We start from the raw sequence: 266,258 nt of genomic DNA, 5'->3' as shown, positions 1-266,258 counted from the left end.
ATTCTGGCATATCCATGTGTAAATGGGCATCCACATAACTCTCTGTAGAAAGAAGTATGTTGGAAGCATGGCATGGGCAGTGCTGCATTGTAGTGTAGGGGTAGCTACAGATGGGTGTGTAGATAATAAATCACATGTCTAGGGTTACAACAAAGATATAGCCCAAAGCTCAAAAACCTCCTTATCTGCTGACAACGAAATGACCATCAGAATTCCATAAAAGGAATTGTTTATTCAGCAGAGCAATGAAGACACATATCAAGCAGCAATGAAGATTTAGAAACAATTCCTAATACTAATGTCTAATATGGATAAGCACAGATAAGGCCAGAGTTACTTGGTACTGCACACATCTTGATAATGATAGCTACCTATACCTGGATGTAAATGTGATCACGGACCTTAACCAGATGACCTACAGGTGGCAGTGCAGTCTTCTTATCCTCTGATGATAGTGTTGCATGGAGGCCGATAGCTGATGAAAAGGAGAGATCTCTCATAGCAAGAGGTGGATCTGCATTCGGTAGCTCAGGCAGATGGAAAGAAGTTGAAGCTTGAGGGAGGAGAGATGGATCCTGATTTTCTCCCTTGCTGTTTCTCCACACTGCATGACATATATACTGTCTAATATCAGTCACAATCTTTAACTCATGATAGGTGACTGGCTGAGGGTTTTTGTTGATGATAATCAGACCAATCAAATGGGTGTTTTCCACATCAGCTTAAGATATCTCAAAATAGGGAGCAATGTCCATTTCCTAAAGGATTCCTTGAATCTTCCAAGCTGGATTTTAGCTGAGTCACTCTGTCCTTGTCTGATGCAATGCTATATAACAGTCTTTGACACAGAAAATCTATATAATAGTACAAGCCTTTGGTTCAGGCCTAGTCAGACTCTACCCCTTACAGTAGCACTGATTTCATAACACATGCATAAATACTGACTTTAAGTACATAAGCGATGCTCTACTGGGACAGACAAAAAGTTCTATGAATGCCAACTTAGGTGACAAGTACCTGGCAGGATCCCAAAAGACTAATTAGATGTAATGTTGCTTATCACAGGAATAAGCAATGGATTTTCCCAACACCACCTTATTTATTATTATTTTTATTTAGATTTTGCTCACACCTTTTTCAGTAGTAGCTCAAGGTGAGTTACATTCAGGTACAATGGATATTTCTCTGCCTTTAATAATGGTTTATGGATTCTTCTTCCAGGAATTTGTCCAAACCTTTTTTTAAACTTTGCTAAGCTAATCAGTTTTACTATATTTTCTGGAAATGGAATTCCAGACCTTACTGTAATTATACACTGATTTGTTCTAAATGTATAGTCTTAGTAACTTGTGTGCCCCTTAGACTTCATACTTTTGGAAAGAGTAAACAAGCAATTCATGTCTACCTGTTACATTCCACTCATTTTACACACCTCTATCATATTTCTCCTCAGCTGTCTCTTCTCCATGCTGAAAAGCCCTAATCTCTTTGGCCCATCCTCATAGGGCAGTTGTTCCATCTACTTTATCATTCTGGTCGCCTTCTCTGTACCTTTTCAAATTTAGTAATATCTTTTTTTGCAGCATGGTGACCAGAATTGCACACAATGGCCCAGATTATATATAAGGTACCTAAAAAATCTATGCGGTAGACATTTCCGGCTAAGTGTATTCTATAAGTGGCACCTAGTTTTAGATGCGGTATAGAGAATAATTTTAGTTGATATCCCAGCACCTAAAACTACATGCCTCGATTTACACCAACGAAAACGTGGCATAAATCCCAGCATGTAGATTTACACGGACTAGACTATATTCTGTAACTATATGAGTAAATTTAGGAACGCCTATGAAACACCCATTTCCACGCCCATGACCTTTTGAACTACATGAATTAGAATTTAGGCACAGTACATTACAGAATATGCTTAGCAAGTTGTGAGTGTAAATTCTAATTATTGCCAATTAGTGCTCATTATTGCTTGTTAGTTGCTGTTATTAATGTTTAACTTGTTAAGCCAATTAAGTTACACACATTGTTATAGAATATGCTTAGATTTCAGCATGGAACACTAGGCAGCTATATAGAATCCGGCGGAGTATTCTTTGGAGCGATAAAAAGATATAATATTCTCTTTATTATTCTATATGCTTTCTTGGCCACCACTGTAGACTAAGCAGCATATTTCAACATATCAACAACGACACCTAGATCTTTTTCCTTGGTGGTGACTCCTAATGTAGAACCCTGCATCATGTAGCTATAATCTGGGTTGTTCTTCCTTGAGGTCCTTATTCTATAAAGGTTATGCTCCTAATTTATGAGCATAATTTACGCTTCTAAATTACAAGCATAATCTATTTTGGAGCATGCTTGTAATTTAAAAGCATAAATTATGCTCATAAATTTAGGGACATAAATTTAGGAGCATAACCTTTGCAGAATAAGGCCCTAAGTGTATCACTTTGCACTTGTTCACACTAAATTTAATCTGTCAAACTGTATTCCCATCTCCCAGTATCTTAAGGTTCTCCTGCAATTTCTCACATTCTTCCTATGATTTAACATCTTTGAATAACTATTGTCACACTCACCCCAGAGCCACATCACAAGCAGGAAAAGGCTGTCGGAGGACAGAACACATTCTGCTGTCATGGAGGTGGGTACGGCATTTGAGGCTGGCATACAGGCTGGAAAAAAAAGTGTTTAAAGTGGGGGGTTTTTTGGTGGGAGGGGGTTAGTGACCACTGGGGGAGTACGGGGAGGTCATCTCCGCTTCCTTCCGGTGGTCATCTGGTGAGTTGGGGCACCTTTTGAGGCTTGGTCATGAAAATAAAAGGACCAAGTAAACCCGGCAAAATACTGCTTAATGCCATTTTTTTTCCATTATCGGCGAAAGCCGGCTATCTGGTAGCCACACCCATACCCACCCATGTCCCACCTTCGCTTCGCCGCCGACACACCCCTTTGAACTTTCGCCGGCGAGGCGACGGGAAAGCGGCGATGCTGTAAAAAAAAAGCAGCTTTCGATTATACCCATTTCGCCGCTTTTCCGAGATCGCCGGCCATCTCCCGATTTGTGTCGGGAAATGGCCGGCGATCACTTTCAATTATGAGCTGGAAGGTGTCCTTAAATAAAAATAAAAATTAGACAAAAGATTGCAAATTAATACTGTCAAGTACTAAGCATCATGTAAATAGGAACAACAAACATACTTTGAAATGTCTATATGCGAATGCCAGGAGCCTAAGAAATAAGATGGGAGAGTTAGGATATATTGCACTAAATGAAAAATTAGATATAATAGACATCTCTGAGACCTGGTGGAAGGAGGATAACCAGTGGGACACTGTCATACCGGCGTACAAATTATATCGTAGTGATAGGGTGGATCGAATTGGTGGAGGGGTAGCATTGTATATTAACGAGAGCCTTAAATCAAATAGATTGAAAATTCTGCAGGAAACAATCGCTATGGATTGAAATTCCATTTGTAAAGGGGAAAAGGATAGTGATAGGAGTGTACTACCAACCGCCTGGCCAGGATGAACAGATGGATGCAAAAATGTTAAAGGAAATTAGGGACACAAACAAACTGGGCAACGCGATAATAATGGGTGATTTCAATTACCCTGATATTGACTGGGTAAATGTAACATCGGGGCATGCTAGGGAGGTAAAATTCCTTGATGAAATCAAGGACAGCTTTATGGAGCAGCTGGTACAGGAGCCGACGAGAGAAGGAAAAATTCTAGACCTAGTCCTTAGTGGAGCACATGATCTGGTGCGGGAGGTAATGGTGCTGGGGCCACTTGATAACAGTGATCATAATATGATCGGATTTGATATTAGCTTTGAAGTAAGTATACATAGGAAATCAAATACATTAGCGTTTAACTTTAAAAAAGGAGACTATGATAAAATGAGAAGAACGGTGAAAAAAAAACTTAGAGGAGCAATTGCGAGGGTCAAATATTTACATCAGGTGTGGATGCTGTTCAAAAACACCATCCTGGAAGCCCAGGCCAAATATATTCCGTGTATTAAAAAAGGAGGACGGAAGACCAAATGACAGCCAACATGGTTAAAAAATGAGGTGAAGGAAACTATTAGAGCTAAAAGAAAATCCTTCAGAAAATGGAAGAAGGAACTGACTGAAAATAATAAGAAACGGTATAAGGAATGTCAAGTCAAATGCAAAGCGCTGATAAGGAAGACTAAAAGGGACTTCGAAAAAAAGATTGTGTTGGAGGCAAAAACATATAGTAAAAATTTTTTTTAGGTATGTTAAAAGCAGGAAGCCAGCAAAAGAATCAGTTGGACCGCTAGATGACCGAGGAGGAAGAGGGGCGATCAGGGAAGACAAAGCCATAGCGGAGAGATTACATTAATTCTTTGGTTCGGTCTTCACCGAGGAAGATTTGGGTGGGATACCAGTGCCGAAAATGGTATTCAAAGCTGACGAGGCGGAGAAACAATTAATTCTCTGTAAACCTGGAGGATGTAATGGGGCAGTTGTACAAACTGAAGAGTAGCAAATCTACTGGACCGGATAGTATTCATCCCAGACTACTGCTAGAACTGAAAAATGAAATTGCGGAGCTATTGTTAGTAATATGTAATTTATCCTTAAAATCGAGCTTGGTACCAGAAGATTGGAGGGTGGCCAATGTAACGCCGATTTTTTAAAAAGGTTCCAGAGGAGATCCGGTGAGTCTGACGTCAGTGCCGGGCAAAATGGTAGAGACTATTATTAAGAACAAAATTACTGAGCATATTCAAAAGCATGGATTAATGAGACATTGTCAGCATGGATTTAGTGAAGGGAAATCTTGTCTCACCAATCTACTACATTTCTTTGAAGGGGTGACAAACATGTGGATAAAGGTGAGCCAGTTGATATTGTGTATCTGGATTTTCAGAAGGCGTTTGACAAAGTACCGTATTTTTCGGACTATAAGACGCACTTTTTTCCCCCAAAATTTGGGAGGAAAATGGGGGGTGCGTCTTATAGTCCGAAGGTAGCGTTTTTGGATCGCCGTCCCGTACTTACGCGATGCCATGTTCCGTGGTGGTCTAGTGACGTCGGGGCAGGAAAGAGCCCCCTCTTTCCTGCCCATCGCGCTGCTCTCCGTGCTCCTCACTGCTTTCTGACGGTCTCGGCGAGATTCAAAATGGCCGCTGAGAATCTCGGCGGCCATTTTGAATCTCGCCGAGACCGTCAGAAAGCAGTGAGGAGCACAGAGAGCAGCGCGATGGGCAGGAAAGAGGGGGCTCTTTCCTGCCCCGACGTCACTAGACCACCACGGAACATGGCATCGTGTAAGTACAGGACGGCGGTCCAAAACTCGGACAAGACGCACCGGAGCACCTAGGTTTTAGAGGAGGGAAAAAGGAAAATTTTTTTTTTTCCTATTTCCCTCCTCTAAAACCTAGGTGCGTCTTATGGTCCGGTGCGTCTTATAGTCCGAAAAATACGGTACCTCATGAAAGACTCCAGAAGAAATTGGAGAGTCATGGGATAGGAGGTAGTGTTCTATTGTGGATTAAAAACTGGTTAAAAGATAGAAAACAGAGAGTAGGGTTAAATGGTCAGCATTCTCAATGGAGAAGGGTAGTTAGTGGGGTTCCCCAGGGGTCTGTGCTGGGACCACTGCTTTTTAACATATTTATAAATGACCTAGAGATGGGAGTAACTAGTGAGGTAATTAAATTTGCTGATGACACAAAGTTATTCAAAGTCGTTAAATCGCGGGAGGGTTGTGAAAAATTACAAGAGGACCTTACGAGACCGGGAGACTGGGCATCTAAATGGCAGATGACGTTTAATGTGAGCAAGTGCAAAGTGATGCATGTGGGAAAGAGGAACCCGAATTATAGCTACGTCATGCAAGGTTCCACGTTAGGAGTCACGGACCAAGAAAGGGATCTAGGTGTCGTCGTTGATGATACGTTGAAACCTTCTGCTCAGTGTGCTGCTGCGGCTAAGAAAGCAAATAAAATGTTAGGTATTATTAGGAAAGGAATGGAAAACAAAAATGAGAACATTATAATGCCTTTGTATCGCTCCATGGTGGGACTGCACCTCGAATATTGTGTTCAATTCTGTTCGCCGCATCTCAAAAAAGATAATAGTGGAATTAGAAAAGGTGCAGAGAAGAGCAACAAAAATGATAAAAGGGATGGGACAACTTCCCTATGAGGAAAGGCTAAAGCGGCTAGGTCTCTTCAGCTTGGAGAAAAGGCGGCTGAGGGGAGATATGATAGAGGTCTATAAAATAATGAGTGGAGTTGAACGGGTAGATGTGAAGCATCTGTTTACGCTTTCAAAAAATATTAGGACTAGGGGGCATGCGATGAAGCTACAATGTAGTAAATTTAAAATGAATCAGAGAAAAGTTTTCTTCACTCAACGTGTAATTAAACTCTGGAATTTGTTCCCAGAGAATGTGGTAAAGGCGGTTATCTTAGCGGGGTTTTAAAAAGGTTTGGACGGCTTCCTAAAGGAAAAGTCTACAGCCATTATTAAATGGGGAAAATCCACTATTTCTGGGATAAGCAGTATAAAATGGTTTGTACTTTTTTGGGATCTTGCCCAGTATTTGTGACCGGTATTTGCCACTGTTGGAAACAGGATGCTGGGCTTGATGGACCTTTGGTCTGTCCCAGTATGGCAATACTTATGTACTTATGTTTATTTGTGCCTTCAAAAAAATGTAGCAAATTGGTGAGGCAAGATTTCTCTTGTATAAATCCATGTTGGTTTTGTCACATTAATACATGCCTACGTATATGTTCAGTAATTTTGTTCTTTATAATAGTCACTATCATTTTGCCTGGCACTGACTTCTGATTTACCAGTCTATAATTTCTCAGGTTACCTTTGGAATTCATTTAAAAAATTGGTGTTATGGTGGGCACCCTCCAATCTTCAGTACTCTGGGGGTATATACCATCTGGTCCAGGCGATTTGCTACTCTTTAGTTTAAGAACATTTCGGGTTTGCCACTATTTAAGCTTCTGCTAGTTACTTGTGACCTGGCTTGGCCACTGTTGGAAACAGGATACTGGGCTAAATTGGCCATTGGTCTGACCCAGTATAGCTATTCTTATGTTCTTAGATGTAGAGCCCTTCAGCGCCACAGGTTGTGGAACTCATCTTGTTCCGAGAAAAAATGCGAGGTTGGTTTCAAGAGCTCAAATCAGACCTCACTTTGGTGTGGTCTGAAAAACAAAAGACTATGGAAGAGCTGAAAAAAAGATGTCAGGGACATCAGGTTCTGAGTTGAGGAAATGCAGGTAGAACTGAAGGCCTAGTGGGAGGACCTGCAGCACTTGTGGAAGTGTGTTACGCAGTTAGAGAAACAGCTGGAAGAAACTCTGGTCCTGGGGAACTGAGGAACTGAGTTCGATTCCCACTTCACGCACAGGCATCTCCTTGTGACTCTGGGCAAGTCACTTAACCCTCCATTGCCCCAGGTACAAATAAATACCTGTATATGTAAGTCAATTCAATTAATTATACAATATTTAACACCACACATCTTTATAGTGAGTGCTCTCAGAACAGCGTGATAGAAGAGCGTGGATATGTAGTGCTGACCTTTCTTTCAAATGTGAGACCGGTACTGAAGCAGCCGTGCGAAACGCTGGCCATCGTTGGCTTAACACATTGATTATAGAAAGAGGAAAACAGCACGTCACGCTGTTCTGAGAGCACTCACTATAAAGATAAGTGTGGTGTTAAATATTGTATAATTAATTGAATTGTCTATGAAGGTATAAGACACATATCTAATTGTGTCCATCAGTAATTAGATTAATTTAATAACGTAATAGCAGGTTTTTTTGGCCAAGGATGAAAGTAGGGTCTAGAGACCCGTTACAGCTTCGACAGATCAATTGAGGACCTGGAAGCTCTTTGAGGCCTTTTTTCTGCTAGCCTGAAGACAACCTCCGCTGGAGGAAGTTTTTGTCATTTACTAACAGCAGATCCTCTCTTTTGGCTTTGCATTTAAATGCACATTTGGTGGGCTCCAGTGTTATTGCCATCTTGTTCTTTCTCTATATCAGTGGCATAGCCAAGGGTGGGCCCAGGCCCATCCACTTTGGGTTCAGGCCCACCCAATAGCAGCACATCTCTAATGTGGCTGGCAGGGATTCCCAAGCCCCACCAGCCGAAAACTCCCAACTGTCCCTCCTGCATACCTTTTAAATAGCAGATCTCCGCCTGCCACAAGCAGTGACCGATACACACCACTCGCACCGGCCCCGCAGCCTTCCCTCTGATGCATTCCTGCTTATGCAGAAACAGGAAACTGCATCAGAGGGAAGGCTGCGGGGACAAAACGAGCACCGTGCATCAGTCGCTGCTCGTTGCCAGCGAAAATCTGCTATTTAAAAGGTATGCGGGGGAGGGGGATGTTTGAGAGACCATATGGCATGCAGGCAAGAGAGATAGAGACCAAATTACTTGTAGGACAAGGCGGAGTTCTTGTGCCCACCCATCTTGAGCCCAGGCCCACCCAAAATTGGAAGTCTGGCTACGCCCCTGCTCTATATAAGAGCCCATTGCTTTTACAACAGGCTCCCTTTGCATAGGGGGAAGAAGGGTGAGAGGAAGGGGGGAGGAGAAAAGAGATGGGGGGGGGACCAGAGAAGGAGGAGGAGATCAGGGGAATGATAGAGGAGTTTCATGGTACTCTCTTTAGGAGGGGAGGCACAAACATGAGGTACTTGGTATGTGATGGGTAGTATTCATTTCTCTATCTACTGCCTGTTAGCTTATAATTGTTATGCCTAGTTTGATGTTTATGTCTTATAACGTGAAAGGCCTGAATTCACACCAGAAGAATTGAAGATGCAGAAGCAGACACAGTGAGAGATGCATGACAACCTTCATTGAAAATGCGGGTAAAAGGGTGCCCGACATAGCTTGTTTCGCCCTGCCAGGCTGCTTTCAAGGGCAATACAAATACCTCATTCACAGCTGTAAATGAGCACAGATCCTCTCTGTATTGAGTGTTCTGCTTTCCTGTTCTACCCCAGATTTTCTACCTTGAGGAAAGTGACAGGATTACTCCTTGAGATATTGTATCCCCTCTGAAGCAGCCTAGCAGGGCAAAACACAGCCATGTTGGGCACCTTTTTACCTGGTGTTTCAATAAAGGTTGTCATTCATCTCTCACCGTGTCTGCTTCTGCATCTTTCCCACTTGTCTTCTAACTTCACTCCAGAAGAGGCAGCTTTATTCCAAAGAAGCGCAGTGCAATGGAATAACAGTGGGATTTACTCAGGAGACACATTTGCTCCCATATCATAAGACGTTGTTAGCTCATAAAAATTACCCGCAGTTCTCCAGGCTACTAATAAAAGGCATAGGAAAACTAATGGGGTGGGGATTCTCATCATAAAGAGATACGTTGTCTCGTGAAAACAACCCTTAAAGGTCCTGAAGGGCGGTATCTCTTTGTTAAGGCAGAATTGGAAGGTCAACTCAATACCCTGTTAAACGTTTATGCTCCAAACTGTGAGCAGGGAGATTTCTTCAAGTGTATAAGAGGAGAAATTATTGGAATTTAAGGAAGGGGTCTTGGTTATTGGGGGTAATTTTAACCTTACCTGCAACCCACAGTTGGACAACTCTAACTCGGTGATTCACTATGCTAGAAGAGACAAGCCCCGCTTATTGGGCTTTCTGAGATAGATGGGCCTGGAGGACTTCTGGAAGTTATATCATCTGGGAGAGCAAGATTACAGGACGGATATGTGGCTTGTGGAACTTCGGTGATCTACATTGGTTCAGGTGTTATAATTGAGCCTAGAATCTGGTCTAATCACAATCTGCTTACTCTCTGTCTGGCCTTGGCTAGCCATAGGAAGGGCAGGGGTTTTTAGAGGTTAAACGATCAGTTGCTTCTGGACCCACATGTCCTCTCCTTGTTGAAGGGAGATGCTTGTGAATATTTTACTCTGAGTGATATAGATGGTGTCAGTCCTGTGACACTTTGATATTTTGGATATTTTCATAGCTACATATGTAAAAAGAAATTGGTTGGTTTACCGTATTAAGAACTGATGAATGTAGTATTTCATGAGATACATTGAAATTTCACATTTGGTTACACATGCAAGAGCTCAATGATGGTGTATTTAGTGTGAATGGCAGCCTTTTTATAGGGCTCATATTCTGTTATGACTCAAAGTATGTGAAAGGTACATCCTCAACTGGAAATCACAGTGAGCACATTGAGGTCTCTCACTTATAACAAATTAATTAAATGGTTGATGTCTCATTAATAAATGCATAAATAAATATATATATGGAATACTGTTCATGTTTAGGTTTCTTCTCCCGATTATCAGGCTTTTAGATTTTTGAATTAACCAGAGAGAATAAAACTAGCACTTCTGTGTTTTTTGTAGCCTGCCCAGCAGTCTATAAGAGAAGAAACTTTCATTGGCAAAGATTTGTTTACATTTTATTTTAGACTTATAATTGTGACACATACATATGCAACTTGCCAGCCATTGCCTATTGACTTTACATGCAAGGGTGGTAGCTGTGCTGGGGATACACTTGAATCTCCATTTTGCCACAATGTGCAGCTCCCCCCCCCCATCATACACAGCTATGCATCTTCCTCAAAAGGTCTTTTTTTGTTTGTTTTTATTAAACCTCTTGGGGGTGAGGATGTGTCAGTTTTACACTGGACCAGCATGTATAGACTTGATCTTCTTATATAATGGCCCTGATCTACATGTTAGCAAAAACAAAATATCCTCTTTTCAACTATATAACTGCAATATCGCTTTTAGCTGCATAAACAGTACCAAACTCAATTATCAAAAAATGGAGGAATAAACCTTAACAGACTCCATTCTTATAGGCACTCTGCCTTTAATTTATCGGAACACTCGCTGTCATCATTGGCAAAAAACCTCCAAGTCATATCAAAACATCTGAACTGCAACATTGAAAACAAAAACTTACCTTATTAGAATGCTCAGCATCTTCCTACTGTCCGTGGCTGACTGGAAACATTTTGAAACTTTGGCCACAGTCGGCTGCTGGGGACACCTCTAAGGTACGCCAAGGAGGGACGGTGGGGAAAGGGGGATTTGCCAGTCTATGGGTGAAGGATTGGGGAGAAAGGGAAAGATGTTGGATGTTGGAGGGGGGGCTCTGAGGGAAGGTTTAAAAAACCCCTATATTTTATGTATCCAAGGGGGAGGGGGAGGGGAAAGGCTGAGGGCCCACCCAAAATACTAGGTCTGGCTACTCTACTGGGCGTTACGTTACGGTCACTCTTTCTAACTTAAAATTTATTACAAGGCCTTTTTACAGCTAGAAGCAGGATTGCCAGTAAACGCAATAAGACAAGGACCTACCTGCCACAATCTCACCAACAGTGGATATATGCTCCAGCAAGCTGTACTGGAGGTTACTTCAACAACTGACCAATTCTCTTCTATTGGTAATGCAGTTCCTGCATAGAGGACGAGCCAGTTGTGTCATCAGAGAGGAACCCCCCCCCCCCCCAACAAGTTGTCTGAAAGTAACTGCCCTGCAGCATTCCTGTCTATCAGACTAAGTTAAATTGAAGCAATTGGGTTGCAGCTCATCCTAAGGATGAAGAGCAGTATTCCGCTTTCTGATTCAAAAGGTCCACTCACTTTTTCAGGTCTCAAAAGGGGCAATTCTGTAACAGAGTGCCTAGTAGAAGCCAATTCTATAAAGGAATATAGGTATCTATATTCCTTTATAGATGTGGTTACGCTAGTATTCTATAGGCCCCTTAAAGTTAGGAATGAACATTATCATTATTATTATTACCACTAAAGTCTTATAACCCGCAAATTATCACAAAGTTCACTGCGGGTAACAACAGACATAAACTGAACAAACATCAGGAATTAAAATATTTAAACCAAATTATACAATAGAGGCTCATTTTCAAAGCACTTAGCCTCCCAAAGTTCCATAGAAACCTATGGAACTTAGCCTCCCAAAGTGCTTTGAAAATATGCCTCAATAATGTCCAAAAAAAATTCCCTTACCACAAATTAATGAAAGATTTCTTAAAAAGTCTTAAGGGCTTTCCTAAACTGAAGATAACCACAAATACTTAAAAGAAAAGAAGGGAGAGAACTCTAAAACTGCGGAGCCTGATCAGAAAAAGTAAATTGAAAAATCCTCTTTGCCTTTACGTGGTGAAATAAGGGAAACTTTATCAAAAATTGATTTCTACTAAATCTAGAAATAAAATGCTGCCAAGCTCACATCTAAATGTTGTTGATATGCACATAGCTTACAGTATTCTGTAAATTGTGTACATGTCTGAGCCATGCCATGCTTACCTAAACTCCGCACAAATGTACACCCTCTTGCAAATAAGTATTAACAGAATAACATTTAGGCGGACATTTGACATTTACACACACATACATATAAATGTCATTATTTAAGTCATACTTGTTAGCGTCTTTGTTATAGAATTGCCCCAAAAATATCTTCCTTGATCTAAGAGCAGACATTTAGGAAATTCTTTATAGAAAAAAAAAAAGACATTTTTCCACAGCATTTTCACAACTGTGCTAGCTTTCTCTTCCTTTGTGCATCTCTAGTAAAATGCTTTGTCTCTACTAGGATACTAAGACCCGGATGCACAAAGGCAGCTGTAAAATCACTAACAGCCAGCGATGCACAAAGGGGATCTCATGCAAATGAGCTGCACGGATCCCCCTTTGTTCATCCTCGCTGTTTGTGAATTCGAGTTGTCAAATGGATTTGACACTGCTGTCAAATCCATTTGACAGCTCTGATGCACTGGACCTCCCTGATCCCACACTTATTTAAAAAAATGTACCCTGGTGGTCCAGTGGACCCTGACCACCCCAATCCTTTTTTCCAGTGGATCACGACCTCCCCCCGCAACCCCTGTGACCCCACAACCCTTTTTTTCTTAAATGTCCATGGTTGTCCAGTGGACAGAACCCCTTCCCCTGCATGTGCACCCCCCCCCCCCCGTACCTTTACAACAAGGTGGAGGCAGGCAGGAGCAATGGCTTCTCCCTCCTGACTTGGGCCCGCCCAGAACAAAATGGCAGTGCCCAGGCCCTGCCCAGTGCATTTTGGGATACACTGGGCAGGGCTAAACAGCATAAAATGCACTAGGCAGGGCCTGGGCGCCACCATTTTGTTCCGGGAGGTGAGAGGGAGGAAGCACAAACAGGCAGCCTTGATAGCTTCCTGCTAGTGCTTCTCTCCTCTACGACAGCTCTAGAGCAGCCTTAAAATTTGCTTGCTAAATTAGCACTGCTCTGGAGCTGTGCATCCCCTGGAATACACATTAGACTACGAATGAGCTCATTAGAATACTAATGAGCTCATTGCTCATTAGAATACTAATGAGCTCATTGTAATAAATTTGCATGGGGTTCTTGGTGGCTGCTAATGGCACACATTAGAGCCACAGAAAACCCCTTTGTGCATTACTAGCTACATAACCGTTTGCTTTAGACTGGCTAGAACCAGTCTTAAGCAAATGTTAATTGCATGGTAAGCTTTGTGCATTTGGCCTTAAGGGGTTCTAAGCTGCAGTAAGTATTAATGCATGCTTACCGCAGTTTAAAATGGCATTCTGCAGGGCGTATCAAGGTGTCTCATTGTAATTTTTGATTGTACATGCACAAACCACACACTAAAATATCTTAAAATTATTTTTGTGGAGTGGGTGTGTCTGGGCTAATCAATTAGTACAGTTACATTGCCGTGTGCTAAGTAATTAGCCCATGAGCCCTCACTGATTACAAAATGGTGGCAGTAAGGGCCACTGTGCCCTCTAAGCTGAGCAGGAGTCCACCAGCTGTAGTCCTGCCAGTGTGTGTGTGGGGGGGGGGGGGGGTGCTGTTTCACTATCACAATTTCAATAGTGAAGGACAAGCAAACTCTGCAGGACTCCAGGGAACCTCCCTGTCCTTAGCAATTGAAAACACAATAGTCAAGCACCCCTCCCCCACTGGAGGCAATGCAGTTTGTTGGACTCCCACCCAGCTTAGAGAGAATAGTGGTAAGGGCTCATGTGCTAATATTTTTTAATGGCCACATACTAATGGGAAAATTTAGCATGTGGCCATTAATGTAAAAAATAGAAAATGCAGCCAATCTACTGCAGCAGTAGAAATGGCCTTAGCGCGTGAGAAAGACCCACTTAAGAGCACGCTAAGGACACCTTTTACTGTAGTGTGGTAAAAGGATCCCTAAAGGAGGTATTAGTGTGGCAATACCTTCCCCTCACACTGGAGTAGGATGGATAATACTTACTAAGCTCTGGTTCGCCGGATCTCAATAGTCATGGCAGCGCTCCCAGAAACTCAGTTTTCCGGTGTGGGGAAAGGGCGACATTAAACTAACCACGTCTCCGGCTCTCTAAGAGCCAGAGAGGAATGTAAAACTAAGTTCAGGATTTTTCCTTTCTTTGAGGACATAAAATGGAGTCACACAAAATTTTATTTCTAAACTATAAAACTTTTAATAGTGAAACTCTGACTTTGGTACCACAATAAATAATAAGAATAACACAGTGTTCTTTCTTTGTTAACTTTTCTTTGAATATACTAAATAAATACAGACCAGTGAAAATTGTAACAGTTCTCATTTAATCCTCCCTTTGTGTTTCAACAGATTACCCTACACATCTCATCCAATTCCCCTCCCTCAGATAAGTATTACTCCACTTTTATTTCTTTTAACCTCTCAACTCTATCCCCAGTACTGTACTGTTTACTATGCTTGAAGTTTTTAGTCGTTTCAGAAATGTAAAGGTTTGATTCTTTGTGTTATTTTTCTGTCTTTTGCAGATATCGTCCCATTTACCCACTTTCCAAGAGGTATCAGGTAAATATATTTTTCTCTTCCAGGTTTCTCTATTCAATTAAACTCCCACAAAGTCACTTAGCTGCTAGGAAACTCTTTTTCTCCGATGAGTCGGGTAGTCTTTCTTGCGTTGGGGCCCGTGCTGACTTCTGCAATCTGTACGCTCGCTCTGGCGCCTCGCTTCCTCCTACACCTTCCACTTAATAAAAGTAAATGGAGGGAAAACCCGGCCTCCCTATATTCGCTGTAGGGTTTATATGGGAAGTTTTAACCAAAAACTGTGGCCCAATAGCTTTAGTCAAATAAATTAAATCAAATTCTCCTATGCTTCCAGGCCTGCACTTGAATTAATTGTCCCTCAGCTATGAAGTGTGGCTGACACAATTTCATTTACAGCACATCTCCCCAACATTCCTTCAGCAGCACCAGTATTAACATTCTATCCCAGCACTAACCATGCACTCACCCTGCAGGTCAGGACTTTCTCTCTTCCTATTATTGGATTTCCTAAAATTCCCTCTCCAATACAACACAATACTCACCTTTGACTACCTTTCAAACACTCCTACCCACTTCCTCTACCATCTATCCACCCAATACCCCAAACTCTCCAGCTTTGATTAATTTAGGTAAAACCCTTCCCAATTATACCTTCTCACACCCACTTGCTTTAGTATACTGAGTAAACCAAAAATCCCGCTAGATTCCCCCTACACCACTACTCAATCACACCACTGTCTCTCTCTCACCGCACAGCACATCCACTCTCTCCAGAAGTCAGCCCCACTCTGCCAAATGCTGCTGACTCTGTTACCCAGGATACGGAACCTCCGGCTGAAGTTCCAGAGACCCTCCAGCCAATTAGATGTTTATTTCAGAATTCCAATCCCTCCTGCTGACCAACAGAGGGGGAGGGGGGCGGTCCACCCTGGGTGCACCGGCCCCGCTGGTTCCCTGCTCTCTCGTTCCGGGGCAGAGAGAGCAGGGAACCAGCGGGGCCGACGCAGCTCCAAGTGACGTGCTCTCGGGGCGGATCGGCCCTCCCGCAGGTAAGAATGCGGTCCGGGGGGTGCGCCGCAGAGGAGGGGGGGTCACGCCGTGCTGCACCCGGGGGGGGGGGCGCAGCGGCGACCCACCCCAGGTGCCATTAGCCCTCGCTACGGCACTGCAGCAGAACAGTGGAGCAGCCTAGGGGCCACTGCAGTGAACTTCATATAAAAGATCCCAGGGTCACATCACATTTTAACCCCTTTATATTGTATAGTGAGCCTTCCAGGAATAGCAAAAAATCTACTACACTCAACTGTACACCTCTACAAAAGCTCTTATGCCTGCAGGTGTCACCTATATGAGGATTCAGTAGGTATTTTGTATTTTTTGGGGACATCCACACGTTCCACCACAAGTGTATCAGTTAGAGTGGGATATGGGCCCAGGTTTCCTTCTCTACAGTGCACTGCAATGACCACTAGGCTACTCCAGAGACCTGCTTCCTGCTCTTAGAGGAATGGCCATTATATCTGTAGCTGTTATAGAGCTTGGTATGTACTGTCACTATCACTTCTTAGGGAGTGGGTGGGAGGGGGTCAGTGACAGCTGGGGTATTAAGGGGAAGGTCATGCCCTTATTCCACCTGTGGTCATCTGGTCAATTTGGGCACCTTTTTGGCACTTAATCACTACTGAAAACAGGTCTAGCTAAAAACATCCTAATTTTTGCGCTATACATTTTTACAATGTTCTATTATAACAGAAAAATGTCCATATCGTAAGCTCATCCTAGTCCCGCCCAAAACACACCTCCAACACACCCCCTTGAGATTTAGACGAACTGCATAGAAAAAGTCTTAACAATGAGTTTCTAAAATAGTAATTTGGATGTTTTTGTGAAAAAAAACCCATCCATCTGCCGCTTTGTGCCATTTTTTGGATGTTTTCTTGTTTCAAAAACAAGCCCCCAAAGCTCACAGAACAAAACCCCTCTCCCATCCCAAACATTTCAATGGAAAATTGCCTTTTGAATTTCAAATAGGATGGCCCCAGTTTAGCTTTGATTAGAAATATTATTCCAAAGGCCAGATATAGTAAAACAAACCTTTTTTCCCAGCTATCAAGCAACTTAGAAACATAGGAAAATGTAGGCAGATAAAGATCATATATGGTCTATCCTGTCTGCCCATCCGTGCCATCTACTCTCCCTTCCATTCCTTTGCTCAAATTCAGGTTAACCAACAATGATCTCAAGTTACACACAGGATATTACTGAATTAACAACAGAGAAAGATATTCAAGACCCAAATCATTTAAGGATATAAAGATAGTTGGCAAGGGATCATAAATTGTCTTCTAAACACACTGCAAGCCAGGGCAGCTCCTTCAAAGCCAGCCTAAGATTCTCTTACACCAGCAATCTTGCAGCTATATTCTGAAAGAGGTGTAGTGTGCCCAGTACTGTTAGGGAAAGAGACTAAGATGGAAGAAAAGGACAGTACCCAGTTATAGGTGCTCAGTGCAGAAGATCAGAACAGAAAACAAAGAAAGAACTGTGTTCTGAAGCAGAACCTGGGCAAACCTACTACTATTTAATATTTCTATAGCGCTACAAGGCATACGCAGCGCTGTACACCATACACAAAAAAGACAATCCCTGCTCAAAGAGCTCTGTTGAAGCAGATTACATCTCCTGCAAGTTGCAAGCAAACTACTGCTGCTGGTCTGTAGGGCTGCCGGGGGGGGGGGGGGGGGGGGGGGGCCCGGGTTCAGTGCCGGCAAACTTCTTCTTCTTCTTGCTGCCTGCTTATGGGTCTGTCCTCCCCTGCTCCTGCATGCCACCCAGGACCCAAATGATTGCATTAGCACGATATTGCGTTAATGCAATCATCCAGGTCTGGACAAGAGTAGGAGAGGACAAACTGTGGGAGCAGGCATGCAGGAAGCTACCTGCTGGCACCGAGCCTGGGCCTGGACCTCCCCTTGGAGGCAAAGACAGAAAGGTAAGGGGGCAGGCGGGAGTGGGGCTGTGCGAGTGGGGGGGGGGGGGGGGGCTTGCGGCGGTCTGGTTCTGCCCTGGGCCCGGCTTTGTCTCTCATAAGTACATAAGTGTTGCCATACTGGGACAGACCAAAGGTCCATCAAGCCCAGTATCCTGTTTCCAACAGTTGCCAATCCAGGTCACAAGTACCTGACAAGATCCCAAAACAGTACAATACATTTTATGCTGCTTATCCCAGAAATAAGCAGTGGATTTTCCCAGTCCACTTTAATAATGGCTTATGGACTTTTCTTTTAGGAAACCATCCAAATCTTTTTTAAACCCTGATAAACTAACTGCTTTTACCATATTCTCTGGCAACAAATTTCAGATTTTAATTACACGTTAAATGAGGAAATATATTCTCCGATTCATTTTAAATGTACTGTTTTCTATCTTCATTGCATGCCCCCTAGTCCTAGTATTTTTGGAAAAAGTAAACAAGCGATTCACGTCTACCCGTTCCACTCCACTCAGTATTTATATACCTCTATCATATCTCCCCTCAGCCGTCTTTTCTCCAAGCTGAAGAGCACTAGCCACTTTAGCCTTTCCTCATAGGGAAGTCGTCCCATTCCCTTTGTCATTTTCGTTGCCTTTTCCTCTATCTTTTCTAATTCCACTATATGTTTTTTGAGATGTGGTGACCAGAATTGCGCACAATATTTGAGGTGTGGTCACACCATAGAATGATACAAAGGTATTATAAATACTTTCCATTTTTATTTTTCATTCCTTTCCCAATAATTCCTAACATTCTATTTGCTTCCTTAGCTGATGCTGCACACTGAGCAGAGGGTTTCAAAGTATCAATGGTGACAATTAGATCCTTTTCCTGGGCAGTAATTCTGCTGGTAACACCAAGGAGAAGTCTTGGTCCTTGGATTTTGAAAAGGAAATTCTAGGAATTTTTGAGTGCTTTCAAGCCATGCTTTTAGACTTGAATACTAAGCTCTGCGATGTTTGATGTTGAGATGAATTGCTAAGGTGTGTACAGATGTGAAGGGAAAGGGGAAATGGGACTTGATATACCGCCTCTCTGTGGTATTTTGCAACTACATTCAAAGCGGTTTACATATATACAGGTACTTATTTTGTGAAGGGACTAAACTCTCTCAGTTGTTTGAGTGCTGCCTCCTTCTCCTCCTCGCTTTAACACTGCATATGTGGAAAGTCTTCCATTAACCCTCTCTGCTCCCAGGATGATGTGCAGGCTTCGGCTCGCCTGACCTACTGGCGTGTGCATGTGACAACCTCTCAGCACACAGTGCCAGCGAATGAGAGAAAAATCTTACATGTGTGCACCAGAGTGTTCCAACTTCCATGCCTTCCTTGCCTGCAATGCTGCAGCTCAAACCCAGAGAAAGACAGAGCAAACTGTTTTTGTTTGTTTGTCTGTTTTAGGTACCATTAAAATTTGCAGGGATGGGTAAAATTCCAGCTGGGATGGGTTAGATTTCTGTCCCCGTGCAACTCGATAATACAAACTTACTAAGCTGCAGTAGGAAGTGGCCTGTGGTAGTGTGGGTATCTGGAATTGCTGCGTGCCAAGGCCACTTACTACTGCGGCAGTAAAAACCCTATTTTTTTAATATTGCGGTCACAAATGGCTGTGTGCTAATAAAACATTTGGCAAGCAGCCGTTTACTGCCTGAGCTCTTACCGCCTCCTATTTAGTAGTTGATAAGGGTTCATGCTGTAACCCACCACTGCCCGATTACCGCTGAGCATGCCTACTCCCTGCCCTGAGCTGAAACAGCATGTGTCCAAAACAAAACTACCGCCGGGTGCCTGGGAGTACCTGGCAGTGATGCGGTAGCCCTACGCAGGCCCCTTAGATTATAAACATTCTAGGGACAGGGAAATACCTACCATACCCGAATGTAACTCACCTTGAACTACCATGACCTAAATACTAAAACACTTGAACGTTCTTATGCCTGGAAGCAAATTTTTTTCACTTGTTGTGAGTGCTTCACACTTGTGGAGAGACTGACAATATCCCTGACTCCATAGAACAAGGAAGCTTGTATTTAGGTTTTGGAAACTACCAGATTTGCCCAACAGGGTTAATCTAGCCCTAAATGTACCACATTGCAGGCAGTGACTCGTAGTCTTACTTTTCTTGGGGAATGCAATAGGGAAGTTTAAAACTACAAATCCCTGGCTGCAGTGGGGTAAACTCAGAACTAGAGCAACGCTGTCCCTGGGCCTCATTGTGCAGATGCTGTTTTTATAGATTTAGATAGAAAACTGAGTCATTGTTGCCTGTGACTATCTGCCCTCTATATTTCTTTCGAATATAAATCTGAATAATAAGGTATCCTGGCACCAGTGGTGTGCTGGAGCCGGCTCGCTCCGGCTCGCAAGATCCGGTTGTTAAATTTTGGCCGGACTTGCGAGCCGGTTGTTGGAAAGGGCGAGCCGGCTCTCCTTCCCTCCGCCCTCTGGATCCGGTCCCTCACAGATCCTACCTTGCCTATCGAATTCTTCGGGGCAGGCAGTGTTGCCTGCCCGCTGCTATCGCTGACTTTCCTCCGCCACCTGTTTGCGCTTTAAAAATGGCCACCGAGACTTCCAGAGGCAGCCTCGCGAGACTTCTGTAAGTCTCGGTGGCCATTTTGAAGCACGATCGGGCGGCGGAGGAAAGTCACCGATGGCAGCGGGCAGGTAACACTGCCTGCCCTGAATAATTTGATGGCCAAGGTAGGGTCAGTGAGGGATCGGGAGGGAGGAAGCAGGAGAATTTGTGAAACAAGTCGGGAGGGGGTGGCAGGGGAGAGAAGGGAGCTGCTGGGCATGGGTGGATGGAGGGCAGGGGAGAGGAGGGTCACTGCTGGGCATGGGTGGATGGAGGGCAGGGGAGAGGAGGGTCGCTGGCCATGGGTGGATGGAGGGCAGGGGGAGAGGAGGGGAGAGAGAATAAATGCTGGACATGGATGGAGGGGAGGGAAGAGTGAGGAAGGAGATAAGGGAAAAGGAAGAGAGGAGAAAAACTGCACATGGATGAAGAAAATAGGCAGAAGCTGAGGACCAGAAATGAAGAAGAAAGGAAAGAAATAAATGGAACGGAAGCCCTGGAAACGGAGTTAAGAGGACAGATAGCAGCAGAATCGGATACTGGGCCAGCATGATCAGAAAAACAGTCACCAGACAACAAAGGCAGAAAAAATCATTTTATTTTCATTATAGTGTTTGGAATATGTTCCCTTTGAGAATCAGGTGCTCAACATTAAAAGTTTATATTTATTTATTTATGGCATTTTATCCCACATTAAACATGAATTAGATTGGAACCTGGGATCATTTAATTTTTTTTTCCTGGAGAGGGTAATGCATTGCCCCCCCCCTCCCACTGGCTATAGCCAGCTCTGCAATTTTGGGGGGCGCAGAGGTGGACGGGGGGGGGGGGGGGGGGGGGCGCCGAGGTGGACCGGGGAGAGAGCCTGTTAAAAATTTACCAGCACACCACTGCCTGGCACCACCTATATTTGCTGAAATGATACAAGATTTCAGGAATATATGAGACATCTTAATTGTTACCCACAAGCCCTTCTGAACTGAAATAATGATGACAAAGATAATTATGGTAAAATATCGCTGCAGGTGCAAGAAAAGTCACTATTCCTGAAACTCGTTTTGGCTTGCTACAGAAAATACATGTTTTGACTGCATGCCTTATTGTCTATGGATAAGAACAGTATGCCACCCTCTTTTAACTTTTAAATAGTATAACTGAACAATAAGAAATCCTGTTACAAAGTATATGTTCTGTTTCAGTTTTCACACTTCTAGAGGCAAGGCAGACTTAACTATTTATATACTAGTAAAAAGGCCCGTTTCTGTATGAAATAAAACGGGCGCTAGCAAGGTTATCCCCCCCCCTCCTTCGCTGTCTTCCGCTGTCCCCTCCGAGTCCGACGCCACCCTCTCTCCCCTCCGAGTTCCACGCCCTCCTTTCCTGTCTTCCGATTCACAGTCCGTCCTCCCTCCCCTCTCCCACTCTCCTGCAACTCACCAGTTTGTGCATAAGTTTCCAGGTGTTCTCCAGGGCTGTCATCAGTTTTGTTGTTGTTGTTGTTTTTGTTTGTGCTAGAGAGTGTGTGTGTGTGTTAATGTCTGAGGGTGGGGCAGGGTGGATGGCGAACGGTGAGGGAGTGGCGGGGAGCTTGGAAGGGAGGGTCTGCATTCCATTGGGTGGATGTGGTGAAAGTCAGGGATCCTTCATGCCGTGTTTGTGCTAGAGAGAGAGAGAGAGAGAGAGAGAGAGTGTGTGTGTGTGTGTGAATGTTTGGGGGGGGGGGGGGGGGGGGGTCTGTGTTCCTGTGGTGATGGGTTGCAATTGAGGGTTCGTTCAGGTCGTGTTTGTGCTGGCTGTCAGTGTAGCTGTTTGGTTTGGTATAGATTGTATGTGTGTGTGTGTGAATGTTTGAGGGGGGCGGGGTGGTTGGATGGGGGTCTGAGTAGATGGGTGGATGTTGTGAAAGTGAGGTATCCTTCATGCCATGTTTGTACTGGCTGTAATTAGTTGTTTTTTGTTGTTGGTGGTGTGCTAGAGAGTGTGTGTGTGTGAATGTGTGTGTGTGGGGGGGGGGGGGGGCGGGGGGGATGGTGAACTGTGAGAGAGTGGAGGGGGGTTGGAAGGGGGGGGTCTGCATTCCTGTGGTGATGGGTTGAAAGTGAGGAATCCTTCAGGTCCTGGTTTTGGTGGCTGTCATTTGTTTTTTTTGTGTGTGCTAGAGAGAGAGTGTGTGTGTGAATGTTTGAGGGGGATGAACTGTGAGGGAGTGGCTGTGGGTTTGGAGGGGGGGGGGTCAGCGTTGCCTCGGGGTGGGGTGAGATGAGAGGGAGGGCGTTGGGGCGGCGAAGATGCTGGTAGTGTCCATCTGGGAGTTTTTTTGAGTGTGTCTATGGTCTGAGGACGGATGCAGCGACTTGGAAGGACGCGGAGGGGGCAGGGTGGGAGGTGTGTTGCAGTGGCGGTCAGGGGGCGGTGGTTTGGGGGTGGAGCTGTATGGCAGAAAGCATGGTGCCTTGCTTCGGGAGTTGAGGCTGGGACGCCCTTGCTTCGTTCAGCATACAGAGGCAGTGGCTGTGACTCCAAGGGGGGGTTGTGGTTTTGCGGGGGTGGAAGCAGAGTGTGGTGCCGCTGTTGGAGGGGTTTGGCGGGGGGGGGGGGGAGTGGCGGCGTGCGCAAAGTACTCCAGGAGGCGGCTGGGTGGTGTGTCGCAGCGGCGGCAGGTGCCTGAGCTGACCGTCATCAATTATGTTCGGTGATGTGAGAGATGTCCCTTGCTTCTCCGTATCTCGAGCTGGGTGATTGTGTAAAGCAGTTGTTTCGTCACTCGTGCTGGCGGTTCACTTCGCTATGCCATTCCTATGGCCTTGATGATTCGTCTTCTGAGGTTTGTTATTGTGACGTGGCGTAATACGTAGGAGTTCACGTTGACTCGCGCTGCTGTGCTGTGATTGGGCACAGTCGTTGATGACGCTTCAGGGAATAGGAGCACAAACGCTTCAATGTTTTTGTCCACGCTGCCAGCTTCAGAACGTTGGAGGTGCTTTTTATTATATAGGATTTGATATATATTTATATGCCTATTCATGTGTTAATATATTTTTTAAAATTATATTTTGTATTGCATGTTTTTCTATATATGCTTATCTTAATGTGTTTTTAAATATTCATATTAGTTTTGAATTTAAAAGAGACTCTCAATGTTTATAATTCATGTCTATGTTTTACATGTACACTACTATTCATATTGATGTTTTTATACATATTTTTATAGAGATACATATTGTTTATGATTCTCTATGTTTTATAATTTGATATGTTTGTTGTTTATTATAGCCCCTGACGCAGCCCTATTGTTGGGCGAAACACGGCCTATGTCGGGAATTTGTCTTACATACGGTATCTTCAATAAAGTGGTTTGGATATTATATTGATCTGCCAGTTTGTTTTCCAGACTTAACTATCAGGCAGGCTAGGCAGTTGTGTAGGGTGGTAGTAAACAGCAGCTAAAGTCAAACGATGTGACCTGAGACACATATGCAAAGGAATATCAGCACATTGAGGACACCAGACAAAGAACATGTACTTTATTGAAACAACTGGACAAGCAAAATTTCACAGTAAAATCAGTGCTTACCAATCTTTCTGTGGTAGTGGGCCTACGATCACAGTCAAATAAAATTGTGTGACACCCCTGGAGGTTCAGAATAATGATGTACCTATGGAGAACCCACCCAGTCGTGAGCCTAAATGTGGGCTTTGTGACCAGATTTGGGGTCCCAATCCACAGTTTGAGAAGCTTTACAGTAATATTCTAGGATTCACTCTTGCCTTACCGCCCTACCTTGGTGTCAGAAACTCACTGCAATGTTTGCTAAATTTTTCACTGAAAAAGTTGTACATATATGAAAGTGGGTCAACACTCCTGCATTGTTTTCCCAACAATCATCACCTCAGACTTTCCAACATTCAGCAGCAAACCATGCTGACGCATCCACACAGGGGCGGAATGACAGTGATTTTGGCCCCCTGGCAATGAGGGTGATCTGGGCCCCACCTGGCTGGTGCCCATTGAACCTCTCCCCCATCGCCATGCTGTCATCACCTACTGCCACAGCTGCCAACCTCTCCTATACACCAGAGTTCCCCGAGCCTCCCTTCCCGGTCCTACCTTGAAGGGTCCTGGTGGTCTAGTGGCTTCTTTGGGGGCAGGAAAGAACCCCACTCTTTCCTGCCCACTACCGCTATTCTGCCAGGCGCCACTATGTTTTCAAAATGGCGGCCAAGACTTCCCACGGTAGTCTCGCAGGTCTCGACAATCTCGCAAGACTGCCGCAGGGAGTCTTGGCAGCTATTTTAAACACAGTTGCACTGGGCAAGAAAGAGTAGTGTTCTTTCCTGACCCCCCTCCCCTCCCCACAAGAGGCCACTAGACCACCATGGCCCTTCAAGGTAGGATGGGGGGGGGTTGTATTGTGTGGAGGTGGCGGCAGGTAACCGACAGAGCCTCTGGGCCCTCAGGCACTGCCTGGTTGCCTGAATGGTCAGTCCATCCCTGCATCCACACATTAATCTCATCCTTGTACAACTGTCATTGGGCTTCAACAACACCCCAAGAGGAAATAGGGAAAAATAATTTGATGTCATCCATATATAGATGATAGCCAACACCCAATTCTCGAAAAACATCCCCTAAGGAGCTATGGTAAAGTAGATTATACAGGTATACGTTCTGAGTGACTTTGTATTACAGGTACAGTGGAGTCTCGATAATCTGATTATCTGGTTTATCCAATAAAACCCTGATGATGTCATTGTGGCTTTTTTTAATCCACTTTCCAGGTGTCTCTTTCACTGGAAGGACAGCACCTACTTCTGTTTGGCTTTGCTACTGAGACCCTGCTTTCACTGCAGCATTTTCAACGTATTCTATGTAATCCAACTTTTTACTTATCTGACAATGGGTCAGTCTGTTTACGTTAGATAATCGAGACTCTACTGTACTTCACAATATGCTTGGAACAACATACCTTGTTCTCTGTGCCATTTGTTCTGGCCTGGTGGACGGTAGTATAGCCCTACTGGTACACTCTTTCCCTTCACACACTGAACTTCGATCCATAAGGATTCCGTGTTGCTATCTGTTTCCTGCAGAATGTTTAATTTTGACTTGACTCCTTCCATAGGCGGTCGGTGGCCCAACTGTTTGGGGAGGCTAAAGGGGGTGGGGTTAGGGGTGGAGACAGGGGTGGAGCTTAAATCCATAATTGTCTGATAACACACAGAAAAAATAAATAAAAGTCACAATTAATACCTTTTATTAAATATAGATATTAGATGTGTATCATATGTCAAAGAATAAAGTGGTTGCTCAAAGCATATACTAAGCACAATCGTAACTACAAAACACTATGCACAACTTTGTGCAAAAACACACTCATAACCTTACTGTACCATAAATATTACACTGGGCAGAACCTAATACACCAATATACCACCCATACAGAAAATGCAGACCGTCAACAATATGAAACAAGGGATCATAATATCACAATTCTCATGTAGAGCCATAAAACATCCTAATTCATGTTTAATGTGGGATAAAATGCCATAAATAAGTAAATAAACATAAACTTTTAATGTTGAGCACCTGATTCTCAAAGTGGACATATTCCAAACACTATAATGAAAATAAAATGATTTTTTTTCTACCTTTGTTGTCTGGTGACTGTTTTTCTGATCATGCTGGCCCAGTATCCGATTCTGCTGCTATCTGTCCTCTTAACTCCGTTTCCAGGGCTTCCTTTCCATTTCTTTCTTTTCTTTCCTCCTTTCTTCTTCATTTCTGGTCCTCAGCTTCTGCCTATTTTCTTCATCCATGTGCAGTTTTTCTCCTCTCATCTCCTTCCTCACTCTTCCCTTCCCTCTATCCATGTCCAGCATTTCTTCTCTCTCCCCTCCTCTCCATCCACCCATGTCCAGTGACCCTTCTCTCCCCCTGCAAGCACCCATACACAGCAACCCTCCTCACCCCTGCCCTCCATCCACCCATTATACCCAGTGACCCTTCTCTCCCCTCCATTCACAAATGCCCTGCGACTCCCTTCTCTCCCCTCCCGAGTTCTACGGTGAATTCTCCCTCCCTCCGGATCTGGTCCCTCACACCGACCTGACTCTTTGAATTCTTCGGGGCAGGCAATCTTGCCTGCCCGCTGCCAGCGCTAACTCTCCCCCGCTGGCGCTGCCGGCGTTCGCGTTTCAAAATGGCCGCAGAGACTTACAGGGCGGCCTCCAAGACTTCAGCAGAAGTCTCGCGAGGCCGCCTCTGGAAGTCTCGGTGGCCATTTTTAAAGCGCGAATGCCGGCAGCACCAGCGGGGGAGAGTTAGCACTGACAGCTGAGGTCCGAAGAGTCAGATCGGTAACGTGAGGGACAGGACCGGATCCGGAGGGAGGAGCCGGCTCGCTGCGGCTGGGTAGGCTTAGCCTCCCCAACCCTTCGATACCGGGCGCCTATGACTCCTTCTTTAACATATAGTGCAACCCCCACTTCAATTTTATCCATCCTATCATTGCAATAGAAGTTGCACCCTGGAAACACAGTTTCCTATTGGCTGTCTTCTTTCCACCAGGTCTCTGAGATGCCTATTATAGCTATCTTTTCATTTAGTGCTATATATTCTAACTCTCTCATCTTATTTTTAGGCTCCTAGCATTTCTATACAGACACTTCAAATTGTGGTAGCTTTTGCTACTATAAGTGTTGCAGAATATGATGGTGAAAATGATTCTGGTTGGGAGAGGGCTACCCCATTTCTTATTTGCCTCCATTGGCTTTCTGTCTGGGCAAGGATACAATTTTTAAATGGTTAGCTATTGTTTATAAGGCCCTGTAAGATCCGACTCCATTATACTTGAGGGATCTGTCAGAGCTTTATATCCTCCCATGTGGCTTGTATTCTGTCAAGGAATTAAGACTTGCTTTACCTCTTTCCCAAACTTATCATTTGAAAGCTAATTTTTCTAAGACAATTTGGGGAGCAGCTCTTAAAGTGTGTAATGAGTTGCAAAAAGAATTGAGAGTTGCTCAATCATATGCATCATAAGTACATAAGTATTGCCATACTGGGAAAGACCAAAGGCCCATCAAGCCCAGCATCCTGTTTCCAACAGTGGCCAATCCAGACCACAAATACCTGGCAAGATCCCAAAAAAGTACAAAACATTTTATACTGCTTATCCCAGAAATAGTGGATTTTCCCCAAGTCCATTTAATAACGGTCTATGGACTTTTCCTTTAGGAAGCTGTCCAAACCTTTTTTAAACTCTGCTAAGCTAACCACCTTTACCACATTCTCTGGGAACAAATTCCAGAGTTTAATTACACGTTGAGTAATCTCCCCTCAGCCGCCTTTTCTCCAAGCTAAAAAGCCCTAGCCGCTTTAGCCTTTCCTCATAGGGATGTTGTCCCATCCCCTTTATCATTTTCGTCACCCTTCTCTGCACCTTGAGGGATGTTGCTGGCTGTTCCTTAAATTTGTATTGCAGTTAAATAATGTAATCTTATGTTTTGTATTTACATCTGTACATTTGCTGTGTATTTCATATGTTGTGATCCACCATGAACTCTCTGGGGTTTGGTGGAATACAAATGTGTTAAATTAAACAAAAATAACAAATAATGCACAAATACACTCATACAAATTTACACCTGCTACAAGGTGTGTAAATGCATATTTTACAAATTATATATGTACCTCCCCTGATAAATATCTGGAAAAATAAAATAAAAATAAATATTCCCAGAAACATGCAATGAAAATGTTCTGGCTGCCATCCCTACTCAGGAGCAGCTGTAGGCACTAGCAAAGCAAGTTTGTGTTTGCACATTTCCAGGAGTGGTGTTCTGGCCATCATTCTGACAAGTGGACAAGGAATAGGACTAAAACTAGGCTTTGGGCTGTGCACTTGTAAGATTTAACTAATCTTAATTGTCATGGTAAAGCACAGTATGCAAAACTGTTTAGCAATACAGTTGATTTGCATGTGCTAAAAAAAATGTGCAAAGTGCAGGCATGAATAAAAACCAACAGAATTCATAAACCAGCATGTACAAAAACTGTCCACCTGATATTCAGCCTACAGCTGTAAGCAGCATCAGAGCTGCTCACAGCCACAGGCTGAACTGACTCTGGATAATCAATGTTGGGGCATATACAGCTTCAAGCATTGCGGTCACCTAGAAGTTTGCTTCACTGCATAAAGTTAGGACAGCCTTTTTGCTGAAAATCACCACTAACTGGCTGCGTTTGCGAACCACCCATGCCCCACCCCTAACCTAGCTGGTTAGGAGATGGCTGGTTAGTGGGGATATTTGGCAGCACTAACCAGTTAAGTGCCATTGAATATCCTCAGATAGCACCAGCCAAGTCCTTTAAAGTTTAAATGGCTTTGAATGAAAAAAAAAAACTATATGTGGCTCTGATTCCACTCCACTGGACCAACATACAGTCTAATTCCACCTCTAGTATAGAAGATAAAGGTAACAGCTTGCAGTGTACACAGGACTTCAGAAGTAGTGTGAACTCTTGAACAAGCATATTGCTCTTGCCCACCTAGCTTTTCTTATAACAGCTGCCTAATTATGGACCAGATCCAATTTTTTTGGCAGCCTATCTAGTAAACCCAACAAGATATGTCTGAAGGCCAATAGCCCAGGTATCAATGATGAAACCATTGTCCTTTCAGCATTTTAATCCAGAAAACTAAGATCCTTTAGCGACCCCCAAGTGCACTGCTGCCAATTTACCCATTTCCAGAAGGGAAATTTTTTTGGCCAGTCCTGCTTTTGAATTTACAATCCAGTGCTGCTGTGTAGTATCTATAGTGTCTGATTCTGCTCATAAAGCTTCAAAATAGGGTTTTCATAAATCTAAGACCAGCTAAAATCTCCCTCATGGAGGTAGGTAAGCTCTGCAAGTGTCTGCCAAGCCTTACCAGAGTTTCCAACGTATCCATTTCTAGGAAAGAGATTTCAGAACAATCCTGAATCTCTGCTAATCTCATCCTGGTGCATTATAGGACCTACAGCTTTGATTTCAATGGGTAGAATGAGGCACTACAACAAGCACCATACTGCCTTGAGAGATAATTGTAAAACTCAAACTGGTCGGAAAGCCTCCCTCCTGGGTAACTCAGCAGCTCTGTACCACAGAGTTTTCCTACATGGCATTGAAACACTAAAACTCAGTCCCTCAAGTTAATCTCTAATAAGTCTACCAGCAAACCATGACGCGTTCGGGTTTGCTTTGCTGTACAGGAAAATGAAGGTGGAATCCGGTAAGGTCTGGGGATCCGTATTTTACCCAGACCCCCGAAACGCTTCTCTCTGCCTCTATTTGCCATTATTACACAGAACACAACGCCCCCCCCCCCCTTACACACCATAACGTACGTCACGCGCGCTCTCACTTCCTCACACCCCTATCCCTTAGGAAAGGGCGGTTCGGCTGGTGGCGACGGGCTTCGAGTGTGCACGCGCACGCATTGTCTTGCCTCAGCAGCACCTCCCCCACGTTGTTCACTTGACGCCGCCTATCTGTTCAGAAGAAGTAACGGGGGAGTTAGACGGCTTTTGAAGAACTGAGAAATTGGTTTAATCTGCTAAAAAAAAAAAAAAAAAACTCGCGTGGGTAGGGGGACGACGACGAGATCCCAAAGAAAGGGACGCTTAGACGTATTGCGCAGACTCCCTCTTGCCAGGGTCGCGAGTCAAAGTTCACCCATACCATACATATACTATTTTCCATAAGCTCTGCTGCCGACTGGCGCGAGGATACCCCCACTGTAGCCAACACAGCAGAGGAGGATCCCGCGCGCCACCACAGCAACGGTTTAGTGGCGCGCGGCGGCTGGTGCTTCGCTATGGCTTCGGGCTCTTGAGGCTCTTCATCCTCCGCTTGCCCGCCCGCCCGCCCGCCGTGTGCGCCTTGGGCTGGGCTCGCGCTCTCCTGCTGACGCGGCGGCTGATTCTCCAGGTAAGCGCGGCTCCGCTCTGCCTTCTCTGCTGGTAGCGCGAGTGAATTGGCTTCTGAAGCCTGGGTGTGCTGCGGTAGCTGAGGTCGTGTCATCTCGGCACCTCCTTTAGCAAAGGGGACGGTGTAAAAACCGCATACAGCGGGATCCTTTAGCAAAGTCTCTCAGTCGGGTTTGGACCGGAGGGAGGAGAAGCTAGTCGGGTGCTGCCCTGGGGAGTGCGAGCATCCTCTTGTGCAGTTGTCGTTGCTGTTGCGCTTTGGCTGTGTGTTTGCTACTACTTCCCCCGCCTTCCTTGTAGTGGATGTCTTTCCCTGTTCTTCTTAGTTGTTGGGCGAGCTCTTATAAGTGACTCGGGGGCCTGATTTATTAAAACTCCCCCCTGGGGGGGGGGGGGGGGGGCTCAATGAATCAATTTATGAAAGTCTACTTTCTATACTTACCTGACTCACACTTTTCCTCTTTCCTCTCCCTTATTTAATCTTTATACATCACTAATTGTACCTGATATCCTGGAATGACAATGCCATGACAGGACTCTGTAAGCCACATTGAGCCTGCAAATAGGTGGGAAAATGTGGGATGCAAATGCAATAAATAAATTATTTTGTCTCTTTCAATGGTAACATTTTTCTATTTTGTCCTGGTCCTCCCTTCTTGTTATTTCTCCACAGACCTTTTTGTTTAACGAGTTTTTATTTACATTTATTCCAATTTTATACGTGCATGACAAATATATTTCTAGAAATATTTCTGGTTTGTAGTGGTAGATGTTAGTCTTTAGAGTTTCATGTGCTTTGACATTTTAGTATGTTTGTTTAGCTCAAGTGTTTTTTTTTTACCTCATGTCTCTGAAAGGAGCCTTACATAAGAACAGCCATACAGGGTCAGAGCAATGGTCCATCTGGCCCAGGATCCTGCTTCCAACAGTGGCCAAGCCAGGTCACAAGTACCTGACAGAATCCCAAATAGTAGCAACATTCCATGCTACCAATCCCAGGGCAAGCAGTGGCTTCCCCCATGTCTATCTCGATAGCAGACTATGGTCTTTAGCTCCAGAAGCTTGTCCAAAACCTGTTTTTAAACCCAGATATACTAACTGCGGTTACCACATCCTCTAGCAACAAGTTCCAGAGCTTAACTGTTTACCGAGTGAAAAACTATTTCCTCCTATTCATTTTAAAAGTAGGTATAGTAGAAAGTACCATCATTTTGCTATAAAAATATCAAGAAATGTGCTTTTAACTAAGTTGGGCAGTCTAAACATGATCATGCTATATGAAGAACCCTCCTCATTATTAAAAAAAAGTTTTTTTTCAAAGTGTCACGTGCAGGCAAGTGTTAAAAGGGGATTGTATTTAGTTGTTGGACACTTTAAGTAGGAGTTTGCTGTAATTTGGTATATTTGTTCACATATAAAACATGTTTTTTTTCAAAACTTTAACGTTAATTTAGTAGTATTAGGATAAATATTGAAATAGTTTAAATCATATAAAACATGCTTCAGTGTAAATTTGTATCAATTACCTGCAGTAAAGATGTTGCACAACTGCTATCATAGATAAAGGTTGATAATTATAACTTGTTGAATAGGATCAGAATTCTACATATTGATAGTAAATGTAGCTGCTGCTACTTTGGATAAAGCAACTGTTGCATTCTTTGCTGTGCCTCTCTTCCCATCCCTTCCATCATTGTTTGTTTAAAGAGCTCAAGGCATGTTGAAATAAGTTAGAAAACTACACCAGCCTACATGATCCGCATCACCTTGTATATTATACAGTGCATCAAACCAGCATCTGAATAAGGCACAATAGATATTTATTGGGGTTTATTAACAGCCTTTATGAAGAGATTCACTCAAGGTGGTATACAGTAGGTACAGTTTAACATCAAACAATTCTGTTAACACTATAACAATAGAAAAATGTAGAAGTATAAACATAAATACAATGAAAGAGGAAACTTGAAAACAGCAAATCAAAATCTAATAATAGGACTACCATGAAACAGGATCAAAAATATACAAATTTAACAGCACTGAAATTCAAGTAACAGAGATATAATACGATGCAAGCATAATAGTGATGGAAAATCTAATAAGTACACAATTAGAAAATTCAAGTAACAGTGCTATAATACTAATGCTTTTCTACAATACAGCTTACTGTATAGCTGAGGGGCCAGATGGAGAGATGTAGATGGGGACAAGATGCATGGTACAGAGTTAGTTGGGATAAGTGGGTGGCCAAACTAAAGGCAAGTTCTTTGTACAGTTAATCAAGATATAAGCAACTTGTCTTCTAAGTTACAATGTGTGTAGCTAGCTAGTCTAGTTGCAGAATGGGTGTATAGTCAGTCACCCTAAGTATAAAAGGCTTGGGAGAAGAGCCAGGCTCTCTACCTGTTTCTTGAAGGTAGAGGTCGTCTCACGTTACATGTAAGCCCCACTGGGAATAAATTCCGGAGCGTGGGGGCTACTCCTGAGAAAGCTCATCATGCAATTTCTTTTGATGAGGAGGACAGATAGTGATGAACCTTGAGAGGATCTTAGAGGTCTTAAAGGTGTGTAAGAAGGCTAACTTATTCTTTAAGTACTTTATCAGCATAGAGTTTTAAATTTAGCCCTGTAGCCAGTGTAGCTTTTGCAGGAAGGGTGTGATATGATCACGCCGTTTGCAGCCTTCTTTCAGTCATGTTGCAGCATTCTGAATTAGTTAGAGCTGATACAAACTCTTTTTGTTTTAACCAGCGTACAGGGCATTATAATAGTCTAGTTGTAATGTTATTATGACATGGACCACCGTGGTCAGACTTGTTTTTCCAATGTATGGAGAGAGATTTTGTAGCTGCCATAGGTGATGGACAGTTTTTAAAGGTTATTTGAATTTGCATGATCAGAGTGAGTGATGAGCCTAGCGGTATCCCAAGATTCCTGACCTGTGACTTTAGGGGGAGTTCATATTTCCCAAAAGGTGTTTTGAATTCAGGTGTTTGTCCATTTGTGTTAGGTACCCAAAGAATCTCTATTTTGCTTGGGTTCAGGCAGAATTTATTTGCGTATTCCTGAGTTGTGATTAGGCAGGCAGACAGTTTGCTCAGAGCTGTGGGTAAATCTGTTTCATTGGACATGAGTAGTTGCACATCATCAGCATAGATGTAGAATTTTGTGTCCATCGACCGAAGCAGCTCAGCCAGAGGCTTGAGGTAGATATTACATAAAGTGTGAGGCGGTATGGATTCCTGTGGCACTCCACAGTTTAGTGCACAAGGTAATGATATTCTGTTGCTGAACAGAATTGATTGCTGTCTGTCTGACCCATAGGATTTGAACCATGTAAGTACTGTTCCACTGATGCCTGTTTCTGCCATTTTTGTAAGCATCTTTATAAAGAAGTTTGTGCAACTAAATTGGAATTAAGTAACCCGTGTATTTTTGTAAGCATGATATTATGATTTACAGTATCGAAGGCGGCTGAGAAATCTAGCAACAGTAGTTATCAAGGCAGATCCCCTGTCACGATTTCTGTGCAGATCATCAAGAAGGGACACAGGAACTGTCTCTGTTCCATACCCAGGTCTGAAGCCAGATTGACATGGGTCTAGCCAATTACTTTTCAATTAGCTAGTCGTTGAGTTGAATGCAGTCTGCCTTTTCTATAAGGTTTGCTAGGAAAGGGACGTTAGAGACTGGTAGTTTTCGAGCTTATCCTTGTCAAGTGAGCTCTCTTTTACTAGGGGGCACACCACAGCTCTTTTTAGTGTTGTTGGCAGCTGCCCTTCCGTAAGTGACGTGTTAATTTTTGTGGTCCCTTCAATGAGGTTTATGCTCGCTCGTTGTACTGTCTTTGCTGGGCAGGGATGAAGAGGGCAGGTTGTAGGTCCTAGGCCTTTTCAGGATTTTTTCAAGAACTTCTTCTGTGACCTGGTTGACTGAGTCCCAGATGGATGTGCATGGTGAGGAAGAGGGAGTGTTCTCTTCATTAGCTTGTGGGAGCTTTGATGCGACTATCTATACATCTTGATGGAGACCTTTAATTTTGTTGGCAAAGTATGTGGCAAAATCAGTGCTGGTTAGTTGTGACTGGCAAGGCTGGTTCTGTTTTGGGGTTTGCAGTAGACTGTTTCCTGTTTTAAGTAGTTGCTTGGTTGAATTTGCACTTGTTCTACATGTCGAGAGAAATACTGTTTCTTGGCGGCAGTTAAAGCCTGGCAGTACATTGCCATGTGTTTCTTACACATATAGACAAATGCATCAGGCTTAGCACTATATTCAGATGCTGGCCTGATGTGTTTTACAGATGCTACAACATAGGTTAAATTTTTTACTTTAGTATGCTTTTAAGAAAAACGGTGTAGCATGGAATAACTAACAGTATTCTTTACTACTTTTCAAGCTGGGAGGAGGCTGCTTTAGCATGAAAGACTTTTAGCATGAGAGGCAGGGCCTTGGGCAAGAAATTAGTCTTTCTCCATTGAAAAAAGATGGTCTGGAGCAAATCATATTTCTAGATAAATTTATTTATTTGTTTGCTTTTGTATCCCACATTTTCCCACCTATTTACAGGCTTAATGTGGCTTACATTGTTCCATCATGGCGATCGCCATTTCCGGAGTGAGAGATACAAGTGGTATTACATTAAAGATCATGATTGACATAGTAGATTAAGCAGTCAAGTATAAAGAATTCATATTCGGAATGAGAGATAAAGTGGTATTTCGTTAAAGTTCATTTGTGGTAGAGTAGACCTTGGTAGTCTCCTTCAGCTCTCTCTCATCAAATCTATCTTTTTCTTTTTTTTCTCCTTTACAGTCTTACCTCTAATACTCCCTAACACATCTTAAGTCTTTCTTCCCACATTCCTGTCCCTTATACTCTTTGCCCAGTACACAGGCTTCATAGCTTTGGCCCAGCCATAATCAGTACTGAGCCACTTCTCCCATCAGCCAACCTCCATCATTCTGGCTTTATTTTCATTTCATAGACCATTGTTAACTTGGACTTGGGGAAAATCCACTATTTCTGGGATAAGCAGAATATTTTTTGTACTTGTTTTTAGATCTTGCCAGGTATGTGTGACCTGGATTGGCCACTGTTGGAAACAGGATGCTGGGCTTGATGGACCTTTGGTCTGTCCCGGTATGGCAGTACTTATCCTAGAGGGCTCTCAGTTTTTTGCCACCATCTACTCCAAGCCAGTTCTTCTTCCAGTTTAATGCTCCTTCTCCTTAATCTTGTCTGGAGGCTTAGTATAGGTGCTGCTTGCAGAACAGTTGTTATACTTTTAACTAATGCCATGGGCTCGTAATAAGTTTGAGCCCACTGTGCCCAAACTCTTGCACTTTCCTCACAATCTCAAGGGAATAGCATAGGAGTTAAACACACATGGCTCAAACTCACTGACAACCAAGCTGTGCCAGAAGAAAACAGAAAGCTGTGTTGTAGGTAGCATTGTTTGAAAGCCTCCAGTGAAGGTGAAGGATATTGTACACTGAGGAAAGAGGTCAGGAAGCTATTTTTAGGGTCTCCTAGGACTGCTGCTGGCCCCTGGGCCTTACAGTGAAGAATACTTGGCTAAGCTTTCAAAATCTTCCCACACTGTTGTATAATTGCCTGGAAGTTGTCAGCAAGCACCTCTCCGTGCTGTCCACTCTCGACCTGCACCTCTCCGTGCTGTCTGTCTTCACCCACACAATTGGGGCTAATCCACCTCCTAAAAGGAACTGCTTCTGCTCACTTGCAAAAAAGTAATTATTCACAGTACCAAATTTATCCTGCAGAGTACTTTATTACACCACGGTACCAGTGGGAAAAACAGTATGTTCACTGTACCGCAGCTGCTGGTCTCCGTGCACTTTGCTGCACTTTTCAAACACACCAAACAAACAACAGTTCAGTCTTAGAATTAGCTAAAGACTTGGGAAAACCTGTGGTTCAGGCTATTCCTCCGCTCCTCTCTGCTACTGCCTAGGAGTTAGAGGCATTTTCACCACCCTCATTTGCCAGACACCAACACTCTGACAACCTCCCACAAATGTTCAGACTGACCTCCTTCAGGTAATTAATTCCCACAGTTCCATGAAGCCAGACCGCATCTAGGCATTGTCACTTAGCGGCCTCAAATCTCTGGCTTCTCTCTGCAGTCTCTTCCCTTTCCATCTCCCTTTGTCCTGAGCAAAAGAACTCCATTTGCTCCACCTCTGCCTCCTTCATGACATTTTCACTTTTCTCCCCTAGTTCAATCTCCTCCCACTCCATGGAGTCTTCCCCCACTCTCTCTCCCAGGTGCTGCTCCTCCACCTGATTATCCTCCATCTCCCAATCACCTCCTGACTTTACTACCTGCTGGGAGTTGTAGTGCTGTTTCTCTTGTTCCCTCCTCCCTTGCCAGTGCTGCTGGGTTCTGTAGTTCTCTTCCCTTCTTGCAAGTCTCCTACCCCCTTTTCCCGTCAGAAAGTGCTCTTCCTTTCTTGGCTTACTGCCCCTGTCAGCTCTTCTCTGCCTTCCTTCTACCTCCTCCTTACAAAGTGTACAGTGTGAATGTTGGATTAATAGAGTACATGATGTTTATGATGTAAATATGGCAGATTACACTCCTCTAAGTTACGAAGACAGATGATTTGCCATGTCTAACAAGATCTAACTGGCTGTTTGATTTGCAGCATAACTGTATGCAGTCCGTGTCCAATTCTGTGCACCTGAGCCTTTTTAAAAAAATTTCTTTTAAATTTTACCCTGCCTTATCCAGATGTTATCTGGAGGGTAGGGTAAATTCAGCCGCAAGCTACAAATTATACATGCTTTTTCTCAAAGCACAACACCATACGTTGATATTTCAGAAACCCTCATCATAGATCCCTTCAGGAGTCGTCAACCCCTTAATACAGGCTTTCAATTACTGTATTGACAGAGATCTGAAGAAAATCAAAAAGAATAAACAACCCCATTATCAGCACATTGTGGACAAGGGTAGTGGCAGTGTAGTTATGAACTGCACAGACTATGTAGAGGAAATTCAGAGACAACTTGACCACCGTAAATTCTATATTCCTTTAACCGGAGATCCCACCAAAGATTTACAAAGAGATATTGCAGAACTGATTTATATCTCTAGGATGGGATTTCTCACTAATAAAGAAAAAGAATTCCTTCAAGTTCAACATCCAGTTGTCCCGACACTGTATGTCTTACCCAAGATACACAGATCCCTCGAGAATCTACCTGGAAGACAAATAGTTTTGGGAAGTGGATTGGTTTTAGAACCACTGTCCATTTTTGTTGACTTCTTCTTAAGGCTACTTGTCCCACTCATCCCGTCATATGTCTGTGACGTCACACACATGATCAACATTCTGCAAGATTACGATGGTCCGCTTTCCAATGCTATCATGGCTACTTTAGACATTGAGTCTATTTATACTAATATTCCACAACTTGAAGCACTTACTATAATTGAACACACACTCCAATAAAAGAGACACACACAGACATATCCCCCAACCTTCTCATTCTAACTTGTGCAACCATTTCCCTGACTGAAAACTACTTCTGTTTTACATCTTTATCAACAAATCAAGGGCACCGCAATGGTGGCCTTAGTGGCCTCTGATTTGGCCAACCTCTATGTTGGAAATTTTGAACATATTCATCTTGAAAATGATCCTTTTTCCAGTCACATCAAAATCTATAAGAGATACATCGACAATATATTTATACTTTGGCAAGGAGATGCGGATATCCTTTTGTAATTTTTTCATTGGCTCAATATGCAGGATCCAAACTCAAATTTCAGATACAATACAGTAATGATCAAGTTAATCTTTTGGATTTAACCATCACCAAAAATGAATATTTTTTAAATACCACTATATACAGAAAACCAGATCAGAAATGCATTTTTGCACTTCACGAGTTATCACCCCAGTTTAAAGAAGAACTTACCCCTTGTCAGTTTCTCCGTTTACGCCAAATTTGTTCTGACTATGAAGATTTCAATAAGCAGGCAGAAACAATGTCTAACAGATTTCTCAACAGAGGATATCCAGTTGGACATGTTAAACAGGATATATGCAAGCTGTATCTGCTGATAGATATTGCTTCAGCAAGCCTCCAAAAGAACTGCACCTGAAATCATTTGTACTCTTCGATTTTCTTTTTTGGCCAAACAGATACAGCGGGCTATCTCGAAGGACTTGAATGTTTCAAAAACAAAAGATTAGTAGTAGCTTCAAGGGAAAAGAATCTGAAGGAATGTCTTGTACCTTCTGCTCTACCAGATTCTCATATAGAACCTTCAGGCCCTCACTTTGGACATCGCAGATGCAGGAAATGCAGCATATGCCGTCATAGTTGGGAAACTTCAATTTTCACTCATCCATCAACATGCAAGAGATATGAACTATGTCATGCTTCGGATTGTAACTCATGCGTAATTTACATCATACAATGTCCTATTTTTACTACTGTTTACTACTGTACATTGGCAAAACCAACAGCTATTAAAACACAAATCGTAGAACATCGAAGTTGTGTGAAAAGGAATACAGTGAATGCTCTGTGCATTCAGCACATCACACTATTGATGACTTGAAGTTTCTGGTCTTTAAACAGTATAAATCGAATTAGAGAAGGGGAAATTTAGATAATCTCCTACTTGAACAAAGATGTATTTTTGATTTTAATACATTAATCCTATGTGGCCTTAACAGTGAAATTGACTGCCATTCATTTTTATGATTGTCCTTAGGATTGTTCTTATGTTGTTTCCTCATCAGTCTGCAGTTCATTTGATATCATTTTAGCATGTTCCTTTTTTCCCATTATGCCAACTGATCATTTATGCATTTGGCAATACATACTACAATTATATATGTGTCACATCGCCATGCATACATTGTATCAATATGTACTCACAATTGGCTTCTTTAATTTTTTTTTTTTTTCACTTATAAGGACTTTTTATTAATATACTAGTAAAAAAGGCCCGTTTCTGCCTGAAATGAAACGGGCGCTAGCAAGGGTTCCCCCCTCCCTCCGTTGCTGTCTCCCTCTCTCTCCTCCGAGTCCCACGCCCTCCTTTCCTCCCCTCCGAGTTCCAGGCTGTCCTCCCTCCCCTCTCCCACTCCCCTGTAACTCACCACTTTGTCCATAAGTGTCCTGGTGTTCTGCAGGGCCCTGCGGTCATCCGCCGCCTACTTGTGGTGCTCCAGTGCCAAATGGCAGACGGAGATCCAGATTCACCATTGCAGAGTTTGTGTATGGTGTTGGGGGGGGGGGGGTGAGTGAGAGACAGAGAGACTTTGATTTTCCATGGTAAAGTTTGTGTATTAAGGGGGGGTGGGGGGAGTGTGTGGGTGTGAGTGAGAGAGATGCTGTTTCTCCATGGAAGAGTGTGTGTATGATGGGGGGGGGGGGAGTGTGTGGTTGTGAGTAAGAGATGCTGATTCTCCATAGTAGAGCTTGTGTATTTATTGGGAGGGGGAGGGGGGTTGTGATGTGTGAGGGAGTGGCGTGGTGCTTGGAGGGGGGTCTGCGTAGATGGGTTGCGGTTGTGAAAGTGAGGAATCGTTCATGTCATGTTTGTGTTTGTGTTTTTGTTGTGCTAGAGAGTGTGTGTGTGTGAATGTTTGTTGGGGGGGTGTAGATGGTGAAATGTGAGGGAGTGGCGAGGGGGTTTTGAAGGGGGGGGGGGTCTGCGTTCCTGTGGTGATGGGTTGAAAGTGAGGGATTCCTCAGGTCATGTTTTTGGTGTGTGTAATTTTGTTTGGGTTTTTTTTGAGCTACACAGTGTGTATGTGTGTGTGAATGTTTGGGGGGGGGGGTGGCGGATTGGGAACTGTGAGGGAGTGGCTGTGGGCTTGGAGGGGGGTCAGGGGCTTGGAGGGGTCCAAATGAAAGAGCTGTAGATGGCCGAAGAATAAAGGTTGCTTTATTTTGAGTGTGTAGAAATGACGGCTGGGCGGGAGAGTGGAAACAGAGATCAACCAAATTGGCTTCCTTGTTTACAGGGAGCTAAATAGGCTCACGGTGTGTTGCAGCGGCGGTGAGGGCTTGGAGGGGGTTCAGGGGTTTTAAGGGGGTCAGCGTTGGTTGGTGGGCGGGGGCGAGCCCTCACAGCGCCTTTCACATGCGTGTGAAGGCACTGCAGCAGAGGCAACAGCTGATCGTTTCTGTTCGGGCCTCCCTCCTTCCCTCCGTGTCCCACAGGGGAGGGAAGGAGGGAGGGCCGAAGGGAAACGATCAGCTGTTGCGTGCTGCAGGGCCTTGACACGGAGGTCAGTGGCGTTGTGAGGAGCCGGCCGGCGTTCCGTTGCAGACGGAGAGGGGTGAGTGGAGGGGGAGAGCGGCGTTGATGACGATGACGACCGCGATTGTGGTGGGGCCATTCATCGAGGGGTGGTTGGAGAGTAGCTGGGCTTTTGGAATCCTGGAACGTTGTTTTTCTGTGACGTCACTGTAGGGTTCGTAGGTTGAAGGCATCTCTCTCTGGCCATGTCTCCGCCCTTGATGTCATTACGTTTGACGCCAGGGCGGGCCAAGGAGACATGGGCAGAGAGAGATGGCTTCACCACCATGAACCCTTCAGGGAGTGACGTCAGATTTCTGCAGAACGTTGAGGGTGCGTTTTATTATAGTAGATATTTCAATATTTAAACCATTACTTTTTGTGACTTTTGTTACTTTGCATTCTATTTGCCTAATCAATTGGCATTTATTGTTGCAACAAACCTGAAATCACTGCTTTTTTTTTCATTACTGCTTATGCCTATGTTTGTTCTGTTCAAACTTTTATCCAGTATGTATATTGCACACGTTATTGCAGCTTCTTAATCTTTTTTTTTTTTTTTTTTCAAGTTTCACCACTTCATCGCATTAAAGTGACATTATAGTCCTGTTCACATATACTGTTGATTATTCTTTTATTTACTATTTATGACTGATAGAGCACATATCAGCACTGGTGTTTCTTCAACCTATGAACTCTTTCTTATTCCATGCTGCACATCTGTGCAATTTTGTTTTAAGATTGTTTAAGCAGCAAATACATAACTTCTTTTCCACCGGTACTGATGTCACTGAAATCTACCAGCACCTTTTTCTGAAGGTGAACATTTGTGTTCTCATTTTTTATATTTTTTATCTATTAATGTAGAAACTATTTAGCTAATTGTCCTCTTTATACAGCTCCCCGTTCCTACAGTAACATGTACAAATGACTAAATCGGATCCATAGAGATACACATTTATTCACTATTTCCTTGTCATCAGCAGCAGATGAATTCATTACGAATGGGTTGTGTCCACCTACCCAGCAGGGGAGATAGAGATCACTGAAAACCATAGTGCCTCTAGGACGGCTAGCTCCATCTGCCTCTCAGTATTTCTCTATTTCCCAGCAGTATTGGACGTAGCTTGTTCAGCTCCTTCAAGATTCTGCCTGGGGTGGCTCCTTTGCTTTTGCCAGTTGTAGCAGGGGTGTTGTGGCTAAGTGGAGCCCACTTTAAAGGCACATAGGTTCGCCCTTTCCCTGCCTTACCCTTCCCCCTGTGTGGATGCAGGCATATAGGTTTGCCCTTTCCCTGCCTTTTCCACCCTCTTCTGCCTCCGGAGTACCTCTGTAGCTGTTTGCCTCCAACTTTCCTCACAGTGTAAAAAAAAAAAACGCGCTTTTCAGCGCTGCTATTTCTGAGACTTTTCCTGACTGTGCAGCGTGACCGGAGCTCATGGACTCGGTCCTTTTAGGTAAGAGCGGTACTCAGCTCCTCCGGCGAGGGCCTGCGGAGGGCATTCCGATTGGGGTGATTTTGGTGCGAAGCCGCCATTTTGAATTTTATTCCGCCATTTTTCGGCGATGGCTGCTGAGGGAGTTAACCGCTGTTCCCGTTGTGGCAAGCACAGATCAGCAGCGGGGCTCTGTAAAACATGCTGTTTAGACGGTAGAGCCAGTACAAGCATGGCAAGCGATGATTCTTCCCGCTCGATGGAGCTGGCAGCGGGCGCCATCTTGGAAGCGCCGCATGGCTCGACCCCCGCGGTTGCGGAGGAGTCAGAGCAGAGGGGCGCCTCAGGCCGAGGCTACCAGAGGAGCTCCGTTCCCCGTGGCTCCTAATTCGGAGACGGGAGGTCAGGGTGAGTTTTTCTCCCCCGAGTTTGTGCTTATTTTACATAAAGCCTTCATGCTGAAAAGAGCTCTGCCACAGGTGTCTGACACTGCGTTGCTACCTGGTCCCCCTCCGACTGATGATGGCCCGGGGCTGATGTCAGACGTGGATGCCCCTGAGCGTTGAATGCACGCTAAGCATAGATGGGTAAATTCCCCGTCGGAGAGTGGTGCACCCCCCCCCCCCCCCCCCCCCCCCCCCCGTGGTTGGGCTGTGGGGACTCTGAGGGATCTGGCAGGCCTTCGTGATCTGAAGAGCCAGAGGAAGGTGCCGGTTTGCTACTGGATCTGTATGATCCCACTGCGGTTCGGATTTTCCACCACGATGAGCTGCCAGCACTTATCTCTGATGCCTTACAGGCCCTCTCTATTGATGACCCTGTTCAAGGCGAGACCTCCTCTGGTAATCAGAGGATGGTGAGTACTAAGAAGCCTGCTCGTGCCTTTCCTTTGCATGACTCCATCCAAGAGCTTATTTCTGCTCAATGGGCTGACCCCGAGGGACCCTTGAAAGTGGCCAGGGCGATGGGGCATCTTTACCCTCTGAGCGAGGAGCATTTGGCCCATTTTGGGATGCCTAAAGTGGATGCCTTAGTCATGGCGGTGACAAAAAAGATCACCCTCCCAGTAGAGGGAGGGGTCGCCCTGAAGGACATTCAGGACCGGCGGCTGGAATCAGCGCTAAAACGGTCTTTTGAGATTTCAGGCCTAGCCTTAAGGGCGTCTGTTTGCAGTTCTTATGCTGCTTGAACCTGCCTCTCTTGGTTACAACAGGCAGTGGAACTGCCTGTGGATGGTATGGAGTCCCTCGCTGAGGTTGCACCGCGAATGGAGTCGGCCTTGTCATTTTTAGCTGACGCCCTCTATGATCTGGTCAGAGCTTCGGCTAAACAGATGTCTGTGGTGGTGTCCGCCCGCCGCCTTCTATGGCTATGGCATTGGGCAGCTGACATGGCCTCTAAGCAAAGGCTGGTGAAGTTGCCCTTTCGGGGCCTTCTGTTATTTGGAGAGGAGTTGGAGGAGATTGTTAAAGACCTGGGGGATGCTAAACCCCAGCGGTTACCTGAGGATAGGCCGCGGCCTTCTTCCAAGGGTCAAGTGGTTCCCTCCTCCTCCAGACCTCGCTTCCATGAAGCTAGAAGGTATCGCCCGGGGCGCTCTGCTGGGTTTACTCAACGTGCCCGCGTTCAGCAGAGGAACTTCTTTCGCTCGGACAAACGCTCCGCAGCGGGAGGCTCAAGGCCAGGAGTTCAGGGCCGTCCTCCACAATGATGGGACGCGGGTCCACTCCTCATTTCCAGCTATAGGAGGATGCCTTTCCCTCTTTCTCGAGGAGTGGACCAAGATTACCTCAGATCAGTGGGTCCTGGACCTGATCAGAGAAGGTTACCGATTGGAATTCGGTGCCCCGGTGAGAGACGTGTTTGTGGAGTCCCAATGCGGCACTGCCGTCAAACGGGCGGCGGTAGAGGAGACCTTACAAGTCTTGTTGCACCTTGGAGCGGTGATCCCCGTGTCTCCCACCGAACACGGCTGCGGTCATTACTCCATTTATTTTGTGGTGCCACGAAAAGGCGGGTCTTTTTAGCCCATTCTCGACTTGAAGAAAGTCAACGAGTCACTAAGAGTGCGGCATTTTCACATGGAAACCCTGCGCTCCGTCATTGAGCCGGTACAGCCAGGAGAATTCCTCAAGTCTCTGGACCTAAAAGAAGCTTACTTGCACATTCCTATATGGCCCCCACACCACCGGTTCCTACGGTTTGCTGTGTTGGGAAAACATTTCCAGTTTTGGGCCCTCCCGGAACCTTTTCCAAGGTAATGGTGTTAGTAGCTGCGTTTCTCAGGCGAGAGGGTATCCGGGTTCACCCGTATCTTGACGGATGACTCATCAGAGCGGACTCTGCAGAAGAGAGTCATCGTGTAGCAGCCAGAGTGGTCTCAGTACTGCAATCTCTGGGCTGGGTCGTCAATATACCCAAAAGTCACCTGACCCCCCTCTCAATCTCTAGAATATTTGGGGGTCCGGTTTGACACGGCCTTGGGGTTTGTTTTTCTACCCGACCAAAGGCGGTGCAAGCTTCAGAATCAGGTCCGTCTGCTCCTGAGGATGCCTCGCCTGTGAGCTTGGGACTTTGTCCAGCTGTTGGGGTCGATGTCGGCCACCTTGGAAGTGGTGCCATGGGCGAGAGCCCACATGAGACCTCTGCAGATTGCCCTGCTTCAATGATGGTCTCCTATGTCCCAGGATTATCAATGCAGACTCACGTGGCTCCCTGCGGCCCGACTCAGTATGGAGTGGTGGCTCTCAGACAGCATGCTGCGGCGAGGAATGCCGCTAGCAATTCCTGATTGGTGCCTGGTGGTAACGGATGCCAGCCTGAAGGGCTGGGGAGCACATTGCCAGAGAAGCTATGCCTAGGGTCTGTGGACACCTGAGGAAACGGGGTGGTCCATCAATCGCTTGGAACTGAGAGCGATTATTTCAGGCTCTTCTGGCCTTTCACAAGACTCTGGAGGGGCTGGCTGTCAGAGTTCTGTCGGACAACACGACAGCAGTGGCCTACATAAATCGACAAGGCGGCACTCAGTGTCAAGCACTGGCTGCAGAGGCCGCTCAGATATGCCACTGGGCCGAGCTACATCTGCAGCTTCTGTCAGCAGCTCACATAGCAGGTCAGAGCAACGTGCAAGACGATTTTCTAAGCAGGTATCAAATCGACCCTGCGGAGTGGGAACTGGCAGATGAAGTGTTCCTTCAGATCTGTGCCAAATGGGGAACACCTGTAGCGGATCTTATGGCCTCAAGCACAAATGCCAAAGTCCCGTCCTTTTTCAGCAGACGGAGAGATCCTTGCTCGGTGGGGTTGGATGCCTTGGCTCAACCCTAGCCCCCGGGCCTCCTGTATGTGTTCCCTCCTTGGTCCTTGATAGGGCGACCTCCTGGGAATTCGGCTGCATCAAGGAGTGGTGATCCTCATTGCCCCGGATTGGCCCAGGCGGCTGTGGTATGTGGACCTCCGGCGGATGCTGGTGGAGGCTCCCCTTCCTTTGCCTCTGGTACCGAACCTGTTGACGCAGGGCCCGGTGACCATTGAGGATCCATGCCACTTTGGTCTTACGGCATGGCTATAGAGAGGGCGCAATTGAGAGAAGGGCTATTCTAACAAGGTCACCTCCACTCTTTTGCATGCCCGCAAGCGTTCCACTTCCGTTGCCTATGCTCGGAACTGGCGCCAGTTTGAGGCTTAGTGTGTTTCTAAAGCGATCACACCCATGCGGGCTTCTGTCTCGCTGATTCTTGACTTTTTGCAGGATGAAGGCTTGGCATATAATTCTCTCCGTGTTCAAGTGGCAGCCTTGGCATGTTTTCAGGGGAAGGTCGCTGGCCTCTCCCTTGCTGCGCACCCAGACATTGCACGGTTTCTTAGAGGGGTGCTTCGGCTCCGACCTCCCGTGCAGGCCCCTTGTCTGGCTTGGAACCTGGGGCTAGTATTAAAGGCTCTTCAGTGTTTGCCCTTCGAGCCGCTTAGGCGAGCTTCGGAGAAGGATGTGACTCTAAAGACGGTCTTTTTGGTGGTCATTACATCGACGAGACAAGTGTCTGAGCTCCAGGTGCTGTCCTGTCGAGACCCATTTCTGCAATTCTCAGAGTCCGGAGTAACGGTACGTACATTGTCTTCCTTCCTGCCTAAGGTGGTTTCAGCGTTTCACCTAAACCAGCCTATTTATTTGCCCTCCTTTACTAGGGAGGAGTTTCCGGAATCCTTTGGGCAGTTGCACCTTCTGGATGTGTGCAGGGCTCTGTTGCAGTATCTGTAGATGTCTAATGCTTTCAGGACCTCTGATCACCTTTTTGTATTGTTGTCAGGTCCTCGCAGAGGGTCTCCCGTGTCTAAAGCCACTATAGCCTGTTAGCTTAAGAAAGCAATTTTTTCTGCATATCTGCTATCTGGCCGGCCTCTGCCTGACGCCTTTAAGGCATATTCCACAAGAGCGATTTCTTCCTCTTGGACTGAGACGGGAGCACTCTCTCGTCAAGAAATATGTAGTGCAGCTACTTGGGCTTCTAAGCTCTATTTTGCCCGTCATTACAGGCTGGATGTGGCTGCCAGGAGGGACGCGCTTTTTGGAGCACCAGTGCTTGCGTGTGGTGTGGCTTGTTCCCGCCCTATCTAGGGATTGCTTCGATACATCCCATTCGTAATGGATTCATCTGCTGCTGATGACAAGGAAGGGAAAATTAGGTTCTTACCTTGGTAATTTTCTTTCCTTTAGTCACAGCAGATGAATCCATGATCCCTCCCTGATTGACTCTGTTTTGTTTTCAGTTTTTCCTGCAGACATGTTCCCTCATTGGGAGAAGCTGGAAAACAGTCTTCAGGAGTTCTGGTCTACTACAGGAGGTTGAATTCGTCCCTCCGTTGTGTTATTGCTCCTGTTCTGGGGCGTTCGTTTGCTGTGAGAAAAGTTCATGTTATGCTACTTTGCGGTTTAAAACTGCTTTGGAAGCTTCAAAATACTGAGAGGCAGATGGAGCTGGCCATCCTAGAGGCACTATGGTTTTCAGTGTTCTCTATCTCCCCCTGCTGGTAGGTGGACACAACCCATTCGTAATGGATTCATCTGCTGTGACTAAAGGAAAGAAAATTACCAAGGTAAGAACCTAATTTTCCCATATCAAATCTATGACTTTTATCCTTTCACAGTTAATATTCACCGGCACTGTTCAGTTAAGTGCCACTGAATATCAGAGGATAGCCCCACACAGGTGATTTAACCAGGCAGGAGCCTCTCTTGTCTAGTTAAATTGCTTTGAATATTGACGCCTAAAAGTTCAATAAAACTAGAGAATAAATTAATACTTATTGGCTTTACTTTCCAGCCTTTATTTTGCCATATTGCTTTAAGAGCCCAAACAGCACCACATAAGTTAGCTGGGGTTTACAGTTTAACTCAAGGAGGTTTGATAACAGGAGATGGCAGAAGCCTATCTGGTCTGTTGCGTGGTCTGAAGCCAGTGGGTGGAGCTTGCTGCCATATTGAGGGATGCAAAACATTGGCAGACACTGTTGAAAACAATAGCAAACTTGTGTGGTTTCTATTGTTTTTAATTCTTTCTGTTAGAAGGGGATGGGAGGTGGGTTTGGAGAGTTTTTTCAAGGGATCTGTGAATGGTGGGGAGGGTTATATTCAAAATGTCAGTGCAATGTTTTTTTTAGTTTGGCTATATGCCTTTATTTTTGCTTACAATGACAAAGATATTTCTATATTTGTATGTCAAAACAAACGCTTATGACTCTGTGTGTGTTTGTTTTATTTTTTATTTTTTGACATCTGTTTTATTTATTTGAAAGCTTCCTATATGTACATATTTTTATTCTGCTCTGATTGTTTCTCTGTGTATATTCGTATGCTGCACTGTTCATGCGCTGTCAGTAATATTCCCGCTGCATCTACCTCTCTACACCAGAAATCTCAGCAGGCATCCAGGCCAAAGTTTCAGCATGCCTGTCTGACATTGCTGCCTGGATGTTTCACTGCCATCTGAAGTTAAACATGACCATTTCAGCATGCCTGTCTGACATTGCTGCCTGGATGTTTCACTGCCATCTGAAGCTAAACATGACCAAGACTGAGCTTCTTATCTTTCCACATAAACCGACCTCTCCTCTCCCCCCTTCTCTATTTCTGTGGATAATACGCTCATCTTTCCCGTCTCATCAGCACGTAACCTTGGGGTCATCTTCGACTCCTCCCTCTCCTTCGCTTCACATATTCAACAGACTGCTAAAACCTGTCGTTTCTTCCTCTGTAACATCACCAAAATTCGCCCTTTCCTTTCTGAGTATGCAACCAGAACCCTTATCCAGTCTCTTATTACCTCCCGCTTAGACTACTGCAACTTGCCTCTCACAGGTCTCCCACTGAGCCATCTCTCTCCTCTTCAATCTGTTCAAAATTCTGCTGCACGACTAATATTCCACCAGTGTCGTTATGCTCATATTAGCCCTCTCCTCAAGTCACTTCATTGGCTCCCTATCCGTTTCTGCATTCAGTTCAAACTCCTCTTACTGACTTACAAATGCATTCACTCTGCAGCTCCTCAGTACCTCTCCACTCTCATCTCTCCCTACACTCCTCCCCGGGAACTCCGCTCACTGGGCAAATCTCTCTTATCTGCACCCTTCTTCTCCACCGCTAACTCCAGACTCCGTTCCTTCTATCTTGCTGCACCATATGCCTGGAATAAACTTCCTGAGCCAGTACACCAAGCCTCATCTCTGGCCATCTTCAAATCTAAGCTAAAAACCCACCTCTTCGAAGCTGCTTTTAACTCCTAAACCTTCAACTGTCCCCTATCCCTGATATGTCCAGTCTGTCCGAACCCTTATCCCTTACTTGTCCTGTCTACCTGTCATAATTAGATTGTAAGCTCTATCGAGCACGGACTGTCTCCATGTTCAAGTGTGAAGTGCTGCGTACGTCCGGTAGCGCTATAGAAATGATAAGTAGTAGTAGTAAACATGCCTCTCAGTCCTACTGCATGCATGTTAACCACTGTCAAATATTGTATTTTATCCTCTGCTTTTTTCATGATGCTTTGTTTCTTTAGATTGCTTTTAGTTTACCTGTTGTGCCCGGTATCATATCATGCACTCATTACTTAGAGCACCGACATGGCTTAGAATCGTTTCCTTCACTTACTGCGATCCCCTATCACTGCTTGCCTTTTGTGACATGCTCTGTTCTTCAGTTGCACTTATTTAGCTCCTGTAGCATATGCTCAATTACTTATGTTTGCTACTAATTGATATCTAATGTTAACTTTCCCCGCCACTTATTTGGTCTTCTTAGTAGCTACTGCAACCTCTTTGCTTCCCCACCCCCCATTTTTAATAAGGCAAAAATGCTGAGCCTCCAGTATTCCATGGTCATACTGCCCTGTGTGTTATGATTTTTGCTTCAGCCTTTTTATTGGCGCATGAGCCTCCTGCTATTACAACATTCTTTGGTTTTGAGATTAAATATAAATGCTATCAACAAGGATTCAGCAGCAGATCATTTGTTTTGCGTCCACCAATATGGCGGCTCCATGCGGGGAGGTCGGCTTTGACTTCTTGACGTCATGCTGTCTCCTGTTAAATCCTGATTGGCTAAATGTAAATAATGAGCTTTGTTTTCTCCGAGGACAAGCAGGCTGCTTGTTCTCACTGATGGGTGACGTCCACGGCAGCCCCTCCAATCGGAACACTTTCTAGCAAAGTCCTTTGCTAGTCCTCGTGCGCCGATGCGCACCGCGCATGCGCGGCCGTCTTCCCGCCCGAACCGGCTCGTGCCGGCCAGTCTTCTTTTGTCCGCGCTCGGTACGGTTGTGTTTTGCCGTTCGCGCCCCTAAGTTGACCTCGCGCGTCGTTTATCGACTGTGTCTTTCAAAAAAAAAAAAAAAAAAAGGTGTCGGAAGGAGACCTTTATGGTCGTCTCCCTTCCCATACTTCCAGTTTTTGCCCCGGTAAGTTTTCTTTCGTCGTCGGGGTAGGCCCTATTTAGGCCTCGGTCGAAGTTTTTCTTCCCCTAATTTTTGCGGTGCCTTTGTCGCCATTTCGAGTTTTGATCTCGCCGGCGCGATTTTTTCCGCCCATGACATCGAAGTCTTCCAGCGGCTTCAAGAAGTGCACCCAGTGCGCCGGGTAATCTCGCTCACTGACAGGCACGCGTCGTGTCTTCAGTGTCTGGGGGCTGGGCACCGCCCGCAGGCCTGTAGTCTGTGTTCCCTTTTACAAAAACGGACTCAGGTAGCGAGATTAGCCCAGTGGAACGTTTTGTTCTCGGGCTCTTCGTCGGCATCGGCACGGGGAGTATCGACTGCATCGACGTCGTCGGCGCCTGGACCTTCATCTTCGTCCCCGAGTGCATCGAGGCATCGGCCCTCTGCATCGGGGCGTCATCGGAAGGCGTCGTCGGTGGTATCGAGACCTCCTCGTCTGCTGATGTCGTCGGACGGTGGTGCTTCGTCTGGAGTGCAGGTGAGGGCTGTCCATTCCCCTGCTGGTGGCGGTGAGCCTTCGGGTGGGTCTCCCCCCACCCTGAGGGCTCCTGCGGTACAGCCCCCCCGAGACCGACCTCCTTCGGCCTCGGCCCCGAGGAAGAGACGGCTGGATTCTACGTCCTCTTCGTCGGTGCCGGGAAGCTCCGGTGACATGCTTCGTTCCAAGAAGTTGAAGACGCATCGTCACCGGTCTCCTTCCCGTGTCGGCACCGAGAGCTCTGGGTCGCCGAGGGAGTCGGCACCCAGTAGGCATCGGCACCGAGAGGACCGCTCGCCCTCTGTTCAAGAGGTATCGAAGCGCTCCCCTTTGGACAGCCCGGAACAGCCTCCAGGCCCGGAACAGACTCTGACATCGACGCCTGCATCGACTTCCATGCCTTTTTCTGCAGCCGCTCTGAACGAGAGCCTCCGGGCCGTTCTCCCAGAGATCCTGGGAGAGCTGTTGCGCCCTACCCCTCCGGTACCGGGGGTGCTTGCGCCACCGGTACTGTTGAGTGAGGCGCCGGCTGGCCCTTTGCCCGGGGTGAGGTCTCCGGCATCGGTACCGCGTGCGGTATCGACTGCGGTCGCCTCCCAGGAAGGCTCCCTGACTACGTCGGCGGAGGGAGCTTTGCCGGTGCGGGCGAGGGAGTCTACCTCTCGACGCTCCCACCGTGGCCGTGGTTCCACGGAGTCGAGCCGGGCACGGTTGCAGACACAGGTCCGTGAACTTGTGTCTGACACCGAGGGTGAGGCCTCGTGGGAAGAAGAGGAAGACATCAGATATTTCTCTGACGAGGAGTCTGAGGGTCTTCAGTCTGATCCCACCCCCTCTCCTGAAAGGCAGCTTTCTCCTCCCGAGAGTCTGTCTTTCGCTTCCTTTGTCCGGGAGATGTCTACGGCCATCCCCTTCCCGGTGGTTGTGGAGGACGAGCCCAGGGCTGAAATGTTTGAGCTCCTGGACTATCCTTCTCCACCTAAGGAAGCGTCCACAGTACCCATGCATCATGTCCTCAAAAAGACATTGCTGGCGAACTGGACCAAGCCATTAAGTAATCCCCACATTCCCAAGAAGATTGAGTCCCAGTACCGAATCCATGGGAACCCAGAGCTGATGCGCACTCAGTTGCCTCATGACTCTGGAGTTGTGGATTTGGCCCTAAAGAAGGCCAAGAGTTCTAGGGAGCATGCTTCGGTGCCCCCGGGTAAGGACTCTAGAACCTTGGACTCCTTTGGGAGGAAGGCCTACCATTCCTCTATGCTCGTGGCCAAAATTCAGTCGTACCAGCTCTACACGAGCATACACATGCGGAACAACGTGCGGCAGTTGGCGGGCTTGGTGGACAAGCTCCCCCCTGAGCAAGCCAAGCCATTTCAGGAGGTGGTCAGGCAGCTGAAGGCGTGCAGAAAATTCCTGGCCAGAGGGGTGTATGACACCTTTGATGTTGCGTCCAGGGCCGCTGCTCAAGGTGTGGTGATGCGCAGACTCTCATGGCTGCGTGCCCCGACCTGGAGAATAGAATCCAGCAGCGGATTGCGGACTCGCCTTGCCGTGCGGATAATATTTTTGGAGAAAAAGTCGAACAGGTGGTAGAGCAACTCCACCAGCGGGACACCGCATTCGACAAGTTCTCCCGCCGGCAGCCTTCAGCCTCTACCTCTACAGGTAGAAGATTTTTTGGGGGAAGGAAGACTGTTCCCTACTCTTCTGGTAAGCGTAGGTACAATCCTCCTTCTCGACAGCCTGCGGCCCAGGCTAAGCCCCAGCACGCTCGCTCTCGTCAGCAGCGTGCGCCTCAGCAAGGCCCCTCGGCTCCCCAGCAAAAGCAAGGGACGAGCTTTTGACTGGCTCCAGCAGAGCATAGCCGACATCCAAGTGTCAGTGCCGAGCGACCTGCCAGTCGGAGGGAGGTTGAAAGCTTTTCACCAAAGGTGGCCTCTCATAACCTCCGATCAGTGGGTTCTCCAAATAGTCCGGCAAGGATACACCCTCATTTTGGCCTCAAAACCTCCAAATTGTCCACCGGGAGCTCAATCTTACAGCTTCCAACACAAGCAGGTACTTGCAGAGGAACTCTCCGCCCTTCTCAGCGCCAATGCGGTCGAGCCCGTGCCATCCGGGCAAGAAGGGCTGGGATTCTATTCCAGGTACTTCCTTGTGGAAAAGAAAACAGGAGGGATGCGTCCCATCCTAGACCTAAGGGCCCTGAACAAATATCTGGTCAAAGAAAAGTTCAGGATGCTTTCCCTGGGCACCCTTCTCCCCATGATTCAGGAAAACGATTGGCTATGCTCTCTGGACTTGAAGGACGCCTACACGCACATCCCGATACTGCCAGCTCACAGACAGTATCTGCGATTTCAGCTGGGCACACGTCACTTCCAGTACTGTGTGCTACCCTTTGGGCTCGCGTCTGCGCCCAGAGTGTTCACGAAGTGCTTGGCTGTAGTAGCAGCGGCACTTCGCAGACTGGGGGTACACGTGTTCCCATATCTCGACGATTGGCTGGTGAAGAACACATCCGAGGCAGGAGCCCTGCAGTCCATGCAGATGACTATTCGCCTCCTGGAGATACTGGGGTTTGTGATAAATTATCCAAAGTCCCACCTTCTCCCAGTGCAGAAACTCGAATTCATAGGAGCTCTGCTGGATTCTCGGACGGCTCGTGCCTATCTCCCAGAGACGAGAGCCAACAACTTGTTGTCCCTCGTCTCGCGGGTGCGAGCGTCCCAGCAGATCACAGCTCGGCAGATGTTGAGATTGCTGGGCCACATGGCCTCCACAGTTCATGTGACTCCCATGGCCCGCCTTCACATGAGATCTGCTCAATGGACCCTAGCTTCCCAGTGGTTTTAGGCTGCTGGGGATCTAGAAGACGTGATCCACCTGTCCACGAGTTTTCTCAAATCCCTGTATTGGTGGACGATTTGGTCCAATTTGACTCTGGGACGTCCTTTCCAAATTCCTCAGCCACAAAAAGTGTTGACTACGGATGCGTCTCTCCTGGGGTAGGGAGCTCATGTCGATGGGCTTCACACTCAAGGAAGCTGGTCCCTCCAGGAACGTGATTTGCAGATCAATCTTCTGGAGTTACGAGCGATCTGGAACGCTCTGAAGGCTTTCAGAGATCGGCTGTCCCACCAAATTATCCAAATTCAGACAGACAACCAAGTTGCCATGTACTACGTCAACAAGCAGGGGGGCACCGGCTCTCGCCCCCTGTGTCAGGAAACCGTCAGCATGTGGCTCTGGGCTCGCCGTCACGGCATGGTGCTCCAAGCCACATATCTGGCAGGCGTAAACAACAGTCTGGCCGACAGGTTGAGCAGGATTATGCAACCTCACGAGTGGTCGCTCAATTTCCGTGTAGTGCGACAGATCTTCCAGGTGTGGGGCACCCCCTTGGTAGATCTCTTCGCATCTCGAGCCAACCACAAAGTCCCTCAGTTCTGTTCCAGGCTTCAGGCCCACGGCAGACTGGCATCGGATGCCTTCCTCCTGGACTAGGGGGAGGGTCTGCTGTATGCTTATCCTCCCATACCTCTGGTGGGGAAGACTTTGTTGAAACTCAAGCAAGACCGAGGCACCATGATTCTGATTGCTCCTTTTTGGCCGTGTCAGATCTGGTTCCCTCTTCTTCTGGCGTTGTGCTCCGAAGAACCGTGGAGATTGGAGTGTTTTCCGACCCTCATCACACAGGACGAAGGGGCGCTTCTGCATCCCAACCTCCGGTCCCTGGCTCTCACGGCCTGGATGTTGAGAGCGTAGACTTTGCCTCTTTGGGTCTGTCAGAGGGTGTCTCCCGCATCTTGCTTTCTTCCAGGAAAGATTCCACTAAGAGGAGTTACTTCTTTCTATGGAGGAGGTTCGCCGTCTGGTGTGACAGCAAGGCTCTAGATCCTCGCTCTTGTCCTACACAGACCCTGCTTGAATACCTTCTGCACTTGTCTGAGTCTGGTCTCAAGACCAACTCTGTAAGGGTTCACCTTAGCGCAATCAGTGCATACCATTACCGTGTGGAAGGTAAGCCAATCTCAGGACAGCCTTTAGTTGTTCGCTTCATGAGAGGTTTGCTTTTGTCAAAGCCCCCTGTCCAGCCTCCTACAGTGTCATGGGATCTCAATGTCGTTCTCACCCAGCTGATGAAACCTCCTTTTGAGCCACTGGATTCCTGCCATCTGAAGTACTTGACCTGGAAGGTCATTTTCTTGGTGGCAGTTACTTCAGCTCGTAGAGTCAGTGAGCTTCAGGCCCTGGTAGCCCAGGCCCCTTACACAAAATTTCATCATAACAGAGTAGTCCTCCGCACTCACCCTAAGTTCTTGCCAAAGGTTGTGTCGGAGTTCCATCTGAACCAGTCAATTGTCTTGCCAACATTCTTTCTATTTTCAGTATTCAGTGTGCTCAGTTCTATCCCTTCTTACCATGAGGGATAAGTGGTAGAATCTGTGGAACCATCATCGCACACTAGGCGTCCCTTATTTTTTTCACAAAGCATGTACATACTTCTCCAGTATACGCAATTTCTGTTGCGAGATCTCACTACACAAATGTTCACACACTTATCACATACCATTAATAATAATCATGCATAATATTGGGACGCCTATACAGTGTGTAAATAGATGCTTTTGTTCCCATATCCTAAATCAAGCAATTACCTTGTTCATTACATATGTAGGTTCACTAATTCTCACTTCCCTCATAGGATTCCCCCATAATACAGTGATTAAACAATAAAAAGTGATATCTATAACTATATACTTGAACCACTTCTCTGTATGTTAGTCGTTTTCACTCTTTTCATTCTCCCCTGGACTCTGGCCGAGTTTCACTGATGCTTTTTCAAAAGGGGAACTTGAATCTTCCTCTGGTTCAAACAGGAACCTCAATCTTTTCTCCAGAACATGTTTCCCCAAACGGGGAGCTTAGTTCTCTCCAACTTGCAGGAGAGACCTATGCAAAATCGTAACAAATATTAATTTTTAACCCCTGTATCTGTATATACAAAATTGCACGTTGAAATTGTACTCCTTGCATAGGGTGATTGCTTGATTTAGGATAAGGGAACAAGAGCATCTATTTACGCGCTGTTTAGGTGTCCCAATATTATGCATGATTATTATTAACGGTATGTGATAAGCGTGTGAACATTTGCACAGTGAGATCTCGTAATAGAAGTTTCATATGGTGTCAAGATGGCGCCGTGAGCAGGTGTGCTAGAAGCGAGCTCCTGCCTTTTGCTTGCGGAATTTAAAATTATATACCTGTTTTTTCCTGAAATGCCGCATACCAAGCGTAAAGGGACGACTCGGGGGATTCCCCTTCACCCCGCGACGTCCACACCGGCAAGCGGAGGTTTGGAACGCTTCTTCCCTGCATTGTCCCGAAGAAGCGGAGCGGAGTCCTTAGCGAGTGGGGCCAGTGAAGCGACCTCCCCGCAGGAAATAGAAGTTTCTCTCTCCCCGCCTTCTACGACGCCTCCTTGCCCTGCAACTGCCTTGAGCGAGTCGGGGTTTCTCTTGGAGCCCGGAAAGGGCTATCATGGGGAGCCCAGAGGGGAGCCTGGCTCTGTAATGACAACTGCAGCTGCAGAGGAGACGGAGGTGAGCCTGGGCAAGATCTGGCTGAAGTTATTGGAAATAGAAAAAACCTTGAGACAATCTTCGGATGAGGTAAAGACTTTGAATTTCAATGTACAGGAAGTGAAAGGCTCCCTAGATTTGGCAAAACAAGATTTTACTTTAAAGATTGAGGCCTTAGAGAGAGAGACAAAACAAACAGAAGATTTCAAAATGGCAGTGGTAAAAGACAATATGGAAATTAGAAGAAAACTGGAACAGGTAGAGAATTTCAATAGGAGATTAAATCTTCGAATGTTGAATTTTCCTAGAATACTGGGAGAATCTCCAAAAGACCTGTTCCAGAGATATCTAAAAGAAAATTTAAACTTTCCCCAAGAAGTATTTCCTCCTCTGGATAAAATATATTATATTCCAAGCACGATGAAAAAAGTCGGGACAGAAAATTCTATTGATCTACAAAATGTTACAGCCATTTTGGAGCAAACAATTGAGGAATCACCAGAAAGGGGTACATTGATAATTTCCTTTGTATTTCAACAGGATTTAAATGCAGTTATGCGTCTTTACTTTAAATCTACTAATCGAGAATTTGCAGGTCAAAAGATTTGGCTTTATCCGGATGTGACTAAACCCACACAAGAAAAACGTAAAAAGTTTCTATCTATGAGGTCTAAAGTATTGGAAATGGGAGGTTCTTTCCTCCTGGCTTACCCATGTAAATGTGTCATCAGGTTGAATCAAGCTAAATACATATATTATATGCCTGAACAGCTTCAGACTTTTCTAGACACTAAAGAACGATAGAATTAGAATTATAAATGGGACTGACGGTACCATAAAAGTTTCACTAATATGTTTTGATTTTGTATATCTTCACTATTTCCTGCCTCCCCACTATTGAGGTCTAAGGAAGCCAATATTTGTCTTTATTTAGATGATTTGTTGTATTTAATGGCTGTATTACACTTTTGCAGTATGATAATATCTGTAATAAGTATATAAAAATTAATAAAAATTATGAATCATAGAAGTTTCATATACTGGAGAGACGTATGTACATGCTTTGTGAAAAAATAAGGAACGTCTGTGTGATGATGGCTCCACAGATTCTACCACTTATCCCTCATGGGAGATCATGGTAAGAAGGGATAGAACTGAGCACACTGAATACTGAAAATTAAAAAAAATATATATATATATATATATTTGTAATGATTGCAAGCTAAGGTGGTATATACTGTACATAAGCAATTGACTTAGCAGTACCTACCTCCTCCATCTTTCTGATTCTGGCCTCAAAACTAACTCATATATTTGAGTGCCATTAGTGTGTTTCACTTCAGGGTTGATGATAAACCAGTTTCTGTTCATCCCTTGATAGTAAGATTCATGAAAGTTTTCTTTTATACCAAACCTCCTATCAAACCACCCCCGTGGTTTGGAACTCGTGTGTCGTCCGCAGCTCTCATGAAACCTCCTTTTGAACCACTTCATTCCTGTTCTCTAAAATTCCTCATATATAAGGTAGTGTTCTTAATAGCTCTTACTTCTGCCAGAAGAGTAAGCAAACTTCAAGCCCTTGTGGCAGACCCACCTTACACCAGGTTCTACCTTGACAGGGTTGTACTCTGAACCCACCCCAATTCCTCTCAAAAGTGGTATCTGAGTTCCACCTCAATCAATCTGTTGTACTTCCTGTCTTCCTTCCTAAGCCACTCATCCTAGTAAAGTAGCACTGCATACCTTCGACTGCAAGCATGCTCTAGCATACTATCTAGAGTATACAAAACCTCATAGAAAGTCCTCCCACCTTTTTGTGTTATTCGACCCTAACAGGTTAGGTATACCCATCACCAAACGTACTATTTCTACTTGGCTGGCTGACTGTACCTCCTGCACATATACTCAGGCTGGGCTGACCCTTCATGACCGAGTCACTTAACAATGTAAGAGCCATGGTGGCTTCGGTACCCATTTACGCTCTGCCTCCATTGAAGACACCTTCACTGCTCACTACTATCTAGAGCAATATTCTAGGTGAGAGAGCCAGTTTGGACAAGCAGTCTTACAGAATCTTTTTACTACTTAATTCAACTCTGCCCTCCTGCTCTCTTTTTCCACCTGGCTAACTAACTAAGTACTTACCTCAAAATTAATTTATATTGTGCGCCTGGATGCTAGTGAGTCCCACATGTGAGAATATTATGCCTGCTTGTCCTCGAAGAAAGCTAAGATACCTGTAGCAGATGATCTCTCAGGACAGCAGGCACATATTCTCACATCCCTCCTGCCTCTCCTTGGAATTGTCTTCTTAGATTTAGTACTATACTGCTGGTTCCATGCTCGAGTGTCGGGCAGGAAGGCACCCGCACGTGTGGTGGAGGCACTGCCTCAAAGATTTAATTATAGTGCACTTGGCAGTGTCCACACCGAGCTGCATGGATGATGTTGCCCACATGTGAGAACATATGCTTGCTGTCCTCAGAGAATACCTGCTACAGGTAAGTATCTTAACTTTATTTACACGGAATAAAGTAAGCGAATATAAACCAAGGGAGATAGTATGAGCGAGAAAAGTACAAGCTCTAAGTAACTTGGAGGAAAATAAAGATAAAGTTCTTTGTATGCAAGGCAGGAGAACTCTAAACATACATGAGCCCTATTGGTCTTGATGTAAGCCACTTAGATATTAATCCTCAGCAATAACAGAGCTTATATACAACCTGATTGGGGAAAAGTCTCTTCATGTGTAGGCAGGAGTTGCACGTGCCGGTCAGCAGATGAGCAGGTACTCAGGCTCTGATATCCAGGCAGGGCAGAAATGTTCAGCATAGACTACAGCTGGTAGACACCTGGCATGATGGCAATTCAGGTCTGATGGAAAAACCAGCAGCAGCCCATGGTTGGTCTTTGGAGAAATCTTTTATACAGTTCTGTACATTTTACGTCACTGAAGGTGCAGTTCTTGGAATCCAGGGAAGTCCCTGAACCCAGGCACCAGAATGTTTGGAACATTCTGAACCAGATGACTCTTTAATAAATACATGATGCTCCGATTGTTCCAGTCCATTGGGCACAAGCAGTACAGTGAAGTAATAGCTAGATGGTTGCTTCAAGTTTTCAACAAGCAATTTTGTGTTGCTGTGCCAAACCGGGTGGAAAGTCAAGCTATATTAAAGCTACGTCCAGAAGTATCAAATCCAGAAATATGCTATCAGGCTCTGCAAGGTCTAGAGCCTTATAGTGAGCTTAGTAATATGAATGAATTCTCTCACTGGGATGAGTTTTCTATTTTGTAGGAGGCAAATAATGTTTCATGTATATCTGATTCTTAGTAAGGTTGACAAAAGCAAACAACAAATCTGATGTGTTTAGAGTACTCAATTTTTTTTCTTTTATCCTTTAGGAAAGAAAGTTAATGTCTGCAGTAAATCTAGGAGATATTTTGGAAGGAGACAGGATGGTTACAGAAATAATTCGTATAATGGGTACTCCTATGCCTTTGAGCCCCAACTTCTCTCGTATACCTGATGGTCCCATGCTTCTGGAGCAGCCTATGTTTCTGATGACAACAACTGCACAGGCAATATCTGGCTTTTTTGTATGGACAGCTCTTCTAATTACTTGTCATCAGGTAATGATTTTGGTTTGATCTTATGAATTTCTGACCTTTAGTATGTATCTCAGTTTGTTCTACAATAATGTCTTCTTCCTTAGCTTATGCAGCAGATGAATCCAAGAACTGGTGGGTTGTGCCCATCTACCAGCAGGCGGAGATAGAGATTACAAAGCTGAAGGCAGTGATACCAGACGGCCAGCTCCTTCTTCACCTCAGTACATCTCTATCTCCGGCAGGTGGTGGATGGCGCTTCAGCAGCTCCTGGATTTGTCTGTTGGGGATACTCCTGGGTCCTGTGGGCCAGTTGAGTTTAGGGGTGTCTGCCTGGTGGTGCTGACTTTGGGGGCATACTCAGTCTTCTGGGTCCCTGCGTCACCCTTTCCCTCCTTGTCTCCCGGTCTTTAGAGCTCTAGCCTTCCTCACCAGTAAAAAAAAACAAACAAACAAACCAACCAACCCACCCAAGAGAGCTCCTTTGCCTTCATTCGGTGTTAAAACAAAACAGATTTCTGACAGGACCTGGCAGTACAGGGTTTCCCTGTCTTAGTGATGTGCTTTCAGTTTGTGTGCCGGTTAGGCTGCAGGCTGCTGCGTCTGTGGGACTCTGCTTCTCCTCCGGAGACACCTGCTGTTTGGTGAGTCCCTGCATTTCTCTTTCGGCGCGGGGGTACCGTGCTTTAATATGAGTGATGCTGGCATTTGAAAGCTGTTCCTCCTGCGGTAGCAGATGCTGCGCAGTGGGAATCTGTGTGGTGGCGTGTTTGAACACTGGAGAGGGAAGTGCTGAAGTTCCCCTTCCTCGAGCAGCCTTTTCCCACGCTAAAATGGCGGGAACACGCGCCTTTTTGCTGGCGTGGCCCTCTTTTTTTCTCATGATATCAGCTCTGATCCTTTCCTGCCCTGTGGCCTTGATGTGGGCAGGGGGGAGGGGAGGGGAGGCTTCTCCTAAAGGACCTTGTGTTCCATTAGAGACTGCTGGTCCAGGGGATTCCCCTTTATTTTCTCCAGTCTTTGGTTTCCTTTACCAAAATCACTGTTGAGTCAGAAACTGTTTGCATGTAGCTGGGACAGTGGCACAAATTCTTCTCAAACTGTCCCCACTATGCAAGGGGATCCAAGGAAAGAACAGAATTACTTTAAGCTGTTTCTATATCTTCTGAGCAGGATATCCTCTGCTGTGGGACCCTTAATTTGAACCTTTCTTCTTAAGAGAGCTTGGCCACAGTAGCCCTTTTCATGATTGGGGGAGTTTTTATGCCCATCTCGGGCAGATGGGTTCTAGAGGGCTGTTTTCCAGAAGGAATCTGATGGTCCTGCGATGTGCCTTGTTATTTTTCGGGATGCACATCAAGCACTGGGGGCTTCTTTGGGCAGGGGATTTATGCTGCTCTTGATGCCTATATGTTGCAGAAGTCTGGTAGGGGAGCTAACAGTTCCTTTTTTAATTCAGCCCTTGGAAACTGTGGCCCTCCAGCTACTTATGGGACATATTTTACTTCCCTCTCTCGTATTGCTTGCCTTGACAAGCAGTTCTTTCCATAGCTGGGACAGTTTACACTAGACTACAGTGTCAAAGGTTAGCAGTGGTGGTTTCCCACAGCAGCTCTGCTCTTCTAGTTCTGCTGTCTGATTCTGATCAAATTATTGCATTCCAACTTCCACTGTATCTGTGGCACTTCTAGTTAGCTGTTTGTTGCAGTGTCTTTAAGGCTTTTATTGCACTTTTTCTTTATATTGGACAGCTAGCTATATTCAGAGCTGCTTCAGTTCTTCCTTAGGAAGCATTCCTTTTCTTTCCTCTTTGGCCCCATCATCTGCGGTTTCTCTGTTTGGCCGTTCTGAGCCCTCATGTTCAGTTCTAGACTTTGCCTGTCGGCATGGCTATGGTTGCATTCACCTTTTCCTAGGTTTGGGAATTTTGCAGCATTCTCCGCGAGGACAGCATCAGAGTGCACCTTACTCTAGATGAGAGTTTATGTTCCCGGGTCTTCTTGGAATCCTTGAGCTGGGTGGTCACCCTTCAAATGAGCCACCTCGTCCCATTCCAGACAGCTCTGGTACGATTTTTGTTTCTTGACCGAGGATTGGAGGATCTAGGTTCAGACTTGGGTGCACAGACTGCTCAGGGTGCTGAGTCCTCGGGCCTGGCTATGCATTCATGTCTTGGGCTCTGTGGCGGACACTTTGGAGATAGTGCTGTGGGCGGTGCTCATAGACAACATCTACAGCTCTTGCTTCTCGACGGGTGGTCTCCTGTGTTTCAGGAGTGTCAGCAGTGTCTTCCATGGCTGTTCTTGGTATGCTGGCGCATGAACTGGTGGTTTCGCAATTCCTCCCTGTGGAAGGGATGCCTTGGCACCTCCACAGTGGATGGTGGTGGTCACGGATGCGAGTCTCTCGGACTGGAAAGCCCTTTGCCTCCTCCTTCCATCTCTGGGGTGGTAGATGGCAGAGGGGACGGTGTAGCCAATCTCCTGCCTGGATCTGCTTTTGACGCTGTTCGTCTTCTAGCCTTTCAGGACACAGTGCAGGCCAGGCAGTGCTTGTGCCTTCTTCCCCGCCTGGATCTGCTTTTGGCGCTGTTCGTCTTCTTGCCTTTCAGGACACATTGCAGGCCAGGCGGTGCTTGTGCTGTCTCCCCCGCCTGGACCTGCGTTTGGTGCTGTTCGTGTTCTAGCACTTCAGGACACGTTGCGGGCTAGGCGGTGCTTCTGCCGTCGGAGAAGATGAGGCGGTGGCTGCTTCTTCAACAGAGTGGGTCTCAGAGTCAGACTGTGGCCATCAGGGCGTGTCGCCCCCATGGAATTTGCAGAGGACCTTGTGTTCCGTTTCTACGTTGCCCACTTTGTGGACTTTTCCTACGGTGAGTTCTCTTTTCTGCCATCTTCTGGTCTCGGCAGAATGGTTATTCCACACCAGTGCTTCTCCAACATGGCCTCAGGTAGAGAGCTCCGTAGGTAGATCTGATGGCGTTCCAGCTGGACGCCCAGGTGCCTTCTTTCTTCTGTCATCGGAGAGAGGGTGATTTGGCAGGGCTGGTTGTTCTATTGCATCCTTGGCCGGAGGACGTTCTTCGATAGTGTTGCCTCTCTGTGGCCGAGGTCTTTTCAGATCGTTCTCCACCGGGGTCGGGTCATTCTGGTAGCTCCACATTAACCACAGAGCACTTGGTACGTGGATAGAGTGAGGCTCCTGGTGGTGCCTTCATTTTGGATCCGCTTGACTCCGGGCTCTTAGTTATGGGTCTGCTCCTGAGTGGATGATCCCTTTCGCTTTGGTCTTACGGCCTGGTGTTTTGAGAGGTTGACTCTGAGGAACAGAGTTCTTTGGATGCTGTGGTTACTGTTCTGTTGCAATCTTGTATGTGGTCCACGGTCCACTGCAACCTCGTATTCTCAGGTGTTGAGGATTTTTTGAGGCTGGTTGCGGGCCACGCTTGGTCTTCATTGTGGGCGTCTGTTCCACAGCGATTTGAGTTCTTTCTGCAGGATGGGTTGCAGAAGGGCATGACCTTCACTCGGAGGTGGTGCATTTCTTGCAGAGTTCTTTTCTCCTCTGCTGTTGCGACCTTCTCCCTGAAACCTCGTTCATATTCTCCGAGTCTAGCTTGGGGTTCCTTGTCTACTGAGCATTGCTTTGGACTCCTTTTGTTCCTTTGCAGAATGCTTTGCTTAGGAACTTAGAAGTGGTGTTTTGGGTCGCCAATTCTTCGGCACGCAGAGTGTCTGAAGTTTTAGTGCAGCCATTCCGAGCTGTGTTTTTCTGCAATTTGCTGAGTCTGGAGTGACCTTGCTTTCGGTTCCTTCTCTATTTTCCGGCTGTGGTTTGGCTTTTCTCTTTCAGCTTCTCTTTCTTCCCTTATTTCGGGAGGGGGATTTTCACACAGAGTACACGGCGCTTCGTCTTCTGGATGTTCAGAGGGCTCTCCGGTATTTGCAGATGTTGCATGTTTTTCAGCATTCAGATCTTCTCTTTGTATTTGTTGCTGGTTCTTGCTGTGGGACGGCAGCCTCTGGTCTGATCTGATATTTTTTTTCTCGTTGGATTGCAGATAATTTGTGGAGTTTTTGGAAAGGTTGCATCCCGCCGATGGCATTCCAGGCTCATTTCACAAGTTTGCTATCAACTTCTTGGGCGGAACGGGTGTGCTTTCGCTATTCAGATGCTGCCTTTGCAGCGGTGGTTCTGTCTCGGGGAGCGGCGACTTCCCACTTTACTTAGGGATTGTTTTGGTACATCCCACCAGTTCTTGGATTCATCTGCTGCATAGGCTAAAGAAGGTAAAATTATGCCTTACTTGCTGATAATTTTCTTTCCTTTAGTAGCAGCAGATCAATCCAGGATCCCGCCCTTTGTCAGCCGTTCTTGTTCTGGTCTTTAGTTTTCAAAAAAAAAAAAAGAAGAGGAAAGAGAACAGAGCCACTGAAGAGGACTCCATCGCAGTTGTGATTTCTCTTAAGTCAGACTGTCAAGTTTCTGTTTTTTATGTTTGGTAAGGAAGGCTTCCTGGTTTCTTGTCCGATTCTGTTTGGTGATGAGACATGTACTGAGGTGAAGGAGAAGCTGGCCGTCTGGTATCACTGCCTTCAGCTTTGTAATCTCTATCTCCACCTGCTGGTAGAAGGACACAACCCACCAGTTCTTGGATTCATCTGCTGCTACTAAAGGAAAGAAAATTATCAGCAGGTAAGGCATAATTTTACCATATTTTCGCATGGCAGTGTGAAGTTTGGTGGTTGTACCAGATGGTTCAAGTGGTGGAACTAGAATTCACACTTTTGTCATTGCTAGATTTATAGTCGTGCATTACCCCAAATAATTTCTCTTCTGTTATGTTCCCCAGCAGTGAGCGTAAGGGCTACTGCTTCTTCAAGTGTAAATAGGTGAACATATGTCACCAACTCTAGGAAAAGGTGACTAAAGTACCAGATCCAAAATGTTGAGAATGGCCAAATTTTTATTTTTTTTTTTTATTTTTTTCATGTCATGGATCTTTAAGCAGTCTGAAAAAGTTACATGTTTGGGGTTTGGAGTGTTGTAGTACAAATTGTTTGCTTTAACAAGTTCATTAAAACCTCATTTTTTGTTAGTGGTGACTTTAGTCACCTTTTCCCACATATAATACTTCCAAGTAGTCGGTCACTGGATTTCTGACTTTAAAATTTTTAACAGCACATCAAAAAGTAAGAAGTCATGAAACATACAAACTAGTATCAGTGCAAATTCATGAGCTCAATCTAAAACAAATGTCCATTTGTGTTTGTAACAAAAACAACTTTTATTTGTTTTGTTCCCAATTGAAATATGTAATGAGGTAGTACATATAGCTGAGACATTCCTCTGTTTTCTTTTTTTCAACTTCTCACCTGCCATCAATCCCAAACCCAGTAGTATCCAATGATCTAGAAAGAGGCTCCAGAAAGAAGGTGTAGGCCTGGATGCACTTGCATACCATGAAAGTTCAGTGGGTTGAGTTTCTTTTCTGCAAGTGGTCAGCTGTGGGCTGCCTTTTAAATATGTCAGTGTAATATAATTTGCAAAAGCAACAGCCAGCAGTGTTGCTTAGAGGAGAAGCTGGTACTCTGGTACCCTATTCTCTATTAAAATCAGCAGTAGGAAAGCTACAAGAAAAGTCAGTCTCCTAAGCTGATTCTTCCCCACCTCTAAACTAGTGATAAGCCATCATGGAGTTAAATGGGGTACATAAGTACATAAGTAATGCCATACTGGGGAAAGACCAAAGGCCCATCAAGCCCAGCATCCTGTCCCCGACAGCTGCCAATCCAGGTCAAGGGCACCTGGCAGCTTCCCAAAAGTACAAAACATTCTATATATGTTATTCCCGAAATTGTGGATATTTCCCAAGTCCATTTAGTAGCGGTCTATGGACTTGTCCTTTAGGAAACCGTCCAAACCCTTTTTAAACTCTGCCAAGCTAACCGCCTTCACCACGTTCTCCGGCAACGAATTCCAGAGTTTAATTACGCGTTGGGTGAAGAAAAATTTTCTCCTATTTGTTTTAAATGTACTGCATTGTAGTTTCATCGCATGCCCCCTAGTCCTACTATTTTTGGAAAGCGTGAACAGACGCTTCACATCCACCTGTTCTACTCCACTCATTATTTTTTATACCTCTATCATGTTTTCCCTCAGCCATCTCTTCTCCAAGCTGAAAAGCCCTAGCCTCCTTAGTCTTTCTTCATAGGGACGTCGTCCCATCCCCGCTATCATTTTCGTTGGCCTTCTCTGCACCTTTTCCAATTCCACTAGTATCTTTCTTGAGATGCGGTGATCAGAATTGGACACAATACTCAAGGTGCAGTCACACCATGGAACGATACAATGGCATTATAACATCCTCATGCCTGTTTTCTATACCTTTCCTAATAATACCCAACATTTTATTCGCTTTCCTAGCCGCAGCAGCACACTGAGCAGAAGGTTTCAACGTATCATCAACGACGACACCTAGATCCTAACGTGGAACCTTGCATGACGTAGCTATAATTCAGGTTCCTCTTTCCCACATGCATCACTTTGCACTTGCTCATTAAACGTCATCTTCCATTTAGACGCCCAGTCTCCCGGTCTCGTAAGGTCCTCTTGTAATTTTTCACAATCCTCCCGTGATTCAAAGACTTTGAATAACTTTGTGTCATCAGCAAATTTAGTTACCTCACTAGTTACTCCCATCTCTAGGTCATTTATAAATATGTTAAAAAGCAGCGGTCCAAGCACAGACCCCTGGGGAACCCCACTAACTACCCTTCTCCATTGAAAATACTGACCATTTAACCCTACTCTCTGCTTTCTATCTTTTAACCAGTTTTTAATCCACAGTAGAACACTACCTCCTATCCCATGACTCTCCAATTTCCTCTGTAGTTTTTCATGAGGTACTTTGTCAAACGCCTTCTGAAAACCGCTTTGAATGTAGTTGCAAAATACCACAGAAAGGCGGTATATCAAGTCCCATTTCCCTTTCCCTTACACAATACCTATATTGTTCCACTCAGAAGAAGGCAACAAAAATGGTATGAGGTTTGCACCCAAAATAATGTATAAAAAGAGACACGAAGGTCTGAATATGCATACCCTAGAACAGTGGTTCCCAAACTAGGTCCTGGATGCACCCCAACCAGTCAGGTTTTCAGGATATCCATAATGAATTGTCATGAAAGACATTTGCATGCAGTAGAGGCAGTGCACCCAAATGTCTCTAATGAATATTCATTGTGGATATCCTGAAAACCTGACTGGCTGGGGTGCCTCCAGGACCTGGTTTGGGAACCTGTGCCCTAAAAATAATAAGGGACAGTGTAGATATGATACAAATGTTTAAATACTTGCAAGGCATTAATATACAAACATCTTTTTCAGTGACAGGGAAGTGGTAGAACCAGAGGACATGAATTAAGGTTGTAGGGTGGTAGACTTAGGAGTAACGTCAGCAAATACTTATTCATGTAGAGGGTGGTGGATGTCTCGGATACACTCCCAGGAGAGATGGCGGAGACAAAACTTGATGAAATTCAAAAAGTTTTGGGATAAACACAGAGGGATCCCTATGTAGAAAGAGCAGGGCTTTTTTTGAGGGGTACTTGGGGGTGCTGAGTATCGGCACCTTTTCCATTGTGTGCTAAAATTGACCCATGGCCCCCATGTTTTAATGAAAGAGCTCAGGCTTTACACACCAATTCTGCCTTGTCATAGATTCTGTGACTGGTTGCAAGGAGCATGGCTATTGTGGGGTGGGTCCCTCAGTGATTACCCCACCCTTGAAGAGTGGCCTAGCATTTTAGTACCGGCACCTTTTTCGCTAGAAAAAAATGCACTGCCCAACGGTGAATCCTAAGGGTGGTTGAACAATTAGGTATAAACTGTGTTGTTTCTGACTTGCTTTGAAATTTTGACTGCTTTGGGTCCTGTGCTGATCTGTACATCTGCTGTCTTAAAGTATAGAAGAAAATGATTTATGTTACTTTTACTAGTATTTTTACTGCTTATAGAATCTGGCTTTTTTTTTGGGTGGGGGGGGGGGGGTATCAAGGTGACTGGTACGGCAAGGACTTGGCGGGCCGAGAGCTGGGATGGAGGAGATTATTTGCGGCAGGGACGGGTGAGATTCCAGCGGGGGAGGGGGGGGACAGGTTGAATTTCTGTCCCTGTGAAACTCTCTACTTGGAAGTAGTTCCATGGGCATGAGGATCCCTATATTAAACTCGATAGCCTCCAAGTGCAAAGCCAAGGTCCCTGCCTTCAGTTTTCACAGGGAGAATGGGCCAAGAGTTTTAGATGCTCTGGTTCTGTTACTCCAACTCCATCATTATAACATTGCTTTAGGCCAACAAGCATTCTCTGCATTTTATGCCAGACTTTGGGGAGATTTTGAAGCTTGGTGCTCAGAGAGCTATTTCTCCTTTCTCCTATTCTGTTTCTCACATACTATCCTTTCTCCAATTGGGACTTCAGAAGGGTCTGGCTCTTTGTTCTATTAAGGTACAAGTGGTGGCCTTTGCATGCTTTTGGGGTGGTTTGCAGAACTCTTCCCTGTGGCACATCCAGATGTGGTACACTTTTTTTTTTTTTGATAAGTGTCGGCCATCTATGCCCTCCTATGCACCCAGTTTGTATGGAATGAAATCTGAATTTGGTCCTTTAGGCTCTTCAAACAGTGCCCTTTGAACCGCTTCAGATCTCCACTGTCAAGGATCTTACCTTGAAGACAACCTTTCAGGTGGCCATTGCTTAGCTAGATGCGTTTCTGAGCTTCAGGCTGTCTTGTAGAGATCCCTTCCTCTATTTTACAGAGGCAGGCACAGTTTCCTCCTTTCTCCCGAAAGTGGTCTGCACTCTTCATGTTAATCAGTAGATCTACCTTCCTTCAGGAAGGTTGTGGGAGGAGTATGTTTCTTCATTTTCTGTGTCAGGAGAGCACTTTTTCCAGTACTTGGAGGTGAGAAAGAGTTCCGCAGATTGTATAGACTTTGTGCTTTTTGGCAAGCCTGGGAAGGGTTAGGTGATGTCAAAGCCAACTGTTGCACTCTGACTGAAGGAAGCTATGTCATAGACATATTTGTTTTCAGGTAGGAATCCTCCTGCGATGTTTAAGGCTCATTCCACGATATGCATGGCAGCTTCATGGACCGAATCCAATTTTGTTTCACTGGCAGACATTTGTAAAGCAGCTACTTGGTCGTCTGCATACCTTCACCAGGCATTACAAGGATGGTGTTCTCAATGGGATGCCTTTTTTGGGGCATCTGTTCTGTGAGGGGCAGGAATCACATCCCACCCATCATAGAGACTGTTTTGGGACATCCACTTGTTCTGAAATAATTGAAGGATGAAAAGGAATGAGAAATTAGATCTTATGTGATAATTTTCTTTCCTTTAGTCCATCCAACTATTCCAGAAGTTCACTCATGGGTTCCTTCTACAGTCCTTTGTCAATCAGACTTTTTCAGCTGTTGGCTTCATTTCCCTAATGGGGTACTGTTCAGAGGTTGCTGCCTTTCATTTTGTTCATTCAACTGTTGTTGAAGGATGACAGTTGTTACAAGTTCTTGGTTCTTTTCACTGCTTGAGTATCCAAATACTGAATTGAAGAGTCTTCACATCAGGCTTGTACAGCACACCTCATTCTGTATCCAGGTGCTGGTCGATGGTCACAACATCCCAATTGTTCTGGAATAGTTGGAAGGTCTAAAGGAAAGAAAATTATAGGGTAAGTCTAAGTTTGCCATAGCATCAGTGTACAGCAGAGCTGATAGTCACAGGAAACCCTAGTATAGAGTTTTAACATTGTTTTTGCAGCACAGCTTAGTTTCTATAGTATTAAACCCTTTCCCCTATACTTTTAAAACTTAAACTTACTGCCACAGCCTACAACATTAACACACAGCCCAGTTTGGTCTTCATTCCTATCCCCACCCCTAGCACAACTCTTCATTTATAGTCAGTTGTTCTAATTAGGATATACCATATAAGCTAAAGGCTTTTTAATATTAAACTAATATCCTTGTACCTTTAGCAAGTTTTAAATTATTGAAAAACTCTATAATACTAAGATGGAGATAGCAGTCCAGCAGTGAGGGGTTCTATCCAGTCTTTTCCATTGAGTGTCACATATATGATTATCTTCCATTTGATGAGTGGTTATATGTGTGTGCCCAATGAAAATGAGTCCGTTGTCTTGAGGATAGAGTAGCAGACTTGATGGAGCTGAGGAAGACAGAGAGGTACATAGAGGAGACCTACAGGGACATTGTACAGAAGTCCCACCTCCAGTCTGGCAGCCCCTGTTGCTGCCTTGGAGGAGAGAGGTCTAAAATCTATCTTGCCTCATCAGTTTGCTTCATTTCTTTGAAAGCATGAATAAACATGTGGCTAAAGTTGAGCCGGAGGAGTAGCCTAGTGGTTAGTGCAGCGGACTCTGATCCTGGGAAACTGGGTTCAATTCCCACTGCAGCTCCTTGTATCTCTGGGCAAGTCACTTAACCCTCCATTGCCCCAGGTACAAATAAGTACCTGTATATAATATGTAAACCGCTTTGAATGTAGTTGGAAAACCCACAGAAAGGCAGTATATAAGTGCCATTCCCTTTCCCTAATGTGTCTAGACTTTCAGAAAGCTTTTGACAAAGTTCCTGGGAGTGAGTTAGGAATTGGTTATTGGATGGAAAGAGAGGGTAGGGTTAAATGGTCATTTCTCTCAATGGAGGAGGGTGAATAGTGGAGTGCCATAGGGATCAGTACTGGGGCTGGTGCTATTTAACACTGATAAATGATCTGGAAATCAGAACGACAAGTGAGGTGATTCAGTTTTCAAAAAACAGAAAACTCTTCAAGGTTGTTAAAACACGTGCGGACTGTGAAATATTGCAGGAAGGCCTTAGGAAATTGGAAGAATGGGCATCCAAATGGCAAACAAATTTTAATGTGGACGAATGCAAAGTGATGCGCATTGAATAATCTGAATCATATTTACCTGATGCTAGGTCAGCACCCAAGAGAAGATCTAGGTGTCATTGTAGATAATATTCTGAAATCTTCTGCTGAGTGTGTGGTGGTGGTTGCCAAAAAAGCAAACAGGATGCTAGGAATTATTAGGAAAGGGATGGTAAATGAGACCAAAAATATTATAGTGCCTCTGTATTGCTCCATGTTGTAATCTCATTCAGTTCTGGTTTCCGTATCTCAAAAAGATAGATATAGCGGAATTAGAAAAGGTTCAAAGAAGAGCGACCAAAATTATAAAGGGTATGGACCTCCTCTCATATCAGGAAAGTTTAAAGAGGTTAGTGCTCTTCAGCTTGGAAAAGGGATGGATAAGGGGAGATATGATTGTGGTGTAGAACAAGTAAAAGTGAATTTTTTTATTATTTTTTATATACTACTTCCAAAAGTACAAAGACCAGGGAACACTCAAGGAAGTTCTATGGAAATACTTTGAAAACAAATAGGAGGAAATATTTTTTCACTCAACGAATAGCTAAGCTCTGGAACTCTTTGCCGGAGGATGTAATAGCAGTTAACATATCTGGATTTTAAAAAGATTTGGACAAGTTCCTGGAGGAAATGTTCATAATGTGCTATTGAGACAGACATGGGAAAACTACTGCATGCTCTGAGATTGGTTACATTTGTTGCCACTATTTAGGTTTCTTCCAGATACTTGTGACCTGGCTTGGCCACTGTTGGAAAAAGGATACTGGGCTAGATGGACCATTGGTCTCACCCAGTATGGCTATTGTTATGGTTTTAACACCAGCACCTTGAAGGGAATCGACCTTGATGCATACTGTAAAACTCTTTGTCGGGGGAGGAAGCTTCCCTGGAGTTAGAGACTAGGATCGTACTTCGTGCAAGGACAGGGGTGGGGGGGGGGGGGGGGGAGGCTGAATGTTTACCATCACAGGTGGCATCTTGTAACCTCTGGTGGTGTGTGCTTCAAATAATCTGTCTCAGTTACGCCCTCCATTGGCAGCAAAAACCATTAAATTGCCCACCAAGAGCATAGTTACTGAACTCTCAGCACAAGCAGGTACTCGTAGAGGAAATCTTCACTCTTCTCCAGGCTAATATGTTTAATTAAACCCATGCCACCAGGGGAAGAAGGAAAGGGATTCTATTCAGAGTACTTCCTTGTGCCCCCAAAAAGGGAGGCTTCCATTCCATCATAGACCCAAGGGCCCTGAAGAAATTTTGTCAAAGAAACGTTCAGGATTTCCCTGGGTAAACATTTTAATACTTCCCAGTCACAGGAAGTATCTCCTGTTTTGCATGGGAAAACACCACTACCAGTACTGCATGCTGCCATTTGGCCTTGTGTCAGCTCCCAGGGTGTTCACCAGATGTCTAGTGCTGGTAGCAGTATATCTATGATGGCTAGGATTGTATGTGTTTCCCTATCTGGATGATTGTGTAGTCAAAAGCACATTGCAGGAAGGGGCAACAGGCAGAGGTGTTTGGAGTTACATGGGTTTGAAATAAACTACCCAAAGTTCCACCTACTCCTGGTCCAGTGATTTAGAGTACATAAGAGCCCTATTAGATACATTGCAGGCTTGGGCCTTTCTTCTCTTAAATTAACGTATGTATTAAATTCTTAAGCTTGTTATTACTGATAAATGGGCAAATGGAATGAATACTGCAGCGGGCAAAAAAGAAGGAGCAGATCTGTGAATGGAGCATCAGTTGATTATCAGTAAGGACTCCTAAGACCTTTATAGTGTGTTTAAATGCAATAGAAACACTCTCAATACAAGGAGGATAGAACCATGAGAATGAGGCCTTTCTGAAAAAAATAGTAGCTTCTGGTTTGGAAAGGTAACGTTTCAGCTCAGGTTCATGCAGCCAGTTGGCCAGAGTGTCTAGGAAGTAGTTCAGTGGACCCAAAGAATAGACTGTTGCATTAGTCGTTAACTGGAGCGGGATGTCCTCAGCACACATGAATATGGCAATGCCCAGTGATTGAAATAATGTGTCCAGGAGTGTCGGAAACAAAATGAAGCATGTAGAGTGAGGGGAACAGCAACAGAAGTGTCATCTAACTTGGAGTATTGTTTTCTGAGAAATGCAGAGAGCCAATCTAAGCTAGTCTCCCTAAGGTTAATCTCGTGTAATTGGGAGGGGGCAACAAAGAGCTATGCTTATTTCAAAGGAAATGGATTAGGATAATGTTCTAACCCTCTTCCAAGTGTGTGCAGATATAGTTTCATACCCACAGTCACTGTTTCTGTATTTCTAAAGTCCGAAACCTGCCTGTCTAGGGTGCAAGGCATTAGTTTTACTTAGAAAATTCATAAGCTGATAATGCATAATCTTATCTGCAACTTTATTTTATTTATTTAAAATATTTATAAACCGGTCTATCCAGTCAGCGTACAACACAAGAATGTACGTAGTCATTAGCATTGTGACCAGTGGCGTACCCCCCAAAACACCTCATTGGCAGTACCTCATCCTCTCTCTTTCTCTTCTCCGCTGGCAGCAACGCATCTGCCCCTTCCCCCCACACACACTCAGCATCTACCTGTCTCTCGCTCTCTTTCTCTCCAGAGAACAACCCCTTCAACGGCCTACCTCCAAGCTGGGTGGGCCTGAGGCAAGAATGGGTGTGAGTAGAGGCAGGGGGATGGATGGGAAGAGGGAAGAGATGGGCTGCAGGGTCAGAGGGAAAGGTTAAAAAAATGTATATATGTATGAGGATGGGAAGGGCCCACCCAGTTTAACTCGGGGCCCAGCTGAAATGGCAGGTCTGGCTACGCTCCTGATTGTGACAGTGCATATTTAAAAACAAACGCAGCAACTAACATTGTACAGTGAGCAGCCTCCTACATCACGACTGAGTAAGAGTGATTTCAACTGCTTCCTGAATTACACAATGGATGACACCACTTGCATTTCCACTGGCAAGGTATTCCAAATCGAGATGCTAGCAATTTCCCAGTCTCACCTAAAAGAAGAGATATCTAAGCACTTACCAATATAACACAAATTTCAAGAGGGCTGATGATAAAAGCTAAAAAGAAAGCAATGAGGGAGGAGCATCAGCTTTCAAGGCTTTAAAAATTAGAGTCAGAACCTTGAAACTGATCTGCCAGTACACTGGAAGCCAGTGCAAATCCCTCAAAGCCAGTGTAATATGGCTAAGGTTTGACAAACCAGACGAGAGCCTGGTGGCAGAATTTTGCACAATCTGCAGGGAATGGCTCATAAACTTTGAGAGGCCAAGGTACAGAGTTACAGTAATCTAACACTGTCAGTACCAAAGTCTACAAAACAGTCTGAAAATTAACTTCAGAGAGCAGCTTCTTTAAGCATTGCAATAATCTGTCTATATTAAGCTGTCTGAATAACCCTCTTTATATGATACTTAAAAGACAACTTAGAATCCAAAATCACACCAAGGTACTTAAACTCGGTAGTAATAAGAATTTCGACACCTGCAAAATTCAGTGCACCAGGCTACGACCCAGGATCCAAATGATTTGACAGAAATGGAATCTGAGTTTTTCTTAGATTCAGTCGCAATCTGTTGGCAGAACACCAAGCTCCTAGCTTTTGAAAGCACATCGTAAGAAAAGACAAAGTATTGGGAACAGACTGCTGCATCAGAAAAAAAAAACTGAATGTCTTCAGCGTAAAGCCAATAATAGACTCCCAAGCATGAGAGCTCATGGCAGACTGACATCAAATAGCTTGTACCCATCCATAAAAACTCTATTTAAAAAAACAAGCAAAATCAAAAACGATCAGACAAAAAAAGAACAAAACCACTACAACACAGTACCCTGAATATCCAAGGAGTACAGCGTGTTAAGCAGTATGTCACGATGAATTGTCAAAGCCAGCAGAAACATTCAAGAATATCATGATATTCCTCACCTCGATCAAATCCAGCATGTATTGAATCAATTCATAATAATAATGTGTCAGTAGAATGCTTAGCTCTAAAGTCATACTGAAATACATCAATTAACTCATTCTGCTCCAGAAAATCCTGCAATTGATCCAGCACCAGCTTCTCCAAAATTTTTGCCACAAATTTCAAGGACGAATTAGGACGATAATTTACTATCTGAGTAGGATCCAGAGCACTACCCATCAACAAGGGACGAACAGAAGCCTTTGTAGAGCCACAGGAACAGCTTCTTCCTTCAATGACTTATTCATGATAGCAGTCAGAGGGTCTAAAAGGTCATTTTACAGAGCTTTAGTAAGCACCAGGGAACGATCATCCACATGGCCTCCACAGTTTATGTAACACCCATGACACGCCTTCACATGAGATCAACCCAATGGACCCTAGTCCCCCAGTGGTACCAGGGTGTTCACTCTCTGCTCTGATGGACTATTTGATCCAATTTGACCCTGGGACTTCCAATTTCCCCAGCCTCAAAAAGTGCTGATGACAGATGCATCGTTACTGGGTTGGAGAGCTTGTGTAGATGAACTGCACACTCTGGGAACATAGTCCCTCAGGAAACGGGTCTTCAGATCAATCTTCTGGAGCTCCGGGCGATCTGGAATTCTATAAAGGCTTTCAGAGATTGGCTAACTAAATTGTGCTCATTCTAACAGACAGGTTGCAATGTATTACACCAACAAGCAGGGGGGCACTGGATCATACCCTCTGTGTCAGGAGGCTGTCCAGATGTGGCACTGGGCTCATCAACATGGCACGTTCCTTTGGGCCACTTACCTTATGGGCAAAAATAACAGACTGACTGACAGACAGCAGGGTCATGCAACAGCACGAGTGGTGTTTCAATATGGGTGTTGCCCGCCAGCTCTTCCGAGCGTGCGGCACACTGTCGGTGGATGTCTTTGCCACTCAGGTGAATCACAAAGTTCCTCAGTTCTGCTCCAGGCTTCAGGCCCACGGCAGACTAGTGTTAGATGCCTTTCTCCTGCATTGGGGGACTTGTCTACTGTATGTGTATCCTCCCATTCCTCTTGTGGGGAAGACTGCTGATACTCGAGCAAGATCACGGGATTATGATCTTAATCGCACCTTTCTGGCCTCGGTAGCTCTGGTTGTCTCTTCTTCTGGAATTATCCTCCAAAGAACCATGGAGATTGGAGTGTTTTCCGACCCTCATCATGCAGAATGGGGGATCTCTTCTATGTCCCAATTTTCAGTCTCTGGCCCTCACAGCCTGGATGTTGAGAGCCTAGAATTTGCTTCTCTCTGTCAGAGGTCTTGCTGGCTTCCAAGAAAGATTCCACTAAGCGGTGTTATTCTTTCAAATGGAGGAAGTTTGCTGTCTGGTGTGAGGGCAAGGCCCTAGATCCTGTTTACTGTCCTACACAGTCCCTGCTTGAATACCTTCTGCACCTTTCCGAGTCTGGTCTTAAGACTAATTCTGTAAGGGGTTAACCTCAGTGCAGGTGGTGGTTATCAACGTGTAGAGGCTAAGCCCATCTCTGGACAGCCTTTAGTTGTTTGCTTCATGAGGGGTTTGCTTTTGTCAAAACCCCCTGTCAAACCTCTGCCTGTGTCATGGGACCTCACCCAGCTGATGAGAGCTCCTTTTCAGCCACTGAATTCCTACCATCTGAAGTGCTTGACCTGAAAGGTTATTTTCTTCGTGACTGTTACTTCAGCTCGTAGGGTCACTGAGCTCCAAGCTCTAGTCGTGGATGCACCTTATACACCTTATACTCCTTTGCACCAATTGTGCTGTCTGCTCTGTTGCTGACAAGGGAAGAGACCAACTGAATCAAAGGTAAAACGTGTTGTTGGGCAGGGCTGGGGGATTCAGAGAATACAATGCCCTGGCACCTGACCCACTGACTGCATGCCACTTTTAAATGTGCATGGTACAGAGATACCCCAGGCTAGTCCTGGATATTAAAAATAATAATAAATATATAATATGGGACAAGGATGAAGTTGTACATAGCTTCATTCATTTCACTGGACTATTATTAGTAGGGTGTTTCTGCACCTTAATCCCATCCCAAATTTTATCAATTTCTTCTTTTTCAAGCTTCAGTTGACATATGCTTTCCTGATTAGTTTGGCTTAGTCTGCCTCAATAGAGCTCACCTGAGCTGAAACGGGGGAATTATTGCAGAGGATTAATTTTGGTTAACTTAGAGTGCTCCCTTTTAGAGCAGGGGTGGGCACCGGAGCTCTGGCACATGCTGTGAAAAATCAAGGGTAGCCACTGTGATCATCGGAGGTCCATCCAGACTGTATTTGAAGGTGAGGAACACAAAACAAGCATATTAGGACTCAGAATACAAGAAGAACAGCTAAAGTTGGGCCTGAATAGAAAATCATAAAGCTGTGATTGTACTGAAGCTAGAGCAGCACTCAGTTCCATTCCCTTTACTTTTGGTGCATGTTGTGATCTTCACCCCACCTGATGCAGACGCTGAACTACCAGAACAGATATCACTATTGCAGAAAGTCCATCAAGGGAATCCAAATTAGAAGAAAGAACACCCCATCCATGGCCAAGATATAGTAGCTCTTTTTTTTTTTTTTTTTTCAAACACATAAAGCCGATATTCAGTAGGTCATATCCAGATGAGCTCAAGAAGGGCAGCAGAATTTCAAGAATGTTACAAATAAGTTTCTGTTAAGAGATGAAGTGAAGAGGCTCTGCCTCCTTACCCGTCCGCCCGCCGGTTCCTCAGATGGCAGCAGGAAAGGGAGCACTGTCCGGTGGAGCTGCCCCAGGAGCATGGGAGTTATGGAGGCGTGAGGACGCTCTCGGAGGGTACCGAGACCAGAGCGCAGCAGCAGCGACAAGAGGAGAAGGGGCAACGCGGCGGAGGCCCCGGAGACAGGCTCCGAGGGGCTCAGAGCAAAGCAGTAGCGGCAGCCTGAGGCTGCTGCCCCCCCCCCCCCCCCCCGTGTCTACCTCCAACATAGACACAACTCCCAGGGTTGTGGAGTCTCTGTGCCCTGGGCAACGTGTCCGATCACCAGACCGTGAGTGAAGTGCCTATTATATTTCAAGATATTGAGACTTTACAACTGACAAGGCTTGAAAGGCCTGACAGTAAAAACCAAAGTAAAAACTGAATAATTGCTAGTGAACTGAAGACACCTTCAGCAGGACGGGTGTGCCTGAGAAGGAACCTTTTGCACTGCATTTGATCAACCGGAGAAGGCAGGCTTGTGATGAGAACAGATTGGGGCAACACGGTCTTAATAGTAACCACAGGAAATATATACCATAATGAATACCCTCAAACTACTCCTAATAATCTACTCCTTAACACTGATCCACGTAACACTAACCACCCCACTTGCAGAAAACATCATACCCATACTACACAATCATCATAGATTGATCAAATACAACACACCTCACCAAACTGACAACATCCTAAACAGAGGAAGAACACTTACATGCGAACAACCACAACAGAAGGGAAAGAAGGGCCCAAACAAACTCACCTCAACAAAGAAACGACAACTAACAAAAGTCCACTTAACACCAAACACAGAAGACCCATTCCAAACAATCCAAGTGGGCTACGTCAACGCCAGATCCGCTGTAAATAAAACAGCAATACTAACAGACTGGATCATGTCAGAAAACCTTAACGTACTCTTCCTCACTTAAACTTGGATCCATGACCAAAAGGACCCTATAATCCTAGACCTGTGCCCTCCAGGATACAAAATCACACACTGGACCAGAAAAGAAAAGAGAGGCAGAGGCATAGCACTAATCTATTGGTCCGACTTTACCACCGAAACCACTGCCGTCCATAACACCTCAACTTGAAATTGCCTCAATCAGAATCCACAACAAAACCCTACGCGATCATTTGAATTGTGTCTTGTTTTACAGACCTCCAGGTAAATTGGAACAAAGGCCAGACCAACTTCATGGACTTCATTTCAAACACATGTGTAACCAACTCCAATACACTAGTACTAGGAGACATCAACCTTCACTTAGAAGACCCGAACTCTATCAACGCACGAGAATGTAAGGAATTTCTCCGTTTATGCGATCTCAAATGGCCACAAATGCAAGCAACCCATGTCAAAGGTTACACACTTGATCTCATCTCACACAAACTCTCAACAGACCAGAACCTAACAATATGAAATACGAAATGGACAGAGGCACCCTGGACCGACCACTACAAACTAAACTTATCCCTACATTGGCAGAAGAAGGGTATACAACGAATACTAGAACACGCATCCTACAGAACAAGAGGTCAAGTAGACACAAAAACATTCTGGCAACTAATATACAATAACGAATGGGCAACACAAACAGACTCCATTTACTACCTCATAGAATGGGACAAAAGATGCAAAAGCATACTAGATGAAACTGCGCCCTTATGAACAAGAACCCCACGCAAGCATAACTTGAAACGATGAACTGAATAAAGTTAAAAACACAAACCAGGAAACTCGAACGAGCGTGAAATAAAACAAAAGATAAACATACACTCAACACATGGAAACAAATAAAAAAAAAATACAAATACACAATAAGACAGGCCAAAAGATCATACTATAAAACCAAAATAGGGTCAGATTACAAAGACATGAAGAAATTATACCAACTCGTGAACAAACTCCTAGACACCAACTTGGTCACTACTACACATACAGACATCCCATCTGGCGATAAACTTGCGAAGTTCTTCAATGAAAAAATTGTAAACCTACGCAACAAGCTACCTCAGAACAACACCGACATTGAAAACTTCCTTAATGAATTGGACCCAACCATTGGAGAATACCCGGCAGATCGGACCTGGTTAAACTTCACCCTCCTTACTGTCAAAACAGTTACCCAGGCGATTAGTAGGTTTTCCAACACTCACTGTAAACTAGATACCTGTCCCAGCTACCTAATGAAATCCGCCCCTGACCGCTTCATAACAGACTTCACATCCCACGTAAATTACATGCTTCAGCAAGGCCTCTTCCCTAAGGAAAATGGCAATATCCTACTCACCCCAATACCAAAAGATACCAAGAAAAAAAACCAAACGAAATCACTAACTACTGTCCAGTAGCATCTATCCCATTGGTGGTCAAACTGATGGAAAGCATGGTAACCAAACAACTTACAGATTACATAAACAAATTCTCAATATTACACGAATCACAGTCAGGCTTTTGCCCCCTCCACAGCACGGAAACAGTATTACTCACTCTTCTAGCCAAATTCAAGGAGGAAATAGCAATAGGCAAAAACATCCTTCTCCTCCAATTCGACATGTCTGGTGCATTCGACAGGGTAAATCATAATATATTAATAAGATTACTAGATAAGTTCGGGATTGGTGGAAACATACTTAACTGGATCAAGAGCTTCCTAAGCACAAGAACATACCAAGTAAAATCAAATTCAAACATATCACCATGGAAAGCAGACTGTGTAGTACCGCAAGGATCACCGCTATCACCGATCCTATTCAACTTAATGATGACCCCACTTGCCAAGTCCTTATCCAACCATGGCCTTTAACCCTTTCATATATGTAGACGATGTCACAATATACATTCATTACAAAACCAAACTGACAGAAATCACCAACGAAATCAAGCTTGGCCTGAATATCATGGATTCATGGGCAAATGCATTTCAACTCAATAAAGAAAAAACTCATTGTCTCATCCTCTCATCCCAACACAGTGCGGACATCCCCACAAGTATCATCACCCCAACACACCCTTCCTATCTCAGACAGCTTGAAAATCCTTGGTGTTACAATGGACCATAACTTAACACTAGAGAGCCAAGTGGCATCCACAACAAAGAAAATGTTCTACTCAGTGTGGAAACTCAAACTCGTGAAGCAGTTCTTCCCGAGGGAAACATTTCGCAACCTGATACAATCAATGGTACTAAGCTACTTAGATTACGGCAATGGAATTTATGCGGGATGTAAAGAACAAACCTTAAAGAAACTTCAGACCGCTCAAAACACGGCAGCTAGGCTTATATTAGGTAAAACACGATTTGAAAGCGCAAAACCCCTCCGCAAAAAAACTACAATGGCTCCGAATCAAAGAACGCATTGCCTTCAAAATCTGCACCCTGATTCACAAAATCATCTACGGAGAAGCCCCGAGTTACATGACAGACTTGATTGACTTACCAATTAAAAATACATCTGAATCAACATGATCTTATCTAAATCTGCACTCAAGCTGCAAAGGACTTAAATACAAAACAACTTACGCATCTAGTTCTTCCTACATAAGCACATAACTGTGGAACGCATTACCAAAAGCCTTGAAAACGACGTACGACCACCTAAACTTCCGGAAATCACTAAAAACCAACCTGTTTAAAAAGGTATACCCTACCGATCCAACTTAAATGCCTAATCTTCAACACATCCAAACTAAAGCACGTAATGGACATAACACAACTCTTCCATTTTCCGATTCCCTAATGTAGCTGTGCCACATGAACTTGAACTTACCATAACATCACCCTGCATTTGTTCACACCGGAGCCTGCAAAGTCCTCTCCGGTACTATGTAAGCCACATTGAGCCTACAAATAGGTGGGAAAATGTGGGATACAAATGTAACAAATAACTAACAGAGTAGTCCTCTACACGCACCCTAAGTTTCCTACCAAAGGTTGTGTCGGAGTTCCATCTGAACTAGTCGATTGTCTTGCCAACACTTTCCCTAACCTCATGCCCATCCTGGCGAGAGCACCTTGCACACCTTGGACTGCAAGCGAGCATTAGCCTACTGCATGTAGCGGACAAGGCCCCACAGATAGTCTGCCCAACTTTTTGTTTCTTTTGATCCCAACAGGATTGGGGTCACCAGCGGGAAACACACAATCTCTAATTCGCTGACAGATTGCATTTTTTTTTCACTTATGCTCAGGCAAGGCTGACACTGGAGGGTCATGTCAAGGCTCAAATGTCAGAGCCATGACTGCGTCAGTAGCCCACTTGCGATCAGCTTCCAGTGAAGAAACTTGCAAGGCGCTGATGTGGTCTTCACACATTCACATTTCATTACTGCCTCAAGCAGGATATCCAATGCTATAGTCGGTTTGGGCAGACAGTGTTGCAGCATCTGTTTAGGGCCTAGAGTCCAACTCCACCCCCTAGGCTTGTCCTCAGGGAAAGTGAAGATACTTACCTTTAGCAGGTATTCTGAGGACAGCAGGCCTTATATTGTCACAAACCCTCCCTCCTCCCTTAGGAGTTGTCTCCTATTTTTATTTTTCTTGCTGTAGTATTTAAGTGTGGGAACCATACCCTTGCAGCGGGCAGGAAAGTACCCATGCATGCGCGGTGGAGCATTTCTCATGCTCCACAAAGCTTGTTATAAAGCCTGGACTGTGCAACACAGAGAATACCTGCTACAGCGCTGCGTACACTTTGTAGCGCTCTAGAAATGTTAAATAGTAGTAGTAGTAGTACAGGATAAGTATCTTCGCTTTACTGACTAGAATATCCTAGAAGGTTTGACACAGGTGCAGAGAGCACTGCGCGAAGCATCCCTCTGCAATGCACCTGTGGAGGGGCATCATCGAAAGGGGCACCCAAGTTTCCTGAGGATGTCCTCGCAGGATGTCCCAGCGAAGGAGCGGGGAAACCTGTAAACAAGGTGGGCGTCCATCTTTCATTTCAATAATATGGTCGGGGATGCCCAAATCTTGACATTTAGGTCTTCCCTAGAGATGGTCGTCCCTAGACTTGGTTGTTTCTGATTTTTGGCAATAATGGAAACTAAGGACGCCCATCTCAGGAACGACCAATGCAAGCCCTTTGATCGTGGGAAGAGCCAGCATTCGTAGTGCACTGGTCCCCCTGACATGCTAGGACACCAACCAGGCACCCTAGGGGGCACTGCAGTGGACTTCAGAAAAAGCTCCCAGGTACATAGCTCCCTTACCTTGTGTGCTGAGCCCCCCCAAACCCCCCCTCCCCGAAACCCACTCACCACAACTGTACACCACTACCATAGCCCTTATGGGTGAAGGAGGGCACCTAGATGTGGGTACAGTGGGTTTCTGGTGGGTTTTGAGGGCTCACATTTACCACCACAAGTGTAACAGGTGGGGGGGGGGGGATGGGCCTGGGTCGCCTGCCCGAAGTGCACTGCACCCACTAAAACTGCTCCAGGGACCTGTATACTGCTGCGATGTACCTGAGTATGACATTTGAGGCTGGCATAGAGGCTGGCACAAAATATTTTTAAAGTTCTTTTTTGAGGGTGGGAGGGGGTTAGTGACCACTGGGGGAGTAAGGGGAGATCACCTTTTTGTGCCTTGGTCGTAAGAAAAACTGGACCAGATAAAGTCGTCCAAATGCTCTTCAGGGACGCCCTTTTTTTCCATTATGGGTCAAGGATGCCCATGTGTTAGGTACGCCCAAGTCCTGCCTTCGCTACACCTCCGATTCGCCCCCAGGAACTGTGGTTGTCCCTGCAACGGAAAGCAATTGGGGATGCCCAAAATCGGCTTTCGATTATGCTGATTTGGGCGACCCTGTGAGAAGGACGCCCATCTTCTGATTTGTGTTGAAAGATGGGCACCCTTCTCTTTCGAAAATAAGCCTGTTAGTCTGTGATCAGATTGAAGAAAGGAAGGAGGGCTATTAATCCTGCTTTCCACAGAAAACACTAGTTAAGGTAAGCATATTTTACTTTTTACACAGACAAGTAGGATGAAGAGCCTTATACCTGGGGGACTTCCAAGCTAAGGGTTTTCCTGAAGTGCCCTTCCATCCCACTTTGCAAGGCAACACACTATTTGGGCAATTGTGGGATGAGTTTAATCACTTGAATTTCAGAAAACTGTCTGTTTTGAGATAATTTCATGATGGGCTCAGTCTCTGAGCAGCAGTGGGATGCAAACACATGCACTGAATTGTCCCCTTATAAATTTCTTGACGATAACTCCAATATAAGGCTGTGTAGGTCCACTTCTCAGATCTGATGAGTATGTATGTGATTCTGCAGTGAGAGGCTCTCATGTAGAGTGATATGCTTCAGAGATGCAAACATAAATTTGTTCACAGGACGACTTGGTCTTTTTGGGTTGTAAGAGAGCTGTGTAGCTCTTACAAAATCTAATGTGTGCTGTTTAGGAAAGAAGGTTGATAGGATAATTTCCTGATTTAAATGAAAATTTGAAGTATATCCATTGACAAAAAGTTTGTATGTGTACTCAAGAAGAAACTTGTGTCATGGATACTGGACTTGATGGACCTTTGTTCTGTCCCAGTATTGCAATGCTTATGTTAAAATATCACTGTGTATCTGTGGCCTTAAAGAGAGAACTTTTTGCAATTGAATGTTGCCACAAACTGGAGAACAAGGAATGGTTTGAAACTGGTCTCCCTGCCCCCTGGTCATAGCAGGGAATTGAAGATGAACTTGTACCTAATTTTTTAAGCCTGAATTAAATAAATGAATTAAGTAGTCAAGTAAACAGGGTACTGCCCAAGAGAAGAAAGTAATGCCTCTGTATGTCAAATTGTGACCCTCTTCCACCTTGGAGTAGGAATCAGTAGTGGATTGTTTTCTCACAGCTAGGAGTACTCTGGTTACCAGGTTTAGAGCTTTCATAATATACTTTCAATATTTAGATTGCTAACAGTACTTAAATGACTAGTGCTGGTGACAACTTGAGCTAAATGAGCTGAAGAAGTAACAGAAACCAGAGCAGCCTGGGCCATGCTGGGCTGTGAAGTCCGTAGCTCTGCAGTCTTTCCTAATCACAAAGATTTGTGCAGGGAGGGGGTGTTACCATCCTAAACCTAAGTGCCCTGAATAAATATCTAGATTGAGAAAAGTTCAGGACATTCTCCCTAGGCACCTGCATTCCCTGCCTCCAGAAAGGAAACTTATGTTCTTCTGTAGGCTTAAAGGATGGTTGCATCTACACCTAATACTGGGACGTGTAATAAGGAAACACCACTACCAGTACTGCATTCAGTCTTGTGGCCTAATGTCAGTTTACATGATATTCAGAGTACCTTGCCGTAGTAGCAGTGTAGCGATGCGGATTGGGAGTATGTGTTTCCCAGGGCTTTTTTTTGAAGGGGTACTGAGTACCGGCACCTTTTCCATTGTCTGCTAAAATTAACCTATAGACCCCAAGTTTTAATGAAAGAGCTCAGGCTCTAAACACCAATTCTGCCTTGTCATAAATTCTGTGACTGGTTGCAGGGGGCCTGGCCATTGTGGGTGGGTCTCTCAGTGATCACCCTACCCCTGAAGGGTGGCCTAGCATTTGAGTACCGGCACCTTTTTTGCTAGAAAAAACACACTGGTGTTTCCCTATCAGTCAAGAACGCAACTCAGGAAGAAGCTCAAGGATTAGTGCCTACCACTATCCAGATGCTGGAATTAACTAGGATTAATTGTAAGCTATCCCAAATCTCAATTAAGCTTATCATCTGTATTGGAATTTACAGTAGCTCTGCTGGACCCTGACTTATGGGAAACGCTTATCTCCCTCAGCAAAGAATCACCATTTTGGTATCTGTAGTAGAAAAAAAGTTGAGAGTCATGGGGCATGTTGTGGATGATAGGCCATACAGCTTCAATAGTACATGTAATTCCGTTACAGTGTTTCAAAAGGAAACAACCTCGGTTAACCTTTTGCAACAAATAATTAAATACAATGGACTTGGGCCACCCAGACGCTCAGCGGCACTGTCACCAGACCCTATAAGATTTTCTGACCTGGTGGACAATTCAATCCAATTTGATGAAAGGTATCGTCTTCCAAATTACAAGTACTATTCTTGACAGATGTGCCCAAACTAGGCTTGGGAGTGCATGTAGGTAGGCTGTATGCTCAAGGATTATGGCCTCCCCAAGAGAAACTTCCCTAGAATAGATTTTCTGTGATCAGGTGGCCAACAAGATAATTTTAGTATAATCAATTTGTCATGGGCATAGTTTGGGGGGGGGGTGAGGGGGGCAGTGCCCCCCCCCCCCCCAAATGGCTTGCCACAGCCTGCATTGCTGATTGCCGATTCCGTCTAACCCCTCTCTTCCTCCCTCTCTCCCGGCTCTGCAGTCTTCAATCTTTCTGTGCTCCCGGCAGCGTTAGCGATGTATACATGCTGCCTTCGCACTGCTCTACAAGCCTTTTCTCTGCAGTGTCCCTTGGTCCCACCTATGTGAGAACAGGAAGTTGAAGAGAAGGCTTCCAGGGCAGACCGAAGGCAGCGTGTATCCATCGCTAACGCTGCCAGGAGCACAGAAAGATTGAAGACTGCTGTGTCAGAGGATGGGGAGGGGATAACGATCCCAGTCCTTGAAGTGTGCTTGTGTATGCCGGGGGGGGGGGGGGGGGGGACATAGCCCGGACTGGGAGAGGTGGGGCACAGCAGAGGAAAGGAGCAAGAGATAGATAGGACTGGGAGGGGTGGTGTCTTGTTAGCAGAGGGAAGGAGCAGAAAATGGATGGGACTGGGAGGGGTGGTGAGCAGAGGGAAGGAGCAGAAGATGGTTGGACTGGGAGAGGTGGGGCACAACAGAGGGAAGGAGCAGAAGATGGATGGGACTCGCTGGGAAGAGTGGTCTTGGAGGCAAGGGAAAAAGGAGAGACATGGATGGAGCTGGGACTGATAGGGTGATGAGATGCAGTGTAGGGTAGATGAGGGCAAAGGGGTTGGGTACAGATTATGGGAATGGGGGACTAATGAAGTGGGCGAAAGATGGGGGAGGAATTTAGGAGACTGGGGAATGGGAGTGCTGGAGAGGGAATGAGAGGGAGATGGTCAAAGCCAGTAGGTACATAGGTACTAAGGACTAAAGAGTGAGAGAAAAGTGTGTGTGTGTGGTGGGGGGGACGTAAAATGAAAGATCAGTGCCAGACAGGTGCAGAGAAGGACAGGAAGAAGACTAGAGAAGAGTGAAAAAATGGAAAAGTTAACCTGGAAAAGAATTTAGGAGAAGACTGATACATGGAAAATGGAGAGACTGGGACCAGACCAACTAGAAAAATAGAATGCTCAGACAACAAAGGTAGAAAAGAAAACATTCTTTTTATTTAATGCTTTTTAAGGACTAAGATGTGCCTGCTTTGTGAAATGTACATTTTTTTTCTATAGTTGTATTTTGCAGAGTACAGGAGAAAATACATTTCTTTTTCTCTCTTACCAGTATTTGCACTGCTTACAGAGTCTGGCTTTCTTGAAGAGATCTATATTTCAGTTTTAGTGGGCATGTTTTTTGTGGTTCCCTATTTTGTATCACATGAGTCTGTCCATGTTCTGCATATGTGACTGACGTGATGGTTTCTGCTAGCATGTAGTGTTTCTGTAGGAGTGTGTAACAGTCCAGCTTGTTATAGTTTTCCAGTAGCAGGTATATTGATGCTCTAGGGTCCAGTGTAAAATTTATAGCACTGTCTTTTCATAGGTGGGTTAAGACTGTTGTGTGTGAAGTTTTCTGTAAAGGTTCTGAGTGTTTTTTTGTAGGGTTTTGTGTTGTTTCATTAAGTGTCTGGCCTTATTGTTTTTGATATGCTGGCTTCATAGTCAGCATTTTAGTCTGGTGCGTGTGTGTTTTTGTTGTGTTTATTAATTGCCATAATGAATGTATGAGATGTATATATGCAAATGGATATACAAATGTGCCAAGCCACACCCTTTGCCCCCCCCCCCCCCCCCAAAATGAAACAGTCAAACTACGTCCATGCAATTTGTGATGCATTATATCAATGAAGAGAGAGGAACTGGATCCTGTCTCCTGTGTTGGGTAAACTGTCAATGTGGAACTGGGCTTTCGCTTTCAGGATGAGCCATATAGCTGTCATGGTAGGACAATGCCCTGGCTGACAAATGACTCCATGTACTTCAACCATGCTCATGGTGTGGTGCTCCTGAAATTGGGAAGGGGTAAGGAGCAGATGGGGTTATATCACCCCATCTCTTTTTTTAACCAGGATGTTAAGATCTTTGCATCTATCCTGGCAACCAGATGATGCACAAGCACCGATCAGCTTTGTACAGGGGTGGTATGGCAACTAATATTCTTAGATCATTGCAGCACCTACAGGGATGATCAAAATAGATGCAGGATGTAATTATAGTTATCCTTGATGCTGAGAAGGCGTTCAATAAAATTTTATAGAATTAACTTTTTTGGGTGCTACCTCAATTTGGGATAACTAGTATCTTTTTAGAATGTTCAAGGTATTTTACATGGAACCCATAGCATAGCTTTTAATAAGAAAGTTGATGCAGTCAATTCACTTGGCTGGAGGAGCATGGCAGGGATGTCCCTTATTACCTCTCCTATTTCTTTTTTTTGTTTGTTTTTAATACATTTTTATTAAATGTTTTGAAATATAAATCATTAATGTCTCAACAAAATTTTTAAAAACCATAGGTCAGAACATTGAACAAAGAAACCAACCCCTGGCCCTTTATAACCAAGCTTAATCGCCTGTTGACTCTTCAGACCACCAGCTACCTCTAACGTATAAACTCTCTACCCCCCCCCCCCCCCCCCCAAGTCAGTAAACATACTTTCTATGCTTTGAATTCTGTAAAGTCAGTATCGTTTGAAGCAGACACCACTGTTCTCTATCATCAGCATATTGGTCAAGATCTCCATTGCTTCCAAAGCCCCCAGTTGAGTTCACCATGCTAGCAATCCCACATTTGGAATGTGCTGCAAAACTCCTTCACAGCACTCTTTTCTCATGCCTTTCCCTGTTACCCACAATCCATCTCAACAAACACCTTCAGGTGTTTTTCCACCCTTATCTGCCCCCCCCCCCAACGTTTTCAAGGTTCAGAAAATCTTAACTTTAGTCCTGCTACGTTTATTGGATTGCATGTTGATGCAGCAGCAATTCCAGAGTATATATGTAGACTCCTGATGCAGGCCCCACAGCCGAAATATGGCCATGTTGACTCACTTGAAGATTTGAAATAAAAACTTGTTTTTTCTGTCGCCTCTACTGTGGTATTTTCCTGCTGTGTGTTTGTGGAGTGTGGTTCTGTGGTTTTCTTGAATGGTTTAACAAAAACACATTGGGCCTTTGGCATTGTTTTGCTTCTCTGTTTCCATTCTTTTTTGTCTGAAGGCAGCCTGTAGCTAAGGATTCCCAAATGAAAGGGCTGCTATCCTGCTTGTTCTTGGGGGAAACAAAGTTGCTTACTTGTGACAGATGATCTCTGAAGACAACAGCATGAGTCCTCTCTAGTTTTATAGGTGTATACCAAAGCGAGAGGGATGTGGCACATCTGCACACGCTCAGGTCACTTAACCCTCCATTTCCTCAGGTAGAAAATAAGTATCTGTATATAATATGTAAACCGCTTTGACTGTAACCACAGAAAGGCGGTATATCAAGTCCCATTCCCTTTCCCTTTTCAGAGCATATTTAGAAAACTGGTAGCTTTTAAGTTAAATGCTTCCACCAAGCTCTGTCCAGTGATGCCACCTATATCAATAATCCTGCTGTCCTATTACAGATAAGCTACCTTTCTTTATTATAATGCATCCTGATGTGATTATCCTCCAAAGTAGATTAACTGAATACTGCATTCCTTCTTGAACCCAGTTCCTGTCTCTGGTAATAGGACAGCAAGGTACTGTGCATGGTTATGGGAAATACAGTGTCATTTTCATATGTAAACACTAGTAAAAAAAAAGGCCCGTTTCTGACAAATGAAACGGGCGCTAGCAAGGATTTCCTCGGAGTGTGTATGTTTGAGAGAGTGTATGTGAGAGTGACTGTGTGAGAGAGAGAGTGAGTCTGGGTGCGAGTGTGTGTGAAAATGAGTGTGTGCAAGTGCGTATGTGAGACACAGTGTGAGAGAGAGAGTGTGTTTCACACACAAAGAGAGTGTGTGTGAGAGACACAGACTGTGAGACTGAGTGTATGAGATCAAGAGAGTGTGTGACTGTGTGACACATAGAGAGTGAGAGAGAGAAAGACATTGTGAGAGAGAGTGTGTGTGTGTGACAGAGATACCTCGCCCCCCCCCCCCCCCCCCCCTCTCTCTGGTGTCTGAGCGTTACTGTGCAGGACGCTGAGCTCTGGCTGTGCTTCAAGGAACTGACCAATCTTATTTAATAGAATGCACCTCCAACATTCTGAAGCCGAGAAACCTCGTGTGGTTGGTCACTTCTGCTTGTGACGAACCCGGAAGTACGTGATGTCAATTCAGGAGATGGATACAGAGAGCAGGAATGCCTCAGCCATGCAGTCAGCTTCAGAATGTTGGAGGTGCGTTTTATTATATAGGATACAAATTAAAATGTCAGATGCATACCTGTATAAATCAGTAGTTCTCATAGGAGATGCTTACTCTGCTCCAGTTGCTCCCCAGTTTGGTCATTGGCTTTATTTGCATAACATTTTTATTGTAAACTGCTTTGTTGTAACTTGTGAAATTTGGAATAGAAAGTTTTTTTTTTCATAAGTACATAGATACACACAAACACATTACTCAAAATACTGTTAATTCTGTTTTCTTGCTCCTCCACTCTAGATCTACATGCACTTGCGCTATTACAGCTGTCCCAATGAACAGCGCTATATTGTCCGTATCTTGTTCATTGTGCCCATCTATGCCTTTGACTCATGGCTTAGTCTTCTCTTCTTCACCAATGATCAGTACTACGTTTATTTTGACACAGTACGGGACTGTTATGAGGGTAAGTGTACTACATTCTTGAGATTGATTACAAGCAATAGTGTGTTAATACTGAAGGTAAATATTTATTCTTGGAGGACAATTAGGGTATGACATTCTCACATATGGATGACGTTATCCAGTGTAGCCTGGTGTCGAGAAACTCCCCAGTATTGCCTACTGTAAAGACTTTGGCAGTGTCCACTGTGCATGTTGCCTTCCTTCCTGCCCATTGTTGCGCAGGACCAGATCAGTCTTACTTTTTCCTTGGAGTTCATGCCATTTTGAAAATTTCCTCCCTTGGGGCTGTTTTTCTCTTGCCTCTTGCATGGGACTAGGTATTCCTTCTCCTTAGTCTCATAGTGTTTTTTTGACATTTTCTTATTTTTCTTCTGCTTCTTCGGCCCCCTTAGGCCTTGAGCACTCTGGTCAGGAAGCACCAATTTTTCACCATAGCATCTTTTGATTTCACTGCAGCTATTTTTTCTCATGTCCCAGAAAACTCCCAGTGGCTTCAAAAATGTGTTTTCGGGTGCAGCAGGACTGTCATGTCTAGGACCCAACCATAATTCTTCTTGTCATCTGTGTTTGCAATTATCAACAAAGAGCTTTGAATCAAACAGCAGTGTACAAATACTTTTGGTGCACACAGGTCTGGTCCATCGAATCGGCATTGGAGGTATCAATCTCTATGGCTCATAGAGCTGCATCGGTATCGAAGAGGTTTCCCCTGCTTCGACATCAAGCATTGACACACCCAAAGGAGACATAAAGATTTACTACTATTACTACTTAGCATTTCTAGAGCGCTAAGAAGCATCAACATCAATCCCCTTTAAAGCACAGTGTTGGGAGCAACAGGACATCAGCACTGCTGGTACCTGAGATGTCCACGCGAAGGCTCTGGAGGGGTCGCACCAGTCTCCTTTAGGCTTGGGACCAGGCCACTGATTTGACCCCACTACCTGTGAAGGATGTCTCTGTATTGACTCAGGCCCAGCTTTCACCAATGGCTGACCTTGAGGAGTGGATCCAGCCATGCTGTAGCAGGAGATGGGGCACTTCTCGCCCGACATGATGTAGAAGTGTTAATACTGGGGCCTCAGAGCATCAGAATTGGTAGAGGTTGAGATAGTGTTGTCATCTAGTCCTTTATGGGGGAGGAAGCTTCCTTAGTAGCACTCTCATTCCTCGGTGCTCCCACCCAGAGCTTGACCAGCAGCCCAGTAGACAGAGGCAAACACAGACTTGGGTTTCTACAGGACAGAGATGTCTTTCAGTCTGATTTGGCTGCACCAGGGAGTCTGATCAGGATTCAGGGGTTCTCTCAGAAGAGGAGTTCCTTGATGTCCCTTCAGATCCCTCTCCTCCCAGTGAAAGGAGAGCCATCAAAGCAAGCAGGTTTCAACTTGGCAGATGTTAAGATTGTTAGGTCACGTGGCCTCCACTGTGCACGTCACATCCACTGCATGTCGTCATTTGAGGCCAACCCTGTAGGTTCTAGCTTCTCAGTGGTTCCAGGCCACAGGGAACCTAGTTTATTTATTTTAAAAATGTATAGACCACTCTATTTCACATCCAAAAAACATTCATCATAAAATAATGTTTAACCTAAAATTAACATATTAACCACAAATACAAAAAATAACACATACAAGCAGCAGCCAAACAAAGTTTTTCATCACAGCAGTTAACTTAAAAATAAGTTCTGTCACTCCTTCTCTCCAGGAATCTCTGTCATGGTGGGATAATCTGAAGCAATTTGAGCATGGGACTTCATTCCAAATTCCTCCACCCCCACCAAGACATAGATGCATTCAATATGGGCTAGAGAGCTCAGGATCAGTGGTTCTCTCAGGAGGCTCAACATCATATCAGTCTCCTGGAACTGGAATGCCGTAAATGCTTTCAGAGATCAGCTAATGTACCAAACTATCCTCATTTAAACAGGTTCTATTATATTTTGTAAACATGCAGGGAGGCATGGGGGTCATATCTCCTGTGTCAGGAAGCAGTCAGGATGTGATGTTGGGCATCCAGCCGTGGCAAGGTGCTCAGAGCCACTTACTGGTAGGGAAGAGTGATCGTCTGGCAGACAGACTAAGCCAGATAATTTTACCACACAAGTAGACTCTTAGCATGGGTGTAGAGATCTTTTGAGAGTTTATCACCCCTGAATAGATCTCTTCGCCACTCAACTGAACAACAAAGGCTCTCAGTACTGCTCCAGACTGGGATTACAAGATAGATTAGTCTCGGATACTGTCCTCCAATGGGAATAAGGATCCCTGTATACATCTCTTCCTATATTTCTCATAATGAAAATTCTGATGAAAATGAAGTAAGACTGGTGAGCCATGATCCTCAGTTTCCTTATAGCAAATGTTCTTTAAGGCCAGCAAGACACACATTCTCACATAACTGCCCACTTCCCCTCTAGGGAGTTGTATTGTATCAGCTATTATATTAGACTGCCTTGTTCTTGCATGGTGATAGCATGCGGGAAGGTGCACCCATGCACGGTTGATACTGCCAAAGGCTTTACAGTAGTGAACGCTGGGGAGCGTCTCCACACCAGGCTCACTCAGATGTCACCAATATATGAGACTTTGTTCTGCTGTCCTTGAACAGGTGGGTAATTTTGCTTTCCTGTTGCAAGCTGTAGATTAAAGGAGGGTACAGAATAAAGATATTTTTGTTATGGTGCTTATAGAACTGATGACTTCTTAACTTTTAAGCTTATTTCTACATGGTATGTGTTTGCATAAGACATAAGGTGGTTCTCAGTCCTGTTGTGGTATGTCCCGCACTGAGTTCACTTTATGGCACTATAATATCACATTCCCTCTCCCCTAGCAAACTGTGACATCACCATTTTCCTTCTTCATCATGATATCCTACTACTGGCTGATGTCAGTGAGCAGTGCTTAATTCATTGTTGCTGCTTCCAGTGCAGTGGGAACTGCATAGGGTTGGTGGCTTTTGCTATGTTTTGGAGCCCCACCCCTGCATTCTTCAATAGCAATAAAGCTATATCAATACAGGACAAAGGGTAAGAACACAGGATAGCTTAAAAAGGAAAGGACATCAAACTGTGTAAAACTTGCAACATGTCACAGGATCTCTTAAAACAGTTATTTCAAATCCCGACCTTAAGTGAAACTTTTATTTGTCCAACCTTGCTATTTCACAAAGGGGTTCATTCTATGTCAATTCAACCAATGGTCCCCAGCTCACCATTTCAGAAATTGATAATATTCTACCACAATGGAGAGCAATGTATAAGATGGAAAACTGCAAAATTTCAGATGTCTGTCTTGAATGGTTCTCAAGATATCGACTTTTAATGGCAGAGTTATTAAGACCTAAAAGGTGCCCCAGCTTTCAGTCGGCCACAAACCATGCCGACCCCCCCCCCCCCTTGTTGGATAAAGTGTCCTACAGCTGAGAAATTTGCACCACTTATTCAAAGTTTTGTGTAGATTCAGAAACTGAAAAAGGGGATTTTATTCTGTTGCAGTACATAAAATGCCATTTTCAGAAAAAAACTGAGCCAGAGATATTGAAGAAGCTTTCATATTTTATAGTAGCACTGGTTAAAATGAACAATTTGATTAATTTTGTGTAGCTGGAAGCTATAGTTTTCCAGAAATGCCTTACTGAAAATTGTTATATAATTTGTGAGTTCACTTCGGAGGCAATTTTTATCATGTGGGACAGGTAGTACAAAAACAAGCTTTACATCATTTCAATGTGCACGAAAAATCCTTTCATTTGATGTCAATTTCAGTTTGCTTTTCTCAGGCTTTATATGTTAATCTTGTGAGCCAAAAGTCATCTCTTAGAACTATGTTCATCATGAGTAACTGTAAAATTCTAGTATTGGTTGCTTAAATTAAGTAAATTTGTTTTTGTACAGTGTTTATGTGAAGGTTTCTTTATTCAGTTTTCAAAAGAACCAGCAATTATGGATCAAGAAGCAGAATGCAGTGGCACAACTCTGCTTGGGTGGATATACATTCTCAGAAGAAACTTGTAATGAAGTTCCTGTAATTATACACTCTCTGCCAAAAGGGGTGCAGATAAAGGCTAAGTAAAAAATTGATATCATAAAAACCAAAGTCTGTAATCCATCGTGCCTTCTCCCTATACAGGGAAGGCAGTGTGGGTTGAATCTGCAAGGCCTCATTTTGATGACCCACTAGGCCCTTTTCACTGCTAAAATGAGCCAAAAATCATCAAAATGCTGTAGGGTGTTTATGCACAAGAGAATGCATAATGATGTAATTGAAGATAATGATACCAGTCCTGCAGGTAAGCCTACTGCAACCCCCACAACAGAACCAGCCTGCATTCACAACTGAACTGCAATGATTCTGTTGCATACTTTGCCAACAAAATTAAAAGTCTCCACCAGGGTTTACAGTCAATCCCACCCAGTCTCCAATCAATTAACCAGGGATGCACAAGTCATCCCTTCCTGACAGAGACAGATGGGACACTTTTAACCCAATAACAGAGAAGAGCCTTGACACAATCCTAAGAGACCTTCAACCAACTACCAGCTCCCTCGACCCCTGCCTATCAAAGAGTGTAGCAGGCAAGTATGAGCCTCTTCCTTGTCATCTATACCAGACCAGACTAATGGGTTATGTCCATCTACCAGCAGAAGGAGACAGAGAAAATAGTTCCAAGTAAACCGCCCCTTAAGGGTATCATGCAGCCTGGAATGTTCAGTATTTTATCTGTCTCCTAGCAGATGGTGGACGGATCGTGCAGCTGCTCTGGATTGCTGGCTGGTAGCTCCTGTCCCAGATGCTTCTGGTGACGATGGAGCCAGGGGTGTGCTGGTAGCCGTGTTGGGGCTAGTTTTAGGTGATACTCAGTGGTCCTGAGTTCCTCATCTGCCAGCTAGGGTGATATCCAGTGACCTTGGTTCCCTCCCCTCCCCTACCTCCCCTGGCTGTCTTTCTAGTGGCATGGATTAACTTGTCTCCCCTGTGGGGTTCTTCTCTTCTGTGGTGGTAGGTATATCTGAATTTCTGCCTCTGAGGTAAGCCTTTATTTATTCCTGTCACTAGTGAAGAAGGTTGTTTAAAAAAAAAAAAGGGGGGAACTTTTTCCCCCTCCTTTTCTGCCTCTGATGTAAACCATTTTTAATTCCTGTCACTAGTGAGGAAGGTTGTTTAAAAAAAAAAAGAAGAAGAAGAAACTTTGTTTTTCCTTCTTTCTCTTGCCTGTTACCTGATTTATTTTCCCGCCTTTGGCAATGTATTCTAGGGGGCCGCTTGCAAAGTTTCTTTGAATTTCGCTGGCCGGCATCTGATTCTGATCTTGGACCCTTCTGAGCTTGTACCAGTTGCTTTGATTTTTTTTGTGGGACATGGCTCGTGTCTGGATCACGAAATTCAGTTGTTTTTTTCCTCTTCACGGTCCTAGGTGGTGGCTGGTTCAGAGGGCGGCCCCGTTGCTGGAACTTGTACCTTTGCGATTCGGAGGTCCTAGTCTGCCATTTCCAAAGTGGGGGAAGTCTCTTGCTGGCTACGTTTGGCTGCAGTCTAAGTCTTTTTAGTCCAGGGCTATTTTTTCATTCCTGCCAGCCTTATGTGGCTGTTGGTCAGTTCTTTTTCAGACCGTCTGGTCTCTGCTGCTTCTGGCATCTTGCTTGAGACGCCCCTGCTATTTGATTCTTGTTTTGTAAGCAGTTTTTCCTCCCTTCCATAGGGAGATTCTGGTTCTCTCGGCCCCGTGGATCCCTCCTGTCTGCTCTGGTTTGTCTGCAGGGTACGTTCCCTCTGGTAGGGGTCCAAGTTGCCCTTGGTGTGCAACTGCTAGCTCAAATCCCTCTTCTGAGTACCCTCGGGAGCGCCATTCTTGCCAGTCTTTTGCTTGGACTTAGTTCAGTGTCTCTTTACAGGAATGTGCCTTTTTAGGACTAGTTTGCCACAGCTCTTCCTTGCTTCCCTTGCTTTCAGGCGGGAGTTTTAGCCTGGCACAGGTGGATTTGGCCTTTTCTAGTTTCAGGCGCCTCTCTCCTGGCACATTTGGCTCGCCTTCCTTTTTCTGTAAGGGACGCGGTTCTTTCCTGCTTAGCAGATCTATTGCTGTGCATCTGGATTATCGCCTCTTAGCTGTGCGCTTTTCTCTACTTTTTTGCAGGGAAGTGGATTTGTTCTAGGTCTGGAGTTTGACTCTCCTTTAGCTGGTTTTTCCTTGGTTTGGTGTTAGTGGCCAGCTTCCTCTTTGTTCCTGGCCTGGCAAGAGTTGTTTCTTCCTCACTGCCTTATGGCTGCATTTTGCTCCCTATGGTCTGAGGATTCCAGCTCCATGATGCTTACCTCCCTCTTGGCGGGAGTTCTTTCTCTACGTTGACTGCTGCTCCATATCGGTTGCCTAGGAGGGCGGTCATTGTGGCTCAGAGACCACTTGAGGGCCGAGAGTGTCTCTTGGGGCATGGGGCTTTCTCTTCTTGTAGTTTTAGTCCCTCTGGGTCAGGGGAGTGCAGCGCCAAGTCTGCATTTCCACAAGTTGTGCTCCTTTCCTGTTGGTCACCTTCTTCTCTGGCTGTTCCCCGGGACCCCCATCTATGCATTTTGCTTCTATCATTGCATGTTGAGCGCGGCTTCATTAATCCATGTTGGGCACGGCTCCATCGCTGCATTCTGGGCACAGTTCCACAGTTCCAGGTTGGCTTTAGCTCCATCGCTGTATATTGAGGACAGCTCTATCATGGCATGTTGAGTGAAGTTCCTTCGCTGCTTATTCTGCAACCTTTCATCTCTGCATGTTGAACACAGCTCCATTCTCACATGTTGAGTGTAGTTCTTTCTCTGCAGGTCTCAGCGTGAGCCACAGCTCTGTGTCTGCCTGTGGAACGCAGCTCCTTGTCTGTGTGTGGCATGCAACTCTCTCTTTGCGTATGGAACGCAGCTCCCTGTCAGCGTGCAGAGCGCAGCTCCACCACCTGTTGAGTGTAGCTCCATCTCTGTATGTTTAGCACAACTCTTCTCTGCAAATTGGGTGAAGTGGAGCACTGCTCTGTGACTGCAGGTGCTACACAGCTTCATTTTTGCGTAGGAAGCATAGCTCCTTGTCGGCATGTGGAGCACTGCTCCTTGCTGGCGTCTGGAGCGCAGTTCCTTGCTGGTGTCAGGAGCGCAGCTTCTTGTTTGCTTGTGGAAAGCAGCTCCTTGTCTGCGTTTTATACACAGTTCCATCGCTACCGCAGCTTCTGTTCTGCAGGTACCTCTGACATCCAGCTCTTTCAGTGGGGCACTGCTCATCCTTTGTCTGTTACTCTGCTTGTTCAGTGCATTTCTATCTTTGCCAGAGGTGTGCAACTCTTTCTCTGCCTGTGGTGTGTGGCTCAGCTTGTGTGCTTTGAGTGCAAATCTGTCGAATCCTACTCTGCCTGATGAGCGCAGCTTCTTTTCTGTCCTTTGAGCACAGTTCAGTCTCAGACTGTGGAGCATATTTTCACCTTTGCCTGTTGGGCACTTTTTCACCTTGTCGGTCAACCCCAGCTTTTTTCTGCGGGTTGGATACAGTAACTTCTCAGCAGCTGTGGCATACAGCAGTTTAGACTGGTAGTCAAGATCTGAAGTTCTGATCAATCTGGATGAGGCATCTTGGAAGGCTCTGGGCTGTCCTGTGCATAGAGCTGATGGTTTTTTTTTACTTATTTGGGGATTCAGCTATGTGTGGATCCTCTTCAACTATCACTTTTTAGAAACCTACTTTAATATCCCAGTCATTATTTCTAACAGGTTTAAAGTTAAAGCAGGAAACTACAAAACGCAATATGACAAATTCAATTATTGTAATCAACTAAATCATACACACATCAATCAAAAAACACCTGACTCAAAGCCACCCTACTCAAAAACAAAACATAACCCTTTCTCCACAAGAAAACATCTCATAAATGTTAATGCAAAACTCATAATTCACTCTCATTTACACCAGTCCCAATTGGATATGTTAATGCCAGATCAACAACAACAAAAAAAAAAACACAAATCAGAGAATGGCTAGAAGAACAACAATTAGACCTCCTGTTGATTTACTGAAACCTGGTTACATGCGCAAGATGCTTCAATATTGAATGACCTATGTCCCCCAAATTACAAAATTCTTCACCAATCTAGAAAAGAGAAAAAAGGAGGAGGCCATTGCCATAATATCTAAATTCTTTTTCAAAGTAGCACTGATATCTCATATTAACTCCCCTACTCTTGAAACGATTGCTTGCAAAATCAACGATGACACTGTATCTGATCCTATCTGTATCATCTTTTTTTACCTCCCACTAGGGAAGTGGCAATCAACAGAAAATATCTTCACTGAATTTGTATCTAACATATGCACTAAATTTGATAATGTCCTAATAGGGGACATCAGTTTACACCTAGATAATCAGAATGACAGTAATACAAAAAATTTACCTGACTTTTTATACTACTGGCAACTCACACAACCATTCAGCCATACCTCTCACAATAAAGGTCACTTACTTGACCTATTAGCCTATAAATTTGTAGACAACAACATCTTTCATTTAAGTAACCATTCTTCAGATCAGAGTAAACTCAAGTTCTCCCTCTATTAGATGGAAAATACAAAATCAATGAAAAATAAAAGTACTATGACTCCTTACAAAACTAGAGGAAAAATAAATACCACAACCTTCTGGACTAACGTCGTGAACAATCCTGCTCTTCCTCCAGCAGACAATAACTTCATGATTAAATGTGATGACCTATTCGAAATGTTTTAAATAACACAGCTCCCCTCAAATCTACATCCAAACCAGCCAATCTATCCATCTTTTGAAAAGGAAATGTAGAAAACGGGAAAGAAAATGGGCTAAAGACAAATCAAATGAAAAATTAACTTGGAAAATTGCCATCAATACATATAAAAATGAGATCAAAATTGCAAAACTCAATACTATAACAAAATAGTCAGTGGTAATTTCCTTAATACCAGTAAACTTTTCAATCTGATAAAAATCCTATTATCCACAAAAGAAATAACCACAACCACTGAGTCCCCACCAACTGCAGAGCAACTGGCTACTTTTTTTCAAACAAAAAAATAGTTAAAATCAGAGGAGTACTCAAAAATCAACCATCAAGATATTTACAAAAAACAGTCAGACACAAATACAGGAATAGCCACCAACAGAATCTGGTCTTCCTTCAAAGTACCATCTCATGACACAGTAAAACATTACCTCCTAAAACACTTAACCTCACAATGCATACTAGACCCTTGTCCTAGTTACCTTATGAAAGAAGCTCCTAATATATTCATTAATCTGCTTCAGCAGCATATCTCCTTCCTACTATTCCATGGCTTTTTCCCTGATAATAAAGGCTCTATTATCCTAACACCAATACTAAAAAACAATTCATTCACCATAACTGATGTAACAAACTACAGACCAGTAGCCTCCATTTCTTTGATGATAAAGGAAATGGAAGGAATAGTAGCAGCACAAACTATGGACTACCTTTCACATTTCTCCCTACTACACAAATCGCAATCAGGTTTCAGACCATGCTGTAGCACCGAGACTCCTTACTACCCTAGTATCAAATCTCAGAAAAGAAATTAGCATAGGGTCTAAGATCTTAATAATGCAGTTTAATATGTCTAGTGCGTTCGATGTGGTAGATCATAATATCCCTCTAAATATACTAGACAACTTTGGCATATGTGGCAGCGTCCACAAATGGTTTCAAGGATTCCTGAAATCAAGATCTTACAAAGTGAAACTTAAAGGAACCTTATCCTCTCCTTGGTCCACCAGACATTGGCGTCCCTCAGGGCTCTCCACTATTGCCCATACTGTTTAATGTAATGATGTCACCACTAGGTAACAAACTAGAATCGGCAGGATTCAAAACATTCATATATGCTGCTGTTACCATATACATAACCTTCAAAAAGAACTTTCAAGGTATCTTACAAAAAGCAAAACTTGCCTTAAATTTGATGGAAACCTGGGCCTCAGAATCCAAACTAAAGCTAAATAAAGAAAAAAAAAACTAAATTCATGGTTACTGCCAACCTATTTGACCAAAACGACTACAACAGTTTCACAATTGACGCTTTATTCCCCCTTGACAATAATCTGAAAATTTTAGGTATAATTATAGACAAACATTTAACATTTGATACTCAAGTTTCCTCAGTAATCACAAACTTTCAGATCTCTTTGGATCAGACCCTTTTTCTCATCAGAAACATTCAGACTATTGGCACAATCATTAACATTATCCCAGTTTGATTATTGTAATGCCATGTATGCTCGCTGTAAGGAGTACCTGTTGAAAAAAGTCGAAACAGCTCAAAACACTGCAGCCAGGTTCATATACAAAATCGTTTTGAAAGTGCCTCCCTTTTATTAATAAAGTTACACTGGCTTCCCATCAAAGCGAGTATCACCTTCAAATTATGTACCTTTATCTTTCAAATCCTAAATGGCACAGATCCAGACTATATGGTACCATTAATAAACTTACCTCAAAGAAACGCTAAATATGAGGCATGAAACTGTCTCAGAATATATCTCCTAAATTGCAAAAAAGTGATCTACAAAACTGTGCACTCTGCAGACTTCACTTCCCTGGGAACCAAATGGTGGAACTCCTTACCACCCAAAATAAGAAATATACAGGAATCTACTAGATTCCGCAAAATCCTCAAATTGTACCTATTCAAACAAGCCCTAAGAACAACTATATCTCAAACAACTAATTATTACCCGAATTGGTTATTACTCTATTTACCATTAACCTTCTCATTGCTTCATGTACAATTTCTTATTCTTAATAGGTTTTCTAAATGTTAAACATCCATAGCTGTCCCAGTAGGATTATGATACTGTATTGTAAAATTGGATTCTTACAACAAATTATTTTCTTATACATTATTCTTTGTTATGTATCCTATACTGTTTATTGTAAACCACATTGAACTCAAACTTGTTTGGGATAATGTGGGATATAAATGTCACAAATAACTAAATTAAATAAATTTCTCAACATGGGCATAGGCTGCAAGATCTGAGTGTGGGGCACTCCCTTGGTACATCTCTTTGCCACTCATCTCAGCAAAGTTCCTCAGTTCCTCTCCAGACTCTGATAACATGGCAGGCTAGCGTCAGATACATTTCTCCTACACCGGGAACGTCTGTATGCGTCTCCTCCAATACCTCTTATAGAGAAGACTGTGCTGAAACTTAAGCAAGACCATGGAACTATGACTGAGTCAGATCTGGTTTCTTCTTCTAGAGTTGTCCTCTGAAGATGTGTGGAGATTCAAATATTTTCTAACCCTCGTCATGCAGAATGAGGGATCTCGTCTGCATCCCAGCTTCCAATCCCTGGTCCTCATGGCTTGGATGTTGAGAGCATAGAATTTGAATCCTTAGATTTGCCAGAAGGAGTCCACTAAGAGGTGTTGTTCATTTAAGTGGAGGTGGTTTGCTGCCTGATGTTGAAGACAGGGCCTTAGATCACCTGCCCTACATAAAAACTGCTTGAGTACCTCCTACACCTTTTTGAGTCTGGTTTGAAGACCAGTTCTTGAAAGGTTTATCTGAGTGTGATTAGTGCTTATCACCATGTAGGAGGTAAGCCCATCTCTGTACAGTCTATAATTGTTCACTTCATGAGAGGTTTGTTATTGACAAAGCCCCCTTTTCAGCCCTCCAGCTGTGTCATAGGATATCAGCGCTGTCCTAACCCAGCTGATGAAAGCTCCTTTTTGAGCCTCATGATTCCTGCCATCTGAAGTATTTGACCTGGAAAGTTGTGTTTTTGGTAGGTAGCTTACATAGTCTGAACTTCATGCTCCAGTAGCTGATCCACCTTACCCTAAGTTTCACAATAATAGAGTAGTTGGGGGTGATCACGTGACAAGATGGCAGCATGAATTTTTCGTGGCGTACAAGCTCTGGAAGTTTGTTTCCTAAAACTTCTTCTTCTTCTTATCGATAATGCCCCATACCAAGCGTAAAGGGTTGGTAAAAGGTGAAACCTCGACGCCTCGACCCCCTAGAGGACAACAAACAATAGAGAGATACGCCACGATAGTACCTACTCTAATATCCGGGGGAGTCCCGCTGCCACGTGGGAAGGAGCCCACGAAGGCTTGGGTCTTGATACCATCTTATCTCCCCCGGACCACCAACCGCCGTCTCAGCCCGAAGGGCGCTTTTTCCAACAGGGGCAGAGCGGACCGAACTTGGTTGCGCAGCAGCCTCTGGATCGAGGATTGGAGGTGGCGATGACCGACGGGGGGAAGAAACGAGAAGTTCTTCCTGAGCCTAGTGCTTTGAGTAAGCGAACTGGGACGGCGACGCTGGAGAATATTTTAGAAGCTCTCCAGCGCTTGGACGTATCGGTAGCCAATTCCACAAAAGAAATCTCATCCCTTGTAAGTAAAATGGATTTACTTTCTAAAACAATGGAAACACTAAATAAGAATTTAACATCCAGATGAATGATTTAAAACAAGAGGTGAAGACTATACAAGAATTTAATGTTACAACTGTAAAAGACAGACTTTTTCTCCACCGGAAAATAGAACAGCTTGAAAATTTTCACCGTAGATTGACACTACGCTTTTTGAATTTTCCTCGATCTATTGGAGTTAGCCCACTGGAAGCATTTAAAAAATATCTAATGGAGATATTACAATATACCCCAGAAATGTTTCCACCAATAAATAAGATATATTATATACAGCCAAAAAAATTACCTGACTTACATTCAACTCCAGAACTCACTCCACACAGAAAAGGGATGTATTGAATATAACAGAGAGTCTAGAAACTTCCATGACCGAAGAATCTGAAAGGTGGACTTTGATAGTCTCTTTGTTTTTGACCAGGATTTGGAACATGTTAAACGATTGTATTTTAGAAATGCAAAAACACTTTTCTTAGGTAAAAAGGTATGGATGTTCCCAGATGTAACAAGATCAACCCAGGAGAGAAGAAAAGGTTTTCTAGCCATGAGAGTGGAAACTATAGCTCTGGGAGCATCCTTTAACTTTAACTATCCATGTAAATGTGCAGTAAAGTTCTTAGGGATAAAATATGTGTTTTTCCAGCCTGAGCATTTGAAAGAATTTATTAAAGTGAAGAAATTGGCTGCTGGTTAGAACAAGTTAAGTGGTAATTCAGTAGAGTAGAAATCTGCTAAGCTATATTGCTTTAAATTTTGTTTGTACTTTTTTTATGTACTTTTTTTTTTTCCTCACGGGTCACCCAGGTTTAGTGGTCTAAAGAGGATTAATTAGTATGCTTCTATAAAGATGTGTTAATATTATTTTGTAATATAAGTCCGCATTGCCTGTTCAAGTTTGTGTATGACTTATAATATATATTGAAAATGCAAATAAAATAAATAAAAAAATAATAGAGTAGTTCTCCGCACACACCCCAAGTTCCTTCCAAAGGTAGTGTCTGAGTTCCATCTTAATCAGTCATTTGTCCTGCCTACATTTTCCCCCAGACCACATGCCCATCCTTCCAGCAGTGTACTGCATACTTTGGACTGCAAGTGAACCTTAGCCTTTTATCTGGAGCAGACTAAAGTCAATAGACAGTTCACCCAGCTTTTTGTTTCTTTTGACCCAAATAGGATGGGTGTTGCTGTCAACAAACACACATCGGTATCCCACTTAAGGCCAGCCTTTATAGAGGACATTTGTACATGCTAGCCGGTTTGGGCAGGCTGTCCTAAAGAATTTGTTCGGTGTCTACAGTCCAACTCCACCCCCCTCCCACCTAAGACCAGTTTTATTTAGTTCCAGGCTGCACCTTCACAGCCAGTATGTACGTATTTTCAGGTTAATTGATTTCCAGTCCTCAGCGTTTTGAGTCCCTCTTCTCCTAGCATTGTTGTCGGTGAGCCTAGTAGCTAGGGGTTCCCAACTGTGAGAATGCAAAGGCCTGTTTGTCCTTGGAGAAAGTAAGATTAATCACCAAATATTCTCATGTACCCTTTCACCTCCCCTTAAAGTTGCATTCTTTAGCTATTGCATATGACTGAGGATCTGTGCTCACGTGGTGGGTGGGAGGGCACTAGCACATTCACAGTTGGACACTACTAGAAAGTTCTTAGTCTCACTAGTCGGTGTCCACACTGGGCTTCATCGGATGATGTCACCCAGCTGTGAGAATACTTGGCCTGCTGCCCTCTGAGAACACCTGCTACAGGTGAGTAATTTTGCAGTATCGATTCATGATGAACCCAAAAGTGGATGTGGTATAAAATATGTATTCTTGATCCTGATCTTTCTTTCTCATTTTTGTGACAGACTGTAGAAGGTCCGCCCAGCATTGTCCTTTTGTCCCAATTACTGGAGTTGCTGTCAAGTCCATTCCAGCCTATCCTGATCCGTCTTGCCATATATGGGACACAGACTGCAGAAGTCTGCCCAGCACTGGACTTAGCTCCTCACAGAGTCACCATCTAAGCACCGCCTTACGCATCAACGTGCATGCAGTCATTTAAGTTTTTTGGTTTTATACCTTCCTCTTTCTAATTGGGGATCCTCTTTCCCATGCCTTTTTGAATTCCATCACTGTTTTTGTCTCCATCACCTCCCTCTGGAGGACATTCCTAGTATTGACCACTCTCTCCGTGTAAAAGTATTTCTTGACGTTACTCCTAAGTGTACCACACCAGAACCTCAATTCATGTTCTCTAGTTAGTATTACTCTTTCCCCATCTCTGGAGAAGACCTATTTGTATATTAATACCTTTCAACTATTTAAATGTCTGTGTCATATCTCCCCTATCCCTCCTTTCTTCTAGGGTATACATATTCATGTCTTCCATTCTGTTCTCTGATTTGAAATTTTCCACTGATTGTTCAGGCTGGTGATGGAAGGAGGGCATTTCACAGTGATGGACTGGTGTTGCAGAATATCTTAGTATGAACAGAGTCAAGACAAACATGCCATAGCAAGGGGATTATGAGACAGTTGTGAAAAATCAAGTATTTTTGGAGGAAGATAGGGTATAAGCAGATGGGAGAAGTATAGAAGGTGGTATGTTGTATAGAGTATCTTATAAGAGATCCTATGTGATGGAAGCCAGTGTTCCTCTCTAAAAATGGGATTACATGGGTACCAGTTTCACAGCTGGGTTCTGGACAATCTGAAGGCGGCGAATGTTCTGAGTTTTGGTTCCCTTCAAGAGAGCATTGCAATAATCCAAGGTAGAAATCACAAGAGAATTGGTAAGAATACAAAGAGCAGATTTAGAGGAGAGGTGATAAATAAAATATATCATTCTTAGTTTGTAAGACCATGTTGTTCAATATAACTGGACCACAAATGCAAAGCAGCAAGATATCCACACACAAATGTAGGTACATCATTCCCCATTTGCTATTTGTATATATCATGGGGGTCATTCCATGGCAAGTGGTCTAAACCTTCCCACCATCATGTCTCCAATTTTGTTCAAATTTTATCTGTTGCGCGAATCAGGTGTTAAATGAAGTTTCCCAAAATTTGAGGTCTCTTAACTGCAATAGTTGCAGATCTAGACCCCCTTTTCTGAAAGGTTGTCAGTCCATGAGCGCGCAACATTTACCAAAATGCCATTTTTGGGGTCTAATAAAATCCAAACACATTTATAAGAATGGCTAAAAAATTCAAATCCTGTACAGTTTTTGATGCTAATTCCGATGAAATACATTTTAACATTATGGATACAAAATCCAGTCAAACAAGTTGACTCAAAGTGTGCATCAAAATTGGTCGCGTCTCATCGGAACATATTTGGACCAATATTCAGACCACAACAACTTCCATGCAAACAAAGATACGGACTTGAAATTTTGAACAAGCATTATGCTTGTGCTGGACATAATACTGCCAGATTTGCAACTAACCAGCATCTATAACCGCCCTGAAGGATCTCTTCAAAGTTGGCACTGTCAGTGCAAATGGTAAAATGTACCAAAGTTCAAAACCAATTATTAAAAAAGAGTCTGCCTGAATCCGCTTGTGAACAGTATCATCTGAAAGAGAAAATTGTGCTCTACAACACTGATATGTTTTTGTTTTGCAATGCCACCATTAAATAGCCATTTACACAGTTGTAGCATGATCTGGTCTTTCATAATTGGACACATAATGGCATTGTTCTGGTCATTTTGCTTACATATACGTAGAACCTCCTGGTTTGATTGTATATGTAGCTCAGCACTACTTTGTTGGTATAGAATTTGACTGCCTGTGTCAATTTCTCTTAATAGTTCCATTATGTCTACTCCCAGTACTGCTTCACACAACTCCAGACATGGAATGCTGTGATTCTAACTTAGCTTTGCCAAAGGTACATCCCACATAAAGTGTGCCTTCTGCATCTGTTACTTTCATTTGTATCCCACATTTTCCCACCTATTTGTAGGCTCAATGTGGCTTACATAGTACCAGAGAGTTGTTTGCAGACTCCGGTGAGAACAAATACAAAGTGGTGTTGTGGTAAGATAAAGTTCATGTGGCAAGGCCACATTAGGGAGACGTGCATCGGAAGAGTTGAGTTTTGTCCATTACGTACTTTAGTTTTGTTGTGTTGTAGCATTTAAGTTGGATTGGTGGGGTAGGCCTTTTTGAACAGGTTAGTTTTTAGCGATTTCCAGAAGTTTAGGTGGTCGTACGTCATTTTCAAGGCTTTTGGTAGTGCGTTCCACAGTTGTATGCTTATGTAGGAAAGGCTGGATGCGTAAGTTGATTTGTATTTAAGTCCTTTGCAGCTTGGGTAGTTCAGATTTAGATATGATCTTGTTGATTCTGATGTGTTTCTAGTTGGTAGGTCGATCAAGTCTGTCATGTATCCTGGGGCTTCACTGTAGATAATTTTGTGGACTAGGGTGCAGATTTTGAAGGTGATGCGTTCTTTGATTGGGAGCCATTGTAGTTTTTCACGGAGGGGTTTTGCGCTTTCAAATCACGTTTTTCCAAATATAAGCCTAGCTGCCGTGTTTTGAGCAGTCTGAAGTTTCTTTAAGGTTTGTTCTTTGCATCCTGCATAAATTCCATTGCAGTAGTCTATGTGGCTTAGTACCATTGATTGTGTCAGGTTGCGGAATGTTTCCCTCGGGATGAATTGTTTAACGTGTTTAAGTTTCCACATTGAGTGGAACATTTTCTTTGTGGATGCCGCTTGGATCTCTAGTGTTGCGGTCTATTGTAATTCCGAGGATTTTCAGGCTGTCTGATATAGGGAGGGTGTGATCTGGGGTGTTGATGCTTGTGGGGTTGTCCGTGTTGTGTTGGGATGAGAGGATGAGACGGTGAGTTTTTTCCTTATTGAGTTTTAGTTGAAATGCATTTGCCCATGAATCCATGATGATCAAGCTGAAATTGATTTCGTTGGTGATTTCTGTCAGATTGGTGTTCGGAATGTGTATTAGGACATCATCTGCATATATGGAAGGGTTAAGGCCTTGGTTGGATAAGGGCTAGTGGGGTCATCATTAGGTTGAAGAATATCGGTGATAGCGGTGATCCTTGCGGTACTCCACAGTCTGCTTTCCACGGTGATGATATGCTTGAGTTTGATTTTACTTAGTATTTTATTGTGGTTAGGAATCCCTTGATCCTGCTAAGTATGTTTCCACCAATCCCGAATTTGTCTAGTAATCTTATGTCATGGTTTACCATGTCGAATGCACTGGACATATCAAATTGGAGGAGAAGGATGTTTTTGCCTATTGCTATTTCCTGTTTGAATTTGGCTAGGAGGGTGATTAGTACTGTCTCAGTACTGTGGAGGGGGCGAAACCCTGACTGTGATTTGTAAAGTATTGAGTATTTGTTAATGTAGTTTGTAAGTTGTTTGGTTACCATGCTTTCCATCAGTTTGACTGCCATCGGGATTGACGATGGATTGATGCTACTAGACGGTAGTTAGTGATTTCATTTGCTTTTTTCTTGGTATCTTTTGGTATCGGGGTGAGTAGAATATTGCCATTTTCCTTAGGGAAGAGTCCTTGCTGAGGCATGCAATTTAGGTGGGATGTGAGGTCTCCTATGAAACGGTTAGGGGCGGATTTCATTAGGTAGCTGGGACAGATGTCTAGTTTACAATGTGTGTTGGAGAACCTGCTGATCGCCAGGGTAACTGTTTCGACGGTAAGGGGAGGGTGAAATTTAACCAGGTCCGGTCAACCGGGTATTCTCCAGTGGTTGGGTCCAGCTCGTTAAGGAAGTTTTCGATATCAGTGGTGTTCTGAGGTAGTGTGTTGCGTAGGTGTACAATTTTTTTGTTCAAATACTTAGCAAGTTCGTCTACAGTTGGGGTGTCTGTATTCGTTGTAGTGACCATGTTGGTGTCTAGGAGTTTGTTCACCAGTTGGTTTAGTTTCTTTGTGTCTTTGCAATCTGTCCCTATTTTAGTTTTATAGAATGATCTTTTGGTCTGTCTTATTGTGTATTTGTATTTTCTTTGTATTTGTTCCATGTGTTAAGTGTATGTTCATCTTTTGTTTTTCTCCATGCTCGTTCGAGTTTCCTGGTGTGTGTTTTTAGCTTTTTCAATTCATCATTGAACCATGGTATCGATTTGTGCTTGCGTGAGGTTCTTGTTCGTAATGGTGCTATTTCGTCTAGTCTGCTTTTGCATCTTTTATCTCATTCTATGAGGTAGTAAATGGAGTCTGTTTGTGGTGACCATTCGTTGTTGTATATCATTTGCGAGAATGTTTCCGTGTCTAATTGACCTCTCGTGCTGTAGGATGTATGTTCTTGTGTTCGTTGTGAACCCTTCCTCCGCCACAGTAGGGACACGTTTAGTTTGTAATGGTCGGACTATGATCTTTCTGTCCATTTGATATCAGTTTTTGTTAAGTTTTGGTCTGTTGAAAGCTTGTGTGAGATGAGATCGAGTGTGTGCCCTTTTTCATGGGTTGCTTGCATTTGTGGCCATTTGAGATCCCATAAGCAGAGGAATTCCTTACATTCTCGTGCGTTGATTGAGTTTTGGTCTTCTAGGTGCAGGTTGATGTCTCCTATTACTAGTATTTATTTATTTATAATATTTGTATCCCACATTTTCCCACCTGTTTGCAGGCTCAATGTGGCTTACATAGTTCCATAAGTGGTGATTACCAGTTCCGGAGAGGAGAAATACATAGTTGAGGAAGAGGAGACAGAATGGATTAGGTTATAGGAAGGAAAAGTTCGTCTTGTGATAAGAACTGAAAGGTATTAGGTTAAGTTGTGACAGATTAACTTGATCAAATTAGGAATATTAAACTATAAATCTGGATAATTTAGCATAAACAATTTAGACAGAATACATTTTGTATAGGTTCGTTTTGGCATTTAGGATGAGTTGTTATTGTATGCTTTCTTAAATAGGTTTTCAATAGTTTACGGAAGTTCACTGTGTCGTGGGTTATTTTTATAGATTTTGGTAATTCATTCCAGATTTGTGTGCATATGTAGGAGAAGCTAGATGCATACGTTAATTTATATTTCAATCCCTTACAGTTTGGATAGTGGAGATTCAGGAATGTACGTGATGAGCTGGTAGAGTTCCTGGTAGGTAGGTCAATAAGGTCTGACATATACCCTGGAGCTTCACCGTGTATGATCTTATGAACTAGGGTGCAAACCTTGAAAGCAGTACGCTCTTTTAATGGAAGCCAGTGTAGCTTTTCTCGTAAGGGACTAGCGTTTTCATATTTCATTTTGTCAAATATGAGTCTGGCTGCCGTGCTTTGTGCAGTTTGAAGTTTTTTGATAGTTTGTTCTTTGTACCCAGAATAGATGGCATTGCAATAGTCTAGCTGGCATAGTACCAATGATTGCACCAGTCTGCAGAATGCTTCTCTTGGGAAGAAAGGTTTAATTCTTTTGAGTTTCCACATTGAATGAAACATTTTCTTTGTTGTGTTTTTCGCATAGTTTTCTAATGTGAGGTTTCGATCAATTGTAACTCCTAAAATTTTCAAAGTTTCTGATACGGGAAGGGTAAAGTTAGGGATATTTAAATTAGTGGGTTTGTACTTGTTGTGATGTGATGAGAGAATGAGACATTGTGTTTTCTCTGCATTGAGTTTCAATTGAAAAGCATCCGCCCATGAGTTCATAATATGGAAGCTGTCATTTATTGCTTTAGTGATTTCTGTTAAGTCATGTTTAAATGTGATATAGATTGTAACATCATCTGCATAAATGAAAGGATTAAGACCTTGGTTGGATAATGTTTTGGCTAATGGTGTCATCATTAAATTGAAAAGGGACGGTGAAAGTGGAGATCCTTGAGGGACTCCACATTCTGGTTTCCAAGGTGATGATAAAGTCGAATTTGATATCACTTGGTATGTTCTTGTTGTTAAGAAACCTTTGATCCAGTTAAGTACGTTTCCTGTTATTTCAAAGTATTCTAAGATATTTAGTAGTATTTCGTGGTTGACCAAATCATACGCACTGGACATGTCAAATTGCAGGAGAAGTATACTGTGTCCGGTTGCGATTGCTTGCTTAAATTTGGTTAGTAGAGTGATCAGCTGTCACGTTTTCAAGACAGAAACTAGGTTCGTGAGCCCGTGGGCCACTGCCGTGGAGCAGCAGTGGCAGGCAAAACCACCCCACACCAGAGACAAGGCAGAACTCTGACCGAAACAGCTAGACTTCACCTGCACTTGACCGCCGTTCCTCAGGAGTTGAGCCCCTGGGTGCAGGCGGCCGGCAGGACTTACCGGACAGGGCAGGAACTGGATACCCACTAGGCTGAACAGGGACTGTCAGAGGAAAGGAATAATAAACATGGGCAGGAAACTGGGCTAGGACTCACAGACAGAATACTACACAAGGCAGGAAATGGACAAGCTAGAGGATGGGAACTGAAAGCTGCCAAGCAGTCACTAAAACAGGGTACAAATACTGACAGACAAGAGAGAGGACTGAAAGCTGCAGAGCAGCCACTAAGCAAGAGAGACAGACAAACAGAAACTAGACCAGGAATACAAACCAGAAACAAGACTAAGAAATAACAATAAACCTAAGCTAAACTACACACAGACTAACTAGAACCAGACAAGGACCTCAAACAAGAAATCAGACTAGGCAGAAGTGCAACAAAGCACCAACAAACCAGGGACCTTAGATGATGCAAAGGCAAACACAGACGTTTCCAGGTGATTAATAAAGCCCCTCAGCTGCTGAAGTTTAGCTGCAGAAATCATAAGGCAGCTACGGGTGCTGTTCAGGCACAAACAAGAGAAGCAAGTCTGGCAGCCCGGAAGATCTGGACCGGACTGAGCTGAAGTCTGGAACGGGTGACAGTTCATAGCAGCCACCAGAGGGCGAGGTAAGCACAGACAAGGAAACGGCCACAAACATGACATCAGCACAGTTTCTGTACTGTGGTTAGATTGAAATCCTGATTGTGATTCATGTAAAATCAAAAACTTGTTTAAATAATCATTGAGCTGTTTGGTTACCATTGATTCCATTAGTTTGACTGCTAAAGGAATGGATGCAACTGGGCAGTAGTTGCTTATATCATTTGCTTTTTTCTTTTTCTTTTATTTTTTGTTACATTTGTACCCCGCGCTTTCCCACTCATGGCAGGCTCAATGCGGCGGGCAATGGAGGGTTAAGTGACTTGCCCAGAGTCACAAGGAGCTGCCTGTGCCGGGAATCAAACTCAGTTCCTCAGTTCCCCAGGACCAAAGTCCACCACCCTAACCACTAGGCCACTCCTCCTCTTTAGGTCCTTAGGTATTGGTGTGAGTAGTATATTTCCTTTATCACTGGGGAAGAGTCCATGTTGTAACATATAATTTAGATGTTTCGTGAGGTCTGTTATGAATCGTTGAGGTGCGAATCTTATTAGGTTATTGGGGCATGCATCAAGCTTGCAGTGGAATTTAGCAAATTTACTGATCGCTTGGGTGACTGATTCCTCAGTAAGGGTGATGAAGTTAGACCAAATTCTGTCAGCTGGATATTCCTCTGGAGTTGGATCTAAGCAGTCGAAGAATATTTCATGGTTAGTAGAAATAGATGATAATGCGAATCGGATCTTAGCAATTTTTTCATTAAAGTATTTAGCAAGACTGTCTGCTGATAGGGTATCTGTGGTAGTTGAAGTGACTGGGGTGGTATTTAGTAATTTGTTCATTAGTAGAAAAAGTTTGTGTGTCTTTGTAATCTGGTCCAATTTTAGTTTTGTAGTATGATCTTTTGGAGTGACGTATAGCATATTTGTATTTCCTTTGGATTTGTTTCCAAGAGTTTAATGTGTCTTCATTTTTCCTTTTCTTCCTTGCTCTTTCGTATCTCCTAACCTGGGTTTTTAACTTTTTCAATTCTTCATTAAACCAAGGTATCGAGTTGTTTCTTCGTGAGGATCTTGATCGTAGAGGTGCTATGATATCTAGTGTATTCTTGCATCTAATGTCCCAGTCTTGGAGATAATTATTCAAGTCTGTTTGTATTGTCCATTCATCATTGTAGAGCTGTTGCCAGAATGTCATGGGTGTAGTTTGTACGTTCTTGGTTATAGCGTGTGTTTTTTCTTCTCCATTGTAAGGATATGTTTAATTTATGGTGGTCTGACCAAGGTACTTCTTCCCATTTTGTATTTACTAGGGTTGGATTAAGATCTGATGCTAATTTGTAGGTAATGAGGTCAAGAGTGTGTCCTTTGGTGTGAGTTGCTTGTATGTTTGGCCAGATAAGGTCGCATAGTTGAAAGAACTCTTTACATTCACTTACATTGGTTGAGTTGAAATCGTCTAGGTGTAAGTTTATGTCCCCTATAATAAGAACATTAGAGTTAGCTACACATGTGTTTGATATGAATTCCGTAAGTAGTGGCTGGCACTCAAGCCAGTTCCCCGGAGGTCTATAAAACAGAACAACAGTCAGGTGGTCAACCAAGGATGTATGATAGATTCTTACTGAGGCTATTTCAAGATAAGGCGTTATAGACTCAGCTGTTGTTGTAATGATGAATTAGGATTTATGGATTAATGCTATACCACCTCCTCGTTTTCCTTTTCTTGTCCAATGAGTGATCTTATAACCTGGGGGGCATAGGTCTAAAATTGTAAGGTCATTTTGATCATGAAGCCAAGTCGCAGTGATGAGTAGGAGGTCGAGGTTTTCAGTCGTGATCCAGTCTGTTGTTATAGTTGTTTTATTAACAGCTGATCTAGCATTAATATAACCCAGTAGAATTGTTTGGTAAGGGCAGTCTGGTTTGAAGTTAAATTAATTTTTATTAATTGCTTATTATCTTGTAATTTAGGTTTGTTTGGTCCTTTCTTTCCTTTGTATTGATTTTGTCCCCGTGTAGCGGATCTTCCACTAAACGGGTTATAATTATTTTGGTAAGATATATATTGGTGGGTGAACTATAATGTGGGTATGCTCTTGATGACAGTAAAGGGGTGTGTGTGGTTAGTATATGATGTATCAAGGATAAGGAGTAGATTATTAGAAGCAGTTTAGTTGTTTCCATTTTGGTGTCAGACAGGATTAAAGTAAATTGGTGGGTGTGTTATGTTAGTAGGTGTCACGTCTGTGGCCGTGACCACCCTCATACTTACCCTGTTTCTGGGAGTCAGTGGCTGTGCTGGCTTCCTCTTGTCTCTGTGTCTGTCTCTGTCTTAGTTTCTCTCTGGCTCTGTGTGCTGATTGCCTTACTGGACCTCACCTGTGTGGGCTATGCCTCTTCCAAGATGGCTGCCGCCTCCTCTATGCCAGTATCCAAGATGGCTCCTGCTTGTCCTTCCTGTGGGCTCACTTCCTCTGTGTGTCAAGCCTCTGTTTGGAGGCAAGGAACTTCCTGCTTCTGTCCTGCTGGTGGTGACTCATCAGTGAGTTCCTTTATAAGGAAGGCCTGTGCTTGCAGTCAGGGCCTTCGCATGGTGTCATTGTCTGGTGTCATGCCCAGAGGCCAACAGGTTAGTTAGTGTGTTGCTGCGCTGCTTCTAAGCCTGTCTTCTGTGTGGGCTTCTTGCTCTTCTGTGTGGGCTTGCCCTTCTGTTTAGTACCTGTGGGCTGCTTGCCCTTCTGTGTGGGCTTGCCCTTCTGTTTAGTACCTGTGGGCTGCTTGCCCTTCTGTGTGGGCTGGTGCCCTTCGGTTCCCAGTACCTGTGGGCTGCTTGCCCTTCTGCGTGGGCTGCTAGCCTTCTGCCTTTGGTCTGTGTTTAGAGCCTGCTGTTCAGCCCTGGTTTCCCCGTCTGTGTTGGCAGCCTGACCTACTCCCTGCTTGTATATTCTGTGTGCACATCCTGAACCTTGTATATCCTGTGTGCACATCCTGGCTGCTAGCCTTCTGCCTTTAGTCTGTGTTTAGGGCCTGCTGTTCAGCCCTGGTTTCCCCGTCTGTGTTTGCAGCCTGCCCTACTCCCTGCTTGTATATTCTGTGTGCACATCCTGAACCTTGTATATTCTGTGTGCACATCCTGGCTGCTCGTCCTTCTGCCTTTGCTGTGGAGGTAGCCTCTGCAGCTCAGTCCGGGTTTCCCCATCTGTGTTTGCAGCCTGCCCTACTCCCTGCTTGTATATTCTGTGTGCACATCCTGAACCTTGTATATCCTGTGTGCACATCCTGGTCCCTGCTTGTTCGTCCTGAGTCCTGGATTTGGCTAGCTAGTGTTATCCGGTTTTCCGCTCTGCCTAGCTACCTTCTGTCCCATGTGTCTACCTTGTACCTTGCTTGTATATCCTGTGTGCCTATCCGGATACCTGTTTCCTTGTCATCAAGCAGATGAAGCCATTACTTATGGGTTATGTCCATCAACCAGCAGGGGAGATAGAGAGCACTCAAACTTTCACAGTGCCCTCTTGGCCAGCCAGCTCCACTGCCTCTTCAGTATTCTCTATCTCCCTTAGCAGGGTGGCTGCAGCTTGTTCGAGCTCCAGAAAAATCTGCCGGGAGGTGGTTCCTGGCTTGCCAGTTGTTAACCGGGGTGTTGGAGGCTATATCAGCTTCACTTTAAAGGCACATAGGTTAGCCCTTTCCCTGCCTTACCCATACCTCTGTGGATGTGGACATATTGCCTTGTTTTCCCTGTCCTTACCCACCAACAGTGGATGCAGGCATATAGGTTCGCCCTTTCCCTGCCTTTCCCACTCATCTGAGCCTCCGGAGTCTTCAATACCTCTGCTTTCCTCACAGCTTAAAAAAAAAAAAAAAAAAAAAAAGTTGCGTCGCGTTTTTAAACGCAGAGACGCTGGAACAGAGGTTTTTGACCTGATTTTCAGCAGGATTGTAGTTGTACACTAGATCCTTTGAGGTAAGAGTGTTTTCCAACTCCTCCGGGGTGGGCCCGCGATCGGGGCGATTTTGGCACGAAACCGCCATTTTGGATTTTACCGCCGTTTTTCGGCGATGGCTGCGGACAATGTAAAGCGCTGTTCCACTTGTGGCAAGCGCAAATCAGCAGCAGGGCTCTGTAAATCGTGCTGTATTGGCGTAGGAGCCGGCCCGAGCATGGCGAGCGATGTTTCTTCCCGCTTTGAGCTGGCAGTGGGCGCCATTTTGCTTACACCGCATGGCGTGGCCTCCGTGGACACGGAAAGACCTGAGCCGGGTGGGGCACCTCGAGATGAGGTTATTTCAGGAGTGGCTAGCACCGGACAGGATTTGGGTGCCCAGGGTGAGATTTTCTCCCTGGATTTTGTGCTTTTGCTGCATAAAGCATACATGATGAAAAGAGCCCTTCCTCAAGGGTCGCCTGAGGCTCCTCTAATTGCCCCCCCGATGGATTCTGGCCTGGGACTGCCCAGTGAGGCTTTTTTCCTGGATGCTTGGCCTAAAGATAAGCGCAGAAGGGTTAATTCCCCTTCAGATTGTGGTGCACCTCCCCCCCCCCCCCCCCCCCCCCCCCCCCCCCCCCCCCGTGGTCGGGGTGTGAGGATTCGGAGAACTCTGACAGACGTTCTTGGTCTGAGGAACCAGAGTCAGGTTCGGATTTACCACAGGATCTGGATGATCCCTCCGTGGTGAGGGTTTTCCACCGTGATAAGCTGCCAGCGCTTATTTCAGATACCCTGCAGGCCCTCTCAATTGAAGATCCTGACAGTGGCATGGCCTCCTCGGGTAATCCCAGGATGGCTAGTACCAAGAAAGCTGCTCGGGCCTTCCCTTTGCATGACTCCATCCTAGAGCTTGTTTCGGCTCAGTGGGCTGACCCCGAGGGACCTTTGAGAGTTTCCAGGGCTATGGGGCAGTTATGCCCTCTGCGTGAGGGACATATGGCTCGTTTTCAAATGCCTACAGTGGATGCCCTAGTCACTGCGGTGACAAAGAGAACTACCCTCCCTGTTGAAGGAGGTGTTGCCCTGAAGGATGTTCAAGACCGTAGGCTGGAAACAGCGTTGAAACGGTTTTTTGAAATTGCAGGTCTCACTGTTCGGGCGTCTGCATGCAGCTGTTATGTTGTGAGAGCCTGCCTAGCTTGGCTGCAACAGGCAGTGGCTCAGCCCGGAGATGGAGCGGAGCCCTTCTTGGATGTGGCTCCGCGGATGGAGGTGGCCTTGTCCTTTCTGGCTGATGCCCTTTATGACCTTGTCAGAGCTTCGGCTAAACAAATGGCAGTAGCAGTGGCGGCTTGCCGTCGTCTGTGGCTAGGACACTGGGCAGCGGACATGGCCTCTAAGCAAAGGTTGGTGAAGTTGCCTTTTCAAGGACTTCTCCTATTTGGTGAGGAGTTAGAGAAAATTGTGAAAGGCCTGGGTGATCCAAAACCCCAGCGCTTGCCCGAAGATAGGCAGAGGCCTTCCTCTAAGGGCCAGGTGGTCCACTCCTCGTACAGACCTCGCTTCCGTGAAGCTAGAAGGTACCACCCGGGGCGTTCTGCTGGGTTCACTTCTCGTGCCCGTGGTCAGCAGAGGAACTCCTTTCGCTCGGACAAGCGTTCCGCAGCCGGTGGCTCGACCAGGAGTTCAGGGGCGACCCTTTCAATGATGGTGCGCCGACCCTCTCCTCGATGCCTGTCATCGGAGGACGGCTTTCCCTCTTTGTCGAGGAGTGGGCCAAGATTTCCTCAGATCTGTGGGTTCTGGACCTTATCAGAGATGGATACAGAATAGAATTCAACGCCCCAGTAAGAGACGTGTTTGTGGAGTCCCGATGCGGTTCTGCCGTCAAACGGGCGGCGGTGGAGGAGACTTTACAAGGTCTGATTCAGTTAGGGGCAGTGACCCCGGTGCCTCCCGCCGAGCAAGGCTGCGGCCGATACTCCATCTACTTTGTGGTGCCGCGAAAAGGTGGGTCCTTTCGCCCTATTCTGGACTTAAAAGAAGTGAACAAGTCCTTGAGAGTGCGGCATTTCCACATGGAATCCCTGCGCTCCGTCATTGCGGCGGTTCAGCCAGGAGAGTTTCTCACGTTTCTAGACCTGAAAGAAGCTTACTTGCACATTCCGATTTGGCCCCCGCACCAGACGTTTCTGAGGTTTGCGGTGTTGGGAAAACATTTCCAGTTCAGGGCCTTGCCTTTTGGCCTCGCCACAGCTCCCCGAACCTTTTCGAAGGTAATGGTGGTAGTAGCTGCTTTTCTCAGGCGAGAAGGTATCAGGGTTCTCCCGTACCTAGATGACTGGCTCATCAGAGCAGACTCTGCAACAGAGAGCTTACAAGCTACAGCCAGAGTGGTCTCAGTACTGCAATCTCTAGGCTGGGTCGTCAATATGGCCAAAAGTCACCTGTCCCCTTCACAATCTCTAGAGTTTTTGGGGGCCAGGTTCGACACAGTCTCGGGCTATGTGTTCCTACCCGAGCTAAGGCGGTGCAAGTTTCAGAATCAGGTCCGTCTGCTCCTGAGGATGCCCCGCCCGCGAGCTTGGGACATTGTCCAGCTGCTGGGATCGATGACAGCCACGATGGAAGTGGTACCCTGGGCGAGAGCGCACCTGAGACCTCTACAGTATTCCCTACTCTGGAGATGGTCTCCTATTTCTCAGGATTACCAATGCAGACTTACTTGGCTCCCTGCGGCCCGTCTCAGCATGGAGTGGTGGCTCTCGGACAGCATGCTGCGGCGAGGAATGCCGCTGACGCTCCCCGTTTGGTGCCTAGTGGTAACAGATGCCAGCCTGAAGGGCTGGAGCGCACACTGCAAGGGGAAGCATGCCCAGGGTCTATGGACACCCAAGGAGTCGGAGTGGTCCATCAACCGCCTAGAGTTGAAAGCGGTGTTTCAGGCGCTTCTGGCCTTTCAAGTGACCCTGGAAGGATTGGCTGTCAGAGTGATGTTGGACAACACGACAACGGTGGCCTATATAAATCGACAAGGCGGAACAAGGTGCAGAGCACTAACTGCGCAGGCCGAACTGATTTGCCACTGGGCCGAGCTGCATCTTCAGTGTCTGTCGGCAGCTCATATTGCAGGTCAGAGCAATGTGCAGGCCGATTATCTGAGCAGGCATCAGATCGATCCAGCAGAATGGAATCTGGCAGACGAAGTCTTCCTGCAGATCTGTGCCAAATGGGGCAAGCCCGTGATGGATCTAATGGCGACAAGTGCCAATACCAAAGTCCCGTGCTTCTTCAGCAGACGGAGAGATCCTCGCTTGGCGGGGTTGGATGCCTTGGCTCAACCCTGGCCTCCGGGTCTACTTTATGTGTTTCCCCCATGGCCCTTGATAGGGTGCCTGCTCTTGCGGATTCGGCTGCACCCAGGAGAAGTGGTCCTCATCGCCCCGGATTGGCCAAGGAGACCTTGGTATGCAGACCTCCGACAGATGCTCCTGGAGGCTCCTCTGCCGTTACCTCTGGTACCAAACCTGTTGACTCAGGAACCGGTAGCCATGGAGGACGCCGGCCGCTTTGGTCTTACGGCATGGCTATTGAGAGGGCGCAATTGAGGGATAAAGGTTATTCCAATAAAGTTATTTCCACTCTCCTGCAAGCCCGCAAGCGGTCCACTTCCGTGGCTTATGCCAGGATTTGGTGCCTGTTTGAGTCTTGGTGTGCTTCCAGAGTAGAGAGTTGCACGGGGACAGAAATCTTACCCGTCCCCACCCATCCCCACTGGAATCTTACCCATCCCCACCCATCCCCGCAAAAATTTAAACCATCCCAACCTGTCCCCACCCATCCCCGTAAGAATTTAATAGTACATAAAAGAAAGTTCCAGTCAGCTCCCTCAGTCTCTCTCTGGATTTGAGCCACAGCACTGTAGGCAAGGAAGGAGTGGAAGTTGAAACTTGGAACACTCTGGTGTGCACATGTAAGATTTGTCTCTGATTTACTGGCAGTGTGTGCTGAGAGGCCGCCACATGCACGCGCCAGTAGGTTAGGTGACATCTGATTCTTGTGCCTGTGTCAGAGCTGAGGTCTGACACAAGTCTGGTAGCAAAGAGGATTAATAGTAACAAAGTAAGTGACAGCAAATAGACCTGAACGGTCCATCCACTCTGCCAATAGTCACACTCATGATCAAGTCATCATTAAATCAACGAGTGTGATATTATATACTTGATTATGGTCTTTCTTCCGTGTTTCTGGAACAAAGACCACAGAAGTCTATCTGGCCCTATCCTTATGTTCCAACTACTGGAGTTGCCGTTGAAGCTCACTCCAGTCTATTCGTCTTCTCATTTGTGGGACACAGACCGTAAAAGTCCAGCACTGTCCTCATGTTCCAGCCACTGAAGTTGCTGTCTAAGCCCTTTCCAGCCCATCCTAAACCAGATTGCCATGTATGAGACAGAGACCATACAAGTCTGCCAGGTATCAGCTCTAGTTCATCACAGCCAGAGTTGCCATCTAAGTGTCACTTGACACATCCACACACATGCAGCCATTTAAGGTTAGCTTTTTATATAACTTCCATTTTCTAATTAGAGATCCTCTGTGTTCATCCCACGCCTTTTTGAATTCCGTCATCATTTGTGACTCTACCACCTCCTTAATGGAAGACTTTCCACATTTATGCTGTTAAAGCAAGGAAGAAGAGGAGGAGGAGACAGCACTCAAATAAATTGGTATTCGGTAGATGAGAGGCTGGTGCAGGTGCAGCTTACACTTCTACGGGAACCCCACAGGAACTGCCTCCGTCCCCGCGGGAACCCCGCAGAACTGCTTCCATCCCTGCGGGAACCCCGCAAGAACTGCCTCCGTCCCCGCAGGAATCCCGCGGGTTCCGCGGGATTCCCGCGGGGACGGAAGCCATGCAGCTCTCTATTCCAGAGCCATTGTTCCAATGCGGGCTCCTGTGTCGCCGATTCTGGACTTTTTGCAGGAAGGTGTACAAAAAGGCTTGGCCTATAATTCCCTGCAGGTGCAGGTGGCAGCGTTGGCCTCCCTTCGTGGTAAGGTGGAAGGCGTGTCTTTGGCTGCTCACCCAGATGTGGCACGGTTTCTTAGAGGGGTGCTTCGGCTTCGACCTCCAGTGCAAGCACCCTGTCCAGCTTGGAACCTGGGGCTAGTTTTGAAAACCCTGCAAGCATCTCCTTTTGAGCCGCTTCGGCAAGCATCGGAGAAAGACTTGACACTGAAGGCCGTTTTTCTGATGGCCATTACCTCGGCGAGACGGGTGTCAGAGCTCCAGGCGCTGTCCTGTAGAGACCCATTTCTGCAATTTCAGAGTCCGGAGTCACGGTTCGGACCGTGCCTTCCTTTATGCCTAAGGTGGTTTCAGCCTTTCACTTAAACCAGCCTATTTTCTTGCCCTCTTTTTCAGAGGAAGAGTTTCCAGAATCTTTTGGGCAGCTGCACCTTTTGGATGTGCGCAGGACTCTGCTGCAGTATCTGCGAGTTACTAACTCTTTCAGGACTTCTGATCATCTGTTTGTTTTGCTATCCGGTTCTCGCAGAGGGTCTCCAGCGTCTAAAGCCACTATTGCCCGCTGGCTCAAAGAATCTATCTTTTCAGCTTATCTGCTGGCCGGCAGGGTTCCGCCTGTAGCCTTTAAGGCACATTCTACTAGAGCGATTTCTTCCTCTTGGGCTGAAACTGGAGCACTCTCTCTTCAAGAGATATGCAGTGCAGCAACATGGGCTTCTAAGCTCTCCTTTGCCCGACATTACAGGCTGGATGTGGCTGCCAGGAGGGATGCGCGTTTTGGTGCACAAGTGCTAGCACGTGGTGTGGCTTGTTCCCACCCTATCTAGGGATTGCTTTGTTGCATCCCATACGTAATGGCTTCATCTGCTTGATGACAAGGAAGGGAAAATTAGGTTCTTACCTTGGTAATTTTCTTTCCTTTAGTCATAGCAGATGAAGCCATGAGCCCTCCCTGTATGATTGTCTGTATGCTGTGAATCTGTTTTTCAGGTTCTGTTCTAATTTCCTGAAGTTCCTTCCTTGGGAGAAAGTTGGAAAACAATCTTCAGGATTCATGTTCAGTTTAAATTTAGGAGGATGTGTTCATTCCCTCCAGCATGTTTTTGTTTGGAGGATGTGTTGATTTTCTCCAGGAGGCGCGTGTGTTCCCCTCCAGTTCTATAAATAGGAGGATGAGTTCATTCCCTCCAGTGTGTTGGGAGGATGTGTGATTCCCTCCAGGAGGCGCGTGTGTTCCCCTCCACTTATACAATAAGGAGGATGAGTTTATTCCCTCCAGGAGGATGTGCATTCCCTCCTTTATGAGTTCATGCCCTTGTGATGGGCCATCGTTCGCTGTGAGGAAAGCTCTTGTGATTCCCATTGCGGTTTGCCATACTGCTTTGGAAGCTTCAAATACTGAAGAGGCAGTGGAGCTGGCTGGCCAAGAGGGCACTGTGAAAGTTTGAGTGCTCTCTATCTCCCCTGCTGGTTGATGGACATAACCCATACGTAATGGCTTCATCTGCTATGACTAAAGGAAAGAAAATTACCAAGGTAAGAACCTAATTTTCCCTTATGTATCCTGATTCCTGTATCTGTCTAGCTAGCGTGTATCTTCTGGGGGAGTTATCCTGTTACCTGCCTCGACCTAGCTAGTGGGTTTGCCCTGGGGGTATTCCCAGTCTCCCCTTCTTCGTTGCTTGCATGTCTGCCCTAGTCCCTGCTCCTGATAAGCTTCTGTCTGTCTAGTCTGTCTGGTGTGTCTGGCTTAGCGGCTGCGTGCAGCGCTTAGTGCAGTCTAGTATTGTTCCCTCGTGTTTCCTAGACCCAAGGTGGGTCCTCTGGATCTTCAGTTCCGGCCTTGCCCTACAAGTCCTGTCGGCCGCCTGCATGCTAGAGCTCAACTCTAGCGGAAAGGTGGCTAAGTACAGGTGAAGCGGTTCCTGTTCTGCCGGTTCAGTTGCCTACTTCCAGTCCAGAGTTCCGGTCCGGTCCCTCCGGACGTCCAGTTCCAAGTCGGTCTTGCCTGCCTCTGCCGCTCCGCAGAACCGATCAGATGGCATATATTGGAGTTAGTTACACATGTGCTTGAGATGAAGTCCATGAAGCTGGTCTGGCCTTCGTTCCAGTTGCCTGGAGGTCTGTAAAACAGGACACAGTTCATGTGATCGTGTAGGGTTTTGTTGTGGATTCTAATTGAGGCAATTTCTAGTTCAGGTGTGGATTCGGCAGTGGTTTCGGTGGTAAAATGGGATCGATAGATTAGTGCTATGCCTCAGCCTCTTTTTTTCTTTACTGGTTATATACACTGTGAAGAAAACACCTTGACAAATATATGGTTTCTCTTGAATTGAGACTTGGAAGGTGAACATAGTAACATAGTAGATGACGGCAGAAAAAGACCTTCACGGTCCATCCAGTCTGCCCAACAAGATAAACTCATATGTACTACTTTTTGTGTGTACCCTACCTTGATTTGTACCTGTCCTCTTCAGGGTACAGACCGTATAAGTCTGCCCAGCACTATCCCCGCCTCCCAACCACCAGCCCCGCCTCCCATCACCGGCTCTGGCACAGACCATATAAGTCTGCCCAGCATTATCCCCGTCTCCCAACCACCAGCCCCGGCACAGACCGTATAAGTCTGCCCAGCATTATCCCTGTCTCCCAACCACCAGCCCCGGCACAGACCGTATAAGTCTGCCCAGCACTATCCCCGTCTCCCAACCACCCAATTTCGGCTAAGCTCCTGAGGATCTATTCCTTCTGAACAGGATTAGTTTGAGCGATATTTAATATATTATAAACTATTCAGCAGATCAGGACTTCAGTTCTTTGTCTACATAAGTCTTTCTAGAGAACACCAGGCATTGGTGCCATACTCTTTAATGGTTAGATGGTTGGGATACAGTTCAGATAAGGATGTGCACCCATTTTCAAGGATTCGTGTTGCAGGTGGAGTGGAGGAGTGGCCTAGTGGTTAGAGCACCGGTCTTGCGGTTCAGATCCCACTGCTGCTCCTTGTGATCTTGGGCAAGTCACTTAACCCTCCATTGCCTCAGGTACAAACTTAGATTGTGAGCCCTCCTGGGACAAAGAGATATTTAGAGTACCTGAATGTAACTCACCTTGAGCTACTACTGAAAAGGTGTGAGCAAAATCTAAATAAATATGTGTTGCCTCTGTGTTCTATTCAGTCAAATGTTGCTTATTATCCACCATTAATGAGTCAGTGGGCATAGGGAGCACCATGTGAACTGGCATGTAATTCGTGGACCCTGAACAACTACAGTGCATCTCTGCCCAGTAGGAGTAAGATTTCCATGTCTGGGCCCAAAGGTTTGAGTTGGTAGACCATAGGCTTTAGGTAAGAATAGTCCTGAGGAACTTCTGGTGTGGGAATTTGATCCCTGTTATCTGGTTAGATTCAGTGAGACTAAGTAGATGTAATTTTCTGCTGCCAGCCATTGCTTCTTTTACATATTCACTTGTTCTTCTCCCTGTCACCCTTACACCCCCTGCACAGGTTTTAAGAGTGTAGGGAGAGTAGTCTGCATGAAAGTTGAACAAGTCATTGAACTCTCACCTTGTTAAAGGTTTGTTGCTTTGTTCATGCCCTTAAGGATACACTCTGGCTAAGCATGTCTTAGTGTAGGAGTTAAGCTGTGGCTTCCTCTACAAACCATTTTACATTTAGGAGTGACCACAAGTGTTGGTGCTTGCTCTTACCTGTTCTCCCTGCCATGACATGACCTAGGGGCTGAGGCGTCTGGCTGGTTAGATTTGTCGGGGTGTAAAGCATAAATATGTTGGCTGCTGTCACACTCTATACACAATGGTTACTTTATAGTCTTTAGCAGGGTGATTAGCTAAAGGTCAACATGTATAGCAGATTCTTTACTTTTTGAACAATTCATTGTTAAGGGTTTTCTGTCTAAACTCAACACTTTCTCAGAGGATGGAGGTTTGTGTATAGAACACTGATGGTTTGAATCTTCTGCTTTATCTGTAGTGGGAGGAAAATCAGAAGGTGTAGACACTGGGCAACACTTCTATTTTGTGCACGGATGTGGATTTCCTTTTGTGTTGCTGTATTTCTTGGCAGTCCTCTCACGTAGGAAATGACTAGTCTTGTTTGCTTCAGGAGCGCGGAATGAGAAGCCAGGATCATTCTTCATCTTGACAAGATTTCTGAACTTTGCCAGGACTGTAGAAGGAGATGTTCCCTTGATTAATAACATAAGAATAGTCATACTGGGTCAAACCAATGGTCCATCTATCCCAGTATCCTGCTTCCAACAGTGGCAAATCCAGGTCACAAATACCTGGCAGAAACCCAATTAGTAGGAACATTCAATGCTACCAATCCTGGGTCAAGCAGTGGCTTCCCCATGCCTATCTCAATAACAGACTATGGTCTTTTCCTCCAGAAACTTGTCCAAAACTTTTTAAAACCCAGATATACTAACTGCTGTTACCACACCCTCTGGCAGCGAATTCCAGAGCTTAACTATTCTTCGAGTGAAAAAAATATTTCCTCCTATTTGTTTTAATAGTATTTCCATTTAATGTAATTGAGTGTCCCCTGGTCTTTGTACTTCTTAAAAGAGTAAAAATCGATTCACTTCTACACCACTCAGGATTTTGTAGACCTCAATCATATCCCCCCTCAGCAATCTCTTTTCCAAGCTGAAGAGCCCTAACCTCTTTAGCCTTTCCTCATATTGGAGGAGTTCCATCCCTATCATTTTGGTCGCTCTTCTTTGAATCTTTTCTAATTCCACTGAATTTTTTTTTGAGATATGGCGACCACAATTGGACGCAGTCCTCGAGGTGAGGTTGCACCATGAAGGCATTATTATAATCTTATTTTGCATCCCTTTCCTAATAATCCCAAGCATCCTGTTTGCTTTTTTGGCCGTTGCATACTGGGCAGAAGATTTCAGAGTATTGTTTACAATGACACTTAGATCTTTTTCTTGAGTGCATCACTTTGCATTTGTCCACATTAAGTTTCATCTGCCATTTGGATGCCCAGTCTTTCAGTTTTCTTAGGTGTTCCTGCAATTTTTCACAATCTTCATATGTTTTGACAACTTTGAATAGTCTTGTCATTTGCAAATTTAGTCACCTCACTCGTTCTGTTTCAACTTAAGCTGGTCATCTGGTCAAAAGGCCCTTCCACATCAGTCATCTATCGTTGAGTGATATTTTATTCCCTTTGAGTGTTTGCCCACTTTCTCTACGGTCAGCTGGTTCTGATCCAGACAGTCAGCTGACAAGAGTTTTATGTTAAACAAGAAGATGCATGAGGTTCATTATAAATGTGTGACTTTGATTTCAGTTAGGGACAGCTTAACCTATGGACCAGGTGAGCACTGGCTCTGGGTGCCGAACACCCTTCCTGTGATGTCACTGATCCATCCTGGCTTACCTTAACATTCCAACCATTGATTTAGGAAAAAGCAGAGGCAGCCACATATCCCACTTCCCAGGCATAGAGCATGTTATTTCCCCCTTCTGCCCTGCACAGAACCACACATCACTTCCCCCCTCTACCATGGCATGAAGATGCACCTTTTGCTTCAGAGTCCTTCCCTTTCTTTATCAGCTCTGCCAGTCCCCTGCTGAATGCTGACAGTGATAGTAAACAAGCAAGCAGGCTGCAGCCACAAAGCGTGGGACCACTGCTCTCTACTGTGCTCTCCACTTCCCCTAGAGGAGGCTGAGCATGAAGAAACAAGAATCAGCAGAGTTTGTAGTACAGAGCTGCTGTCCTACTCATCTTGACTGCAGCCTTCACTATCACTATTGGCATTCAGGGGTCCTGCGAAGCTAAAGACGGGGAAGGACTCAGAAGCAAAAGGTACTTCTTTGTGCCGAGGAGAAGGAGTGTAGGGGAAAGAATAGAGTGAGGTGCAAATAGATGACAGGGAGCAGAGGAAAGACAGACAGCTACTGTGCAACAGAATGGGCATGGGGAGGAAGAGAAGCAGGGCAGTGGTGCATGGGAAGGGAAGAAAGAGATAGGGACAGGGGGCAATGTTATATGGGAGAGGGAGAAAAAGAGGGTGTGGGGAGGAAGAGAGACCAAGCAATGCTGTATTGGGGGGGGGGGGGGGGGGGGATAGAGAGACGGGCAATAATAGATGGAAGGGGAGGACAGAGAGTGTAAAAAGAATTAATTTATAACTTGGGGATATTGCTCTAGAGCACTAGCTAATATTTATAAGTTTTAAGATATATATATATATATATATATATATATATATAGAATAATTCTCCACCAGTTGCCCTTTAAGGCAACAAGATTCACAATTGCAATGAATTAAATATTATCTCTGTTGAAATGCAGTATCCTGTGCTGCAAGATGTAAAAGCATGTACCCAAGACACAAAAGACCATCTATTTTAGCTTCAGAAAAGGTTTATTTAATCATGTAACTAATATTGCAAGCGAGAGGTAGTTCCTTTCTTACAGAGAATCTGTGCTTAAAATAAGGTAAATATGAATTATTAACTTACAAGAGTCCTTTGTTTTAGAAGCTGAGTGATGAGCACATGAGAGATCCTCATAGCAGGGAGATGAGCTGCAGGTCCCCAGAGCAGCAGGATAGAAGAGATCTGTGTGTGTGGAACAGCTTCTGTCTTTTATACATTGCAAGTTGCAGGAGGATATGATCACATGAACCCCAGCACTTGCTTCCTGGTTTGCACTGGATAATTTGCAAGGCATTATGGTTAATGTAGTCTGTTCACATGATCATATTATAAGTCTTTCCTTTCTGCACATGTCCTGGCATCTTCTTGTCTGATAGCTGATGGGAGGGGGCAGATTTACATATCTGAGGTAACCAGCAAATGGTTTTAACAAGCAAATGCCTTGTTTATGGTTTTCCTCTGAGTCCTTTGTTTTCAGTAGCTGGATTTATACTTCTCCAGACTTTCTGTCTCCTGATATTTTTGATTTTCAGAGGTGTCTTGGTGATCCACCCAGTCAGCTTTTGTTACCAGTCCTTGTTAGGTCTTTTAGGCAGAGGAAGCTATGTCTCTGTGAAGCCAGTGTTTGTACCTTTTGTCTCTGTTAAGTGTTTGTAATATATTTGTATCTGATTCAGCCCAATCAACTGACGTACTGCTCAATAATTCTGACACCATGTTACAAGAGAGATGCACACAAGTAGCCCGGGGGTGGGAGGGGGAGAGAGAGAAAGAGATTGGAGCATTGCTGGATGGGGAAGAGGAGAGATGGGGCATTGCTGGATGGAGGGAGAGAGAAAGAGGTGGGACATTGCTGGATCATGTGGGGAGGAGAGGGAAGAGACATACAGGGACAATGTTGTATGTGAGAGGAAAACAAGTAGAAAAGAAAATATTCTAGGGATGGGGTTGATGGCGGGAGGAAAGCAAGGAGAAAATATTCTGCAGTGTAGCCTGAGTGAATGGAAAATATATTTGGGGGGGGGGGGGGTGCGAAAGCTGGCAGAACAAAGAATGTTGCAGCAGAGGAAGGGAGAAAAATTATTTTTACGGGAGAAAGGAGAGCAAGATGCTGCTTCATATGTGGGAAAGATTTTTATAGGGCAGGGGGATAGGTACTACTATGTGGGGAGGGGGAAGAGTAAGATGGATGGAAAGAGTTGGAGGAAAAAGGGAAGAGTAAGGGGTTGTTTTTTATATTTTGATTTTTGAGTTTGAAATTGGAAGCTGTTCTGTGCTATAGAAAGATGAATAATAAATGAAACTAAATTCTGCATTTGCTGTGCAGAATTCTGTTCAGACACTGGTGTTGGTGGCTTTCCTAATCACCCCCAGCCCACAAGAAATTGTGGCGGCAAGAAGAGTTGGGAGATGTCAGGCCTTATGATGGGGTATATGTAATTTATCTTTAAAATCAAGCATGGTACCGGAAGATTGGGGGGTGGCCAATGTAACGACGATTTTTTAAAAAGGTTCCAGAGGTGATAGGGAAATTATACACTGGTGAGCCTGACGTTAGTGCCGGGGGACATGGTAGAGACTAGGGCTGTTCATTTAATGCATTTTAATGCAATTAATCACGTTAAAAGTTTTGGCTTGTGTTAATAATTTTAACTTGATTAATTGCATCATGCTGCTCTCTCCTACTGTTCCCCCTTCCTTCCCTGGTGCTTCTGCAGCTTGTTCTCTCCTACCCGCCACCGTACACTGGCAGCCTTTTCTCTCCAGCAACCCCACTCTCTGGCATCTCATCCCTCCCGCCCACCACCCTCCGAACTTGCCTTGTACACACAGCAGCATTAAGCACATGTTGCTCCACTGAACTGGGCCCTTTTGTGCCTTCTAGAGACTATCTGTTAATGCTGTGGCAGAAACTTCAAGTTTTAAAACTATGGGGAAAAGGGTATGGAGACTAGCTAATCAAGTTTGCTTGTTCTTTTTATTTTAAAATTCTGTGTTTATCACTATCCTACAATTCCTCTTTTAAACCCTAATCTTTAAGTTACCAAGCTCAGAATAAAATAATGTCACTTACCCACAGAGATGTCCGTATGAGGAAAGGCTGAAACAGTTTGAAGAAAAGATGGCTGAGGGAAGATATGATAGAGGTCTGTAGAGTGGAATGGGTAAACGTGAATCACTTGTTTACTCTTTTCCAAAACTACTAGGACCAGGGGGCATGCAATGAAGCTACAAAGTAGTAAATTTAAAACTTGGGAAAATCCACTGCTTATTTTTAGGATAAGTAGCATAGAATGTACTGTACTTGTGACCTGGATTGGCCACTGTTGGAAACAGGTAAGGAGCTCAGGTAAGGAGCTCCTGAGGTCCAGAACGAAAAGACCTACCTGACCATCCAACGCCGTTCACGACGGTCCGGAATGGACCGGAACTGAAACGGAACTGATCAAAAGCCGACTGGGAAGCTGCAGGACCACGGGTTGAAAGCCAGCACGAGCGAATAACCCGAAACGACCTGCCTGCTGTTTGCCACGAGGTCGAAACGCATACCCGGCCGACAAGGACCACCAGAGCACATCTAAGCCTGCCTGGATCAATCTGATCAACCCCGGCTGCGCTGAATCTGGAGCTGAGACCGCAGCTGAAACCGACCGGTGGAACACCGGCGGTCCGATCGGTCTGAAATCCAGCCGGACCGAGGCCGACCGACGGCCTAGCGAGAGACCGCCACGAGGCTGACCACGAGGTTGCGCCCCCGCGATCCGAATCCGGAGCACCGAAGAGACCATCGAAACCAGTGTGGAGAGGGAGAGCCCAGAAGTGGAGAGCCCAGAGGTGAGCCGCGACTACATCTTACAACTCCGTGCGGCCACTCAGTGAGCTCGGGGAGCCGTGTTCGCGGCACCGGGGACGATCCAGCCGACCACGCGACTGGTGGAGAGTCGGCCAGAAAGTGATTCGTTGCCCGAAAGGCCGCGGAACGAGCGGAGCGCCGACCGGCCTGGTTGGCCTGAAGTCCGGAAAGCAGGAGCAGCCTATCCCATATGCGGCGCGCTCCTGAATCGTCCGACTGCTGCCCAGGAAGCCGCGAGCGGATTGAGGGAAGCGGGTGCACCCCGCACCCGACTGCTCCACGCTTCGGAACGCCGACAGACAGGAGTTGATCAGCTCGAGGAGCGGCAAAGCGACGACGACTCCTGAGCCACACGCAAATCATGTGGTGGCTGCGTTAGAGACACCGAGCACCAGACAACCGAGCCACTGGTCCTGTGGCCGCCGTTCGGGACATCAAGGCCGACTGCTGACAACCAAGATCGACTGAGAGGAACAGGAGCTGCCTGCCGAAGCTGAACAGAGTAATAAAATACCTGCTCATCTTATATGCATGCATTGCTTTAGCATGATTTAAAAATCCTCTCTCTACTCTGCTATGTCTTATGGCAATATAGCACCTTTAACTGTTGCCATGCTTTAACTTAAATTGCTGCTAAGACTAATGCAAATGTAAATATTACCTCATTGCATAACAGCGAACTGTTACCAAGCAAGCTTGCATGCACTGCCTTAGCTTTTACATAATTTGAAAAATCCTTGCTTTACCCTGCTTTGCTCTGCTTACTCTAAACTGAAAGCCACAGCGTCCTATGCCAAATTAGCACCTTTAGCTGTTGCCATGCTTCAATTAAAATTGCTGCTAAGACTAACGCGAATGCAAACACTACCTCATCTGCCTAATAGTGAACTGTTGGCAAGCATTCAGAGTAGGCTCGCCCAGCAATAAACTGTTGACAAGCTCTAAATTAAATCATTGCCATACTTAAATACAAAGTTAAGTAACACTGTTGCTGCCAGCTTTGAACTAAATTGTTGCTAGATTAACTGAAAATGTTAGCACTACTTCGCTTAAATTGTAACCAAGCTCAAATGCAATTGTAACGTAGTATTGCTCAAATACACACCAATTACTTATTTGCCACAACACCCAACACATAGAAATGAACACCAGCAATACACTCATAACCATCCAGTGTCTCATTATATTCTCATACGCAATCACAACACAAAACCTAGACAACAACTCCACTACTCACAATCCGCATGACACTCACACACACACCATGCACACCCAAAACAACAACCACAACAATCCACTTACATATCACCAATCCCATGCACAACCTTTAAACAACCTACCAAATCAAAGACACAACAACCAACCAACAGGAACAAACCCCGAATATTTACGAGAAAACAGGGAAAACAATGACAACAACAAATTCAACCATCGAAGACACAGACAGTTAATAAAAATAAACACATCTAACCCCGCCTTGGAACCACATCACCAAATCAAACTAGGATACGTCAATGCAAGATCAGCAGTAAGCAACTCGATAGACATACTAGATTGGATCACCACAGACAAACTAGACCTCTTATTTATCACAGAAACCTGGTTCCATAGTCCTACGGACCCCGCCATCCTACTAACGTGTCCACCAGAATACAAAATCACGCACTGGACAAGAAAAGGAGAAAAAAGAGGAGGCGGAATAGCTTTAATATACAAACCTGAATTCACCATCACAATCACAGGCGAATCTACCTCACCACAACTTGAAATTGCATCGACAAGAATCAACCATCCAAGTCTAATAGGACACCTTAACACAATCCTATTCTACAGGCCACCAGGAAAATGGCAAGACGCCCAAACACAACTCATGGATTTCATCTCGAATACCTGCGTATCAACCTCAAACATCCTCATACTAGGAGACATCAACTTACACCTAGAAGATGACACCCTACCAAGCACACGAGAATTCAAAGAATTCCTACAACTCTGGGATCTGCAAACACCCGACTTACAACCAACACACGAAAAAGGACACACACTAGATATCATAACAAATAGACTCGAACCGAACTCAGCTATCACACTCACCAACACAAGATGGACACCCACGCTATGGTCAGACCCCACCATAAAGCAAATGTCACACTTTACTGGCAAAAAACACAACCAAACACAATCAACAAACATGAGCGAACAACCTACACAACAAGGGGAAAAATAGACCCCACAACATTCTGGCAACAGATCTACCAGAGTGAATGGACTGCAAACGCTGGCACCATCCAATTCCTCCAAGAATGGGACGATATAAGCACAACAACATTAGACAAAATCGCCCCAGTCCAAACCAGAACATCACACAGGAAAAATGCAAATCCATGGTTCAACGAAGAGCTGAAAAAACTGAAAACACAAGTCAGGAGACTTGAACGAGCCTGGAATAAAAAGAGAGATGAACAAACACTAAACGACTGGAAACAACTTCGGAGAAAATACAAATACACCATCAAACAGACAAAAAGACTACACTATAAAACATTAATAGGACCAAACTACAAAGACACACATAAACTCTTCAACCTCGTGAACAAACTGTTAGACACCACACCTGTTACAACCAACGGCAAAGATACACCAAGTGTTGACAACCTTGCAAAATACTTCAAGGAGAAGATTGTACAACTACGACAAAAAATACCCGCCAGCACTACAGAATACACCACTCTCCTAGACTGCCTAGATCCAGAAGAAGGAACACACCCAGCAGACAGAACCTGGACCGAATTTGAACTATTACCAGAAGAACTCATCTCTAAAACTCTCAAAAGATATGCCAAATCCAACTGCAAACTAGACATATGTCCAAATAGCCTCATGCAAACTGCTCCTCAACAATTCATAACAAACCTAACAAATCACATAAACTACATGCTACAAAATGGACTCTTCCCAAAAGAAAAAGGAAAATCCTACTCACACCAATTCCCAAAGACACAAAGAAAAACACAAACGAAATAACCAACTACAGGCCAATTGCATCCATACCACTAATAACCAAGCTAACCGAAGGTATGGTAACCAAACAGCTCACAAACTATCTAGACAAACATTCAATACTGCATGATGCCCAATCAGGATTCCGTTCGAATCACAGCACAGAAACAGTATTAGTCACCCTAATGACCAGATTCAAACAAAGAATTGCAACCGGCAACAATATACTCCTCTTACAATTCGACATGTCCAGCGCCTTCGACATGGTTGATCATGAAATCCTAATACACATACTTGAATACTTTGGCATCGGAGGAAATGTCTTGAATTGGTTCAAGGGGTTCCTAACCCTGCGCTCGTATCAAGTCACATCAAATTCAACCACGTCCAAGGCATGGACACCTGAATGTGGAGTCCCACAGGGATCACCTCTCTCTTCAACTATATTCAACCTAATGATGATCCCTTTAGCAAAACTCCTATCAAACCATAACCTCAACCCGTACATATACGCCGATGATGTGACAATATACATCCCATTCAAACAAGACATCAAAGAAATCTCCAGCGAAATCAATAAAAGTCTACACATCATGAACACATGGGCAGATGCGTTCCGCCTGAAACTGAACGCAGAAAAAACTCAATGCCTGATACTCACCTCCCAATACAACACAACAGAATTCAACGTGATAAACACACCAAACCTAAAACTTCCAATCTCAGAAACACTAAAAATCCTTGGAGTGACCATCGACCGCCACCTAACACTCGAAACTCACGCAAACAACATAACCAAGAAGATGTTCTTCAGCATGTGGAAATTGAAAAGAATTAGACCATTCTTCCCAAGATTCGTCTTCCGCAGCCTAGTGCAATCCCTCGTCCTTAGCCACTTGGATTACTGCAACTCATTATACGCTGGCTGCAAAGAGCAAATGCTAAGGAAACTTCAAACAGCCCAGAACACAGCAGCCAGGCTCATCTTCGGAAAACCGAAATATGAAAGGGCAAAACCACTACGAGAGAAACTACATTGGCTTCCACTCGAGGACCGCGTTACTTTTAAAACTTGCACACTAGTCCATAAGATCATTTACGGTGAAGCCCCAGCGTACATGTCTGATTTAATAAACCTACCACCTAGAAACGCCAAAAGATCATCCCGAACTCACCTCAACCTTCATTACCCAACCTGCAGGGGCTTGAAGTACAGACGATACACGCGTCAACCTTTTCCTACAAGAGCACGAAATCTTGGAATACATTACCACGCAACCTAAGAATGATCAACGAACAAGCCTCCTTCCGTAAACTACTGAAGACACACCTGTTCGAACAAACTTATGGAAAGAGCCAAAACACATAGAGACCACTCATTGTCCACAATGCAATACACATCCGCATCTGTTCCATCATCCCTTTATCCAGTCATCCATACATTCGTCCACGGAACTATGTACACTATATGTCTAGGCGCCTAATAACGCCTAATAATGCCCTTTTTTCCCATTGTTTCCTTCTAATGTTTCTATGTTTTGTCCCATTGTTATACTACCAACGATATTCGAATGCCTCGCACAACTCTGTTCAATGTAATCCATAACTTATTTGTAACAAATGTATTTCTATTATTCAAGTCTTATTGTAAGCCACACTGAGCCCGCAAATAGGTGGGAAAATGTGGGATACAAATGCAACAAATAAATAAATAAATAAATAAACAAGATACCGGACTTGATGGACCTTCAGTCTGTCCCAGTATGGCAACACTTATGTACTTATCGTCTGCTGCTACAATCTTTCTATAATCTTAACACATGACTGGGAGGGAGCTCAGTAGGTTAGAGCTGTGTTGTGCAAACCGTTGGGCTAGTTTTATGGTCTCAAGCCTCTTGAACAGCCAGAAATTCCTGTTCCATGCAGCCCAGTTACTGAGAGCCAAAATGTGTGGTGTGGATTATAGGAACAGTAGGTGGTTTTTGCAGCAGTTGCACTGATACAAAACAAATCTTTGAAGTATAAATTGCAGGTGCTAGGGTGGAATTTCTAAATGCCATAGGAGCTCATTTTCGAAAGAGAAAAACATCTAAAAAGTGGCATAAAGCAGCATTTGGACATTTTCTCACAAAAACATCCAAAACAATATTTTCAAAACTAATTTTTAGACATTTTTCTTTGAAGTCTGTCAGAAGTGCATTCAAAACACAAGGGGGCGTGTTGGGGAGTGTCAAAGACGGGATTTGGGCATTCCTAAGACTTGGACGTTTTACAGCCATAATGGAACAAAACAAAACCGACGTTTTGAGCTAGACCTGTTTTTATAACGAATAAGGCACAAAAGGGTGCCCTAAATGACCAGATGACCACTGGAGGGAATGGGGGATGACCCCCCCCCTGAAAAAACCCCAGTGGTCACTGACTCCCTCCCAGTCCCACCCTCCAAAAATGAGAATAAAAATATGACTTCCCAGCCTCTGACAGCCTCAGATGTTAGAGCCAGGTCTATTTGAGCAGCATGCAGGTCCCTGGAATAGTGTAGTGGACAGTGCAGTGCACCATGGCTTGGGGGACTCAGGTCCCTATCTCCCTCTACCTGTCACATTTGTGTGGGGGAAATGTGAGCCCTCCAGAGTTCTGAGAGAAGAGGACATTTCTTTGGTAAGTGAACGCTACTTTGCTTTGTGCTTTGGGAACTTAAAGATTGGGGTTTAAAGGAGTAATTGTAGGTTAGTGTTAGGCAAAAATAAAAATATAAAAAGCAAATTTTAACAACTAATCTCCATAGTCTTTTCCACTTAGTTTTAAAAGCTTTTGTACCACAGCATTAACAGAATCTAACAGCCACTGCAGGATCTAATTTAGTATTCCCACCCACCCCTAGGACAACTCTTCATTTATAGTCAGTTATTGTAATTAGAGTAACAAGCAAGGAGTGCTCTTACAGAGTTTAAAATACATTTCATTACCATCTAAGAAGGAAACACTAAATCATAAAATGTACTATATAAACTAAAAGACACTTTTATATTAGGCTAATATCCTTAATACTGTAGCAAGTTTTAAATTATTGAAAAACTCAAACACTAAGATGGAGTCAGCAGTCCAGCAGCGAGAGGGGTGCTATCCAGTCTTTTGCATTGAGTGTCATATGTATGATTATCTCCCAGTTGGTGAGATGTCATATGTGTGTGCCCGATGCAAAGAGCAGACTTGGTGGAGCTGAGGGAGACAGAGAGGTACATAGAGGAGACCTACAGGGATGTTGTAGAGAAGTCCCACCTCCAGTCTGGTAGCCCTTGTGCTACCCTGGAGGAGGGAGGTCTCCTAGAAGGAGAGCATCACCCTGGTGAAGTAGGAAGTACTCCTGTAGCCAGGACCTGCCCACCAGGGGATGTACTATCCTCTCGCACCGAGGATATGTCTCCAGGTGCTGCCCAGGAGGGAAAGGTTAGGACAGCTGTTGTAGTTGGTGATTCGATCATTAGGCATATAGATAGCTGGGTGGCTGGTAAACGTGAGGTTCGCCTGGTGACTCGCCTGCCTGGTGCGAAGGTGACGGGCCTCACTCGTCACCTAGATAGGATTCTAGATAGTGCTGGGGAGGAGTCGGCTGTCTTGGTACATGTGGGTACCAGTGACATAGGAAAATGTGGGAGAGAGGTTCTGGAAGCCAAATTTAGGCTCTTAGGTAGAAAGCGCAAATCCAGATCCTCTAGGGTAGCATTTTCTGAAATGCTACCTGTTCCACGCGCAGGGCCCAAGAGACAGGCAGAGCTCCGGAGTCTCAATGCGTGGATGAGACGATGGTGCAGGGAGGAGGGTTTTAGATTTGTTAGGAACTAGGCAACATTCTGGGGAAGGGGGAGCCTATTCCGAAAGGATGGGCTCCACCTTAGCCAGGGAGGGACCAGGCTGCTGGCGTCGGCATTTAAAAAGGAGATAGAGCAGCTTTTAAACTAGAAATGGGGGGAAGGCCGACAGTCGCTCAAAAGCGCATGTCTTCATGTGTGTCCATACTGACTAAAGTATTCTACTAGCATGTATGTTAGATTATGGAGCTAATTGTTTTTCCAGTAGGAGGTGGTGCAGCGCTGCGTATGCCTTGTAGCGCTATAGAAATAAGTAGTAGTAGTATTATGTTTTAGGATCTTTAGTAATATTGACAATGTTGCCTTTGCTAGGAAGTAGTGCTTTGCTGTCTGTTGCAAGTCAATGCTGTTTAGGCAGGCAGGTTGCTCTGTAGGTTGTATTTATTTTTTAGGGCTTTCTGTAACATAGGAGCTTAATAACTGATGACAGATAAAGACCAGCGTGGTCCATCCAATGTGTCTGAAAAGGTGGCCAGGGTTACACCAGCTGCTACATTCAGGTTTTCCGCCTACCCCCTCCCCGCCCTCAATTGTTAAGGTTGTAATTTTTTGTTTTCATTTTTATCACAGTTTGATCAACCACAGTTCCAATGTTTGTAGCAATCAACAAAAAACACATACATATTAGAGTCAATCATGATATATAATTTATAAAATTGATTATATTTATTGGGTTTATATGCTACCTTTTTGAAGCAATTCACCCAAGGCAGTGCACGACAAGAACAACCTGGACATAGACAGCAGAAAATATATTCAAATAACAATACGCACATTATGGCATAGTATGTGTACTTAAAATGTCAACACACTACACAATATAACATCTTAATAAACAGTAAAAGGTGTAAATGGAGGTGGATCATATAGACAGTTGATAAATAATAGGGTTAGATGGAAAATAAGGAGACTAACTTAAGGAAAATTGCATGTGAAGTCAGGAAGGTACATGAATACAATCTTAGCTAGAGTAGGAGTGGAAAAGCAAGTCCTGATAACAGTGATGTGCAGCCACTGTTAAAACCTTTTGTGTGACTAGCTAGGTAGTTGCCTTTTCCATTAAAGGCTTGGGAGAATTGGCGTGGTGGGGTGTCTGCACTATTTCAATTCAACACTGCTATAGTGGCGCTAAGAATAAGAATTACGTTGACTAGCAGTGCTTGGGTTTAACTTGTCAGTGACTACAGCAGCTAAAACTTTGCCCTTATTTATGCAGATCATACCACCGTATTAGCTGCAGAGCAGATGGGGATGGGGCAAGTGGGAGGGGCAGGGGGCGCAAAAGCCAAAGTTGACTAAGAGAGCCACAATATCTTGTGCTGACCCTGTCTTCAATCACATAACCACCTACATCCCAGGAAACGAAAACCAGGTACCAGATGCTCAGAGTACTTAAGTCTCATTCATGAGTGGTACTGCATATTTTACCACTGGGGCATTCCTCAAACTTGTTTGCCGAGTGAAAAATAGAGCTACTTCTTTACTATTTTAAGATATCCGACTCTTCTAGAACAAGATGCTTTACCAATAAAATGTATTTGGTCCTACTATATACATATCCATACATCCCCATTTTAACCAAAATACTACACAAATTTGAAAGGTGGCCGAATGCGTCCTACTTATTTATTCAGTTTTCTAGCCCATCCTCTTGACAACACTCAGAACGGGTTACAGAGATTATTTTCATAATAAAACATAAAACAATACTTTAATAAAACAGTCAAACATTAATTTCAAATTGACAGAAAACAGTTCAATGGAGCAGTTCCTCAACATAAGTTCTAACAGTCTTCCAAAAATAAGTTTTTACAGCCTTCCGAAAACCCAGTAAATCATCAATAGATCTTATAGTAGAGGGCAACCTATTCCATAACCAAATCAAGAAATTATAGTAGACTTGTGCCTGAACACACACTAATAATAGAAAAAAAAAAGCTCTAGCAGAGAGCAAAACAAAACATCTCTTTCTGGTAGTGAAGCAATCACATAGGAACATAGCTTGGCAGCTACTGTCCTCCAGAGGACTGGTTTCCTCTTAAGTGGCTTAGTTCTCTCTCTATGCAGGCTCCAAATCTTTCCAGTCTTAATGCGTTGCTGGCATTCCAACTTCATCTCCTGCACTAACTGCATGGATATTAAGCATTGTTCAGTTGCCTCTTTTGGACTGCTGCCTCCAGTTTAAGGCATTTTAGTGGCAAGATCCCATGATTTCAAATTTAAAAAAAAAAAAACCCTCTTCTCATCTGAGTTTTATAAAAGACCAGGACTGCTTTTGCTCATGAAACCATCATATATGTGGATAGAATCTTCCATTGCTAAAAATTCTAACATGAAGCACTTTTCTAGTGCAGTCAATTCTTTTGCAGGAATTGGGTTCATAAGATTACATTTTGATACAAAGTTCTATCAAAGGTAGTCATGGCCTTTTCACATTAATGAAAAAATAGTATTGCCTATCTTCTATCATAAGCCTCATAAGCATCAGCACAAAAAAGATTCTCCATCCTCCTGCTTATTAGCTGAAAGGCCATCAAAGTCTGCATAGGATTTCATCTCTTGATTTTATTTTTCAAATTAGACGGTCCATGTTAAACAATATCAATAGTACTGTATAAAGATACATAAGATATATAAATCATCCATTAATATTGATTCAGAACCAGTACAAAAGGTTATCCCAGAGTTTCTTTTCCAGACAGCAAGGAAATAGCAATACCAGCACAACGTAATTTAAGGCACACACAGTAAAATATAGGTTTTATTTGACTCCAGTAGAGTTGGTATGCCAGTGACTAAGCATATTTTCAAAGTATTTAGACTTACAAAGTTCCATAGCAAACTATGGAACTTTGTAAGTCTATGTGCTTTGAAAATGAATCCCAGAGTATACACTAGCTAAATGATCAGCCTTGGCCTAGGGGAGTTCTTGAGTTGCCACAGGCTGTGGGTGCTGCTGAGCCGAAGTTAATGAATGAAACCATTTGAGTTGGTGAGAGAAAGTTTAACTGCCTCTTGGTTATGTTGTCCGACTTCTGCCAGTTTGGATACTATCTGGGAAGTGATCATAGACTTAAAAAAAGCATTAGTTATACAATTTGAAGGTGCAAAAATCTAGTAAGAATTGCTGAGTCATTATAAGGTACATACTATATCACAATGTGTATTGTTGTTTGAATGTGTTTACTGCTGTTATTGCCTGTGTTTGGCTTATTCTTACTGTACACTGCCTTGGGTGAATTTATTAAAAAACCTCAGTAAATAAATCCAAGTAAAGTATCTACAAAGCAGCAAACTGGTGTCTGTTCCATAGTTTCATTTCACACTACTGTTTAGGCCAGTCTTTAGTTATAAGCAGTAGTGGTTGTTCAAAACTGCTTCACCATTTGTCTTTGAGTATTTCAGCTCTTGTATCAATATAGGATTGGGTTACTCCTTTACAATGGGGTATTTATTGAAGTAATTGGAGCAGTCCTGAGCTTGAGAGTCGTGCTTGATTCTAACCTGTTTGTCAGAGAAGAACATAAAAATTACAGCCCTGAAACAGGTGTTCTCCATAGACAGAAGGATTAATCAGATAAACAATTTCACTCGCCTCCACAAGAGTTGATTCAGAGCTTTAAACTAACCTAGGCGACTGGCTGTGGGAGGGGATATTCTCCAAGGACAAGCAGGATATGTATTCACATATGGGTGACATCATCCAATAGAGCCTGCTGTCCTCGGAGAACATCTGCTACAGGTGAGTAACTTCACTTTAAGCTCAGAATTTTCACAATTTCTAAGCTCTGGGAGGGCCATTTGTCAGCTCCGGATGATGTCATCCACTTAAGTACCTGATTAATCTTGCAGTCTATGAAGAATACCTGTTACAGGTAATACTTTTTTAAAAAGAAGAAACAAATTATCAGCCATTCATTTTTGTTTCTGAAGTATTTTGGCTGGGGTGCTACTGTTTGTTTCAAGTGGACTAAAACAGCACACACAGCTGTGCTGGACACTGTTAATTTTTATTATTTTTTTAATATTCACATGAAAAACATTATTGCATTTTGTTTGGACTGATTTAGGGGACATTGACCTTGAGAGCTAGCTATAAGGTAATCTGTCAAAGGGATAAAGATGCCAGTGTTTGTTTAATCCATGATGTGGGGTGTTAAAATATAGCAACAGATGGTGCACACAAAATCTAGAAGCTATCTTTAAGGACCTTCAACCTCCTCTCTGGTTTTATTTTTTGTGTATATAGTTGCGTTCCAGAGGCTTTGCAGGAAGCCCTTGTTTTGTGAGGCCCATCTCCTAGCAACAGTCATTATCCTACCTCACCAGGGAGTTTGAAAGCCTCAGAACATCTGCTGAAAGGTTGACTGGTACTATAGAAGTTCATGTGAAGGCAGTCTTGAAGTTTGTGAGTTTTTTGTCTTTGCTTTTATTACCTGTCAAAACATTTTTTGAAAAATAAAAACTAGAGAGCCTACAAGGGGAATAATTCTTTTCTATTTCCTTTCGGAAGGAACAAGAATAGGGAAAATAACATCCATTTATATCTTTTCTGGGTTGCTTTTTAATTTTAGCAAAGCAAGTTTTATTTTCTTTTATTGAAAATATCTGTTAGAAAAGTTTTGTGAGGGCTGCCGGAGGGTACTAGAAACTAACTGTTCTTTTATCAACAGAACAAGGACTAGGGCAGTGTTACAGTAGGTTTTTTCAGGCTGCTCTGCCAGCAAGTCTCAGTTCTTTTATGAAGATAGTGAATTGTTCGTACCTGTGCAGTTTGTCCCCTTACTAAGACTTCTAATAATCATGCTAGTTAGTGTAAATTCTCCGAAGACAAGCAGGCTGCTTGTTCTCACTGATGGGTGACGTCCACGGCAGCCCCTCCAATCGGAATCTTCACTAGCAAAGACCTTTGCTAGCCCTCGCGCGCCGATGCGCGGCCGTCTTCCCGCCCGAACTGGCTTGTGTTCGTCAGTCTTCTTTTGTCTGCGCTCAGGACGGTCGTGTTTTGCCGCCGTTTCGTGCCCCTCAAGTTGACCTCGCGCGTCTTCGCGATTTTCGCTAAAAAAAAAAGGACCTTTACGGTCTTTACCCCTTTCTCGTGCTTCCAGCTTTTGCCCCGCGTAAGTTTCCTTCCGCTTTCGGGACCAGCCTTTTTGGCCTTGGTACGGGTTTTTTCTGCCTTCTTTTTGGTGCCTTCCGTCATCATTGCAAATTTTGATTTCGCCGGCGTGATTTTTCCGCCTATGTCATCGAAGTCTTCCAGCGGCTTCAAGAAGTGCACCCAGTGCGCCCGGGTAATCTTGCTCACTGATAGGCACGCGTCGTGTCTTCAGTGTCTCGGGGCTGGGCACCGCCCGCAGGCCTGTAGTCTTTGCGCTCTTTTGAAAAAGCGGACTCAGGTAGCGAGATTGGCCCAGTGGAACGCGTTGTTCTCGAGCTCTTCGACGACAGCACAGGATGCATCGAGCGCATCGGCGTCGACAGCATCGAAGTCATCGACCTCGGCATCGACTGCATCGAGGATCCGACCTTCTGCATCGTCGGTACCGAGGCATCAAAAGGCTGCGTCGACGTCGGTGGTACCGAGGCCTCCGCTGTTGCTGATGTCGTCGGATGGTGGTGCTTCGTCTGGAGTGCAGGTGAGGGCTGTCCATTCCCCTGCTGGTGGCAGTGAGCCTTCGGGTGGGTCTCCCCCTACCCTGAGGGCTCCTGCGGTACAGCCCCCCCCCCCCCCCCCCCGAGACCGACCTTCTTCGGCCTCGGCCCCGAGGAAGCGACGGTTGGATTCTACGTCCTCCTCATCGGTACCGGGAAGCTCCGGTGACATGCTTCGCTTGAAGAAGTCAAAGAAGCATCGTCACCGGTCTCCTTCCCGTCTCGGTTCCGAGAGCTCTGGGTCGCCGAGGCAGTCGGCACCCAGTAGGCATCGGCACCGGGAGGACCGCTCACCCTCTGTGCAGGAGGTGTTGATGCGCTCCCCCTTGGACAGCCCGGAAACCGCCTCCACGCCTGGAACAGACTCTGACCTCGACACCTGCATCGGCTTCCCAGTCTTTCTCCACAGCCGCTCTGCACGAGAGTCTCCGGGCTGTTCTTCCAGAGATTCTGGGAGAGCTGTTGCGCCCTTCTCCGGTACCGGGGGTGCTTGCACCACTGGTACCGTCAAGTGAGGCGACTGCGGGCCCCTTGCCCGAGGTGAGGTCCCCGGTACCGGTACCACTTGCGGTACCAGCTACGGCCGCCTCCCAGGCGGACTCCCCGACGACGACGACGGAGGGAGCTTCGCTGGTGCTGGCGAGGGAGTCCACCTCTCGACGCTCCTACCGTGGCCATGTTTCCACGGAGTCAAGTCGGGCACGGCTTCAGAGACAGGTTCGTGAACTTGTCTGATACCGAGGGTGAGGCCTCGTGGGAGGAGGAGGAGGACATCAGATATTTCTCTGACGAGGAGTCTGATGGCCTTCCTTCTGATCCCACTCCCTCTCCTGAAAGGCAGCTTTCTCCTCCCGAGAGTCTCTTTCATGGCCTTTGTCCGGGAGATGTCTACGGCCATCCCCTTTCCGGTGGTTGTGGAGGATGAGCCCAGGGCTGAAATGTTTGAGCTCTTGGACTATCCTTCACCTAAGGAAGCGTCCACAGTACCCATGCATCATGTCCTAAGAAAGACATTGCTGGCGAACTGGACCAAGCCACTAACTAATCCCCACATTCCCAAGAAGATCGAATCCCAGTATCGGATCCATGGGGACCCAGAGCTGATGCGCACTCAGTTGCCTCACGACTCTGGTGTGGTGGATCTGGCCCTAAAGAAGGCTAAGAGTTCTAGAGAGCATGCTTCGGCGCCCCCGGGCAAAGACTCCAGAACCTTAGACTCCTTTGGGAGGAAGGCCTATCATTCCTCTATGCTCGTGGCCAAAATCCAGTCTTATCAGCTCTACACGAGCATCCATATGCGGAACAATGTGCGGCAGTTGGTGGGCTTGGTGGACAAGCTCCCTCCTGAGCAAGCCAAGCCATTTCAGGAGGTGGTCAGGCAGCTGAAGGCGTGCAGAAAATTCCTAGCCAGAGGGGTATAATGATACCTTTGATGTTGTGTCCAGGGCCGCTGCTCAAGGTGTGGTGATGCGCAGACTCTCATGGCTGCGTGCCTCCGACCTGGAGAATAGGATCCAGCAGCGGATTGCGGACGCTCCTTGCCGAGCGGACAACATTTTTGGAGAAAAAGTCGAACAGGTGGTAGAACAGCTCTACCAGCGGGATACCGCTTTCGACAAGTTCTCCCGCCGGAAGTCTTCAGCATCTACCTCTTCAGGTAGACGTTTTTATGGGGGAAGGAGGGCTGTTCCCTACTCTTCTGGTAAGCGTAGGTACAATCCTCCCTCCCGACAGCCTGCGGCCCAGGCTAAGCCCCAGCGCGCTCGCTCTCGTCAGCAGCGTGCGCCTCAGCAAGGCCCCATGGCTCCCCATCAAAAGCAGGGAACGAGCTTTTGACTAGCTCCAGCAGAGCATAGCCGACATCAACGTGTCCATGCCGGGCGATCTGCCGGTCGGGGGGAGGTTGAAAGTTTTTCACCAAAGGTGGCCTCTTATAACCTCCGACCAGTGGGTTCTTCAAATAGTCCGGCACAGATACACCCTCAGTTTGGCTTCGAAGCCTCCAAATTGCCCACCGGGAGCTCAGTCCTACAGCTTCCAGCACAAGCAGGTACTTGCAGAGGAACTCTCCGCCCTTCTCAGCGCCAATGTGGTCGAGCCCATGCCATCCGGGCAAGAAGGGCTGGGATTCTATTCCAGGTACTTCCTTGTGGAAAAGAAAACAGGGGGGATGCGTCCCATCCTAGACCTAAGGGCCCTGAACAAATATCTGGTCAAGGAAAAGTTCAGGATGCTTTCCCTGGGCACCCTTCTTCCCATGATTCAGGAAAACGATTGGCTATGCTCTCTGGACTTGAAGGACGCCTACACGCACATCCTGATACTGCCAGCTCACAGGCAGTATCTGCGATTTCAGCTGGGCACACGTCACTTCCAGTACTGTGTGCTACCCTTTGGGCTCGCCTCTGCGCCTAGAGTGTTCACGAAGTGCCTGGCTGTAGTAGCAGCGGCGCTTCGCAGGCTGGGAGTGCACGTGTTCCCCTATCTCGATGATTGGCTGGTGAAGAACACATCCGAGGCAGGAGCTCTACAGTCCATGCAGATGACTTTTCGCCTCCTGGAGCTACTGGGGTTTGTGATAAATTATCCAAAGTCCCACCTTCTCCCAGTACAAAGACTCAAATTCATAGGAGCTCTGCTGGATTCTCGGACGGCTCGTGCCTATCTCCCAGAGATGAGAACCAACAACTTGTTGTCCCTCGTCTCTCGGGTGCGAGCGTCCGAGCAGATCACAGCTCGGTAGATGTTGAGATTGCTGGGCCACATGGCCTCCACAGTTCATGTGACTCCCATGGCCCCTCTTCACATGCGATCTGCTCAATGGACCCTAGCTTCCCAGTGGTTTCAGGCTGCTGGGGATCTAGAGGACGTGATCCACCTGTCCACGAGTTTTCTCAAATCCCTGTATTGGTGGACGATTTGGTCCAATTTGACTTTGGGACGTCCTTTCCAAATTCCTCAGCCACAAAACGTGCTGACTACGGATGCGTCTCTCCTGGGGTGGGGAGCTCATGTCGATGGGCTTCACACCCAGGGAAGCTGGTCCCTCCAGGAACGCGATCTGCAGATCAATCTTCTGGAGTTACGAGCGATCTGGAACGCTCTGAAGGCTTTCAGAGATCGGCTGTCCCACCAAATTATCCAAATTCAGACAGACAACCAGGTTGCCATGTACTACGTCAACAAGCAGGGGGGCACCGGATCTCGCCCCCTGTGTCAGGAAGCCGTCAGCATGTGGCTTTGGGCTCGCCGTCACGGCATGGTGCTGCAAGCCACATATCTGGCAGGCGTAAACAACAGTCTGGCCGACAGGTTGAGCAGGATTATGCAACCTCACGAGTGGTCACTCAACTCCAGAGTAGTGCGCCGGATCTTCCAGGTGTGGGGCACCCCCTTGGTAGATCTCTTTGCATCTCGAGCCAACCACAAGGTCCCTCAGTTCTGTTCCAGACTTCAGGCCCACGGCAGACTGACATCGGATGCCTTCCTCCTGGATTGGGGGGGAAGGCCTGCTGTATGCTTATCCTCCCATACCTCTGGTGAGGAAGACTTTGTTGAAACTCAAGCAAGACCGAGGCACCATGATTCTGATTGCTCCTTTTTGGCCGTGTCCGATCTGGTTCCCTCTTCTTCTGGAGTTGTCCTCCGAAGAACCGTGGAGATTGGAGTGTTTTCCGACCCTCATCACCCAGAACGAAGGGGCGCTTCTGCATCCCAACCTCCTGTCTCTGGCTTTCACGGCCTGGATGTTGAGAGCGTAAACTTTGCCTCTTTGGGTCTGTCGGAGGGTGTCTCCCGTGTCCTGCTTGCTTCTAAAAAAGATTCCACTAAGAGGAGTTACTTCTTTTTATGGAGGAGGTTTGCCGTCTGGTGTGACAGCAAGGCCTTAGATCCTCGCCCCTGTCCTACACAGACCCTGCTTGAATACCTTCTGCACTTGTCTGACTCTGTAAGGGTTCTCCTTAGCGCAATCAGTGCATACCATTACCGTGTGGAAGGTAAGCCGATCTCAGGACAGCCTTTAGTTGTTCACTTCATGAGAGGTTTGCTTTTGTCAAAGCCCCCCGTCAAGCCTCCTACAGTGTCATGGGATCTCAGTGTCGTTCTCACCCAGCTGATGAAACCTCCTTTTGAGCCACTGAACTCCTGCCATCTGAAGTACTTGACCTGGAAGGTCATTTTCTTGGTGGCAGTTACTTCAGCTTGTAGAGTCAGTGAGCTTCAGGCCCTGGTAGCTCATGCTCCTTATACCAAGTTTCATCACAATAGAGTAGTCCTCCGCACTCACCCTAAGTTCTTGCCGAAGGTAGTGTCGGAGTTCCATCTGAACCAGTCAATTGTCTTGCCAATATTTTTCCCCCGTCCTCATTCCTGCCCTGCTGAACGTCAGCTGCACACATTGGACTGCAAAAGAGCATTGGCCTTCTATCTGGAGCGGACACAGCCCAACAGACAGTCCGCCCAATTGTTTGTTTCTTTTGATCCCAACGGGAGGGGAGTGGCTGTGGGGAAATGCACCATATCCAATTGGCTAGCAGATTGCATTTCCTTCACTTATGCCCAGGCTGAACTGGCTCTTGAGGGTCATGTCACGGCTCACAATGTTAGAGCCATGGCAGCGTCGGTGGCCCACTTGAAGTCAGCCACTATTGAAGAGATCTGCAAAGCTGCGACGTGGTCATCTGTCCACACATTCACATCTCATTACTGCCTGCAGCAGGATACCCGACGCGACAGTCGGTTCGGGCAGTCAGTGCTTCAGAATCTGTTCGGGGTTTAGAATCCAACTCCACCCCCCTAGGCCCATTTTTATTCTGTTCCAGGCTACACTCTCAGTTAGTTGGATAAGTTGTTAGGTCAATCTCAGTTATGTCCTTGCCGTTGCGAGGCCCAATTGACCATGTTTGTTGTTTTGAGTGAGCCTGGGGGCTAGGGATACCCCATCAGTGAGAACAAGCAGCCTGCTTGTCCTCGGAGAAAGCGAATGCTACATACCTGTAGAAGGTATTCTCCGAGGACAGCAGGCTGATTATTCTCACAAATCCGCCCGCCTCCCCTTTGGAGTTGTGTCTTCCCTTGTCTTTGTCTTGCTACATACGGGACTAACAAACACGAGCCGGTTCGGGCGGGAAGACGGCTGCACATGCGCATCGGCGCGCGAGGGCTAGCAAAGGTCTTTGCTAGTGAAGATTCCGATTGGAGGGGCTGCCGTGGACGTCACCCATCAGTGAGAACAATCAGCCTGCTGTCCTCGGAGAATACCTTCTACAGGTATGTAGCATTCACTTTATACTTAGTGTATTTACTGGTGTAGATATCTGTCCCCTGAAAACAGTACCGAGACCAAAGCAGTATGGTAAAAAGTCTTTAGTAATGTTTAGTTTATTTGCTGGTACAAAAGTCACCTGCCCGACGCAACTACGGGTCTGCTTGTGCCTGCTTCAAGAGCACATGATGTTACCTTAATAGAGAACCTTAAATTTGATTGTTTAAGATTTCAAATATCCAGCATTGAGATCTAGTCAGTTCCTTTCTGCAGCTGAAAGAATCTGTTGAGCAAATGGTCATTCCCATATGGCTCACAGAGCATTTGTTTTAGGCAGTCTGTGGGGCCAGCTGTAGTAATCACTACTATGTTATGGATATTGTAATCAAATGATGGGTATTTCTTCTGTAGTCGACTAACATCATTCCAGCTGTCAACTGTATGGCACCCTGCAGCACTCACATACATGGTTTGGTTGTAGCTCCCAGCTACATGGCACAGGGGTGGTACCTGGCTTTGCTATTATGGACCAACTGCATTAACTGACAGTGGAGCGTGCACTCTCCTAGGCACCTGTTAATCTCTGTGGCTCTTGCAGGTTGCTCTTTTGCAGAATCAGCAGTTGTTTTAATGCCATTCCTGTACTAGCCAGCTTCTTTGGTCTTCCCTGGGCTCATTCGGTCTTCAACTGTATGTTGTTTGGTGGGTTAGCAGGCCAGCTGTTTTTTCACAGCTACCTTCTTAGCGCTGTGATACTGTAGCAGTGTTACATAGATTCTTGCTGTCTCTGCTGCTGTTGAACTTTGCCTTCTTGTGAACCTGCAGATCTCACATCCTCATACATAGTATCTGACTTTCCCATATTGCCAAGGTCTATACCCCTTCTCTATTGGCTAGGTTACATCTTCCAGTGATCCGCTTCATTTTCTTTTCCACTTCTCTGTGCTAAGCGATCTGTATCGGGATAGGGCCCCTCCCCTTTGGTGTGGCCACAACTATGGGGACCTTTTCAGAGGTCATGATAGTAGTGGCAGCATATCTATATAGGGAAGGTATTGGGATGCATCCTTAACTGGATGACTGACTGACTCAGGTCAATTCGGAAGAGTGTACCAGGGCAGCAACTTACAGAGTTCTTCAGGTAGATACTGGCGAGACATAGTTGGGTAGTGAACTACATGATCCCATCTGATTCTGTCCCAGTCCTTCAGGTATCTTGGCATATGACACGACTTTGTGGCTGGCAGAGTTTCCTTAACACAGGATGGAATGAGCAGGCTGCTTTTTCAGTTCCAAGTCTCTTACTCCCACACAGTGCTGAGGGCTTGAGACTGACTACCTGCAGCTGGGGGAGCAGGGGACAGCAAAAGCAGCTATACTTAAAGCAAAGCAATAAGTTCTATCAGCCACGTAAAAGAAGAATTGGCTTATATTTTTATCTACAGAAGAATGGCAATTTTTAGATAGCCCATTTACTCTTGTAAATAGCTTTGGAAATTGGCTTCATTATATTTGTTTACATTTGTTAAAATTGCCTTTTCTGTAATATAAATCAGTGATGTACAATAACATTGGAAAATGAAAACAACTCCATTAAAAATAAAGGAAAAATTCTACAAACATTTACACAACATACAACGAAAAATAGCAGAAGAGAAATTAAAATCATAGGACTGCGAGTGCTTCCCTCGTGTGCCAGTAGAACACCTGGAGCAGTAAGAGCCAGGAAAGTAGATTAAGGCCTGAGAAAACAAAAGTTTTCAGGCTGATTTTAAAATTATTACAGGAAACCTCTGAACAAAGGTATAAAGGTAAATTGTTCCAAAGAAATGGGGCCAGAAAATGGAAGCACTCTGTTCTCATGGATTCCCAGTACATGTGTGATACATTCGATAGGACAAGCCTGTAATAGACATACTGGAGATTAAAGAATTGTTAACTTAGCAAAATAATCAGATAAAGCAGTGTAAAGGGCAGTGTGCATTAGGGAGATGTTTTTAAATTGAATTTACAAAACAAAGATTAATAATACAAGTAATATGTTTAAATACATTTCTATAGGATTGTTCTGGGAAGGATGATATTGAAATGAACATGCTTAATTATCAAAATCTTGGAGGGGAGGTTGCTAGGGGTCTAAAAGTTAATTGAAAGAGGGGTACAAAGCTGAAAGTTTGCTTAGAGTTCCTAATATTCATGCACTAGCCCTTTGTCAGAATTGATGTGCTAATTCAGTTGTGTCCCTAGGACGGCATCCGGATTGTGTTCTCTCCTTGGCTACTTATAGGCCAGGTTCTACACAGGAGAGCAATCCATCCCGGTTTAGTCATTCTAGTGACTCTGGACTGGCCTCACTAGCTGCAGTATGCTGATCTAGTTAGGCTGCTTATGGGAAACCCCTTGCAGCTGCCTCAAGTTTGAAGTCGAAGGACCATTCTCGTGGAAGATCTGGCTCTTGAAAGGAGTTACAGCAAAACGATTATTTGGTAGCTTTGGTTGCCACTCTTCTGAATACTTGTAGGTCATTCACCTTGCTTGACCCATGTGCATGTCTGACATTTGTTTGAATCTTGGTGTGATGTCCGAGTATGTGGGTTGGTGCTCAAAGCCTGTTACTGTCTTGCAATCTGTGGCAGCACCACATCACCCCCTCCCCAATTCTGTCATTCTAGGTGGATGCCTGGTGGGAGGGTCAGCCCTGATGATGATTTGCTAAGTGAACCAGTTCACAAATGTGATAGCACATATCGAATGTCAGGTTCATGAATGTTGATGTATATTGTTCTTTCTTACACCTGGTGTAGTCCATTTGGCAAACTTGTTCTTGAAATGTATGCAAAAAAGTTAATTGAATGATAAATCATGCAAAGAATCTCATTAGCAGTTCACAATAAATTAAATTTCTCATGGGAGTCACAGTTAGGAACACACAACATCCCCTACTTGCTATACCATGAATGGATTTTTTTTCTTTTCTTTTTTTTGCATCTGCTTTTCATTTGCTACTGGATGTATACTATAAGCACCAGTCAAACTTTTCTGAACTCCTGTTTTCTCTCTAGCTGGTTGTAAAGTATTTCTGTGTGCTGTCAGGATGTGTCATAGTTATGTGGAATATGCAAACATTTTTTAAATTAGTGTCTGTCTTCAAAATAATCTTAGGATTTTCAATTTTTTTTCTCTTTTCAGCTTTTGTGATATACAATTTCCTGAGCCTCTGCTATGAATACCTGGGAGGAGAGAGTGCAATCATGTCTGAAATCAGAGGGAAGCCCATTGAGTTAGTACTATTTCTATTTTTTAAAATTCTTTCTTTTTAATTAAGTTTTCTTACAGACCTAATACATTGATACAGGATAAAAAAAAAACCCCAAAAAATATATCCAAAATGTAATTATTTTCTTTCTGCTTGAACTGCAGAGGAGGGGGGAAAGGATTTCCCTCTCTGTTGGGTGGAGGGGGTCTCCCAAGTATCTGGGTGTCTTTATCCCTGCTAATCTATCTGATTTTTATGCTTGTATCTGGCCACTGTTGGCCTCAGTTCAGCAGACTCTTGGGCTCTGGCACACTTATTCTGTTTCTCTTTTGGGGTGCATAGCTCTGCTTAATATGATTATAGTCCCCAGGTGATTATATATTTTTCAAATGTATCCCCTCTATCTAAGGGTTCAGGATGAACGAATTCAGCACAGGGCTATACAGGTTTACCTGTAGCAGGGTAGGCGTGCCAGATTACCCATTTCTGTTCTTCAGAAACCTAGGTTGCATGGAGGGCTGTGACTGTTGAACCTTCGTTACTTAACAGTAGCATGTCTTATGCGTCACATTAATGGCTGATACAGGGGTATGGGGATTTTTCTGTGACAGTTTTGGAAACTAACCTTTTTTCTAGGGTTCACTTTAGCTGGCAACTTCACACTATACTGAGCTGTTTGCCCCCTTTACTCAAGTACAGTTTATTCCTGAAATCTGCACGGGTGGCTTGGAGATGGCTTTGCAGGCACCATAGTTTGTCAACGGCTGTCACTCCCTTCCTGGTTCTCTATCACAACCTGGATTTTCCTCCGGGCAATGACTTGTCCACTTTTGTTTAATAGAAATTGCTGGGCATTATTTATCTGCACCAATTGTTAAGGGAGGATGGTCACCTTAAACCCTTTGAGGACCTCTGTGCCAGCTTTCATTTGTAACCTACTGACCGCTTTTGCCTACATACAGCTTAGCCATTTTGTGAGGGTCCTGCACTGGGAGCATTTGTGTGAGGGTGTGCAAGACACTGTTAGCAAAGTGCTCATGCTAAGTTCCTATAATCGAGTACCCTTATCGTAAATATTTACAATACGCTTACTGAAGACTTGGACTTTGCATGGCTGGCAAGGCAGTGGTTTGTTGATCTTGCAGCGGATATCACAGAGCAGCAAATTAGAGGAGGCATGCTGAACATTCAGCGGCACTTGAATGCTTCGCTCTGGGAATTAATTTGTATTATGCCTGTTCATTTTTTTTTTTCAATTTATGTTTTTAAGATATATCCAGCAATGTGAATTAAGGATAAAGAATCAATACAGAATATACAATTAACAAGTAAAAGGAACCAATAATAATAATAACAAACCAAACCAATACCCCTCGAGGAATAGGGAATTAAAGAAAGACCCAGATCAAGTAGGTAACTCTTTTCTATCCATTGACAATCCTTTACCTTCCAGGAAAACCTGCAACTGAGAAGAATCATAAAAAACATAGGTATGATTATCAAACTGAACCACACATTTGCAAGGGTATTGTAACTGAAACCTAGCTTCAATATCAATGACACGCTGACGAAGGCTCAGAAATTGCTTTTGTCTGGATTGTGTGGACCTGGTTACATCAAGAAATAACAGGACCTTCCCTCCCATGAACTCCACATCTCTATTCTTGAAGTAAAGATGCATTATAGCTTCCTTACCTTGGTTGAAAACAAATGACACCAATAAGGTAAACCGTTCAGGAACTTCATCTTGAGATTTCTCCAATATGCCAGTCACGTTCAAACTGTCTGAAGAAATCTCCACCATAGAAGATTCTCTCTCAGGAGTTGACTACTGCTTAGAAATTGGTAAACAATAAATCCTACGTAGTGGGGAAAGAGCCGCTGGCACATATTTAAAAACCTCTTGCAAATATTTGTAAAACGTTTCTTTAGATAACAAAATCAGCAATCCAGGAAAATTTAACAAACATAAGTTCAGTTGTCTTTTATAGTTATCAAAAATTTCCAACTTCCTCTGGAAAACCATACGATCTTGCAATAAAGAACTTTGAGAATGCTTGACCTGTTGAACCAGGTTTGTAAGTTCCTCTAGCCTCCTACCTTGTTTTTTTTAAAGTCTCTTCCACCTTCGGGAGCCTGAAAACATGTTCTCCAACAGTTGGCAAAGTAACCCAAATAGATTGAAGAGTAACCTCCGCAGGTTTAACCAAGGAAGGAGCGACCACCTTCTTCCCTGTATCTGCCAGTGCTCCTCCCGATGCAGCTAAGTCCTCCGCTCAGCTGCCTGATGAAATACTTCCTGGGATTAAAGGTGAAACCTGCTTCCCAACTGATGCAGAGGGTGGTGGTAAAGTGTCTGCCACCATCAACAATTCAGGAGTCGTCATTCCACAGGGTACGGGAGAACCTGCTGGGCACACCGGGCTAAGTGTGGCATTGTTCTCCAGTGCAGGGCTTATCCTTGCGCCCTGCACAGTGGAAACGCCCGAGTAGAGATTCACATGAGCGAACTGTGTATTGTCAGTCTGTCAGGAAAGAGAAACACAAGAGCTGGAGGGTGCCTGAGGTTTCTTTTTTTGTTTCAGCATAGCGGTAATAAGAGAGTGCCTCCAAGATCAGGTGACCCTCAGGGGGAGGAATGCTGGCTTCGGCCTAACCCCTGGTAAGCCTTTTCTGGAAGGTGTGTGGTGGAGGTGCCCGGCACTCCCACCAGTTGCCTTCCAGGTGCTGTGGACACCCTGATCCTCCTAGTGCCGGACATGGATAGGGAGGGCAGAGGAGAATTGCTGGACATGGATAGATGAAGGGGAGAGCAGGAGAAATGCTGGACATGGATGGAAGAGAGGGAAGACGGGAAGGAGATGTACATGGATGGAGGGGAGAAGTGATGGACATGAATGGAGTGGAGGGCAGGGAAGAGAGGAGGAATGTTGGAGGAAAGGAAAGACAGAGGAAGGAGATGCACTTGGATGGAGGGGAAGGGAGAGAGGAGAAATGCTGGACATGGATGGAGGAGAGGGAAGACAGAGGAAGTAGATGCACATGGATGGAGTGGAGGGGGGAGAGGAGAAATGCAGTACATGGAGGGGAGGGAAGACAGAGGAGGAAATGCACATGGATTTAGGGGAGAGAGGAGAAATTCTGGACATGGATGGAGGGGAGGGAAAGAGGAAGGAGATTCATATGGATGGAGGGGAGGAGAGAGAGTTGAAATGCTGGACATGGAAGGAGAGGAGGAAAGAGAGGGAAGTAAGATCAACGGATGGAGGGGAGGGGGAGAGGAGATATGCTGGACGAGGATGGGAGGGGAGGGAAGACAGGAGGAGATGCACATAGATTTAGGGGAGATGAGAAATTCTGGACATAGATGGAGGGGAGAGGAGAGAGTTGAAATGCTGGACATGGATGGAGGGAAGAGAGGGGGAAGTGAGATGAACATGGATGAAGGGGAGGAGAGAGAAGAAATGCTGGACAATTTTTTTTTCTCCTATACTGGTATAGTATTTTCAATGATACCTGTTTATATGCGCCGTGGCTGGTATAAGGGGTATGGCTACCATAGGGATGGAGCCATAGATGGTGACCCCACCCATAATGAGTACCGGTACCTTTTTTCCTAAAAAAAAATAAAAAAAAGCACTGTCTATAGCACATCTGGTTTTGATAAGCCTCATCATTCCATGGTGGTAGAATCCACTCTCAAAAGAGCCAGGAGTTCTAGAGACTATGTTTCAGCACCCCCAGGCAGAGAAGCTAGGACTTTGGACTCTTTGGGGATGAAGATGTTCCAGGCCTCTATGCTCGTGTCACATATTCAGTCATACTAGTTCTTCACAAGTGTGTACTTGTAGGACTTGGTGCGCAAGATGCTGGATTTGGCTGACTCCCATCAGAGCAGGCAGAGTTGCTGCGCCAGTTGACCAAGCAGCAGAAGGTGTGTCGTAAGTTCCTGGCCAGGGGCGCATACAACACTTGATGTTGCATGCAGAATCTCTGCCCAAAATATAGCAATGAGCAGACTCTCATGGCTGCGCGTTTCTGACTTGGAGCCGGTGGTTTAGCAGAGGTTGGCGGATGCCCCATGCTGGGGGGGATAATCTTTTTGGACAGAAGGTTGAGGAGGTCGCTGACCCAAATCAAAAAAACATACTGATAATCATCTCTCTCCTGATGAGGGCTTTCTGCATCTGTCTCTTCATCTAGGAAGTCTTTGGCAAGTCAAGAAGGAGTACCTGCTACTCTGAGGCGTAGGTACAACTCCTCCTCTTGCCATCCTGCTCAAGCTCAGCTCCAGCGTGCTCATTCCCGTCAACAACGTGCACCTAAGGCCTCTGCTGCTCCCCAGTCAAAGCAGGGGATGAGCGTTTGACTGGTTCCAGCAGAGCATAGCCGCAGTCAGTGTTCTTCCCGGACGACTTGCCAGTTTGGGGGAGGCTGAAGTTTTTCCACAAGTGGTGGCTCCTTCCAACCTCCGACCGGTGGGTTTTTCAAATAGTTCACCTTGGATACGCCCTAAATTAGCATCAGAAACCTCCAAATTGCCCACCGAGAGTTCATTAGTTGAGCTTTCAGCACAAGTAGGTACTTGCAGAGGAACTCTCAGCCCTTCTAAAGGCCCGTGTGGTCGAGCCCATTCCCTGCTTGCATATATGTAAAGGGATGAATGCTAGCTAGGGTGCTTGAATGCTTGAATTGAAGATCATGACTTAGGGTTGCATGACAGCAAGTCATGTTGGGTCATTTACAAATCATCAGTGACATGGGAAATGCCAAGGAATGCATTGAGATACTGCAGAAGTGCATGATTCCATCAGCATAGAAGCTTTTTCCAGGATACTAGATATTCAAGAACAACAGTGCTTCATGCCATTGAGCAAAACAGTTGTTTACTGGAAGAAGTACAACAAGATCTCTACATGATTGGCCTACCCAGTCACCAGACTTGAATGCAGTTGAAAACTTTTGGCAGGAAATAGCACTGAAAATATCCAAGTAGTATCCTGCATATAAGAGAGCTTACAGGGGCAATCACTACAACCTGGGCTCAAGTGGTCACCAACCACATTGGTTCATTCAGTGCCATGATGGTGGAAGGTCATCTGCAAGCGTTAAGGTTGACCTACCAAATACACATTTAAAAATAATAAAAATAAATAACTTTATATTAATTGTATAATGTCATGGATACTAGAGAGTTTCACAGGGACAGAAATCTTACCCGTCCCTGAAAAAATTTAACCTGTTTCTACCCGTCCCCACAAGAATTTAATGGTATCTAAAAAAAAAAAAAAAATTCCGATCACCTGTGTGTCTCAGGATTTGAGCTGCAGCACTGCAGGCAACGAAGGAATGGAAGTTCGAACTTGGAACACTCTGTTGTGCACATGTAAGACTCGTCTCTGATTCGCTGGCACTGTGTGCTGAGAGTTTGCCACGTGCATGCACCAATAGTAACATAGTAGATGACGGCAGAAAAAGACCTGCATGGTCCATCCAGTCTGCCCAACAAGACAACTCATATGTGCTACTTTTTGTGTATACCCTACTTTGATTTGTACCTGTGCTGTTCAGGGCACAGACCGTATAAGTCTACCCAGCACTATTCCGGCCTCCCAACCACCAGCCCCGCCTCCCAACCACCGGCTCTGGCACAGACCGTATAAGTCTGCCCAGCACTATCCCGGCCTCCCAACCACCAGCCCCGCCTCCCAACCACCGGCTCTGGCACAGACCGTATAAGTCTGCCCAGCACTATCCCTGCCTCCCAACCACCAGCCCCGCCTCCCAACCACCGGCTCTGGCACAGACCGTATAAGTCTGCCCAGCACACTATCCCTGTCTCCCAACCACCAGCCCCGCCTCCCAACCGCCGGCTCTGGCACAGACCGTATAAGTCTGCCCAGCACTATCCCGGCCTCCCAACCACCAGCCCCGCCTCCCACCACCGGCTCTGGCACAGACTGTATAAGTCTGCCCAGCGCTATCCCTGCCTCCCACCACCGGCTCTGGCACAGACCGTATAAGTCTGCCCAGCATTATCCCTGCCTCCCAACCACCAGCCCCGCCTCCCAATCTCGACTAAGCTCCTGAGGATCAGATCTGGTGACTCTGATGCTTGTGCCTGTGCTGAGGATTAATGGAAGACTTTCCGTGTTTGCAATGTTAAAGCAAGAAGGAGGAGGTGGTGGCACTCAAAGTACTTGGTAGGTGAGAGGCTTGCACAATTGTAGCTTACAGTTCCATGGGAACCCCGCAGGAACTGCATCCGTCCCCACGGGAACCCTTCAGCTCCAGAGGGGATTCTCTCAAACTCCATTCCCATGCAGGTCTCAATGAGTACAACATTCAATAGCAGCTGAGCCACACTGAAATTGCAATGTATAGATCAGTACCTGTGTCTTACGCAGTTTCACATATGTAGTATGCATTTATGACTGAAAAAGCATTACAGAATGACTGTGTGAATCCACAAAGAAAACTAAGCACAAATTTTAAAAAATGAAATGAATGTAAACAGTACTGAGATTCCACATTGCAAACAACCTATTCCAGACTTTTGCACACCACTGTAGGCCATAATCAGTTAAATGTCAGCCCCAGTATATTTGGCCTGATCTGAGAGCAGACAGATGTCTAGTAGGTAAGTGCAATCAGTAGAGGTTTCATGCAGCCAAAACAGAAGCTGGAAATTTTCCCCATTTGGAGCTGTGGCCCAGACTGTTTGCCACCCACCCCCCTCCCAAATGATTTTCCCCTGTTTCATATATGTCACGCTGAACGGTTTCTGATCTTTGAACAAAATGTAGTATTAGACAAAGGAAACCTTAATAAACACAAGAGAATTTTTAAATTGTATCATTTATTTAAAGAACAAAGTTATCCAATACTCATATCACCCATTTGAAAAAGTAACTCTCCCCCCCCCCCCCCCCCCCACACTAAATTTATTAACTGGTTGCATCACCTTTAGCTCCAGTAATTGCAACTAAACACTTCCTATAACTTAATATTCAGTTCGTTTCAAATTCTTGTATACCGCTAATATCCCTTTTCCAGGGTTCAGTGCGGTTTACATTCTAGGTGAGACAAAAGCAGATACAGTTAGTGTGAGGTATGAGAAATATTAGAGACCATTGGTGTAATGCATGAGACTAAAATCATTAAAGGAAAGATAATGGATGATACTAGAAAGTAGAACTCATGATAGTCTTTGTGTCACTGAGGAATCTTAGCACACTGTTCTTTGTAGAACTGATTTAACTCAAACACATTTGTAGGTTTTAGTACCTGAACTACTTGTTTCAGGTCCTGCCACAGCACCTTTTATTGAGTTCAAGTCATGACTTTGACTAGGCCAGTCGAAAACTTTGTTTCTCCGTGGTCATTCAGATGTAGACTTGCATTTGTGTTTTGGATCATTGTCTGGCTGCATAACTCAATTATGCTTCAATTCACAGATGACCAGACATGCTCTTTAAGAATTTTCTGGTACAGTGCAGAATTCATGGTTCCTTCAATATTGGCACGTTTTCCAGGATGTGAGGCAGCAAAGCATCCCCACACCATTGCACTCCCACCACCATATTTGACTGTTGGTGTGAAGATCTTAATGTGCTGTATTTGCTTTACACTAGACATAATAGGACCTGTGATAGTTTCACTTTTGACTCATCTCTTCATAGAACATTATCCCCAAAGGTTTGGGGATCATTCAGGTGTGTTTTTGCAAATGTGAGACAAGTGTTCATGTTACTTTTGGATAGCAGAAGTTTCTGCCTTGCTATTCCAATGAATCCCATTTTTGCCCAGTCATAAACTCTGACCTTAGCTGAGGCTAGAGAGGCCTGCAGTTGTTTGGAGGATATCCTGGGAAATTTTGTGAATTCCCAAATGAGTTGTCATACTGCCTTCAGGGATGTTGGCAGGCTGGCCAATCCTGGGAAGATTCACCATTGTTCCAAACCTTTTCCATTTGGAGATAATGGCTCTCACTGTGGTTCACTGGTGTCTCAGAGCTTTAGAAATGGCTTGTAACCCTTTCCAGATTGGTATATTTCAACAGCTTTCTTTTTTCTGATCTCTTCTGGAATTTCCTTTGATTGTGGCAAATGTTCTTGTAAAATCTCTGTGGTGACTACTTCACTCTGATGGTAAGGTTCAATATATAGTAAGGTTGAGATTCTAAAGGGCTAGTAATTTGATCAATTGTTGATTTAGTAACTAAGAGGCAGTTACTTTTTCAAATGGATGATATGGGGGTGCTGAATAACTCTTTTCTTTAAATGAAATAATACTTTAAAAACTGTATTGTTTACGCATGTTTCCTTTATCTAATATTTTGTTTAAAAAGCAGAAACCATTTAGTGTGACAAATATGCAATAATAGGGGAAATCAGGAGGGGGGAAAACCTTTTTGCATCACTGTATGAAATCTGGTATTTGTGGGATCAAATGGCATTTTATTGTTGCCTGGGCCAAAAAAAGACATAATTGAAACAGGCTGGGCCGTTATCTCCTTCTGATAAAACAATCCAGTTGCCTTCAGTTTTCTTAGCTTTGACATATAATTCAGAGAAGCTATGAGGGGAGTAAGGTGTTTTCTCTGACTCCATTTGCTGAGGAAATACTCTAGCTAGACCAGGGCAGACCTGATGCAGTCAAGGACATTGTTTTGTGTTTTAACCTAGGAATGAGATCATTCCAGGCACCGTTCGGAGGTTGTTCAAAGAGCAGACCAATTCCCTCTCAGTCTCTAGGGAAGGCATGGATTGGCTATCAAGGTTGGCAGATATTCCTGTTCAAGGTTATGTCCAGGTTATGTTCATGGTCCATTCAAGAACCTGGGATTACCTTGAAAGTTTAGGGTCCTGGCAGCAACTTTGGAGTTATTGCTCTCAATGAGGATTCTCATAAGGCCCTGCCAGAGGGCTCAGCTGTCCAGGTTGTCCCCTTGTTCACAGGTGTACAGTGTTCAATTCCTTTCCAACAGCCATCAGAGCGTCATGATCTTGGGAATACAATTTGGTTAACCTTCTTAAGTACATGGTCTTAGAATTCCCTCTCCTGGAGCCACCACTGTTGGTGAGAACAGAGCTAACTTGGTGAAGCTAGATTGGGGTGCTACTTGACACCTTTCCTCTGTTCTGTCGGCCACCTAAAATATCTGTTTTTGAAAATAATCATAGTAGCAGCCTCTTCTGGCAGAAATAGTGAGCTTCAGGCATTAGTGACTTCAGAATACACATTTTTAGTAAGAGTACTTTTGCATACACATTCGTAATTCCTTCTGAAATTAGTATCAAGATGTTTATTTAAATCGCTGTTTAATCTACCAGCTTTTGTCCTAGAATCACTCCCAGTTCTTTATTCTTATGACCCTGATAGACCTGAATTGTCTGTAACAAACTCAGTTTCTAATCAGATCTCAGAGTACATCTCTATTTGCTGTACTAAAGTAAGATTGTCATTAGAATAAAAGGTAAAAGTCTACAGTATGAGCTTGGGTAGCTTTCACAGCTCATTATTGAAGAAATATTTAAAACTGTCATTTGGTGCTCAGTGCATGCCTTTGCTTCTCATTACTGCCTAGAAGCTAATACCATCAGATTATCAAGTTTAGTCAATAAATTCTACGGAATCTTTTTATGAGTAAGTTAAAAAACAAAAGTTGTCTTTATTTAAGTTGATTTCCTCTCTCCACAGTTACCCGGTTTTCTTTTTCGATTGTCCTGAGGTTGAAATAAGAAAAAGGGACATCATGGCAGCTTCTCCCAAATGTGGGACTGACACTCTCTCTTCCCCCCCCCCCCCCCCCCTCCCCGGGTCGATAGAGAAAGCAAAATTGCTTATTTGTGACTGGTATTCTTTATGAACTGCAGGACAAGCAATCACACATGTCTTCCCATCTTGTCTGGGGAGTTCTAAGCTTAAGGGTGGGTCACTGAAGGTACCCTGCAGCATTTAGCAGCATGTACAGTTACTCACATATGCCTAGTCTAAGCTTACTAGTTAAGGCACCATCTGGGCTTCCATATTATTGATGACATAATCCCATATATATGAGTGATTTATCCTGCTTTCCAAAGAAGGGTATCAGTCACAGGTAACTGATTTACTGTTATTCCCTAGTAAGTTATTTTCTGAAAAAGAACCTTCTTATGTCTCCTTTTTAGAAAAAAGACTCTTCTTTTTAAGTCACTTCATTTATTTTTTTTCCATAGAACTCTCCAGGCCATCTCAAGTCATCAGAATGGTGTTTGTATATTCCTTTTTGACCTAGCATAACATAAGTACATTAGTATTGGCATACTGGGAAAGACCAAAGATCCATCAAGCCCAGTATCCTGTTTCCAACAGTGGCCAATTCAGGTCACAAATACCTGACAAGATCCCAAAAAAGTACAAAACATTTTATACTGCTTATCCCAGAAATAGTGGATTTTCCCCAAGTCCATTTAATAATGGTCTATGGACATTTCCTTTAGGAAGCCGTCCAAACCTTTTTTAAACTCCACTAAGCAAACCGCCTTTACCATATTCTCTTAAGGTTCAGGTTGTTGCAACATTCTTATTACACAGATCTTTTCAATAGTAAACCAACTTTGTCCACTTTGACTTGCCATACTCCGCCTCACACCCACTGTTTTTGTTTCATCATCCTCCTTGAGGGTTATGATTGTTACCTTCCAACAATATTGAATAGAGGGCGACAAAACCTTTTTTTTTTGTTTTCGGTTTAAGCTGAAACTGAATCTGTGGCTGAAATTCACCAAAAATGGCCACGGCTCCACTCCCTTCTTTTCTGCACTGCCCCCCCCCCATGAACAGAGGAAGCCTCCCCTCCGGGCCTACTTTACCATTCTGGTTATCTATTGGCTAGTTGGGGCAGGAGCAATCCCCATTTGTTCCTGCCCGTACACTGTCAAAATGACTGCCATGACTTTAGCAGCAGTCTTGCAAGATTGACTCTGCAGCTTATGGCTAGTAATGTTAGGATTGGAGCCAGCATGGGCAGTTGCAAGACTGCTGCTGGGTCACAATAGCCATATTGACTGCAGAGACTGCATGGAGAAAAGCAAGTAGGGATTGCTCCTGCCCCGATTTACCACAAGGGCGGTAAGGTAGGCCCTGGGGGGGGCAGCGGCCTGGGTTGGTCTGCGATGTGGGAGACTTCTGTTTGGGGGGGGGGGAAGAGAAAGGAAGGAAGGAAGTGGAGCTCCTACTATGGTTTGGGGGTAGGAGGGAATGAAGATCCACAGAATATAGCACAAAAAGTTTTGGTTTCAGTCAAAAACACACTAGAATTTTTAACTGTAACAAGACCAGTTGTGGATTTTGAGCCAGTGTCAGCTCCATAGCTGAAACTGAATTTTGGTCTGCCTCTGTTCAACCCCATTGTTGCCTATAAGCTATTACTATTGTTGGTACTACTCCATAATTCACTGCATACTCTACTTTGATTTTCCAGGTCCAGCTGTATGTATGGTACATGCTGTCTGTGGGGAAAAACCTATTCTATTGGATTCTTACGATTCTGCAAACAGGTATGTTATGGTAATGTTTATATGTATGAGGAAAGATTTATAATCAGGTGCCATCATACATGTAGGACAGGTGGAAGATAACCACTGATACAACTCATATTTTTGTATCAATTGCAGACAACTCCAGACGACTTGAAAACCCAATTTTCTTTTTCCTTGTTTCTTCGAATCTCTTAAATTAATTTCAGGGAACCCGCAGATGTCATTAGAGAGTAACAATTGCTCTAATTTGAAAAGCTACAAAACCAGTTATGAAACAATTTAAGCTTCACATCTATGTCTTGACAGTAACATCTGCAGCATGGTTCTCAACCCAGTCCTTGGGCCACAACCAGCCAGTCAGATTTTCAGGATTTTCACAGAATGTGCATCAAATAGATTTGTATGCATTGCCTCCGATATATGTAGATCATGAATATTCATTGTGGAAATCCTGAAAACCTGACTGACTGCGTATACCTTGAAAACTAGGCTGGGAACCACTGATCCATGGTGTAGATTTGAGGAATAGTCCTGCACACTAAGGTCCCAGGTTTGCTACAGAATATAGTAACTGCCTCCTCCCCTTGCAGTTTGTCGCTGCTCTGTCCCTTCTGCTGTAGTCGGCTTGCGCGTCTAGTCTGTTTCATTGCATCAGTGACCCTAGCAACCACAGAAGATCATAACAATACTGTTGTGTATTCTTTAGTCTCCTACCCCCTTGCAAACAGAAATATGTACATGATTATGTGCCGCAGAATTTTGCACACAATTTTGCAGGTGTATAGTTGCATAATTCCCTCGAAGCCAGCAGAAAGAGTCAGACAGCTGTCCATGAGTGAAGACAAACTGTTCTGTCTTCCCACACTATCTGATTCTCTGAGCATGAGTCATGTGGTGCCTGAAGTGCTGTGCTTTACTCATGAGACTTTGGGTCATCACTGGGTTGCAGGCACATTGTGGCCCACACTTTGAGAAAGCTGCATAATGCAAAAAGACTATGATTGTGCCTGGAGGAGATGTGCCAGCAGTATTGGAAGGTGCGAGGAGGGACAGAAGGTCCAGAGACATGGAATTAAGGGAGATAGAGGTTAAGGGAGTGTGCTATTGAGATGAGTTAAGGGGGAGAGTGTGTACGGAGGTAAGAGCTGTAGAGGGTGACATTGAATTTTGGGGGATAAGCTAGCTGGCTGAAGGGGAGAGGGGTGAAAGGGAAAGAGCCATACACTGAGGAAAGGCAGCAGGGTGATGGAGAGAGAGGGATGACTGCAGAGCAATTTGAAAAGCACACAAATGTTATACAATGTTTATTGCAGGTTAAAATTAATTTACTACATAATGTTCATGGAGCTGCATGTGAGTGTGCATATGTGTTCACTTGAGCATGTAAGAGATGAGCAGGGCATATAAGTGGCCTGAAGGTTTTGCTCCTAGAAGTGTTCTTAATTTAGAATTATGTAAGCCGCCTTACAATGTTGTAAAGTACATGCATATGTTTCTGTGGATGTTGAAATACTGTTCTATTTATGAAAAATTATGCAAAATTAACTGCTATAATTTGTATGCAAATTATTTTACTTTTTTGCCACATAACTCCCTGTGGTGTAATGTGTGGCCAAAAGGTAGTAAAGTGGAAGAAATGACACATGGAGGGAGAAAAGTGGAAAACAGTGAGGGGAAGAGACATGTAGAGTTGAGAAGAGGAAAGCAGGAGGCAGTGGAATGGTGTGGGCTATTAGGGCCGTTGCCCCACGCAGCATCAGCAATTGAGTGTAGGAATAGAGCTTTGTATGCTCCCCCCCCCCCCCCCCCCCAAAAAAAAAAAAATGTTCTGGTGCCCTGATAACTGGGAAACAGCAACATCTTTGAGAGGGGAAGAGATATGGGATAAAGACTGTAGTGACTGGGTGAAGTAAAAGAGGAGAAAAAAAAGATGAATAGGGAAGATAAATCTAGATATATTGAATGGGAAACTTATTTCAGTTTATGCATATGAAAATATTTTGGTAATAACCTCTTTATGTCTATTAGCTAATGTAAAGCTTATGCTAGTTTATGTGATGTGATATGGCATTTGTATCCCAGTGAGTAACAGAAGTTCTAAAACTTTATCAGAAAGATTAAGCATAACATTTTCTAAATAGATCTCTTTTCAGATCTCTATGAAAAGAATTATAACAAGAAACTACATGTAGATCTACAGGCAGTGAGAGCCAAAACTACTGCTTGATAACCAAAAGAATGTTCTAAGATTTTCTTATGATTGACTCCCACAAAAGATGTAAAGAGCAGAAGAAAAGGGTCTCTGGACCTTGATGGCCTTTTAAAATGAGGAAAAACAACTACATTTAACAAGTATTCTGGACTTTGACCATTAAACATCTTAAATACAAAACCAGCAAGTTTAAATAAATAAATAAGCAAGCCTGTACAGTGGAAAATGATTTTAGCAGCCATATTTTGATGAAACTGGTTTAGTATGCAATTTAACTGTAAGAGAGAAATATAAACTGTTACAATAATCTAGATGGGATAAAGCAAACGCTTGTACCAGAACTGAGAAGTGTTTATCAAAGTAGTAATGTAAATTGTGTAGCTGACAAAATTAAAAAACACTGTTTTAACAATATGATTAACTTGGGGTTCAAAAGAGTGAAGAATTCAAAATAAAACCCAGTACCTTGGATGTTTGCTCGACTTTTAAGGAAAGGTCTTTGGAAATCATTAATATTTTTGGAATAGAATTGGTCACGCTATCCAAAGTATTCCATGAATTGAACTATAGTGTTCAATCATCGAAATACAAGAAGCAACATCATCATAATGTCCACTAAATCCAAAACAACAATATCACAGATTTTTTTTTTTTTTTAGTTTTGATTGCAGTTTTCAGCAATAATACAAAGACAAATCACTTGTTCAGTAAATAAGGTACTGGATGGGCCACTGGGTATTTATTTATCTGCCACCATTTTTTTGTTTCAATGATAACCAGAACAAAATACAGAAGAAAAAAATGTAATGCAAATCAACCCCCTGCTAAGCCCACTAGAAGGAGGGGAAATCCAAACAAAAATGTAGGGAAGAAGAAAACAAAATGAAATGTAATTCCTGAAGTGAAAATAACTAGACATTTTAGTTTTCATCCCAAGTCCAGCCTTCAGCTTTTGCAGGAATCTGATTGTGTCAGCTACAACTAAGTTAATTTAGTCATTTCTTTGACCAGTTGATTCATCAATGGATTTAAATAACTGGCACAGGGTGAGTTCAGTAACCCCCACCCCGCTTACTTTATTTGTTGTGGAATAAAACTCTGAAGGTAGTCTCTCTTTAAGACACACTGAAGGATTTAGTGCACAGAGGAAGTTAAATCTAAGTATAGATACTAAACATTTGAAATGTGTATTTTGTCTTCCATAAATATTTTGAATTTGGAAGCTTTTATTATGGACAAAGCTGCCAAATACAGGAGATGTAAATATATGAATGAGGTTTCTTGCTAAGCAGAGGATTTTAACAATTTTGCTGTAGCTGCTCAACTTGTATTTTTAAAGTAATAGAGGATATTTTGTAGTCTATTTTATTTATTTATGTGCTTTTGTATGCCACTTTCCTAATAAAATGTCATCCAAAATGTTTCAAATATTGTAATAGACAAAGAATAAGAATAAAATCTAGATTACAAACTAATTATGCAGCAATTAAAAAGAGAAAAGGAACATTTTCAATTCATTTAAAACACCTAGAGGCTGGTCTCTTGACTTAAATTAAGGAACAGTTTATTCCAGGTTTCAGGGCAAATGACCCTGAACACTTTGGATTTCTGTCCTGATTTCCATGTATGGTGGATTCTGGTTAATTGAGGCAGCTGTTTATTTGGGGCAAATCGTGGAGAACAAAAACAAATTGCGAATATAACCAGAATTTACATAGCTTATTTGGGACATCATGATGTTTAATTGGTCAGTAAATGCCATATAGCACGCTTTATTTTTCTGTTCACATTTCAAATATCTATACATAACAGAACCCAAAGAGCTATCTTCCCTTGTTGCATAACTTACTTTCTCCGAGGACAAGCAGGCTGCTTGTTCTCACTGATGGGTGACGTCCACGGCAGCCCCTCCAATTGGAATCTTCACTAGCAAAGTCCTTTGCTAGCCCTCGCGCGCACCGCGCATGCGCGGCCGTCTTCCCGCCCGAAACCGGCTCGAGCCGGCCAGTCTTCTTTTGTCCGCACTCGGTACGGTCGTATTTTTCGCCGTGTCTAGCCCCGGAGAGTCGACCTCGCGCGTCCATATTGTTGAACGTGTTTTTTCTTCGGAAAAGCTTTTCTTCTACTCGGGAAGTGCTCCGGAACCCCTCCACCGGGTTCCGTTTCAATCCTCCCCGTATTTCCAGCTTTTGGCCCCGATAAGTTTTCTTTCGTCGTCGGGGTAGGCCTCTTTTCGGCCTCGGTCGAGATTTTCTCCCTCTAAAGTTTTTGGTGCTCTTTTTCCGTCATTTCGGACTTTGATTTCGCCGGCGTGATTTTTCCGCCCATGACATCGAAGCCTTCCAGCGGCTTCAAGAAGTGCACCCAGTGCGCCCGGGTTATCTCGCTCACTGATCGACACTCGTCGTGTCTTCAGTGTCTGGGGCCGAGCACCGCCCTCAGAACTGCAGTCTGTGTTCCCTGCTTCAAAGGCGGACTCAGGTAGCGAGACTAGCCCAGTGGAACGTTTTGTTCTCGGGCTCTTCGTCGGCATCGGCACCGGGATCTTCGAGTGCATCGACGTCGTCAGCGTCCAGACCATCTTCCTCGGCCGCCCTTGCATCGAGGCATCGGGCCTCTGCATCGGCGCCGAGACATCGGATAGCTGCATCGACGCCGGTGGTACCGGGACCTCGTCTGCTGATGTCGTCGGACGGTGGTGCATCGTCAGGAGTGCAGGTGAGGGCTGTCCATTCCCCTGCTGGTGGCGGTGAGCCTTCGGGTGGGTCTCCTCCCACCCTGAGGGCTCCTGCGGTACAGCCCCCCCGAGACCGACCTTCTTCGGCCTCGGCCCCGAGGAAGCGACGGATGGATTCTACGTCCTCCTCGTCGGTGCCGGGGAGCTCCGGTGACATGCTTCGGAAGAAGTCGAAGAAGCATCGACACCGGTCTCCTCCCCGTGTCGGCACCGAGAGCTCTGGGTCGCCGAGGGATTCGGCACCCAGCAGGCATCGGCACCGAGAGGACCGCTCACCCTCTGTCCAAGAGGTGTCGATGCGCTCCACTCTGGACAGCCCGGAACAGCCTCCTCGCCCGGAACAGGTCCTGACGTCGACGCCTGCATCGACCTCACAGCCTTTCTCTGCAGCCGCTCTAAACGAGAGCCTCCGGGCCGTTCTCCCAGAGATTCTGGGAGAGCTGTTGCGCCCTACCCCTCCGGTACCGGCGGTGCTTGCGCCTCCGGTACCGTCGAGCGTGGCGCCGGCTGGCCCATCGCCCAGGTTGAGGTCCCCGACGTCGGTACCGCGTGCGGTGCCGGCAGCGGCCACCTCCCAGGAAGGCTCCCCGACTACGTCGGCGGAGGGAGCTTCGCCGATGCGGGCGAGGGAGTCTACCTCTCGACGCCCCCATCGTGGACGTGGCTCCACTGAGTCGAGCAGGGCGAGGTTGCAGACACAGGTTCGTGAACTTGTGTCTGACACCGAGGGTGAGGCCTCGTGGGAGGAAGAGGAAGATCCTCGATATTTCTCTGACGAGGAGTCTGAGGGTCTTCCTTCTGATCCCACTCCCTCTCCTGAAAGACAGCTTTCTCCTCCCGAGAGTCTGTCTTTTGCTTCCTTTGTCCGGGAGATGTCTACGGCCATCCCCTTCCCGGTGGTTGTGGAGGACGAGCCCAGGGCTGAAATGTTTGAGCTCCTGGACTATCCTTCTCCACCTAAGGAAGCGTCCACCGTTCCCTTGCACCATGTCCTAAAAAAGACATTGCTTGCGAACTGGACGAAACCCTTAACTAATCCCCACATTCCCAAGAAGATCGAGTCCCAGTACCGGATCCATGGGGACCCAGAGCTGATGCGCACTCAGTTGCCTCACGACTCTGGAGTTGTGGATTTGGCCCTAAAGAAGGCTAAGAGTTCTAGGGAACATGCTTCGGCGCCCCCGGGCAAGGACGCTAGAACCTTAGACTCCTTTGGGAGGAAGGCCTACCATTCCTCTATGCTCGTGTCCAAGATCCAGTCTTACCAGCTCTACACGAGCATACACATGCGGAACAATGTGCGGCAGTTGGCGGGCTTGGTTGATGCTCTTCCCCCTGAGCAAGCCAAGCCTTTTCAGGAGGTGGTCAGGCAGCTGAAGGCGTGCAGAAAATTCCTGGCCAGAGGAGTTTATGACACTTTTGATGTTGCGTCCAGGGCCGCTGCTCAAGGTGTGGTGATGCGCAGGCTCTCATGGCTGCGTGCCGCCGACCTGGAGAATAGAATCCAGCAGCGGATTGCGGACTCGCCTTGCCGTGCGGACAACATTTTTGGCGAAAAAGTCGAACAGGTGGTAGAGTCTCTCCACCAGCGGGACACCGCATTCGACAAATTCGCCCGCCGGCAGCCTTCAGCTTCTACCTCTACAGGTAGACGATTTTTCGGGGGAAGGAAGACTGTTCCCTACTCTTCTGGCAAGCGTAGGTACAATCCTCCTTCCCGACAGCCTGCGGCCCAGGCTAAGCCCCAGCGCGCTCGCTCTCGTCAGCAGCGTGCGACTCAGCAAGGCCCCGCGGCTCCCCAGCAAAAGCAAGGGGCGAGCTTTTGACTGGCTCCAGCAGAGCATAGCCGACATCCAAGTGTCCGTGCCGGGCGACCTGCCAGTCGGAGGGAGGTTGAAAGCTTTTCACCAAAGGTGGCCTCTCATAACCTCCGATCAGTGGGTTCTGCAAATAGTCCGGCAGGGGTACACCCTCAATTTGACCTCAAAACCTCCAAATTGTCCACCGGGAGCTCAGTCTTACAGCTTCCAACACAAGAGGGTACTTGCAGAGGAACTCTCCGCCCTTCTCAGCGCCAATGCGGTCGAGCCCGTGCCATCCGGGCAAGAAGGGCTGGGATTCTATTCCAGGTACTTCCTTGTGGAAAAGAAAACAGGGGGGATGTCTATGCTCTCTGGACTTGAAGGATGCCTACACACATATCCCGATACTGCCAGCTCACAGACAGTATCTGCGATTTCAGTTGGGCACACGCCACTTCCAGTACTGTGTGCTACCCTTTGGGCTCGCCTCTGCGCCCAGGGTGTTCACAAAGTGCCTAGCTGTGGTAGCAGCGGCACTTCGCAGGCTGGGAGTACACGTGTTCCCATATCTCGACGATTGGCTGGTAAAGAGCACGTCCGAGGCAGGAGCCCTGCAGTCCATGCAGATGACTATTCGCCTTCTGGAGCTACTGGGGTTTGTGATAAATTACCCAAAGTCCCATCTTCTTCCAGTGCAGAACCTCTAATTCATAGGAGCTCTGCTGGATTCTCGGACGGCTCGCGCCTATCTCCCAGAGACGAGAGCCAACAACTTGTTGTCCCTCGTCTCCCGGGTGCGAGCGTCCCAGCAGATCACAGCTCGGCAGATGTTGAGATTGCTGGGCCACATGGCCTCCACAGTTCATGTGACTCCCATGGCCCGCCTTCACATGAGATCTGCTCAATGGACCCTAGCCTCCCAGTGGTATCAGGCCGCTGGGGGTCTAGAGGACGTGATCCACCTGTCCACGAGTTTTCTCGAATCCCTGTATTGGTGGACGATTTGGACCAATTTGACTCTGGGACGTCCCTTCCAAATTCCTCAGCCACAAAAAGTGCTGACCACGGATGCGTCTCTCCTGGGATGGGGAGCTCATGTCGATGGGCTCCACACTCAAGGAAGCTGGTCCCTCCAGGAACGCGATCTACAGATCAATCTTCTGGAGTTACGAGCGATCTGGAACGCTCTGAAGGCTTTCAGAGATCGGCTGTCCCACCAAATTATTCAAATTCAGACAGACAACCAGGTTGCCATGTATTATGTAAACAAGCAGGGGGGCACCGGATCTCGCCCCCTGTGTCAGGAAGCCGTCAGCATGTGGACCTGGGCTCGCCGGGAACGGCATGGTGCTCCAAGCCACATATCTGGCAGGCGTAAACAACAGTCTGGCCGACAGGTTGAGCAGGATTATGCAACCTCACGAGTGGTCGCTCAACTCCCGAGTGGTGCGCCAGATCTTCCAAGCGTGGGGCACCCCCTTGGTGGATCTCTTCGCATCTCGAGCAAACCACAAAGTCCCTCAGTTCTGTTCCAGGCTTCAGGCCACCGGCAGACTGGCATCGGATGCCTTCCTCCTCGATTGGGGGGAGGGCCTGCTGTATGCTTATCCTCCCATTCCTCTGGTGGGGAAGACTTTGTTGAAACTCAAGCAAGACCGAGGCACCATGATCCTGATTGCTCCTTTTTGGCCGCGTCAGATCTGGTTCCCTCTTCTTCTGGAGTTATCCTCCGAAGAACCGTGGAGATTGGAGTGTTTTCCGACCCTCATCACGCAGGACGAAGGGGCTCTTCTGCATCCCAACCTCCGGTCCCTGGCTCTCACGGCCTGGATGTTGAGGGCGTAGACTTTGCCTCTTTGGGTCTGCCAGAGGGTGTCTCCCGCATCTTGCTTGCTTCCAGGAAAGACTCCACTAAGAGAAGTTACTTCTTTCATTGGAGGAGGTTTGCCGTCTGGTGTGACAGCAAGGCCCTAGATCCTCGCTCTTGTCCTACACAGACCCTGCTTGAATACCTTCTGCACTTGTCTGAGTCTGGTCTCAAGACCAACTCTGTAAGAGTTCACCTTAGTGCAATCAGTGCATACCATTACCATGTGGAAGGTAAGCCGATCTCAGGACAGCCTTTAGTTGTTCGCTTTATGAGAGGTTTGCTTTTGTCAAAGCCCCTGTCAAGCCTCCCACAGTGTCATGGGATCTCAATGTCGTTCTCACCCAGCTGATGAAACCTCCTTTTGAGCCACTGAATTCCTGCCATCTGAAGTACTTGACCTGGAAGGTCATTTTCTTGGTGGCAGTTACTTCAGCTCGTAGAGTCAGTGAGCTTCAGGCCCTGGTAGCCCAGGCCCCTTACACCAAATTTCATCATAACAGAGTAGTCCTCCGCACTCACCCTAAGTTCTTGCCAAAGGTTGTGTCGGAGTTCCATCTGAACCAGTCAATTGTCTTGCCAACATTCTTTCCCCGTCCTCATTCCTGCCCTGCTGAACGTCAGCTGCACACATTGGACTGCAAGAGAGCATTGGCCTTCTACTTGGAGCGGACACAGCCCCACAGACAGTCCGCCCAATTGTTTGTTTCTTTTGACCCCAATAGGAGGGGAGTGGCTGTAGGGAAACGCACCATATCCAATTGGCTAGCAGATTGCATTTCCTTCACTTACGCCCAGGCGGGGCTGGCTCTTGAGGGTCATGTCACGGCTCATAATGTTAGAGCCATGGCTGCGTCGGTAGCCCACTTGAAGTCAGCCTCCATTGAAGAAATTTGCAAAGCTGCGACGTGGGCTTCTGTCCACACATTCACATCCCATTACTGCCTGCAGCAGGATACCCGACGCGACAGTCGGTTCGGGCAGTCAGTTCTTCAGAACCTGTTTGGGCTTTAGGATCCAACTCCACCCCCCGAGGGCCCTGTTTGTTCTGTTCCAGGCTACACTCTCAGTTAGTTGGTAAATTTTTTTAGGTCAATTTCTTTATGTCCTCGCCGTTGCGAGGCCCAATTGACCATGGTTGTTGTTTTGAGTGAGCCTGGGGGCTAGGGATACCCCATCAGTGAGAACAAGCAGCCTGCTTGTCCTCGGAGAAAGCGAATGCTACATACCTGTAGAAGGTATTCTCCGAGGACAGCAGGCTGATTGTTCTCACAAACCCGCCCGCCTCCCCTTTGGAGTTGTGTCTTCCCTTCAGAGTTTTGTCTTGCTACATACTGGACTGGCCGGCTCGAGCCGGTTTCGGGCGGGAAGACGGCCGCGCATGCGCGGTGCGCGCGAGGGCTAGCAAAGGACTTTGCTAGTGAAGATTCCGATTGGAGGGGCTGCCGTGGACGTCACCCATCAGTGAGAACAATCAGCCTGCTGTCCTCGGAGAATACCTTCTACAGGTATGTAGCATTCGCTTTATCAACTGAGGCTTTTAGTCATGCTATGCACGGGTGTTTCCCAGCTGCTAAACAGAAGACGAGCAAGCAACTAAGTACATACATGCACAGAGAGACCTTGCCTGTGGCTTAGTTGCAGCTGCAGCTTTTGCACTTTTTAATTGTATTGGATTGCTAACAATATTAAAGAACTACTTCAGCCACCAATCTATATAAATAAAATCCCCCCTCAGACCTTCTGAAGCTCACTCCATCTGTCCTGAACTCCTGTCCTCCTGGTAGGCTAGGCTATTCGGACTACTCACCCTCAGTCTCAGCCACGCCCATCTGGGCCGTAGGCCACGCCCCATCTGCACATAAAAAGCACCCTCAACGTTCTAAAGCACACTCTGAGGCTTCAACAGTTCGTATGTTCGAAGCTCTGTAACCATTTTTAAGCACACTACATCTCTGCCCCGCCCTGACCTATCAGAGAAGGGAGGAGTGTCACAGCTGCACCGCTCTGACCTATCAAAGGGAACTAAAACAGGAAAAGGGAGAAGCGTCACACCGAATGACGGACCTATCAGAGGGAAGTCAAATAGAAGAAGGGAGGAGCGTCAGAGGCCAAGGGGACGGCCGTATCTATGTCTCATAGGTTTCCTTGCTTTCTTTTCAGTGTATTGCACCTGCAGCCATTTAGGTAAGTCTAGCAAGCCTGTCAGCTACTGAATACAGAAAGCAAAAGATAGCATGTGGGAACTTGCTCCATTTTGTTCTCTGGAATGCAGTGATTATTATACAAATGGTCTTGCTTTCATTAGTTTGGTAGGGGCTACCTTCACGACTGTCCACAGTTCCCCCAGTCCTGACACCTGACAGGGGGGACAGGGAAGGACATTCACTGTCTCACATACGCATTCGCACACACTCATTCTCACATACACACACGCACTCTCACAGACACACTCACACCCACTCTCTGTCACACACACACACTTGCACATTCTCACTCTCACACAGTCACTCACAGACACTCTCAAACATACACACTCCGCGCAAAACCTTGCTAGCGCCCGTTTCATTTCAGCTAGAAACGGGCCTTTTTTACTAGTATCTATATATATAAAACTCACCCTCAACGTTCTGAAGACAGTGACGTCAGTGAAGCCAAGCCCTGACTTCCTTCAAAAAGGTTTGAAGGTTCGTGGTGGTGAAGCCACCAAAATCGCTCCGGGCCCCGCCCTCGAGGGCAGAGCAATGGCAGAACAACGAAGGGGTTGGCAGGGAGGGAGGCGGGGGGGTGGGAAATCGCTACGGGCCCCGCCCTTGAGGGCAGAGCAATGGCAGAACAACCAAGGGGTTGGCAGGGAGGGAGGGAGGCAGGGAGACGGGGGTGGGGGTGGGAAATCGCTACGGGCCCCGTCCTCACGTCAAACGTCATGACGTTGAGGACGGAGCAGTGCCACAACAACGAAGGGCTTGGCAGGGGAGGGGGTGTTGCCGACGAAAACCTTGCTAGCGCCCGTTTAATTTGCTCAGAAACGGGCCTCTTTTACTAGTAAGAACATAAGAGTAGCCATACTTGGTCAGACTAGTGGTCCATCTAGCCCAGTATCCTGTTTTCCAAACTGGTCAAGAAACTCAAATTGTGGCAACACTCCATACAACAAATCCTGGGGCAAGCAGTTGCTTCCCGTGTCTGTCTCAATAGCAAACTATGGACTTTTACGTCAGGAATTTGTCCAAACCTTTTTTTAAACCCAGATACACTAACCGCTGTTATCACATCCTCTGGCAAAGAGTTCCAGAGCTTAACTATTTGTTGAGTAAAAAAATATTTCCTCCTATTTTTTAAAAAATATTTCCATGTAACTTCCTCGATTGTCCCCTAGTCTTTGTACTTTTGGAATGAGTAACATAGTAGATGACAGCAGAGAACCTGTACAGTCCATCCAGTCTGCCCAACAAGATAAACTCATATGTGCTACTTTATGTGTATAGCTGACCTTGATTTGTATCTGCCATTTTCGGGGCACAGACTGTAGAAGTCTGCCCATCCCTAGCGCCACCTCCCAACCACCGGTGCTGCCACCCAATCTTTGCTAAGCTTCTGAGGATCCATTTCTTCTGAACAGGATTCCTTTATGTTTATCCTATGCATTTTTGAATTTCGTTACCATTTTCATCACCACCTCCTGCGGGAGGGCATTCCAAGTATCCACCACTCTCTCCATGAAAAAATACTTCCTGACATTTTTCTTGAGTCTGCCCCCCTTCAGTCTCATTTCATGTCCTCTAGTTCTACCGCCTTCCCGTCTCTGGAAAAGACTACATGGGGAAGGGGAAACAAAGATTTACCTAATTGGCTTCAACTTTTTAACGACACCCTGTCTCCTGTTTTTATCCAACATCCTTGCTCCCCACATGATGCATCATCTCTTCTTCTTGCCACGATTAACTTTTTTTAAGGCAGGGCTAGCCTGGCACCTTTAAAAAAAAAAATTAAAAAAAAGCAGGTTGCTTCACCAATCCTGGGGGCTTTCCTTCAGCCTGTCCTGCCCTCAGGGCAATTGGTAGCTTTTTAAAAGGCAGTATTGCCCAAGAGCCAATCATGTTGATGGTAATTATGTGTGATGTTCTATGGTTTATTTTATTGGACTCTTGATATAATCTACCCTAGCCAGTTTTAATTGCCTTCTGTACACTGTGCAGAACAGTTGGCCTATTTTATTGTGCCCGCCTTTACATTAATCTTTTAACTTTTCATGAATAATTAGGTAAAAACCATGAACAATTTCTCATATTTGATCATATTTATCTGCTATTAACTTTTTCTCTTAGGCCACATTACAGTTCTGCGTAGTGAAACCCCTAATGGCAACTATCACAGTTGTTCTGCAGGCCTTTGGCAAATACCGTGATGGAGATTTTGAGTAAGTACTGTCTTAATTCTTACCAGTTAACATAATTGGCCTTTTCTTCTTTTTTCATTGTTGTTTGCCACACTAAGTACAAACAGTAATTTTAAAAAACAAAAACCCCATTAATTTTTTCTAACAAATGTGTTTATCATTTCAGTGTGGCTAGTGGCTACCTATATGTCACAATTGTCTATAATATCTCAGTCAGCTTGGCACTCTACGCACTTTTCCTTTTCTACTTTGCCACACGGGAACTGCTGAGCCCTTACAGCCCTGTTCTCAAATTCTTCATGGTGAAATCCGTCATATTCCTCTCATTTTGGCAAGGTAAGAATTCTGTGCTGCTGTATGTTCTATATGAATAGATCAATTTTAGCATATAGCTAAAATGCAGTGATGGAAAAGCAAGGAATTGAAGATAATTTTTTGAGTGCTGAATGAGTCAGTGAGTTGTCAAGCAGCGAGGTAATTCAATTTGCTGATGACACAAAGTTATTCAAAGTCGTTAACTCGCGACAGGATTGTGAAAAATTACAAGAGGACCTTACAAGACTGGGAGACTGGGCGGCTAAATGGCAGATGACGTTTAATGTGAGCAAGTGCAAGGTGATGCATGTGGGGAAAAAGAACCCGAATTATAGCTACGTCATGCAAGGTTCCACGTTAGGAGTTACGGACCAAGAAAGGGATCTGGGTGTCGTCGTCGATAACACGCTGAAACCTTCTGCTCAGTGTGCTGCTGCGGCTAGGAAAGCGAATAGAATGTTGGGTATTATTAGGAAAGGTATGGAAAACAGGTGTGAGGATGTTATAATGCCATTGTATTGCTCCATGGTGCGACCGCACCTTGAGTATTGTATTCAATTCTGGTCGCCGCATCTCAAGAAAGATATAGTAGAATTGGAAAAGGTGCAGCGAAGGGCGACTAAAATGATAGCGGGGATGGGACGACTTCCCTATGAAGAAAGACTAAGGAGGCTAGGGCTATTCAGCTTGGAGAAGAGACGGCTGAGGGGGAGACATGATAGAGGTATATAAAATAATGAGTGGAGTGGAACAGGTGGATGTGAAGCGTCTGTTCACGCTTTCCAAAAATACTAGAACTAGGGGGCATGCGATTAAACTACAGTGTAGTAAATTTAAAACAAATCGGAGAAAATTTTTCTTCACCCAACGTGTAATTAAACTCTGGAATTCATTGCCGGAAAATGTGGTGAAGGCGGTTATCTTAGCAGAGTTTAAAAAGGGATTGGACGGTTTCCTAAAGGACAAGTCCATAAACCGCTACTAAACGGACTTGGAAAAATCCAAAATCCTAGGAATAACATGTATAGAATGTTTGTACGTTTGGGAAGCTTGCCAGGTGCCCTTGGCCTGGATTGGCCACTGTCGTGGAAGAGATGCTGGGCTCGATGGACCCTTGGTCTTTTCCCAGTATGGCTTTACTTATGTACTTATGTAAGCCAGTTGACTACTGACTGAAAGATGTTCTGTAGTTTTCAGTGCAGGGAGGATTTGATTTAAACCGTAATTTAAATCGCTGCTCAGGAAGATTTTTGCACTGATAAAAGTTAAACTGCAGTTTAGTTGAAGAGCACCTTGATATGGAAATGTAGGTGGCTTATCAAATAAACTAATCTAAAAGTGAAACTGTACAAGGAATATTTAATGGCATTAAAAATGGTAATACCTTAAAGTAAAACTATATTTTTGTTTAAACATGAGAATTCAAGCAGTAACTTTAGGAGTCAACTCACAAGCTTTTGCCAAGAAAGATGGGAGGGAAGTAATTTAAGAAAAACAATTGTATGATGCAAGCCACATTTCTGATTTGCAAACAGAAGTTCCAAGTGTGTATATTCTCCCCTCCATCTTGTTCTATTTGGAGAAAGGAGACTGGCTATTTTCACTGGAACTCAAGAATGTATTTACACATTCCAATTCATCCCACTTTCAGGAAGTATCTTCATGCTGTAAACCAGCCATTACCAATACGATGTTCTTCCCTTTGGCTTCTCTTCAGTCTTCTGGGATTTTACCAGGTCTGGTGGTTGCAACAGTGTATCTCCATAAACAAGGTCTCATCTTTTGGTGCTCTGCTTGAAAGGAGCAAGACAAATTTTAGCTTGCACAAGACAGCATGCAAAAGCTAATGCTGTGTCCAAAAGATCTTAATACTCTCCCTGCATCACAGCCAGGACCTATTTATTAATGTTAGGTTTTTGCATGTCATTCCATTTGCTCCTCTTAAAATGAGAAAGCCACAGTGGAGTTTGCTTATCCAGCCTCTGTGTAGTTTCAGTTGGAGGAGTGGCCTAGTGGTTAGGGTGGTGGACTTTGGTCCTGGGGAACTGAGAAACTGAGTTCGATTCCCGGCACAGGCAGCTCCTTGTGACTCTGGGCAAGTCACTTAACCCTCCATTGCCTACCACATAGAGCCTGCCATGAGTGGGAAAGCGTGGGATACAAATGTAACAAAAATAAATCTCATATTAGTGGTGGACATCCAAAACAAACCTGGTGAAAGGGGTTGCATCATCTGAACACTTTTGAATCCTGATAAGATGCTCCCCAGCATTGGTTAGGAAGCCCACCTTGGCCCTAATATCACATAAAGGGCCTGGTTGAAGGCTGAAAGTATGGCCCATATCAGTTATCTATAATTGGGAGTAATCTTTTATTCTCCGAGGACAAGCAAGGCTGCTTGTTCTCACGACTGGGGTGACGTCCGCGGCAGCCCCCACCAACTGGAAGAAGCTTCGCGGGCGGTCCGCACGCAGGGCACGCCCACCGCGCATGCGCGGCCGTCTTCCCGCCAGTGCGTGACCGTTCCCGCCAGTCTTTTCCGCGCCTGGAGAGAGACGTTTTCACCTCTCTCTCTTCCTCAGCCCCGGAAAACCGTCGCGTTGTTCGCGAACCTTCGTTTATTTTCGTTGCGCGTTCCTCTGCAATTTGTTTTTCTGTTTAAAAAAAAAAAAAGAGAACGCGCTGTACTTTTCCCTCGTTTTCTAGCGGGCCTTGTGGCCGCGCGGTCGAGTTATTTTTCGAGGTGTGATTTACCGCCACCATCGATGACTTTGATTTCGCCGACGCGATTTTTCCGTCGATGTCCTCGAAGGTCCCGAGTGGATTTAAAAAGTGTGGTCGGTGCGGCCGGCCTATCTCGCAGACCGACACTCACGCTTGGTGCCTCCAGTGCCTCGGGCCGGAGCACGATACCAAGTCGTGTACTTTGTGTCTTGGTCTCCGGAAACGGACTCAAGTAGCGAGGCAAGTTCTTCGGGACCGTCTTTTTGGAACTTGCGCCGGCCCCTCGAAGTCGACCTCGACGGCATCGGTATCGACGGCCGGTTCTTCGGTACCGGTATCGATGTCCGCGAAATCGGCACCGATGGCATCGACCCCAGGAGCACAGATCCCGTCGGCCCGCCGGTACTCCGGTGACGGTAGGGGTGAGAGGCCGCGTGGGCAATCGGCCCCGGTCACTCCCTCTGCCCATGGCCCTCGGGACCGAACCCTGTCTGACCCGGTCCCTCGAGACCGAGGGGGATCGACCTCCTCCTCCTCCTCCATTCCACCTAGCGCCGATGACGGGCATCGCAAGAAACCAAAGAAGCACCGTCATCGGTCGCCATTGATGCATCCGGCCCCCGGCGCCGGAGAGGAGTCGACACCGAGTAAGCGTCAGCGTCGAGAGGAGAGGTCCCCCTCTGTAGTGGAGGTACCGACGCGTCAGGGTTCCAGCACTTCGGTGCAGTCTCCTGGACCCGAGCAGCTTCCGGCACCGACGCCTCTACCGGCCCCCCCCCCCCCCCCCCCCCGGTCTTTCCCGGCAGCGGGCCTGGACGAGTGCCTCCGAGCCATCCTTCTGGGGATCCTGGAAGGGCTGATGCGCCGGACTGTGCCGGCGCTGGGGGTGCTTGCACCCTCGGCGCCGTTGACTGTGGCGCCGGTGAGCTCTAGCCCGGTGCCGAGGCCTTCGACGCCGACGCCGCTTGCGGCGCCGGTCTCGACCGCCATGCAGGTGGAGTCCCCGTCGACGTCAATGGAGGGAGCTTCGTCCCCGCCGGCGCGGGAGTCTACCGCTCGACGACACCGAGGTCTCGGTGCCTCGACGTCGAGCCGGGCCCGGTTGAGGACTCAGCTGCATGAGCTTATGTCCGACACCGAGGAAGAGGCCTCGTGGGGAGAGGAGGAGGACCCCAGATATTTCTCCTCAGAGGAGTCTGTGGGCCTTCCCTCCGACCCCATGCCTTCACCAGAGAGAAAGCTCTCGCCTCCTGAGAGCCTCTCCTTTGCCTCCTTTGTCAGGGATATGTCTATATGCATTCTCTTCCCCGTGGTCTCTGTGGATGAGCCGAGGGCTGAGATGCTCGAGGTCCTCATTATCCATCACCACCTAGAGAGTCCTCCACGGTACCGTTGCACAATGTCCTCAAAGAGACACTGCTTCGGAACTGGATGAGACCATTATCTAATCCCACCATCCCCAAGAAAGCAGAGTCCCAATACAGGATCCACTCGGACCCAGAGTTAATGCGGCCCAAATTGCCGCATGACTCGGCGGTCGTGGACTGTGCTCTAAAGAGGGCAGGGAGTTCGAGGGATACCACCTCGGTGCCCCCGGGGCGGGAGTCTCGCACTCTGGACTCGTTTGGGAGGAAGGCCTACCAATCTTCCATGCTCGTGACCTGCATCCAGTCTTACCAGCTCTACACGAGCATCCACATGCGGAATAATGTGAAGCAACTGGCGGACCTGGTTGACAAGCTCCCGCCGGAGCAGTCCAGGCCTTTTCAGGAGGTGGTCAGGCAGCTGAAGGCGTGCAGAAAGTTCCTGTCCAGGGGTATATATGACACCTGTGACGTGGCATCTCGTGCTGCGGCCCAAGGTATAGTGATGCGCAGGCTCTCATGGCTGCGTGCCTCTGACCTGGACAACCGCACCCAGCAGAGACTGGCCGACGTCCCTTGCCGGGGGGATAATATTTTTGGTGAGAAGGTCGAGCAGCTGGTGGACCAACTGCATCAGCGGGAAACCGCCCTCGACAAGCTCTCCCACCGGGCGCCTTCAGCATCCACCTCAGCAGGTGGACGTTTTTACCGGGCCCGGCAGGCTGCACCCTATGCTTTTACCAAGCGTAGGTACACCCAGCCGGCCCGAAGGCCTCGTCAGGCACAGGGACAGCCCCAGCGCGCTCGTTCTCGTCAACAGCGTGCGCCTAAGCAGCCCCCTGCGCCTCCACAGCAAAAGCCGGGGACGGGCTTTTGACTGGATCCATGGGAACATAGCCACCCTCAAAGTGTCCGTACCGGACGATCTGCCGGTCGGAGGGAGGTTAAAATTTTTTCACCAAAGGTGGCCTCTCATAACCTCCGACCAGTGGGTTCTCCAAATAGTGCGGTGCGGATATGCCCTGAATTTGGCCTCCCTGCCACCAAATTGTCCTCCGGGCGCTCAATCCTTCAGCTCCCATCACAAGCAGGTACTTGCAGAGGAACTCTCCGCCCTTCTCAGCGCCAATGCGGTCGAGCCCGTACCACCCGGGCAGGAAGGGCAGGGATTCTATTCCAGGTACTTCCTTGTGGAAAAGAAAACAGGGGGGATGCGTCCCATCCTAGACCTGAGAGGCCTGAACAAATTCCTGGTCAAAGAAAAGTTCAGGATGCTTTCCTTGGGCACCCTTCTGCCAATGATTCAGAAAAACAATTGGCTATGTTCCCTGGATTTAAAGGACGCATACACTCACATCCCGATACTGCCAGCTCACAGACAGTATCTCAGATTCTGCCTGGGCGCACGGCACTTTCAGTATTGTGTGCTGCCCTTTGGGCTCGCCTCTGCCCCACGGGTGTTTACAAAGTGCCTCGTGGTGGTAGCGGCGTATTTACGCAAGCTGGGAGTGCACGTGTTCCCATATCTCGACGATTGGCTGGTCAAGAGCACCTCGGAGGCAGGAGCCCTCCGGTCCATGCAGTGCACTATTCACCTTCTGGAGCTGCTGGGGTTTGTGATAAATTACCCAAAGTCCCATCTCCAGCCAACCCAGTCTCTGGAATTCATAGGAGCTCTGCTGAATACCCAGACGGCTCAGGCCTTCCTTCCCGAAGCGAGGGCCAACAACCTCCTGTCCCTGGCTTCGCAGGCCAGAGCATCTCAGCAGGTCACAGCTCGGCAGATGTTGAGACTTCTGGGTCATATTGCCTCCACAGTTCATGTGACTCCCATGGCTCGTCTTCACATGAGATCTGCTCAATGGACCCTAGCTTCCCAGTGGTTTCAAGCCACCGGGAATCTAGAAGATGTCATCCGCCTCTCCACCAGTTGCCGCACTTCACTGCTCTGGTGGACCATTCGGACCATTTTGACCCTGGGACGTCCATTCCAAATTCCACAGCCCACGAAAGTGCTGACAACGGATGCATCTCACCTGGGGTGGGGAGCTCATGTCGATGGGCTTCACACCCAGGGTCTGTGGTCCCTCCAGGAAAAGGATCTGCAGATCAACCTCCTGGAGCTCCGAGCGATCTGGAACGCACTGAAGGCTTTCAGAGATCGGCTGTCCTGCCAAATTATCCAAATTCGGACAGACAATCAGGTTGCAATGTATTACACCAACAAGCAGGGGGGCACCGGATCTCGCCCCCTGTGTCAGGAAGCCGTCGGGATGTGGCGTTGGGCTTGCCAGTTCGGCATGCTTCTCCAAGCCACATACCTGGCAGGTGTAGTCTGGCCGACAGACTGAGCAGAGTCATGCAACCGCACGAGTGGACGCTCCATTCCAGAGTGGTACGCAAGATCTTCCGAGAGTGGGGCACCCCCTCGGTGGACCTTTTCGCCTCTCAGACCAACCACAAGCTGCCTCTGTTCTGTTCCAGACTACAGGCGCACGGCAGACTAGCATCGGATGCCTTTCTCCTTCATTGGGGGATCGGCCTCCTGTATGCTTATCCTCCCATACCTTTGGTGGGGAAGACCTTACTGAAGCTCGAGCAAGACCACGGCACCATGATTCTGATAGCGCCCTTTTGGCCCCGTCAGATCTGGTTCCCTCTTCTTCTGGAGTTGTCCTCAGAAGAACCGTGGAGATTGGAGTGTTTTCCGACTCTCATTTCGCAGAACGACGGAGCGTTGCTGCACCCCAACCTTCAGTCTCTGGCTCTCACGGCCTGGATGTTGAGGGCGTAGACTTCATTGCGTTGGGCCTGCCTGAGGGTGTCTCCCGGGTCTTGCTTGCCTCCAGGAAGGATTCCACTAAAAAGAGTTACTTTTTCAAGTGGAGGAGGTTTGTCGTTTGGTGTGAGAGCAAGGCCCTAGAACCTCGTTCTTGCCCTGCACAGAACCTGCTTGAATACCTTCTGCACTTATCAGAGTCTGGCCTCAAGACCAACTCAGTAAGGAATCACCTTAGTGCGATTAGTGCTTACCATTATCGTGTGGAAGGTAAAGCCATCTCTGGAGAGCCTTTAGTCGTTCGATTCATGAGAGGCTTGCTTTTGTCAAAGCCCCCTATCAAGCCTCCTGCAGTGTCATGGGATCTCAACGTCGTCCTCACCCAGCTGATGAAGCCTCCTTTTGAGCCACTGAATACCTGCCATCTGAAGTACTTGACCTGGAAGGTCATTTTCTTGGTGGCAGTTACTTCAGCTCGTAGGGTCAGTGAACTTCAAGCCCTGGTAGCTCATGCTCCATATACCAAATTTCATCACAACAGAGTAGTGCTCCGCACCCACCCAAAGTTCCTGCCGAAGGTGGTGTCGGAGTTCCATCTTAACCAGTCAATTGTCTTGCCAACATTCTTTCCCAGACCGCATACCCGCCCTGCTGAACGTCAGTTGCACACATTGGACTGCAAGAGAGCATTGGCCTTCTATTTGGAGCGGACACAGCCCCACAGACAGTCCGCCCAATTGTTTGTTTCTTTCGACCCTAACAGACTAGGGGTCGCTGTCGGGAAACGCACCATCTCCAATTGGCTAGCAGATTGCATTTCCTTCACTTACGCCCAGGCTGGGCTGGCTCTTGAGGATCATGTCACGGCTCATAGTGTTAGAGCCATGGCAGCGTCAGTGGCCCACTTGAAGTCAGCCACTATTGAAGAGATTTGCAAGGCTGCGACGTGGTCATCTGTCCACACATTCACATCGCATTACTGCCTCCAGCAGGATACCCGACGCGACAGTCGGTTCGGGCAGTCGGTGCTGCAGAATCTGTTTGGGGTTTAAATCCAACTCCACCCTCCAGGACCCGAATTTATTCTGGTCAGGCTGCACTCTCAGTTAGTTGTTCTTCGTAGGTCAATTTCTGTTATACCCTCGCTGTTGCGAGGTTCAATTGACCTGGATTCTTGTTTTGAGTGAGCCTGAGAGCTAGGGATACCCCAGTCGTGAGAACAAGCAGCCTGCTTGTCCTCGGAGAAAGTGAATGATACATACCTGTAGCAGGTGTTCTCCGAGGACAGCAGGCTGATTGTTCTCACCTACCCTCCCTCCTCCCCTTTGGAGTTGCGTTTCATCATTTTGCTTGTCACGCACGGGCGGGAAGACGGCCGCGCATGCGCGGTGGGCGTGCTCTGCGTGCGGACCGCCCGCGAAGCTTCTTCCGGTTGGTGGGGGCTGCCGCGGACGTCACCCCAGTCTTGAGAACAATCAGCCTGCTGTCCTCGGAGAACACCTGCTACAGGTATGTATCATTCACTCTCCCTCTGAGTGTTTGTCTCCTGCTGATCCAGATAGGCAATCATCCATATTTTTATAGTCAGCAAGCAGGCGGTGCCCAAATTGCTTCAGCTGTGCTGGGAGGCAGCACAAATTGGAGACTTTTTTTAATTTCCAGTCACATACAAATTCAAGCTACTTATATACAAGGCATTCAGAACCATATAGCAGAAAAGCTCAGAAGAGTTTAGTTCCATGAGTAGTCTCTCAATCATATCTGGGGCAGTCATCAAAGCTTCCCCTTTGTTTAGTACAGCTGACTCCAGATTACCTAGTGAAGGATACGCTAGCTTAAACTGTACTAGATCATTTCTTTAAGTTTATCCAACCATCCTTCTCGTAGCAAAAATGCTGCACAAGTTTCGGAGCACACAGAGCAGTGATTCCCATAGCACCATAGTGACTGCAGAACTGGTTTCCTATTCTCAAAAGATACTCTGATCTTCCACTGTGCAGGCTCCAAATCTTTCTGACTTTGATAATGCAGCATAGAGGCTCCTATCTGCATCCCAACTTTAATTCACTAGGACTGACAGTATGGAAATTGAGCAATGCTTAGTAAACTCATTTAGGCCTGCCCCCTCAAATTTAATTCATCTTGGTGGCACCAAGAAAATCTTCCACCAGACCAGTGGCGTAGGAAGGGGGAGGGCGGTCTGCCCTGGGTGCACGCCGCTGGGGGGGTGTCGTCTCCGTTGGTTCCTTGCTCCCTCTGCCCCGGAACAGGTTACTTCCTGTTCCGGGGCAGAGAGAGCAAGGAACCAATGGAGCCGACGTGGACTCGGGGGCAGATCGGCCCTCCCGCCTGCTCCTCGCTTCTAAAGTAAGTAACAATGCACTCCGGGGGGGGGGGGGGGGCTGCGCAGTGGCAACCCGCCCCTGGTGTCAGCCGCCCTCGCTATGGCACTGCACCAGACACATATCTGTTTAAATGGAAAAGGTTTTCAGTCTGGTGTTTCATTAATGGGTCAAGACTACTTTTAGTGGCTTACAACAGACCCGGGAGCCCTTTAAATTTGAATCTCGCGGCAGTGACTCCCCACCACAGAGGTCACGAATTTGACATAATCGCGGCCGTTCTGGCCCGGAAAGGAAGTCAGAGGATAGGAGCAGGAAAGGCCCATGCTTAAAGCATGACTTTGCTGGGCCGCTGAAATCGCTCGCATGCACGATGATGTGATGACGTCAGAAGATGCTTCATTCACACATGAGCAGGAGGGCAGGGGAGCCCAGCAAAATCCAGGAAAGCTAATGGACTTAATGCCCCAGGCAGAAAATATTTTTTATTAAAGGCCAGGTGTACGTACGGCTAAGGCCAGGAGGAGGTGGTTCTTTGAAGAAGGCAGAACAGTTTGGACATGGGTCGCATTTAAAACGCAATTGCGCATGTGGCCACATTTTTGCTGGGAAGTGAAGGAACTGTTCAGAGTGCCCGAGTTTAGTGCAATTTTTTTTCACACACATGCTTATTTAATATAGGGAGATTGGCACAGATAACTGCTCCCTATATACAAAGTTTAATTTTATAATTTTTAAAGGTGCTAGGTAGCCAGTGCAGGTGCTGAGAGGTCCCTAATGTGATTAATAAGTAGTAAAAATGCTGCAGATGCTTGCAATTAATGGACATAGAACAGTCTCAAATATAAAATTCTTAAGGACCCTGTTTAATAAGGCGTGCTAGCATTTTTAACACATGCTAAAATTTAGCATGTGCTAACGCTAGAGACACAGTAAAACCTTGGTTTTATTTGTCTTCGGTTATCGTCGTTTTCGTCGTTTTTTTTTCATCCAAAAATTTGTCTCGGTTTTTGTCTCTTGCCTCGGATTTCGTCTTCAGCTGGCAGGGTCTGGAAGATAGAGAGGACAGCGCCAGTAGCACAAGTGACGTAACTGCTGCCGCTGCAACTTCAAAATCGCCGGCACGTTGCCGGTCCTGATGAACAGGGGGTTACTTTTCCATCCAACGCTGCTTGGGCGCTATCTACACCACTAATAGTATAGGAGGTGGGGGGAGCCGCCGGCCTTTGCGCGTGCTTTGAGAGGAGAGATGCTGCTGTCGGACACGCGTGTGCCGCAGGACAGAGAAGCCGGCAACACTAGCTGCTTTAGCGCCGCTGCACACCCATCGAGCTCGGCAGGGGGAGATTGCCTCGGTAATCGGGAGGGACTGAAAGGGAGTGTCGGGGAGGGTCAGGGTGTGGACGCTCGCCCCGGTCAGCTCCCCGGGCCTGTAGATAGAGGCGGCCAGGGCCCAGAGCTGGGTGCTCACTGATGGTGATTTTTTTGTATTGTGCAGCACATCCTGGGAAAGTCTGTTGATTATTGTACTGTACTTTCTTATTGCCTCGGTTTTCGTTGTTTTCGGACGGATTACCGCCGAAAACCGAGGTTTTACTGTAGTCCTATGAGTGTCTCTAGTGTTAGCGTGCACTAAAAACACTAGCACGCCTACAGCTTAGTAAACTGGGCCCCTAATGTAAAAGTTAAAATTTTTAGGTAAAAGTAAAGTTCTGTGAAATAGTGAGGTTTAATACAAAAACGGTTTGAAAATATCATTTTTAAAAACGTTTAAAAGTGAGTTCTCTGATTCTGTTTACAAGCTGTATAAATTACAAGCTGATTGGCTGCACTGTTCCCTGAAGGAACCTGTTCCTCAGAACACTGCTTCTAACAAATTAGGGAGAAGCCGAGAGAGATGTGAAAAGGCAGGTTGTACGAAGAGTGTGTATGTCTGTTAAGAATAAAAAGTTAATAGAATTGATAGAATTTAACTGGTATTTATTAAATACCTCTGTTTAAGTGAGAAATAGAGCAGATATTTTAAAAGTAGTTTTTAAGAAAAATAATACTTTTATTGGAGATAGAAAGTGTGAGATGATTCAGTAAGTTGAAACACTAAAATAGATCTAATTAACAAACTGATTAATATCTGTTAATTCAGAAAAAGGAAAAATCAAAGAAAACTGTCTTGTGGTTAAATACAATTCCCAGGATCAACAATTTTGAATGAAGGAAAGCTATACAGCCTGTTATATTTAAATGAGAGAACAACTCATCTTAAATGAGAATAATAGTTGAAGTATAAATTCTGAGAAACAAGACTTTACAGTAAAGATTGTCTGGTAAAAGTTCTCATACAGATAACATACAGATGAGAAAACTTATTCTGTGAGAATTTTTAAAATCATAGCAGTCTATTTAAAGAAAACAAATTACAGTGAATAAAAAAGTGATTTGAATAATTCTGGAAAAAAATAATTTTAAATCAAGAATACTGTGTTCTAACTAAGTGTACTGTGAATAGTGAAAAAAACTGAAAAGAAAATTACTTTTGAATAATCTCTTAAGGAGAATAAAGATCTGTTCTGTGAGAGTTTAATGAACAGCTGATTTCTCTGCAGAAACCCCAGTTTAAAAAGAGAGAAATTAAATTTTCTGTAACTGGGACTTTGTATGAGTGTGGATGTTTGAATGTTCTAACTCTACAAAGAGAGTACAAAGAGAGGCTCAAAGAGGTTTTAAAATCATCCTATATATTTTTTATCATTTATTTATAATTTTTCATTTTGCAAGGGTCACTTGCAAACAGTAATACAGAGATGACTGTACATTAATACAATATTAGATGAAGAAAATCTCAACTAGATAAATTAATTATATACAATCTTTCTCTTTCTTAGACCACAAAATAAATAGGGAGAGTGAAACAAGACAAGGAGATCAATTAAACAGTAAACCAAGAAAATGTGGTATTAACCTGATTATTCCCAGTTATTATTTATCTGAATCATTATTCCACATTGATCATCTAGCTGGCCTCCTCAAACCCAAAATGGTGTATAGTCAATTAATTTCATTGGAAACATACTTATTATCCAATATTAGTGGAAACAATACACCTGATTTCATTTTTTTCCCCTTTTAAAACCAGAAATTATTTAACAATACAAACACTTGAATCTCTGATCCAATTCCCACTGATAAAAGTAATCCCAGTTTCACAGGCTTCACTCCTTTTGAATTAATATACTAAGAGGAATCATTTCAGAGGAAAAACAACTTTAGGAGTCATACCCGGAACTCTGGGAAAACAACAATCTCGATATTAATCATCTGTAACAATATTCATTTTATTCAAATTTTTCTGGTCCATTAACATTTTCAAAATCTTAACCGTTTCCTATTCCCGTAGAATTTCATTTGCTATATCAATTTTTCATTCTCAAAGGATTCGATTAGATTATCCATGTGGCTCACTAATAAGATTATATCTGAAGCAAAATTATTTACTACCACCGTTAGGTCCTGGCGCGCCTTCCAGATGATATTCAATGTAACCTCCATTGGAGCCAAAAGCTCCAAGCTGATAGCTATTACGGGTTTAGGAGTGGCACTGCCGACACGGGTTCAGCTGTAAACGACTTCTGTTTCAGCATACACTCCTAACTCACTCCTCCACTCCTTTGGACATGGTGGTTAAATGATTTGAGAGCGATGAAGTTGTTTCCAGGTCCAAGAGCATCGACGCTCCTTCGCCGGCGCTAATCAATGGACTCATCAACCCAGTCATCTGTGGGCAGCTCGTCGCGCAGCGGTCCCTCACTTGCACAGGGGACAAAACGCTGGCCATTGGCGGCTGACCCCCCATTGTCCCCTTCCTGTCAGTTAAGGTAACTGCAGGTGCAAAGAGGAAATTTCAAGTAAACAAAGACAAAACTTCAGAGGACAGCTGGGCCGTTGAGCGTATGAGCTTCAGGTCATCATCTTTCCACTCTCCCTAGTTTGGGACACTCTTTGTCTGTTTTTTCCTCAGAGGCCTGTCTGATATGGGTAACCCTTCCACATAGCCTTCTGAGTCGTTGAAACACGGAAGCCCCTCCACCACTTACAAGGTGGTGTCCCTTCGGAGGGGTCATCCTATAGTTTTTATTAGTTACTACTATTCAGTGTAATAGATTTTATTAGGCCGGAACACCAGTAACCTCTAGTATACATTATTGAGGGAGCATAGCTTTTATTAATTTATAATTAAAGCTAGAAACAGGTAAAAGAAAAAGAATAAAGCCTGAAGAATTTAAAGACAGATGGAGATATACAAGAGAGCTGGAAGGCCCCTTCAGTTAAGTAGGAAAACCATCATACATCATCATCTACACATCCAGAAATAGACTGAGCTCAGTACATACACATACTTGAACAGAAAAGCATACCTACCTGATAGGCTTCTAGGAAAACCTGAGAAACAAAATATACCAGTAAAGTCAATCATATTCTGGTGCTAAAATATAACAAAAATCAATACTTACCTGATTTTAGAATTAGTTTACTTTAAAATTCCAATACTGGATCCAGTTTAAGTGTTAACTTTTTTTAAACATTATAAAAATTTTAGCATACTTTTTAATGCATTTTTAAACATTTTAATATGGTTTTAATGGTTTTTAAACTACACATAGTGATTTAATATATTTTTAAAAATACAAAGTACAATAAAAGCAACTTTTTGCACAGATTTAATTTGTTGTTACTTTATTTAACACCTACCTATGTAACACTCAACAGAGAATTGTGTAACATATCTCTGATTCTTCTAAAATTCCTTCAGATTGCAGTTAGGCCATCTGAACAAAGTCCGTTTCTTTTGTGTATTTCCCTTTTTCTTGAGAAACAGAATTTGGTCTGAGGTATATTGATTAGCAAATAACTTGCATTTTAGTAACAGTAAGACCAGTCCTAGTTCTGGAAAGGCAGGATTTTTGTGCCCCCCCCCCCCCCCAGGTACCATACTGCAATATATGTACCATGTTTATTGCTTAGAGCTGCAAACAACCTATATCGGTGCACAATCAGCCTATCAAGTCCCTATAGGAAGGTTTCAGACTTTCTAATCTCCAGGGATTTCCAGATTCTTGAAAGGGCTGCTACTTGTCAAACTCTCTGTACCAGTAGATGTCGGTGTCCTTCTTAAATCTCTCATGAAATTTCACTTTGAGTCCATGGAATCTTCATATCTCAAGAATCTAATCTGGAAAATTCTTTTTTCTAGTAGTTAATTCAGGTAGAAGGCCCAGTGAATTGCAAGTCTTAGTCACTGTATGAGCCTTAGACTCAATTTCTTCATAATAGGCTGACTGACTACTTACTCATCCTAAAGTCCTCCTGATGATGGCCCCACCATTTATGTAAATGAAGGAATAGCACTGCACATGTTTTAATCTAATCCACACAGATATCCAGGCAAGAAATCCCTCCACACTCTGGACTAAAAATGGGCTCTTGCATAAAAGAGCAGGATCCATCAGAAGGTCTGTCTCCTTGAATTCCCAATAGACTTGGTATTCTAGTGGCAAAGCTCACTCTAGCTAATTGGCAGACCTCCTGTATTCATTTTTTTTTTTTTTTTTTGTGATCAAACTGGTATCCCTCTAACCAGAAGAGTAAAACCTCATCAAATCAGAGCCACTGCAAGTTACATAGCTGTCTTGAAATCTGTTTTGCTGGACAGTATATAAAAAATAGCTGCTTGCTCATTACATCATACTTTCACTTAATACTACCAAAGATGGTGCATTTGGTCAAGCTGTACTGACCAACCTGTCTTTATGATCTATGCAATTCTCGTTTCACCTTCTGATTTAGTTGTTCTTCAACATAGACAAGTTATCTATAAAGTTAAGTGGCCCCGAACTTAGGAGTCACTTCTGTACCTGATGATAACCTGCTTATTGACAAAAAAAATAGTCACTTATTACAAAGCTTCCCACTATTCCAGAACCTGTGGTGTAGTTGTGTTCATCAACCAGCAAGTGGAGATAGAGAAGTGAAAACTGAGCTGAGACATCTCTATCTTGGCATCCAGTCCAGCTCCTCTGTACTTTTTATCTCCAGCAGGTGGATAAATAGTCACTTATTACAAAGCTTCCCACTATTCCAGAACCTGTGATGTAGTTGTGTTCATCAACCAGCAAGTGGAGATAGAGAAGTGAAAACTGAGCTGAGACATCTCTATCTTGGCATCCAGTCCAGCTCCTCTGTACTTTTTCTCCAGCAGGTGGATAAACACACAGTTTTCAGCCTCTGGTTCTCAATGATTTGCCTGTGGTCCAGTTGAGCTTTGCGGCTGACTTGAGTCTGCAGAGTCATGTCTGGAGGTCTTCAGATCCCTGTCTCTGATGCCCTGCAAGTTTACTTATTCCCTCCCTTCAACTCTCCTGTTTCCTGTGGAGCTCTCCTTTTCCAGTTCAACAACCTTAAAAAAAAAAAAAAAGGAAAGAGGCTTGCTGGAGAGTGTGGGACTGAATATCAGTCCTGAGCCTTTCTCATCTGTGGTAAGACTTGTGGAAACTGTGAGCTTAGGAGAAACAGCCAGCAGTGGTAAGTCTGACTAAAGTTTGACTTGGAACCACTTGGAGGGTTGCAAGTTCTACTTGGTGTAGGGGAGGGATCCTGACTAACCGCTTCGGACACAACGTGCTGTGCTGGTGACAGTCGGGATGAATGACAGTTCCCATGGAGGCAGTTAGAGGTGTTCCTGCTGTGGGATCTGCTGGCAAGGGTCGGGGCATTGCAGCACATGCAAGCTGAGAATCCCGTAGGACACAGGGGGAACAGTCAGCGGCAGCACATCTTCAGATTCGGCGCAGCATCCAAATATGCTGGGGTCTCTGTGCTCTTCGGCAGGGCCAGTGCTCAATTTGACACAGGAGGGAGTGGGACTGGGCGCCATTTTGTCAGGGCTGACAAGCAGCCTCTGGCTGATAATGTGCAGAGTACAGCTGCCATTTTACAGCCTTGGGGCCCAACAGAGCATTCAGCTGCATTGGGATCTTTGTTTCCTCCAGAATTTATATTGCTCTTACACCAGACCTATTTACTGAAGCAAGGACAGTCAGAGTTGCTGCAAGGTACTTCAGTGTCTTGCCCTTCTGCCCCTTGGGCTTCTAATTGATCTTGTTTAGACATCCAGGAGTGGGCAGTTGAGGCTCTCTTTGCTTCTCCCTCCTTATCTGATCTGGCCTTGGTCTATTCAGAGGAGCCATCATTGAAGAAGCTGTTATAGGAGGAAGAGCTCCCTCCTGAAGAGGGGGATGATTTGACAGTACTGAGGTTGTTTCATAAAGAGGAGCTCAGTGCTCTTTATTTCTGAGGCATTGCTGGTGCTTTTTATTGAGCAGCCTTCTGCTTTGGTGTCAGAATTCCATTTTTGTCAATAATGAGGGGGCTTAGAGGTCCTTCTAAGGCCTTCCTGATGCATCCTGATTAGAGCAGAATGGGTCTCACCGGACACGGGGCTGAGTGGGAAGAGCCTCGGCTCGCCTCTACCTGTTAGTTCGGGAGGAGAAAAATTAATTGCAGCTTCCCAGGGTGGACTCTCTGGTTATGGTGGTGACTAAGAAGACCACTATGCTGATGCAAGGGGTCATTGCCATAAAAGACCTACAGGATAGGAAGCTAGAAGGCTTGCTGAAACAAGACTTTGAAGTGGCCTTTTTGGGCCTTCAAGCGATAGTGTGCAACTCGTTTGTGACAAGAGCATGCCTGAAGTGGCATCAGCAGTCTGCATCACAAGATGAGCACCGTAATGCCCAGCTGGAAGCAGGGTTGGCCTACTTGATGGATCCCACCACAGCACTGAAACTGTCCTTCTCACCTTCCTGGCCAAATTCAAGGAGGAGATAGCAGTAGGCAAAAGCATACTCCTCCAGTTCGACATGTCGAGCGCATTCGACATGGTCAACCAAAACATATTACTAAGATTGCTAAGCCACATTGGGATTGAAGAAAATGTATTCAATTAGATCAAAGGTTTTCTAACCACCAGAACTTACCAAGTAAAATCAAAGTCCAATATATCACCACCATGGAAAGCAGTATGCGGCGTACCCCAGGGATCACCGCTATCACCAATACTCTTCAACATGATGATGATTCCACTAGCACTGTCCTTATCCAATCATGGCCTTAACCCATTCATTTATGCAGATGATGTTACAATCTACATCCCCTTCAGACATGATCTGACAGAAATAGCCAATAAAATCAATGATGGCCTTAATATCATGGACTCCTGGGCTAACTCATTCCAACTAAAACTAAACACTGAAAAAACACATTGTCTCATCCTCTCCTGGCAACATAACAATTACAAACCCACAACCATAAGTACTTCAGGAAATACCCTCCCTATCTCAGACAGTTTGAAAATACTCGGTGTCACACTTGATCGCAACCTTACTCTCGAGACCCAAGTAAACTCAGTAACAAAGAAAATGTTCTATTCAATGTGGAAGCTCAAACAATTAAAATCTTTCTTCCCAAGAGCAGCCTTTCGATATCTAATACAATCAATGGTCCTAAGCCATGCAGATTATTGCAACGGAATCTACGCGGGCTGCAAGGAACAACTCATGAAAAAATTACAGACCGCCCAAAACACAGCAGCCAGGCTGATATTCAACAGAACACGCTTCAAAAGTGCCAAACCTCTTCGAGAAAAGTTGCACTGGCTCCCAATCAAAGAAAGGATTGCCTTCAAAATCTGTACCTTAGTCCACAAAATCGTATACGGCGTAGTCCCAGGTTACATGACAGACCTTATAGACCTGCCAATAAGAAACAAAATCAAATCGTCAAGATCCTACCCAAACTGCACAGGACTGAAATACAAAACAACCCACGTATCCAGCTTCTACATAAGTGCAAAACTATGGAATGGCCTCCCAAAAGCTATGAAAACAATGCACAACCACCTGAACTTCAGGAAATCACTAAAAACCAACCTCTTCAAAATGGCCTACCCCAATGACCCCACGTAAACCTCTTCACCCAGCAACACTGCTTGACTATAATCGTACTGGACAACAGGCAATCTTCATCCCTTGCGACTCTCCACTTAGAACTCATACGATCACTATACAACCTTGTATCTGTTATCAACCGACTGGGCAAACGCCTTGACGGTACTATGTAAGCCACATTGAGCCTGCAAATAGGTGGGAAAATGTGGGGTACAAATGCAATAAATAAATAAATAAACATGTTACCAATTACACCCCACAGTATGTCCTTGGCTTTCACGGCATGTCTAACTCTGGTTGCGGTATTGGACAGCAGGGCAAGTGGCTGTTTGGAGAAGATCTCAGTAACTTGGTGAAAGAACTGAGGGGAAACTAAGCCAGAGCGGTTCCTGGAGAATAAGCCGTCTTCAGGGGGACACTAGATGGTACCAGCCTGGTTGTCAGCAGTATGGTCGGAAGTCCCACTTTCAGGCATGCAGTCTTCCCTTCATGCGGACAGGAAGTCCTCCTCTGTTAGCTAGAGCACCCAGAGCTTCACAATGATACAAGACTGGTCCACTGTTCTCTTCCTCCGGTGAGAGGACATCTTAAGGAGTTTTGGGAGGAGTGGGTTCTTGATATTCTTACAGAATTTACAAGTTGGAGTTCTCCCTCCAGGGTAGCTCCACTCTTCTTGCAGTCTCCTTGTCAAAAGGGAACCAAGCTAGCTTCCTTGCTGGCACTCTGGGCCATTGTTCCAGTTCCCCAGGCTGAAACAGGGAGAAGTCAAATACTCTGCAAACTTCAGTGTCCTGGCAATAATTTTTTTCAAATCAGTTTGTCCATTGTTCCAAATAATTTATGGTTTTACGTCTGAATTGTTATTTAGTTTGTTTAGCACTGCTTTTTTTGGCCATTCTTCTCGCCTACATGCTGTGCTAATTTTTCAACTTCCAAGTTCAAGAGGTGTTCATTTACAAATTTTTAGTTCATTATTTTCTTTTGTTGCAATTTTCTTTTGGAATTTTTTTTTCTCCTTCATTGGTTATACTGGAAATTAATAATTCTTTTCGAAGAAATTGAAGACATTTTTATTTGAAAACTGTTAATGATTTGACTTGATGGAATTTATCTTATATTTTGGATTTTGATGAGTATTCCTTATTTTAATGTTTGTATTATAAACTTTGCTTATAAACCGCAGTGAACCTGCGAGGGGATATAGCAGTATATAAATGTTACATTGACATTGACAAGGCACCTTTCATCCAGTCTTAGATCTCCCCGCTGCCTCCGAGTGTCCTGCTTTCGCATGGAGACACCAAGATTAGTCATAGTCTCTGTTCAAGAGGGAGAATTTCTTACTGCCCTCAATCTCAAGGAGGCATACTTGCATATACCTATATGGCCGCTGCATCAGAGTTTTTTCTACATGGTGCTGGGCCATCAGTTCCAGTACAGGGCTTTGCCCTTCAGTCTCGCCACGGTTCCAAGAATATTTACCAAGGAGGTGGTGGTGGTGGCAGCCTTCCTTCAGCAAAACCAAAAAATAGGGATATGAAAATGGCAATCCAATGAAGGGAAAGGCCAGGCGGCAGTGGCCTTCCTTCGACGCCAGGAAATCAGTTCAGGCTCATTTAGGCAGAGTGGCAGCGACCGACAAAGTTGTCTGTCTTCTGCAGTCGTTGGGTTGGGTGATCAATTTTGAAAAGAACAAACTGAATTAATCGCAGACTCTTGAGCAAGGTAGAGAATCTTTCTCATGGAATGCAGGAAGTCGAAGTTGGTTCAACAGCTCAGTCAAGGGTCTGTGACTATGACTGGGCTCTGGGGTCAATGATGGCGGCGATGGATGTCACACTTTTCTTTAATATTAAATGGCAGAATGATTCATGTTCAGCATGTCTATTTATTCTAAGGTGTTGATGCCATTTAACATCTATTACAGACATCTATTTTTTTTTTTTTTTTTCATCAGACAATGCAATCTGATAGATTTATATGTTTTTTTGAGGGATTAATTCAACTTATATACCTCCTTAAAACAAATCACTTTTAACTTCAGGATCCCCCCCCCCCCCCTTTTTATATATTTTATATATTACCCAACTTTTGATAGTGTCAGATCATTAAAATGGATTTTCTCATTTTTTTAAAAAAAAAGTGTATATCCCCAGAAACAAAAGTACACACTCTACCTTCCCTCCGTTTTATTCATGCATTTAATTACCCTAATTGGCATCACGTCATGATCCCTCTCTGTTTCTTAAGCAGTGCACTGCACATGCTTCTCTTTTTGGCGTTTCTTTCAGAAGAACGATGACAGCGATTATCAGCATTTTGGTACAGTCAGCAGTAACAGTAAGTGATTTTGAACTGAATTTATATAATGTTAACATTTGCAGTTCTAATAGATCGCTTATATACACACTTTAACATTTGAGAGAGAATTTTGTTTGTCTAAATTAGAAAAAAGCATCACTACGCTATTTTGAGAATAATCATGGTATCTGTTTGCGCGGGATTATGCCTCTCCCCCGTAACGTTATGCTTACTAAATACATAAAGTAAGTAACAGAAGAACGCCAATATAACCTGGGATGCATGGATTATACACAAATTTTAAATTTTATTTTCAAAAAATGTTTTTAATACAACCATACATTCAATCATGGTTTGCATGAACCTGTTTTGCTTTTAATAAATTTATTATATATTTTTATACATTCTTTTTTAGTTAACACATAGTATTTCACAGCAAAAAAATATGTCTGTAATTAGAATTTGAACGGTTTTGTTTTGAATATATTTGTTGTCCATAGGTAAAATGATTTTCCTATTTTTTATTTATATGTGATGTTGATTATGTATTTCTTAATTATTGTTTTTTGTTAGACCCCTGAGGCAGGCGCGTTGGAGCGCCGAAACACGGCCCGTGTCGGGTCTTCTTTTATTAAAGATTGTACCAGTTCTTGAGGCCATTTTGTGCTTTTTTTGTTTACTACTTGACTTTGTGTACTTTTGAACCCTCTCTTCGATTGCTCTTTGGCGATGGAAGTGGTACCATGGACAAGGTCTCGTATGTGACCGCTACAGGAATCTCTTCTCAGCTTCTGGTCTCTGGTGTCACAGAAGCATGTCCTTCATCTTCCTTGGACACTGGTTTACAGATGGGAGTATACAGTGGTGGTTGTCGCCCTTGAATTTGACTGTCAGAACTCCCTTTCCGATAACATAATGGGAGGTGGTGACAACAGATGCCAGCAAGTCAGGTTGGGGAGCTCATTACAAGTTCCATCTGGCACAGGGCACTTGGACGAACAGGAGTCTCAGTGGTCAATAAATCGCTTGGAGCTCAGGGCAGTGCAGAATGCCTTACGCGACTTTGCTCTCTTTCTTGCAGGGGTCCCGGTCCAAGTTTTCTCCAAGAATGCAACAGCAGTAGCTTATATCAACAAGCAAGGCAGGGACCTGCAGCCATCAAATGGCGGTGGAGGCAGCTTCCCTCATGATTTGGCAGAGAAACATTTTCTCTGCTTGTTGGCAGCTCACATTGCTGGGTCCTTGAATGTGGAGGCAGACTGTGCAGGAACTCCTTGAACCTGGGAGAATGGGAAATATCCAGCCAGGATTTTCAGCTGATAGTAGACCGATGGGGTTCTTCGCTTCTGGACTTGGTGGCAACAAAAAGGAATGCCACAGTGCCCAAGTTCTTCAGCTGTCGGAAAGAACCGGGCTTGATGGGGATCGATGCCCTACAGCAGCCCTGACTGAAGATGCATCTACTGTATGTATTCCCTCCTTGCCCCATGATAGATTGCATGTTAAAAAGGTTTATATTGCACCGGGGTTGAATAATCTTTGTAGCCCCGTATTGGCTGTGGTACACAGACCTGATTCAACTGCTGGACGGGGGGGGGGGGGGGGGTCCTCTCTGTCTTCTGCAGGTACACAGCCTACTGTAGCAAGGTCTGGTACCTGTGGAGGAACCATGTTCTTTTTGGTCTTAGGGTTTGCCATTGAAAGGACTCATTTGAGATGAATAGGTTATTCTGATTCGGTCATTGCTACCTTGCTTCAGGCTAAGAAACGCTCTATGTCTGTGACTTATGCGAGGGCGTTAAGGACATTTGAAAGCTGGTGGTCTGAGTGTGGACTTCCTTTCTTCTCTGTTCAGATTGTGCACATCTTAGCATTTCTCCAGGCAGGTCTTCAGAAAGGATTGACCTTGGGGTCTGTAAAAGTTCAGTTTGCAGCTTTGACCTGTTTCAGGGGCCGACTGCAGAAGATGTCTGTCATGATTCTCCCAGATATTGTTCAATTCTCGCAGGGAGTGGATCGCTTGCAACCTTCCTTTCGTACGCCGTGTCCAGAGTGGAATCTTAATTTAGTCCTTTGGATTCTTCAGAAGCTTCCTTTTGAGCCACTCCAGAAAGCCGCCTTGAAAGAACGTACGCTATCGATGACGTTTTTGGTGGCTGTTGCATTGGCACGTAGGGTTTTGGAGCTTTGCTTTTCGGAGCCAGGAGTCTCCCTGCGCACAGTTCCTTCCTTTCTTCTGAAAGTGATATCAGCGTTTCATCTCGACCAATCTGTGGAGCTTCCATCCTTTTGCAGAGAGGACAAAGAGACTCAGTATTCTTCCTTGAAGCTTCTCAATGTGCTTAGGGTCCTCATTAGATATCTGGAAATCACGAATGAGTTTCACAAATCGCACAAACTGTGCTTTTTGGTAAACTGAGGCTTGGCCTCCTAACTTCAAAGCCCACAATTGCTAGATGGCTGAAGGAGACTATTGTGTCAGCTTATTTGCTTGCAGGGAAGCAGGCTTATTCTACGAGGCGTAAAGCGACATCTAGGTGGAAACTACCTTACTGTGTCTGGCAGATATTTGCAAGATGTCGACATGATCAATGCTACAGACTTTTGCCAAGCATTACAGGTTGAATGTTTCAGCATGCTCAGAAGCCAGTTTTGGGGGCTTTAGTCCTTGGCGCCACTCTAAGGATTGCTTTTGAACATCCCCCAGGTTCTGGAATTGTGGGAAACTACCTAATGGAAGGAGAAGTTAGGTCTTACCCGATAATTTTCTTCCCGCTATTCTAGAGGTTCGCCCGAAGTTTCTGAGATGTTTAGTCAGTGTGAAGTAATGGATCAAATAACGACTGTTATTTGCATGGTGCTTCCTGCATATCTCTTGCTCTCTACATGTTATCCAGAGATGAGAGAGGTCCATACATGTTTGCTTGTCTGGTTAGTGTTAGGTGAGCGAGGAGGTTAAGGTGGTTTGTGTTTATTCTGAATTTCTTCTTTACTGCTTGTCTACGTAATTATTGAGGAGCTGGACTGAATGTCAAAGGAGATGTCTTGCCTCAGTTTTCAGTTCTCTATCTCCACATTTTGGTTGATGGACTCAACTATCCCACAGGTTCTGGAATAGTGGGAAAGACTAATGGAAAGAAAATTCAAGTAAGTACTAATTTCTCCTTTCCATAGACAGCAGGATTAATCAGCACACAGTTCTCCCATTTCCCCAACAGTTGTTATACTACTTGAGCTATGGAACTAAGGGGAATCAGGATACTGCTGCACATGGAAAGGGCTGCATATGCTCAGACCTATATACTAATTATAAGTTCTGGGAGAGCTCTTTCTTCCTGGCACCATATCAGGCTTATTTTCGAAAGAGAAGGGCGCCCACCTTTCGACACAAATCGGGAGATGGGCGTCCTTCTCCCAGGGTCGCCCAATTCGGCATAATCGAAAGTCGATTTTAGGCGTCCTCAACTGCTTTCTGTCGCAGGGACGACCAAAGTTCCCGGGGGCATGTCGGAAGTATAGCAAAGGCGGGACTGGGGTGTGCTTAACACATGGGCGTCCTCAGCCGATAATGGGAAAAAAAGAAGGGTCTCCCTGATGAGCACTTGGCCGACTTGGTCCATTTTTTCTTGCAATCAAGCCTCAAAAAGGTGCTCAAACTGACCAGATGACCACCGGAGGAAATCGGGAATGACCTCCCTTTTACTCCCCCAGTGGTCACTAACCCCCCTCCCACCCTTAAAAAAAAAAAAAAAACTTTAAAAATATTTTTTGCCAGCCTCAAATGTCATACCCAGCTCCCTGACAGCAGCATGCAGGTCCCTGGAGCAGTTTTAGTGGGTGCAGTGCACTTCAGGCAGGCGGACCCAGGCCCATCCCCCCCTACCTGTTACACTTGTGGTGGTAAATGTGAGCCCTACAAAACCCACCAGAAACCCACTATACCCACATCTAGGTGCCCCCCTTCACCCCCTTAGGGCTATGGTAGTGTTGTACAGTTGTGGGGAGTGGGTTTTGGGGGGCTCAGCACCCAAGGTAAGGGAGCTATGCACCTAGGAGCAATTTGTGAAGTCCACTGCAGTGCCCCCTAGGGTACCTGGTTGGTGTCCTGGCATGTGAGGGGGACCAGTGCACTACGAATTCTGGCTCCTCCCACGACCAAAGGGCTTGGATTTGGTTGTTTCTGAGATGGGCATCCTCGGTTTCCGTTATCGCCGAAAATCGGGGATGACCATCTCTAAGGACAACCTAAATGTTAAGACTTGGGCGTCCCTGACCGTATTATTGAAATGAAAGATGGACGCCCATCTTGTTTTGATAATACGGGTTTCCCCGCCCTTTCCCGAGGATGTCCTGCAAGAACGCCCTCAGGAAAACTTGGGTGCCCCGTTTGATTATGCCCCTCCACATCACCTACTGTTTACAGAAAGAACACGTTAAAGCTAAGCCACACTCCTCCACCCCCTTCCAGTTTTCTAAGTTTGGTTAACTGTTATACTGAGCAACTGGTGGCCCTAACCTAAAGTGGAAAAACTCATGCATGCCTTCAAATTTCTGAAAAAGCTCTGGCCTGAGAATTAATCACATGGACGTGTGTAGCTCGTACTACTATCAGATTTTTTTTTAACCCATCAGTTTCCTCCTGCTTCTCTGGTCTTATTGCTCAATCAGAGCCATCCTCTGGGCTGTGAGTCTTCATTTGTAGCTACCCTGAGATTTCTCCCTGGCTTCTCTGTCCTCCTTCCTCCACAAACTCAGCCTAGCCATCACTTCAATAATCTTTGGCCAGAGGCCACAAACAGTGATTTCCTCTGTAAACCAGTAAGAATTGGCCCTTAGTCTAGCCTTTAGGTATTGCTATTGAGCAATGGCTAAAACTGTTTTTTTTTCCTTTCCACTCTGGAGGTTGATATAGTAGCATAGTAAATGACTGCAGATAAAGACCTGAACGGTCCATCCAGTCTGCCCAACAAGTTAAACTCATTTTACATGGTATGTGATACCTTATATGTATACCCAAGTTTGATTTGTCCATGCATTTCTCAGGGCACAGACCGTAAAAGTCTGCCCAGCACTGTTCCTGTACTAAAAGTTCTGAAGGTAACATTGAAGCCCATTAAAATTTACACTCCAGCCCATCCCTAGCTATTCAGCCAGGATCAGGGCGCAGACCGTAGAAGTCTGCTGTGCATTGGTTTTACTCTCCAATTACCATCGTCGCCACCCATTCTCCGCTAAGGTTCCGTAGATCCATTCCTTCTAAAATGGATTCCTTTGTGTTTATCCCACGCATGTTTGAATTCCATTACTGTTTTCATCTCCACCACCTCCCGTGGGAGGGCATTCCACATATCTACCACCCTTTCCATGAAAAAATAATTCATGTCCTCTATTTTATTTATTTATTTATTATTAGGATTTATTTACTGCCTTTTTGAAGGAATTCACTCAAGGCTAGTTCTACCACCTTCCCGTCTCTAGAAAAGGTTCGTTTGCAGATTAATACATTTCAAATATTTGAATGTCTGTATCATGTCACCTCTGTTTCTCCTTTCCTCCAAGGTATACATGTTCAGGTCAGCAAATCTCTCATACGGTTTGCAAAGCAAATCCCATACCATTTTTGTAGCTTTTCCTTGCACTGCTTCCAGTCTTTTTACGTCTTTAGAAAGATACGGCCTCCAAAACTGAACACACTGAACAAGATGCTTTCCAAGTATCCCTAGCCTAGCTGACTTGAGGAGCTGGAGCCTAGCTCAGGAATTGAACCCAGGTCTTGAACATAGCAGTTTGAAAGCCCTCAATAATGGTCTTGTTCTGATTTAGCTAAAGTATGCATGTGGTGGTTGAACAAACTGTTAGGAGCAGGATCCTCCAGTGTTTTTTTTGGAAAGCCCATGAAAAATGGCATTTGCTGTTGTCATCTCATAGGATAGTGTAATAGAATAGAGCTTGTGGGTGAGTGTTGTCTTGTTAGTACAGCATGTATAAGTAACTTAAAGAAACTACCCTATAACATTAATATAAACTTTTTGTAAGCATTGACATCAAAACAAACAAACTTAGGCTGATGTAAAAACCCAGCTGAGAGAATTTTTGTTTTTCCTTCCACTCATACTCGCCGCTTTTGTTCATCCATTATTTACCTATAAGTTACACCCACTGTATAACTTATAGGTGAATAATGGTCAGTGATTTTCATTGTAAAGGGGACAATTCTATGTCCTGACGCTTCCGTTTAGGTGCCCCAAAGACACATGGTAGGAACCTATTCTATAACGGAACCTGGGCACCCAGGTTCTGTTACAGATTATTAGTGTAACCCAGTATCAGCATGCCTAACATTTCTGTGCCTACAGTTGCACCAGCCTTAGACCTGGTGTAAGTGTGGGCGCTAAAATGCAGCAGAGATGTGTATAATTTACAGTAAGGTGTGCAGCTAACTGGAAGCCTCACCCATGTCCTGCCCGTGTAGCACTTCTCTTTCAAATACACGTAGGTGCCCTGCTAGCACTTAAGCTGGTAAGTGTACACATACATGTGTAAGATCTAGAATTCTAAGCATTTACACACACAAGGGGCACATAAATACAGGCACCTAAATTATATGCTTTAAGAACAACTTTATAAAGACAGACTTTTGAGATGTAAATATGTATACTTGGGAAGAAAGGCAGAATAAGGGATGTGAAAGACACTTTATATACTTGGTCTCTTTCAGTCAAAAGGAAGCTCTGGAATGAAGGATTGTGGAATGAGGATGAAAGCGGATGGACTTAGGAGTAATCAAATTTTTTTTTGAAAGGGTGATGAATTCATAGAAGAGCCTCCCCAGGAGGTATTAAAAATGAGGACAGTACCTCAATTCAGCAAAGCATGAGAAAACCACGGAGGTCCTTTGAGGGAGAGGAAAGGAAGTTAGAGCTTACTAGTTTAAAAAAAAAGCAGAAATGTCCCCCTAGCAACGGTCCACAATACAGCAACAAAAAAGAAAGATGAAAGGGTGCAGTTCCAAAGCAAGTGATTTCTTGAAGAGCAGCAATAAAATGACTCGACGCAGTCCTGCATTCCAGCGCCGCATGCGCCTGCTTCAGGAGTCAGATTATTTCAGCAACAGATGGTAAAATGTAAGGTCAAAACCCTCCAACAATACAGTATCCAAAGTTCTGACAAGCAAAGTGACAAAGCAGAAGAGTGTATCTAGAGGTTTTTGCTCTTATGTTTGGATTTTATCATTTGTGCCTGAAATAATTTTACTCCTGAAGCAGGTGCAAGTGGCGCTGAAACACAGGACTGCGTCGAATCATTTCATTGCTATTCTTCAATAAATCACCTGCTTTGGAACTACATTGGTCTACCCCCTTTCTTCTTTCTTTCATTTTTAGAGCTGAATAGCTGGCATAGACAAGCAGACTAGATAGACATTTGATCTTTATCTGATGTCATTTTTCTAAATTACCTTTTCTCCTGTTAACAGGGATGCTGTTGGCCATTTTAGAAAAATGCGGTGCAATCCCAAAGATCAACTCTGCAGATGTGTCTGTTGGGGAAGGGACAGTAGCAGCAGGCTATCAGAACTTCATAATCTGTGTAGAGATGTTCTTTGCTGCTCTTGCTCTGCGTCATGCCTTCACATATAAGGTTTATGTTGACAAAAGACTGGATGCGCAAGGTGAGATTTTGTTTGCAGTTTAATCTTGAGTTAGGTCTCTTTTAACTTTCATTACATGATATGATGGAATAAAGGCATGTGTATTCTCTAAGCTGTCATGTTGCACAAAATAAAATAACACAACTAAAAAAAAATAGAAACAAAGAAATAGATATGATTCCTCATAGGGCTGTTAGAAAATGTAAATGGAGCATTATATCTTCTTACTATGTCAGATCATCAGTCCCCTTTTAAGCATTCTATGTATCGTTTTGCTTAAAAATATCAACATTTAGAGCAGAGGTATATTTTCTTATGCTCTGGGTGTTCTGTCAGAAAGGCCAAATCAGAATGAAAATGAATGAAATTTCTTTGAAGTGTGAACAAGGCCAGTATCTGAAGTATGTCTCTCCTTGCCCCATTGTGCAGAAAAAGAATGAGAAGCAGGAGTGTTTTGGTATTTAACAAGTTTCAAGTTTATTTTAATTTCATCTTGGTGTACTCTAAAGCGGTATATTATCAAAGCAATTTACAATTATTGCTATACATTACAACAAATTGAAAAGGAAAAAGGAAATACAATAAATAGGAAAGAATAAATCAGGACAGGAAGGGAGTCACGTGATGCCATGTTGCTGAGGCGACCTCACAGGCCTCCCACAGAACATCAACCCCTCACAACTGTTAAATTACTGCAGTTTAACAACCATTAGCATTTGGAACACTCTAACATGTGAGTACAGGCAGAGATAAGGGAAAAAGTTGCAGAGATGACATTAAATTGCCCCGAAAAGAGAAGGAGCAAGGCAGAATGGGAAATTCTAAGATGGCGGATGAGGAAGCTACGAGACTGCACACAGTCTGCTCAGCTTGGATTATGGAGATCGCAGTTGAGGTAAAAGTGGTAATTTGAGACTCAGTGGTCCAGAAATTGCAAAAAAAAAAAAAAAATCACAGACAGGCTCGATTCAGTAATAATTGGCTAGAAACACTGCACAATGACTTTTTAACATAGCATAAGCGCCTTTCTGATGTGGAGAACCAGGTCCAGCAGCAGGACACCAAGCAGCAAGACATGTAGTCAAGACTAGCCTCACTGGAAGGAAAGATCAATCTTGAAACTGGTCACGGATAATCAGCTCTGCTGAGGACCAATGTAGAACAGTTATTTTCAAACTGCTTAATTTCATTCATAAACGGGAGTGATCAGGTCTAATGTACCCTTACAATATAAAACCAAAAAGATCCTTTGCTTCCAAGACTTCTTGGCCACAGTAACAGCTAAACAGAAGGAATTTGTGGCAGCATGCTCTTTTATTCAAAAAAGGTTGCCTTCATCTTTGGTATACTCTGCACGTTTGCAAATTCATTATGGATGTAAGAACCACCTTTTTACATGAGCAGAAGGGGCCCTGCAGTTTGTTCATGTGAATCTGATCATTGCTGAGCAATCTTGACCAATCATTCTTGGCACAATCGATTAGTTTCTAGTATACAGTTCTGTGGAAAATGGAAGCCAATCTATGGTGCTGTACTTTTATTCTGCCCTTCAATATGGTGTTGCATGTAATCTCAGAAAATCCTGAGCAACAATTAGATAATGACTGAAAGGCCTGCCAAAACTGGATACGATAGTCTGCTGCTTTAACTCCTGGAATTAAACTAAACACCCTGGTGGAGATTCAAGGGGACTTTATCAGAGACAATATAATCTTGGAAAGTATATAGAGCATGGAACTATTACCATTAGGACATGGATGAACAATATCCAATATAACACTTAGCAGTGAGTTTACTAACTATGGAATCTACAGAAATTTGTAGGTTGGGTGAGAGGTCAACTCTTATAAACATTCCTGATCCTGGCTTTGGAGATTAAACTAGGCTGAATACAGTTACAGAGGTGTCTGTTTAAATATATTCAGTTAAGTCTCCATAGTGCTGGTAGTACAGCTTTAGGTGACTGGACCCTGAATGTAAATCCTCAATCCCAGCACTGATTTGATGCAATAGAATCCCTATCAGATATATTCTCAATCATCACTTGAGCTGAGGCTTATAACCGAGAACTGGATTGATCCATTTTTTTAATTCCATCCACTACAGAATCTGCTACTCACCTATCAGGATCAGGTTTATAATCTCCTGTTTCACATTGTGTTGAACATTGACAAGGGCCCTAAAAATTGTGCTTATTCTTAACACAGTCATTACACTTTAAAACTGTCTTGAGTAATGTAATAGCATAATTACAAAATTATTTTAATAGTTCATGCAGGGAAATGGTTCTCAGGGCCATGCTTCAAAGTTAAAAACATTGCTGTTGGAACATTTCTGCCAGAAGAAGACTTAGCCCTGGAATTGAGGGCTTTCTTTGTGTCATACCATGTTTGTTAATAGCAAAGACACCTTATTTAAGACTGCCTAATCACGAGTGGACCTTGCTGTTTCTGCTTGTGTGCTCTTAAACCCTCTCTAATCACCAATGGAAACAGGTGTCCGTTCCCTTTTTCATTTCATTATGTTGAACAAATCCAGTTTAGAAGGGTTAGGCCTCGATTTTATATTGCAATGCTAAGGGGAATTCCCTGATTAATGATAGTTCTCGCCAAATTGAACAATTGAAAGAAATGGTATTCTTTAATTTAATTAAGTGATACACACTACTTTGAGGAGCTCGTATTTTGATTAATCAAAGGGATTTATTATATTTGATATAGATGGTTGGGGGAGGAGGGGGAACATCTCACAGTAACTCTAGTTCCTTAGGAGGATGCTATATTTCATGGGGATTCAGGAGGGGTTAGCAGAAGGGAGGAAGACGGTAATATTATTTCAGTTGTTGTTTATCTTTTCTTATATTATTGATGATATGTGTCAGAGTACTAAATCAGATATTTAAAGATCTTCTCATAGATGTACTGGTGGTAGTTGATGAGAGGTTGGTCACTACTGGGATGACCTCTCATCCTGTATAATATACTAAACTCTTTTATAGCCATAAAATAAAAAGAAAGCATACCCCAATTTAAAGTAGTCTCTTGACCTCACTACCTTGCTTTGGGGGTTGTGTTTTGGGGGGGGGGGGGGGGTATTATAAAATTGGAGGTTTTATAAAGCTTGAGCTTTCTTGTATCGTGGTGTATGTTTTTGCCACGCAGTGTTGTATTTCAGTATGTTTTATCATTATATATGTTCTTTGTTATGATAAACATGCCCTTTGAAAAAATTAAAATAAAGTAGTCTCTTGGAATGTGGGAGGGGTGTCCTTGTCTGCTAAGAGACAAAAAAATATTACAAACATTGAACAGACATAAAGTGGACATAGCCATGCTGCAGGAAACTATTCTTTATCTGAAGAACATAAAATTTTTTTAAAAATGTTGGGTAGTTACCATAGCAGAAGCCCCTGCTGTGCAGCATAAGGTGGGGGTAGTTATCCTCTTCTGGAAAGGGTTGAATTTACAGATTCATAACACTATCCAGGGACCAGCAATAAGATATGTCATAGTTACAGTGACACTGGAAAGGTAGTATCTATAATGTAATGTATATGCTCCCAATACATTTGATAAATCCTTTTTTCGTAGGCTAATTGATACTCACTCATCCCTAAACTGGAAAATATCATTATTGGCAGGGATTTTAATAGTCTATGATCCACATTAGATAAATCTTACCCACAACTTCACGAGACAATTAACATCTCTAGGGGTTAGCCCCTGCTCTGCAATACTCTAGAAAGAGATTATACTCGTCTTTCTCACACATACTCAACACAGTCCAGAATAGATTAGCTATTGGTATCGTGTTCTCTAAGATGTCCAAAAGTACATTTTTATCAACTGAATCTGATTCAGAACTGAACGGCATTTTTTTGGTTATGATTAAGTTGACTTCTATTGTTTATTCCCTCATACCTCACAACTGGACTATTGCAACATCTCGTGCATAGGTTTGCTAGAAAAGTTACCATTTGCAGTTAATCAAAAATACTGCTGCCTAGTTGCTAGTAGGTTGTGATACTATAGAACGTGTTTCTCCTTGTTTAGAACCCAGTTTAAAATGTCTTATTTTTAAAGCTTTATGCAAATTAAGCCCAATATAAAGGGCTTATTCAAGAATATTAGGCACCATAGGAAAATCTTAAACCACTACTTTCAGGAATCTCCAGGCCGTCGACCCTCCCACCTTATCCTCTAGTATCTCTAATCTCCTCCCCTCCATCATGTCCTCCGAGTCTGTCGACAAGGCTGTCTCCGCTTACAATGCCACTCTCTCCTCTGCTCTGGACACCCTTCCACCATCCATCTCCCGTCCCACAAGGCGTACTAATCCCCAGCCCTGGCTGACCCCTTGCATCCGATACCTTCGCTCCTGCGCCCGATCTACTGAACACCTCTGGAGGAAATCTCGCACCCATACCGACTTCATTCATTACAAATTCATGCTATCCTCCTTCCAGTCCTCCCTATTCCTTGCCAAACAGGACTATTACACCCAGTTGACTAATTCCCTCAGCTCCAACCCTCGTCGTCTCTTTGCCACCCTTAACTCCCTCCTCAAAATGCCCTCCGCTCCCACCCACCCCCTCTGTCTCTCCTCAATCACTGGCTGACTACTTCCGCAACAAGGTACAGAAGATAAACCTCGAATTCACTACCAAACCACCTCCTCCTCCTCACCCTTTAACCCACTCCCTCACCAACCAACCCAGGCCGCCTCCTTCTCTTTTCCTATTATCACCGAAGAGGCAACCACCCACCTTCTTTCCTCCTCGAAATGCATCACCTGTTCCTCTGACCCCATCCTCACCAACTTACTTAACACCATCTCCCCTACTGTGACCCCCTCCATCTGTCATTATTCTCAACCTCTCTCTCTCCCCTGCAACTGTCCCTGACACCTTCAAACATGCTGTAGTCACACCACTCCCTCAAAAACCATCACTAGACCCCACCTGTCCCTCCAAATACGCCCCATCTCCCTCCTACCCTTCCTCTCCAAGATACTTGAACGTGCCGTTCACAGCCGCTGCCTTGATTTTCTCTCCTCTCATGCCATCCTCGATCCGCTTTCAATCCGGTTTTCGCCCTCTACATTTGACAGAAACAGCACGCACGAAAGTCTGTAATGACCTGTTCCTTGCCAAATCCAAAGGTCACTATTCCATCCTTATCCTGCTGACCTATCCGCCGCTTTTGACACTGTCAATCATAATTTACTTCATGCCGCACTGTCCTCATTTGGGTTCCAGGGCTCTGTCCTCTCCTGGTTCTCCTCTTATCTCTCCCACCGTACCTTCAGAGTACATTCTCATGGATCTTCCTCCACCCCCATCCCGCTCTCTGTCGGAGTTCCTCAGGGATCTGTCCTTGGACCCCTTCTTTTTCAATCTACACCTCTTCCCTGGGCTCCCTGATCTTATCTCATGGTTTCCAATATCATCTCAATGCTGACGACACCCAGCTTTATCTCTCCACACCAGACATCACTGCGGAAACCCAGGCCAAAGTATCGGCCTGCTTATCCGACATTGCGCCTGGATGTCCAACCGCCACCTGAAACTGAATATGGCCAAGACAGAGCTTATTGTCTTTCCACCCAAACTCACTTCTCCTCTCCCTCCACTTTCTATCTCAGTCGATGGCACCCTCAACCTCCCCGTCTCATCTGCCCGCAACCTCGGAGTCATTTTCGACTCCTCCCTCTCCTTCTCTGCCCATATCCAGCAGACAGCCAAGACCTGTCGCTTCTTTCCCTATAACATCAGCAAAATTCGCCCTTTCCTCTCAGAGCACACCACCCGAACTCTCGTCCACTCTCTCATTACCTCTCGCCTTGACTACTGCAACCTACTCCTCACTGGCCTCCCACTTAGCCATCTATCCCCCCCTTCAATCCGTTCAGAACTCTGCTGCACATCTTATCCTCCGCCTGGACCGATATGCTCATATCACCCCTCTCCTCAAGTCACTTCACTGGCTTCCGATCATGTACCGCATCCAGTTCAAGCTTCTCCTACTAACCTACAAATGCATTCAATCTGCAGCCCCTCATTACCTCTCTACCCTTATCTCCCCTTACGCTCCTACCTGAAACCTCCGCTCACAGGACAAATCCCTCCTCTCTGCACCCTTCACCACCGCCAATTCCAAGCTCCACCCTTTCTGCCTCACCTCTCCCTATGCTTGGAATAAACTTCCTGAGCCCATATGCCAAGCTCCCTCCCTGCCCATCTTCAAATCCTTGCTCAAAGCCCACCTCTTCAATGTCGCCTTCGGCACCTAACCATTATACCTCTGTTCAGGAAATCTAGACTGCCCAATTTGATTGTCTGCACATTTTGTCCATTAGATTGTAAGCTCCTTTGAGCAGGGACTGTCCTTCTTTGTTAAACTGTACAGCGCTGCGTAACCCTAGTAGCGCTTTAGAAATGTTAAGTAGTAGTAGTAGTTATGTACCCATCTGCTCCCTATATGCAATTAACTTATGAAAATTAATATTAACCATTAGGATAAATGCATCTGTCTTTAGGTCAACTGATTTATGTACACAGACATTCAAAGAGCAGTCTTCTGAGATATTGGGAGGAGGAGGAGGAGTGGCCTAGTGGTTAGAGCACCGGTCTTGCAATCCAGAGGTGGCCGGTTCAAATCCCGCTGCTGCTCCTTGTGATCTTGGGCAAGTCACTAACCCTCCATTCCTCAGGTACAAACTTAAATTGTGAGCCCTCCTGGGACAGAGAAATATCCAGTGTACCTGAATGTAACTCACCTTGAGCTACTACTGGAAAAGAAGTGAGCAAAATCTAAATAAATAAAATAAACTATCACTGTATATTATGTGGTGACTATCACAACAAAACCCTGTAAAACATACTTGGCACCTCTATACTTATATTGTTTGTTTGGGTTTGTCAAATAGAACAAATTATGAAAATCTTTTGTCAAATATCACCGTTTGTGGCATGCTAGTTGGCAACCTTGGTCTTAAATGGTAAGAAGACATTAAGAAACAGATTGGATCTGTGAAGAACAAATGTTCTAACCACCTTAATTTCTTCTGATGACAGGCCACAGGGATGCGGAAACAATATATGCTGGATCTTTGTCAGAGCATTTAACTTGTATCACATGATGTCTTTCATGTCAACTAAGAAAATATAGTTTAGGGATGCTCAAGTCCCTGTTTGGAAAACAGGCTTGCTGATTACTAGTGGTTCAGTACCAACTTGGAAGGGTATATAAATTGAAGTTTTGTAGAGAGTCAGTTATAGGACTATTGCTATTCAGTATTTGTATTAACAGCTTAAATGATGGTACAAGGAACAGACCAGGCAGAGAAAAGTAAATCACCCAGGGCTATATTTGCACTGACAAAAATTAAATGTATATGCTAATTCATGTGTGTGCAACCTTCCATGGCTCAGAATAAATTTGAAACGTGGGTGGGATGGGAGAAGATTTCAAGAAGTAATTATGTTTTGCTCTTTTGTATATGGAAATACATAACTTGCTATTCCAGTATTTCTTCATCTGTCATCTGTCTCTTTTTTTCCCTTGTATTTCTCTTTCTTCCTTTTGCTACTGGTTTTGATTCTGCTGCAGTTCCATCCTACGACCCTTACGGTAGGTACAGCTCTTTCTGTGTTTCTGCATTTATTCTGACTAGTCTCATCTGTGACTACTCTGTTTCCCCCTCTTGTCCACTTTCTTTTCATGAGTGTTTTGTACAGACAGCACCATTGCATGCATCCTACCTACCTGGTCCTGTGGATTCTATGAGGAGGGATGCACAGTTTTAAATATCCTGTTTGTAGCCTGGTTATTTCAGCCAGCAATTTTTCTTTCTTATTGTAGCTTACTCATTCTCTCATCCTTAGCTATCATATGCCTAGTCTGTCCATCTTCTTTTGACTTTACTGAAGTAATATAATGCTGAACCCCTGAAATCATACATTGCCCACAGTAACAAACAAGCATAACCACCTATTGGCTGTACTTGGGAAAGCTGACTTTAGCAGTACAGTAAAGACAGCAGTCCAGTAAAATACATATAAGGGCTAGTGGGGAACTGTAATGTACTAAGCATTTTTAATTGTAATTTTCCACAATCTCTTTCATGTTAGGTATCTTTACCCTGCACTTTTCATTTGTGAGGTGATTCTAGCATTCCTAATCTCTTCTTGTTTAATAGGTTTAACTCTAGCTTACGTTCAGTGATGCTACCACTGAGTAAATGAACTGGACCTGTCTTTGCTGTGTAATATGATGCAGACCAGAAGTCTTATTTTGGTACTTATATAGTACCATAAATCAGTACTGTATAGTAAATTGTAAAGAAGCAGTGTTTGCCCCAAAGAGGTGTATTTTCAAATCACTTAGACTTACAAAGTTCTATAGGTTACTATGAGGTGTATTTTCAAAGCACTTAGACTTACAAAGTTTCATAGGTTACTCTCAGGCTTATTTCGAAAGAGAAGGGCACCCATCTTCCGACACAAATCGGGAGATGGGCGTCCTCTCAGGGTCGCCCAAATTGGCAAAACCGAAAGCCGATTTTGGGCGTCCTCAACTGCTTTCCGTCACAGGTTCGTGTCAGCACCGTAGCGAAGGCGGGACTGGGGCGTGATTAAGAAATGGGCATCCTCGGCTGATAAAGGAAAAAAGAAGGGCGTCCCTGACGAGCACTTGGCCGACTTTACTTGGTCCATTTTTTCTTGCAACCAAGCCTCAAAAAGGTGTCTGAACTGGCCAGATGACCACCGGAGGGAATCGGGGATGACCTCCCCTTACTCCCCCAGTGGTCACTAACCCCCTCCCACCCTAAAAAAAAACTTTAAAAATATTTTTTGCCAGCTTTAAATGTCATACCCAACCCCATGACAGCATGATGCAGATCCCTGGAGCAGTTTTAGTGGGTGCAGTGCACTTCAGGCAGGTGGACCCAGGCCTATCCCTCCTACCTGTTACACTTGTGGTGGTAAATCTGAGCCCTCCAAAACCCACCTGAAACCCACTGTGTACCCACATGTAGGTGCCCCCTTTCACCCTTTAGGGCTATGGTAGTGGTGTACAGTTGTGGGGAGTGGGTTTTGGGGGCTCAGCACCCAAGGTAAGGGAGCTATGCATCTTAGGAGCAATTTGTGAAGTCCACTGCAGTGCTCCCTAGGGTGCCCGGTTGGTGTCCTGGCATGTGAGGGGGACCAGTGCACTACGAATTCTGACTCCTCCCACGACCAAAGGGCTTGATTTGGTTGTTTTTGAGATGGGCGTCCTCGAGTTCCATTATGGCCGAAACCAGAGACGACCATCTCTAAGATCGAACTAAATGATGGGATTGTGGGTGTCCCCGACTGTATTATCGAAGCGAAAGATGGACGCCCATCTTGTTTGATAATATGGGTTTTCCCCACCCCTTCGCTTGGCCGTCCTGCGAGGACGCCCTCATGAAAACTTGGGCGCCCCGTTCGATTATGCCCCTCTCTGTAACTTTGTAAGTCTAAGTACTTTGAAATGAGCCCCAAAGTGTTTAATTTTTGATTTGTATTTATGAATCATTTTATCACTTCATACAGAGCAATCTATGTACCCAGTTTGCTTTCTACTTTACATTATATTATATCAAGTTGGTAATGTATTAAAACATTTCACAATGTTCATAATGTATTTTATGGTTTATTAAGACTTGATGTACCATCTTTGTTAAGAATGATCATTTTAGCAATTCAGATGTTAATTATGTAAAAATTGTAGAAAAAGCTATGCTTTAAACCAGTTTCAGTATCATAGATTTTGTTCTAATTATGTTATGTTATGTTATGTTAATGGGCAGTGAATTCTACAGAATTAGTCCATATCAATTAAATGCCAACCTTCTTGAACAGAGGGTTTTTTGAGGGGTTTTTTTTTTCATTTCTGGAGAAGGAAATACTCTGAGCTGAAACCATTGAGAGGATCATAAAACTCCTGTGTTACTGCCAAATGTATTTGGTGGCCAGTTCCAAACATTTAAAACTAACAAAGGTGAGAGGCTATAAGAGTCAAGGTCTCTCACCTGGAGGGATTTATTAGCCTACTTACTATTTCGGCTATAATAGGAACAGGGCATGCATAGTTACCCTGTACATTGACCTTTGGGGTTATTGTTCGTACCATGTTGTAAACAGGGTCTATATGTTTATGCACTTCCAGGATTGACTTGCGCTAACATTAATTACAAAGGGAGAGGGAGGGAAGGGGTTCGAGTTTTGAGTTGGGGGAGGGAGGAAATGTTAATTCTGTGATGATCATCATTATCTTTTCCATGTGCAGAGGGATATGTTGCCATTCTTTCTCTTTGTGGTCTGTTGAATGTGTTGATTGTTTCCCTGGATGAATCATCAATAAAAATGGTTGAAACTAAAACTAACAAAATCTTAAAATCAATGGAATACTTTGGTAGCCAAATCCAGATCAAACAATATTGGCTTAGAATGATCATATTTACTAAGCTTATATTCCCAAGTCTTGAGCTAAGGAATTCTAAAAAAACCATGATTTATTATAGAATGGGTTACATGTTGGGCCACACTGTCTTTTATCTGTTGCTTTGTATACGTCTTTTGGTTTTTAGCTGAGGGCCTGTGATAGAAAACATCTGTTTCTTGTTTTGATTAAACACACTTGGCTCTGTGAATGAATCATAACTGTTCTGAGTGGGAGGATCTAATTAGAGATGAAGGATATGTAATTGTAAAGCATGTACACCCAGGATTCCTATATATCGCCCCTTAATTTCTGTTTGGAAATTGAAGCGTATTCTATAACAGTGCGCATTACTTAATTGGTTAACATAGCTAATCAGTGCTCTTGTATGTTAACAAGCAATTAGCACTAATTGGCACTAATTAAGATTTACATGCACAACTCACTAAGTGTATTCTGTAACGTGGTGCACTTAAATTCTAAGTCGCGAATGTAAGCGCAAAACAAGCACCGTGTTCCTATATAGGCAAAGCTATGTGGGATTATAATACATAGCACTATCCAGCATTAATAACCTGACTCAAAAATGCAGACTTAAGCTTTTTCCATCTTTCAATGCAAAGCCTAGTGTTTGTGGAAGCTGGCGACCTTGCATACAGATGAAAACTGCTGACAGGGGTCCCGATGTGCTAGAATAACAAGGTGGTCATCAGCATAGACGTCATGGCCAGAACAGCCAGTACTCTTGGAATTACCGTTGCAGCTGAAGAGACGCTGTGGCTAGCAAATCTCACATTACCTATGAAACCCCTGCTTCTTGCAAGGTGGTTCCTTCAGTGTGGTGCCAGTGAGACAATCAGCCCTTGAAACCACAATATTTGGGATAAACAGTATATGAGAGTTGCCCCAAAGCTAGAATGTATATCAGCACAGCTGTAGCCCATGATTTCTGTATAAAAAGGGGCTGTTATCTGAGGCAAGGGGGTTGCTGTGTTGACATTCCATCCTTTCCTCCATACCTTGGAGGAAAGGAGAAACAGGGGTGACATTCAAATATTTGAAAGGTATTCATCCGTAAATAAACCTTTTCTGGAGACGGGAAGGAGGTAGAACTAGAGGATATGAATTGAGGTTGAAGGGGGCAGACTCGGGAGTAATGTCAGGACGTATTTTTTCATGGAAAGGGTGGTAGATACATGGAATGCCCTCCCGCAGGAGGTGGTGGAGGTGAAGACGGTAATGGAATTCAAACATGCTAGGATAATACAAAGGAATCCTGTTTAGAAGGAATGGATCCACGGAATGTTAGCATAAATTGGGTGGCAACGCTGGAAATTGTGAAGCTAAACCAGTGCTAGGCAGACTTCTACGGTCTATGCCCTGATCATAACTGAATAGATATGGATGGGCTGGAGTGTAAATTTGCAAAGGTTTTTTCAGTTAACAAACCACATGTACTTTGTCTCAGAAGGATGCAGTTAGTATGCCTTCCACTCAAAGAACATAATTATTTCTAGCAGTATCATCCAATATAAAACATTTAAGCAAGTAAGGCCCTATATTTTAGCTTAAAATGTTCTTCTGCATATACTTATATCATGGAGGAGTAACTTAGGGGTCGATATTAAAAGCTGTCTAACCAGCCAGAAACAGCTCCTGGCCAGTTAAATCACCTATTCGGGGATAACCAGTCATTTTCAGTGGCACTGAGGTTTCTTTTACAAAGCCATTCTAGTGATTCCTGCGTGTCAAATGAGAAGAAGCCCATTGGAATTGCATGGGCTTCCTCTCATTTTGTTAAAGAGGCCCTGAACCGGTTAGTGCTGCTGAAAATGACTGGGTGAACACTTAAAGCAAAACTGGCTATTTTGGGGGCATTCCAGATCGAAGTCGTCACTTGGCTGGTTAAGTGCTGATATTCAGCACTTTAGCGGTCAAGGTCACCACATAACTAGGACTGTATAAAAGTTAGTCCTGTGTTTATTAAAAATGTTATATACCACCATCACTACTACAATAAGATTGCACCAGTTCACAGTAAAAACAATGGAAAAGAACTCCATAGCAGGATAAGACAGGGCAACTGATATAAAAGTAAACACACACACTAACAAACATGCAAGTTCACAGTCCAACTGAGGAGGCATCTGACAACCAATTCCCAGTATCAGCAGATAGGAGGCAAAAACCTGAATGCAAGAGGTGAAAAAGTGAGTTTTCAGAAGAGCTTTAAAGCGAGAAAAAGCCAATTCAGAATGATCTTCTCTCTGTTCTTCGTTCTGAAGTTTTGGTGCCAGAAAGTAGAACGCAGGGTGACAATTAGATTCATAGTGAGCCTGCTTAGGTGAAGGCAGAAGTGACCAAAGAGAACGTGAGGGTGTGTAGGGAATAATGAGGGAAGAAAGAAGCTGGGGACCACTTTGCAGAACTTTGAGTGAGACTAAGGGGCTCATTTTCCATGCACTTAGACTTACAGAGTTCCATAGGTTACTGTGGAACTTTGTAAGTCTAAGTGTTTTGAAAATACGCCTCTAAGGATTTTAAACCAGGGCTGAAATTTAACTCTTTAGTGTCCAATGTTTCCGTAATAAGCCATATGGGAACATTGGACACTAAAAGGTTAATCGGCAGCCAATGAAGGGAGGACAAAAGAGGGGTAGCAGAATCTGAACTACAGGCTTTATGAAGCAAACGAGCAGCAGTGTTATGTAGAGTACTGAATATCATACTTAACCATCTGTGGTGTATTCAGTGCCAAAGCCTGGACATGATCTGGCATTGGGTTTCTGAACATAACACTAGCAGCGGTCAGCAAAATGTTGAGCGCCACAAGCCAAATATTGACCCCTTATTGGTTAGAGAAGGTGATAAACCCGGTAAGCCAATATTAAAATCCTGCTTCTTCCAGGGACATAGGAAATAACTTGTGTACCTGAATGTAACTCAGCTGAAACTTGGCTCCTGCTTATATGTATGATGATATAAGTTACTCAAGATCTAACTTTATATATTCACTCTGAGATTCTTCTGCTTTTGTTTTTTCTGATCCTAAAGAGGTAAGATCAAAAAAGTATTTAACTCTATTATCTTACTATGCAGCTACACACTAGAAGAGATTACCTTTTTGATATGCATTTTTCAAATTATACCTGATTTGGAAAAGAACTGAAGACTTTTCTTTTCCAGAAATTTGTATCCAGCAATTAGGTTACTTATTTTCCATATTAGATTACTGAAGTTTTATACCATATTGTGTAGTGTTAAAAAAATAGGCTACATGTAATTTTTTAATCCTGTATTGTACTTCTTGGTTTGATTTTTCTGATTCTTTGATTGGAATCCACATTGAACGTCTATGAGAATATAAGAACTGTTAAGCTCAGATTTGGAAAAGGCAAGTCATCTTTAACAGGAAAAAAAAAAAAGTGTTCCTCTCTTACAAGCGTTTTGCCTTTGGATACCTTTCTAACTGTAATCAAGACTACCCCCTTTACTGCTGCCACTCCGTTTATTTACTTATTGTACTTTAAAGCAGCTTATATGTCACCATTTCTAGTTAAGACTGTCCAAGGTGGAAAACAATGACATTTCTAATCCATTGTAAACATGACAATACATTTAAAAAAATGTTTAAATGTCTGTTTTGCAGTGACATATAAGGCTGTTTTGCAACATAATCGCATATTCAGTGAATTTGCTTTCTGATCTTGATAACTATTTCCTTGCTAATAATAGGGAAAATACCATGCAGGCAGTTTCTAGAGTCATTTGGTTCTGCATTTAACTGTCCATCATCACCTGCCTTTGGGTGAGGTTCCATACTAACTGCCTTTGTTTTATTGCAGGCCGCTGTGCTCCTATGAAAAGTATTTCCAGCAGTTTGAAGGAAACTATGAACCCCCACGACATTGTCCAGGATGCCATCCACAACTTTTCTCCAGCTTATCAGCAGTACACACAGCAGTCCACATTAGAGCATGGTACACCTTGGCGCAATGGCCATATTATCTCTCGTACACACAGTTGCTCCAGCACCCGTGATAATGAGAAGACTCTGTTGCTGAGTTCAGATGATGAATTCTAAACAGGGAAGTGGAAAGGAGATAGCAGATTGAGAGTGCAATTCTAACATTTTATTCTGTTTAATTTTATTTATTGAAAAGCACACAAGACTCATTAGTATCAGTGTCATACTAGTTCCCCTGATAGCATTCAACAGCATCCCTTTTGTTCATTTCAAATTCTTTTTGTGGAAGAGGAAAGATTTTTTTTTCCCTCTGTGCTCTTTTTACTAAATGAGCTTTCTTTTTCTTCCCCCGCAAAATATACTTTATTGAAGAGGTATCAGCTTGTTTGGAGGTGAAGATATGTAGATTTTATTTTCATAAAGAAGCATGAATATATCAGAGAGGTCCCGTCCATCTATTGTCACGTAGCCAGTTGTGTGAAATGTGATTTGATACACATTTTAAGTTGCAAATTGAACATTTGAAGTACATGGCGTGGCCAAATTTTTTTTTAACTAAATGAGCTTCATCATTTTATGTATGTGCTCATTTATCTTCCTCTTGGTTGCTGTTAGAGTTTGTTTGGTTTGGCCTCCTATGGATTTGAGAGATTATCTGTTCTTATTTCCTGCTACTAGCAGTTCTTTAAAAGATACTCTTTTCTTATTTCCAATCAATGAGTAGTGTTTACAGAGAGCTGCCTTTTACTGTGTCTTTAGCAAAGTAGAAATGGAAGATCACAACTGAATTAAAATATTTACCTTTCAAGATTCCATATTTTATAATCAAAAGGACGCAGAGAATCATCAGTGATGTTCATTATCTAATTATATCAACTTAATATGTACTGTTTACTACTCAATTGTGTTGCTTGTTGGCCATCACTGCTCAACCAGATGATGTTTTGTGACAGTGTGATTGGATAACACTACAGTACAGAGTATTTTTAAAGAGTGCAGCCAATTAATGTGGTTGGTTATTACTGTTTTTGTAGACCTATCAATACAGCCCGAGTAAAAGGCAATTCTTTTTTCCCATCTTTGATTTATCTTCTCCTTGTATACCAATAACTGGGTACCTTGCTCTATTTTTTCAAAGCAGAAATTCAGGGAGACAGTATGTTTGCATTCATGTTCTGTAGCATTTTACTTAGGGTCCAGAAGCATTTTGGCGCCTGCAAGGAAAAGATAAAGAAAACGGTAACTTGTTTCACCCTTAATGCTCTCTTCTTTTCTAATGGCATAATGTCTTCTGATCAGTTTGTCTTTTTTGCTATGTTTTTATTTTATTTGTATTTTATTTCTGCTCTGTATGTATAAGGAAGTGAAAGAATCCAACTTACTTAGTAGCAGTGTTTTTAGAAAGATTATGATGGTTGGAGAATCAGAATAACTGCCCAGGGCTCCATAACCTTGTGGTATCCCCACCCACTGCAATCTCAGAGCTCAGTCATGGTGTGATTATCCCCTTTCCTTTCCTATCTGACCTCCCACTGGTAGGAGCACCAGTAGGGAAAGAGAGGCTGCCCTGATAATATGTACTAGTGCCTACCTTTTTCTTCTCTCTAGCTTCCCCAGTCTTCTCTCCTCCCATCTCTCTCACTTCTTCCCCAATTCTGGTATATCTTCCTCCACTTCCCCAAACATTTATGTCCTCATTTTCCCTAGCATTCACTCCTGCCGATCTTATCCCTGTCTGCCTTCTTGTTTTGTCCTCACCCATCCATCTCCCCTGTTGGCAGACAACATTTGCTGTGGTGTCTGTCTACTTTAGCCCCTTAATTCTTGTCCCCCAGGCAAAAGGCAACATGTTGCTAGGGGGAGGGGAATCAGAGGTGTAGCTAAGGTAGCATGCAAGGGAGCAGTTTGCTCCCCCAAACAGATTTTGAATGTAATGGCCACTATATAAATTAGGCCTTCAGCCTTGCACCTGACGTCAAAACCTGGCTATGCTTCTGGAGAGAATGAAAGGCAAGATGAGCCAGAGTTCGAAAATAGTCCTGTGCGCCTATTCTGTGATATGGAAACACAGGGCTAATAAATTCTGTTGCCCTAAATGTGACTGAGCAGAGAAGAGAGTCTTCTGCTTCAGGTTAAGCCCATCTCCTTTCAGGCAACTGCAGGGAACAGGAGGGGAAAGGGTGAAACTGGAGAAGTCAAATCAGAGTAGAGAAGAGCAACTATACTCCTCAGTCTGGCCCCACCCCTCTTGTCATTTCATGCAGCTGATTCTGGAGAAAAAGGTGCTAATACCAGGTATTCATGAGTACTAACAGAAAAAAAGAAATCTCTGCATAGTAGAGAGGCACTTCTAGATAGAAGCTACTTTCTGGGAAAGTAGGATATATAGACACTCCTTTAAGAGGTCATTTTCACTCTTTATAGTAGAATTCTACAAAATGAAAATTATTTATATAATAGTATATTAATATATGTTAGCCACAGGTGGTGCCATTAGATATAGGTTCTTCCTTCTGCCTAGTCTTCCTTCTGCTTAGGACAAAATATTGCCCCCATGATTTATATCTGATGGTAGAGGAGTGTGGTAGCCGTGTTAGTCCACTCTTAAGGTTATCAATAGAAATCAAACAAAATAAAACATGGAATATCTGATGGTGCAACCCTAGCCTGACGAAGGTTAACCACATAGATGCTGATGAAGGCATTTAGGCACAGATATTTTTCCTTCTATCTTCAGAGCCGTTCTTATGTTAAAAGAATGTGCAAGATAGACATAGGAGGGTGAATCTGGCATAGGGTGGTTAACCATTCTAAAAGATCATTATTACCATATCCTTCATAAGTGAGAAGCAGGAATAAGCTTTTAAAAATTTTACCTGGTTCTTCTAGTCACCAACCATCAAAACAGCATGTTTGCTTTACCTGGGCAAGGACGTACTATCATGTTCATCACAGGCCTGCCACTGATGTAGAATTATGCATTTGTTAGGTTTTAATATAGGGATTTGAAATGAAAGCAAGTATCTCTTTGTAGAGCTTTTGTTCTCGGTTCTACATTTTATTTTACCCTCTCATTAGGGAAACATTTCACCTTACCATTTCTTCCTCAGAAGAAGTAACCCCTAAGTAATATATTTCAGAGATCACCAAAGTTTAGAGGAAAGTGTAAACTGTTCTCTGCTTAAGTAATAGCATTTGTTTAGTTTTCTTATTAATATTGACAAAAGGCATTGTGTAAGCATTAATTCACATATAAATAAATATCCCTGGTATATATGTGGATGTGAACCTTTTCTGTTTATTCTGTTGATCTGTTTTAGTTTTGACAAACACATTTTAATTTTATATTGCAACAATACACCAATTTAGATGGTCCTCTAAGGAATGAAAGAGCAGCCTACTGGTTAAGGAGCTAGGTTGAAAACCCAGGAAGCCCAGGTGTTAATATTCTACATTGATATTATGTGACCTTGAGAAACACATTTCTTCCTCCATTGGCTTGGAACAAACTTAGGGCTAGATTTACTAAAAGGTGCTACTGTGTTTAACCACATGCTAACATATTTTAATAGATTTATGTACCACAGGTCCCTTTTTATGCATTGGGGACCTATTAATGTACATTAATGGTGCTTAACTTATATGGTGTCACACCTTAGTAAATGTAGTCCTTAGATTGTAAGCCCTGGTAGGCAGGGACCTATCAGTGGTATCTGAATTTGTAAATTGCCTTGAGCAAGAACCCCTGCTATCGCTACTATGTCAGCTGGCAGCGCCACCACCATGTTTTTCAAAATGGCTACCGAGACTTACCGCAGTAGTCTCGCAGGTCTCGGCAGCCAGTGTTGCTATGCTCATATTAGCCCTCTCCTCAAGTCACTTCATTGGCTTCCTATCCGTTTCCACATACAGTTCAAACTCCTCTTATTGACTTACAAGTGCATTCACTCTGCAGCTCCTCAGTACCTCTCCACTCTCATCTCTCCCTACATTCCTCCCCGGGTAAATCTCTCTTATCTGCACCCTTGTCCTGCACTGCTAACTCCAGACTCCGTTCCTTTTATCTTGCTGCACCATATGCCTGGAATAGACTTCCTGAGCCAGTATGTCAAGCTCCATCTCTGGTCATCTTGAAATCTAGGCTAAAAGCCCACCTTTTTGATGCTGCTTTAAACTCTACTACTACTTATCATTTCTATAGCGCTACTAGACCCTCACTCGTTCAGTACCCATGTTTTATTATTCCCAGCTTAGTAATTCCTTTATCTCTTATTTGTCCTAATTAGATTGTAAGCTCTTTCGAGTAGGGACTGTCTCTTTATGTACAGCGCTGCTTACGTCTAGTAATGCTATAGAAATAGGTAGTAGTAAAATAAGGCGGTGCAGTACCAGTGCCGCCATGCATAGTAGCTTTAGTGGCATCAGGAAGGAAAGAGGGGGATTCTTTCCTGTCCCGCAGAGGCCACTAGACCACCAGGCCCTTCAAGGTAGGTCTGGGGAGGGCTGCAATGTGCTGTGGCGTCAGCAGGCAACCAGGCAGAGCCTCTGGGCCCTCGGGCACTGCCTAGTTGCCTGAATGGTCAGTCCGCCCCTGTTAGAATTATGTTCAAAGTGTAGAGGTGTGTGGGGTTTTTTTTATTAAAAAATAGGTGCTTATTTATTAAGGAGCTTTGAGGTAAGTGATTAGCTTTCATTTACAGTAACATGGAAAAAAATGGGAATCCTCTATTAAATCTGTGTTCAACTTCATGGGGGACTCTTTCTGCACAGCAGCACGAGCCTTGATAAAAATTCACATTATTTAAGTGTATGTTCTTAAAACAAATGAATTGGTTAACAGTAAAATGGGGTAGTTATTAAAATTAATTGTATAGGAGATGTACTTAAGTTTATTTGTTATTTATTTTACTTGTTTTTCCTTCTCACATGCTTAGCTTCTGCCGGGCTCTACATTCTCTGCCCTAAAAATGGCAAGGATAAATCAATATCAGGTATACATATGTAATGAGTTTATCTTGTTGGGCAGACTGAAAGGACCATACAGGTCTTTATTTGCCATCATCTACTATGTTTTACACCAATTCAATAACAGGAGCTGCTCTCTTCAGTATGTCCTGCTGTGCAGTTTATGTAGTTTTCAAACAGAATATTTGCTTTTGTTTGCAAACTACCTTTGTCCCTAGGAAATCTAATGAAAAAAGGAAAGAGAAGAAAGACTCACTTTTTTAATATCTCCAGATAATTCTGTTAACTTGTCATAACTTGATTAAAACCCTTCCCTCTAACCAATTCATTACTAAAACATATTTTTCTAAAGTTAACAAAAGTTGAAAGGCCTTTGGATATAGTTCAGGCATGCCAAGGTAGTGATGCACTGGGATATTAAGAGCAAGAAGAGGCTGGCATGCACTGTCAAGAAGATTTGTAGCAAAGATGATAGGAGAGCAGGCTTGTCTTCTCACTTTAGCCACCAGGTGTTCTGTTTGTACCTTTTCTATCTGTTAGGAGTTGAGGAGAAGTAGAAAGATGATCTTATGATGGCATTGACATTCCAAGCAATCTTTTACTAACCCTTAACAATTTTTGAATGGTTCTTGTACTATTGTCTATAGTTTCTTAGGCAGCAGCATGGGGTGGACAACTTGGGCCATGACCTATCAATATTTTGCCCAACCCGTCCTCAGCAGTTAGCGCAGGGGCATTGATTGTTGTTCTGCTGCCCTTGTGTAGTGTGTATCGGAGCATTCTAATATGGGAATGAGCATGTTAAAAAAAATTGTCAGCAGACTGAGAGAGACTAATCATTTTTAGGAATGGCCTTAATTTTTAGGAAAAAACTTGTATGTTGCTTCCTTTGATCCCCCATTAACAGCTTGAAAGCATAGCATTTTAGCCTACCCTTGGCATCTTTAGTGACACTTAATACTACATAAAACAGATCTTAAATACACAAGCTGCTTTAAACTGACTTCTCACATTCCACAGTTGGTTTTTCAACTTTTTAGGTACACATAATCATTAGGTTCTCTCCTCCTTCTTAAAATCATGGTTGGGTGATCTTGGGAAAAGAAGCATTTGTCTTCATAACTGCTGTTATTTCATTCCAGTTACCATTTATTTTCCAGAGTTGGGCTAGATAGTGGATGAATAGAACCTTGGAAGGAAAGGCTATTGTTTCTTTGTCTTCCCAGCAAGTTTGGCTTTGCTGATTCATTGTTATGTCCCACTTCCCAAAAGTGTTCAAGGGAATGGGAGGCAAATATATTACTGGTGGTGTCATTTTGTAAAGGGGAGAGCTTCAAATTTATATACATCCACCTAGCGTAGCTGTTCCGATTATATTTGCCTAGATTTGGATAACTTTAGAAATTACTTATTTTGGAGTCATGCTTCAGAAAATGGCTTATTTTCTAGATCATTGGATCCCCAAGCAAGACATTAAAGTGCTGTACATTCTTAGCAGTCACAATAGTGTGGTTATTATTCAGTTCCAGTTTGGTGAATAAGGATGTAAAAGTCTCATGAGAAATATATAGGAGATCTGTCATTAAAAATCAGGTTTTCTGTTCCCTAGGCCAGGGTTAGGGACGCTGTGGAGGCAGTAATTGCATTCCTAAGGGATAGAAGGGGTAGAGACACAGTACACAGTGGTGACCTCTAGTGGTCAGACGTAGGCTTTATAGTTGCAGGGTTCCAGAATGAACCTGGAGCATGATAAACCAGGGATTGTTGCTGTAATGATGACTAAATGAATTGAGAGAGAATATAAAATAGGAGAAAACACACTGTTGTTGGGAGTTAAGGTTTATGGTGCCATAGCCCAGCAGAGGTGAGTTCCAATTGCAGTGGTAGCCTATAGGAGCAGGAGAAAATAGCTAAGCCAAACAAAGTCAGAAGTTAGACCACCAGTCTTGATATTGTCACATTCAATTACACTTTTCTCCCTTGTGGTTTATGGAAGTCCAGATTTGTGTTCTGTCCTGCATGTGTCAGCATCTGTCACATGATAAAATAGAAATCAAAAACACAGCTTGCTGTTTTCCTAAGGAACTATTTCATCCAGGCTTTTGTTCTTACTTTGTAAAGTTTACAGATGGTTTATTTAGGGATGTGTACAGCTAAATTCTGGTGGTTCTTTATGTTCATGGATTTTTCCCTTTCCTCTCAAAATTCCCATATACATATACAAACTGGCTTCCACACTGGAGAGAGTTTTATTAGTAATTGGAATAGAAAGTTGTATAGTTAGTTATGAGAAGAAAATAGGAACAGAGAAGATGTCTTTTTTTTTTTTTGTTTTTGTTTTTTTCTGTTTGTGCTCTTTTTGTCTCCTATACTACTGCTATATAATGATTTCCTATCTGTGTTCATTGTCTCTATTCTTTCATACCATTCCCCACAGTCTAGTCAGCTTGCACTTGACTGAACTTGTACAACAAGATGTTGCATGACAATAATTTGGTTCTATAAAGTTTCTTCCATCCAAATATACATGCAGCCCTCTCTGGAATATCCGACTATCCAACTGCTGTCTCTAAAGCTATTTCCGGTTGTATGGGGGGAAACCCTGTGCTATGTGGGTCTCTTTGTGAGAATCTCCTCTATTGTTGAAACTTATGAAGAGAATATCTACACTGAAAGCTATGAAATGTTAAGCAGTAGGATCCTTATAATTATCCATAGTCCAGTATCACTACTTGCTGGACTTTGGCTTTTATTGTGCAGCATAGCCAATTGTATCCCTACGATTATTGTGAATTCTTAAACTGTAAATATTGAAATAACTGTATGATAAATTGAACAGAAGACAAATGGACCTAGTTTTGTACTGATGGCTCTAGTTATTTTTCTCCCTTTTGTTTTTAATTTCTCGCCAATGTGTATAACTTTCATGAACTCAGAGATAATGCTTCTATTTTGGTCTTTGTGATGTTATATACAGTGCTAAGAAAAGATCTTTAAAATGAGCTAAATAAAAACAAATATATAGATTGTTCTTTAATGCCAAGTTTGCTGGTATTTTTCTTTGGTTTTGGGTCATTGTATTAGAAACAATAAATGGGCCAGGAATTGTGACCTGTTTTTTTATGACTAAATTCCTATTTGTGATCCCATATTTAATACATGACTAACAAAAAATAGATTTAAAATGTCAATAAATGAAAGTTCAACTGGAAGTTATGAAAATAAGAAATGTGTTAATTGCTCTTAATAGTTAAATCTTACATGAGGATACATCAGCTTACAAACTGTCAAGTTTCTGTAGAAGTTGTGTGGTTTTAAGTTTGTAGTCATATTTGGGAGCCAGGTGACATCCTGTGCTAGAAAACTTTCTCAAAATTATAGCTCCAGAACTTAGAAAACTAGCATTTAGCTGTCCATTTTATTTTCTTTCATACCTCATTAATCATTTTTTTATTATGCAGTACCTTATAAAAATTTTCATACTCTTGTACATTTTACATATCCTGTAGTCTAAAAATTAAAATTCAGGATGCATTGAAATAAGCTTGTAGTGTATATCATGTAGATCAATGATGCAACACGGGGTAGAGGATGACTCATGACTCTCAAGACCAGGAGTAGCAGTAAAAAAAAGTCTTTATTAAGGCACCAAAGTGAGAACTGACACTGGTCTGTGTTTCACTGGACTAACTGCATTTCTGAACAAAAACTTGAATATATAATAAGGGAAATATAAAGCATAAAGGGGTCCTTTTACTAAGCCGCAGTAAAAAGGGGCCTGCGGTAATGTAGGCTCGTGTTCTGGGTGCACGCCAGGCCAGTTTTTACCGTGTCGGTAAGAAAGAGCTTTTTTTTTCTAATGGAACGGGAAAGGGGCATGCGGTAAAACAGAAACCAGCGCATGCCTAAAACCGGCCTGAGCCCTTAATGCCACCCATTGATCTAGTGGTAAGGGCTCATGCGCTACATGCGCAGTAACCAGTCGGTGCGTGCCAACTGCCGATTACCACCAGAAACGACGCACGTGGGAGGAAATAAATCAGGTGTTAGGGCATGCAGCAAATCTAAAATTACCCCTAGGGGGCGCAGTAGCCTCATTTTGGCACGCACTGCACATGTAGAGCCTAACACACCTTTGTAAAAGGGCCCCAAATGCATGAAAAAAATTGTGGTCATTAAAACATCGTACAATAATATAATAAAACAGGAATACATAAAATATGATCAATATAGATCTAAGATTTACTGTGGGCATGTAATAAAACATATTGGTCTATAAGCCAAGAAACAGCTAAAAGATGTTTACAAGTTCTTAAAAATGGTGTTAGATAAAATACGCAGGAACTTTCCTTGGTTAAGACACCATTAAATGTATGGTATAGGATAACAAATACTTAAAGCACCTGAGCACAGTGTGGAGTAAATTACACAGTAACCAACCTCGGTTAACTAACTGTTCTATGTATGGCACCTTATGTATCATGCTTGTGTATGTAGCTTATATTGTACTGCAGAAGAAAGACTAAAAATAAACTAAAACATATGAAAAGGTGCTTTGGGCTAAATATATATAATGTCATTATAAAGCAGCCATTAAATAATTTTTAACATATCAAATCTTTATTAAATATTAAATACATATATCATAAATTCTGTCATTCTACACACTCTCACTCTCCCATTCTACCAACTATCTAAAAATCATATTACAAACAATATTCCCCTTTCAAAATCCTATCATTACATAAATGTACTATATACACCTATCTAGTACTTGCCAATATAATGTGATGCAGATCACCACAAATCCACTCCTCAGATATGTCTCTCAACAGAACGCAGTGAAAGAATCCACTCCTTAGATGTATGTCTCAAAGAAGCCACTGTATCGTAACTCAGTGTTGAATATGTCGATCTACCCACTCTTCAAGGACTGTTTTTTCAAAAACAATCACGGAACTGAATTCACGATCTTGACCAGACAGGCAAGTATGCTTTACTAGAATAGGTGCAGTCTTAGTAGTAATCAGCTTTAAACCTCATCAATGAAACTTCAGTTTATGTTTCAACGGTTTTTATTGAAAACAGTGTACACTTATGTCAATATCAAATATTCAATACGTACAACCAGTCATGAAATTCCCTTCTAGTCAAACATCAAACAGTTCGGGCCTACTGCTTTCACTTTTTTATTCCGTTTCTCCAACCCCCCCCCCACCCCGTTCCCCGCACCCCCCAAATTCCCCCTCGTTAACCCTCCTATTCTCTCCCTCCCCACGGAAAACTCACAATCGTCCTAAAGAGGAACTGACCCACCTACAACTTCAATATAGTGTCTACAGCACATTAAGTACAAAACTCTTACCCTTAGCTGATAGGGTATCTATATATTTTCCCCAGATCTTCAAAAACTGATTCTTTCATTTTGGGGATCCTCTGGCTTCTCTTGCCTCCCACATCAGCAGCTGGTGCACCATTGAAACTTCAGTTAAAACCAACATCGAATCATAGTAGTGGAACACCCGACATGATGATGTTTCGCTATCATAAGCGTCTTCAAAGGTCTTTCATTCAGTGTAGAAACATAGCATACAAATATGTATAATTCTAAACTCACATAATTACAAAACAAAAAATCAACTTACCAGCTACTGAAAGTAGTCAGACACGCACACCAGCGAGCAGCCGGTGGAACCGTTGAAAACACTTCCACACATATGCACTCGCTGGCCGGGACTCTCAGTAATTTAAATACCCTCCTAGATGCTCAGCCATTCGATCTCTTTATTGAGCCCACCTGGGGCAACTGTTTTCCAAAGATAAATGCTGTTCCTTCCTTAACAAGGTCAAAGGAAGATTTCCACCTCTTTCTAACTGTACCTTATTAAGTACTACAAACCTAAGATCCTGCACTGAATGTTTAGCAGCCAACCAATGGGCAACGAGGGGGGCTTCCACACGCTCAGTACGAATACCACTCAAATGTTGGGCTATCCTACATTTAATCTTACGTGTGGTAAGCCCAATATACCAAAGCCCACACGGACATACCACCACATAAACGCAACCCATGGTATCACAATCAGTGTAGGATTTTAACCGGTAGATCTGATCACTATGAGGAATGGGAATTTCCCTAACTTGTAATGAATACTGGCAGTACACTCAATGGTTACATCTATAGTGGCCAGGTTCACCAGGAGAAGCATTACCCATACTCGACCTATTGGTCAACTGCTCCCCCAAATTCATACCCCGCGTGAAAGCAAAACGGGGCAAACCAGTAAATATATTGTGAATTGTCAAAATCGACCAATGTCACTTCAGTATTTGTATAATGTTATGTGACAACCGCGTATACGGCAGCACACAAGTCAAAGATCGCACGATCTTCTCCTTAATATCTGCATTTTGCCACCAGCCACGATGGAAATTAAAGGCTCGTTTAGCAGCCTTTTTCAAAATATTAGTTGGATATCCCCATTGTTGGAATCTCATGATCATCCTGTCAGCTTGCACACAGTATTTATCTCTAGAACTACACAATCACCGAATAAGTAGTAACTGGCTGGCCGGTATACTGTTTTTCAGCATATAAGGGTGATATATATATATATATATATTTATTTTTATTTTTTTTTAACGAGGACAAGCAGCCTGAGTTATTCTCACAAGTGGGTCGATGATCCACGTCGACCTGCGAACCAGCATTATGTATAGCAAAAATGTTTGCTAGAGCCTATATGGTCCATCCAGTGTGCCCAATAAGATAGTCTGCCCGGCACTGGCCTTGTTCTAAAACTTCTGAAGTTGTCAAAGCCCCTGAATAGCTCCACTCTAGCCTATCCAAATCTATTCAGCCTCTATCAGGGCACAGACCGTAGAAGTCTGCCTAGCACCAGCTTTTTACCTAATCTCCGCTAAGCTTCTTTGGATCCTATCCTTCTAAACAGGATTCATTTGTGTTTGTCCCACGCATTTTTGAATTCCATTACCGTTTTCATCTTTCGCACCTCCCACGGGAGGGCATTCCAGGTATCTACCACCCTCTTAGTGAAAAAATACTTCCTGACATTATTCCTGAGTTGGCTCCCTTTCAACCTCAATTCATGCCCTCAGGTTCTATCACCTTCCTGTCTCTGGAAAAGGTTTTTTTTTGTGGATTAATACCTTTCAAATATTTGAATGCATCATATCACCCCTGTTTCTCCTTCCTCCAGGGTATACATGTTTAGGTCAGTAAGTGTCTCCATGTACGTCTTGCTAAGTAAACCCCCTACCATTTTTGTTGCTTTTTTCTGAACCACTTCAAGTCTTTTTACATCCTTAGCGAGATAAGGCCTCCAAAATTGAACATAATACTCCGTGGGTTCTCACCGATGACTTGTACAGGGCAGGGGCGTAGCCACGGGTGGGCCTGGATGGGCCTGGGTCCACCCACTTTGGGTTCGGGCCCACCCAGCAACGGTGCACCAAACCGCAACTTTTCCCTTCCTGCTGCTTTCTCTCCTCCCAGCCGGAGCCGCGCTGCTGCTGCCGCTTACCTCAGCAGCTCCTGGACCCCGACGGTGTAGATTGGGGGGGGGGGGGAGAGGGGAGAGTCTTGTTACCGGAAGTCACAGCGGCGAACTGTAGGGCGCTAGTAGTAAAAGCATAAAGCAGCCAGGCTCGACTCCATCCTTCCTTTCCCTGCCCTCTCTGCGTCCCGCCTTCCTGATGTCATTTCCTTTCAGGTGGGCGGGACGCCGAGAGGGCAGGGAAAGGAAGGATGGAGTCGAGCCTGGCTACTTTATGCTTTTACTACCGCTGTCAGCCAGTTCACCCGCTGCGACTAGAGAAGGAAGGAAGGGAGGAAGGAAGCCAACCATTTGGGAAATCTCTGTTTCCACTCCCCCGCGCAGTCGTCGCCGTTCGCTCAAAACACAGCAAGCAAACCTGTGGCCCTGGAAATGTGGGGAAGGTTCTTTGAGATTCGAGAATCAAATCGAGTTCCTCTCGGTACCGAACCGTGGTGCTGCCAAGCAGCTGCCAGCCCAGCACTGCAGGTAATAAAATTTCCTCCTTAGAGGTTATGTACCTTTTTTTCCTTCTAACTTGAACAGAGCATCTTCTTGCTATGAGAACGTATTCAATAGTTATTATCTTGATGAGGTGGTTAAGGTTTATTTTCTCAAAAGTCCCAGTTCCAAGCAGAACCCTGAGTGAGGTGTCAACTCTCTGTTTCAATTTGACCATAGGGTAGAATTCAGAGTGGAAGATATATTTATTTTTATTTATTTTTGTTACATTTGTACCCCGCGCTTTCCGACTCATGGCAGGCTCAATGCGGCTTACATGGGGCAATGGAGGGTTAAGTGACTTGCCCAGAGTCACAAGGAGCTGCCTGTGCCTGAAGTGGGAATCAAACTCAGTTCCCCAGGACCAAAGGCCACCACCCTAACCACTAGGCCACTCCTGTGAAAGCTTAAATTAAATTAATGACTGTGCCCTAGTGGATTCCAATCAGCCTTGACAGGCTAATTCATCAGGAGTTTGTTTAATCCCCATTCTTTTTCACTTCTGGGTGTTCCTTTGTTTCCAAGTTCTTGATCAGCTGATTCAATTTGCCTTGTTATGGAGGTTAAAATCCAAGAAACTTTGAAGTTGGATTACTACTAATCTTACAACCTGTCTAGATATCACTGGTCTGTTTGGTAAAGATTGTGCACCTAACTCCGTCAGTGATTTCATGAGAGACTATGGAGACTGAAGACTGGCTATATGTCAAGTTCGGAGATCCTCACTTGATATAACGTCTCTATTGAGAGATTTGTTTGAGGAGTGGACACATTTTGGACAATAGTCAAATATTGTATAGACAAGTGCTAGATAGGTGTATACAGTATATTGATACATAGGAATTTATTGTTTGTATTATGGCAAGATTTTAGTGGTTTGTATGAATGTGAGAGTGAGAGTATGTTAGGATTGCAGAGTGTAGTATATTATGTTGATTCAAATATTTAATAAAGATTTGATATGCAGATAAATTTTACTGGTTTTATTATATATATATACAGTGGTGGAAATAAGTATTTGATCCCTTGCTGATTTTGTAAGTTTGCCCACTGACAAAGACATGAGCAGCCCATAATTGAAGGGTAGGTTATTGGTAACAGTGAGAGATAGCACATCACAAATTAAATCCGGAAAATCACATTATATTTCTTACTTTATACTTTCTTATTCTTATTCCTCAATAAGAATAAGAATAGGAATAAGAATAAGAAAGTGTGGGAGCTACACATGGACTTTAAGAAGTCACAGCCATGGAGTTCAAAAGTGAAGTAAACAACGACTAAGCTTTTTTAAAAAAGGCAAAAGCTAAGTGGATATATAAAAATTTGGCTGCTGTGTTCCTATTTTTGGTTGATTACATTTTTTCTTTGTAGGATAGATGAGTATTTGAACTTATAATTTGGTATAAGCATTGTTCCATATGCCTAAACGTTGCAGACTTTTCTCTCATGAATAGATAGGAGAGTTTTTCTCTGCAACGCTTGGTAGGTGGTGGTAGCCGATGATGATTGTCAGTCAGTGGTGTCCTAATATTTTTTATAAAGGTACCCTGGACGTATGAGGCTATATATTATTAAAAGAAATACAATAGTTCTTTATCTCATCATTATCCTATTGGATTAGGAGCAATTAGGGTGAGTTTAAATTTGTGATTGAATATTGCTCTATGCAGTTTTGAATTGGTTTGCAAAAACATTAAATATGCCATTTTAACACATAATGACATAAAAAAACAGAAGTTAAGGGACTGCAGCTGGTTAAAAAAAAGGGGGGGATTATGAAACAAAAAATGTATATAAAAGATATATTTAAAAAGGTACCAAAAAATGAATTGGGTAAGGATAAAACTACTAGCTATGACAAAACCTGCAACTCATTAAAAGCAGCAGTTAAAGGACTACAGCTGATAAGAGTTATAAAGCAAAGGTTGTGTGTTTAAAAAAAAGTGCAAATGGATAAATAAGGTAGGTGCAAAAGAAATAGGACTGGCTATAAAAATGATCTCAAATCAATATCAGAATTCAATCCTGAAGGTGCAAGAGTTCCCAAGAAATGTATGGTTCTTCTCTCAGTAAATTTTGGTCTATATCATCTCCTCTCTAGGATTTGTGAAGAACTTTGTATACAAAGAATTTCAGGTCATCAATAGCATGGTTGAAGGTGTGCCAGTGTTCAGCTGTTAGTGCAGAGAGGACGTCCAGTACAATTCCTATGCTCTATTATTCTGGTCTTCACGATGCATTTGATTTTGCCCACATAGAGAAGTTGGCGGGGGCATATGTATATGGCATATACAATGTTGCAATCAGATGAATGCATTAAGTGAATCACCTTTTTGGACTGTGGGTATATAAAGTTGTTGGTGCTGCATCTCCCACATGGTCTATGTCCCAGATGAATTCCTGCTAAAGGATCAGCAGTGAGTTCTGGAAGTGCTGATGGAACAAGCCTTTCTTTGAGGTTTCTTCTTCTGAGGTATACAATTACTAAATTCTTGTTCCTAAAGTATTCATGACCTCCTAAAACATGCCAATTTTCCTAATAATTTTTTCTCTCTTTCCTGCTATATGGGAAACACTTTCAATGTGAAAGAAATAGAAATATTCCAAAAGTAAATTTATTTCTTAAAATATTTTTTATATGTAGCCTATGTGTCTTGAAACAGTCAAAACACTAAGAAAACACACATAGCTCATAATACAATGCACAATGAAACATCTCCCTACCAAGCTTCCCCCCCCCCCCCCCCCCCCAAAAAAAAAAAAAATCCTCTTCAGAGGTAATAACAGAGGGGACTGGTGCAATGATGTGTGTTAGGCTTTGCATACTTGTTACCTTGGCTGTATAGTGCACAATTTTGTGAGTGCTGTATATAAAAATTAGTTTTGCATATGAGTTAACTGTGCAAATCCTCACAGACACCAGTTCACTGCACATTTAAATCCCAAAGTTGGGCCTGAGGAGGTGATTAGCTCATTCTTCTGTGATTATCATAAGTGGGTATTTTTCAGCCCTGTTTTATTACAAGCATAATAGATCTGCAAATTTCTGGGTTCCATAAAGATCATGGGTTTAAAAAAAAAAACAGCAGAAGATATGCTGGAACAAAGAGCAAATTACTAAATTGCTGAGAGTTGTATGAGTGCGTGGGTCTGCTTACAAAAAAAAAAATGTATCGGCGCCTAGGGTTGCAAGTGCTGGAATGCTATTATACTCATGAATATTGGTATGGTAAAAATGTTATACACAGGATAGTATTCCAGCACATGTGCAGATGTACATGCATGCTGTGCCAGGTATAAATGCAATTTTTTAGGATATAGCGCTCCTGTATGCACATGTATCTGGTGTGCTCTCCCATATTAGCACACATTATTTTTTTTTTTCATTCAGTGTATTTGCATACTATGTAGATTGGGAAATACATTTTTCCATTAGGAAGCCTTTTTCTAAGCATTAGTTCATGGTTGTAACCTGATGTTCTTTATACAGGGTATATAGTAGAGTATTCAGATTTCTATGAAATGCCCTTTTATTTAACTTCTGTAACTAAACATTTAAAAAACAATAAGTCTTGTTTGTTCAGGTCTCTACATACCTCTTGACTCAGTATTTGGTAGAAGTCCATTCTACAGCAATAACACCCATGAATTGTTAAGGATAAGTATCTACCAACTTTGCATAGCAGAGTGGTGCAGTTTTTGCCCATTATCCTTAGCGAAATAGTTGAAGCTCATTTAAGCTGACTGTCTTCAGTTTGCCAAATACTGATTTGGGATTTGGATCATTCAAGGATATTCATTTTATTTTTGCAGCGCTACTCCATTGTTTTGCTTTGCTTTGTACTTAGGATCATTGTCCTCTCAAAAGGTGAATCTTCTCTTAAGTCACAGGTCTGTTGCCAACTTGAACAGGTTTTCCTCCATGAGCTGCCTGTACTTTGCACTATCCATCATTCCCTTGATCTTCACAAACTTCCCTCTCCCTACAGCTGCAAAGCATCCCCACAAAATAATTCTGCCCCCATAGGCAGTCGGTGAATCAGATGTTTGGGAAGTTTAAAGTGAGGTGGGGCAAATTTAAGTCCTTCGGACGGCAGCAACTTGTTTCAGTGGTAAATGGGCAGTGGGGGCACTTTTGGACACAACAAAGAAGGACCCCCCCTCACTGTATTGCCCTGGTGCACCTGTACTGTTTGCTACCCCCCCCCCCCCCCCTCCTCTCTCTTACTGATACTTAGTAATACATATGCTGAATACAGGGAATTATGTGTCCAAAAATCAAAAGGCACCAAAATAGTTGCTGCATTCAGGAAATATATGCCAGTACTTAACACTTGTCTCCCAGTCTTTCTCAGTGTCAGCTGTGTTTTAGATAACAGAGGAGGCTTCATGCCCATGAAGAGCACTGTAAAGGAATCTTTGATGCCTACAGTACAGATGTCAATGGACCAGTTTTAGAAGTACCAGCCTCCAAGCATACAGGAGCTACATTTGTTGCTGGGAATGCATTAGTATTGAAAGTGCATTGATCACCCTTGACATGGAGTGTCATTACAGCCCATCAGAATTGAATATTGATTGATTGCTTCCCAAAGAACAGGAAATATTCAGCTTAGACACCCATGGTGCGCAGTGTCAGATGGAGGCCCAGCAGAATTATCATCATGTTCTGTCAGACCAGCATGTCAAGAACATCAAGATACCATGTTCGCTGTGCTCTTGAAGTGAAATCTTTATGGATGATAGCTCATCCTGTTAGATGATAGCAGAGTTGCGATACCCTCCAAGTCCAAGCTACCAATACTCCATAAGTAACTCAGGAGGACGTGGCCATCCCTGTTGCACACCCCCTCCCCGCTTCATGCTTTTGATATTGACAGTCTTGCAGGAGGAACTCAATAAGAGTAATGAGCACCTGAAATTTCTCCTTGCTTAAAAGTATCGTCTCAACTTTTTAACATCATCAATGTCAAGGCAGAGTGTTACAGCCAGTACTCAAAACTCAAGCATGATCGGGGAGGGTGGGCACAATACATAAACACTGAAACCTCACTGAATCTGATTTCTGTTGCACTTGTCTGTATGTTCAGTGTGTTAGGGAGGAGACTAAAATGAGATTGAAGAGCATTGCTGTCTAGATCAGTAGTTTTCAACCCAGTTTTCAGGGACCACCTGGTCAGTTAGGTTTTCAGGATCTCCACAATGAATATACATGAGAGAAGATTTGCATATGAAGAAACCAGTGCATGCAAATCTATCGTGCATATCCATTGTGGATATCCTGAAAACCCAACTGGCTAAGTGGTCCATGAAAATTGGGTTAAAAACCACTGGTCTACATGGCCTTTCTTGAGGCATACTTTCTCTAAAATGCAGAGGTGTAACTAGGCACAAATCCAGACTTCTTCATTGGAGGATTTCTCGGGGTCAGATTCTGAGCATTCCTGGGACTCGATGAACCTGCTCAATATTCTGAAGAGGATGTTATAGGCTTACCATCAGATCAGACAAGCAGCTTCCTCTTTATTCATTGGTGGTTCAATCTGTTCTGAAGAGCTAAAAGTTCCAAGTCTCGTTCCTTTCTGCCTCTAGCAAGGGAGAACCAGACATCAGATGCTTTTGGAAGAATTTTTTTTTAAATGTTTGCTTCCCACATAGCTTTGTACGAGCATTTCATGACCTAATATGTGCAAAACACTGTATGCCAGAAAGTGTTCAGATTTCTCGCCCTCACTACAAAGTTATGCAATTCTATTCACTGGTAGGTAACGTGAAGAAGTGTGGAAATATATGGACTGGGCAGTCTATGATGATTTCAACAAGCATCATGAGCTTCTGCACCAAGTATTGGAACTTGTAGGCTTTCATGTCCCTGGCCTGAAGCTTGATATGTGTAAAAAAAAAAAAAAAACTTGATATGGTCTTCATCTTCTTTCTCCTTCTAGCCAAACATAGCAGGGATCTTGCTATCATCCCAGACAGTATTGAGCCCAAAATACCAGCTTACTGCTCAGCCAAAACCCAGAACAAGGTTTTGACTGCCTCCAAAAAAACATAACCAAACTTGTATCCTTATCAGATGATTTTCTAGTTAGGGCTGAGGTTTTTCACATTGGATTCTCACTAACATCCATCTGGGATACAGACTTCATCTATTCAAACTTTCTCCAAATTAACCTCTCTAAGAGTGTCATGGTCAGAATTTCCACAGAAGGAGCTCTTTTTCCTCTTAGAGGCCAGTGTGGTTGGACCTATTCCATCAAGGGGAAGTTGATAAGGATTTTTCTCCAAGAATTTCCTGGTCTCAAAAAAGATGGGAGAATTCCATCTTATCCTGGACCTAAGGGCCTTGGAACAAGTTTCAGAATATGGGTTGTGGAGTTTGGGTATTTTGTGACAAATACTAAGTCCCAATTAAGCCAGTCACTTCAACTGGAATTCATAGGACTGTGCTCAACAAGACTCGTGCAGAGTCCCTTCTGCCTGAAGTTAGGATAATGACACTGTGGTGAGAAAAATACATATGAATCAAAAGACATCAACCTGGGGCATGTTGAGAATGCTGGGTCACATGACTTCAAGTGCGTGTAATTCTGAAAATTCTCAAAATGAGACAAGCCCAGTGGACCCTTAGCAGTCAGTGGACTGGAACCACTCAAAAGTTCTGGGCTGTAGTCTGTTGCCAAACCTCCACAGGATACTGCGCTGGTGGATCAATAAATTCAATCTGGCAAAAGAAACACCTTCCTAAACTAATTTGATTCAAATTGTTCTCACCACAGATGTGTCCAAACTGAACAGAGCATATGTAGATGGGTTTCAAACTTAGGCCTTATGGTCTTCCTCTGTGAGAAACTTCACCAGATTTTCTGGAGTTAAGGAAATATTAGTTCAGTAAACAAGCAAGCTGCCATACATTATATCAACAAGCAGGGAGGCACAGGCTCTTGCCTCATGTGTTAGGGAAACTGCCAGAATAAGGAATGGGCAGACTTTTGCAGTCATCTACTTCTCAGGGAAAGACACAATGTCATGGTTCCATAATCTCAGAAGTTGTCTCTGGGGTCAGGAATGGCTCAAATGAACTTTTGCTAGTGAGGTGCATTCACGTTAGATCTTTGTCACAAAAAAGCTACCTGAATTCTGCTCCAGGATAGGGGTGCATGTCAGTAGCCTTGGATGCCTTCCTCCTGGATTGAAGATAAGGTCTTTGTATGAGTATCCTCTGATTTCTCCCAATATCAAAGACTAGGGGGCATGTGATGGAACTACAGTGTAGTACATTTAAAACAAATAGAACTTTTTTCTTCACCCAACGTGTAATTAAACTCTGGAATTCGTTGCCGGAAAATGTGGTGAAGGCGGTTAGCTTGGCAGAGTTTAAAAAGGGTTTGGACGGTTTCCTAAAGGACAAGTCCATAGACAGCTACTAAATGGACTTGGAAAAATCCACAATTTCGGGAATAACACGTATAGAATGTTTGTACATTTGGGAAGCTGCCAGGTGCCCTTGACCGGGATTGGCCGCTGTCAGGGACAGGATGCTGGGCTTGATGGGCCTTTGGTCTTTTCCCAGTATAGCATTACTTATGTATTTATGTACTTATGTCCTGAAATGCAGGCATCATCAATTAACTATGAATCTCATAACTCCTTGTTAGCCAAAACGAGTCTGGTTTCCTTCTCTTCTGGAACCTTCCATAAGAAGATCAAACAAGTTGAAAAAATACACACTAAGGTGGTAAGGTGGCAATTTTATAAGTGGGTGCCCTAATGCCACACAGTGATAGCCTATTACAGATTCCATTATAGAATAATGCTAGCATATCCTGGTATTGGTGCATCTTATATTTATGAATCTGCAGTTACACCAACCCTTCTTTGTTATGCATGTAACTGGAAGCCCTACCCATGCTCTGCCTACATGTATATCCCCTATTACATAGCTTTTTCTTTTTCCATTTTTCATTTTTGTTACATTTGTACCCCGCGCTTTCCGACTCATGGCAGGCTCAATGCGGTTTACATGGGGCAATGGAGGGTTAAGTGACTTACCCAGAGTCACAAGGAGCTGCCTGTGCCTGAAGTGGGAATCGAACTCAGTTCCTCAGGACCAAAGTCCACCACCCTAACCACTAGGCCACTCCTCCACTAGTCCATTTGAGAGGACTTGCTATCCAGCTTGTCCACTGAGAAATCCAGCTTCCTATAGCAGGATACAAGTCTGACTGGCTGGGGTGTCTCCAAGAAAAGGTTTGGGAACCACTGATTTAACCATATTTAGATAGAGCATTTTCCTGAAAAAACATATTTGAGGCTAGATCCTAAGGAGTAGCCTAGTGGTTAGGGTGGTGGACTTTGGTCCTGGGGAACTGAGTTCAATTCCCACTTCAGGCACAGGCAGCTCCTTGTGACTCTGGGCAAATCACTTAACCCTCCATTGCCCCATGTAAGCCGCCTTGAGCCTGCCATGAGTGGGAAAGCACGGGGTACAAATGTAACAAAAAAAAAGACGTCACAGGTCTTGGTACATATCACCAATCTGTACTGATTCACAGGTTCAGCTACCTATTAGGCAGAAGTCAGCACTAAACGATTGTGCAGAAATTGAGTTCAAGACAACAGGGAGACAGGGTATAGATGGATTCTGTACAGAAACAGCATGCAGAGCATAAGGCAAGTTTAATACAGAATCCTTGGGTGCAGAGATATTCTGCACAGCAGCTCTGCAAAGCACCAGCCTTTCTGGACACTGAAGCTTTTAAGGCAGGCGGCAAAACAGTTGATCAATGATCAAATCCAAATGTATTCACCAGATAAAAGCATAAAACACACAAATACTTAAAATCCCAACACGGCCATATTTCACCCTCTCAGGGGCTATTAAACACTGTTAATACATATTAAAAATATATTAGTATAAATCATAAATGCCACTCATACAAATAGATGAATGAATAAATAAATCATAAGCCACAGACATAGATTCAACCAAGGACACCAGATTTATAAGGTTGCCTCAAATGGTTTAGCAACAAAGACAAAAAATAATCTTCAATTTTATAGTTTTTGAGTTTTGTAAATCCCCCTTATTTGGTAATCTGAAAATAAAAATATCAACGAAAACCCCGTGCACAATCCAGTTTGGGCATAGATTCAATTCAATTGTTAAAAAGTAACAAAAAATTTATATTATGACGTGACCCAGATTTTCTCCATTTCATCATAGTGTTGCACCTCAATTCTGTTAATTTCTCAGTTCAGTATATATAGGCCAGCTTAGCTCGCCATTTATGTAAGGAAGGAATTCCTATTCTCTGAAGACAAGCAGACTTATTTCTTCTCGCAAGTGGGTGACGCCAACCTGCGTCACCTGGCCTGGAACTGTATAAGTAGAGGTTTGCATAGCGCGAATGCCTTCCCTGCCCACTGTGAGAATGTGGTCTCAATTCCATTTCTACTGTGGTGAAGAGAGGGTGTATTTCTTTACCGTCTCCTCACAATGCTTGGTCCTAAAGAGCTTTTTTAGTGCTTTTCAGCAATTGTTTTTTCCACCTATCCTCAATTGTGTTCCCAGTTGTGGAGCCTCCTTTTTTTGTCTTCCCCATATATTTTTAGATTATTTTGCCCAGTTTTTTTTTTTTTTTTTAATTTTTATTTATAACAATTTTACAAATAAAATCAAGTATTAAACTTGTTTGAAAAGTGGTATATTTCATCATATACAAAAGGAAAGAGAAAAGACATATTTTAAATTGAAATCCCCACTCAAGTCCACAAAATGGGATTCAAGATGAAAAGAAAAAGTGGAATTATTTTAACAGGAATACATTTCTAAAGATATTTACTTGAGAAATTCACAGGCTACATATTCGGTGTTACATTTATTCATATCAAGGGGGTGATGACATTCTCAGAATCCCTTGTTTGTCTGGACACTAAAAAGGCTGTTAGTTGAGACGGTTCAAAGAATACATATTTAAGGGATTGGTATTTTACCACACATTTACAGGGAAATCTGAGAAAGAAAATTGCTCCCAGCTGTAAAACTGCTGGCTTCATCAATAGAAATTGTTTTCGCTTTTTTTGTGTCTCGCGAGAGACATCTGGAAATATCTGGATCTTTTGGCCTAAGAACACTTTATCCTTATTTCTAAAGTACAATTTCATTAACCATGCCTTATCTGGTGGTAATGCTACAGTCACTATCAATGTTGTTGGGATGACTGGATCATTTTCCGAAGATTCAAGTATAGTAGAAATATTGAGATCTTGTTTCTGATTTTCTTGATTTAGTATTGGCAGGTAATATATCCTAGAGAAAGGTGGAATCAGCTCTTCTTTTACTTCAAGTATTTCCATTAAATACTTCTTTAACATTTCCATTGGAGATTTAGATAATTGTCTTGGGAAATTTAACAAACGAAGATTATTACTTCTAACTGAATTTTCCAATAATTCAGTTTTTTTCCGCAAGAAAGTCAAATCTTTAATCATAATCTCTTGTTGAGTTTGAAATTTTTTAATCTCCAAAGTCTTATCATCATGCAATTTCTCTAGTTTTTCAAATTTAGTATCCAAAATATTAGTTTTTTGCTCAAGGGCCAGAAAATCCTGATTCAATTTATTTACTTGCGGAACAAGAGACTTTCCTAAAGTAATTATCAAAGTCCACAACGAATCCAGCGTTACTTCTGGTTTTTTAAAGTCAAAAGGGAATTGTGTGGGTATTACCTCTTTATCGTGAATTTGTTCCAAACTAGCAGCTTCTTCCACATTCAGTGGAGTAGATGTTTGTGTCCAGGATCTCAAGTCAGCTCCAACCGGATCTATTTCTTCCCGGCCCTGTAAACTCGTACCACTTCGGGAAAGCAAGTCCAGAGACGCCTCGGTTGGTGTGCTGTACCCCGCAGGTTGCGGGGGCGGTTCCCTCGAGTCGGGGCTGAGCGTCAGCTCGAGCCCAGGAGAAGCTTCCGGGCCTCCACTCGCACCGGCGCTACTCAGCGGGCTACCTTCCGACATCTGAATCGCCGAAATAGTTGGAATAGTTGCTGCCTGAAGTAATGTTCGGATGTCTTGAGAGGTAAAAACTTGCCGTTGCGGGGCTTTGGAGGCAGGACAGCCTCGTCTTTTCGGCATGTTTAATTAGATATATTTTCCTTTCAGGGAGCGAGAATGCAGCCTGCTAGCGTCTCAAGAGCGCGGCCCATTTTTGCCCAGTTTTAAGTTTCCATTCTTTTTCAGCGTCGTTTGGCCACTTTTAGGTCATGACTTCGGCCAGGAATTTTCCTTTAATTTTTTGCTGTGCCTTGCCCCTTTTTCAGGCACCATTGCTTCATTTAATTTATTATTATTTGTTACATTAGTATCCCACATTTTCCCACCTATTTGCAGGCTCAATGTGGCTTATATAGTACCGGAGAGGCGTTTGCCGACTCCAGTGTAAACAAATACAGCAGCCAAGGAAGTTTTTCCTTCCATGTCCACAAAGGTTCCCAGTGGCTTGAAGCACTGTACCCGGTGCAATTAGACGATCTCTGGAAAGGACACCCATTCTTGGTGTCTTCAGTTGCTTGGGCCCAACCATAACCCCACTGGGTTCTCTCTCTTCGCTTGAAGAAGAGGACCCAGGTTTCCAGAGAAGCTCAATGAGAGAGGATTTTTGGAGCCAAGTCTGGTTCCTCGGCATTGAGGTTGGAGGTGATGGCATTTATGTCAAGCGTCGCACTGGCATTGAGAGTATCTGTAAGCATGGCTGCTTAGACACTGGGAGCAGTGAAGCATCGAGTGGGTCTCCATCTGCCTCGAGGCCTCCTACTTTGAAGGGCTCCAGGGACTGTCCATAGTCAGGCCCGACCCCGAGGCAATGTGTGGATTTGGCATCGTCCTCATCAGCACCGAGGAGCCTTGGTGACACGTTTCGGGTGACGGCCAAGAAGCACCGTTGTCGGTCTCCCTTGACACATGGTGCTGGGAGCTCCGGGGCATCAAAGGACTCGACACCTGAATAGTGTTGATGCCAGGAGAACCGCTCCCCCTCCATATAGGAGGTGCCAATGCGTCGATTTCCCAGTAGCCGGCCCTTCATTGACCCTGGCAGCTCTGCAACCTGTGCTTGCACCAGCACCCCAGCTTTTCCCGGTATCGGCCTGTGATGAGAGCATCCAGGCCTTGCTCCCTGAGCTTCTGGATGTTCTCTTGGGACGATGTGCATCAGGATCGGGGGTGCTTGTGCTTACCCTGCCTACTATTGCAGCCCCACTTGGCCTTCAGCCTGTGGTGCATGCTGCTTCAGATTTGACTGCCATCCAAGCCAGCACTTCCTCAACATTGGTGGAGGAAAGCTTTGCCAGAACCAACTTTTCAAAACACTCTCGAGGGTATGGTTCCTCCACGTCGAGGCAGGTTCAGTCTCGACACTCCCATCAGCAGGTATTATCTGACATCGAAGAGGAGCGCTCATGGGATTCAGAGGAGGATCCTCGCATGAGTCCTATGGAATTCCCTCTGAACCCTCCTCTCCATCTGAAAGGAGAAAGTCTCCTCCGGAGAGCCTTTCATTCCCTTCTTTTGTTCAGGAAATGGCTGATGCTATTCCTTTTCCTTTGGAAGTGGAGGGTGAACCCAGGGCCAAGATGCTCAAGGTCCTAGACTACACATCTCCTCCTAGGGAGGCTGTGACTGTCCCTCTCCACGAGGTCCTCATTAGGAACTGGGAGGTCCCCTCTGTTGGTCCCGGTCATGCCCAAGAAGATTGATATCCATTATCGGATCCACAGTGTACCTGATTTTGATAAGCCTCAGTTGCCTCACAATTCCATCGTGGTGGAATCGGCTCTGAAAAGAGTCCAGATACTATGCCTTGGCGTCCCCAGGTAGAGAAGCTAGAACCATGGATTCTTTTGGGAGGAAGATATACCAGGCTTCAATGCTCATCTCCCAAATATAGTCATACCAGCTCTTCACGAGCATCCAAAACTCAGTGGGCAAGTTGTCAGACCTGGCTGAGACACTCCCTCCGGAGTAGGCTGAGTCACTTTGCAAGTTGGCCAAGCAGCAGAAGGCATGTTGAAAGTTCTTGGCCAGGGACACTTACAACACTTTTGATGTGGCATCCAGGATATCTGCTCTGAGTATAGCAATACGCAGACTCTCATGGCTGTGTGTTTCTGACTTGGAACGTTTTGTTCAGCAGCGACTGGTGGATGCCTCATGTTGAGAACATAACCTTTTTGGAGAGAAGGTTGAGGAGGTCGCTGACCAAATCAAGAAACATACTGATACCATCTCTTCTCTGTCCTGCCAGGTACCTTCTGCATCAACCTCCTCAGCTAGGAGGACTCTTGGCAAACCAAGGAAGAGTGCCTATTACTATCGGAGGCATACGTACAACCCCTCAGCTCGCTAGCCTGTTCAGGTTCAACCCCAGCATGTTCGTTGATGTCAACAGCATGAATCAATGGCCCTTACTGCTCCCCAGGCAAAGCAAGGGATGAACTTTTGACTGGCTCCAGCAGAGCATAACCACAGTAAAAGTGTACATCCTGGACAACTTGCCTGTCAGGAGGAGGCTGAAGTTTCACGAAAGGTGGCCACTTATAACCTCCGACTGGTGGATTCAAATAGTCTGTCTCGGTTACGCTCTCAGTTGGTATCTAAAGCGTACAAATTGCCCACCAAGAGCTCATTCATTCAGCTCTCAGCACAGGCAGGTACTTGCAGAGGAACTCTCAGCCATTCTGAAGGCACATGCAATCTAACCCATTCCACCAGGGGAGGAAAGGCGGGGATTCTATTCCAGGTACTTCCTTGTGCAAAAGAGGACAGAAGGGATACGTCCCATCCTAGACCTAAGGGCCCTGAACAAATTCCTTGTCCGAGAAAAGTTCAGGATGGTTTCCCTGGGCTCCCTTCTCCCAATGATTCAGGAAAATGATTGGCTATGCTCTCTGGACTTCAAGGATGCATATACTCGCATCCCGATACTTCCAGCCCACCGGACGTATCTTTGATTTCGACTGGGAACACATCACATTTAGCACTGCATGTTCCCTTTTGGCCTCGCGTCAGCTCCCAGGGTCTTCACTAAATGTCTAGCGGTAGTTGTAGCATCGCTATGCAGACTGGGAGTCCTTGTGTTCCCTTCTCAACGATTGGCTGGTAAAGATCACCACTTCAGCTGGTGCTCAGAAGTCCATGCAAATGACTATTCAGGTGCTTGAACTACTAGGGCTCATTTTAAACTATCCCAAGTCCCATCTTCTCCCTGTCCAGCGATTGGAGTTCATAGGAGCCTTGCTTTGATACACAGGTTTGAGCCTACCATCCAGACACAAAAGCGGACACTCTTGTTGAGCTTGCTTCCAAGGTTCGAGCCTCTCAGCAGGTCAAAGCTTGACAGATGTTGAGATTGTTGGGCCACATGGCTTCCACAGTGTATGTTACACACACTATTTCACATGAGATCAGCTCAATGGACCCTGGCTTCTCAGTGGTATCAAGCCATGGTTAAAGAGCTTGTGGGTGTTTAAGTAGTTGTGACCAGTTTGCTCTTTATAGTAGAGGGTTTTAGCTTCTACAATCTTTTTCTTATAATCCCTAATAGCTTTCCTCCAAAGCATTTTATTCTCATCAGATTTATGTCTGGACCATTGCCTCTCTAAATTTTTACACTACCTCTTCAGGAGGAGAATATCCTGATTGTACCAGGAACACACCCTATGGATGAGTTTGGGCAAAACTTTGATGAGAGCTATATTATCCAGGTAGAACTACATAACTCATACCACTTACACAAAAAAATCATTGCTGTCTGTGTCTGGAAGTTGTGGTCTAGCAAAGATTCCAGACCAGAATTTTATAAGATCAATTCTGCCTCTCGATTTAAAAGAAGGAGAGGTGACAGTGGACTGAAAAGATCTAATAACTTCCCTCCAGTAGAGAGTGAACTCCAGAGTCTTATGGTCTGACCAAGGGACATGACACCAGGATGGGTTTCCTAAGTAGAAGTTCTCCATATGCATAGTTCTTTAAGCCATCAGATTCAGCAGATGACCCCTAATGTGGGAGGATTGGGAATGTGGCAGAAGAAATTGCCAGGAGGCAAGAAAATCAAGTAAGCTCTTTGTCTTGACATCCCTGGGGTTATGAAGATGCAAGTTAATGTCACCTACTAATAAAACATTAGCATATTTAACACAAATATTTGAGAGGAATTCATAAAGTAGCTTTCCGTGGCAGACCAGCTTCCTGGAGGATGATAGAACAGAGCAACGCATATGGGCTCCAGCAACACAGGCAAAAATCTCGAGAGCAGAAGAGTTCAGTTGGGACAATAGTTCTACTTTGAAGAAGACCTTATAAATGATGACAATTCCATCTTCCATTGAGTGAAACCAAGTTTCAGAAACCAGCAACAGCCCAAAGTGTTTCTCCACCAACCAGACCCAACACATCTCGAACTCTGAACCTAGATCCCTGGTATCTAGTGGCACCCACCCCTACCCCCACCCTGACTCAAAAAGAAAATTCCCTAGGGGCTAGCAGGTACCCCCTCACTGAAGCCCCCCCCCCAGTCCCTATATCAAGAGCGAATGCCATTCACTCCTGCCTCTGGGTGCCATCATCCACAATATGGTAGTGCTGTGCTTTGCTTTGCCCTGCCCTGTGTGGTGCATCCTGGAATGCACTGGGCGAGGTCATATTGCTATTATCATCCAGTTTCCAATTTATGTTTTCTCTCCAAGATCTCAGAAAAAAAATTGTTTCCATTCAACTGTCTTCCTTCGTAGAAAAGACCCTCATCCTGCACCCCAGTCTGGTTTTATGTTCAATCATTTTTTATTGACAACCACAACAAAAATACAACTTATATCCTAAGTCTAACATGTTGCTTCCTCAAATTCAAATAACAATGCAGTGTGATCACAGTGTACAGTTGCAATTTTGTATTATAGTCTTCCCCCTTCCCCCCCCCCAAACCCCTCTTTCCTTTTGACCCTTATTCCAGTCCTTCCGAGGGCACTTTTCCTTTTCCTCATCTCTGACCTTAAATATTCAATAGATATCCTCTTGCTGTTGCCGTTAAGGTCTGCCAAAAAGCAGACCATCTCTGTTGAAATTGTTGTCCTCTCGTCGTTTCCATGTTGGTTGTTTCTAATCTTTCCATTCGCATTAAGTGTAGCATCTGGGCTCTCCACTGAGGTACCGTGGGTGCCTGTCTTGACAGCCACTCCAACAAAATCACCTTTTTCACTACTACTATAGCCCTTCTCGCAAAATCTTTAAACCCTCTGGGTGACCGCGCTGGAGTGCTTATATGGTCAAATAATATCATGCAGTCCAAGTGATCCTCACATCTACCAGCCACCCAGATTGAATTGCCAACTATAAATGTCCATCTTAATCCTTCCCTATGTGAAGAACCCCCTGGAAACACATCCTCAGTGCAAGAAGATATGACCTGGAGGGCAGGTCCTGGCCACAGAATCACTTTCTGACAGACCAAGATACTTTCCTTCCGGGTGACCTCTCACCTATAAGGTGGCACAGAGGCTGCCAGACTGGAGGTGGGACTTCTCTACTATATCTTTGTAAGTATCCTCTATATACCTTTCTGTCTGCTTCAGCTCCTCCAAGTCTGCTACTCTTTTTACCTTGTTGTATATTCTCCATTACAATGTTCTGTAATGTTTTTCGTACACTTCTCTCTATATAAAACGCACCTCCAACGTTCTAATGAAGCCTCACTTTCCCAACGTTCTAAAGTGAGGTGGCTGAGACCGCTTTTTGCTCCATGAGTGTCTGCCCCACCCACGCGTCAAACGTGATGACGTCGAGGGTGGAGCACAGACACTCAACGAATTGAAAAAGCGATCACTGCCACCACCCCTGAACCCCACAGATGTCACTCTCTCCCTGCCTCCCTCCCACTTCAAGGCCCCTCATGCCCCTCCCACCGACTTGCAGACTCCCCCCTCCCTCTGATTAGAACACCCCCCCCCCCTCCGTGTTACTGCCCCTGCACCCCCCTGCCGCGACCCTCTGGACCATCCTTTCCTAAAAAAAAAAAACCTCCCCCGAAGCCGTCGCAACCCCCTTGCTCGGCACATCAACAAACCAATCCCCCCCGACATCAAACACCCACCCCCACCACCCGACCCATGTACACAAACCCGCCCCCACCCACACACGTCACTCCCCTCACTCCCACTTCAAGGCCACTCACGGCCCTCCCAAGGAGTTGCTGAGTCCCCCCTGTAAACACCCCCCTTCCGCGTTAATGCCCCCTGCCGCGTCCCTCTGCACACCACCCTTTCCTCCCAAAAACCTCCCTGCCTGAAGCCGTCCCATACCTCTGCAACGGATCCGGACTTCTGTTGTGGGCTGTGGGGCGTGGCTTCATAAATGAGCACCATCCATCTGTCCAAATCTCTGCGTGCGTCTCATGTCAGACGCATGCTCAGAGACTTGGACAGATGGTGCTCATTTATGAAGTCACGCCTCGCAGCCCACAACAGAAGTCCAGATCCGTCGCAGAGGTACGCGACGGCTTCAGGCAGGGAGGTTTTTGGGAGGAAAGGGTGGTGTGCAGATTGACGCGGCAGGGGGCATTAATGTGGAAGGGGGGTGTTTACATTGGAGGGAGGGGGGACTCAGCAACTCTGTGGGAGGGCCGTGAGGGGCCTTGAAGTGGGAGGGAGGCAGGGAGAGAGTGACGTGTGAGGGTCGTATGTGGGTCAAGTCCAGGTCCGTCGCACCGGTATACGACGGCTTCGGGGGACGTTTTGGGGAGGAAAGGGTGGTGTCCACAGAGTCGCGGCTGTGGAGGCCAGGGTTCGGTAACGCGGAGGGGGGTTGTTCACATCGGGAGGGGGGAGTCTGCAACTTTGTGGGAGAGGCCTGAAGGGGGCCTTGAACTGGGAGGGAGGGAGGGGGGGTCTGGAACTCTGGAGGGACTGAAGGGGGGGCAAGGGACCGAGCAGATTTGCAGAGAGGCTGGGGGGGGGACAGGAGGGAATCGCAGGGTGGTAGAAGGGGGGGCAACGAACAGAGGATACTCGCTGGGTGGCTAGAGAGGGAGGCAGGGGACAGAGGTGAATTGCTGGATGCCTCGAGGGGGGGCTAGGGGACACCAGGATCGCTGGGTGCCTGGAGGGGGACCAGGGGACAGAGGACAATCACTGGGTGCCTGGACGGGGGGGGGGGCACAGGAGAATTCCTGGGTGGCTGGAGGGGAAGCAGGGAACATGAGAATCGTTGCATGGCTGCAGGGGGGGGCAGGGGACAGAGGATAATAGCTGGGTGGCTGGAAAGGGGTAGGGGACAGAGGATAATCGCTGCGTGACTGGAGGCGGAGGCAGGGGACGGAGGAGAATCGCTGGATGGCTCGAAGGGGGAGCACGGGAAACAGGACAATTGCTGGGTGGCTGGAGGGGGAGCCAGGGGAGAGACAACAATTGCTGGCTGACTCGAGAGGGGCAGGGGACAGAAGACAATCACACACACTCTCTCTCTCACTCACACACTCACACCCAGTCTCACTCTCTGTGTGTCACAAACACACACTCACATGGTGCTGCAAACCATGCAGAGGGGGGGAGAGGCAGGGGATCCTGACACCACAGGCGAGCGGAAAGCAGAAGGAGGAAGGGGGTCAGGAGAGTGGGGAACGGATCCTCAAAACAGATGGGAGGGGATCCTCACAACATGGGGGGGGAGGGGGTCCTCATACCAGAGGGGAACAGGGGGTCCTGAGACCACAGAGGCATGGGAGAGGTATCTCTGTCACACAGACACTCTCTCTCACACACACTCTCACAGTCAGTGTCTTTCTCTCACTCTCTCACACTATCGTCTCACAGTGTATCACATTCACTCTATATGTCACACCATCACTCTCACACACTCTCGGTCTCACAGACAGTCTATATCGCACACATACTCTCACATACACTGTGTCTGTGTGAAACACTCTCTCACACTCACTGTGTCTCATACACACTTGCACACACTCGCATTCAAACACACACACTCTCATTCTCACACACAATCTCTCTCTCACAGACACACTTGCACCCACACTCTCTCTCTCTCACACACACAACCACTGTCACACACACTGTCTCAAACATGCACACTCCGAGGAAAACCTTGCTAGCGCCCGTTTCATTTGTGTCAGAAATGGGCCTTATTTACTAGTGTTTTAATATTTCATCACAATGTTTTCACCTTTCCATGGCACATACTTTGCATATGCCTTTTTACATTCGCCCACAGCGTTTTCTATGAACATTTTATGTACTATGAGAATATATCCACTTTGCTTTTTAAGATTTTCTGAATACAACCACACGTTATTTCTCAGTTGTAGTAATATAACTCTGCAGTGATGTCTTGGCACCCTCTAGTGCACCTTATTTATGCTTTTTCATCTGGCTTTCCTGTGTAACTTTCTACTATTTTTTACTCTTATCATTCTATCCTCCAGTTTTTTTTGCCATTTTTGCACTTATTCACATTTTTGTTCCCTGTATACATCATTGTGTTTTTGCATCTTTGCATTGGCTGTTTCATGACAATTACCACCTATGTACCTAGGGTTCATTTTACCAAGGTCAGCCTTTCCTTACCATTTTTTACCATCACTGCAGCCCTTTGATGTGCATTTTAGTGTGTCTTACAGGGGTTTTAGCTTAATTTTGTCCTTTTTTTACCACTATTTTCTTCCTTTCTACATAGATATTAATGCATATACTTATTTCCATATTTAATATCTATTCATTTTATTGCATATCAAGTTAATTTTAAGTCCTGTGTAGATGCATATATGTTTTTTATTATAATATATTTTTCTATTTAAACATTCATCTTTATGTTGTTTATACACTTCAGAATTCTCTTATGTTTATTGTTGCTATTCATGATGCAATCCTTTTTGTGAACTTTGCTGTACATTGAACACTGTTTATATGTATTTTTTAGACTCCTGATGCAAGCAAGCTCTTGGTTAAAAAGTCTTTTAATATATAAACTTAAAAATACATCACCTTGTATTGGAAGGTTCGTCTAACCCCTACTTGTCATTTTTCACAAAAAATAGATCACATGCATTTAAAAAAAATCACAAAATCTATCAAGCAAGCAATGGTGCTCATCCACAAGAAAAAAATGTCATCTATAAACCTCCACCAGCATTTAATATTCTGAAAAAAAAAAGTTTCCTCAAACAGCCATAAATAAATTAGCCACTGTGGGGGCAGAAGCTTCCCCCAGGGCTACCCCTGAAATTTGCTGATAAGTTTAGAAGAACTATTTTTTGTTCAATCTTACTTAACTATACCAAAAATTTACTCAGTGCCCGTTGGGGGCGGGGAGATAACTCCAAAAAAAAAATTGTGGATCACAGTCAAAGCTTCATGTTCAGAAATACTTGTGTACCAAGAACACACCAAAGATTGTCCTTTAGCTATTTCTAAAGGAACTAACAAACTAAAAAAATGAATACCATCTTTAATAGAATTAGTAGTAACATGGGGTTGCAGAAACCTATTTACACACACTCTCCAGTAAAGAATCTCTTGCAGAAACAATGGGTCACCCGGTGGCCAATCTAGATTTTTGTAAATCTTAGGTTAAATATAAAAAACAGAAACATTGAAAAATTTATAATTCAAATAGCAATGTTCATTTTCAATTAACAAAAAAAAAGCCCTGTTTGTGCACCATTCTGTAACATTTCAAATTTGTTTGCTAATACCATCAGAGGGATCCAAATCTAGTACTTTGCAAGTATTTATAACCAACAGTTGACAGTAAACTTCTTGCTCATTCATTTCACATGTCAATATCACAATTATGCTACCTTTATTAGCTCTCCTAATAAAAATAGAAAAATCTTTACCCAATTGTTCCACTGCAAGATTTTCTTTTCTGGACAAATTCTGCTGGGTTTGGAAGAAAGAAAACATCTCAAAATTGAAACCTTCACCATCTATAACACTGAATCTAGAGGTCCCAGGGGAATCCACACTGAGGGTTCATGTACCACACAGCAATTATAATGCAGAACATCAATTTTACTAAAATGTACTTACAACTGTAATTTGCACATAAACTTCTCAAAATCTATATGAACATAAGACTAGCCATTCTGGGTCAGACCAATGGTCCATTTAGTACAGTATCCTGTTTCTAATAGGGGCCAATCCAGGACACAAGTACATGGCAGAAACCCAAATAGTAGCAACATTCCATGTTATGAATCCCAGGGCAAGCAGTGGCTTCCCTAGACTATTTCAATAGCAGACTATGGACATTTTCTCCAGGAACTTGTCCAAACCTTTTTTGAACCCAGATATGCTAACTGTTGTTACCACATCCTCTGGCATGGCCACCGAGAGACTGAGCCAGGCCCGGGGCAAGGCTGCCCCCGGGGCCCCCACCGCCACCCCCCCCCCCCCCGGGGCCGCCACCCCCCTATCCCTACCACTGTCGCCTCCCTCTCCTGCTCCCAGGCCACTGGCGCTGCAGTCCCCGGTCTCACCTGCCCGCCCTCGGCTTCGTCAATAGCCCCCCTCTGTCCGCCAACATGACCGGGCCCCCTGCATTCAAGTTGGCAGTGCCTCATCTCCGTGTGAAAGCGGCAGATCACCTCCCTTCGGGTCCTCCCTCACTGTGTCCCGCCCTCGTCACTTCCTGTTTCTGCATGGGTGGGGCACAGTGAGGGAGGGCCCGAAGGGAGGCGATCTGCCGCCTTCACAAGGAGGTGAAGTACTGCTGATTTGAATGCAGGGGGCCCGGTCATGGTGGCGGATGGAGGGGGGCTATCGATGGATCTGAGGGCGGTAAGGTGAGACTGGGGACTGCAGCACTGGTGGCCTGGGAGCAGGAGAAGGAGAGAGACCCCAGCGCCGAGCCCCCCTTGGAGGCCCGGGGAATTTTGTCTCCCCTGTCCTCCCTCTCGGCGGCCCTGTCATCTGGCAATGAGTTCCAGAGCTTAAGTATTCGTTAACTGAAAAAAATGTATCCTATTTATTTTAAAACTATTTCCATGTAACTTAATTGAAACGGATCATGTCTACAGGTTTGGATAAAGGATAAACCTTTAGATAGTACTGACAAATGAACTGTGAACAATGTCCCTGTTATTAAATTCACCACTGTTGATTTGCCACTATTGGGAGCGAGTCATTGAACCGGTCTATGCTCCCCTTCAGCCGAATTTCCCCTTGCCTCTTCAGATACCCTGCTGTCTCCATCGTTCCCCACCTATCAATTCATCTAATCCTCCTGACAATGTCATCTTCACTACTTGCACTGTCCGAAGATAGATGAAATTGGACTTTCTGAGATACTAGATTGATTATCTTCCTTTCTCAAGCAGGGATATACAAATCCCTTTGTAATCCTGTTCATTTCGCTGATATTTCTTCAATGTCTGTATTCTCAGATTGTGTTTAAATTTCTCAGTTTTGGATCAAACTTCCTGAGCACAATCCACAAACCCACTTTCACTTTGTAATTGGTTCAGGTCATCTTCACTTGTTTCTCTATTGTAATTTACTCTGTAAAGTTTTAACATTAAATCCAAGGAGCACCTATTCAGTATCATATTTCATTGCTCCACAAATTCACTATTGCCACCAAATAACCCTAGGGGTTTTATTCATTCATAGGTCCCAAGGAATGATCTCACTGCGATAGTACTAGACCATTGATGTGCTGTGCTTTTCAAATGCACCAGCTGTTGAAAATTCTCCTGCATAGTTGTGATTGAGAGGCAAGCTAATGATGTCATTTCTGGTGGTTTTAAAAGGAGACATCATTGTTTGTTTGCAGCCATATTGGAAGCAAATCATAATGAAGAAAGAAGGTGAATTCCCCTGAAGCAGCTTTGCAGCGAAACAGGGAACCCCTGTTGGGATTGGATTGTACATCTTGTTCCTTTGTGTCTGAAAGAAGTCTTCCAAAGCTGTTTTTTGTTAAGCAATTACAGTTATGTGACTTAAAATATTGATCAGAAGGGTGGCGCTATGTTTTATCTTCAGATTTTGGGTCTTTGTGAACTACCATAAGTTGTTTTGAAATTTATTGTGTGGAGTGTTTTTGACCAATGATTAAAGCTATCACTATTTGCTGTATATATTGGTGAATTTTGTCTGAGTTTTTTTTTTTTGCAATTATAAAGTTAAATACATTATTGGATTCACATAGCATAAACTGGAACAGTTTTGATAGATTTTCATTGTTGTATACTTCTCTAGCTCTATTGTTTAAGTGATTTAAATTACCTCAATAATAACTGGATAAATGTTATGTCAGGAAATACCAGGAAAGTGAAGTTCCTAAATTAATAAATGACTGCTTTATGAAACAGCTGGTCCAGGAACTGACGATAGAGGGAGCTATTTTAGATCTAGTCCTTAGTGGAATGTAAGATTTAGTACAAAAGGTGTTGGGGCATTTGGCAATAGTGATCATAACAAGATCAAATTTGAGTTACTATCTGGAATAAAGATATTAAGAAAATCTACTTTTTTCATTAGCATTTCATTTTCAAAAGCAGTCTCCCTGGGGTTTCCCCTTTGATAAGCATCAGTCCAAACTACCCACATGCATTGTACTAACTTTGAAATTAAAGCCTCAGGCAGACTTTCCCTCCCCCAATCTAGATTAATCTCTTCCCTGCTTCTTTGGCTATAATTAAAAGTACCTATGCTATGAAAATTGAGTGCTTTTACCTGCAGTGAGCGGTGGAGGACAATTTTCAGCAGGGCTTTTCCAGTGAGTGAAGAGCTTGCCTGCAACCCTATTTGCCATGCACCTGATCTGAGCTTTATCTACCTGTGGATTTCATTGAACTGTGCCTCCAGATGTGAACTCTTTGATCCCTGTTACCAAGTATTAAAACTAAATTGTTTGTATCCGTTACCTAATATAAACTTAAACAACTAAACAAGCTACCTGACTTCCTCTATCCTTCAGTGGACTGTAAGTACACCTTATAAGAAACCTGAAACTCTCTTTAAAATTGATTTTGCCTTATCAGTATTCTTTTCTAGATGTGATCTGCAGAATTGCTTTGTAATCTTGGGCTTCTCTTCCTGCCTAAAGGTTCTCTTCTTTACCCTCTTCCCATCTTTCTCCTTAATCCTTCCTGCCAGCCAGTAGAAAAATTATGCTGCTTTTGTACCTGCACCAAATTCTGCTCTGTACATCCAGTTTTGTGTTATCAAATCTGTGGGCCCTATATAGTTCATATTGTATGTCTGGAGCCTCCATTGAAGAAAGACCTAGGATCAAAGATGGAGGAAAAGAGGACTAGGAGGAAGTCAGAATGAAGACTTGGAATCATGGAGTAAGACAAGGAGAAAAGAGATGGTTATTTTTATATACTGCTCTTCATATAATCAGCGGAGCAGTTTACAATGCAATTATAAAACTTGAAACAAAAGTCAAAAAGCATATGGGGGGGGGGGGGGGAGCAAGTCCAGTGATAGTACCCACCCATGTAAATTGACCCAATCAGTCTAGGCCAAACGCCTCTGAAAAGAAATAAACTTTCAGGTCAGCTTTAAATTTGGAACTGGAATTCTCAACCCAAAGATAACATGGCATCATTTCCCACAAAAGAAGGGCCAGAACACAGAATGCAAGCTTCCAAGTACAGTTAATATGTTCTCTATAAGGAGACAGAACTGAGAGATGATTATCAATTAATGACCAATCTGTGCACCCAATCAACTCCTCTTTAATGCAGAAGCCTTTTTTCAGGGCCAACTTCAAGCTGATGTGGTGCAAGCACCTTATGGCCCTCAAGTTGCAGGATCCTTCGCAGTTGCATAGTTAGATAACTCCAAATGCAAAAGGTAGTCATTTTAGGTAATCAGCAGCACAAGGAAATCCATCATTAAGAAAAGCTAATCTCTTCATGAATGAGCTTGAAATGAGACGTCTCTTAAAAGCTCTAATATTCTCAAGATTCTCATATTGGGGAAGGAAAGGGAGAAATGAGATCAGATAAAGCTACAATAGTATCATATCACCAAACATGGGGAACAAAGAGAATAATATTTCGTTTCAAAAGCAGTATTTTTTATCCTGGGTGGAAAAATACTTAAGGAATCTATCAGCAATTTATGGCCAGATTGTTGAACAAGCAAGAGGACTTACAGTACTCAACTGGATAACAGTCATTACACCTGGAATATTTTTAGATCATAGAGTATGCCATTAAATTGTGCAGTAAAGCGAAGATACTTACCTGTAGCAGGTATTCTCCGAAGACAGCAGGCATTATATTCTCACAATTGGGTAACGCGATCATGTGTTGCCTGGTCCAGAGCGTCTAACAAGCTTAAACAGAGCTTTGTGGAGCACGAGAATCACTCCACTGAATGCCTTCCCACCTCTCGTGAGAGCGCGGTTACTGCAGTTAGATACTGCAGCATTTAAAAAAGGAAAAACAGGAGGCATGTGAATTTGTAAGAATACAAGGCCTGCTGTCCTCAAAGAATACCTGCTAAAGGTAAGTATCTTCACTTTCTCAGAAGACAAGCAGGCTATAATTCTTATAATTGGGGTATCCCTAGCATCCAGACTCACCGAAAACAACAAACATTGGTTAAATGGGCCTCGCAACAGCGAGGACATAACTCAGATTAACTTAAAACTATATACAAACTGAGAGTGCAGCCTAAAACAGAATAAAATGGACCTGGGGGGGGGGGGGGGTGGCGTTGGATTCTAGACCCCAAACAGTTTCTGCAACACTGGCCGAACAGACTGTCGCATCGGCTATCCTGCTCAAGACAGTAATAAGATGTGACTGTATGGACTGAAGACCACGTTGCAGCTTTGCAAATGGAGGCTGTCCACAAGTAGGCTACTGATGCAGCCATGGCTCTGACACTGTGAGCCTTGACATGACCCTCCAGAGTCAGCCCAGCCTGGGCATAAGTGAAGGAAATGCAATCTGCCAGCCAATTAGGGATGGTGCATTTCTCAATAGTGACCCCAATCCTGTTGCGATCAAAAGAAACAAAAAGTTGGGTGGACTCTCTGTGGGGCCTAATCCACTCTATGTAGTAGGCCAATGCTCGCTTGAAGTCCAAGGTATGCAAGGTGCTGTCACCAGGATGGGCATGAGGTTGGGGAAAGAATGTTGTTAAGGCAATCGACTGGTTCAGATGGAACTCCAACACAACCTTTGGCAGGAACTTAGGGTGTGTGTGAAGGACTACTCTGTTATGATGAAACTTACTATAAGGTGCATCCACTACTAGAGCCTGAAGCTCACTGACCCTATGAGTTGAAGTAACAGCCACCAATAAATTCACCTTCCAGGTCAAGTACTTCAGATGGCAGGAATTCAGTGGCTCAAAAAGAGCTTTTATCAGCTGGGTGAGACCGACGTTGTCCTATGAAACAGGTGGAGGTTTGATGAGGGGCTTTGACAAAAGCAAACCTCTCATGAAGCAAACAACTAGAGGCTGTCCAGAGATGGGCCTACCCTTTACACGTTGAAGGTAAGCACTAATTGCACTGAGGTGAACCTTAGGGAGTTGATCTTAAAACCAGACCTGGAAAAGTGTAGAAGGTATTCAAGCAGGGTCTGTGTAGGACGAGAGGAGGGGATATGGGCCTTGCCCTCACACCAGATGGCAAACTTTCTCCATTTAAAAGAGTAACACCTCTTGGTGGAATCTTTCCTGAATGCCAGAAAAACCCGGGAGACACCCTCTGAAAGAACCAAGGACGCAAATTCTAGGTTCTCAACATCTAGGCTATGAGAGCCAGAGACCGAAGGTTGGAATGCAGAAGAGATCCCTCATTCTGCATGATGAGGGTTGGAAAATACTCCAATCTCCACAGTTCTTCAGAGGTTAACTCTAGAAGAAGAAGGAACCAGATCTGCTGAGACCAGTACAGCGTGATCAAGATCATGGTCCTGTGGACTTGCCTGAGTTTCAGCAAATTATTCCCTGCAAGAGGAATGGGAGGCTACACATACAGAAGACCTGTCCCCCAATGAAGGAGAAAGGCATCTACTACTTGTCTGTCATGGGCTTGAAGACTAGAACAGAACTGAGGGACTTTGTGATTCACATGAGTGGCAAAGAGATCCACCGAGGGGATGCCCCATGCTCAGAAAATCTTGCAGGCGATGCCCATGTGGAGAGACCACTCATGCAGTTGTATACCCTGCTCTGCCTGTCGGCCAGACTGTTCTTTTTGCCTGCCAGATAAGTGGCTTGAAGGAACATGCCATGTCAGCGAGCCCAGCACCACATCCAGATGGCCTCCTGACACAGAGGGCGTGATTCAGTGTCCCCCTGCTTATTGGTGTAATATGTGGCAACCTGATTGTCCATTTGAATGAATACAATGTGGTGAGACAGCCGATCTCTGAAAGCTTTTAGAGCATTCCAGATCACCTGGAGTTCCAGGAGATTGATCTGGAGATCTGTTTCCTGACCGTGGACCAAGCTCCTTGAGTGTGAAGCCCATCCACATGAGCTCCCCAACCCATGAGAGATGCATCTGTCATCAGCACTTTTTGCGGCTGAGGAATTTGGAATGGATGTCCCAGAATCAAATTGGATCAAATGATCCACCACAACAGAGAGTGAATGAGCTCTGAGGACACTCGGATGCTTAAGCAGCAGGTGGGTGATTGTTGTCATCAATTAGAGGATCATAAACTATTGATTACAGAACCTATATGGGTTGAGTTTGAGGAGGTTGGGGCTCAGTAAGTGACAAGAATGGTTCCTGTAATTACTCCTACTTGGTCTTTATCTGACCAATGTTCATTGGGGGTTATTCGACAGATGATTGTTAACAGCAAATTGCATTGCCGTTAACATGTATTGTTAATAAGTCCCTTAGTGAGGGTCAGCTTCCAGTGGCTTGTAAAGAAGCTACAGTGAAACCTTTGTTAAAAAATGAGAAATTAAATCCTGGAAGTATGAGTAGTTACAGGCACATTTCTGTGGTCCCTTTTTGGGGAAAGTTATTGAGAAGGTTGTTCTGCAACAACTTGAAAATTTTGTGGAACAGCATGATTGAATAGATTTCAATATCATTTTAGAAAAGCTCATAGCGTGGAGATGATTTTTAATTTCTACAGTGGATACCATGAGAAAGGGGTATTGATAAATTTGTTATTGTCTAATATCATCGGATGTGTCATCTGCCTTCGATTCAGTTGATGGAGATAGCTAGGCTACAGAAGCTTGGTATGGGGTAAAAAGTATGATTGGTTTGCATTCTATTTGTCTGACCATGTTTTGTTAGTTCAGAGTGGAGGAGGGGTTTCTAAATCTATTCCCATTTTGAGAGGGGTCCCAAAGGGGTCTGATTTATCTTCACTTTTGTTTAACATTTATTTGGCTCCTTTGTGTGAAGTTTTTGAAACATTAGATGTTGAGTACTGGCTTTATGCTGATGATATACAATTTTTTTTCCAATAGTATCATGGGGAGAACAGTTGTCCTCGCGTTTGACTTCTTGTATGAATGCAATTTGTAAGTGGATGACAACTAATAAACTTAATTTAAATGTGGATAAAACTGAAATTCTTGTGATAGGGAAAAACAGAGGATGAATGTTGGCCTCAGATTCTTCGTGTGGATACAATTGATGTACCAGTATAAAAAGAGATAAGATTGTTGGGTGTAGTCGTTGACTGTCATCTTTAAATGGAAGAACAAATTGTGCATGTAAAATCAGCTTTCCATCAATTATGGATGTTTCATTTAAAACCCATGTTATACACAGTGGATTTTAGGAGTGTTATTCAGGCTATGATTTTGTCAAAAATTGATTATTCCAATTCTCTTTATTTGGGTGTTCCAGAGTACAGGATCAAAGCTTTGCAAATAGTACAACATGCAGCTGCTAGGTTGGTTTTTGGTGTTTCCAGATTTGAACATATAATCCATTTTTGAAACAAATTCATTGGTTATCTGTGAAATATTGAGTGCAGCATAAAGTTTTGAGTATAATTCACCAAGTAATATATGGTAAAATGCCTTGGTATTTTGGCCACGTTTTCACTCTGTCTACATCAGGAAGGTCTTTTAAGATCAGATTTCTCAAAATGTCTGAGTTTGCAGTTGGTGTCTTCAGTACATCATGTCTTTATTTGGGTTTCTGCTTTTTCTATAGCAGGAACATTAATGTGGAATGCCTTGCCAGGTCAGCTTTGCTTAACTACTAGTTTCCAGCAATTTAAGAAATTACTAAAAACACTGCTTTTTGTTCAAACATACTATTGATATAGTTTTGTTTTGGAAGTTATGACAGCAGCACCTTATATTTTGGATTATGTTATATTTCTGTTAATTGATAATGTTTTGTTTTACATTGGTATGTTTGTTTTTATGGAAACCGCCTAGTTTATAGGCGGCTTAGAAGTTTTTAAATAAATAAATAATAAATCTTCCAAACCTCTCGTGGCTTGGCACCACTGGGAGGCTAGAATCCATTGGGCTGATCTCATGTGACGAGGTATTATGGGAGTCGCATAAACTGTGGAGGCCATGTGGCCCAATAATCGCAACATCTGCCGAGCTGTGACCTACTGATAGGCTAGAACCTGAGAAGCCAGTGTGACTAGAGTGTCTGCTTTCGGTTCTGGGAGAAAGGCTCAAACCTTCTGCATATCAAACAGGGCTCCAATGAATTCCAATTGCTAGGCAGGGCGAAGGTTGGACTTGGGGTAGTTTAAAATGAACCCTAGTAGCTGAGTATCTGAATAGTCCTCTGTATGGACTCCCAAGCACCGTCCTGAGACGTGCTCTTCACCAGCCAATTGTCGATGTAAGGGAACACATGCACCCCAAGCCCGCATAGCGAGGCTGCAACTACTGCTAGGCATTTGGTAAAGACCTTGGGAGCTGACATGAGGCCAAAAGGCAACAAGTAGTACTGGAAGTGGTGTGTTCCCAGCCAAAACTGAAGATACTTCCAGTGGGCTGGAAGTATTGGGACGTGAGTATATACATCCCTCAAGTCCAGAGAGCATAGCCAATTGTTTTCCTGAATCATTGAGAGAAGGGTGCCTAAGGAAACCATCCTGAACTTTTCTTTGACCAGGAATATTTTCAGGGCCCTTAGGTCTAGGATGGGACACATCCCCCCTGTCTTCTTTTGTACAAGAATGTACATGGAATAAAATCCTCGCCCTTCCTCCCCTGGTGGAACAGGCTTGACTGCCTGGGCCTTCAAAAGAACTTAGAGTTCCTCTACAATTGCCTGCTCATGCTGAGCGTTGAAGTAATGAGCTCTCGGTGGGCAATTTGGAGGTTTCAGATGCCAATTTAGGGCATATCCGAGATGGAGTATTTGGCGAACCTACTAGTTGGAAGTTATAAGGGCCACCTTTTGTGGAAAAACTTCACTCCCCCTCCCCCCCCTGACTGGGAAGTCATCTAGGATGGACACTTTGACAGCAGCTATGCTCTGCTTGAACCAGTCAAAAGCTTGTCCCTTGCTTTGACTGGGGAGCAGCAGGAGGCTTTTGTGCATGCTATTAATGAGAGCGAGCGTGCTGGGGTTGAACCTGAACAGGCTGGCGAGAGGAGGTGGCATATCTACATCTCCAGGAGTAGTAGGCACCCCTCCTCAACTTGCTAAAAGACATCCTAGATGAGTAGGCTGATGCAGAACGCATCTGGCAGGAGAGAGAAGAGATAGTATCAGTATGTTTCTTGATTTGGTCAGCGACCTCCTCAACCTACTCTCCAAAAAGGTTATCCTCCTGGCATGGGGCATCCACCAACCTCTACTGAACCACAGGTTCTAAGTAAGAAACACAGAGCCTTGAGAGTCTGCACATTGCTACACTCTGGACAGAGATCCTGGATACCATGTCAAGTGTCATAGGTGCCCCTGGCCAAGAATTTATGACATGCTTACTGGTGCACAAACTCGGCCTGCTCCGGTGGGAGAGTGTCATCCAAGTCTAGCAACTTACGCACCGAGCCCCACAAATACACGCTCATAAAGAGCTGGTAAGATAGTATATAGGACACAAGCATTGAGGCCTGAAACATCTTCCTCCCAAGAGAGTCCAAGGTCCTAGCTTCTCTGTCTGGGAGTGCCCAGGCATAGTCTCTAGATGTCCTGGCTATTTTGAGGGCAGATTCCACCACCATGGAATGATGAGGCAACTGGGGCTTCTCAAATCCAGGTGTGCTGTGGATCTCATACATCATGTTTGATCTTGGGCAGGACAGGGACCGACAGAGGGGACTCCCAATTCTGAACGAGAACTTCCTGGAGTACCTTGTGGAGAGGGACAGTCATAACCTCTCTAGGAGAAGACTTGTAGTCCAGGACTGCGAGTATCTTGGCCCTGGGTTCATCCTCCACATCTAAAGGAAATGGAATGGCCTCAGCCATTTCCTTCACAAAAGAGGGAAATGAAAGGCTTTCCAGAGGAAATTTTCTCCTTTCAAGCAGAGGGGAGGGTTTAGAGGGGATGCCATAGAACTCATCCTCCAAAAAGTACCTTGGATCCTCCTCTGACTCCCATGAACATTCCTCATCAGTGTCAGACAGCAAATCCTCATGGGAGGGCTAGGGCTGAGGCTGAGCCTGCCTCAACTTAGAGTAGGGTTACCATATGGCTCCAGAAAAAGGAGGACGGATTGAGCCAGCCGGGTTTTACTTCCATTGCTTTCCATTAAAAGCAATGGAAGTAAAACCCGGCTGGCTCAATTACTTCCATTGAAAGCAATGGAAGTAAAACCCGGCTGGCTCAATCCGTCCTCCTTTTTCTGGAGCCATATGGTAACCCTAACTTAGAGGAGCCATGCCCTTGAGAGGGGTGTCGAGTTGTCGGCTCCCACTTCGACTCTGGCAATGCTCTTCCTCCACCAATGTTGAGGGGGTACTGGCTTGGGTAGCAGTTGACACCGGAGCCGCATGTGACACCAGCGTCAGAGACCACACCGCAGGCTGAGGGCCAAGGGGAGCCATAATGGGTGGCAGGGTAGGCACAAGCACCCCCGATGTCCATGCACACTGTTGCAAGAGGCCATCCAGCAGCTCAGGAAGCAAGGCCAATATACACTCATTAAGGGCCGACACTAGGAAAGGCTGTGGCGCTGGCTCCAAGAAAGGATGTAGAACTGACAGGGCCGAGATGGGAACTGGGTCCTAGCTGCTATGGGGCCTACACGCATCGGCACCTCCTGGGTGGAGGGGGAGTGGTCCTCCTGGCACCGACACTTCTCAGGTGCCAAACCCCTTGATGTCCCAGAGCTCCCAGCACCGTGCATCAAGGACAATCAATGCTGATGTTTCTTGGCCTTCGCTCAAAGCTTGGCATCAAGGGTCTTCGATGCCGAGAAGGACAACGTTTCCTTGGGTTCAGGTCCGATAGTGGACCGATGCTCGATGCACTGCTGTTCACAGTGTCAAGAGGCCCAGTAGTAGCCGTGCGGACCAATGCTCCTGATGCCGGTGCAGACCTTGATGTTGATGCTGACACCGCTGACCTTGATGCTAACGTTGAGTAATTGAACCTGGCTCCAAAAATCCTCTTGCATTGACCCTCTCTGGCAACCTGGGTCTGCTTCGTCATCCGAAGATAGAGGACACAGCAGAGCTATGGTTGGGCCCTAAACACTGAAGACATCAAGAATGGGTGTCCTTGCCAGAGATGGTCCAATTGCGTTTGAAACCACTGGGAACTTGAGTGGACATGGATGGAAAAACCTCCGTAGCCAAATCAAATGAAGTGATGGTGCCTGAAAAAAGGGGCAAGGGAATAACCCGGCCAAAGTCGAAACCTAAACGCAGCCTAAAGATGTGGAAAATAAAGGAAACTTAAAACTTGGAAAAAATTGAAACTAAGAATATATGGGGGTAAAAAAGGAAACCTGTGCATAGGCACACTGAAAGAAGGAAAAAAAAAAAAAAAAAAAAAAAAAAGACACCAAGAGGCACCAAAAAGCTCTTTTCAGACCAGATGTGAAGAGACTGCAGTGGTTCACTTCTTTTCTAGAACATTGGACTTCTATAGTTTTTTCAATGCATATCTACCTCTTCATCCTATACACTTTCTTGTAGTGTTCCCCATGATTCAGTACTTTGTAACCAGGTGCCTCTCTTGTGCAGCCAAGGATAGAACAATCTCCTCCAGCCACAGGCTCCCGGCACAATGAAGAAATAGATGTCCACCAGTAACTTCAATCTTAAGGACTTTTATTCAATGCAGGTTTCTAGTACACAGTTCCAACAGCAGCATAGCACATACCAGGATTCAATACAGGCTTACAGGCTTCAGTCTGGGCTCTTTATCCAGTGCACAATAAACAGTAATTCATTTCCCAAGACAAACAATTCTTTCAGTTCATCATCACAGTTCAGTCACCAAGCAGCAGTTTCTACCTATATTCTCTTCACCCTCATAATGAGCTCCATATTTTAGGGACTTCTCACACCCAAGGGATTCCCCCTGCAACAACTTCACTAGTAAGGTCAATACTTTAGGGACTTCTTCTTACCCAAGGATTTTCAGCCTGCAAATACTTCCAAGACTTCAGTACTTTAGGGACCTCCCTGGCCAAGGGTTTTCAGCCTACAACTGCTTCCCCTCTTCCTTGCTGCTCTCCCTGAACTGAACTCCTGAGACTCCTTCCCCCCTGCCTAATCAATCCCTGGCTTCTGCCTTCACAACCAATCATTCTCCACTCATTATCTTCTCTACACACCCATACCAGCTGAGTTGAGCATGAGCCTAATGAGGAGCTCCTGCACACAGGGTTTCCTAGCTCTCTTCCCCCCCTAGGGGCAGCCAATCTACACATCCTGTCAGCTTATTCCCTTGTCTTCCCCTATTGCAGCTAGAAGTCCAGTCCGGGTTCCTCATCTCACCCCCTGGCTCCGTGCCTGCAATGCCTTCTGGGACTTGTAGTTCAGACTGAAACTGCCTTAACCCAACTATCGTGGAGGTGACTTTATCACAACTTTCACCATCTCTCTTTAATATTTTCATCAGCCCTCTTGCACTAATTATTCAAACCTATGGCATTAGTACTTACTCATATGCAGATGACTTCCTGCTGGTCTATTATACTGCTCCTGCATCTCCTACCTTAAGCTCACTTCAGGATTGCCTACAGAAGGTAGTTGTCTGGTTTGATCCTCAATCCTGATAAAACAGTAGCCTGTTGGATCACAGGCTCTTCATTACTCATTCCTTCCCTAATACCGGTGTGTTTTGATAAGTAAATAATTCCAGTCACTTCATTCAGATACCTAGGGGTTCTTCTAGACTTAGCACTATCATTTGCACCTCAGATCTCCCAAGTTTTGAGGGCTGGTTTCTTTTTTCGCCGTCGTCTTAGAGTGTTCCACGATATTCTAGATTTGACATCCCTCTCATCTCTGTGCTATGCCTATGTCAACTCTTGCTGTGATTACTGTAACTCTATTTACCCAGGTATTACTAAGGCCAATATCAAATGTCTTCAAACCTTACAAAATACTGCAGCCCATCTTATCTGTAATGCTAAACGACGTGATCATGTCTCTTCGCTTATACAACGTTTACATTGGCTTCCAATTGAATACCGGATTAAATTCAAAATTCTTGTGATGACATTCAAAGCACTGCATACTGCTACCCCCTCTTATCTGTCGACTTAGGTCATCCCCTACACACTTAACCCGCGCACTTCACTCTTTA

The 266,258-nt window shown here is 44.4% G+C and overlaps 1 protein-coding gene across 1 annotated transcript; it reads left to right on the top strand.

Annotated features, from left to right (window-relative positions):
* Positions 1 to 30,022: 30,022 nt before the first annotated feature.
* Positions 30,023 to 222,428, top strand: TMEM184B (transmembrane protein 184B). Its single transcript, XM_030208321.1, has 9 exons — positions 30,023 to 30,463; positions 59,644 to 59,871; positions 90,313 to 90,478; positions 151,012 to 151,102; positions 162,546 to 162,621; positions 175,550 to 175,641; positions 175,787 to 175,956; positions 203,919 to 204,113; positions 218,407 to 222,428. Exons 2-9 carry the CDS (start codon positions 59,656 to 59,658, stop codon positions 218,643 to 218,645), a joined length of 1,245 nt encoding a protein of 414 aa, XP_030064181.1. The 5' UTR covers positions 30,023 to 30,463; positions 59,644 to 59,655; the 3' UTR covers positions 218,646 to 222,428.
* The last annotated feature ends 43,830 nt before the right edge of the window (positions 222,429 to 266,258 follow it).

The sequence above is a fragment of the Microcaecilia unicolor genome, chromosome 1, assembly GCF_901765095.1.
Source record: "Microcaecilia unicolor chromosome 1, aMicUni1.1, whole genome shotgun sequence".
Taxonomy (NCBI): domain Eukaryota; kingdom Metazoa; phylum Chordata; class Amphibia; order Gymnophiona; family Siphonopidae; genus Microcaecilia; species Microcaecilia unicolor.
This window is presented reverse-complemented; position numbering and strand designations above follow the sequence as displayed.

Excerpts from the sequence above, each read along its gene's own strand:
- TMEM184B (XM_030208321.1), top strand. The coding sequence starts at position 59,656 with ATGTCTGCAGTAAATCTAGGAGATATTTTGGAAGGAGACAGGATGGTT. Across the intron at positions 162,622-175,549 it reads TCTTACGATTCTGCAAACAG|GCCACATTACAGTTCTGCGT; the intron begins GTATGTTATGGT and ends TTTTTCTCTTAG. Across the intron at positions 204,114-218,406 it reads CAAAAGACTGGATGCGCAAG|GCCGCTGTGCTCCTATGAAA; the intron begins GTGAGATTTTGT and ends GTTTTATTGCAG.